This window comes from Manis javanica, chromosome 5 (assembly GCF_040802235.1).
Source record: "Manis javanica isolate MJ-LG chromosome 5, MJ_LKY, whole genome shotgun sequence".
Classification (NCBI taxonomy): domain Eukaryota; kingdom Metazoa; phylum Chordata; class Mammalia; order Pholidota; family Manidae; genus Manis; species Manis javanica.
This window is the reverse complement of record NC_133160.1, coordinates 16,516,057-16,759,849: the sequence shown is the minus strand read 5'-3', so window position 1 is coordinate 16,759,849 and position 243,793 is coordinate 16,516,057. Positions and strand designations below refer to the sequence as shown.

The following is a 243,793-nucleotide window of genomic DNA, read 5'->3' as shown; positions in this document are numbered from 1 at the left end:
GGCTGGGAGCAAGATCTTCCTCACCCTGGATTTCCTGCTACATCTTGATTTGATTACCTTATCTTTCCAGGGGGACCAGTAATCCTAACCTCACCAGCTACTCAAGATTAGTGAGGAGACGAAGTCCAATCTAACAAGCACAGTTCTAAGCACTTAACACCAATCATTTCCACCAACCCCATCAACAACCCTGTGGGTCTGTTATAGTTATCCCCACTGGACAGGCGAGGGAACTGAGGCTTGGGGAAGGTGCAGATGTTGCTCTCCCTCCCCCAAGGCCTCTACTCCCTGCCCCAGAGCTCCTCCCTCTGTCCTATAGGCCTTTAGGGCTGAGTCAGAGCTCAGACAACAGGGCTGTCTGTGCAGAACCAACTCCAGTCATTTCATAACTGGACACGTACCACCTTCCTCACAGGAGCCAGGACTTAATTCACTCTGTCCCCTTATTTTCTGCCTCATTCCAAAGGTATCCCATCTTGTTTATGAGGTCGCAATGCCAGCCACTAGGCAGCACAAGCTGCATGTCCTGAGCACCTGCCCTTGTGCTCCAGCGCCTCAGGGCCTGGGTTTGAGAAGCCACTCTAGAACCACACGGTGCTAGTCATTGGGCCGGGTGAACCCACTGCTGACCTAAGAAAGAGAACCTTCTGTGGGTTCCAGACCCAGCAAATGAACAATAATTCTTGCAAGGGAGCATTTTAAGGAATTTGACATACATGAATCAAGCATGTAGTTTTCCAGAGGGTGTGACACAACTGTTCCATTTTTCCCCACTACCAGTTTTTCCCAGCATAACTTGGTCAGATCCGGTCTCTGCATTTGCAGGGCCCAACTAGTTATCACAAAGGCTGGAGTGTTCCAACTGCAGGCCCAGTGGGATGGGGCCGTCTGGCCCCAGCTGCTCTCTGTGATTGATAATAGCTTTGCAGCCTTCTGTTCGCTTTTGTTAGGCAGACTGGATGCCTGTGTCCCTCTACCCAGCAACCAAGATGCTCTGAGAACAAATGAGGTCACTTGCAGCAGACACAAATGCTGAAGCACCAGCCGACATACGAGACTAAGAGTATTCCTCTGCCCTCACATGAGGTAGGATCTACTCAGGCAGACTTTGAGGTCGAGAGTGAAACCAAGACTCTTTACTACTCCTGCATAAATTATTCTCTATTCAGGAGGGTTCCCCAAGTTCTAACTAGAGATATGTGAAACCCATATTGCTGCCTTACTAGAGAAACTATACCAGAGGGCTCTAAGGCCTACAGAACAATGTCCTGCCCAACCATCCACATTTACTGGTACCTAGATGGGGGCCCAGCAAGGGTGAGGCTGGCATGTATCCTGCTCTCCGTCTCACCAGGGCTTCAGCACTTCCCTGCCAGCCTCGTTGCTAATTTCTGACCAGCTGCTTCCGGGACTTAAGAGGAGATGCTACCCAAATCTAATGACCACAAAGTTCTCAACAAGCCTTAAGAACTTCAGCTTCGAGGCACTCCTGTGTTTTCAGGCCTGTCCCAGTCCCATGGAGTTCCAGGGTGTGTGATTTGAGGTTGGGCTCCTGGAATGGGGCTTACGAAAGTAGCGTGGTCCAGGCATAAGCTGAGTGTTCAGGCCCCTGGCCTGGGAGGCACGTTCTGTGCTGCACCCCATCCTGTGGCATCTGTTTTAACCAAATGTTCTGGTAGGTCAAGAGGAAAGTCAACCCTCATGAACGAACATTTCACGAGTCCCCAGCAGAGTGTGCAGCACGAACCGGACCCTTCGGAAAGGCAGTGGATTCTGCGCGCATATGGTACGTTCATAAAATGCCCAGGCAGTAGGAGACATCCAAGTGCCACCAAATTTCTCAAATACAAATTTGACTTTTAAACTTGTGTTTTTAAATCCAGGATTGAGACCACAGACAATTTATTATGTAAGACATGGGGTGAAGAATGATCAAGGGAAGTTATGGCTGTGAGCGACATGGAATTAGATGGAAAGGCTCAAGTTTGCTAAAGAGAGTTTAAATTTGGCTTTTGCTCTTGGAAACGTAAAAATGATCGTAAGCAGCACTTATGTCTTACAGAGCAAAGAGTCCACAGAGTGTCATTTTCATTTTGCAAACAGGGACACAACAGCAGTTCAGATATAAGCCTAAACACCCAGAGAGTTAACATACAGGTTCGGGACGATATCACAAGGGACTCGGCATGCTGGTGGGTTTGTAAATCAAATCCATATTGAACCCTGTGACCCACTTGGAGGTTCTAAGTGGAACCTGGGGAAAGCAGCTTTTCCACAAAACAAGGACAACAAAGAAAACCCAGGCTCTGCTGGATGTCTATAATACTCATGTGCAGTAAGGCTTTCAAGATACATGAACTTTTATAGCATTTGTATTTTAAGGATTTAGGGCAAATACATTTTTTTTCTACTTGATAAAAAGAAAATTAGTACTTAAAAGGTTCAAAAATATATCGATTGAGTGATTTTTTTTTTACATAAATAAATTATATTGATTTTTAGGATTTAACAGCTGAAAAAACCCTTTCTGCTTCCACTGGAGGCAAAACTGAACAAAATGTTAGTTAAATAGAGAGCAGCATTTCTAAGAAATCTGTTGTCAGCATTACAGACCATCTATGCTACAAAGATGTCCTTAAATAAGATTCGTTCAACTACTGGATTCTTCTGGTATGATCAGTTATAGAATTTCTGATTTATATCTTTTAATTCATACAACTGGGACTCCACTTTTTGAAAATACATCTGGATTGATTTCTCCGGTCACGATTTTTAACAGACTTCTTTGAGATGCTCATTTTAACATTTACATAATTTATAATCCCAAATGTATAAAAGACAATGACAAAAGCATCATAAATAAATAATGCAAACTGAAATAGTTATGTCAAACTTTTGGACCTTCTGATAAATTAGCAAAACTGTAACAGAAAAAGTAAAAAATACAGTAAATTGTGACGACAAAAAGTGGAACTGGTACTAGAACACTTCCGACATTTCCAACGGTCCTGCACAGCCCTCTGCCCCCCGCGTCCTGAACCATGAGCTTACTTCAAGTGTGAGTGTGAACTGTCGGTAAAGAACAAGACCACTGGAAAGGATGGAACACAAGTGGGAAGGACAAAGAAAATGGGGACCGGGCTGCTCAGGCAGGTTCTTCCCAGCTTGGAAGGCTGAGGAGGAGGAAAACAATAATGTGCAACCATTTCAAACTAACATGATGGTGTAGAATCTGGGTCCAACTGTAAAACATAAGCTGAACAGAGAAAAAATGGAGAGAAGAAAAAACCTTTCACAGTCGTATTATGAATGGTGGTACGCGTGTTTTGACAACCTCAAATAACTGACTACTGAGTGATTTTTCTCACAAGCTCCACAAAGAGCCCTATTCTTGGTGAGGAAAAGCACACACTGGAAACCCATGGAGAGAGGGAGGTGGGCAGGAGTGTCAGTCGTGTGCTTGTGTGCGGCGTGCAGGCCACGAGGGTGAGCGCCTCGCCCACCCTGGCCGCTGGCAGCGACTCAAGCTGTGGAGAGCTTTCTCATACTGAGAACACTCTTTTAACTCGGGAGTGGGAGAATACATATGGGTGTTTCTTTTTGCTGCAGGCGTCTGCAAAACCATGAAGGGGGAGGTCATGTTCCTACCAGTAAGGTTTGTGTTTTATAAAGAAATTAATATATGCATTTTCAACCGTCAGTTATATACTTCTGTCTATGCTACTCATTTAGTAATCATGATAAAATAGGGAAATGTGTTAACTAAAAGATACGCACCGGCACTTCCTTTCTCTGTGCTTTTGGTTCCCCCAGTACATTCTTCCCATTCAACACAGCTCATGGAAAAAAGGGCCACTCTTTGTCTCCGCTCTTCAGCCCTTCAATGGTAAACCCCTAGACAGCTTTCTTTTGCCACTTTTCCTCCTCAAATAAGTGGGAAACTTGGAAGAGAAGGGGGTAGGGCATGTCACCAAGTACTGTATTAACTACAACTGCTGGAATGGACTGGGTAACAGAATGGGAATTCAGTTCTGTGCCTCCTACACTAGGTCGACGACACTTACCTAATGAAGTGGCAAGACCCTGCCACTATGAACATCTGATGCCCATGGTTCCCAGACAGGAAATTAGGCAGGTGATATCACTTATGGAAACAGGTTCTTATGAAGGTGAAGTGAGGGAAGTAACAAACCTTTATGGGATAAGAAACTTACAAGTCACAATCATTTCTTAAATGAAAAAGTTCTAATTGGTGTCACTGGTAGAGTCTTTGAGGCCCCCTTCCCTGGCCTGGGCAGCACGTTCTCTGTCTGGGGGCCCAGGCGCCCTGGATTCAGGGTGGCCCTGCTCACTGCCTGGCCTCCTTCCGGCCGCGGGAGCAGGCTCGGGGGCGGGGTTTGGATTGTCCCCTTTCGTTTTCTTCTTCTTCCTCTTCTGGCTCTCTAGACCTATGACTTCAGAGTGTCTGGCCTGCTGCACAGCTGGCAGAGTCATGCCCATGCCAGGGGAGAGAAACATGGACGGGTAAATGAGTCCAGGAGACACTCCTGGGATGAGAAAGGGGTTAAAAGCCACAGGACTACTCGTAGTTACTGCAGGTTCAGACCGGTCTGAAAACGGACCCGGACCAGGCCTGTCTTGGGTTAATGTGTCCGTGTTCACATCATGGCTACTTGACTTGTCTTCTGCAGCCTTTTCGGTCGCTGACGCACCGCTTTTTGTTGTGCTTGACAGAGGCGATGGGGCAGTCGAAGTGCAGCCAGTGGCCATGGGAGCACTAAGCAGCCCCCCAACACCAAACATCTGGGGCACGGCGGCCATCCCTGGCAGGAGCATGGGCAGCATGCTCAAGGTGCTTTTCACCTCCTCGCCCGTGGGCATCGTGGCAAAGCCGGCCGGGAACCCCACCAGGCCTGTGAGGGGGATGCCCGGCACATTTCTCATGTTCTGAAGTCCTACCAGGTCCATCCCAGCAACCAGTCCGTTCATGAACAGTGGCCCCATTCCCGAGGGAGAGTCCGCCACGATGGCGGGAGCCTTCAGGAGCTCGCTCCGAGGCCGCCTCCCCCTCCTGCGGGGGCCTGCATCTCGAAGGACAGGTTCAGTCAGGGTGTGATTGAACTTGTTTTCTGGGAGGAACCCCTGAAAAAGGACAAAGAAACACAACATGCTGAAGGTTACTGTGTGCGGGTGACTAGCTGGGAACGATGGCCTGGCTTCCACACTGACCTGTCCGTCCCGGTTCCACAAAGGGTCCCTCTGCCTCCATGCCTGGGCAGCTCTCTGCCTAACTGCACCTAAAGGGTTGCTCCCTCGGGCCAAGAGTGCTCAGCATGCAAAGGTGCGTCCACTCTCTGGAGAAGCTGTCAGGGGCTGGCACCCAGCTGCGGCTAGCTAAAGCCCAGGTCCTAGTTGACACTCTTGTGGCTGCGACTCCTTGACCGGTACCCCACACCCATCTTTCCCGTAACACGGGAAGGAGGTTTTTAACTGAAGCACAAAGCACAGGAAGTCAGGTGGGGTTTCAGAGCACACACACCTCAGTTTTGATCCCTACTCTGGAACCCGAGCTGTGGGACTCAGGCCAAGAACTTTTCAGAGATTTGGCGAGAAAGGACAATGACACCTATCCTGTAGGGTTACTGGCAGGCCTGGATGGGGGTGGGGGGCTGGCAACATGCAGCCGAGGCCCCACCAGCCCACAGTCTCCCTGTCTTTGAGGCTCAGAGGCAGGAACCCAGCTGCACTCCGCACAGTCTGGAGGAGAGCATACTCGCAGCAAGAAAGGAGGCGCAGGTCTTGCCAAGAGACCAGAAGGGGCACGAAAACCCTTTCATTAGGGGACCAGGGATCCTAGACAATGTGGAGAAAGAAGTCAGGGAGGCTGAGGAGATCTAAAGGCTGAGACTGGCAACCAGGCCTGACAACAGATAAGCAATCTCTTCACAAGCTTCCCAGGACACCTACTTTGAACGTCAATCTCCGAGCTCAGGGTTCCCAAACAGTTCCCTTTACTGCTGCGGCAGCCCAATCCTTTGGGAGAAAAGCCGACAGGTCTTGGCTTAGGGGGCAGCTGTGGAGACGCGGTGACATGGCCCAGGTGCCCAGTGAGCCCTGAGTGCCCATGTGTGTGGACGGCTCTGAATGGGAAGCAGCTGGGATGCTGGGCCCCGGGGTGCTGGGGTGGTAACACAAGGAAGAGCAGAAGCGACGCCAGCACCACCCGACACGCATCTGCCCCGAGCCAGGCGCGACGTTCAGGGCTCCATCTCATTGTCTCATCAGTTACTGCACCCACCCTTTGGCGTCAGTACCATTACCACAGCTGTTTTCAGGGAGTTTATGGGTTCACAGGTGTGAAAAACACATACTTCAATGTTCCTGAGTACCCAGAATAGTGTTATTTTTGAAGTCCTACACATGTCCTTCGATTTCCCAAGAATGTTCAAGAAAAACCATCATCATGAACAAAAACTTTATGATGGTCCATGCTGTCTGAAGAGAAACTCCTCTCAAGAAGCCACTGGGAGGGCCTGACCCGGGCCCCTTCCATCCCCCCTTCTCGCCAAGGGAGGCGGCAGGGCTTTAGCCCTGAGGTCCTGTGGCCGCGGCCCAGAGCTTGCTGCGTGTGCGCCACCTCCACCTCTTTCCCACACGTGTGCTGCCCCTGCAGTCCACTACACTGGCTCGTGCTGGACACCTGCTCACTCTGGCTCTGGGAATGAGCACTCCGGAAGCAATCCCTGCTGCCCAGTTCCTGTTTCTAAAGCGAGAGTAGGGTTTGATGGGCTGGGGCCAGGCTATAAGCATAATTTCTCACCAGTCTAGCCTGAGGCCATTAAGGCACACTGCCTCACTCTGCCATACCTCCAAGTCTTGGGCCCCTGTTGGGCACACCCCGTGAGCCAAGGGCCCCAGCCAGGGTAACCACAGCTGGGCCACAAGGCTTTCCCAAGCCCTCTGCCCTGCAGCCCAGCTGCAGCTGAAAGCCAGGGGAAGGGGCTGGGGTCTACCTTTCTCCTTTATACCTAAAAAATTCCCTCATAGCTCCCTAGCAGGAGAGCATATTCCATCTTAAAAGTCTTTCTGTTGGGAAGAAAACCAACGCAGAGCAGAGGAATATGCCTCCATCTTACTTTCCAATGACCTGCTATACATCAGATATTCTTTAACATACTTATTTTGAGCTCATCGGGGCATTTAGGACTGGAGACAGCACATTTCATAAAAGCCTGCATCCTGCAGGACCTTTGGCCCCCCTGGCTCCGCCCACTAAGTTCAAGGCACACTCCTCAGGTATCAGGATGTCTAGAAAAAAAATGTCCCTCTATGCACTTTTGAGCCACTGATGTAGCAAGAATGCTGGGCACTTTCAGACCTGGGAACTTGCCCCAGAAGGCACACACAGGCTGCCTCTCCCCTTCAGACTGGGAAGGCAGCAGCAGAGAGGCCCAGGGGTGACGGGAACAGTTCTTCATCTACAGCAAAGCGAGAGGCATGCTGGCACAGGAAGTCGGCTCGTATCACTTCCTGTGGGAGTCCCTCTAGCCACCCAGCTGCTGCCCACCCCAGCAGCCCGGCGACCACACACAGAGGCCAAGCTGAGCTTTGGCAGCTCTCCCTCCTGGTAATTATACCCTGGGAGCAGACCTGCTTCCTCTTCCAGGGGAGGCCCAGGGAGAGGGCAAGGGGAGAGAGGAGAGGCGAGGCCGGCGTTAAGCAACACTGGAGGGAGGTGGGCTTTCCGGATGATGACCTGCGCATTCCAGCCCAGGACATCTCCATCGATACATGGTGGCATTTATTCCAAAGCCGGTGATTCCAATCCTACACCTTAACTCCTGAGAGGAGGTGGAGAAGAAGGTGGCAACTGAAGCTTCCTTCTTCCTCCCTTCCAGGAAGGTCAGGAGGTTCAGCCAACCCTCACTCACTGAGTGAAGACGCCTGACAACCAAAAGCAGGGGGGAGACCCCGATTTAAATTCCTAAAAGTAACACAAAGACAAAACAAAAGCTAGCGCTGACATTTTTGGGAAATTTGATTATGGATCAGATATTAGGTATTATTAATATTCACAGGTGTGATAATGGCAATAATTATGTAGGAAAATATTCTTACGAGATGCAGGTCAAAGTATTTAGGGTGTGATGTGTCATCTCTGCAAGGTACTGTCAAGTGGCTCAGAAAGAAACAAACATAAAAACTATACACACACGTTAAAACAAATGAACTTGCATATGTAAAATATATGAAGTGTGTGCATCCATACATTTAATAAGTGACATCCGTGATAGCAGGGTCTGAAAGCTAAAGCCCACAGGTGATGCTAGGTTTGTGGGGCCCATCCAGCTAAGCCACAGCATGCACAGCAGAAGGGGAGGAAGGCAGGAAGATGTTCCTATGGGATTTGAATCTGTTCTAGCAGAAGGGGTAGGGTCTCTACGGGAAAGAAAAAGCGTGCAGCTCACTCTCAAGGGCCGCAGTCCCAGCAAGAGCTGAGGGAGACTCAGCCCAGTGGAAGGCCGCGGTCAGGGCTGTGCTGGCTCTTCTGACTGGCAAGGCCGAGCAGCACCAAGGACCAGGTGGACAAATGCTTCCTGTTCTTGCCTTACTGCAGGAAAAGGGCCTCCAAGGCACGGACTGTGTTTATGTAACAAAGGAGGGAAAGTGCATCTCTGGTGAGAGGCTGGCTTGCAAGAACAGCTGAGAAATGGGTTTTCTGGCAGGGGGTCAGCATCTGCACAGGAGTGATGAACATTAATTTCAATTTCCAGAGAACATGAGGGAAACTGTTTGACATCTAGAAAGAAATGAGAACACTAAGGAGAAACCATGTGGGTTTTTTTGACATGTGTCTAAAGAGCTCAGAGACTAAAACAAAGCGAGAACTGGAGGTCTCCACCGGATGACTTCCCCGAGACACTGTGTGCTCAGACAAAAAGGGAGTGAGGGGAGGCGGCATGAGGGCTGAAGAAGATAGATGGGGTAAGAACCAAAGCTGAGCCAGCTTGTACAGCACGAATAGGTATAAGGAAAGGGGTGATAGGGACATTTTTATGAGAATAAAGGGGAGAGGAAGGATAGCTTTTCAGTGTGACCACCTTTCTAACAAGCAGCCCCCATGTCCCGGGCCCGGACCCAAGCCCCCCTTCCTAGCATGGCTGTGCTCGTGGATGGGATGCAGATGCTCCTGGAGCTGCTAAAGGGGCGGTCATCCAGGCAAAATCAGGAACAACCTCCTTGAGGACATTAAGTAACAGCTTCCTCCTGCATAAGGAGGAGGAAATGACTAGGGTGGGTGGTCTCTAGAGCTAAAAAAAGAAATCACATCCAGGCAATCCCACTAAGTAGGGACTTCATACCCAGGAAAGACTGTAGCTGGCAGGGCACTGAAGAGAAGGCATTCAGGAAAAGCCTGTGAGCTTAGGGGACAACCCAGGAAGAGCGTATCCCCACGAGGATCTTCAGAAGCTCCCTATTAGGGAAGAATGCACTTTTAGGAGGTTAAAAGCACATTTATGTGTAATTTGCCCAAGCTCAACGCATTTTCAGGTTGAAATGTTATTACTGCCCCCTAGAGGTTAGGAATTTTCTATTCCAGATTTGTTCTCATCTGTAAACTATAATTAACTCAGATTCGTTATACTAGAAGTATTTTAAAGATGTTTTTGAAGTCTCTTCCAGGCTCATGATTCTGTAACAGGAAAAGGGGATGCTTGGCGTCAGCTGTTTTTCATTGCCAGTGAGGATGGACTAGGAGGAAATATCTTAAATGGCAGCCAGAAAAACGTACATCAGAAAATAAAAATTTCCAATAATGAAGTTTGTTAAACACTGGAAACAGACTCCCGAGAAGAGTTAAGGTATCTTTTCCCTGAGCTCTCTACAAACAGGGGGGGAAAAAAATCAAACTTTGGGAATGGTTTAAGTACCGATTCTTTGGTAAAAGCTTAAACCAAAAGTTTGAGAGGTAAAGGATGAAGACAAACGATGGTAGAACTCACCCTGCTGCTCACAGTACCCCGGAACCACTCACCACTGCTCATCAACTTCCTGTGCTAGCCTGCGTCCTCTTGAAGAACGTGGCCACTACCCGCTTCCCAGCCGGAGCTCCCTGAGTCTGAAAGGTGCAGTCCCTCTACGACATGTCCCTCTTCCTTACCCTCAGTCCGGGATCCTTGGTTACTGCAGGAACCCTCTCTTCCCCACTCAGGGAGTTGATGTCTAACTTTCCAGGTTCCTTACAGCGTGGCCTCCTCTGCTTGGGTTTGTCTGAAAAATTCTAGGAGGCAAATGGAAACCAACATTACAAAACATTCTGTCACAGATTCTCTGCTGAGGGTGGTGTTTGCTACTTTCTCATTAACAGCCCCTCTGGCACAGGACCTGGTCAGGTCAGGTTGAAGAAAACAGCCATGGGGCCCCAGCCTAGGCTCTCTTCTATAAGCAACAGCATTCATGCAGTGAGTTGCAAAACAGGCCAAGGGCACCTCCTGGCCCTCCAGGCTCCCTGGCTCAGACTCCTGAGCTGACCCACCAGGCTCCCTGGGCACTGCTTAATCCCTGGCCTTCTCATTGTTTTCCTGGACTCTCTCCCCACTGCCAGCTGCCTGATGGGCTCTGTCTGTCTCTGGAGGGGGTGCATCTATGAATGCATTCGCCTCCTTTCCTGTGCACTCTCTACCTCTGCAGCTTACTAGTTAGGGGTACCGGAACAAAGATGGGGGGGGCGGGGTAGACAAGCACATGAGAGAAGAAAAACTGAGCGGCGACATCATTGCTCAGGAACCTTCTCCTCCACATTTCTCATCTGAAGGACTCGGGGCTAAGGCCGCAAGAAAACTGGAAGGAAAAGTCCCAAAACAGCAGCTGAAACTAAGACTAGATACCCTCCCTGCAAAGTGGTTATGTACTGACATCAAAAGAATGCACAGGAACGTTTTCGTGACGTGTCAGCGTGGACTTAAAGATCTCTGTCAGCTTACAATGTTGTGTGGTAATTCTGGGAGGAAATGGGGGCTGAGCAAGTTCTTTCCTTGTATGATTTTGCACGTCTACTTCCTGGCACAGTGTTCTTACATGGGCTATAATTTCTATTATTGGAAAAAAACCCATATTTACACTTTTTAAAAAAACTCTAAAATGATGACTTCAGTTGCCACACATTTCTCTCAGACTTCTCGGTCTCCCTCAGCATGCCCCTTATCAAAAATGGCACCCAGTTAGCACAAAGTACAAACAATCTAGGCAGGACCAACGCACACTTACTGCTCCAAAGCCAGGAACATCTAAGGAGCAGTCAGCTTGCTGCCGCAGCCAGTCAAGCAGACTCTTGCTGGAAATGGCTTTCTCGGCCTGGCCGCTGACTGCTGGGGTCGGTTCGGGGGCAGAAGAGGCAGGCACTGGCCCTTCAGGGTGTGGGGTGCTCAGGGGAGCCTGCCCTGGGTCTTCATGAACTTCCTGGATGAAGGAAAACAAATATGTGCAGTTAATTGCAACAGAATGAAATCTTTTAACAGGAAAACACAGGAACTTTCCTGAGGCTTCCCATCTACCTCTGCCTGCAGTTCACTCTGCTGGGGTGCTGAAGAAGGTCGCACACGAGCTCTGGCACACGCCAGGTTCTCCCCCTGAATGCTCCTCTCCCCTCGGTTACGTGATCAACTTCAACTCCTCCCATCTGCTCAGGTTCAGTGTGACCTCACAGGCGACACAGGCTACTCTGCCTCCGGCCCTGCCACAGCAGCCTCACAGGTTTTCCACATGGCAGAAACACTGCTCTGCGATTTAATTACTATTTCTCCCTCTATAGCTTGAATGCCTGTTTTAGCAATCCCTGTATTCCCAATGTCTGTAACTGGATCTACTGATTAAGTATCATGTCAGCGCTAAATAAATGTCTGCATAAAATGCTTTAAAAAAAAACACTCGAGGCCAAGGAAAAAAATTTCACCTGTCATTCCACTGACTTCTATGATCATTATAGAGAAACTATGGATTTGCATCTCTAAAAAATGAGACAACCTTTCTTAAAAGATGGTAGGATTGGGCAGGAAAGGAACCTGCCCCTTCAAGCTCCCCAGGTTATGTAGAAAGCATGAGAGAGACATACACCAAGCAGTGCGGCTTAGCATCACAGTTCTTCAGGCTCTAGACAGCAAAGCCCATGGTGTAGTTCCCTCATCTGGTACTTACTAACTGTATAATCTTGGGCAAATTAATGCTGTAAGCCTCAATTTGCTCATCTATAAAATGGGAATAGTAATACCCTCAGACGTTGTTGTGAATCAAACAGGACAACCAAGTAAAACCCTGAACACAGTGCCTGGCACACAGTAAGCATACAACAAACACTCGTTATTATACCTTTTAAATAAGAAAACATGAAATATGGTCTCTGTTTTGGATTTCAAAGTTCAACAGGGGGGAAAAACCAAAATACAAAGAGAAGGCAGTGGTCTTTGATACATTATAGCAAAGTCTAAGGGGACCTTTCTTGGCCAGGTATGTAGTTTCTGATCTTTTCTGTTATTTACAATGATCTCCTTTGAGTTAAGAATGTCTTAGTGTGATCTTGGTGAATCCTTGAGCCCCGTCTGTGGTAAATGTTGCGGCCCCTGCTTTACAAAGAAGCAAAGCGAGGCTGGGTGGTGTGCCCAAGGTGGTCGACGCAGTAGACCAGGGTCAACATTCAGGAAGCCCTGACACCTGTTCCTCCTCTCCTGACTCTAGCTCCTGAAAGGCCCACTAACCTGGAGCAATGCTAACACAAACTCAACTCCGCTGTCTCGCTTTACCCATCAAATCACCAGTGGCTGTCCCGAAACACTGGAGCATTTGGGTCCTTTCTATTTCTCCAGATTGCATGCAGATTACGGGCCCTTAACGGATGAACACCTATCTATTTCTAGAAAAGACTGAGGTCAACTTATAATGAGAGAAATTTAGTAGGAAAACTGAAAAAGAAACAAAAGATCCACAAATCAAAAAATTTTGTGATTGAGCAAGAAGGGTCTGTTGCTCAGGATAGAGAGAGGTCAAAAACTCACTTACTGGCCTCATATACCCACCAAGATTCCTGCCTGAAGTGTTTGCTCCTTCAAAAAGATGAGGTCCATCCCGCCTTCCACATGTTTCCGCCTCCCTCTCCGCCTCCTTGTGGCAGTGTCATCTCTTCTAAGGCTCCCATTGACGATCTGTCCCGTCACTGGATGGATCAGGCCAGCTTGTAGAATCCCAGACAAGTCCATGCCAAGGGCTCCTTGAAGTGAACCGATAGCCCCAATCTTAGGGGTGCTGGCACTCACTGGGAAGGGGGGTGTAGCTCCTGGGGACCCCTCTGATGTGCAGGAGAGGTCTATGGCTGACTCCCCATGCCAGCCATTGAGGACAACGGGGGGATGCCCATGGGTGGCAGAGAACTGTTCCAGGCTCCGAGCCTTTGTATCCCTCTCCACTTCAAACTCGAAAGGACGTCTGTGCTTTTGATCATCCTTTGTGAATACTGGAGCCAGGAAGCTCTCCTGCGAACACACACATTTGGCAAGAGAGGTTTGAATGCCACGTCTGTGGCTGAATGCCAGCTCCTTTTCCACAACTGATTTCCTTGGGCTTCGTATGATTTCTCATCATCTTACAAGTTCTTCTAATTCAAACCTTCTCAAACTTCAGTACTGTAATCACCTGGATAGCTTGTTAAAGTATAGATTCTACGTGGACCTGAGAATCTGCATTTGTAACAGATGCTGCTAAAGCTGCTAGTCCAAGAATGACACTTGGAATTGAAAGACTGTGGAAGTTAGGGACTCTCAACCTCAGCTATACATCAGAATCAATTGGGGAGTTAAAAAAATTCCAATACCGAGTCCATACCTTGAACGAATGAAATCAGAATCAGCAGCTTTTTGGGATTCCAGTGGATTCCAACGTGCAGTTTGAGAGTAAGAGCCAGTGTGCTAACAATATATCTCAAATTAAACTTGAGTTTATAAAACTCAAAGAAATCTCACTCCTGCTTTGATTTGCCAAATTTCTATCAGCTGCCATCATTCTCTCAGTCCTGCAAGTGTTGGGCACACTGATCCATGCATGCTTCCCTTTCCTTACATGTTTACTAGCCATCAGTCATCCTTGCCACCTTCCCCCTTTCTCTGCATCCACTCTGCCACTGACCTGGCCTGGAACCCTCTTCTCTTCCTCAGCTCCCTTCTTGGCCTCCCAGCCTCTGAGTCACCTCTCTTTTCTGACCCCCATCTTCCACGAACCTACATGCTACTCCAGGAGAGTTGCAAAGCCCTGCTTTCATCATGCAGTTCCCCACTCTAAAACTTTTAATAGTGCTCTGCTGCTTACAGGGTAAAAGCCAAATTCCTCAATTATCACTAACGGCTTTACCAGCAGAGCAAAACAAAAATCCTATCCAATCAGTAAATGTATTTGTTGAATGAGTAACTCAATCAAGGAGTCAAGGGTCCCCCTGCTTTGTTTCGCAGTCAGCACCCTCCTCATGGCCTCACCTTCTGGATCTGGGCCACCAGTGCTGCACCGTTGCTGAAGCTGTGTTCTGCTGCTTCCGGCTCCGCGAGGCTGCTTCGAGGACCGGCCCTGCTGGTTAACACGGGGGTGGGCAGTGGGCCCGAGGTCTCATACTGCTGGCCGGAGGGCCACTTCCCCTTTAACACTACGTGGCAGATACTATCTAGGCGGTTGATTATCACTCGATCCTATAAAAAAGAACGAACAAGGCTCTGAGGAAGAAGGACCAAGTTACCCAAAGTTACAAAGGTACTCATGTTGCAGAGTACCCTGAGATCAAGTGTTAAGTTTTCTAACCAGAAGGAGTTGACTAGAAAAGAGCACGTGCAAGTGTACTCACTTTACTGGTCTTAAAATAAAAGTTAGAGTCTGGACAATGAAAATTAAACACAGTGCTATAAGTAAGAATTTGATGATTTTTGCCTTACGGTCTGATTAGTCAAGTACAGGTATCCTTAATGTTCAAATATTACATTACTACTGCACTTTAAAGAGAGTATTTCTCTGTCATTCACAAATAATCTAAAAGGTTTAACATTTAAGGACTCAAAGCTGAAAATGCCTTGGGCAGAGAATACACACGCTGGGAGGTACCTTTGGCCACTCGGAGAAGGAATAGAGGGTTTTCTCCTGGAGCAGCTGAGCAATGGTGGGAGCCCGCGTCTCCTGGAGATCGTCCCCTATGTCCCCTGCAATGCCCGAGGTCGAGCTCTTGCTCTCCTCTTCGGAGTATTTCCCTGGATAATCTGGGAAAAAAGGTTAAAATCATTAATTAGGCACTTGGGAGATGGCAGCGATCTGATCTCTCTTTAATTAGCCCAGTCCACGCTAACTTATTTTAAATTGGATATTAATTACCATGTCTGGTATTTCCAGAAGAACTATACCAGTTAAGCCGTAAGGCAGATCCTGCTCCGGGGCTGCCCAGGCTAGTCTTCTGATAAGAGTTTGCAGCCACAGCCCAGCAACAACAAAAGGCAAGAGAGAGGATATTCCTTTGTGTATCCAGGAGAGGAGATGCATGACCACAAAGAGGCTTTTACGTCTGGCACAGCGGATGAGAGGACACTGAACATAATACCTTGATACTCTGCAGAGGCAGTCTAAGGGCTGTAACACAGCAAGAAGCTGACTAATGATGAAGGATGAGAAGTCCCGAAACTTTCAACAGAAGTAAAACAGACCTGATTCATGTAAAAAATGATGCAAAGAAACCTAGAATATTTAAATTATTTCACTGATGGAAAGAAATGGAAATACCACTCATTCTTTCAAGCTTCAGTGGTGAGCTTCAAGCTTTAAGCTACACATCACTATTAACGTGAAACGGATCTTCAAGGATGTCTATCCTCTGAAATGTGGAGATGTCACTTTGACTCTGCAACACATCTCCTAGAGAGCTGCAGAGACCATTCACCATGAACAGGGCCTTGCGAGGCCGGTGGATTCAAGGATAAACAAGAGAGAGGCGGCCCTGGCCCTCGGGCTTCTATAGTGCTGGGGAGGGAAGACAGGAAAACAGCCGTTAACTACAGTTATAAACTGCTGTAAGTGCTAGAAAGGGAAGGAAACAAGGTGCATGGTAGGGTAAGAGGAGCAGCCTGTGGACAGAAAGGAAGGCTGGGAGAGAGAGTCTCTCGAAGGGCGTGACAGTCAAGATGAGGAAGGGTATTCTGACATGCTGAGGAACTGGGGGACAGAGCCCCAGGAAAAGCACAAAGATGAGGTCAGAGGGGTAGAATCATCTGGACCATGCTGAATCCTGTAGGCCCAAAGAGAAAATCTGAACTTTGTGAGAGGTCCAATGCGAAGCACCACTGGAAGGTGTTAAGCAGAGGAACTGGATAATGTGTGAGAAAGCACTGGCAAAGAAACCAGGCGGTCTGGGGGTGCCCTGCCAACTGTAAGGATAAGTGCTCCTTCTGCTGCAGATTTCTAGTTTCAGGAACAGAGCTAACTGCCCCCAGCCCTATTCCACATCTCATGTATACGGAGGATCTTTTCTGAGGGCTGCAAAAAAACCTTTAAAAGCACTGACACAAGGGACCCCCACACACGAGTGTGCGAAGCTCCCCAAGCCCACTGTTGCCTTCCACCCCACCTTAGCAAGGCTGACGCTGCCACTAAAGGGTATCAGCACAGGCACACTTCTTCTCTAAGCCCTATTCTTCTACCCTGCACCCCTGACTGTCTGGCTTTCCACGGACTGATTACTTGATTTTCCCCACACTGGAATTAAAAAAGCCATGTGGGGGGTTTATCATTTAACACATGGCAGCGATCCTTTGGGGTCTGGGGTGAGGAGGAGGGGTCTGGTCCTAGACTGGCTCCTCCTGGGACAGATGGGGCGCCAAGCCCATCAAGCTACCTTCGGTTCAGCTTCTCTGCACTCGTCCTAGCTAGTGGGTTCAGAACCCTTCCCAAGATAATCACTAACCACAATGACTAAGACCAAAGGTGGGGAGTTTAAAAATAAAAGGAAGCTCGATAAACTCGGGGACACTTAGCTCAGCTCCTCTCTCTCATTCCCTCTTTAATATAGTCACTGTCCCAGAACGAGATGCTGTGTCTGTCTTAGTCCCTGGGCACTACACCTGGCGTCAGGCCAGGCATGGACAGGCTGTTGGGTTTTTTTCTGATAATGACAAGAATAAATAAAAACTGGTTTCTGTTCACCCTATTACACCCTCTTGAGTCTGAAGAAATAAACAGAACACTGAAAAAGTTAAAAGCCATTTGCTGTTGCTCAGGATCTCTGATCATTTTATTTATGTTCCTTCAAAGCATATAAACATCTCTGGGTTATCTAGATTCTTAACATTTTAAGATTCCTTCTAACTTGAACACTTATTTAAGATTTCCCTATTAAAAAGGTCAGATCTACTTTTATTTTTATTGAGTCACTTGTAATTTTGATTTCTGCTGGGTTTCTAAAAGGAATTTAAACCAAATGTACAAACATGAAGTAACAGGGGTTTGACAATGACACAAATGACACTAACGTGGCTCACCTTAATAAAGACCAGTTATTTGCATTTCTGTGGTTCTCAAAAGCTTAACTGCAGCTATATTAACCTGTTCGCAGGCTGTTTCTATTTTAACCAGTTCGAAGCACCTCGCCTCGTGGAAGCAGAGATGGCTTCCCTGTGATGCCGTACCCAGCACCTGCCAGATGAAAGCACACAGCCCTGCCCACATCACATGGCTAATGCAGCAAAAGAGCAGGGTGTCTACAATCATCCTCAATTTCCTAGGATGAACCAGAGTTGAGCTACTCTGTCCCATTTTCAGACCAAGGCCTGTGACCTTTGGTTTTAAACTACAAGAAGTGCAGGCAGGTGTGTTTCAGGAGCTCCAAATCTCCTAATCCTCCCTCCTTGCTTCCTGTCCATCACGTGAGAGCTGCATATCCAAAATACAAGATCACACGTACTGTACCTTGACTACGGCAGTTTCCGTCTCTATCATAATCATCTTTACTCTCAAAATCCGTGTCTTCTGACTTGGGCTCACTTCCTTCGGGATAGGTGGGGAAACCTTTTTTCCCCTCTGCACTTTCTTTCCAAGTTTCTTGCAGAAGTTCATGCTTCACTTGAAATGGCTCTGGTGGAAGAGCAGTGGGCTCGGCCTCCACTGTGATATTATTAGTTCTGCTTTCATACAGGTCTGGGTAACCACCCTTGGGTCTCTCCACTTCGAGTTCGTCATTTTCAAGGCTGTGCATCCACCTCCCCATGTGTTTGCAGTGACACTGACAGGCTGCTTCAGGAAAAGCCCCCTGCAGCCCAGGGTTCTGGCTCGCAGTCCCCAGGCTTCCTTTCTCAGCTGCACCTAGTCGGGAGCCTCGGCTCTTCTCCCTTGGGATATTAGCAGTGGGCTCGGTTAGATGCAAAACCCCTGGCCTGTCCCTCATGCCTGCTGCCAAGTCTAAGTTTTCCTCCTCATTTTCCTCCTCTTCCTCCTCTTCATCACTGTGGTTCTGACTCAGAATCAATTTACTTTCAAAACTATTGTTTTCTAATAAATCGATTAATTGCTGATCTGATGACAGGTTTCTTTTAGAGTCACAGATACTAAGATTGCACATATCTACAAATCCACTTTCGTTTCCTGGATCCAAGGAAGGGGAGGCTAAGCATTTGGCTTCTAGCTGCCCGATGCTTTCAGGCATCTGCCCCGTCTCACTGCGGCAGAGCTCCCCTTCCTTTGAGAGAGACATCAGCAGATGTTTTCCATTTCTAATGTTCATTTGAGCTACGCCTGCTTCTAAACTACGCATGAAAGAGGGGTCTGAAGCTATTTCTGCCTCCAGGCCTCCAGGCTGGCAGCCCCTATCTCTGCTTGCTAAGTGGGCACCAGCATCTCTCCTGGGTTCTGTGTTGGTAGTTGGGCTCTGCTGAAAAGGGTCTGGCTCTCGGTTGGGTACCTTCCTGCCACACATTATGCTCTCCAAAGACTCAGGCACCAGACTTCTGTCGTGAGTGATGGAAATGACATCCTGAACTTTAGCAATGAAGTTTTCACAAGTCACACCAGATAAGCTGCCCCCAGGAGGGCTGAGATGATCATCTCTACCTTCTGGTTTCACTAGATTCTCGGATTCGTTTTCAAGGGACTCTGAAGTTCTCCTCATCTGAGTATATCTAAGCGATTCATACAGTTTGGAGTTGGTCTGGTAAAGGCAACAGAGACTTTCTGGTGCCTGGGTGTCAGCTCTTTTATGCTGGGCATAGTTTCTATAGGCATCCAAGAAGGACAGCTGGGGATCGGTCATGATGTAGTAATCGGTGCGGTTCAGCCCATGCTTGGCGGTGCCGATGAGCAGGTCTCGATCATGCTTTCCACACTCCCACCAGACCGGGAGGTAGAGGCTGGGCCTGCAGAGCTGCAGGCGTTCATGCAGCTGAGGACACTTAAGCACCTGCTCTCGGACCTTCCTTAACAGTTCAATGCGGTACAGAGTTCTTGCAGCCCGTTCCTCAGTGATGGGTTCAACATAGATGGTGGGATCTGGCGGACCTGGAAAGGAGAACACAGCGGCATCCCTCAAGTACCCTGACATTTGTTGCCCACCTGAGCCCCTGCACCTTGGGCCTAGCACTTTAATTCCCTGGTTCCTCAGCATGGCAGCCTGAGGTGTGTGTGCCCCTCCTGAAATGAAGAGCTAGAAGAGAATGGGAGGTTTTTTTTTTTTGATTTTTTTTTTTTTTGAGAGGGCATCTCTCATATTTATTGATCAAATGGTTGTTAACAATAAAATTCTGTATAGGGGAGTCAACGCTCAATGCACAATCATTAATCCATCTCAAGCCTAATTCTCGTCAGTCTCCAATCTTCTGAAGCATAACGAACAAGTTCTTACATGGTGAACGAATTCTTACATAGTGAATAAGTTCTTACATGGTGAACAGTACAAGGGCAGTCATCACAGAAACTTTCGGTTTTGATCACGCATTATGAACTATAAACAATCAGGTCAATTGTTTGATTTTTATACTTGATTTATATGTGGATCCCACATTTCTCCCTTTATTATTATTATTATTTTTATTTTTAATAAAATGCTGAAGTGGTAGGTAGATGCAAGATAAAGGTAGAAAACATAGTTTAGTGTTGTAAGAGAGCAATTGTAGATGATCAGGTGTGTGCCTGTAGACTATGTGTTAATCCAAGCTAGACAAGGGCATTAAAACATCCACGGATGCAGAAGATTCCTCTCAAAACAGGGGGGGGTGAGGTTCTAAGCTTCATCACTGTTGATCCGAGAATGGGAGGTTTTCATGAAACAAGGACAGACCCAGTGAGGGTGAAAGAACAGCATAAAAATGGCAGTTCTGGAAATAATACAAGTTTCCATTCAATAAGCATGTACTCGGTGTCCTCTATGCTAGGTACTTTATATATGCTATTCAATTCTCACAAAAACTCTATAGCATACCATCAGGGTCCCTGTTTTAAGGATGAGGAAGGAGGCTCAGATAGGCTACCCTGCTCAAGATGGCAGAACCTGGATTCGAGCCCAGGGTGAGCCCCGTGTAACTCCAAGGTCCAGATCTTTCAATCTATCCAGCTCCCTGGTTTCAACAATAACCCTAACCATGCCCTGTGGGGTCCAAAATTGTTCTGTGTACACTGCCATCAGCTCAGAACCCACACCGGGTAGGCTCAATGTGTTTCTGCTTTTCTAAAATACAGTCATGTGGTCCAGAGCAAGTTTATCTTCAAATATGGGACTAAAGAGGGACTAGGAGGTGCTGCTGAAAATCCCAACGAGGAAGACATTTCTCAGAAGGGGTCTCTATCAGAGCAGGGGACTTAAAGTGACAGCCACTCACTTTCTATAGCTACAAGTCAACACATGAGAAAAGAGTTAAAGTTACTAAGGTTTAATCTAAGGAAGGTGCAACATTCACAGTAGGATAAATCTCTATGAGACTTTTAAAAATGTAAGACTGTACCCTGGAAACGGTAATTAACAGCAGTTTCTCGACATTTCTGTGAGGTTTTGATCTGAATTTCAGTTTTTTTTTTTTTCATTATACCTCGGGAGAGAAATGTCACTCTATAGGGGTGGACCCAATTACGAGTTCATGAATTTGTGGAAACCCACTTGTCTTTACCGGACCTCTTCGATTCCACCTTTATAAGTAATCCTGTACCTTACGCATGAGCCAGTTTTTGCCTTGCTCATCTGGGATATACTGACAGAGTTTTCTCACCACCATCTTTCCACGTGGGCAGACGACAGACGTTCCGGCACATGGCCACAAAACTGTGGAAGTAGTGCCCAAGGCTCTCATCCGACTTCTTGTCCAAACGGGAGATGAGGCGGAACTGCGTCCAGTCGAAAGTTTTCTTTTCTTCATCATAAACAACACCAAAGGAAGACACAGTTCTGTAGAAGTCGGCTTGTTCTCTCCTAGTCCACCTTGAGATTTAATCAGAAAGGGAGAGTGAGCTGTTTTTCCTTAAAAAAAAAAAATTAATAATCTAACAGTACTTACTGAGCACCTACTCGGAGAGTTCGTGAAGCCAAGAAAGGAGGCAGAGCTCGTTTGTCTATTTTATCATTTCTTTTTATCTAAGTTAAATTGGGCTGAGGCTTATAACAAAAGTAGACTATTTTCCTACTATATTTTCAAACCTTCCAGCTTTTTCTTCTGGTATTTTACCTTTCTGTTTCTAAATCATGTGTGCATACTTGCTATCTCGATTCATCAATTTTAGAAATCACCTAGTAGGATAAAGATTTTATAAATAGTATAGACACTTAAATATTTTGCCGTATTTTCTCCCCCCTATAAAACAACATAGAATCATAGAATCCTGGACAGACCTTCTAGGCCACTAAATTCACCTCCTTCATTTTACAGATAAGGAAATGGGTCCAGAAAAGGGAAGTGCTTCCCTCTGCCACCCACCAACCTGGACCCCTAACTCACACTGGCCGTCTTCTTGGTTTTACAGAGGCAGGTTACCCACTATCAGTTATCTTCCCTGAGATACAAGGTTCTCTAGTCTTTACATCCTGCAGGATTAAGATGGTGACTTAAGGGAGCTGGATACTTATATACCACCACAGTTTTAATGAAAGGCTCCTAGGCATGGCCCTCTCCTTTCCCAGAGGGTCAGGCTAGGAGTGGAGCAAGGCAGTGGGTGGGAGTGAGAAGCATGGCAGAAGGGGCACTGGCTCTTTTCTTTGGAGCCGTGAGAGATGGGAGATGCTTTTTCCCTGAATTACTAAATCTCATAAAGGCAGGAGTACATGGAAGTCAATGAGTTTGCTCTGTGGTGTTCTTTTAATTCATTGGATGTTGTATCAGAAGCTGGAGAGACAAAGACTCAGGACCTGCAGCTTCATGATGCTCTGGTGGCATCGTTACTGGTCTGCGTCAGCCCTCCGTTGCTCGGATGGGCAAGTAACTCCTGCTGACTATGCACTCCCTTTGCGCTGGCATTTTATGGTACTTACTGTTCTCAAAGGCTTGATAAGGACTGACAGCTATAATAACTCAGCTTCAATGCATACTATTCACTTTGCTGCTCAAACAGCATGGCCTGATATAAGCCAGTGTGATGTTTTTAGACCACATCCCCAGAGACTGGAGTCCAACTTAGGTAAGAGGGTCAAGTTGGAAAATGGTTAAGTCTGGGAATTGTGAACAAAGGTGTCCTAGATCTCTGATATCAGATTCCCCAGGCAGCATGACAATACCCAACTGGTTTAATCTGGAGCTCACTTGACTTCACACAAGAACATTAAACACACTTGCCCTCCAGCTAGCTGTCTGCTCCCCCTTGGTCACATTTACCCAGTGGACAGCTCAGCATGCCCTGATAGGCACTGGCTTTACCTCTTTTGAGCTTCCTTGTTGATGAGCTCCATTTCTGAGGTCCTCCTGAACATCTCTTCCTGGACCCAGTATCCTTGGTTACCTGGCCCCAGAACTTCAGGCCGGCAGAGTTCCTTGCGGTTGCAACGCTGGTAAATGGTGACCAGTCGTCTAAGCCGAGCTGTGAGAGCAGACGGAACTGGCCAGGGCGCTCTGTCTGGGTCGGAGCCATCCTGGGCTTCAAACACCAGTGAGAACATTAGTATTTACAAACAGAACCAAAACAAAGGCGTCTGCTGGCAAACTCCGTAACTTAATCAACTCTGGAGCTAGGTGTAGCTGGAAGGGCTGCGATTTTGTTTAGAAACAGCTTTAGGTTACAGTTGGCTGTGTAAATCTCTCAAATACAAATGTGCCTGTCTGTGGGGACAAAACTGATCTGAGGACCTTGCTCTAAGGCATGAGAACAAGTCGACCCTCTATGGACTTCTCCATATACAACTGTGGGCTTGTATGTAGCTGCGTCTTGCAACTGCCAAAGACCCTATTAAGTTTGAATTTAGAAAAACAAACAGAAATACCAAACCAAATCAACCCCCCTAAGTTTTCTCCAAAAAGAAAATTAAATAAAAAAAGTTAAAAATCATTGAAACCATGATTCCTTTTTCTCCCTCAAACTCCATCCTGACTTCAGGTGCCATCACTGATTTCCCTTTCGGGTTTCAATGCCAGGTGGAAGAAGCTTGCCTGAGCCGCATTAAAGCTCCAAGTGCGACTCTAGGAGAGTTTGATGACGGTCAACTTCCTTGGCTTTTAAAAAGAACCTCCTTATAAAACAGCACTTTTTTTACATATGAACTCCAGGGTAACTGCAAACTAGGACCTTTTTTCCTTTGCCTTCAGAAGGACACAGTCTCACCTGCCCGGCTGTCATCTTTCTTTTCGCCAAAAATGCCATCACCTCCATCACCAGAACTTTCCTAGGGATAAATGAAGCCACGCCATCAGCAGAAGTGCATCTCAGAACAAACCCCCCGATAGTCCCTGCAGGGCAGTAAACATGCACAGAGGTATCTCCTGTTCATGAACATCTCGGAGGCCAAAGCAGTCCCTGATGAATAAAGCTTACTTACGCATAGTTATCAAGGAGCCAGAAAGCACTTTGTTTAAATAAGCATTTTCCCTGGAACTGTGTGGAATGATTCTGCTGGTATGGAATTACGTTAAAGAATGATGGACTGGCATCCTCTCCTTAGTAATTACATTTTACAAGCACTATTGTGGTTTGAATCTAAATATTTGCTTGACCATCATCACTTGCAATACTGTCATTTCACAAAGGTTGTGCCTGCATTTTTGTTTTTTGCTGTGAAAAACCATCATGCTCATTTTCATTAGTTACCTTACTTCACAGCAACAGACACTATTTTCCTAAAACATAACTGCTCCAGACATGAGAACCGATGGCGCAAAACCCCAGGAATTTAAAATTAAAATCACAATACGAGGTTCCAAGTGTATCTGGAGTAACATCACAGGCACAGAGCTTATCCAAGTTGAGCATTTGTCAAACTGGCTCTAATGGATTCCTTTAAAGACCTATTTTTGGTCTCAGGAACGGAACTTTTAAAAAGCTCCTTATAGGATATGGCAGGTGGGAGATGGGGGGTTGGAGAAAAGATAGTACTACTTTTTAACTAGCTCCATTTTTAACATGAAAATTTATTGTGTTTTTAACTAGATATTTTAACCTGAGTGATAGGAGGGAATAACCCTGGGATTCAAGACTTTGGCCACGTTAGAGCACAGGGTCAGATGGGATATAAGGGTCAGCAAACTGTGGTCTGCAGACTGTTTCTGTGTGGCCCTTAAGCTAAGAATTATTTTTACATATTTGAAGAGAAGAAGAAGAAAAAGAAGAGGGATGGGGGAGGAGAAGAGGGAGAGGGAGAATATACAACAGACTGTATGTGGTCCCTGGCCTAAGATATTCATGATCTGGTCCTTTACAGCATTTGCTGCATCCTGGACCAGCACACACAGGACAAGAAAATACTAACAGAGGTTCAGCAGGAATGGATGGACACCTACAACTGGCAATAGTTAAAATTCAAACCACCTTCTTGGGCCCTTAATTCCATGGAAGGATCTGAAAGGGAAAACTGAAAAGGCAAAGAGGGGCAGGGGTGCATTTTCTGAATGTAGTTCTTTCTTACTAGAATAGTGGTAAGAGGGACACGACTGAGAACTCTGTGCTACTGAAGCACTGTGCAAATCCCTTCGTGTGGCTGACCTCATTTAGTTACCAGAACTGCCTCAGGAGGTAGAAAATACTACTATGCTCATTTTACAGATGCAGAAGACAAGCCCTAGAAAGGTTCTGTAACTTGCCCAAGGTCACATGGCTAGCAAGTGGCAGAGCTGGGTTTCAAACACAGCAAGTCTGAAGAGAGCCTAAGCTTGCAACCACAAAGTTATCCAGAAAAGAGCATTTGGGTTGACAATTTGCTTTCAAGAATAAACGATACATAGAATCGGAGAACATGGCTTAACCTCCCTTCCCCAGCCAGAACTGTCTCCAGCCATCTAACGTCAGTGAAGACTGGAAACCTCAGGCTGATCTATTGTACCATTTTAAGTAGCATTTAAATATGCCATCTCATCCTCTCCCACTACTGAGGTAGTTAAAAAATGAACAAAAAACCCCTGACTATGCCTTTTATCTTTCTTGCTGTAGAGAATATTTTTGAGTATCCTTACAGTATCCATGAAGATCCTTGAATGCTGATATTTATAGATGGTTCCAGACTGAGAAATGTTCTACAGCCTCTACCACGTGGTAGTCAGGCGCCAGAGCCGACACTCTCACCACTAGGACATACGGGTGGCGACATGAGCATCGCCGTGCTCTGCCCAAAGCCTCAGGGGCAGCTCCCAGCTTGGTGTGAGGCAGACGCACAGGACATGCAGGTGTCCCTTCCAATCTATCTCACAGCCTCTGTTGGTACAGTTAGTAAACATGAACAGCCTTTGGCAAACTCTCAAGGGAACATTCTAGTATCAGCAAGTACCTTTTTCTGTCCTGTGCCCTTTCTTGGAGGCACTTCCTCTTTCTAGAAATGAACGAATGGAGAAGACCTGGCTTATCAGTGGCCCAGCTTATCGGCATATCAATCAACTTGATATGAGCATGTGATGTACTCTCAAAGTGACAGCCTGGGGTTATGGAGCACACAGAAAGCCCTGAATTTGAACATGCAGTATCTCAGTTTCTGCCTATGTGTATCACTCTGGAAGAAACATTCATCTTAGAAGAGGTACGAATCCTTCATTTCAGGCATGAAAGGTCCCAGGAAGTGCTGACAAGAACTGGTTCACAACAGGCGATTTCCCCATCTTCAGCGTGCATGTGGTTTGGAGGCTGGCTGTCCACTGCTCTCTGGCCTTGGACAAGTTGTGTCAACCTCTCTTCATTTGCAAAATGGAAATGATAATACTTTTGAGGGTGTTTGTGGATGCAAATGAGTTACATTAAGTGTTTAGCCAATTGCTGGCACAAAGCAAATGCCCAACAAATAGTAGCTGGGAGGAGGAAATACTAACAAAAGATCCCAACTACTAGATAACACTCAGTATTTCTATCTTTCAACTAAACTGTGAGCTCTAAGGAAGCTTTTATAAAATAATAAAACAGCATCAATAACACAAAGGTCTACTGAGACCCAGGTAAGCAGCTGCCAGATACTATCTGCATTGAGTACTTTATATGCATTTCTCAATTAATTCATTATAAATGAATAATTATCCACTTTAGATAGAAGGTAATTACAGAATAGAAATGTTGACAATCTTGTCATAGTTATTAAGTCATTTAATAATAACTAATAAACATAGTTATTAAGTAGTGAAGACATAATTTAAACCCAGGTCTGACTCCAGAGGATGAACTCTAACCACTGTGCTGTGTTGCCTCTGGTGGGAGGAAGACACTGGTTCGATCCAAAAGCACTGTCAGTAACAGCCACTCAACTGCACACCCTTCACTTCTCCCTGGGGGCGTGGAGCTGCTTTCTTATCTGAAAAGGGAAGGTCTAGTCTCCCTGGCTTATGGCTGCCCCTCCAGGGGTGGCTGCCTCCCCTACTTATTCTGGGCATGGCTAGAGGTGGCAGAAGGGGCAGCAGAGACCTGGGGGGGGTCCAGGGGATTCCCTCTAGGCTCTTATAAGAATCCTAGGGCCAACGCAAGCATGATGAGCAGCATTCTTACATTCAGCAAACAATGATTTCCCCTTGAGTGCCAGCAACTATGCTAGGTTCAGGGACTACAGAGGAAAAGATAAGACTCCTCATTCTTCTAGAGCCCATGGCCTGGTGATTATAGAGACATGTAAATAAATCTGGCCATGCAGTGTGAGAAGGATTCTTCACAGTGGGAAAACAAGAATGAGTCGCCAACTCTGCCAGACCCAAACTAGGTAGGGGAAATGATAACTGTAGGGAAAATGGAAGTTCCATGGCCAGGATCCTCACCTGACCCTAATCTCCTTGCCCACTGGACATGTGCAATGATATAATAATTGGCCTACTTAGGCACATGCTTACACATGTGTTGGCAATAAGCCATTATTGTCTGTGTTGCTATATAAACAGCTCTGCCCAGTGCTCTGTGCAGATGGCAGAGGTGGAGACAGAGGTGGCTTATAGACTTGCAGATTGCTGGGTGAGGGTGTGGTTCTAGCGCCTGACCTACCGCCATGAGAAGAAAGCTTGGTATAAGCTCCCTTTTTCCCCCAATGTTCTGTTGTAATTTTTTGGTTTCACCAAATCCAGAACGAACTTGCCTGGAGCTAAAACCCCTCTGGCCTGGAGCTACAATATCCAAGAGGTGACCTTTGAGCTTCATACTGAAGGACACAGGAGTTCACCGGGAGAACATAAGAACTCTCAGTGTAGAGATAACAGGATGCACAAAGGCAGAGTTAAAAAGACCCACAGCGTTTTTCATTTGTAAGGAAATCAAGCACCCTACTACTCTTACATAGCCTTTGTGTAGACAGCAGATACACCTCAACTGTCATGAACATAAACGATTTTACTATGGAAATTCATTAACAACAAGGATATTAGTATGGAAAGACCACAGGACTCACAAAAAGATGTGAGTAGGAGATAATGTTCTTGTGGCCTCTAGCTAGTATGACTTTTTTGTAGTTGATTAAAGCAATTTGAGCTTTCTCTTTTCTAGAATGGGGATAAGAATAGCCACGTGGAGGGGAAAACGTGCTGTAAGCTTGGAAGCGCTCTATAGGCAAATTTACTATTTGTCTTAGTGACAGCAGAGCTGCTACTCATTCCTACTTGTGTTAAAAGAGATGTTTCTCTCCCTGTGTACTAGGTTTGGTACAGAAAGATCTCACAATTCTAGGCCCCAACCACTCCAAACCCAAGTAAACTTTTAGACCAGCCACTTTGCAAGGTCTCCGTAGGTTCAGCCACTCCAGCTGCATCTGAAATCAGTGACTGTGTTTACCAATCCAAAGTTCTATTGGTACTAAGCAGAAGGAGGGTGGGGGAAAGGAGTAGCCTAGATCACCTCAAATGTCCCTTCTAACTAACATTCTATGATTCCACAATGGCCACATTTAAGGAAAACAGTTACAGTGTGCTCCGGAAGGCACCAGAGTAGCAAGGGGCCTGGGGACAACATGATATGAAGAACAGCAGAGGAACTGGGGATATTTCACTTGAAAAGAAATTTAAAGAGATTAAGGTAGCTACTGGTCTCAAGAATTTAAAATTCTATTAGAAAGGGAAAAAAAACCAATTGTGTTCTTGGCAGTACCAGCAAAAACTAGAAAGAATCCATGTAACCAAATGTGAGCCAGATTTTTGGGCCAATACAGGAAGCATAACCCAACAATGAAATGGGCTTCCTTGGAAGGCAGCACATTCCACCTCTTTTTGTCAGGGACTCCTGGAATTATCTAAACCAACCTGGAATAACCCTGGCAGTGATACTGTGGAGGGGAAGGAACACTCAGAGACCACCCAGACGTGTGTTAGGGCTCCTGGCAATGCTAAGATTCTGCCAGTCTACTAATTGTTCTCCTTCCTACGCCCAGGTCTATTTAATTCAGAGGAATTACCCTCGCTACAGAAGACAGGATCTTTGGGTATCTTTTAACCCTTCCTACTGACCTGCCTGAGAACAGAACCTAGAGAAGGAAACACCCAACCAGCATCTTCTGCATAGGAGGAATGGGGTGGGAGGGCAGTGGGAGGGAAGCAGGGTGGGGCAGTGTGGATAAAATAATGGTTCCTGTGGCCAGGATTCTCACCTGGCCCTGGTCGGCTAGCTCACTACACACATGTGGGCAATGTGTCATTATTGATCTATATAAAGAGCCCTGCCCAGTGCTCTGGGCGACATGGTGGCATGGCTGCGAGGCTGCAGGAGAGCAGAGCAGAAGCTGGAATGGTGGCAGCGCCGACGACAGAGGCCCACTGAACCCACAGTGAACTTGCCCGGGGCTGAAACCTACTGGCAAGACAAGCAGCAGACCTGGTTCAGACGTTGGCCTTTCGTCTACACTTGTCTTAGCATTTGGACTAGAATTCAAGCTTAATCTGTTTACAATCTGTCCACCTCAAAATCTGGGAGAAACAACTCTCCATCCCATCTACTTTTGATAATATTTTACAGTCTAAGTTTTTGGGATTTCAAGAGCAAAATAAATAATACAAGCATTAATTTTGTAGTGAGTAAAAAAGTAGTTTCAGAGAAGTTTATTATAAGGGAACAATTTATTTTACCAATTCTTCCATAACTCTTCAGTGCCCAGGTCTCTCCAAGATTGAAGACTGATGAGATAAGCATGTAAACCTTACTGTGAACAGTTTTCAGAGTCAGGCCTGGCCTTCTGGGGGACTGCTGCCTGCCTTTCCACAGAAGCTGCTGTTAAAAGGAAGGGGCATGTATGTACAGCTGAAAGACTTTCTAATCACTTGACTATGAAAACAATACTTGATTAGAATAAAGAAATACAAGAATATCTACAGATTTTCTAATATGAACTCTATCATCTAGCTGCTAGGAGAATTTGGTAAAGTCCTTTGATTTACTGGGCCTAAATTTCCTCAGCTATCAAATGAGAGCAGTAATATCAGATGTGCTCATTTTAATTACTTCACATGGCAGAGGTGAAGACTGACTGAAACAAATGGAAAAAATACTTTAGAAAGAGTAAAGTTCCAAATGCAATCCCTATCAAAATACCAACAGCATTCTTCAACGAACTAGAGCAAATAGTTCTAAAATTCACATGGAACCACAAAAGACCCCAAATAGCCAAAACAATCCTGAGAAGGGAGAATAAAGCTGGGAGGATTATGCTCCCTGATTTCAAGCTCTACTACAAAGCCACAGTAATCAAGACAATTTGGTACTGGCACAAAAACAGACCCATAGACCAATGGAACAGACTAGAGAGCACAGATATAACCCCAAACATATATGGTCAATTAATATACAATAAAGGAGCCATGGACGTACAATGGGGGAAATGACAGCCTCTTCAACAACTAGTGTAGGCAAAACTGGACAGCTACATGTAAGAGAATGAAACAGGATTATTGTCTAACCCCATACACAAAAGTAAACTCAAAATGGATCAAAGACCTGAATGTAAGTCATGAAATCATAAAACTCTCTGAAGACAACTTAGGCAAAAATCTCCTGAATATAAACATGAGCAACTTTTTCCTGAATGCATCTTCTTGAGCAAGGGAAACAAAAGCAAAAATGAGCACATGGGATGACATCAAAGTAAAAAGCTTCTGTACAGCAAAGGACACTATCAATAGAACAGAAAGGCATCCTACAGTATAGGAGAATACATTTGTAAACAACATATCTGACAAGGGATTAACATCCAAAATATATAAAGAACTCACATGCCTCAACAACCAAAAGAGCAAATAACTGATTAAAAAATGGGTGGAGGATATGAACAGACAATTCTCCAAAGAAGAAATTCGGATGGCCAACAGATACATGAAAAGATGCTCCACATCACTAATTATCAGAGAAATGCAAATTAAAACCACAATGAGATATCACCTCATACCAGTTAGGATGGCCAACATAGAAAAGACTAGGAACAACAAATGCTGGTGAGAATACGGAGAAAGGGGAACCCTCCGACACTGCTGGTGGGAATATAAGCTAGTTCAATCATTGTGGAAAGCAATATGGAGGTTCCTCAAAAAACTAAAAATAGAAATACCATTTGACCTGGAAACTCCACTCCTAGGAATTTACCCAAAGAAAACAACTTCTCAAAATCAAAAAGACATATGCACCCCAATGTTTATCACAGCACTATTTACAATAGCCAAGATATAGAAGCAACCTAAGTGTCCATCAGTAGATGAATGGATAAAGAAGAGGTGGTACATATACACAATGGAATACTATTCAGCCATAAGAAACAAATCCTACCATTTGCAACAACATGGATGGAGCTAGAGGGTATTATGCTCAGTGAAATAAGTCAGGCAGAGAAAGACAAATACCAAATGATTTCTCTCATTTGGGGAGTATAACAATGAAGCAAAACTGAAGGAACAAAATAACAGCAGACTCGCAGACTCCAAGAAGGGACCAGCGGTTACCAAAGGGGAAGGGTGAGGGAGGGCAGGTGGGGAAGGAGGGAGAAGGGGATTGTGGGGTATCATGATTGGTGCACATGGTGTGTGTGGGGTCACGGGGAAGACAGTGTAACTCAGAGAAGACAAATAGGGACTCTGTGGCATCTTACTACACTGATGGACAGTGACTGCAATGGGGTATGGGGGGGGAACTTGATAATATGGGTGAATGTAGTAACCACATTATTTTTCATGTGAAACCTTCATAAGCGTGTATATCAATAATACCTTTATAAAAAAAAAAACGAGTAATGTTCCAGATAGGTATATAGTATTACTTTCATTTCTTTGGTACTTGCATTGTTTCTAAAGGAAAACACCTCCCAAATTTCAGGCAAAAGAAGTAAAAGTATAAGCTAGAGACCAGAATGGCAGAACTTGGATTTTAATCATCAAGACCAGAACTCAACTTCCTTTGAGTCCAGGGTCTGAAGCATCATGCTGACTGTTTCAATTCACTGCTTCTTAAGCCTTAGGGAGATATGGAAACCCATCTTCAAAAAATAATTATTTTCTACTTTGGGAATGTGATGTCATTGTTACAGTTACAGGCATCAGAGCTGATGGAAGGTGAAGTAAACACCGCATGTTCTCCAAACTAGAACCAAAAGAAAAGGACTGGTAACTTTTGTGTGGTGGTCAGGAGAAAAGGAGAGACTATCCTGGTAATGGAGTCAGTTGGAGACAATGCCACTGTAACCTCTGGAATCCATAATCCATGAAATTCTAACAGACTCATTTGCTCCACTTCTCAATGTCAAATAAAACGGAGTCAAGTGGCGTTGGGGCGCTGGTAAGGTTTCAGTCTGCTTATGCCAAGTTCCAGAAACTCATCTGTAAAGTGCACTGTAGATTTCTGCTTCTGGGAAAACACACATATCCCTGTTTTTCACTCTAAGTACAACTAAATCCCCTGAACATTATATATAAAATGAATGTAAGAAAACTCAGAAAGGTAAAAAGAAAAAGACTAACTAGGGACCTTGGGGCCCAGACTTAGAGGTAAAGAAAGCTGGCTACGTGGACATGCCAAAGGGTGCAGACAAAACAAACAAACAAACAAAAAAAAAAACAGAAACAAAAAGAAACAAAAGCTTGTCCTCTCTAAAAGATGATCAAGAAAGGGGCAGGTGAGGAATATATGAAATCTTAAGACAATACCTACTATATTCCAGCTCCACAACACAAAAAAAAACTGTGGCTCAACACATTCATGCCAGCAAAGGCTGAGTTGGGCATCTAGATTTTTACCTTCACCAGCTTGTACAGGGCACCATTTCCTGCTGGGGTATTGTCAAAAAGCCAAGGAGGGGGCCAAGACTTTGATCCTGATAGGCCCCCACCCCCACCCATGGTGTTAGCATCTTCCAAATGGAGAGCTGAACATCCAGCAGTAATGAGAAAACATAACTGGGAACATGAATTTCTGCTCCCACCTGGTAGTAACAAGGTGGTACACCCCTGCCCCTCACTCCTCTGCAAGAAAGGTGTCAAAGGTAGTCAGCTAAAATGGAAGTTTTAAATAAGACCCCGAGTCTCACAATATTATATCCAAAATGTCCACATTTCAATAAAATATCACTTATCTTACCAAAAACCAGGAAGACTTCAAACTGAATGAAAAGAATAATCAATAGATGCTAACACTGAAATGACAGAGGTCTTAGAATTGCCTGACGTAAGAATTGAAAGCAGCCATCAATGAGCAATTTTGAACACGCACACCACCAATGAAAAAACTAAGTTTCAGCAAAGAAATAAAGATTCATAGAAGAACCAAAAAGAAATTTTAGATTTGAAAAATAAAATAACCAACAAAAACCAAACCAAAGTCAACAGATAGGCTGAAGAGCAGAATTAAAGAGAAAAAGAATCAGTGAACTCAAAAGACAGAAAAACAGAAAGTATGTTGTTGTGTGAACAACAGAAAAACTGATTAAAAAAAAGAATTAAACAGAGCATCAGGAACCTGTGGGGCTGTAACCAAAGATGAACTACTCATATCAATCAGAGTCCCAGAAGGAGAGGAGAAAGGGCTTCAAGAAATAATGGCCAAAAATTCCCCATATTTGACAAAAGACATAAGCCTACAGATTTAAGAAGCTGAGCAAATCCCCAAACAGGCTGAATGCAAAGAAATACATAGAAAAACCATCATAAACTCCTGAAAATTAAAGACTAAAAAAAAAAATCTTGAAAGCAGCAAGAAAGAAAAGACACCTTACCTATAGGGGAAAAATAACTTGAATGACAGTGGATTTCATCAAAAACCATGGAGGCCAGAAGGAAGTGGCACAACATTTTTTAAGAGCTGAAAGAAAAGAACTGTCAACCCAAAATCCTATACCCGGTGAAAATATCCTCCAGGAATGAAGAGAATATTAAGACATTCTCAGATGAAGAAAAACTGTCACCAGCAGATCTAATTTAAAAGAATGTCTAAAGTAATTTCTCTAAATAGAAAGAAGAAACCTTGGAACACCAGCAAGAAAGACTACAGTGAACAAAAATATGAGTCAATATAGTAGACTTTCCTTCTCCTTGTGAATTTTCTAAATTATATATCTTGCAATTGCAACAAAACTATAATGTTGTCTGATATGGTTCTAAATGTATCTAGAAGAAATATTTAAGACAATCACATTATAAATGGGTGAGGGTAAAAGGACGAAGCTAGAGGTAAGGTTTCTTCACTTTAACTGGTAAAATGATGATACCAGTGGACTGTGATATAGTACATATATATAGTGAAATATCTAGAATGACCACTAAAAAGCTAAAAAAAGCCATAAATCAAAAAGGCATCACAAATAATGTTCAAGTAACAAGAGGAAAACAGGAAAATGAAAAAAGAAACAAAGACAGAGAAAACAATAAAATATCAGACTTAGGCCTTAATGGATCAATAATCACACTACATGTAAATGGATAAATATACCAACTATAAGACAGAGATTGGCAGAGTGCATTAAAAACTATGACCCAACTGTATGCTGTCTATAGGAAACTCACTTCAAATATGATAAAGGCAAGTTCGAAGTAAAAGGATGAAAAATTTGCATCATGCAAACATTAATCAAAGGAAATCAGCAGTAGGTATATTAATATCAAAAAGTACACTTTAGAGGAAAGAAAACTATGAGACAGAGATGGACATTTTATAATGATTAACAGAGTCAATCCACTATGAAGACATAGTCCTAAATGTGTACACACTAAACAGAGCTGCAAAACATGTGAAGCAAAAACTGACAGAAGTGGAATGAAAAACAGACAAATCCTGGAGCTGGAGACTTCGATAATCTTCTGTCAACAAGTGATGAAACAATCAGGCAGAAAATCAGCAAGGATACAGAAGAACTCAACAACTCTAACAACCAACAGGATCTAACTGACATCTATGTAACACTCCATCCAACAATAGCAAAACACATATTGTTTTTCAAGTGCCCATGGGACATATACAAGATAGACAGTATTCTGGACCATAAAACAAACCTTAACAAATTTGAGACAATCGAAATAATACAGAATGTGTTTTCTGAACACAATGAAATCAAGCCAGAAATCAAAAAACAGAAAGAGAATGGGAAAATATCCAAACACTTACAAACTAAATGATACATGTCTATAATTCATGGTTCAAAGAGGAATTCTCAAGGGAAATTTTAAAAAATACATTAAACGGAATGAAAATAAAAATACAACAAAGTGAACTTTGAGGGACATAGCTAAAGCAATGCTGAAAGGGAAATTTATAGCACTGAATTAATACACTGAACGAGTGGAGAGTCTCAAATCAGTAATCTAAGCTCCTAAACAAAAAACCTAGAAAAAGAAGAGTAAAATAAAATCAAAACAAGCAGAAGGAAGGGAATAATGAAGAGCAGAAATTAATAAAATTTAAAACAGAAAAACAATAGAGAAATGAACAAAGAATAACACCACAAATTCTGCAGACATCAAAAGGATAAGGGAATACTATGAACAACTCAACACACAGAAAATCAACAACTTGGATGAAACAGACCAATTTTTTGGAAAACACAAACTATCACAACTTACTCAATATAAAAGACATTTGTATTCAATAATTTAAAAACTTCCCTCAGAAGGAATTTCTATGCCCAGTTTCACTGGAGAATTCTACTAAAGGTTTAAAGACTTAATACCAATTCTAGACAATGTCTATCAAAAAACAGAAGAGAAGAAAGGGAACATCCAATTCATTTTATGAAGCTAACAATACCTTGGTATCAAAACCAGACAAAGATAGTACCAAAAGACAACTATAGATGAATATCCCTCATGAATATAGATGTAAAAATCCTTAGCAAAATATTAGTAAACTTGGAGTTTACTGAGGGGTAAGAGGCTGGTTAAATATTTGAAAATCAATGTAACCTACCATAATAATAGGCTAAATAAGAAAAGTCACATGATCGTATTAATTGCTGCAAAAATGCATTTGACAAAATTCAACATCCATTCATGGTAAAAATTCTCAAAAAAACAGGAATATAGGGGAGAGCCTTCATCTTTGATAAAGAGCATCTACAAAAAGTTTAGAGGTAACATTACACTTAATGAATGTCTTCCTCTACCAGGAACAAGGCAAGGATGTCTGCTCTTACCACTCTTATTTAACACAGTGCTGGAAGTTTTAGTGCAATAAGGTAAGAAAAGGAAATATAGTCATATAGATCAGAAAGGAGCAAATAAAACTATCCCTATTTGTAGATGACACAGAAAATCTCAAGAAACCTAATAAAACCTCCTAGAACTGACACCTGAGTTCAGCAAGGTTGTAGGACAAAAGATAAATATAATACCATTTACAATTACTCCAAAGAAATTAAATACTTAAAAGTAAACCTATAAACATGTACTGGACTTGTTTGCTGAAAAACTACAAAACAATAAAAAAAGAAATCAAAGATCAAAATAAATGGAGGGATAAATAATAAGCTTTAATATAGTAAAGATGTCAATTCTCCCCAAAGTGATATATGGGTTTAATGCAATTCTTATAAAAATCCCAGCAAGAATTTTTATGGATATAGAAGAGTAGTCTAAAATTTATATGGAAAGGCAAGGAATAAGAAAAGTCAAAACAATTTTGAACAAGAAGTGGGAGGAATCAGTCTCTCCAATTTTAAAACTTATGATACAGTTACAGTGATTGATACCTACGCTATTGGCAGAGAAACAGATAAACAGATCAGTGGAACAGAACCGAGAACCTAGAAATAGTTCCATACAAATATGTTCAACTGATTTTTTGGACAAAGGAACAAAAGCAATTCAATGGAGGAAAGATGGTCTTTCAAAACAAATGGTTCAAGAGCAACTGCACATCAACAGGTAAAAAATAAACCTCAATCTAATAATTCTCTCCATTTATGTGAAAATGAACTTAAAATGGATCACAGACTTAAATGCAAATTATAAAACAGAAAAAAACTGAGGAAAATCTTTGGGATCTGCAGAGTTGTTAATACCAAAAGTATGATCCACAAAAGGAAAACTGATAATTGGAATTAATAAAAATTAAAAACTTTTATTCTGTGAAAGACAATGTAAATGGGATAAAAAGACAAATTACAGGATGAGATAAAATATTTGCAAACCATATCTGACAAAAGACTAGTGTCTAGAATATGTAAAGAACTCTCAAATATCAACAAACAGAGAAACAATGCTATTAGAAAAAGGGCAAAGGACATGAAGAAACACTTTACTGAAGAGTCATGCATATGGAAATTAAGCATATAAAAAGTTGTTAAACATCATTAGCCATTAGGGAAATACAAATTAAAACCACAACAAGATATCACTATGCACCTATCAGAATGGCTCAATTAAAAAATAGTGACACCACCAGTTAGGGTGAGGATAAGTGGATCACTCATATATCACTGGTGGGAATGTAAAATGGTGCAGCTACTCCAAAAAGTTTGGCAATTTTTTAAACAACTAAACGATGTAACTACCATGTGACCCAGCAATCAAATGGAAATAGATGTTCACATAAAATTTATATGCCAGTGTGTACAGAAGTATTTGGAATAGCAAAAAATTGCAAACAACCCAGATGTCCTTCAATGGATGAATGGTGACACAAACTGTGGGACACCAATACCACGAAATAGTACTTAGCAATAAAAGGGAATGAATTATTGCTACAGACAGCAGTATTGATCAATCCATAGGGAATTATGCCGACTGACAAAAGCCAATCCCCAAAGGTTACATGTTGTATGATTTCATTTACATATTCTTATAATGACAAAATTGTAGAAATGTAGAAAACGTTAGTGGTTTTCAGGGATTAAAAAGGAGGTGAAGGCAGGAGGGAAGTGGATGTGGCTATCAGAGGGCAACATGATAGATCTTTGTGGTCAAGGAAATGTCCTGTGTCTTGACTCTATCAATGTCAGCATCCTAGCTATGATATTGTTCTACAGTTTTGCAAGATGTTCCCACGGTGGGAAACTGGATTAAAAGGCACACAGGATTACTTTCTATTGTGTCTTAAATTGCACCTAAAATCTACCATTATCTCCAAACCAAATATTTCATTAGAATAGAAGTTCAATGTAGGCTGTATGTTGACAATTTCAATAATAAATGTTGGGGAAAATTCAATGTAATTGCAGCAATGCAATCAAGTTCCCTAAGACCACACTACCAAGATAGTCATTTCTCTCTTGATAGTAAAGATCGTGCAGAGTACCAATACAGCACATCTGACTCACCGTTTGTTTCTGAAGGCCATCTAATTTGTCTTCAGTATTATCTTCTTTCTCCACGTTACTTCTAAATAAAAGTAAGAAAAAAAGAGGCATTACAGACTACTTAGGAGCTATTCTGCAATGAGGATGCTTATAAGAAACTCCCCTAAATCAATGACCAAAGTGAGCATTAGTAGATCCCTTTTCTCACAGGCCTCAAAATCTTGTTTTTCCAGTGTCTTAACTTCTATGGGCAAGTTCACAGACCGGCTGTTCAACAATGATGCTATAACATCAAAGGTAATTACTGCCTATCAGGAGTTGGCTTAGTACGTGGTTGTGATAAAAGAACAGACTCTACAGGCAAACCAAGCGAAGCCTGCATGCCCACCCCAGCTACAGGGGAATAGTCTTCACACAGTCACTTACACTCAGCAGCAGTCACTTCCTTGCAAGGAAGCTCTGCTGTGACTGCTAAGAAGGAAGTACACTTTGCCCTCATTCCCAACACACTTGCCTCTAAGTTAGCTGCCTGATGTCTTCTCCCTGTTAGCTTAACCACTGCTGATGTCTCTCTATTTTTCATGATTCTTCTTAAAACTGACTTGAAGTACTCCTGTCTAAAATATTCTTATCTTTACTGCTCAGGCCCCGAGGCAGTAGCATTTCCTACCTTCTGCTAAGCCACAGAAAGACAGCCTCCCCACAAAAATCTAAGCTTTATGCCATTTAGAGAGTTACGGTAATTCAAGTGTTCATTGGGGTTAAGGACAGGTGGAAAACGCACCCCTTTTCTTGGCCTTGGCAGATGGCAAGGAGCTCCTGACAGTACCACACCCTCATGTCTGGCAACAGCTCTACCCAATGTAAGCAGTATCTGTTACTTTTGAAGAGATCAAGTCAAAAACCTACCAAATACAAACCTAGAGATATGTGGTTATGTTTTCCAAATACATATATATTTTGGAGAGCCACAGCTTTTGGATGTTTGTTAAGCTTTCCTATGAATTTACACATTTTGGTGTTATGCCAACAGTAAATAAAACCCAGTCATGCTTCCATACTTTCTGTACACAACCCATAAATTCCATGGCCATCAAGCAGTGGCTCCTAAACTCACCTTACTCATGGACCATGCAATCCCAAATTAATGCTGGAATTTTACCTGAGATATTTCAAGGTCAGGAAGCCTGTACTTGCTGTGTCTCTTCTTAGCTTTCTGCCACGTATGAGAGGTCAGAATTCTGCCTTGAGCCTCCTCTGACCAGATGAGAGGTGAGTCTGGTTAAGGAGTGGGGCAGGTGGTGGCAGCTTGGGGAGCCCACAAAGAACAGGAACTGGTATTTGGTTCAAAGTACTTAGATATCAATGGAAAGGCTTGTGGTGTAGCAGGATGGAACCAAAGCAATTCTGGAAAGCAATTCCAGCAAGGTGAGGTTTAGGGGAGAAGTCAGACCCTGAGGAAAAGACTATGAGAGCCTGGATATATGAGGAAGGGTCACAGATTCATGGCATGGCATGGCATGTCACATCAGAGGGCCGATGCAGCTTCTCACCTTTCGGGTATGTCTGAGGTCCCATCTGCAACACCCTGTTCTGCAGAAAGGGACTTCTCATCTGGCATCCCAACTTTCTCCAGGAAGCAAAGTGCGGGGTCTGCTCGCATGGCATTGTACCTCTCATACCCTGATAAGGAGCAAGGAGCAACATTAGAGGTCATGTCAGAACCCACAAACCCACCCTGGGCCTCGGACAGTCATTTGGTTTCCCTATTAAGTAAAAAACAAAACAAACAAAAGTGCTCATTTCAGTGTAATTGGAATCTCCTATCAGGGAAAGATCCTTGAGCTCAAGTCAAGTGCACACCTCTAAGTAGTGCTTGACCAAAAGTGAAATCTTATATAAATAATCTCTGTCCATGAAGAGACACCAGGCACAGACACATTCTCATTTGTTTGCTCTTTTGGGCAATAAAGGGAAGCAGGGAAGTTGGTTTTGCAATTTCTCCCCTTCATCCGCCAACATTGGACACTTTGTTATCTCCTAAACGGGCCTTGCTTCCTGATAGTCCAGTTTTATCCCATGTGTTAGGGAAGCTGAACAAAGTGATGGATGCAAGGGATGAAATATAAAGACCACGATTATGTTAACTGCATGAAAGTGAACCTGTTGCCTTTGTATTCACAAACTCACTACAAAATCCTGATCACTACTGGCCAGGGCTTTTGAATTGCCTCTCACCACATCTCCACAGTAAAAAACTGATGGAGAACTGTGGTTCAGAAAAGAAACCTCAAAAGGAAGGCAAGGCAATGGAAAACCTCACTTTTACTTTGATAAAGCCCATGTGTGGGAATTTTTTTTATTGACTCTAATGTAATGGAACAGGATCTGGTCACGTAAAAGATCCAGATCTATCATTACATGGAACTATCTTAGGGGAAACTCCTTCATGATCACAAAAAACCTCTCTGTGTGGCTGCTAGCAAACAAAGTCAGCTGCCAGCTCTGTAGCATGTACACGGGGCCCCCATGACAGGTGACAAGATGCTGCATCTAAAGTGAGAGCCAGCCCGGGTGCTAGTAACAGGCTTTGTGGGCTATTTCATTTCTCCATTGGCTTTTTTCTAATTTATTTTGCTATCATTAATGTACAATTACATGAACATTATGGTTACTAGACTCCCCCTATTATAAGGTCCCCACTGCATACCCCACTACCATTCCTGAGTCAAATGGTATTTCTATTTTGAGTTTTTTGAGGAACCTCCATACTGCTTTCCACACTGGTTGAACTAGTTTACATTCGCACCAGCAGTGTAGGAGGGTTCCCCTTTCTCCACATCCTCGCCAACATTTGTTGTTGTTTGTTTTTTGGATGTTGGCCATCCTAAGTGGTGTGAGGTGATATCGCATTACGGTTTTAATTTGCATTTCTCTGATGATTAGCGATGTGGAGCATCTTTTCATGTGCCTGTTGGCCATCTGAATTTCTTCTTTGGAGAACTGTCTGTTCAGCTCCTCTGCCCATTTTTTAATTGGCTTATTTGCTTTTTGTTTGTTGAGGTGCATGAGCTTTGTCTAATTTCGGTGTCAACTGCTTATCGGATATGTCATTTATGAATATATTCTCCTATACTGTAGGATGTCTTTTTGTTTTGCTGATGGTGTCCTTTGCTGTACAGAAGCTTTTCAGTTTGATATAGTCCCACTTGTTCATTTTTGCTTTTGTTTCCCTTGCCTGGGGAGATATGTTCATGAAGAAGTCACTCATGTTTATGTCCAAGAGATTTTTGCCTATGTTTTTTTCTAAGAGTTTAATGGTTTCATGACTTATGTTCAGGTCTTTGATCCATTTTGAGTTTACTTTTGTGTATGGGGTTAGACAATAATTCTCCATCAGCTTTTGTTTTACTATCACTGGTGATGCAGCTCTGTCTGTCCTTCACCCTGCAGGCAGCGCTGGGGACCTTCTCTCTGAGGAGCAGGTACCCCCAAAGTGCCTCTTCTGCCACCTCAGTGACAGGTGCCGCCCGCATGAGGCATACGGTAGGGCAACTGTGGTGCCTTTTGTTCTTCCTTGTGCACAAATTCCTTAGGGCAGAGATGGGATTACTCTGTCTCTCTCCTAAGATGGTGGGCTCCTTAGGAAAAGAATCCATGCTTGTTTTTACTCTTCATTATGTATTCAGTGCCCAGCACAGGGCACTGTGCACACTACTGGCTGTGTGAGGCATGTTACCAGATTTTCTTCCAATAATCACTGGAGGAAGAAACATTTGCACCCTCTCCCCACGTTCTACCCCAGCTCACACCAAAACAAAAATGCCCTCGATGCTCTTGCTGTCTCGAGGAAATTCATTCTGCTGTCTCCGTCTGCTCCATTCCATCAAGAGGGTGCTTTGTCTGGTTGGAGGGATGGTGAGAGCTTCCTCCATGGACCCTTACTATTGAGGGAGGTTAGCTGGCTGTAAGCACCCTACCTTCGTGCACTCTGAGCCCGACAGCCAAGAAGTGGGTCAGGTTCCTCCAAGGGCTTATCACCTGGGGAAGTTTCTACTCTGCATATTTCCTCTTGGTACGTGTGGGTCTGAAGTCTCGACAGACTCTGCATTTCTATTTCTCAAGCCTCTGTGAAGTCAGAGGTGAGAAGGGGCCTGATACGGTCCCTCAGAAGAGCCTGACAGCTGTCCTGAGAAAAGCGCAGTAGGAGCCGTACCAGCAGTACAAACAACGATGAGTAAAGCCAGGCCTGGGCAGGGCGTGGGCTGCTGGCCTCTTCACTTAGTCTAAAAGCTCCTAAGCATGTGGACAGAAATACGAAACTCCCTATCTTGATCAAAGCTTCATAAACCCAGGCTGCCCTAGAGGAGTGGAAGTCACTACATGCAGCTGAGAGCTGTCAAGAGCATCATTCAGGATGGGTCTGCTACAGGGCTCTCGCTGCTGCAAGCAATCAAAGATTCAGCCAAGTCCTCCACGGGGGTAGCTCACAGAGGGAACTGCGGCTATGTTCTTCTGGTGTGAGCAGGGTTGTAGCAGGCCACGTCTGGGGTGGACTAAAGAGCCACAGATCCTCAGACAATGAGCAGCTGTGTGTTCTTAACAAAGAAAATGGTCACAGCACTATAGCTCATACCTATGACCCAAGGTGTGGAGGCGAGGCAGACAGATTCCTGGAAAGGGGCACCACACAGCCTGGCTGACTGAGAATGTTCCTTCGCCACCAGCACCTGGTATCGGGGAGTTTCCCTGTCACCTGTGAGACATGCTGTGTGGGCTTGGTTAAACTGTGGCAAGGGCACATTATACAGGGTGGTGAGGTGTGTTACCCAGGTGAGGCCAGGCCTAAATCTATGCTCGTGGAATGTCGGATGGGCAGGATCTGACTGGACTCGGGAGGACTCCAAGGAGGATGGGCTGGGGGGGCCCACCACAGGCACCAGTCCAATGTAGTCTAGGCTGACTCAATGTGACAATCCAACTAAATGGGTCTCGTCCTGTCTGAAAGTGAGCCGTCTGTGTGGCTTACATCCAGTCCGCTCAGCCCCCTAGCGCTGGGACCAGAGGCTGGGTTTCCTCCATCTTTACAGGTTGCCTTTTAAATGCATCACAAGCCACGATGAGGTGCTTCAGGCATTTCACACATCACCGTTTGGCACCTGACTGAGTTCACCTCAACTGGACAGGAAACAGGTCAGAGAAATGCATGGCTGGGGACAGGCATTTACTAAGTGGCAGAGCTGACAGTGAAAGCTCGGGGTAACTCTTTTTTACTGTGAACATTGCTCTCCAGTCTAAAATTTCAGTTAATGCACCTGGCAGGGAAGGTGAGTACCAGGCACATTGCACTGACTACCAGCCGGCGTCTTCATTATTCATTTTCACCACTGGCTGAGTGCAAGAGCAGCTGATCAGAACAGCGCCTGAAGTGAAGGAGGGCACGCGCATGTAGGTTTCTCCAAGCTACTTTAGGTCCCTGGTTATTATATTTAATAAAAGCATGTCCATGCCACATTCTCTTCTTAAATTTTATGCCAATAGGGTGAAAGATACACACTAGGAATATGGAGATTATCTGGAATGGCTTTAGAATTCTATATACACATGAAACGGTAATACCTAACATTTTCCCCATTAATTTATTCCTTCATTCAAGAAACACTGGATGCTTTCTATGTGTGAGGCACTGGGCCCCAACTAGGTCTGCAAGAGTAAATGTGAGCGAGGCAGACCCAGGACCGACGGTGCAGACAGGCCATGTGAAGAAGATGCTCAATGAACCAGTCTTGGTGGCCCCAACCCCCTTTCCAAGTTCCTCACTGATACTAATGGTTATCATATTTTCATGGCTCACACATTCATCCAGTTGAAATTCTGAGAGGACAGAGATGAGGCTCTTTCTAAGAGAAACAGGCAAAAGGACATGGAGATTTACAGGAAAGGGGACTGAAATACACACCGTGTTTGAACACACCAATCAGAAGGGACTTATCAGCCTCAGCATCCCACCACTCCACTGGGATTTCCACGTAGTCGATGTCAGGCAGAGGCACTTCCAGCTCCCTGTGGAAGGAAGGGCATGGGCTCAGAGCTCCTTCAACACAGACAGAGAACCTTGCAAGAGCTACTGGCTGAACCCTGGTATTAAGCCACATCCCTGACTGCCTGCTTAGATGCTGAAGTAATAAGGACTCAGAAGGCTGTGGGACAAGGTTTCTTAACCAGTGCTTCCCATCAGGCTCACCTAAGAGCTACTTCTGTTTATGTACTTGGTTCCAGGCCCATCTTAGACTGACACAGAACCTTGAAGCATCTCTTGGAGGACCGTCAGTCAGTCTGGGGCAAGGGACCCTGGGGCCTGACATCACCTTCAGGTGAGAGCCAGAGCACAAGCTATCTGTCATCTGACGGTAGAACACTTCCCAAACGGCTGAATTAATACATGATCAAAGTGCTGGAAAGAAAAAGGCCCAAGTCATCTTGGTTCAACATGCAGATCTCAAGCACTATTTGAGACACAACAGCCTGAGTTAGTACCTGCAGAGACAGGGAGACAGCCTTTCAGAGGACAGGTGACACTACGGGTGGCACCCCCTGGCAATGGGCTGCTTAATAGTCTGTTGGGTCAAAACGGATCAAAAACTGCACTGCTTCTGGCCAAAGGGATGAATATTACTCACCTGGGGAGCAGACATACAGAGACGGAGCAGGCCTGTCCCCTCAGCCTTTCCCTGACTTTCGGTCCTTGTCCTGAGATCTCACACGGGCCCTTAGCACACTATCTTCACCTGTCTGAGCGCAGTCCTTACTCTGGAAAGGCTTTGGGATGTGGGGAAGAACATCTACCTGGACAGCTCCTCTTTCCTACCTCCCAGCTGCCTGGGATGGTTCTTCTGCAACATCTGAGTTCCTTCCACCGGGCTCTTACCGAGAGGCTCCCTCTGAGGGGACAGTGTTCCCAGGTCCCCACCTTTCTAGACAGCTTCCTAGAAAGGGGCCTCTGCGGGGCACATTGCTCTGCCTGCACAGTGCCATGGGCTCTTACCGAGAGGCTCCCTCTGAGGGGACAGTGTTCCCAGGTCCCCACCTTTCTAGACAGCTTCCTAGAAAGGGGCCTCTGCGGGGCACATTGCTCTGCCTGCACAGTGCCATGGGCTGAATGATGCTCCAGGGATGAACTGTTGTTCATTCCTCATGGCAGCTTCTCCACAGTAAGGCACTAAACTGAACAGGACCTATGAGAGCCAAGATTCAGGGGCACGGAGGAAAGGAGGGAACGGGCAGGCAATGGACTCACCCTCTCCATGCTCTACCTAGCTCGGACCCATCTGTATGTCTAAGAAAGCACACGGCACAGGGATGAGTACATTTAGGTAGATTACCTCTGCCAGGTAATCCCTGATGTAAATGATCAGGTTGAACTGTGCTACATTTATACAACTCATGAATTGAACCTTTTGGCCAAAACACTCAACACCCCCATCCCAACTAGAAATGACTACAGAAAGCACGCTAACAGTCCTTGTGATGACAGCTCCTAGTTATGAGCTACCCAGTGAGCAGGACTATTGATGTCTTTCACCTTTCTCCTTCTTCAGTGGTCTTGTGACCACGGAAGCCATTAGCACTGCCCAAAGGAGAGAGAGAGAGAAAGAGAGACCACAGCCCCTGTAATCTCAAGCCAAGCGCACACTTCTGATGTCCTCTGGGGATGGCAGGCATTGTCCGGGGCCAGAGCAAACGACAGGTCTGGGGAAGGGGAAGGACACTGTCTGGTGGCCCCACCTATAAACTCTGATTATCCGACAGCTTTACCAAGCGGTAGCAGGGAGCTCTGGCAGCTCATCCCTGAAATCCTGGGCGATTGTCACAGGATTCTACAGCTTTGGAAACATTAATTTATAAAACAAAGGTGTAAACAGGTCACAATTATTATTAATATGATTAGCAAATAAAGGAGAACTACTCAAATGTAGAAGAGTATGAGGGCTGAGAGTGGGAATTCCAGTGTGCACCTGTTGGATTAAATGTATCTAAGTAATTCATACACATCCTATGATGACAGTTTTAAAAGCAGTTTTATACTACTGGGGAAAAAGAAAACTAAAAACCTCTAGGAAACTGTTTTTTCTCCTTTATTTTACCTGTAGATGATCTGTCTGGACTGTCCTCACCTGCCCTGCCTGCCCTGCCATCTAGGACACCGATCCAGGGGTGAGTGGAGAACACGGGCCTCCTGAAGCACGGGTAGGTCTGGCTATTTCTATGAACAGGCACTTGATGGCAAGTCTTGAACACTGAGCTGAGAGCCTCAGGCTGACTTGTTTTACCTGGAGGGAGTTCCTTCAAATGCTTTGTCAGCTGCTTCTCCCAGTATTTCAGCTTTTAGGTAGTACAGCATCCGGACGCGCAGAAGTACCCTACGCAAGGAGAGCACACAGTGCAAACACGTCAGGACTGTGAGCTGCCTGGGCACTGTCACCCACAAGCTGACACAAAGAAATTTGGACATTCCCATGTCGTTAGTGATACAAACTAATATATGAGAAACTAGAAAAATAAAACTGATGACAGCTGTTACTGTGATTATTCCTGTTTTACACAAGAAAACTGTATCTCGTTAGGCAGAAACAGCGTTCTCCAGGTACTTGGGAGAGGGTGGCCCCTTCCTTATGGCCACAATAACCTCTTAGGCAGAGCTGCATTCCAAGAGACTGGTAACCGGTTTGCTAGTTTAGTCAAGAGTGAGTCACACTGAACGGTGTTTTCGTTTCCCTTGAACATAGTTAAATAAATATTAAGGTCAAAGAGTAATCACGGATTCTCCTGAGGTGCTCAAGTCACTGTGACTCCATGGGACTGCACTCAGGCTCCACGGGAATGCACCAGCCATGCTGGAGACAAGGCAATTAAGTAAGCATTTGCCGGGCACCTGCTGCGTGCCTGCACCACACTGGGCATGGTGAGGCACATGACAGAGTAAGCCATTCCCCATTCTTGCCGAGCCTGCAGCATCCAACTGTGAAACAAGACCAACCATAAAAGAATCTGAGCACAGCAGATAACCATAGGGGTAGAGGGAGGGGAAGAGTCAATTTATACAGACACAGGTGAAAGGGCAGGTGGGCACAGAGAAGCTGACCGTGTTCCAGGAGATGCTTCACAGTCACAACTACGCTGCAAGGAGGTTTGGAAGAGTTCAAGTAACTTGCTCAATACCAGTCAAGAGTAAAGCCTAGCTATTAAAAAAAAGCACATTTACATGTAGAGGAGCTGATTTCCACTTAACTTGTTTAAGAAAAAGAGAGGGCTCAAGTAGTATGTAAAGTATATCCTATCTGGGGAAGATGACAGGAGGCATATGATTCACCTTTGCTGGTACTCGCACCGGGCAGCCCTTGGACGGACGGGGTGAGCAGTGGTCGGCTGCCTTTGGAGGGGGAAATGGGAATTGCAAGTGGGAGGAAAACTTGCTTTTAACAAAGTTTTTTTTAACACATACATGTACTGCCTTTTCAAAAGATGTGAATAATGAAGGGCTGAGGCCTCTGAAAGAGCATAATTTCTTAGATCGGGGTAGAATGTGCCCCCGTGGGCTCAAGTAGTAGGTGGCAACACAAACAATTAAGAACTTTTAGAATGGAGTGAACCCTTACTTTTCTGGTATGCCATTCCTCACCTCAGCTGTCAGTCAATGCAAATAATTTCAAGATTTTCTTTTTAAAGCTCAGACAGTAAGAACTCTTAAGGACTTATAATTGTCGTCGATCTTTCTACCCAGCTGGCAGTAGCTGATGACCTCCTTAGCGAGAACTGGAATGACAGTGTCTTAGGTACGGAATTCCTGCCTACTTAGACCTGGTTCCATAAGAGAAGGCCTTCCTGAAGATGTGAGATGGAGCTCTATTTATCCAAAGAGGAGAAAATGTGTTGGTGTTTGGCAGTATCTATAGCGTGAGAACATAATTTAAAGCCAACAGTCATCACTTGTTCTCCAAACGGGAAGCAAATCAATTCAGAGGACAGACGAACAACTCCTCTTGGAGAACCCCCTCCCACAGAGGGAGACGATAATTCCAGCTGGTGTTTGAACTCATTTGTAACAGTCTTACTTTAGCCAAACAGAATTTTCAGAATGGAGTGAACCCATTAATATTTTAGGCATCAGTATTACCTTTTCCTTATTAAAAAAAAAACTTTTTTCTTGTTGATATGAAACATACTTCCAGAATATGCACTCTGCTTAAACATACAGCTTGATGAATTTCCACAAACTGAACTCACGTGTATCCAGGATCCAGACTGGGAAGCGGAATGTTTTCCCAGAAGGCCCCTGGTATTCCCCTGTAGTCACTGTCCCCATCCCCACGTAGAGTCACCGTCCTGACTGCACAGAGCTTAGATTTATAGTATTTGTTTTCTGACTTTTGAAAGTTCTTTTCATGACAATCTCATGACCCTAAATACTACACTACTACTACTATTAGACAATGCTTTGTGTACTTGCTATGTGCCAGCATGTATTAGCTCACTCACTCCTCATAACAATGATAAGAGGTAGGAACTATTATTATTCTCATTTTCTAGATGAAGGAAAGAAGGCACACAGGTCAAGTAATTCACCTGCTGGTAAGTAATGGAGCCCAGATTTGAATCCAGGCAGTCCTGACCCCAGAGCCTATCTTAACCCTTTATTTGCTATTGGGGTGGCAGTAAATCTGCTATTTATCACACCTCCAGCTGAAGAAATTCTGACTATTCTCCATTGTACCTCAGCACAGAACCAGGACCCAAGATCAAAGGGTGGAAGTTTCAAGAAAGTAGATTTTAGATTCAATATACAGAAGGACAATTAAGTAGAATCATCTGGTCATTAAATGAACGTTGCTAGGAAGGCCCAAGCAGAGGCTAGAAGATGCCCTGTCAGGATACTGCCCACGACTCTCACACTGAGAGGAAGGAGCTCCGAGTCCCCGCCAGCTCTGAGACGCTGGCTGAGCCAGAACTAAGATGACAGTGGTCTCCATTAGACTCAGAATAATAAATAACAATTAGCATCTTTGAACTTGAGATGTGTCTTACTGCTTGATTCCCAGGTCAAGCATGCACTAAGAAAGGGCTAAGGGGTGGTGGCTAGGGATGCTAAGGAATTCCTCAAAGGTGGAAATTGGTTCTGGCCATCCTCTGTGACCATTTCTGCAGCATCAAGGGACGTTCTCTGTCAACCTCCAGCTCAGCCTATGTTCAGAGCTCCGGATGCACACTGCAGCTGTGGACATGACGGCCAAACGCTGCTGGAACTGCACAAGGCAAAACCTGAGCCCTTCGCTTTGCTCTTCACCCTCCAGTGAATGTGACAAGTCTGATTCTGTCTTGGCTACAAACGCTGCCATTCTCCTGGCCCATGAGGCTTATAACCACAGAGTTAGCTGCTTTGTGTATGCCTCATCCCACATTATGGACTCTTCCTCAGTCATGTCTCTCAGAGATGACCCTTTCTCCCCAGTTCTACCATCAGCACCCTAACCTCGGTCCTCACGATCAATACTTAGATTACGACAGAACTCTCCCAGTTGGCCATTCATCTCTAGGCTTACTCCACCCTGCAAACTGCTGCTGATCCATTTTTCTCCCCAAATACATTTGGTTTTTTTTTTTTAATATCTCACTTGTTCAAGAAATATGGTTGCTTCCTATTTACTGAAGGCTCCTCAGTAGCCTGCTGCAGGGCTCCATCAGCAAGACCACGTACCTAGCCAGCCTCCTCTTCTGTCCCTACATGGTAGCTGACTTAGTCACATGGAGTCTGCTGTCGGATCCTGCCCCAGTCAGGCTCTACTACCAACAGCGTGTGCCCTTTACCTCTCAGCCTGAGAGCTACTGGCCCCCAAGAGCGTGTACTTTGTGTAGTTTTTATTGCAGTATTGGGCATGAGACCTATCTTCAAATATTTGAAGGAGTAAAGGGAAAGAATTAGAATTCATCTGCAAAAGAAAAAAAAAACACAACTCAACAATAACTACAGAACCATCAGGTTGATGTAACAGGGAGGAAGGTGAAACCTAGCAACACATCTTAATTTATGAGGCAATCAGCTCTTTGTAACCAGACGTTTGCAAGCAAAGGCCTTCCCACTGCCTACCAGAAATGCTGGGAGATGACACTTGCATGGCCTAGGAAGCTGAAGTAGATGATTTCCAAGGGTCCTTTAAATTTTAATAGATATATTGTACAGTCAAACAAATATCCAGGTGCAAAGTTGTCACTGTTTTGTGGCTAAGTGCCCTCACTTCCCAAAACTAAACTTCACAGGTTTCATTTTCTATTATTTTTTCCCCTTTTCCCTGGCACTCCCTTCCCCCAATGGCAGAGGTATCTCCCTAGGGATATAAAGAATACTACTCATATGTATGTCTATCAAATACCTGGAGGCCATGAATAGCAACAGCAAATTAGAAGAGGAAGCCATTTGGCATGGGGGCACTGAGAGTTGTGGCCACTAGGCCCAGTCTTCTGCTCTTGCTAATGTGACCTCAGGGGCAGAGAGAGGAAATAAAACAGTGCTATCACCACAGTGTCCTAAATGAATTTTGAGAGTCAGGTCAGAAAAACTCCTGTGGATACAAGCTATACTGGCAGAGAGGCCGGGGTCTGGGAGAGAGGAGATGTTGCTAACAGAGTGACAGAAGCTTCCGTGGATGGTTCCTGACCCAGCTTAGACCAGTATCCTGCCCTTCTAGACCTCGCTTGATATACAAGGGTGTCAGATGGTGTCCCACAGCCCTCGAGGGGTCGCAGGAGTCTGGATGGTCTGAGTGTGCTGCATGAGGGGAGGGGAGGGCACACTCACTTGTTACAGTGCTGTTTGAGGTGCTTCTTGTAGCCGTCGTCATGCAAGACCACCTCAGGGTTGCAGGTGGCCAGCCAGTCTGCATTCTTTAACTCTGGGAGCAGCAGCTGGTTCTTCGTCTTCTTCCCCTTTCTCCCTCTGGGAACTGGAGCAGACAACCCTGGAACAGAAAGGCAGGCAGATGAGCCAAGGGCCTCAAACATGGGTGTTAGGGTCCATGCTCCCTGGACAACAGACCCCCACTCCTCAGTCTACCAAACAGGGGTGGTGGTGAGGAGATGAACCCAGTCCCCTACTTAGTAAACTCCAGGACTGCTCAGTCAGGCAGTAACAATTTACTGAGTACCCTGTGAGGATCAACAAGTATGTCCCATAACCTGTGCCTTCCAGGAACTTACAACCTGACTAGGGAAAAGGAATACTGTATCTGAAACTCGACGGTGAGCTGTGGCCAAGCATAGGGAAGAAGCACAGCCCAAGAAAAGGCTCAGACGGTGGTGGGGCCGGGACAGAAGGGCAGGGTGCGGAAGACCACAGGGCACATGGCGTGAGTCCCCAGTTCAGAGGGGGAGCCCCGTGACACCTGGGTTAGTGGGTAGGACCGGCCTGTGGGAGACTTCAAGGGGGCCCAACTGTACTTAAACAGCACAAGTAACACGGGATGACTCAGAGAGAGTGAAAAGCCTCGTCATCCCCTCCCACAGGTGATACTCCGCAATGCACGGGAAAGGGAAGTCCCCAGAAGCACAGCGACGTGGGCCGAACAGGACGAGGGAGGGAGTGCGCAGGAGTTTGCGCTTCTCAGGCGCGGCCCTGCCGCCTCTCACCTGAGTGGTTCTGGAGGGTCTGGGCCTGCCCATCTTTGGTAGGTGTGATCAGTTCCCAAATGAAACTCTTGATCTTCTCATCCCCCTTGTAATGCTTGACACAGTACACCAGCAGGGCACGGCAAATCATCTCCATGTCCTTCTCATTCAGATGCCACTTGAATCGCCCATGAGTCAGGATGTCTTTCCACCGGCCCCAGCTGAGAGTGGAAATACAGAAGGGTGTTGGAGGGAGGAAGGGCCGGGCGTGCCCTCAACACCGCAGGACAAACAGAGGAGCCAAGAGTGCTTCTTGTCCTCTGCTGGGTCTATTGATCGCCGTGGGCTTTGTCCTTAACAGCCTTCGAGGACCGCATGCTGTAGCACACCAATGTCCTTCAGGTGACATGGACACTGGACACTGAGAGCTTCGTATGGCCACTAGAATGTTAAGAAGGTAGGGACAAAAATATCTGGAGCAGAGAAGAAGTTGGGAATTAAATTAGACTCCAGCTGCATATTCAAAAGCAATGGTGAGCTCCCAGAAACTAAACCTTCTATTTCTACCGGAGCCAGGGCCCTGCACGAATCATGTTTTGGCTGTAACATCTGCTATACTGACTCCTTATGCATCCTCAGGGGAGAAAAGCAGGAAATCAGTACCACGCAGCAAATTAGTAACAGGGATTTGCTGTGACAAGCATATGAGAAACTCAGGGCAGGTCTACAAAATGGCAGTGACTTAGGGGGTCAGGGGCAGGAAGCAGACAGCTCTCTCTTGTCTGACAGATCCTCCATCAGCCCCGGACCCCCGAGGTGATGGGAGACACACTGGACAAATCTCAGGGACTGAAAGACAGAGGGAAAGGGCAATAACTAACAGGCAGAGCCCATACCCACCCAAAGATGAGCAGGTTCTTCTCTACCCGGAAGCATTCAGCTCGGAGGTAGCGTCTGGTTTTGTCATTGAGGCGCCTGGACCTCGTGGGCCTGTCGTCAGAGTCGCTGTCTAGCTCGGAGAACTCCATGAGCTCATCCTCCTCAAAGGAGTTGTAGTGTTTGGTCTGCTTTCTCACACGAGGCCGGTCGAGCACTAAGCTTTCCTAGAAACAGAGAGGACTGCTGGGGAGAAAGCCCCTCTCTGCTCCCACCACAGTGCCCAAGCACATCCTCAGGACATGTGGGGAAGAACGACACCCTGGGGTCAGCCTCCAGCCGCAGAGGCCCTTCCCAGCACACCTGCTGTGTCTGCAGCAAGCAGAGGGGACTCTCGGGGAATTGCTAAGGTTGGCGTGTTCCCAGACCAGCACGCTGTCCGCCGCCATCTGCTGTTTCTGCAGTCATTCCAACAGGGCTATGGCAGGCCAGGCCCCCAGGGCCCAGAGTGACAGTCTGCTCTTGCCAAGAAAGACGGGCAGTGTGTTGTGCCCCCACATTTCTGCCCAGCATGCAGAGGCAGTCTGCGCTCTGGAGAAGGATAAGCCGGAGGAGAATTCCATCTGCTCGGCAGCGTTCTGAAGACAAACACATACTCCTGCTGCTCCGCTTTCTGCCTCCGACTGGCATTGACTACTAACCTTTTATCTTTCACTAAAAATCCCTAGCTAAGGAGCTGCGTTCATTCTGGAGGCTTCCTGGCCACAACCTCTGCTTCTTGTCTGGTCTCCACAGTTCGTGCTCCTGACCCTTCCCTTGCACCTCTTCCCAAAGTGAGGCTAAGCTCTGGAGTACTCCTCTCTGTGGGGTCCAAATTTCTAGTGCCACACCACCTGCTTCCCTCCTCGGAACATTCCAACACCACTTCTCACTGCCTATGGCAGGAGCTTTTCTTCCCCCTTTCCTACTGCCCTGCACACAGAGTAACTTCTTGATTGTGACACTGTCAAACACTCAAAACAGGATACTAAAGGGATTGCAGAAACTTCTTATTTGGAGAAAAGAGCTTGAGTTAAGCAACCTCTGGCAATCCTACAGAAGAATAGTTAAGGCTGGGTGCTGGTTACCGAATCAGACAGATATAAGCAGCACCTGTTTCCTGGGTCCATGGCAATTCAACACTCACCCAAGAAGACAGGTAGGTGACATGTGCTCATCCTGTGGTGAGGTGGCAGGTCAGAGATGGAGGGACAGGACATGAATATGTAAAGGCTGCCTCCCAATGTGCTAGGCAGGGTATGGTCACAAATGTTATCTCCAATCTGTAAACGGGGCATCACCACCTCCTTTTGCTACATGTCTTTGTTCACTTGTCCCGGTGAGGAAGGCCTTGCCCAAAGGCATACAGCTGGTGGCAGAGCCAGCATCCAAGCTCTGGTTTCATTCCAAGGCCATTCTCTCCCTCATGTTCAAATAGGACAATTAAAGATACTGGAAGAAGGGAAGTGAGGTCAACAATGCTTCTTTATTGTACTTTCCCTCTTCCTAGTATTTGTCAGAGGTGAAGTTTCTTCCATAGGAGGTGTTTTAAAAAAAAAAACAGGTAAATTAAACACATGCCACAGATGGATGCTTGCTTGGGTCAGAGGGCTACGCTTGACCTGTGTGGTCAATTCCAGTTCTAATTGCCTTTGTCAAGTTTCCCAGGTGCCCAGCCAACTGTATGTCCCATGAGGTCATTTTAAAATTAGGACAGTTAACATTCATCAAGCTCTGTCTGTACACCAGACATGTTTTAAGTGCATTATGTATAGCATTGCTTTTAAGAATTAAGGCTCGGGAGTAAACAATGACTTGAGCTGTGTGGGAATCATGGTCCTGTAAGACACCAGTGAAATGTTCAATGGCAGGAAACATTTTTAATGCTGTACCTTTTCATTCTTTGCTTCAGTATCCAGTTCAGCTATTTTAGCCCACTTCTGCCAGAAGTTTGGGTCATCTAAGGAAATATCTGTTCTGTTTCCTGAAGCCACAAAGCTAGCCTGCAAAGAAGACAGAGTCAATAAACTGCACTTGAACACAGTACAAATGAACAGAACACCTGTGTTATTTCAAATGCATCGGAAACTCAAGCACAGTATCCATCTACATTCAAAACCAAAACCCCCAATAAAGCCTTCAAAATGAATGTGAAAATCTCAAAGCTATTCTTTCTAAGTTTTGTTTTAAAGATTGGGTGAGGAAATTATAATTTTAACCAAAGGATCACTTTCTGGAACTTAAACTTGGAAGCAGGAAAACAAGCCTTAGATGATAATGACCATATGTTCCTTGATGTCTAGTTCCCTGTGAAAGGGCTAATTATTAAAACTTGTCTAGGTCTAATTTTTCTTTCAGTTCACAAATCACCAAATCTCTGCTACAGGAAAGGCACTGAGCTGCACAGTGTACAAAGACAAGCAATGCTTAAAAAAAGCGCCAAAGGTCCTTCTGAAAAAGCCCTACGTAAGTCACCAATAGGAGACGCAACAGGTCACACAGCTGACAGAGCCGATGGCCAGGGAAACCCGAGAGTGGTCCTCTAAGTGGTCAGATGAACTCAATTCTATATCCAGTGACCTGAAGGGCAGGGGAGAGAGGCACCTGCACTAGAAGCTGGGCATCTAGAGGAAAATCTCTTTTCTCATGAACTGAACAAAACCCTTGCTTGAGTTTGAGGAATGGAGTGTTCACTGGAATTTCAACAGATCAAGGAGTGAGTGCTCTTAGGAGAAAAAGTAAGATGACCAGTCAAGGCTTTCAGAGCAGTCTCTGTGAGCAGAGAATAGTGCAGACTAAGCATCTACCCTGCTCTCTGAGGACCAGCAGCCAAAGAAGTGGTGTTTTCTTCCTAGTCTCCGGCTCATTATTCAGACTCCCTCTAAAACCACGCATCTTCAGAATGTCACAGAGAACAGATGTGTAGCTGGGCCATTTCAATGGTCTGCCTTTAGAGAAACAGAAGCCTCGCTCACGAGGGTCAAAGAAAACACAATTCTGGCTTCGTCCCCGCTCCAACACAGCCTCTGGAGAGAAGGTCCTATACCTTGGCAAAGGTGGATCCTTGCCCTTCACACTGGATGGTAATGGTGTGCGTTCTCCTCTGAAGAATCTGATCTATGTCTTCTTCACAGAACTTGGAGCCCTCGTCTTCCTCGTCCATTAAGGCTCCATAAGCACCTTTCCGGAGCAGGTCTTCTACCTCCATTTTTGAAAGCTGTTGTACCTGGATAGGTCACGAAAGGCTACTCACAAAGTGGAAAATGCACAGGAGAAAAACAGACGCAAATCTGGCCTTTGTGGTTCAGTCCACAGCCACTTATTGCACATATCAGACGAATAAAGACATGGAAACCCAGATAAAGATGCTCAAGAGAACCATGGGGAGGGCAGGCAGACGATCCCCTAAAGGAGCTCTGGAATAAAACCTGGCTCCTGACCCAGCGGCCCTAACGCTCTCCAGGGCTCTGGTCATTACCAAATGTCACAGGCCATTAAAACTATGCATGACTGAAGAGGATATCTTTGATGATTATTTGATGTTTAAGTTTGGGTCTGTAGTCTTTAAAAACCTCCAGATGTACCAAATGAGCTAAAGAATAGTTATTTATTCATTATTAAATAAATACATTAGTATTGGAAATGATGTCATTTCTTAACCGAAGAAAGGATCCGGTGCCAAGTGTGATCTTCTCAACTGCTTGCTGAAAATGGGAAATGGGAATTCAAAACAGCCTTTCCTGGTTCTAATTAAGAATCTGGTTCTCTTTATATCACTCAGAAGAGGGAATTCCATGACTCTCAGCACTGGTAACTTGCAATATTATACTCAGCAACATGTGCATAGCTAAGAGGACCAAAGACACTCATTGAGAAGGCTTCAATCCCCCGTCTCTGCTGCGATGAGCCCAGAGAGTAAAGAGGTATCTGCTCTGTTTGCCTACACTTTAATACAACTTAAGAATCTTAGCTACAACTTTAATCCCCCTGGAAGAGGAAAAAGATTTTATTCACTGTCATATTTCAAGCTGCTAATTTATTCGTTCATTTACTCATGGCCTTATCACGTACTGAACATCTTTAATATGGCAGGCACTGTTAGGGGCCGTGGGGGATACAGATAAAGCAGGTTCCATTATCCCCTCAGGTAGTTCAAGTCTAGACTATGAGGTAAAGCACAGTGACAACTGATAATTTAGAGTTGGGATTGACTGACTAACTTCCAATGGACGCTGTTAAAACTTGGTGTTATTGAATGTTGGGCAATCCTACAACATGAATACACCTATGGATTTCCTTTGCTAATCTAGAAAAGGCAAAAAGACCCGACCCTGAGTTATCCTCTACTGCAGGAAATCACCAACAAAGGTGTGCGGCTGACTCACTGGAGTGAAGGTGAACCTTAAACAGCCGTGGGCAGGAAGAATCCAGAGAGGCCCAGGTTGTGACACAGAAGATTCTCAAGGCTCCAGAGCACGTGCCGTCATACTCACTCCATTGGTGCCGCCCTTTCGGTTGATGTCCTGAAGAACAGCCTTGTCTAGACCCAGTTTCAGGCTGGCCTTGTCAAACATCTCCCGCTCGTAGGAGTTCCGAGTAATGAGGCGATACACCTTCACGGCTTTACTCTGGCCTATCCGGTGGCATCGGGCCTGAGCCTGGCAAAGAAGCAGGGTCATACACATCCTGTCACCAGATGTAATGGCAGCAGCCCAAGGAGAAGGGAAATGCTCAAACTCCACGTGGTGTGGGTGGCCAGCTTTCAGTTATGAGTCGCGGGACTGAATTAGGAACAGAATTCACCCAAATGTCAGCTGCCCCTTCAAGGTCACTCGTTTTATCACCCATTATTTATTGAGCGACTGGCATAAAGGGATGAGGACACGGCTTCCCACCCTCCCCAGCCTTTGGTCGGAGGCCATCATTCCCAGGATGCTATCCTGCTCTCTTGGGAAAAGCTTCAGAGCTGGCAGCACCACTTTTTAATTTTTTCATTGTACTATAGAAATTTTCACACACAGACTAAAGAAGAGAAAGAATAATGACCACTTATGGACAATCCCGTTCCATCTCCACTATGCCCCCGCCCTCCAAGATTCCTATGTGAATTCTAGGCATGGTATTACTGCACCCTTATGTATTTCAGTACGGGATTATAGAGAGAAGGTCTCTTATAAAACACATTACCAGTGCCACACTTCAGAAAATTAATTTTGGTATTAACTTTCTGGTCAGTGTTCCAATTAACCTGCTTATCACATATATGTATTTGTAAGTTTGCTTACTTGATAAAGACTCCAAATAAGGCCCTTACGTTGTAAGTGGCTGATATGCCCCAACTCTTTTAATCTATAGGCACTTGCTGCCTTTGATCTCTCCTTTTTTCAAATGCAATTTATTTGTCGAAGAGACCAGGTATGTGTCCTATAGTTTCTTAGAGTGTACATTTTGCCACCTGCATTCTGGCTCTGTCACTGAATAGGTTCCTCTGTGCCCTGTATTTCCTCTGAACTGGGAGCTGTATCTTGAGACCCTATCAGGTTGAGATTTGATTTTCAACAAGTGTATTTCATAGGTGGTATCTGAATTTCCATCAGAAGGCACATGATGTCTAGCTGTCTTTCTTCTGAGCTGATGATCATTGCCTAGATCCATATTTCACTAGGGATTATAATTTCCCTCATCAAATTTTCGGTTACCTTGATGTATGGCTCACACTGAAGAGACAAGACAAATGTCTGATTCCTTTTTATTTAATCATTTTCTAAAATAACATTCTCCAAAAGTGACCAATGAAGATTTTTATTATTAGTTTTTTTAAGGAAAACTAATTATGTATTTAAATGCATGTGGTATGTTACACTGCACTGCTGTTATCATACTTATTGCTGTTCAAATATGACCTGTGGGAACCTCTTCACGTTGGCTTCTGAATTCTTTTGACATGATCCAGTTGCAGATGGAAAGGAGGAAAACAGAATAAACTCTGGTGTTATCAATATGAACTCATTAGGCGTGTGTGTGTGTGTACACATACATGATAAAGAAATAGATAGGGATATGTCTGTATTTATGTTTCTATGTTATATCAAAGACCAGTAGTATTGCATTCTGATATGACAACATGTTTCATGCTCCAATTGTATTTATTTCCTGCCCAGACCTGGATTTAGCCATTTTTTTCAAGGAGCCATAGTTTCTTTCAGTAGGAAATGGTGGTTACAGACAATAGTCTGGATGCCCTAAGGGTGCTCACCGCTAGTAGGTTGGTCATTGCTTCTAGGCCTACTCAGTGGGCAAAAACAGAAATGTTTGCATGTGCATGTATCCATCGTGAGATCATACTGCTGTTTTTAATTCAAATTTAGGACTAAGGGACTTTAACTTCATTAACCACACGTCTCTCTCTATAATCATGTTGAAAAGCTCAGTTCTCAACCATGCCAGTATCATTTCTCACTGGATTCATCCCAAAATGTATGTAACAATCTCAGAAAAACAGTACCATTATGATCTCCTCAAAATATAATCACTGAAAACACTGTAAGATTTTTGTTTCCCCCCCACTCAGGATTATATATATCCCAGTAAGCAAGTGTAGTCAAATTACAGTATTTTAAACATACAATTGCAAGTAGGTTTCGTTTTCACAGTGGCAAGGATACCAATTGGGAAAGTACTTTCTGTGTACTCTAGGGTTGAGCAACTGAATAACTATACTGAGAGAAATAGGAGTCAGGGTTTTCACTGTTGTAGAAGGAAGTTACAAGTATGGGAAGAAGAAAAACTAGAATAACTGTGGTGTTAGAATGGATCTGGAGGTTATCAGTATTAACTCATGGTTAGGGGTGTGCATGTGTATATATAAACATACATATATACAGATAGAGAGGTAGATATGGGTATGTGTATTTATTTACACATGTATATACATACATATACATATGAATGCATGTTATATACATATGTATATTTATTTTCTCTTTGTGTATGTATTCTAGCTATGTCCTAAAGCCTAGAAGCAATAGCATCGCAGTGGTAAAGAACATAACTAACTCTCAGATCTTGGTTTCTAAATGCCATTCTCCATAAAACAGGACCAAGGCACTTTAGAGAAATAGTTAATTTCAGGGCTAAGGCAGACAAAGTACAGGATGAGCCTGAAACATATTATTGGGCAAGACTGTTAGGAATTACTCAAAGAATGATGGCGAGATACCAAGATAACACTTGAAACTTGAAAAGGCTTCCACTGGCTAAGTCTAGGACTATTTGAAAATCAAAATAAATAAATATAATAATGTAATATAACCCACTGAATTAAAAAAAGAGCCCATGAGTCCATACTAACACAAATAAATAAATAAATAAATACAAAAATAAATGGGAGAAAAGGGAAAACTCTTTCTTATAGTAGAATGTAATGAATACAGAGTGACAGAAAATCACCACTTTGTAACCATCATAGTGATGACTGATTCAGGCAAAAATAATAAATGGAAAATAAAACCAGTGGGTGAGACTTTGATGAGGAACAGGACATTTATATAGTGTCAAAGCATCTCTCCGAAATTTATTAATTTCAAAGGGAAAAATAGCAACTTTATAGAGGAGAAACTGGCAGGCACCATTTAATTAAGAGATCGAAGTCCTTATAATCAGACATCATGTTCCTCTTGATGTAATACTGTGAGAAAGGCATATCACTTCAGTGGTATTACTAAATCTGAATCCATTCTGAAGAAATATAAACACTAATTGAGGGACTGTCTATAAAACTGGCCTGTACTCCAAAAACATCAAGGTCATGAAAGAAAAACAAAGGTCAAGGAATTCATCTGGATCAAAGGAGAGGAAAGAGATATGAAAACTGAATGTAACTGATACTCCTGGATTGGATCTTAGACTGTGGGACTAAGAGCTATGAAGGACACTGAAAGAAATGGTAAAATTTGAATATGGACTGGGGACTGGAGACAGTATTCTATTTTCAGATTCTGAGAAGTGAACTATACGTATGCAAGAGAATGTCCCTGAACGTAGGAAACACACATTACTTAGGGGACAACCTACTCTCTAATGGTTCAGAAAAAAATTGGTGTGTGTGTACATGTGTATCTTTACTTATGCATGCAAGAGAGGAGAGAGGCAAAAATGATGAAGTAAATGGGACAAATGTCAACACTTGGTGAACCTGGATAAAGAAGTTTATTGGAGTTGTAAACTGAAATTACATCAAAATGAAAATGTAGAAAATATTAAATAAAACATTTGAAATAATTTCTCTTGGGGTTATACTGTCCACTTGATATATAGCTAGATTCAACTGTTCCACTTTGCTTTTGAATTTAAGGGGTCGGTTTTTACCCACAATTGATTTAATCACAATGCAGTGGGTGGGGGGAAAAAACCCACCAGAGCCAAGTAACTTTGGAAAATGGTATTTTGATTATATTCTCTGAGACTAATGACCAAAAAAACTACTATAACCCAGTATTATATGCTGGTAAATTTATTTTTCACAGAACATGGGTTAGCAATTCTGAAACTACTCTATGTATATACTAGGATTGAACAATTGAATAAATATGGTCTTTTGATAATGAGATTCAGGTTTCTCACAGCCAGAGAAAAGAGTTTCAAATAAGGAAGCAGGCAAGGCTAGAATGAATTGCATGGTGTTGGACTAGAATCAGAAATCTCCCTATGGATGGACACAGAATAAGTACAGATGTGTGGTCTGAGTGCCCGTGTCAGTATACACACATTTATTTCCTAGCTTTATCTGCTCAGAGAGTCTAAAGCAATAGTAGTCCAGTAGCAATGGGCATACCTGATAGCCAGATCTTAGCTTCTCAAGACTGTTTGTAAGTAAAAGGAACTGGAGATCCGTGGAGAAATTGTCAGTTCTGTGGCTTATCGCAGAAAAAAATGGAACATAAACCTGAGTATTTTATAGTGCCAGAAAGTAAGTGCTCAAAACTGACAAAAGTATGCTGAAGGGCAGAAGGGCCAACCTGAGGGACTTCCCAACAACTAAACCTGAACAACAAAGTAAATAACGAGAGTAATGGATTATAACCCATACAGTAAAATAAATATCCATGAGTCTATACTGATATAAATAAACAGGGGGCAAAGGACAGCTGTCTTTTTTTAAAAAATAGTATTCTAATTAATAAGTGGAGAAGTAATGATTGAAATAGAAAATTACCATTCACCAAACACTACGGTAAATTATTATAGACAAAAACCACTGACAGATGCTAAAATTAATAGGCAGAAGTATGATAAGAAACAGGATATTTATAAAGCCTCAAATATCTTCTCCCAAGATACTAATTAATCATAACGGTAAAAATAGTTACTTTAGTGGAGAAACCAGGCAGATACCACCCCACCCAAGTAATCAAGGTTAGTCGCACAAGTACTAAGATGTCTGCACATCATGTACCTGTGATCCTAAGCACCGAGAGGACCATAATTTCACTTTCATGATATTCATGCCCAAAATGTATAAACGCAAATCTGATCTCAAGAAAACACCATGCAAACACAAACTGAGAAACATTCTACAAAGCAGCTGGTCAGTATCCTTCAAAAGTGTCAAGGTCACGAAAGATAAGGAAAGACAGGAGCTATCACAGATGGGAGGAGGCTAAGGAGTCATAACTTCTAAAGCAAATGTGAGACCCTGTCTAGGATACCAGACCAGAAAAAGAACGTTTGTAAGAAACTGAAGGAATATGAATATGTCTGTAGATTACTGTATCAATGTTAATTTCCTGGTTTCAACAATTATACTATGGTTGTATAAAATGCTAACATTAAGGGAAGCTGAGTGAAGGGTCACAGAACTCTGCATTATTTTGCAACCTTAAGTTTAAAATGATCTCAGAATAAAAAGTTTTCAAAAATTCATTTTGTTTTATGATGTTAGAAAATGCTTAGGATGGTTCCAAAGTCAGATATATAAAAAGGCATATTCAAAAAAAACTAGCTTCTGACCTGCTCCCGCCTTTCATCACGCTCCCTCACTCCCCCTACAGGTAACTATTTAAAAATAAAGGCCTTTTTTGTTTGTTTTCTCTTTCCCTGGGGAGAGAAGCAGTGGGGGGAAGAAAGAAACATACTGTGCTAGCATACTATTCATTCTTTTTTCACCTTACTATTTTTTTTCAGCCAACAATATATTCGAGAGATGAGTCCATAGCTGTATTTCCTTACTTTTTCAAAGCTGTGTATCTGTGGTTTAGTCAATCAGTCCTCTATTGATGGATAACTAAGTTGTTCAGCTATTACAATTTTTACAATATTACGCACCTTCTTTCAGTATTTTTAGTGGCAGCAAATCTTATATTAAGAGAAGATTTGATGAGTGCCTTTATAAAGGCAGTGAATCGATCAAGTTACGTAATATGGTTTATGGAAGCTACAAAGGAGTAATAATATGTACAATAATACCGACACTGATTTTTCTTTTTCTGGCTCATCTGGAGTTGAGGTTAAATTAGTATTGAGGGAGTTTAAGAAATGTTCTGAGCAAAGGCCTAATAGAGGAGTGAAAAAGACACAGCCAATTACCTTCTTAGTACCCAGATTCCCTTTCTTCCTCACTATCAGAACCCCAATTCTTACATAGGGCAGCAACATGTCTAGCCTCCCAGGGATGGTGAGGTGTCCAGTTCTGGACACTGAGATGTAGCAGAAGCCTATCAGGGACATCTGAACCAGTTCTGCTCTCCTGAAAAAAGCATCATGCCTTTCTCCCTTGTTTTTCCTGCCTGGGGTCTGGAACCAAGAGGATGTAGACCTTTTTCACTCGCTGAGAATGGTGGGGCAGAAAGACTGAAGGAACTCGGGCCTCTGATTACACTATGAAGCCACCGTATTCATCCTGGACTACCCACCCATTCCAAATTTTTCATTTATTGAGAAAAACAAACCTATGGGAGGGCCACTGTCACAAACAGCTAAATGATACCGAGAGACAAATGTATGCTCTGCCAAGAAGACTTACCTGAAAGGTAACAGGATGAATCCCATCTCATTAAAGAGACTTGTCATTTCACAGGCAAATCGCAGTTAATCATATATTCCTTATTTTCCTAATCACAACACACAAAGACACACATACACACACAATTACAGGCAAATTGCAGTTAATCATATATTCCTTATTTTCTACACACACACACACACAATTACAGGCAAATCGCAGTTAATCATATATTCCTTATTTTCTACACACACACACACACAATGTGGCAGAAGGAGAAACATTCAGAACTAGGGCAGCAACTGAGAAAAGTCCAAACAAGATGCACCTGCAAAGGCATATAGAGCCTTGGGGGTCAGGCTACCAGCAGGGGGCAGTGGTGCTACCGTCCAGCCAAGGGAAAATGAGCTCTAAAGCTCTCTTGCATTACTTGCAGGCTCCTTGTTTTTTTAATGCATTTAAGGTAAACAACAGCCTACAAGAAAGAAATAATGATGTTCAGAAAATAGAACAAAACAAAAACCAGGTACAGATTTCACTGACTGTAATGGGAAGAAAGGGAGAGTTGCCCGAACAGTGACAGATTTCAAACTGATTCTGGCCCTCAAATTTACTTGGGTCAGCTTCAAGTCCAGAACTTGGCAAACCCTTAAACCATGTCTTTACGATCACATGAAAACTGAATGGCTGGTACAAAGAACTAAATATAATGCTGATTTCTCTCTTGACCCTTATACTACGACTTTTTCAAATCATTAGCTCTATTGCATTTAAAAAGTACATTTCCTCTTAAGACTTTAGAATATTTGTTCATCAGTGAAAATCTGCACGGAGAGGTTTTAAAAAAAATTACTTATAGTCCCACCTGAACCCAACCACCTTTAGCATGCTGGTATAGTTTCCCAGCCCATTATGTATCCACAAGTATTTAATTTCGAGCCCAGCAATCTCGCATTTCTCCTGGCACTCTGGAAGTCTGCATCCACAGGCCACACACTCATGCAGAAGAGGAATCAGGGGCTCTCTGTGCAGTATGAACTAGGAAGCAGTGGGAGGCTGCCCTCTCTCAGCAATCTCTGCAGGCTTACTTGGGAATCTGAAATTTCCAGCTTCAGACTTATTCCTTGGGAAGAGGTACCATCCCCTCTTAAGATGTAAACATCTTTGGGAAACTGCACAGACATCTACCCACTGTGTTCTATTTCTACTGTGTGATTCACAAACCAAAGTCCTCAGCACTTCTGTTTCCCAGGACCTGGCCTGATGTCTAGGGCTGAATAAATGCGTCACTGAGTTAGTCAGGAGCTGGCTAAGGACAGGAGAGAGGAACTGATAGCATGGGGATAAGGTGCTTTGGGCAGCAAAGGACCGGAGTCAGGAGAGTACGCAAAAGACACCTGGCTCACTGTATTTGGGACTGATGCTGTACAGAAGTGCCCACCCCACCTGTTTCAAGGGTGCCACTTATGCTCACTCCCACTCTAAGTGGTCACACTTTTTGTTCCCTTGGTCTGGAACATTCTCTCTTCTGATCTCATATTTAAGATCCTTCCCCTCATTCAGGTGTCTGCTCAGATATCACCTTTTTTTAAAAAATTAAGGTATCATTGATATACAATCTTATGAAGGTTTCCCATAAGCAACACTGTGGTTTCAACATTCACGCATATTATCAAGAACCACCCCGACCCCACTGCAGTCACTTGTCTATCAGTGTAGTAAAATGCTACAGAGTTATTACTTGTCTTTGTGCTATACTGCCTTCCCTATGAGATGTCACCTTCTTTTAAAGAAGCCTTCCTAGACCACTGTCTAAATCAAGGCATACAAACTCTATCATCCTTATCCCCTTTACCCTGTGTTATTTCTGTGTAACAAGTATTGCCATCTGTGACTGGCAATCTGTAATCTTATTTACTGCGCCCCTAACCTAATCTTAAGAGATGAAAGCACAAACTATAGGTCTAGCTCACTGCTATGTTCCAGCCCTTTAAGTAGTGCCTGACACAAGCCTGGGGTCCAATATTCACCGCACAACCAGACCACGTAACAGAGCACTCACAAAGTCTTACTTCTGTCCAACAAAGAAAAGTCAACCCATCAGCCTAGTCCTCCAAGGTGCAGGCACATATCCTGTCAACAAAGAGACAGTGGTAGCCGAGAAGTGGCAAAGGGGACCAGCAGCTCTTTCCTGAAAAGTGTGTCAGGCCCCTGGAGTCCCACTTCCAGTGATTGTGGCTCTGCTCCTCAGGCTGGACTCCCTCCTCCCTTCCAAACTGCCCTGGCCAGGCAGCAGCTGCATCGCCCTGTGGCTGTGCCCTCTGCCAGCACACCTGATCACACGCATCTGAATCCGCCCTACGGGGACCTTATCAACAGGAGAGCAGGCACCTTGCAGCACCATTACCGTGAGCCCTGCTCAACTCAAAGGAACTCCTGCCTCAGAGAGCAAAAAGCTCCCCAGAGAGGAGTCAGGGGTGTCATGGAGCAATGGGACAGCAAGGAGCCTGCGAGGGGAGGCGTGGCTTCCTGTTCTGCCTGGGGGTGGCGGGGGGGTGGGGAGGGATGGCTTCTTTCAAGGCTCTGAGGGGGCCAGCCTAGAATCGGTCAGAAACCACCGTGGCCCTGCCACTGCTTTGCCATGCTGCCTGACTGCAGATAGCCACGGGCTCCATCAGCTCTCTCCAGGCTGCTTGCAACCGGGCGGGACACTCACACTTTCTACCATCTGCACTCGGCCCTCTGGAGTGATGCCAAAAGTCCTCTAGGGCAGAGGGAAAGTTCCTAATGAGATTCTCTTTTCTGTGGTCTTGATGTTTGTATGGGGCAGTACGCACCTCAATCCATTCACAGATCAATGTTCTGGGCCAAGCCTGTCTTTCAAAGGAAATAGTCACCTTCTTTCAGAATAGGAATTATGATTCTTCAATAACTTACAAGAACTACAGATGACTAAAAGCTTCCACTCATAAAAACTATTAAAGTATGTGCATGCCTGTGGATGACTGCGTGTAAGTCAACATGACCTAACTAGCAATGTCAGCACCAGAGAACAGTCTAGTTAGGTCTTTTACTCCATAGGAATGCATTTCACCAATTCCACAGCTGATTCAGAGCAGTCCTGTCACCACATGATGGACTCAAAGACCCAGACTCACTCTTCTACATCTTACGGACAGCACGTGGGTTCAAGGGCAATGCCAGAGAGAGGTGTGTGGTGAGCGCATCATTCTGCGGCAGCCTCCGGCCCTTGTGCTCTGCTCCCCATGCCAACCAAGCAGAGCCTTGCTCATCTCTGGGGGGACTCAGAACTTAGGCTTTCCTTTCTCTACCATGTCTTCTTTACAGCCCACCAATACCACTCCCCAGCAAGCACTGATCTCATCCCCTGCCCTGTGATTGTACTATTCTTCCCAATGCTTTCACTTCTACTCAATCTGGTCAGACATTTCCAAAATAAAGGACAGTTCCCTCTATGGTATAAAACTTTAAATAAAAACCAAAAAAGCAGAAACCAGTAGACAGAATAAGAGAAGCAGTAGCCAGCCTGGAAGACTACAAGTTGGGAACTTCTGACTCTAACTTGGACCCGGGGCTGCCATTATCACTGATGCCGTCACTTGTTTACCTTCTGCTACATTCTTGGTACAAGTTTCTGCCCTGTGGCTCCCATAATGCTGTGTTTCTTCATTTGGGTTGAGCGTTAGAGAAGTTCAGAAACGGACTCAGCATACTAAAAATCTCACACTATCCAATTTCAGCTTGGACTTCACTGCTATTCCTTTATTCATCTCTCGCCAGTTCCCCAGCAGGGGACATTATAAACAGCTATTCCAAAGCTTGACCCGAACTCCGGACAGCCCCACCCACACCCCCTGGCTGCTGCACATAAACACCAATCACCTCTGGTGACTTCACCATCTCCCTCAGGCTTGAACACTCTCATTCCCGCTTCTTCCATTCCTTAGCATTACACCTATTTAACTGGTGATGGCTAGACTTCGCCTAGATGAAGAACCGTGATTCCCAAATCTTTGCCTTCGCCAGGACCTGTCTCCAAATGCCATGCCCATGCTTCCAATCTCCCTCCTGGAAATTCCTTCAGTCATGCCCAGCTAACATGGCCTCAAAATGGACACCCACTTTGGTTTCCTACTGCTATGTTATCAAGCCTCACAGACAGGTGAGCCCTGCAAAGGAACACAAACTGAAACAGCTGATAGGGAAATCATCTGTATCAGGACTGGGAAACTTCTGTAATAGTAAATATTTTAGACATTCTGGCCCGAGGTCTCTGTTGCGATACTCAGCTCTGCCACTGTAATATGAACGCAAGCCTAAATAATATGCACACAAATGGGTGTGGCTGCATTCCAATAAAACTACTTAAAACCCATTAGCCCATGGCAATAATTCCCACCCTGATCTATACCACTGTCCTCATTAGGTTCTTGCTAGTTATCTGATGAAGTATTAGTTTTTGTTTATGTTAGTGTTGAGTATTTTGCTCCTTTAAAAATTGGTTATTCACTTTACCTGGCAACTCATCTTTGATCCAAATATCCTTTTACCCATAGAAAGGCCGGCTGGTGAGCTGGTCACATCCACTGATTTGCTCTGAAGGTGGATGTTGAACATAGTGCCACACAATTTGTTTTACAATGATTTTTTTCCCCTGAGTTTTAGCCAATCACCACCAATATAAAGCACTGCTTTTTCAACCAGTAGACTGCTTTTCCCAGATAAATTTTATTTGGAAACTCCTTAAATGAAAAGGCAAAGCAGAATGACTATGTGAAGTGGTGGGTAGGGAAGTCCAGATACTCATCAGTTTAGCTACTCTTCTCTGTATCCCATCCCTGCAGGATCCCCTAGGGTACCTTTCCTGTTTTGTGAAATAGCAGCCTTCAAACTTCTTTCATCAATCACCTGTATCGTGAGAAAAGCTTCAAACCTCCCACTACACACTTACACTCTTAGTATTAGCAAATATCCCAAGACACAATAAATATACATTTAGGATGAAGTTCATCCTTAATGATAATGGATGTAAATATAGTCTTCTTGACAAGTCAGAATCTTTTTGGGCTGATTTATTGTCCAATCTGGCTAGAATGCCACTGTTTTCATTCAGAAACAGCACTGATAAAGAATTCTGACCCAGGAGAAATATTAGCTCTGCCATTTTCTTGTTGTTTATACTTATTTTAAAAAATGTATCTTCAATCTTTGCAATAAAAATTATTTCATCCATTATTTAGTTTGTTTAAAATGAGAAAATATAATCCACAAAACCACCTACATGGGCACATAGAGCCCACCTGCTGCATTAAGCAGAGAGAAAATGAACTAGGAAGTGTGCTTCTGTCACTCTGGCCACACCATGGAACTTCCCCACCCCTCTGGGTCATCCATGCCATTGACTATATATGACATGTGCCCATCTAACCAACAAACCCATGAAAATGCCAGAATCATTTATGTTCCAAGAATTAGCGAATTAGTCAAGCTTAGTATCTTTCTTTATGTCTGATGATAATGACAAATAGTAGCTCTATTCTGTATTTAGAGGTTACTACTGTGAAATACCATTTGGTTTAAAGCAAAAAGAAAGAACCACTCTCTGATTAGTGGGAAGAGTTGACATTTACTCTTCATTTGGTTTTACCCCCTGCCCTGGGCCCTAAGCCTGCCATTCGGCTGATACCATAACATGAAGCGTGGCAGACACTCCACAGCCAAGCTAGGCAGGCCCTGTCATGATGTTCCTGGATTCAGGGGCAGCTAAGGCAAACAGCAATCATCCTAATGGTTACCTGCAAGTCATTTTGTGGGTTCCAGTCTGAATCAAATATGATGCAGGTATCGGCAGCTGTGAGATTGATCCCCAGGCCTCCCGCTCTGGTGCACAGAAGAAAGACAAAGCGGTCTGAGTCTGGCTTACAGAACCGGTCGATGGCTGCCTGGCGCAGGTTTCCCCGTACTCGCCCATCAATTCGCTCATAGGTGTATCTGGGGGGACCCAAATGAACGAAAGCCCAGGCGTTAATCATGACTTTAGTGGAGAACAGCAAATAGCGCAGGAAGCTCTTGACCGAAGGCCTTAAATCCCTCACTTCTAAATTTGGACCAAATGCCAGCAGTCTAGAAGGAACACCCCTCCACCCCACATATGCAGCAGGGCAGACACCTAGAACTGCACTGCAAAATGTAGCCCTCCAACCCCAAACAAACAAAAACCAAACCAAAACAAAAAAAGCCAGCCACAAACTAAGGGCAACTAGAGGAAATGTAAACATAAAATATCATCCCCACTGCCCAAACAACTCACTCTCCAGTATTTCCCAGTTTTGACTTGCACTGAATCTAATTATAAGAGCAGGAAGAGCAAATAAAAGGCTCAAAGTTGAAGCACTATCGAAGTACTGCTCACAACAAGGAATCAGAGTTCAAATCAGTTTCCAGCTGCTTTCGGGTAAAGTGAAAACGGTAGTAAGAAGACTATACTGACAGGCAGTCCTTTTATGTCTGGGCTGGTCACTTTCTAGCCTAACGGTTCCTCAGAGCTTTAGAGGTACACAGCAGAACTTGAAGTTCATAGCTGGGACCAATGTCTTCTGGGCAGTACACCGCCAAGTAGAAAAATCAGAGGAAGTCTTTGAGCTATGTCTGGGGAGAGACAAAAACCGAAGACTTTTCAGAGGAAAAGAAAGTGTGCAAGTATAGCTGCACACCATTAAGAAGGCATACACCTATGTGGCAAGTTAAGAAACAAGGGTGGAGAACAGGACAGAGGAGACGGCTCCATGAACATGAAAAGGAAAGAGAGTAAGAAACAAAACTGCTGTGGGAACACATTGCTATCTGTCCCTGAACTTAGAAAACCCAGAAGGTACTTCTCTGATGAAAATCATGTCACTAACACAGAACTAAAACTTAGTAGCAACGTGGACAGCTGCTAAGAGGCTTGTTTTTAAGGACCACGTCATCCTTAAGACATCGCAACAGCCAAGAAAATGAATCCTGATAAAAAATATTACCTGCAGTCCAGAATTTGAGAAATCAGAGCCCTAGAAATTCAGATAAACAATCAGTAAGAAACTAAGGACAGTCTAGGGGTAGACAGCTCTGTGTGGGGATGGCTCTAGAAAACTAGATCTGGCAATACAATCCTGACTTCCTCAAGGGAAGGAAATGCCACGTAAAGAAACCACCCAAGGAAAGAAATGTAGAAAAACCAGACCAACTTAGACTTATAGGGACATATACAAGCAAAGAACCATGCCCCAAAATTGTGCCTTCCTTTTACAAAGCTACAGCGCATCTATACCTGGCACTAAAGGTCTAAGTTTTTCCTTCCTTCTTTTTTAATATAATAAAGTTAAGAATAATATAAGGGACTAGAGTAGCAAATAAAATCAATGGTGGTGACAGGACTGTCATAAAGGCAGCCTAAGAAGATCTTGAGTCGTGAGATAAAAGCTAAGGGGTGTATGTCTGAGTGCTCTAAAACCATAAAGCAATTAGATGTGACTGTCATTCATAACAGCAATGGCAAAAATATTAGCAGCAAGTCCCTAGGTGTCAAGTTCTGTGACAGGTGCTGTGATACATGCGTTATATGCATCATCACATTTACTTCTCACAATCACTCTATGGGGTAGTTTATTATTATCACCCATATTTTACACCTAAGGAAACATCAAAAACAAGAACAAAAAAGCTCCACTACACAAAATAACCTGTTCAGTCACCTAGCAGTTAAGTGGGTTGAACTCAGATCCAATTGACTCAAAGTCTACATTCTTAACCAGTAAGAATACATTCTTAACCAGTAAGCCTTCATATTGCACCCTACATTTCAATGCAGTAGGACAGAAAGATTTCCTTGAAAACTTAAATAAGAGCCACTGGTAAATTTAAGAAACCTGTAACTCTAGTAGAAGGTCAAAGAAGAAACTACAGGTATGAAAATCACTTTGATAAACCAGTGCACTGAGGATATGTACTGGGCTACTTATAGAAGTTTGGCCATATATGTGACACAGTGAAAGAAGCAAAGGATTTGAAGTCAGAAGACAGGGTTGAGATTGAGATTTAGCTAAACAATAGCTGCTACTGCCCCCACCGTCACACATGTGAACAACTAGTGCTGCAGGCACAGAGGAATTAATGTTCTTTGTAAGACACCCGGAGCCATCAGAAAGGATCCATGTGCCCATGCCTCTAAGCAAGGCAGGGAATTACATAGCCTTAAGGAGGAGAAGAAATCAATAAAAAGTGATGATACTGCTTGGCCATCACCTAGGGAAAAAATTCCCATAAAATCAGTGTTTTGCCAGTAATGGTGTTAACAACAGTCTGAGAAATTGTGCAGGATGACCAGAACATTAATTCTCATTTCCATCACTTGTTCAGTTTTGAGGGAGTGCTCTCACAGAATGCAAAACTAAAACAAAAATCTATCCAATTATTTCAGCTCTTTTAAACTGCTCCTCATCCTCCCTTGCTTCTGAGCGGGACCCTCTGGCTATGCCCTCACCCCTGTATGAGAGTATGGCATGAAATTAAACAGGAACAAAACCAAATTGACAGCTGGAGAGGCAATGAGGCTCAAGAACAAAGAAAATCTTGAGGGCTAGTAAGCCTGAATGAAGAAATCAGGCATCATAAAATTTTCCACACCAAACATCATTTGCAGCAATTAACCCTCTGCATCAACTATATTTTAAACAGAATCCCTAGGAGTTGATGTGGCTCATCAAACTGTAATTCTGAGTCACTGTCAAATATCAACGACAAGCAGGTGGCACTCTGGAAAAATGAGTGCTTTGTTTGGGAAGAGGGAGGGGTGGAGTGACACGTTTTTGGCACAACAGGAAATGCTGACTTCAGATGGCCTAAAGGCAAATGAACAACTTGTCTTGTCTCCCAGCAATAACCAGCTGGAAAACATAGAGGGTGGAAAAAAAATCCTATTCTCAATAGCCATGAACATATAAAATACTTAGGATTAAATTCAATATGCAATATGCAGGACCCTAGAAGTCTATTGTGTGTTCACCGCGTCCCTCGCACTTACAGAGGTTCTGGCACAAGGCAGGCACTTTACAAATATTTGTTGGGACCAATGGTGTAATATAAAAGACCTGAGTAAGGGCAGTGAATATTAGGTTCTTCAATTTAGCAGAGATGTCAATCCTATCCTACTAAATGTGCCAATCAAAATCCTGACAGATGTATGTATATGCAGATAAATACAGAAATGGGAAAGTATATGTGTATAATTCACACATATATCATTTTTTTGTAGTCAGGGACAGATTCAGAAAGAAAATTATGAAGTTCATCTGCAACAATATATAAGCGAAGGAAAAGAAATATTCATTAGAAGAATAAGCAAGGTTAGACACACCCCTGGCATATATATCTTGGAACATTTTATCGAAAATGTTTCATATGCATGAGGGAAAAGATGGGCTATTTAATAAATAGTAAATTAGGTATATTTGGAAATAAATTGGATCCCATTATGTGCCATTTACCTAAATTACAGAACTGAAGACTAAAATGTTAAAAAAAATCAATGAAATCCAGTTAAAAATGATGAATTTACATGCAGATTTAATTCCTTTATCTTCCCTAACCTCTAGTAAAATGATAGTGAAAGGATTTTTAAAAAATGCTTAATAATGCTCTCCCCCAAATAAACCCACAAACAGAAAAGGAGAAGTCATTACAAAATCCTGGAAGCTGGAAAACAGGCCAAGTGGTATTTGATTTGAAGAATGCAGAATTCTAGATGAGAATAGCCTCACCAATAATGCAGAATATCCAAAGGATTCAGGCACTATTGCAACCAGGTATCTCTGAAAATGGGCATATAAAGAAATTAAAAACAGGGCAGCTGGTTGAATATGCTGAAGTATCAGTTAGTTAACAGATCACCCACATCCCAGCAGATCCGTATCCCTCTCTACCCCTTTAGAGAGGTATCAGTTAAAGACAGAGGTGCTACACTAAAAAAAGGAAGAGAGGCAGGGATACTGAGACCTCCCTACAGCTCTCCAGTCTACCCCAACAATCAGCTCCCAGACAATCACATTCCTACCCTAGGTTCCCAGATAACCTACATTCTTCTGGGCAGGAGAGAGGAAGAGAAACAGCCAAAAATACTGACACTGGAGGTTACCCAATGAAATGGCCCAGCTATATGGACAGTGTCCACACATGGTAAGTGAAGCCCAGAGGCAAGTCTTGCCATATACCCAGAGCATCTAGTCACCTTGATGGTGCCACATCTGACAGCTCAGACCAGACATGGAAGACAGCCTCTGACCCAAAACAAAGGCTCTGCTTCTGGTGTGGAGGGGCAAGGCCTTAACACACCCAACCCTCCAGCAAACCACCACCACAGAATCTGGACAAAACATGAAGCAACAAAAACTAAGTGAATGGAACAATGTCTCTGAAGGTGCTCCAGAGTTAAGGAGAGCAGGCAGATTTCAGAGAGGAGCAGAAACTTGTGCTTTTGGCCAGAGGGGAAGCTGCAGTTATGGCGGAGGAGGTACAGGCCGGCTACAAGTTTGATAAAAAGTCGCTGTGTTTCTGACCAGAGGCACCAGGAGAAGGAGTCTGGGGCAACCAGGACTCCAGAGGGTGAGAGGGAATCTTCAGAAAATAGAGAGACAGAGTGGCAAATCCCAAACTCTGGGTACAAACTCTATGCAAGTCTCCAGTTGACCTCTGACTCTCATGCAGAAAGAAGGCTAAAAGCAGTCTGCAGAGACTGGAGTGCTGCCTATGAGATGCATTGCCAGAAGGTGCATTTGGAGTCTCACCTAGTTAAATGCTTCAAACAAAAACACCAGCATCTTCACAGCAATACAACAGAATCCTGAATCTCCACAACAAATTATTCACAATGTGTGGGGAAAAACCTAAAATTATGTAACATATAAAGAGGAAAATGACCCATTCTCAAGAGAAAAAGATAATCAACAGATGTCAAACCTAAAATGTTATAATTAACAACACTTTAAACAGCTATTATAATTACGCTCAATGAAGTAAAAGAATGTAAGCAATGAGTGAAAATACTGCACATCACAGCAGAGAAACATCACTATGAATCAAATGGAAATCTTAGAACTAAAATACAATCTCTAAAACAAAGCATTGGATGGGCTTAATTAAGTAAGCATCATGGAAAAGACACAGAAAAGAATCAGAGAAGTTGAAGACAGATTAAAAAATGTGTGGGGAAAAAAAAACAACAGAGCCTATGGGTCTGTGGCACAATATCAAAAGATGGAACACATATCTGATAACTGGAGTCTCACAAAGAAATAAAAGAATGGATCAAAAGGAAAAAAGAAATGGAAGAAATAGTGACCGAAAGCCTCCCAAATTTGATGAAAGATATACATTTACAGATTTAAGCAGCTTAGTGAACTCTGCTCAGGATGAACTCCACACATCACAGTCAAGCCGATGAAAATCAGAAATTAAAAGAAAATCTTATTAGTCAGGGTAAAATAACACATTACACACAGGGTAGCAGCAACTTAAAAGACTACAGACCTTCTCATCAGAAACCCCCAACAGGGCCAGAGCACAGTGGAAAATCACTTCAAAGTGCTTAAAAAAAAAAAAAAAGCCAGCCCAGAATTCAAAAGACAGAGAAATCAACGAAAGAAAGGAAAAAATTTGACTTACATAAAACAAGATACTGTAGGAAGGTTTTAAAAGATTTCTATCATGAATAATCTCAGAAAGACAAAAGCACATGTTACCATACCTGTGAAAGAATGGGATGAATACTCTGAAGACTGAACGATTACAAAAGAAAAAAATGTTCTAGGAAATTAAAAATTAATAATTATAAAATAAAAACCCAGGGGTTAAAGTTGGAAGATAAAGGTAAATGAACTCTATCAGAAGTTATAGCAAAATATAATGAGATGGAGAGAAGAGAAAAAAGAAAATTAGGTGATCAGTCTAGATGGTTGGACATATGAATAATGGGGGTTCCACAAAAAGAAAATAAAACAGAAAGAAAAGAAAAGATAAAACACAAGAAAATTCCCCAGAACTAAAGGAACTTAGTTCAGGTAAGAAAGACCTATATAGTATCCAGTTCAGTGGATCCCATACAAAAAAAAGTACATGGCATATTGGGAAGATGGGAGGATAGTAAATTGCATATGTAGTAATCACGAGGGACAGTAAAAGAAGATAAACACTCATCTTCCATAGTGAGAACAGATAACACCTAAAACTGAAAAAAAAAATCAAGAAATTATAACTACTAACATTTAGAGATTAGCTATAAATACCAAAGAATGAAGAGTTTAAAATAACTGTTTCCAGGGGTGGGAAAACTTGGTAGGGGTGGAAGATGTAAATTAGGATAATTAAAGTTTTCATAAGTCTAATAGAATAAAATCTGGCCCTTTAAATTATATGCACATGTAACTCTGATGAAAATAAAAGCTAAATTAAAAGGAGGAAAGTCATCATGATATTAACACCAGAAGAACCCTGCTGGATGCAGCTGGGGTAAAGAAACCATAAAAAAAATGAAAAGAAAATATTTTAGAATATTTATCTGATTGCATGGCTGAGAGGTAGGGAAAGCTTTTTAAGCATATTAATTTAAGCATTTAAGCTTAAATTTAAGCAAAAATAGCATTTACGTTTATTTAAAGCTGTTTAAAATTTGACCATTATAAAATTAAGAAATTAAAAAAAATGAATCCAATAAACAAAAACACATACCCATACACAAAAAGTGAAAAACAACACTGGGGGAGTATTTCTACCATATTGTTAAGTAAACAAATAATTCTTACAAATTAGTAAACAAAAAGGCAAAGAGCAAGAGAAAACAGAGAAAAAACATGAATAATCAATTCACAAAAGAAGAAATATAAATAGCTAATATATATGAAAAATCTTCAGCCTCAATGATCACAGAAATAACTAATTAAAACACAAGACCATAATCTTGGTTTACTGAATTAGCTAAGATTAAGAGGCAGAAACAGTTTTGATCAGTATATAGGTGGAAAAAAGCATTCTTATAGAGTGTTGAAAGGCATGTAAATAAAAATACCTTTCTAGATGGTGTTTTGGAAATATGTATTAAGTGTTTTTTAAAATGTATATTGAAATTTATCCTAAGGAAATAACTAGAAACATTCACAATGACTGTAAAGGGATATTCATAGAGCTCCTTAAAATGCTGAAAAATTGGAAACAACCTTAAGACAGAATATCATACAGATCATCAAAATTACATTGTAGAAGAATAAAGCAAAAATTTCATGCTGTATTAAAAAGGTGAGTTACAAAGTAGAACACAGAATGATCCCAATTCAAACATATAAAGAACAAAACTAAACATACGTATACACATAGAAAAAAGACTGAAAAAATAAATGCCCAAGTGTGTATGGGGGCTCTGAGCAGGTGGTGGTGGTATATGTGGCCATATTTTTAAGAGAAACTATATTTCTTTAGTAATTTGGAAATAAAATGAGCAATAAATGTTAAGTAAAATTAGCATAAAAGAGATCTAAATAAAGACATCTGAACTTGGCAAAAGTCTGTTACTTACACTGTTACTCATTTTGACAGTTCTTTAACAAAACTGCAACCTAGTAGTTGCACATATTCTGAAGATTAAGATAATATAAGAAGCAAGTGTTCTGGCAATGGGTTCCTATTCTAGTGAATTTGTAAGATATGAAACTGTTTTACTAGTTCTGATTTATTCATTACAATTTCCTCAAAGGAAAAAAAATACAAGTTTCAAGGATTCTTTACATAAAAATCTCTACTATAGGGTTCTCTAGAAATTCTTTTGCCTGATCCAATTTTAGAGAATTATTTATGTAACATCAAATGTCAACAAATCCTGTAGTTAAATTTGTCATTTCCTTAAACACTTTCTATAAATTACATATTATATGGGCAAACAGAATCTTCAAGGTTAAGAATATTTAAGACAACTAAGATTTGCTATAGTTTTACTAAATGAAAACAAAGATTTCCTTAAACTTAGCAATGCCTCAGCTAATGGTTTCTATCATCTTGAGAAGTTTTTTATCATTAAGAGTAAATTTTTAAAAAATCCATTAATCACCATCAGATCACTGATGTTTCCCAGTGACTGGAAATGTATAGTTTATTATGTAACAAATGCAATGCCCACACAAAATTCAGATAACCCACATAACCTCATAGCTTTTTCACCTACATAAGTAATGGAATTTAGGTTCAAGGAATTCCAGAAATACAAACAAGAAAATAACTGGGATGCCATGGCTAGCATAATCATAAAACCTTAAAGGGTTTACTGAAAAAGGACATAAGATATGCCCCAATTCTTTTTCTGTGAGTGTCAGCTTATGTTCTTTTAGAAACTTGGTAATAGTGGTACTTTGCAGGATGTACTTCTCTCATCATTAAGCAGAAAAAAGCAAAAAAAAAAAAGTAAATACATTATTTTCTTAACCTTCTCTAATGCTATTTGAATTTCTTCCAACTAAAGAGAAAATAAAGAAACATGTAGAACCCTTTTTTTTTTAGCAAAGCAAGGGCTCCACATTATAAGCTATGAACTCAATTTACATAAGGTCGGGTATACCTGGTCTTAAAATTTATTTTAGCCAATCTGTAAGAGGAGATTCCATTTCTTCACTTTTGAATGGCTGATTGTCATTAAAGCATAAAGTCTGAATGGATCAAAAGGTAGCAAAGAAAAGGAACTGCCTGCAGTGTTTGAGGCACAACTTGGACATAAATCTCACCTTCTTTGGATGAGGTAATCTTCCAGGATATCCAGACAGCGCACCATCTGGGAGAAGATGAGTACTTTGTGGCCACCTGCAATCAGCTTAGGGAGCAGTTTATCAATCAGCACCAGCTTCCCTGCTGCCTGAATCATGGCCTGCAGCTGAAAGTCAGGGGCATCAGGGCTGTGAGTTTTTCGAAAATCCTCCAGAATTTTCTCCTCTGCCCCTGGAAAGGAATGGAACAAAACTATTCCTTGAACAAACTGTAAGGGTAAAACCTATTATCTGTTTTACAGATTCTAAAAATAATGAGGCCAACTATTAGATCTTGGTCCAACAGTCCAGGGAGGCAATGCTGTATGTGCATCCCTGGTCTGTGCCCTCAGCAGAGGGCTTCAGTGGCAGCAGGACCACCTGGCAGAGAACACAGGTGCCTTGCTTTCCCAGGGCATCGCACCAAGTACAGAAGGGACTGCAGATAACAAGTCCTCAGCCGACTCATGCAGGTTAAGAAACCTTCATGGTGAGTTGACAAAAGATCCCACAAATACTAGCTTTAAGCAAAACCAAACCACATGTTGATTAAAACATTTATCAGTAAGTTTTATTGTGAAAAAAAGAACGCTTCAACATCTCTACTTGGTAGTTAACTGTTAATTCATCTGCCCAGAGTCTTAATCTCATTACAGCATGATGACCTACTCAACCAAGTTACACAGTTCTCCATCCCAAAGTGGAAAGTGTGGGCTAGGCCACAAGTAAATAGAGGCGAGCAGACGTATGAGTGATATTCCATCTTCTGACATACGGGAGGTTCAAGCTGTGGCTCTGTGACTCACTGCTAGACTGCTTAAGGCAGACAGACCTATCAACCTCTCTGAACCCCAGTTTAATACTAACCTGTGAAAAGGGGAGAATTCACACACTCTGGCACTATGAGAACTCAATACAGAAGACCATGGGTTATCAACAGCTCTGGCAGAGGCTGGCAGCAGGTCCCAGGGCTCCCTGCTTCCCCACTCACCGTTGATCAGGTAAGGATGGTTACAGCACTTTCTCAGCTCCATCATAGTGTTGATGAGATTCGGCATGTTGTGCTGGTTTGCGCCCTTGGTCAAGAAGGAAAAGTTCTTCTCTAAGATGGCACGGTAGTACTTTTTCTGGATATTGGTCAACTCTACTTCAATGATCGTCTCTTGTTTGGGAGCAAGGTTTTTCTCCACATCATCTTTCAGCCGCCGAAGCATCATTGGTTTTAGGATAGACTGCAGTTTCTTTACCTGTCCAGAGAAAAGAGACCTGTTCACCTGGCCCAATCCCGATGAATGATTACTGGGGTGTTCCAACCTTCACTATAATCTGCGGAGCATCTAATCATAGTCCTGTGGCACTAAATGGAAGATCATGACAGATCCCTGAACATGGGGAGTTTATAACAGGACTAAAAGGAAAAAAGGGATCTGGTTTTAATTTGCAAGTAATTACTGAGAACCTTGGTGGCAACCTTACGAGATATAAAGGGAGAAAGATACAAAAAAACAGTATTTTCTCTAGGATGGAGAATAACCCCCCGCTCCCTTCCCCCAACAGGTACACTTGTGCAGCAATTATCTGAGGCATCTTTTAAGCCATGTTAGGAGGTACAGTGATATACTACCAAGGGAAGACTAAGATGCTGCAAGAAGAAAGGCAGAAGTAGAGGCAATCCGGGGATGGGCAAAATGAGTGAGGTGATCAAAGGTACAAACTTCTAGTTATAAAAAATAAGTCCTAGGTATGTAATGCATAGCATGCTGAGTATAGTTACTGATATTCTAGTATATATTTGAAAGTTGCTAAGAGACTAAGATCTTAAAAGTTCCCACCACAAGAAAAAGAAAACTTTTAACTATGTGTGGTGATGGATGCTAGCTAAACTTACAGTGATCATTTCATAATATATACATATATCAAATCATTATGCTGTATACCTCAAACTAATAAAATATTATGTCATTTTATCTCAATTAAAAAAAAAGAAGTAAAGGTAACCTGGAAATGGATTCTTCCCATACCTTCTGCATAACAACAGCTGCCAACAGGTTTGGGGGTGGCAGTGTGTAGAGTTAACGCTGTACTGACAGCTCCCATTCCATCAGGCACACTGTCACATCAGGGCCACTTTAAGCCTAATAGTATTCTTTGCAATGATTTTTCTGCTTGTCTCCTAACAGCCCAAGCCTGGATAACAGATCTCTGCTCACTCAACTGCACAGAAAGGTGACTTGCTCCCTCTCCCAAGGAGACAGAAACAGAAAAGGGACTCAAAGTCAAGGCACCTGAGTTAACACTGAGCTAATACATGGTCTCAATAAGATTAATCCTGGTGAGAACATAAAATTAAAGGAAAATCAAGAGCAAAAGACCAAATTTCAAGTCACAAAGGGCTGTTTGAAAAAATTTTTAAAGGGGTAGATTCTGCATGAGTAAGCTATGTGCTGAGGCAGTGCTTCCTGAAGAAATAAAGTGGTTAACCGGAAGTGGATTTAGGAGAGTTATTACTGGAGCAGGTTTTAAACAATTTACTTTAGAAACAGATACTTTCTAGAATTCTTATTTCCTGTGTTTTAAAATGTAGACATTTGGACATTTGATGCCACCAATTAACCCCAATCTTAAATCTTGGTTTTACCAACCATGGCACTTAGGAATCTAATCCCCCAAATGGATAAGGAATTACTATATAAGAGTCCAAAAAGAAAAGACACAGCTAGGTCATTGCTAAAGACAGGGACAAATGCCAATCGGCCACATGCTGGGTTCAGCTTTTGCCCTTCACTTGGTTCATACCTTGAATCATTTAGAGTATACTACATGCCAGACACTGTGCTGGTCAATACAACAAACACAAGTTTGGAGAAGATGTGGGCCTTGTCCTCAAGGAGGTCATTCTCTAGGAAGAAGAAAAAATGCATACCACAAAATAAGTGCAATGGGAGAAGAGGATGCATTTCTAAATGGTCCAAAAATGGAGAGAGTGTTGGAGCTGGGTTTTGCACGGTCAGTAGATACTACAAATGTAGAGAAGTGGAATTAAGTTTGAGTATTCATTGCTCTCAGTTTGACTTGCTGCCGAAGTAGAAACAGATTGGAACCACAGAGTGTACTCTTGACATCTGCTAGTGAAATTCCCAAACCTCCTCAGTCCCCACATTCTCAACCCCGATCCACTCTCCCACCATTGCTAGATTAATTTAGCAGAACTAATCATGTCATTCCTGCAATCAAAGCCTTGCACTGCTTCTCTAACACCTACCAAATTCTTTAACCTCTCTTTCAAGGTCTTCCCACAATATAACCCTAAACTGCTTTGGCCTCATACTCTACAATTCATATATTCTGTTTCCAGTTCAGCCAGATGGCTCCCTACAGCTGAATAAATTCAAGGGCTTATTATGCTGGGGATATTCCCCCTGTGCTGTTGAAACAATACATACTCTTCAAAGTCCATTTTCAAATGGTACTCTTTCCTGATTCCCAAAGAGATGTGTCCTTTCCCTCCTTTAAATTCCCAAATTCTGTACCTGTTCCTCTTAAGGCATTTAAATATATTTGGCATATTTTTGTCATCCATTGCAGAGATTTCTACCCACAGCAGACAGATATTTATTAATATTGGTTGTTTTGAATCAGCTTTGAGTCCAACAGACTATACTTAGGACTAGGTTTTTGAAAACTGAAGAAATTTAGTTGATTTGAACAAAACTAGACTTACTAGGTATGACTACCTTCTTCTCCAAACTATATACTACTGGTCTATTCTGTTTCACTCAAGAAGATGAGCCTGGGAACATGCTGCCGATTATGCAGGAGGAAAGAGGAAGGATGAGGGAAGCAGAAGAAAGCACCATGCTCCTGAGGCCAGAGCTATGAGCAAAACCACTGAACTTACAGTGAGGTCAGTGAGGGCAAGAGCCTGATATGCTAGCATAAGGTATTTTGGATGTTGATTCATTTTTCTTGTGGAGCAAGAAGGACTAATAATCAGCTTACCCTTCTCAACATAAACCAATTAGTTTCATTTCACCAGGAATCTGAGAACTTGCTGACTCCTGTCCCCACAGTGACTTGTTCTTCCCTTGCCAGTGAAGGCGACCATCACATTGTCTCCTCAATCCATCAGGCCCCCGTTTACCTGTTCCTCTGTTTTCAGATCTCCAAATTCCTCTAAGAAAGCAGTCTCTGAAGGAAACTGTGATGGCTCCAGGAAATTCAGCAAACTGAAGAGCTCCTCCACAGAGTTCTGCAAGGGCGTGCCTGTGAGAAGTACTTTGTGTTCCTGCACAAATTAACAGCACATAAGGAATAGGGTTTGAGCCACCAAACATGTCTGAGTGGGAAAATTAAGTCAGGGCATTCTGTGCTCAATATGGGGCGATTCTGTTTTGCTTTTGTGAAAAGATAAGGTGCGAACATTTCATGAGTGCAGTGAACAGACTGATAAGCTTTCCTTTCACATCACTGATTCCAGCAGCGATTTCATGCTAATCAAAGCAACCATTCATTCATTCATTCATTCAATCAATATTATTGAGTGCCGATCCACCACATTCTGGGCATTGTGCCAAGGCGGTAATGTTAAAAGGCTATCATCTTTGGTTCCAGATCATTCAAGGGCCTGGAAACAAGCCCAAAATACCTTACGTTTCCAGGTCACAGATTTCATGGTATTTATTCCCCTGGGTACCCACTTTGGGAATCAATCTGGGGCAAAGGTCAAATTGTTTACCCAGTTCTTAACAAAAACATTTGGTTCCTACACTATCCCAGCTATGGAGGGCAAAAAGAAGACCTTGAGTAAACAGACTGAGCAGAAGTGAGTGACATCCAGAATGGCTAAAAAATGCCTCCTCGTAGTGAATGGAAGGAACCTGTGTTTACGTGAGGAGCTGGCTAACTTAACTCTCACCAGGACCATGAGCTTTAGTCCCTCCAGAAGTTTGCAGTTCCTATTCTTCAATCTGTGGGCTTCATCGATGATCACACAGCTCCAGTGAATCTTCTTCAGCTCTGGGCAGTCTGCCAGGATCATCTCAAATGTGGTGATGACCACGTGGAACTTGAAGACTCCTGAAAGGGGATTTCCCTGAGGATGACACAACCCAACACAAAGCTTTAGGCCACAGCTACTGAGTCTGGAGGGGTTACCAGCTGGGTCAGAGGAAGCAGCGCCATAAATGCTGGCGCCCGTGTGAGAAGCCAGTAAGCACTGTTTTCCCTTATTTGAGAAAAGAGAGAATGTAACAATGAACCAACTATCTAGACAAGAGCCAGCCCACATTACATCAACGAAACAGAAGCAAGAAAACACAAGTTCTCAGAAGGGTGAGACAGATGAGCTCTACGGAAGGCAGGGCAAGGAAGCTTTTCAAGAAAGCAGATGAAGGTTGATTTACACATTCCTAGCCAGAAGTTGCTCTAAACCATGCACAGATTGAATACCCAAGGAAACCTTCTTTGCTACTTTTCAGATTTAATTAGCTTCACATTATAACTTGGATTCCAGCACAGACTCAAAGTAATGATCCTGATTCACCTGGGACAAGTGGTACCAGGAAGGACACACCTTTGTCTTGGTGCCATTTTAGTGCTGCCACCACATTTAAAGAGAGCAGAGCTGTGTGATGTTAGAGCCTATCTTAAATTTCTTCCTTGTATCTCCTGCTGTCTAGGAAACCCCTGGGGAGAGTATTGCTTAATTATAAAATTCAGTACCCAGGACAAGCATATAAGCATACAAAACAAAGTGATTATACTTAAAAAAAAAAAAAAAAACTTAAAAAAAATTGTTGTTTTAAAAAATTTGAATCCTTTATTTTTCCCTGTCAAATCTGTAAACGTCCTCTCCCAACTCCCTGGCTGGAAAGCCATCCTCTGTATACTAATTCTCCTCACTTTCTTCACTGAGCACATAACAATTCAGATAAAATGTGCAGGTAAAAGCAACTTCAAGAGCCAATCAAGAAGCCAGGCTTTCAGTGTCCTAAAAGGAGTCTCTGGCATATCTAGAGCAGAAAGCATACCCTACCACTGTGTTTTATCATAAATTAAAACTATTCGGGAAGAGAAAGAAATCTGCTTCAATAAACATAAAACTCTAGCAAGTAAATCAACACCCAAGATGCAGGGCATTAGAACTTCTGAAGACAAATGACAGCAGGGCTGTTGTAAAGTATAACACGAGACTGTCGCTGGGCCCTTGTGACTCACGTAAGGCCCACCTGTGCATCTCTGTACACCATTTCATACTGCTGGATCATCTGCCTGCTGATCTGGCTGCCGTGGTAGACAATGGCGTTCATCTCTGTCCAAGTCCGGAACTCCCGCTCCCAGTTAGTGATGGTGGACAGCGGGGCGATGATGAGGAAAGGGCCGTGGAGTCCCCTGAGGAAGATTTCTGAAAGGAATGTGATGGACTGGATGGTTTTCCCCAGGCCCATCTCATCAGCCAGAATACAGTTTTTTCTGCAGTGAGTAAGAAAGACATAACCCTCATCAATACAGGAAAGAGGCAGAGGCTGGTCACAACCAAAAAGAAGCTTCAGAAGCAACTCTGACCCACAAGGCCGTCAGTGATCACCTATTACATTTTCCAGAGAGGCACCTGCGGTGAGTTGCTGTTATTATTAGCCACACACTGCCTACTTCCAAACGACTTCCAGGAACTACAGCAACTTGTGAGAAAATACATGAAATAGTCTTGTTTAGGCACAAACTAAAAATACTGAAAATTAAAATAATAGTAAGACAATGAAAAAAAATATGCCTCAAACCTAAGCCAATCTCTATACCTGACAAACTTCATGCCAAGGCAAAAATAAAAAGGTAAGTTAAGTGATTCTATCATTTGTGTTACCAAAGGTCAAACTTTAATGCACATAATAATTCCCTATCGCAGTAAAAAATAAAAACATTGGTTTCTTTGGGTGATCCAGAATCACAGACGGCACAGAACTTGTGACACTTGGGGGTAGGGGACAGTCCCTCCCTACACAGACGGACAATCCAAGATCTGAAAAGGGCGAGTGAGCTGTGCTCTGGGCTGGGACGTGACCATGGCAGAGACCACCGCAGAACCCAGGTGTGCTTTCCATGACTACATGCTGCCTTTAAAACCCACATTAGGGGGATACATTCTCAATCTCAACCCATCTTGGTCAGATTTCATCTCTTTCGTCTAGACTTTGATAGGAACTAAAGCACGGAGTCCAAAACCGAGCAGTACAGTACTAGTCCAGAACATCCACAACTGACAACAAATAGCGGAGCTGGGCTAGGTAGCAGATTCAATCCCCTTTTGAGCCCCCCTTTTTTTTCTGAAGACTTATAGATAGGAAACAGCTTTTAGGGATCCTTTTAGTTTTTTTTCATCTTGGTTGAACCTAACCTTTGGACAAAAAAGAAAAAAAAAAGGCAAAGTCAATGATGTCAAACATCATTCCTTTTGGTTGGAGAAACACCTGATGTTAAGAATGAAGTCTTAGCAAGTAGTGACTCTGTGGCATCTTATTACGCTGATGGACGGTGACTGCAATGGCGTGTGGGGGGGACTTGATAATAAGGGTGAATGTTGTGACCATGATGTTGCTCATGTGAAACCTTCATAAGATTGCATATCAGTGATTCCTTAATTAAAAAAGAAAAAGAATGAAGTCTTAGGTATGCCTAATGCGTAAAGATCACCATGTGGCCCTTGCTGATCACTGCTGCTGTTGCTCTAAGCGGGCCAGGGCCACAATCTACCTCTCCACACAAACACTTGTTTTCACCCATGGAGACAGGACTGGTTCTGGCCCCTCACCTGTTATACCAGTTAAAAAGAAGCCAGTTCATTCCCTCCAGCTGGTACTCCCGGAGCTGATTACTGTTCTTGTACTCTCGAGACTTCTCGAGTTTCTGCCAAGAGTCTGAGGCAGGCCGCTCCTAGTGGAGGAAAGCAGAGAGCACAATATGTGGAGAATGACGTTTCAGGAGCATAACACAGAAGAGGACACAGGAGAGGAACAGGGAAGGTGGAAATTCTCAAAACACTGTCCTTCAGAACATGGAAGCCAAACACTGCAGTTTAGCCTCAAACTAAGCTACTATCTTCTGACTAAACTGCAGGCCCCGTATTTTCTAGATTTCACCAGATTAAACTAACAACTCCTCAATAAAATTTGCAAGTAATTAATGAAGAAAAGAAAACAGACCCACCGTGTAAGTGTTCTGTTGTTTTACTTAGACCCCTAGATGTTACTTCCATTTACATGTTAAACTACACTGGGTGCCTGTATTAGTCAGGTTTTTTGGTTTCTGTCAATGGCATTTCTTTTTGTTTTTTCTCTGTACTTGTGGTACCAGCTCAGGAGACATAGAGTGGGTCACATATTTTGTTGATTAGTCAGTACATAAGGCAAAAAGCCCACATAATCAAAACTGCAAATTCGTTAAACTCCTCATAAATATAATAGCAGCCTTATTACTTTACTTTTCCATAAAAGACACCAATTTCTAATCAATCATTCTCTACTGATATGCAATGCCAAATTTACAATAGCATTAAGTTCCAGTATATCCAGAGAGTTATATCTAGAGTTTTAATTCTGTTCTCTGGACTGTTACTGCAATAAAACCATCATTTTAATTATTACAAATTTATTACAAATTTATGTCTAGTGGATAACTATTTTTCAAAATGTCTTGGCTATTCTTTTACTTACTATTCTGTATAATTTTAGAATCAATATGTTAAGTTCTCTTAAAATCCCAGTGGAATTAATCTGGGGAAAATTTAAATCTTTAGGTGTTGAGTCTTCCCATCCAAAATTTTGTTTACTTACATTTTACATTACTTGGACATAGAGTTGGTTATTTTGCTTACAGACAAACTGAGCTCCTAAATCAACAGTTTAGGGTCTTAAAAGTAAAAATTCCTAGTTATGCCTAAAGTTACAAATGAGCATTTTGAGACTGTAGCCTCTCTAAATAGCAGTTTACTTTGGTAGTTCTACTTTGGGATAACTACAATAAAGTTTGCACCTGAAATATGTTATTAACTAATACTAAGCTATTTGCCTGTGAAATTTAATAAAACACCCCCAATTATATCACCAATATTTGGAGATAAGTGTAAACTGTCCATGGTCTTTCAGAAAAATACACATTACAACTTACCTACAAAATTACTATGGTTATAGTTAGGCTAAGCCTTTTAGAACAGGACATTGTTGAATATTATTACCAGCACATATGTGGAAGTGCTTTTGACAATAAAGAAAAAAATTTGTCAAAAAACTTATTTGAAGAAATAGCTTTAAAGCAAAGATATTCTTATATAAATTCTCCTGCTCTGTTTCATAAAGAAATGACATTCTTCTTCACCGACAGTAGCCATTCAGACTGGATCCTCAAAGTCCATGCAACTCATTCAATTGGACATTCTCCCCTTCAGTACTAGATACATGGGTAGACTTTCTGGAATGTTCCCCATCTCTAGACATATGTGGCTTCCTCTCAGGATTCTAGGTGTTGAAGGACAGAATTCCACTGTGGCGTTTTCTTTTGCTGCCTTAGCAGCGCTTCAAACATGGAGGCATCGCTCTCTAAGCCAGTTACTCCTCTGGATTCCCTCTCTCTGCCCAGTGCTGAAGGCTTCAGTCTAACATCGTCCACTGGACAGAAATTTCATCCAACTAAGCATAGATCTGAAGTCAGCCAGAAGATTCTGGTACCTAGTCAGCTTGGCTCCTAAGTGGTATGGACTACAGGGAACAACTTAGCCCAGGGTTCCATAATCTTCAGGCTACTTAGTTAAATTCAAAAGAAGAGAACTAATTCTTGGAGGCTCCAAGGTGGGTCCTTATCTAATTAAAAGACTGCTTCTCTCTTTGCACATTACTGACAGTCTTATTTCTAGCTTTCTCAAAATTCCCTATTTTACTTACAAGTAGACAATTTTTACCAAAAAACTTTTAGGTACAGACTGTCCTATTCATTGGACTGGTAAGGTCATCTCTAAACATCAAGCCCTGAATGAGATCCCTTAAAAAAAAAAAGAAAGTAAAGTGTTCCACAAAATAGAAGAAGAGGGAATACTCCCAAACTCATTCTATGAAGCCAACATCACCCTAATACCAAAACCAGGCAAAGACCCCACCAAAAAAGAAAATTACAGACCAATATCCCTGATGAACGTAGATGCAAAAATACTCAATAAAATATTAGCAAACAGAATTCAACAGTATATCAAAAGGATCATACACCATGACCAAGTGGGGTTCATCCCAGGGATGCAAGGATGGTACAACATTCGAAAATCCATCAACATCATCCACCACATCAACAAAAAGAAAGACAAAAACCACATGATCATCTCCATAGATGCTGAAAAAGCATTTGACAAAATTCAACATCCATTCATGATAAAAACTCTCAGCAAAATGGGAATAGAGGGCAAGTACCTCAACATAATAAAGGCCATATATGATAAACCCACAGCCAGCATTATACTGAACAGCGAGAAACTGAAAGCATTTCCACTGAGATCGGGAACCAGACAGGGATGCCTACTCTCCCCACTGTTATTTAACATAGTACTGGAGGTCCTAGCCACGGCAATCAGACAAAACAAAGAAATACAAGGAATCCAGATTGGTAAAGAAGAAGTTAAACTGTCACTATTTGCAGATGATATGATACTGTACATAAAAAACCCTAAAGACTCCACTCCAAAACTACTAGAACTGATATCGGAATACAGCAAAGTTGCAGGATACAAAATCAACACACAGAAATCTGTAGCTTTCCTATACACTAACAACGAATCAATAGAAAGAGAAATCAGGAAAACAATTCCATTCACCATTGCATCAAAAAGAATAAAATACCTAGGAATAAACCTAACCAAGGAAGTGAAAGACTTATACTCTGAAAACTACAAGTCACTCTTAAGAGAAATTAAAGGGGACACTAATAAATGGAAACTCATCCCATGCTCATGGCTAGGAAGAATTAATATCGTCAAAATGGCCATCCTGCCGAAAGCAATATACAAATTTGATGCAATCCCTCTCAAATTACCAGCAACATTCTTCAATGAATTGGAACAAATAATTCAAAAATTCATATGGAAACACCAAAGACCCCGAATAGCCAAAGCAATCCTGAAAAAGAAGAATAAAGTAGGGGGGATCTCACTCCCCAACTTCAAGCTCTACTACAAAGCCATAGTAATCAAGACAATTTGGTACTGGCACAAGAACAGAGCCACAGACCAGTGGAACAGATTAGAGACCCCAGAAATTAACCCAAACATATATGGTCAATTAATATTTGATAAAGGAGCCATGGACATACAATGGCAAAATGACAGTCTCTTCAACAGATGGTGCTGGCAAAACTGGACAGCTACATGTAGGAGAATGAAACTGGACCATTGTCTAACCCCATATACAAAGGTAAACTCAAAATGGATCAAAGACCTGAATGTAAGTCACGAAACCATTAAACTCTTGGAAAAAAACATAGGCAAAAACCTCTTAGACATAAACATGAGTGATCTCTTCTTGAACATATCTCCCCGGGCAAGGAAAACAACAGCAAAAATGAGCAAGTGGGACTACATTAAGCTGAAAAGCTTCTGTACAGCGAAAGACACCATCAATAGAACAAAAAGGAACCCTACAGTATGGGAGAATATATTTGAAAATGACAGATCTGATAAAGGCTTGACGTCCAGAATATATAAAGAGCTCACACGCCTCAACAAACAAAAAACAAATAACCCAATTAAAAAATGGGCAGAGGAACTGAACAGACAGTTCTCCAAAAAAGAAATACAGATGGCCAAGAGACACATGAAAAGATGCTCCACATCGCTAATTATCAGAGAAATGCAAATTAAAACTACAATGAGGTATCACCTCACACCAGTAAGGATAGCTGCCATCCAAAAGACAAAGAACAACAAATGTTGGCGAGGCTGTGGAGAAAGGGGAACCCTCCTACACTGCTGGTGGGAATGTAAATTAGTTCAACCATTGTGGAAAGCAGTATGGAGGTGCATCAAAATGCTCAAAACAGACCTACCATTTGACCCAGGAATTCCACTCCTAGGAATTTACCCTAAGAACGCAGCAATCAAGTTTGAGAAAGACAGATGCACTCCTATGTTTATCGCAGCACTATTTACAATAGCCAAGAATTGGAAGCAACCTAAATGTCCATCTGTAGATGAATGGATAAAGAAGATGTGGTACATATACACAATGGAATACTACTCAGCCATAAGAAGTGGAAAAATCCAACCATTTGCAGCAACATGGATGGAGCTGGAGAGTATTATGCTCAGTGAAATAAGCCAAGCGGAGAAAGAGAAATACCAAATGATTTCACTCATCTGAGGAGTATAGGAACAAAGGAAAAACTGAAGGAACAAAACAGCAGCAGAATTACAGAACCCAAAAATGGACTAACAGGTACCAAAGGGAAAGGAACTGGGGAGGATGGGTGGGCAGGGAGGGATAAGGGGGGGGAAGAAGAAGGGGGGTAATAAGATTAGCATGCATGGGGGGGAGGGAGAAAGGGGAGGGTGGGCTGCACAACACAGAGAGGACAAGTAGTGACTCTACAACATTTTGCTAAGCTGATGGACAGTAACCGTAATGTGGTTGTTAGGGGGGACCTGATATAGGGGAGAGCATAGTAAACATAGTATTCTTCAGGTAAGTGTAGATTAAAAATTTTTAAAAAAAAAAAAAGAAAGAAAGAAAGAAAAGGGGGATTACTCCTTAACAGGATAAAACTATTGGTAAATCAAAGATCAACGCATGCTTTAAATATCCTTAATGTTGATCACTTAAAGGGTGTCAGATGATCAGCTATGGAGGTACTCTTTTCTGATAATATTCCTTTCTCTTAATTAAAAAAAAAAAAAAAAAAGCAGTTACTGTGTGCTGACCTCCAATGAGTTCTGCACAGTGGTATAGAGGGCATGTCAAAGTGTGGGCAAAGGGTCTGTTTGTTTCTACGCAGAAGATCAAGGCCTAGCTTGGATACCCAGAAAATGAACTAAGATACGATATGAGGAGGAGCTTCCGGCATCAGCACTCTCTGGAGGACTCGTGCCGGGGGATGATCATCAAAAAGCCTCCACAGGGATCCGGACGATGCTGCGGTTGTGGCTGCATCCAGCCCACCATCTCCTGGACTTGCCATAAGAAGGAGGAGGGAGATGTCTAGGCTGGCATGTGCATACAGTGAGACAACGAATTTGACTGGATCTGTACTGTTGGAACTCAACCAGGAGTTGGGAGGGGTGCAAGTTGTAGCACCCCAAAATCTCATGACTATAGACTATCTATGGTTAAAAGAACATATGGGATGTGAACAGATCCCAGAAATGGGCTGCTTTAATTTGTCTGATGGTTCAAGTACAGTTGGAAAATATCCATCATATCATAGATAAATTTTCACAAATGCCTAGGGTGCCTAAATGGTTTTCTTGGCTTCACTGGAGATGGCTGGTAATTATAGATTTGCTTTGTTTATGTCACCGTATTCCTATTATGTCAATATGTGTGTGCAAATTAGTTAGTAGTTTAAAACCTATACATACTTAAGGTACTATACAAGAAGATATGTCAAAGAAATAATCAATCCTCCCAAGTTTCCTTCATATGCTACATCTATAGCTTTTCTTCTTCCTTCCTAATTACAAACTTTAAATAGAATTCGTGCCTCATATCGAATTTACCGAGTATCATAATTTCTCCAGGTGGTAAAGATACCTCGAGACAAGTGCTGGGCATAGAAGCCACAGGGCATAAATCTGCAAAGAAGTAAAAAGCTAACCTTTGCAAACAATATGGCTTCTCTCTCACTTACCAACTTTACATTTCCCTGTATGGCCCCGGAAGATGACTGGTTAGCCAGAGACGGGTAAGATTCCTCAAGGGAGGAACAACCTAAGACAGGCACAGTCGCAGGGGGGCCATCAGGTGAGAATTTGGGGATCAACAGAGGTGAGGCTCAGAACCTCACCCCCCCTGCTTTGAGAGAAATCTTCTGCATCCGTGGATGTCTTGCTGCCCTTGTCTAGCCTGGATTAATACTTAGTCCATAGGCACACACCTGATCATCTGATCATCTACATTTGCCTTCTTACAGCACTAAACTATGTTTTCTACCTTTATCTTGCATCTACCTACCACTTCAGCATTTTATTAAAAATAAAAATAATAATAATAATAGGAGAAATGTGGGATCAACATATAAATCAAGTACAAAAATCAAATGAATATTCATATTTGACCTGATGGTTTATAGGTCATATTGCATGATCAAAACCGAAAGTTTCTGTGATGACTGCCCTTGTACTGTTCACCATGTAAGAATTTATTCACTCTGTAAGAATTCGTTCACCATGTAAGAACTTGTTCGTTATGCTTCAGAAGATTGGAGACTGACGAGAATTAGGCTTGAGATGGATTAATGATTGTACATTGAGCATTGACCCCCCTATACTGAATTTTATTGTTGTTAACAACCATTTGATCAATAAATATGAGAGATGCCCTCTCAAAAAAAAAAAAAAAAAAAAAAAAACATTCAGATATGACAGAGATGTTGAAATGATCAGACTGGGAACTTAAAACAAGTATGATTACTATGTTATGGAATCTAATGGAAAATGCAGACAACATGCAAGAACAGATGGGTAGTGTGAAAAGTGAGGTGGAAGCTCTAAGAAAGGAACAGAAGGACATGTCAGACATAAACACACTGTTCATTGGCTTCTCAATAGTGTGGACTTAGCCAAAGAAAGAGTCATTGGGGGCAAAGACATGGCACTAGGAACTTTCCAAAATGAAAAGCAAAGATAAAAAAGGGTGGAAAATCAGTAGATGAATGGATAAAGAAGAGGTGGTACATATACACAATGGAATATTATTCAGCCATAAGCAGAAAACAAATCCTACCATTTGTAACAACATGGATGGATCTAGAGGGTATTATGCTAAGTGAAATAAGCCAGGTGGAGAAAGACAAGTATCAAATGATTTCACTCATCTGTGGAGTATAAGAACAAAGGAAAAACTGAAGGAACAGAACAGCAGCAGACTCAGAGCCCAAGAATGGACTAACAGTTACCAAAGGGAAAGGGACTGGGGAAGATCAGTAGGAAGGGAGGGACAAGGGGGGAAAATGGGCATTACGATTAGCACACACAAGGTAGGGGTGGGTATATGGGGAAGGCAGTATAACACAGAGAAGACAAGTAGTGATTCTAATGTTGTTTAAGCCGTTGTACATTAACCATACCAAAATAAAATAAATATTTAAAAAAAGGAAAAAAAAAAAAAAAAAAAAAAAAAAAAAAAAAAGAAAGTATTCAGGTAAAGTACCATTTGGAGCCGGCCCTTTACTAAACATTTAAAAAGCAGCTTTAATTATATTTTTAGCTACCACTCAAATAAAAAATTTTGAGTTAATATTCCAAAATGTACATTTTAAACGAGAGAACAAATGTATAAGAAACAAAAAGCTGTGTGAAATGATACCACCGCTCACTGAGAGATGAGGAGGGCAGCAGCCACAAAGAAGCAAGGGAAAGTGAAATTGCTTGAGTACACTTGAGAATTCCTGTTCTTGCCAAATACACGCAGTCAGAGGAAAGAAGTGGGACTCAGGCTGAGAGAGTGAGAATCGTGATTACTTCTAGATATAACTTACAATTAGCTACAGAACGAAATTCTCTCTGCTCTCTGCTCCCACACGTTTTTGTGTCTCTGCCTGTACCACACATTCCAGTCGGCCTGACACCAATCGTGTCCATGTACACACGACCCTTCCACCGGTCTGTGAACTCCTAGGGACAGGACCTGTCCTCCTTTCTTGTTACACTTCTCACAAGAGTCAAACCTACAGCAGATGCTTAATAAATACATGACTGGTAAACTGAACTGAAAACAGACAACGGTTGTAGGAGAGGATTGAAAGAGAAAGGCATTAATCAATCATGTAGACAAAACACCCTGTAACTATGTAGGTTTCTAATCACAGTTCTGCATCTCAAGATACCTCTATATACTTTCTATGCCAAACAAAAAACCGAAAACAAAACAAAACACTGTTTTTCCAAGTACTGACAGGGATCTAAGTTCAATGTTAAGGTCTTGTCTTCTGAGTCCTAACTTTCCAGTGATGTAAAAGCAACCAATAATAGTAATAAAGAACTGGATGAGAGTTTTTCATATGAAGGTGGCGACTCTGAATAGAAACTTATCATTCCAGTCTATACCCATAATCTTTAACAACTCGAATCCTCTTCAAGTGAGTCACATCCTAACCAGGATTTATCCCAATTCTACCTCCTTTTAATCGTTGACCCTCTGTTAAGGGTTGAGTTTACTCTCTATGGTTCTTGTCCCCACCGCCAACAAAGAGCTGAAAGGCAGAAACACAGAAGTGAAGCAGAGTGAAAGTTTTATCTGAATACACTCCCAGGAAGGAGCAGGCCAGAGTCTAGGTAGACAAAGACAGACTGCTTACTGTGAGGCTTCTTTTCATGGGGTTTTTGGCAGGGCAGAGGAGTCCTTGACTATCTTCGGCCTTGGAGGGCTGTTCTAACTGGTGAAATGGACACATGGGCTGAGCTGATGGTTACTGTGCTTTTCTTCTGATACTTTATCTGCAGACTGTTTGGACATTCCAAGTAACTCCCGTCCTTGAGACGTCAACTAATTAACTGTGAGTCTTTTCTGGCTCTCTGGTTTTATCTCATTAACTCTCTGACTCCCTTTCAGTGAGCTTTACTGGCTTTATTCTCCCTGCACCTGCTTAAGTCTACAACTACCTGTCAGGTACCCTGGGACATTTCTGAAGTTTGGTGATAATAGTCCAGAATCAGGAAAACAAACTGATTAAATAAAATTATATTGAAAACCTATCTTTTCTCTGTAAAGTCCCAGGGCTCTGTAGATTAGACAGTTCTACCCCTTAAGGATATTTCAGTTGAGTAAAGGTAAAGGATAAAAACAAAGAAAAAAGATCACTGATGGAGCAATAGGTAACAGGAAACAAGGAAGATACTGACAACTTACTGAACTTCTTTCCCATGCCAGGCATTTCTTACACCTTCTATCTTACTGACTCCATACAACAGCCACACACCAAGAAAATCTAAGCCCACATTTCAAGCTTCATGTTACAACAGATGCCAAACAGAGGTATGGATATATTACCATGTGCTTAATTTCAGGGAGAACTTGGAGAGATTCAAATTCTTTTACTTTTGCAGGATCCACATCTTCCTCAAGCTCCCACGTGCTCTCTTCGTAAGGCAGTGAGCACCACTTCACCAGGTAATGCGTCACTTCCTGTGGGAAATGGGAGAAACTTAAGTCCTTTCCACTGGATTAAAGGACTCAATCCTACTCTGCTCGGCCTCTGAAAACCCACCCTACAACACAACACATGAATGCCATGAAAAAAAAGACCATATGATAACAAAAGAAGCAAAATACACGGTAGGAAGAGAAAACACTAGGAGACTCTAAACAGCAAAATGCCCACCTCTCCAGTTTCTGCATCCTTGGTGTGGGCCACCTCCAAGATGCGATCGACTTCTACATAGTCTGGGTTGAACAAGTCTTCATCAGGCTAATGTAAGCAGAGGGGAAGAGTAAAGAAGTGGCTCCCTTCCCTCAGATCCAACATCCAAGTGTTTATCTTTAAGGAACCCTCTATTCTTGGCCCCACCAGAAAACACAAAATCAAAGGATTAGCTTGAGAATAAAAGTCCCTTTGCAGACATTTCTTCACTGTCCCCAAATCCTGCTCTCCATGACTAGGGTCAAAGGAACCAATGACACCAGGTAGGACTTTCCTCTTGGTCATGACAGTGACCAGCACAGGGATCCTCCTTTCTTACTGCCTTTTGCTCTTAAGATGACCCCTGGAAACTCAGAATTAGTTTTTTTTCTTAGTACCAGCAACAATTAGCTAATTGGAAGGTGGCATGAGCAGAGCTCCTGAGGTCCTGCTAACGTTGTATTTCCTCATCAAGGTGGTGGTTACTTAGGCGTGTTTATCTTGTAAAACTTCACTGAGTTGAACCCTTAGGATCTGTTTACCCTATGTACATGATGCTTCAAAGAAGGTGTACTTGCAAAACAATAGTAAGCAACATTTAGAAATATGTAAGGTATGTCTGGAATTACGCTAAGTGTTCTCATTTAAGTCTCAAAACTACTTTATGGAATAGGTGCAAGAATTATTTTACAGGTGAAGAAACTGACTCAGAGAGTTTAAATACGCAATGTGACTGAGGTCACAGACCTGTGTGAACTGGAACATTACCCAGGATTTTTACCCAGAAGCCCTCCTGCAGGGCTGCTAGAATGTTCTTACTGCCCCTTTGGCTTGAAGGCATTTTAAGGGCTATATGGTTTCATTTTCAAATAAATGCAGTAATACTTTTTACAGCATCCTTGGCAAGCCCACCCTCAGGTGGGTTCCATTACTCAGCTCCCATTACTGCGTGTTTAGGAATTTACTGCCCTCTAAGACCTGACCCACTGCCCCTGTCTGCTTTGTGGCAGCAGCATGATTTTTATCATTATTATTACTGAACTGTAGCCTTGTTGCCTTTCTGTAACTGGACTCACTGGTGTGAACCGCTTCCTCTGCAGTACCAGTGACTAAGCTGCTTCTCTCCGGTGCTGGCTCTTGAAACGATCTCCTCCCCATCTGGGTTAAATAATCCCAGGTGCTCAGTTCTTTGGCTGCCAAATTCCCCGACCCCTTAAAGATGCAAAGGGCTACCACTTCCGGAATAGGGACTAAGGGGCAGGCACCATGCTAAGCACTTCAGTGAACTCTGTCATTTAATCTTCACGGGTATTCTGTAGGTTGATAGTCCCAAGTTCTGCTTTATACAGATGAGGATACTGAGTCTGAAGGAGCTTATGCAAGTGGCCCAAGGCCACCCAGCTGTGTGTGTGTGTGGGGGGGGGGGGGTTTCCAGTGGGGGTGGGAGCCGAACTTCACCTTGATAGTTTGGCTCTGGAGCCCAGGCTCCTGGCACCATGGACTCCAGTTTCCACTTTTGCTGACAACCACTTGGCTATGCCTCTGCCTCTTTATCACAGCTACAGTCCTCCTGCAGTTGCCCTCATGTTCTGTAATGGCCCTCGTTGAATTCTGGTGCCCAGATGAGCATCAACTCTTAGGAGAGAACAGAGCAAGGCACAGTCGGGCCACCTAGCGGTGCGGTCTAGGACTGGTGCTACTTAGAAGCCACACCCTACTCTTGCTTAACAGTGAACTTGGAATTAAATTGGCAGTATCTTTTCTCCCTAGAACTGTTATCCATTTTTCCTACTCCAAAGTTGTGAAGATTTAAAAAATACAACTGTATAGCATGGCCTCTATCTATTGCCATTATATTTTGTTCTTCCTAGCCTGTCCAGGTGAACTTGAATTTTGAGTTTGTCATTTATTCTCCCAGTGCTGGATCTGTTTTCGGGAGTCAGGTTTTGGTTAGAAGGACTCCATCCCTGTGGAGTGTGGGAACTTGCAGCCACATGAGGCTGAGCCTCTTTCACATGTGCCCCGACTACCTCATAAAACAGCTGGAGATGATGGACACAAAGCTCTATTCAAAACTAAGTTATTAGCTCATAAGAGTTCTATTTATCCAAGTTATAACTAAATGAACAGGGTAAGACCCAGGCAGCAGACTGGGAACTACTCCCCACTATTACTCCTCAATTTCAGGATGTTCTCTAATCTTCTCAAAAGCCTTTTCTTCCCACAAGAGTAGGAACTTCTGTTACATTGTTTCTATACACTCCAATGCAGTTCTATACACTTCCACTCTGCTCTAACCAAGGAAAAATCACTCCCTTGGGAATAAATCAGAAAACAGAGACATTGGATTTTGTGGGCCATATTAGGCAATTGGACTCTATTCCAAGAAAATAGGAAGTGCTGAGAGGTCTGGAGCAGGAGGATGGCATGAAGTCAGCCCTCCTCCCTTACCTGGGGGCTGCCAAATAATTACCGAGGCCTGAACCCTGCGCCTAGCACCAGGGATAGAAATAGGAGAAAGTCATGGCTCCTGTCTGTCTCACAGGGCTTAAAATGGAAGAAACAGACATGTAAACAAGTCACTACAGGGCAAATACTTTTTAAAATAGAAGTGCGAATAAAATGTTCCAAGAACAGAGGAGAGTGTCCAAAGGGGTCTCAAGATGGTCTTTCCAATCCTAGTCATCCCCTCCCTTTCCCCAGTTCTCTATCAGAGAGCAATGCCATGGAAACGGGCTTTAAAACACAGAGAGGTAGGGCCAAACGGTAAGGCTAAAGAGGAAGGACCCCACACTGGGACAAGAATGCTTACTGGCATTTTCCTAAAATAATTTTTTGTTACTTGAGGGATAGGAACACAATGTGAATAATAAATCGGTTAACTATGTGTGGCGATTCACTGTAATTTGATGGTATCTGAGTGCATGCTTGAGGTCTAGTGCTTGTGATTACATTTTAAGAATTTTATTGCTTCTTTTCCTCAAAAGTTATCTGAATAAAATTGAAAAATTAAAAAAAAGAGAAAAATCACCACAATCCCATCAACCAGGGAAAATGCCACCACGGTCATGTATATTCAAAACATTTTCTCTGCATTACTATTATGCTTTTCTTGTTCACTCCCCAAAATGGAACCGTCCCACACTGTAAAGCCTGACATTTTCAACTAACAATATAGTTTATAACACAAAGCTTCTTTCTGTGTCATTAATAATTGTTCTCCAATATCATTTTTACTAGCTTCATAGATTTTCTACATTCTATGGGATGTATCATAATTTAACAAATGTCTATTAATTTAATATCTTCAATTATTCACCAATATAAATGACTGTTCATCATAGCTAAATCTTTGCACAAAGACTTGATGGTTTTCTTAAAATAAATTATAAAACTAGAATTGCTGGGGCAAAGGGTTTGCAAATTTTGAGACATTTCACGTCTGCTGCCACACCACTCTTCTGACAGGTCATATTAGGTTATGTTTCTACCCAGTGATGTATGCGTGTCTCTACCCTACACCATCACCAGCAATGGGTAATACTTCTTTTTAAAACCTTTAAATATTGTTAAGTAAAAGCTGGATGATTCCCATTTTAATCTGCATTTTTTTAACTACTAGAGAAATTGAGTACATTTTTTATATGGCTAATGATAAGCATTTCTTATCATTAAAACTATTCGTCTTGTGTGTAAACACAAACAGGAAGATTCCCATACTGGTATTACTGTATTACTTAATGTATGTATGTGTGCAAATATATAATTAAGAAATATGTATGTGCATATAATGTATATATGCATTTACTTTAAGATTTGTTTGGAGATATTTTCTAAGGTATAGACACTACAGATTTGCTTAATGTTCGAATCCATCAATTCTTCTTTATGCTATAATTGGCATACTTAGAAATTCCCAAGTCTATATAAATTTATTTATTTATCAATGTTTTTAGCTTTGTTTTTATTTTTTACATTCAAATTTTAAGTCTTTTTTGGAATTTCCCTTTTGTGGAGGAGAAGGAAGAGGGAATGAAAGAATTATGTGCACACTTCTCTTGCCCTCGCTATTTATAGGTATTCTTACCAAGACACACGTTTTTACAAGCTGTCAGTTTGTAATCAAGTTTGATCTTCACACCTTAGTAGATAATTTGTTTCCTTTGGCTAAAATCTGGACTAGTTTTACTGCAAATCAGCGCACACTTAGCAACAGATCTGCACAGGACTTCAACTTTAAGAGACGTAAACCCAGTAACTAATACTGCAAGAAAAGCAATGGTCAAATTAGTTAGTAAATATTGCTTCACCTCAGTAAAAATGTGCTTCATTTGGGCTTGTTTATTCCTAAATCGCTTGATCTTCTGTGCAATGCGAGGATCCTTTTCAAGCTCTTCCATTGTGGCCCATTTACAGTGTAAGTAGGAACTATCCAAAGACACATAAATTGTGAGACAAGAGTATAACTACCAAATCATTGAGCTGTAAAGTGTTTCAATAAATAGGGTGACCTAACACAGAAGCAGTGGAGTGGTTTGTTGTGAAAGTGGTGGAGCTTGGGGTTAGAACAGCCTTACCCTTAAGGGCAAAAGCAGAAAAAAAAAAACCCACCAAAAACAATGCAGCAATTTCAAGCCACTCTGCAGCTTCTACAGAAACCGGCTCAGAGCAGAGGGAGGGCAGGTGCAGGCAGGCTAACATTAGTACATGACAGCGAAAGTGGGCAGGTAGCAGAGAAAGAAGGAAAAATGCGAGAGGGAAAAAAAGTATAAGCTATAGGACAGTGGTTTTTCTACCCTGGATGCAAATGAGAATCGCATCGGGAGTTTTTTAAAAACACCAATCCTTGGGACCTACTCCCAGAGCCTGAGACAACTGGTCTTGAGTGGAACAAGGGCTTCAGTGGTTTTAAAAAGCTCTCCCAGGGACTCCGTGTGCAGCCAAAGTTGAGCACATTACTGCCTAAGGTGAACTTGAGTCAATTGAGACCTGCAGTCATGCCTTAGGGGCCATTCTTGGAAAATACAGCAGACAATGTGATCAGGGAAAGTAAATTTTACTCATATAAAATAAAAAAACAAATGATACATTAAACAGACGTACAAATTTCTATACTTAACGTAGAATAGCTCCAAGTCGAATGGGGGCTCTCCTGGGTGAACCTGTAACCAACAGCAAGCAGTTAACAGCCTAGATCCCCACACAGCACCCTATGTACCAAAAGAAAACAGTAAATTGACATTTCTGCCTGGTTTTAGTACAGGTTTCTCAAGGAAATTTTCATTTTCCCAGGTCTTTTTCTGACAGCTATTGGGTGGATTTCCTTATAGCTGAATACACAACTAGCTGTGAGGTAAAGAAATGACCCTACTGGTGTCCAGCCAACATTCAGGGTGGGCAGCCTTCAGCTGATAAACCCCAACTGGCGCAGGGCTCTGAGAGCAGGCAGGACCTGAGCCTGCTGTGAAAATGAAAACATGTCCCTCTGGCGTCCCCCCCCGACCATCCCCCTGGAACACCAGGGGTGTTCCCTCTGGAACTAAGGAAGTCTACTTTCATCAATACTTGAAGTAAAGATGAAACTACACCCTCATCAGTACCAATATACTCTTTCACTCCAGGAATGTTCTCTAAAGGAGCCCTGAGATATCTAAAGAAAAAAATCCCACATTGTTTTCATTAGGACTCCTTTTCCACCTCTTCTTCTTTCATCCCTCTGATGACTTCCAATGGACCCCAACAACCAAGGGATAAACACCTTTTCCTAGGATCTCTGTGGAGGGAAAAATCAGTTTGGACCATACCCAAATATTTAGGAATTGTATGTTCTAAAATCTCCTGTGGGGGTAAAAGTAAGTATTGGCCAGCCAGCTAGTGTTCTTGCTGACCTCTCATTCCAGCCAACAGTGACCATCCCAGGTTCTCTAGCCAAAACTCTCTTCACAGAGGATATAGCCTGTGCTAGAGACATGAGCCACTCACCTCTTGGACAGTCTTGGATGCCAGGATCTTCTCGATGATGTTAGCATCATCTTCTGGAGGCTCCTGGAGAAAGAGGTTAAAGAGAATGAAAACTACTGGCACCACAGAATTCAAGAATCCTGTAAGAAATACTACAACAGGTACTGCTTCATCCAAAAGTATCAGCCCACAGTCAGCAAAGATCGCAAACAGCCTCCTTCTGGGCACAACCCTCCCGCATGAGCTTCTGGGAAGTTACTGTGCTGTTCAGACTCTTTATTTCAGATCAGCCTTTAGCATCAATAAAATTGGTCTTAAGACTTCTCTTCTCTGCCAAAACTGCTTACATGTTGCCATGAAATTTTCAGAAAGGTGTGATATAAAGGAATTGGGGGTCTTAGAATCAAAACATCCCAATTCTAACACCTACTTGCTACTCAGGGCAAGTCAATTAACACCTCTTAGTTCCCAAGTTTATTTAAAAAGGAGTTAAAAATACGTATCTCACTGGGCTACTGGGAGGATAAAATGATATGTGAAAACATTTTTTGGACAGTAAGTACTCTGAAATGCAAGGTATAATTACTCTCTGCTAAATTGTACTATCTTTCCCCTCTGTACCTGGAAATGGCTTTCTGTTTTCGCTGATCACCCTTTGACTACAAATCCTGTTGAAAACAAGTTAATTTCTTCCTTCCTACCCTAGATACTCATCACCGTTTCTAGGTTCCTAATCTCCATTAAATATCTTTCTACAGAGTACTTGATTTTTAAAAAACCTGCATTAAAAATGACAAATTTAAAAAACAGTGCATTGATTCAGAACATTCTGGTGTTTACTGCTCTTTTCTTGGATTTTACTGAAGCAGTTTTATTTCAATGGCTTCACATGCACTACGTGACCTTCCTAGAGGTAGTATTTATGATAATAAGAGACTTAGAACAGTGTATGAAGAGAACACTCATCACAATAGCCTTCTCAAAAGCTACTTGGGTTCCTGAGCAGAACTTCCTAAAAGGATGACTTACTCTGCATGTCACTCTCCTCAGCCTACCCATTCTAGGGCACAACTGTCCCAAAGCCATATCATTTTAGAAAACATTTTCTAAAATCTTTAATCAAGCTTTTACCAGAAAAGTGATAGTTAAAAAAAAAAAGATGCCGAGGGCAGATGGTAGCAAGGAAGTATGGAAATCAGCAGGCGTTGACAGATGCTCCCAAAGGTTGCAAATATTTATTATGTTCCCTAGACACATGGCATTGTGCTAGGTGCCATGCTGAAGTTAATCTGAAATGACAAGAATCTTTTCCCACTGCTCAACAAGAAGACAAGTGACCACACAAGAGGCGAAAGGGGTGGAAATACAGAATAAGCTGCTGTTTTTGTTTAAATATTTGTTCTGCTTGACTTTTATGCACAAGTAAGGAATGGAGGAAGAGGCACTTTTTGTTTGTTGCCTAGCTTCTCCTGTTATAATATAAACTTTCTGAGGGCAGGGGGCTTTATTTGTTTTATTCACTGATGTAGCTACAAGCCTTGAAAAGGCCAGTCAACAGTCGGTGATCAATGATCCTTGAACACTGGGGTTTGGGGCACCAAACTCCTCCCCGCTGCCAGACTCAGAAATCCACATACAACTTCTGCCTCCACAACAACTTAACTATTGGCCTACTGTTGGCCTGAAGCCTTACCAGTAACATAAACTGTTGATTGACACATATCTTGAAGGTTTTTGCATTATATACTGTATTCTTACAATAAAAAAAGAGAAAACGTTTTTTTCAAATTGTTGTCAATCTCCAAAAACTTTTCCAATATATTTATTGGAAAAATCCGCATGTTAGTGGACTCACACAGTTCAAACCCGTGTTGCTCATGGGTCAACTCTAAGTATTTGTTGAATGCTAAATAATAAGGAAGAGGAAAAGAGAGAGAGAAGGAAATACATGAGGAAATAAAACACCAAACGCACTGGGGCCACAGACTGGAGACAGTTATTATTCTTAATCTATGTCACCTGATTAAAAAGTCTCTCCCTTCTCCACACACTCAGACCTATCTGAACCTGTCAGACGGCTAACAGCAGAGGGCCAAAGCTAGGGGGACTTCCTCTGAGGAATGAAGATCACTACGCCAGCCTTGCAGCCAAAAGATTCTGACAATAGCAAGTCAGCAGTGAGCAAGGAACGGGTGCAGGTTAAGGAAACTAGATTAATGAACCAACTTCCTACTTCATTTCCTTCCTACATTTCTTCCACATTATTTACTGAGTGCCTTTTATATTTATATTTACAGTCTTCATCACCAAGGGTCTACTGAACATACTAACATAATGTTTTAAAAGTTACTGAGGCATGAATATATAATGTGCAGAGATCTCAAGTGTACACCTGATGAATTTTCACATATGTGCATATACACTTGTATTAACTACTGCCCAGATCAAGTTATACAACATTTCCGACATTCTGGAAGACCCCTGTGTCCCACTGGGTCACAAGTAACCACCAATCAGACTTTACCACCATCAATTACAGTTTTGTCTATTATTAAATTTCATGTAAATGAAATCATACAGTATGTGGTTCATTCTTCTGTATTACTGTGTAGTATTTTGTTGCATAAATACTATATAAAATTTATCCATTCTACTGAGGAAAGTTAATATAAATCATATGTCTTTTAGTGTATAAATACACTCATTTATCTTGGATACATACATAGGAGCAAAATTGCTATATTATGAGGTAGGTTAAGTTTAGTTTTAATGGGCATTTTCAACATTTTTTCCAAAGTGACTATATCAATTTTTACACCTACCCACAATGTATGGGATTCCTAGCTGTCTTGATATTGCCAGTCTTTAAAATTTTAGCCATTCTGGTGGAGGTGTAGCATAAACTGAGGATGCTAAGCACCTTTCCATATGCTTACTGGACATGTGGGTATCCTCTTTGTGAAAGCTCCTATTCAAGTCATTTGCCTATTTTAAAAATTGTCCCTCTTCTGTTTTTCATTTTTAAGCGTTCTTTATATAGTTCTAAATAAAAGCCATCTGTCAGATATGTAGATTACAAACATTTCCTACCAATCTATGGTTTGCCTTTTCAATCTGTAAATGTAACTTTCCGTGAACCCAAGTTCCAATAGCCCACCTCATCAATCTTTTGTCTTATGGATTTCTGTGTCCTGTTTGAGGGGTCATTACTGCCACCACAGTCACTCATTAGGCCACAAAACTGCAAATTTCCTTGCAGCCACATTAAAAAAGTAAAATAAACATATGAAATTGATTTAATCATAGTTTATTTAAACCAATATATCCAAAATATTATTGCTTTACTATGTAATCAATTAAGGAAGTATTTTATATCCTTTTTCTCCATACTAAATCTTTAAAATCCACCGTGTACTCTGCACTTACAGCACATTGTAATTCAGACCAGCCCTATTTTAGTGCTTAATAGCCACATGGTGAGGAGCAGCCATACTGGGCACTGTAGCTCCAGTCTATTTGTTTTTATGACAACACTACTGTGTCTTCATTACTATAGCTTGATAACAAAGTATGAATTATAGTAAACCTTCCAACTTAGTACTTCTTTTTCAAGATTGCCTGGGTTATTACAGTCTTTTGCATTTCCATTATCATTTTCCACCAAAAAAATTATCTGCTTAGATTTTGAGTGGGACTGAATTATAGACATCTTAACAATATGATATATATGTATGTCATATTGTTGCTCCATTTATTTAGGTCTTTTTGAATGTCTTTCATCAATGTTTTTCATACAAAGCATTCATTTATCTCTTGAGAGTTATTCCAGGGTATCTAATACTTTGATGCTATGATAAATAATGGCCTTTTACAATTTTCCTTTCCTGATTTCATGCCGCTAGTTAATAGGTTTTTGGTGGAGCTTTTTTGGGGGGTGGGGTGGGGTGTATACTGTCTTTATCCAACAATTTAGCTGAAACCTACATTTATTAATTCTAATGGTTTGTTGATTTTGTTGAATTTCCTACATACACAGTCATCTGCAAATTGTACCCTTACTTCTTCCTTTCCAATCTTTAAACTTTCTTTCTCCTCTTATTGCAGCAGCTGGGACCTCTATTGTATTTCTGAATATAAATGAAAATAGTGGCATCTTATTTTTACCCCCAAATTCAAGGAGAAAGCATTCAATATTGTACTATTTAATATAATATTAGCTGTTGATTTTTATCTAGTGGCTTTTAAGGTGTTCTCTCAGTCTTTGGCTCCCTATAGTTTAATACATGTGCTAGGTATGAATTATTTTTTTTATTTTTCCTGCATGGGGGTTACCTGATGTTCAATCTACTGGATGGTATCTTCCATCAGTTTATGGAAATTCTCGGCCATCAATTTTTTTAATGTTTTTTTAAATAAAGGTATTATTGTTATATACTCTTATGAAGGTTTCACATGAAAAAACAATGTAGTTAATACATGTACCCATATTATCAAGTCCCCACCCATACCCCATTGCAGTCACTGTCCATCAGTGTAGTAAGATTCGGCCATCAATTTTATCTGCAAATAGTCCTCTGCTCCCAACTCTCCTCCATGTCTATCTAGGACTTTAATCAGATCTAATCAGACCTTCTCACTGTGTCTCAATGGTCTCATGCTTTCAGGTTTCAGGGGTTCTTGCCATTCTTTTTTCTCTCTTGGCTTCAGTTTTAAAATATTCTATTGATCTGTCCTCATAGTCACTAATCTTATCTTCTGCTGTATCTATGCTGCTTTTAAGCTCATCCACTGTATTCTAAATTTTATAAATAGAAATTTTTCAGTTCTAGAATATTAATTTGATTCTCTTTATAGATTCAAATCTCTGTTAGAATTCTTCACTTTGAAACTTACTTTGCCCATCTTTTCCTCTACTTTAACATATTAATCACAATTATTCTACAGTTCTTTTCTGCTAACTACAATATCTGGATCATCCAGGGCCTGACTCTATTGTATGTTCCATCTGTATATTTATTCTCTTGGTTTTTAGTGACATTTTCTAGCCTCTTCAAATGTCTTGTAGGTTTTTTTTACTGTATGGAGGATGTTGTGGATAAAAGAATCATAGCAGCTTCGAACAGCATTTTCCACCACAAGTGTTTCCCATTTTCTCTTAGACAAATGGGGAAAGGGAGTGGCATCTTTGGTCCAATCAGGGACTGAATGGGTCCAGACTAGATTACTGTTAAGACTCAGTCCACCTCTTGTTTTACCCTGCTCCTCAAGCATGTATTCCAAGGTCATGCCTGAGAGTCTGGCAGGTCTTTTTACTCCTGAGCCCAAAAATCTCTAATCCCAAGCAGGTTAAAAATCTCTCTTAAGAGAGAGTCAGTTTTCTTGCAACAGGCCCATCCCTTTGTGGATATTTTATCTCCGAAGTACCAGGACACTAAGAGATGTCAGTGAGCCTTCTGGCTAAGCCATGAACTTCTTGAGCTACCCCAGCATTCAGCAAAGTCTCCTGGGGAAAGCCCCTTGGCTTTGGGGATTCTTTTGGTTTCCAATCATTTCACCAGCCCATATAATCAACCACCAGCAAGGTCAGATGGTTTCTGTTTCAACCCACAATAGTCTCTGTTTGGGACACGCTTGATCTTGAACCCATACTCAGATTTGCAGGACGTTTCCAGAGAAGAAACAGCTCTGTACTGTATGGCATTTTAGTTCATCTAATTCTTTTTGCTATCTTACATCTTTAAAAAATGTTCTTTGCAGTTTATGCTTCTTTCTTTCTTACAGTGAGTGTTGCCTGCAATGACCTACTATAGCGTATCTGGAAGAGAAAAATCCCAACATTAACTCTTACTTCCAGAGTCCCCTAGAACCTGCTTTTTGGGTTTTCTTCTCCTTTCTAGCTATACTCATTCTCTTGGTGATCTTGTCAAGTCTCATGGTTTTAAATTCTGTCTATGCTCTGATGCCTGCCAAAGTGATATATCCAACTCAGAAACCTCTCCCCTGATTACACACTCATGTACCTAACTGTTATTTGCCATTTCCACTTGAATATCTCAGATATTTCACACTTAAAAATGTACACAAACTAAAGTCCTAGTCTCCTAGCCAACCTTCTACCCCTACCCTTTCTACCTATTTCCCCCCATCTAAGTTAAAGGCAACATTACCCTTTAAGTGCTTAAACCAGAAATCTGAGTGTAATCCTTGACTCCTCCCTTTTCTCTCCACACACCATATCTGATTAGCCAAGAAATCATGTTGGCTCTGCCTTCGAAGTATGTCCAGAATCTAGCCATTTACCACCTCCACTGTTCTACCCTGCTCTAAACTACCTTCATTTCTCACCCAGATTATCTTCAATTGCCTCCTAAGTAGTCTCTCTGCTTTCACTCCTGCCCCACTAGGCTATTCTCACTCAACACAACATTCAGAATGACTCTTCTTATTACGTCATTCTTTTCCTTAACCTGCTTTAAAGTGCTCTCCTTTTTAACTCAGTAAAAGGCCTTCGAGACCCTGTTGGATCCATCCTGCACCTGCCATCTCCTCTCTTACCTCTCAGGTGTCCGTGTTTGCTCCTCACACATACCAAGCACGTTCCTACCTCAGGGATTTCACACAGGCTATGCCCTCTGCTTGAAATGCTCTTCTCCGTCACATGACTGCCTCACCCCTTTACCAGTTTTTTGCTCAATGTTACCTTTGTGAGGCCAACACTGACCTATTTAAAATAGTAACCCTCATTCCTGAATTCCACGTCACTCTGGATTCTTCCCCTGATAGCACTTACCACCACTGACATACTACACGATTGTCTTATTTTCATGTTTATTACCAGGCTCTCCCTACTAATTTCTACCTTTTGTAAGTTTTGAGCTTAATCCTTTGGCCTCCCATCCCACATAGGTTCAAAATCTGGCAAATGTCTGGAGGGAGGGATCACTGCTGCATTTGCTGTAGGCTTCCTCCACGAGCACAGGGATTTTTATCTCTTTTGTTCCTTGATGTTACCTCCAGCACTGAGAACAGTCACTGACATGTAGTAGTGCTCAGTAAATACTTCTGAGTAAGTAATATTAAGAGATTTTGCAATACAACACATGATAGCAGTATAGAGCAAGTGTTACAGGAGCACAAAAGCCAGGGTGCTTGGGCAAATTTGGAGAGGCTTTGAAAATGAGATGACATCTGAGTTAGATACCTGTTGGCCAGCATTAAACTTTCATAACTGCTGATCACCTTTCCTACCTACTCTCATGTCTGTGTAACCCAGACTAGCAAGTAAGCATTCATATGTGTATACACATGATAAAAGGAACAACTGTCTCTTCCTCAAGCTATCAGATTGCCTCAAATATATTTATTCTCACCTATCATGAAGAATAGAAAAAGATGGTTTCTGATGATTACAATTTTGGTTATTTAAAATTTTTAACTAGGACCAACCAAATCCGAGGAAACAATAACACAAGGATGAAGAAAGCACAGGACTTGACTTTGAGAATTAAAAGGATGGAAGGCTTAAAACACTCTTCATTATAGAGAACTTTCAAGTAAAAATAAAAGGAATTTGAAATAAAATTTCAATTTACTTTTGGCATCGGTTAAAGAATGGGAGAAGAACACTAGTGTTAAAAGAATTAATGGCTATCATCAAAATGCTAAGCAGCTTTTTACTCTATCCTAATAAAAGGAAAAGAGAGTAGCATTTTCCAAAATACACATCAAAAGTAGGAAGAAAACTGGAAAATCAGGATTTTTTTCTAAACAGATAGTGTGTATAAGCATGATCGTGTGTGTATAAACACTCAGTGTATACAGATACACACAGATATAAACTAAATCTGCTTGCCAAACACACTTCCATAACAACCATCTGTTCTCAACTGCCTGGAATTTTCTCAAATTATCCTTCAAAGACCATTTAAATTCATTCACTTTCATGTCAGAGACTCATAGAATTCAAAATTTTTTCTTAGGGAAAACTTAAAAATTTATCAACCAAAGCCAACCTCAACCAACCACTTGATTTACGTTTATTTAGCCAGCCATAAGGAGAGACTCTAGCAAGAAACAAATCACTTTTTAAATCATGAAGTATTTATACCAAGTACCATGGAGGGTACAGAAAGTAGTACTGAACAGATGCCTAGTTTCAGAGGTTTACAATCATTCAAGAAAATTAAAACATATTTTTCTTAAAAATGTCGCAAGGTAAATTCTAATTGGTGTGACAGTAGCCATAAGTCCAACAAGTGCACAGAAAGCAAGAATAGCTTGGCTTTGACAGAACAGGTAAGGTTTTATTTGGGCCCTAAAGATGGTGGCTCATAAGAGGATGACACACAGGAAGGAAGCCAAAATGTACCCAAAGGGTGAAACAATGTGTCTTGGGAAACAGGACATATGTGGGGTCAAAAATAACCCTCGTTAGAAAAGCAGAAGCAGTATACAGAATGAGGAGTGGGAATAAGTACGGGTAAACTGGTAGTGTGTGGCTACACTTTTTGAAAAATCAGGCAGGAGTTTTGATCTTCTATAGGAGTTAAGAAGTAACCATCTTAGATCCTTGAGCAGGACACCGAGAAATATCAGAAATTTCCCCAGGACTGTGGAAAAATCAGTCTGGTAATGCATTAGGAAGGACAGAGACTTGCAGGAGGCAGCTAATAAGGCACATACTGCAATAATGTGAGCACTGGCCTCGGCAGAAACCAAGAGGAACATAACGGAGACAATCTGAAGACAGATACAGGGTGTGAGGTGGTGGTTGCAACCAGCATAGAAATGGGAAGAATCAAAACCATACACTCAGGCCAAGTGGACAGGAACCTAAGTTCTCATCACACAAGCTGGTACAGAGCTAGAGGGATGCAAACAGCAGCAAGGAACTTTGGCCAAGTGGTCTGTCTGCCCATTTAAGTGCCTGCTTTGAGTGGAAGGAAGATGAACACCAGTGAGAAAAATATAACCATACAAAGAAATGGAGAAAACAAGAGCCTGAAAAAAGATAGTATCTCATTCCTGTCTCTCTAATCCAGGACTTAAAAACCATACCTGTGTACTTAATGGGTATTAAGCATATTTACTATCTATATATTAATGCATTTATGATCTACTGAGTGCAAGCTACTATCTAACAAAGTACTACACATGTTACGTGAAAATGAAAATGAAGGTACATTAAAAAGTGACGTTTGCTTTACAAAAGTTTACAGTCTGACTGAAGGAGCAATCATGAGTGATATTCAGAAGGGTACATAGCAGGGGCACTGACAAATCTGAACAGTCATAGGCTCTGAACAAGTGTAGCGAAGGTTCCAGTCAGCTGACTCTTGATTTTGGAATAAATACAACTGTTATAACACCACGAAACAGAGGATGTAAAGTGCATATGTCAGTCTTCATCTGAACAGTTCCTGGAAATTAGTGTAAGTTTTACTTTATTGAAACTCTTAAATGCAAAGAGATACACAAAGAAAAGGCACAAACTCTACCCTAAAGTGGCTCACGGCCTAGAAGAAAGAAACACAAAACAAGCATTTTAGAGGGCATGGGAGGGGGGAGTGCACAGAGGAGAGGGGGCACGTATCTGTAGCTCAAAGGGAGCAGGGAAAGCTTCCTGGGAGATAACAACTGACAGCATAGGAAGAGGCCTGACAAAGCAGAGGGGACAGTCTGCAAAGACACAGACCAAGGCACAAGTGGGCACTGTTAAGTTGAAGCCTCATTCAAATCAAAGTCCTTCTTTCTAAAAGGTAGTATCATACAAACCACACAAAGTGCAGAAAGCAAAAACTGAGACAGCCCTGTAAAAATCTATACATTGTAAAGATGCCACAACTTTAAAAGTGTTCCAGACACTGACTTCAGTTTGACAAATAGTAAGACAGCAGAGTTGTGGTCAGGATGGAAACTTATTTTCAGCCTCTGAGTCCCTTATCCCAGTCAGGGACTGGTTCTCCCGAATCCAAAGCAAGGCTGGGCTAACATGCAAGTCTTGAGATAGAGTGAACCATGTGCAAAGATGTTTTTAGCAACTCACCACTAGGTAACCGATGCTGAGGTTGCAATCTGGGGCTGGGACAGGGGCCAAGAGCCACAGAATCGGGCTGAGCATGCTGCAAAGACCCCATGCAGAAATGCAGAGAGGTGGCAGCGGGGCCTTTTGCTTCTCACTCCACACCCTTCTCTACTCACCAAACTAAAGCCAGCAAGCAGGTACATACCCACCCAAAAGGCCTCAGGAGAAAGACAAAGAAGAGCCTCATGCTCTTCAGCCGATTTTCTGTGCCACTGGACACTTTAAGGATTGCCTGGAATCCTAGATGAGATCCTTGACTTTCAAGCTTTGTGTTACCCTGAGAAATCTTTGTTCAAACCTCATGAGGCAGCCCATATGTAAAACAATGCAAGTGGAGTTGATCTGGTTCTGCAGCAGCTGGGGCTCCGTGGAGCACTAACTCTGAACCTGCTCGACCCCTCGCAAGCTGTCTAACCTGGCCTGCATGCTGCGCCAGACCTGTGGCACAGAGGCCAGACCCACACGGTTGCCTCTCTGAACAGCAATGCCAAAAACACATATTAAGCCTCTTTCCTGCTCAAATTTTGTTAACAATTTTTGAGGCAAATTAACACAAATTCAGATTCTGTATTAAGTTTTACCATATAAAAACTCTCTCTTTGCTATACTCTTTAAGAGGATAAAAAGAGTCTGGGTAAGATACATAAAATTTCCTTAATTATTATTTCTGTTGGATCAGCTAATGCTGCCCTTCAGGTTCCAGGAAGTCATACCAACACCTGAAATACGGTTACTGAGCTAGTTAGGCTAAATGGCTACTAGGAGAAAATAAAATCCGTTATGGTGTTTTAACTACCAAACCAGCCATAAAATCTCCCAGGAAGGAAAACCCATTATAGAGCAATATGATCCTACCACCTCAGAGCAGTCTTGCAAGGGCTATTCTTAACTATTTGCCCGAAAAGTACTACAATGACAGTACATCAAATCATTATTCCTATTAAGTGTCATATTCATTAGCTAGACAACCCTTGGCAGAAAGAACACGAAGGCAACTTGGACGTGCTAAGTCACTGACCAGCTGCTGCTATGTCACCCCATGACCTGGGTTGTTCTGTGCCTGTTTCTTACTATTAAAACAGGGACAATGACCCCTGCCCCCAGCTACTTTCCATGCACACACACAGGGGATATGTGAAACTATGTGAAATGATAGAAGCTGGAGGCAAGGCGGTGTGAACAAACGGAGAGCCACCAGCTTTGCAGAGCCACACTGGCGTCCCGGAGGAAGGACAGGCATTTGTGCTGCAGCTGCACATGCAGAGCGTGAATTCTGCCGAGTCAGCGACGGCGGCTGGCGTCCAGAACGGCTGCTGCCGAGACGCCCGCCCACATGCATGGACTGCTGCTGCTTTTGCCGTGATTTCCTCCCTGTGAGCTCCTCGGCACGGACCGCCTCCTTTTCAACATTTACCCCCTTCCTTTCTAGCACGGGGTATCGGGTCCTAACGCTCTCCTCTTCCTCCCTGATAGTGCTGCCAATGAAATTCCTAAAACGCAAATATGGCCACCCTGCTTCTCTGCTTGAATCTGTCAATGCACCCCGCCCCTCCTTCCATCTACCGTACAAAGGCCAAATACCTTAGCTGATAGCCAAGGCCCTGTGTGCGTGCCTCTTCCTACCACGCAAGGCTCATCCCCACCCCTCCTTAGCTCAGACCCAGCATCCAGCCCAGCTCCTCTATTTGTCATACAACCTGCAGGACCGTTCTGGCTACAGGGCTTAGTTCACGTTGGAAACGCCCCCTAAAGACCCCGCTCCTCCTTCCGTGGAGCTACGGCATCCAGCACAGATTTCTAAGGCTGCACTTACCACAGTATTAGTATAGCCACAGCCCTTCCTCCTAGTAAAACTCCTTACAGGCAGCAACCGTGCCTTCGTACTCATCCTCGTGTCCTAGGACCTGGCCTTGCAATGGATGCTCTTTACACCTCTGCTGAGTTCAGGTTCCAGACTACTGAACTACTAGTTCGTGTGTTTTCATTCAGTGAACAACTACATGCTATGTATCACACTTTTACATTCCACTGGGAAGGACAAAGGTATAAAATGAAACAGAAAGCAGGTCACAATTACAAGTGGCAGGAAGGGCTATGAAGGAAGCAAACAGGAGTGAAACAGAGAATCATTAGGATGAGTGACGGGGATCTGCTCAAAAGGAAACAGGAAGGTATCTCTGGGCAGTGACATGGTGACCAGCTGTGTCAAGCACATGGTGGTGAACATTCCAGGCAAAAGGGACACTGCAGGTGAAGACCTTCAGTGGGAAAGAACTGCTAATTCAAGGCATTGAGAGAGAGCCTGTCTTTTGGCTAGAGTGGTGAGGGCAACGGGGAAAGTCATCTATCTGAAAAATGAATGTGGTGAATTAGGGAGAGTAGAGGGTCCCGCTAGGCACAGTGAGGGGCTCTGGGCTTTATTCTAAGTACAATAGGAACCCACCTGAGGGTTAGAAGCAGCCATAGAAAGATCTAACTTAGGTTTAGCAAAGAATCACAGAACAACCCTGTCAAGTAGGCCCAAATGACTGTGCAGCCGAGGCCAGCACCCCAATCCCAAGGCTGTACCTCTGCCTGCCAAGCCAGGGTAGAGGCCGAGAGGGCAGATGTCCGGCCGGCTCCAAGAACAGCGATTGTTTCCCCATCGTCATCCACCACTTTGAAGTCCAGGTCCTCGTTGTATTTCCTGCGTTTCACTTGTCGTCCTGAGCGTCGTTTCTGCAGGGCAGACACCCGTCAGAGATGCTCTGTGAGTCAAAGGCAACAGCTTGTACAAGAACACCCCGCCTCAACACTCACGAACATGCAACGGAGACCCTTCTCACTTTACAAAAGGAACCTTCCTCAAACACAACTCTCTTAAGAACTAAATTCACTCAGATGGGATCTAGCCAAGGGCAGGGACCCACTCTACCACGATCCACTGAGGAGGAGGCACAGGGTCAGAACCCAGAGGGGTGTTTGATTCACCAGTGGCAGTGACTTTGCCCTCCTACTTCTGCAGTTTCTATTCCATCCTCTCTGATACCCCTTCCAGCACAGCTGTACACTCTGATTTTATAACAGTAACATAATAGTTGGCTTATTGTTGTTCAAATTCACCATACTTCCCTGTGGTCCTAAAAAACTACATAATACCAATCTTATTAGAACTTAGAGAATAACACTACCTGGAAATGCAAGGAGACATCTTCATTGTGACAAAACAAGATTCGTGAGTCACCATCTGAGGACTCTTCTATAATTAAGTAGATGTGACCTTTTAGAGAGACACATTCTGCAACACAGCAGCCCAGTGGCTTTCTTCAAACAGAAAAATACATGGTTCATCCCTAGGTACATTTCCTGTCCAAGCAGTAGGAACACTTCTGGGAACCATTCACCAAATAGCTCACTCTCCAATACTCAAACATTAAAAAACAAAAACAAAAGCCAAAGCCCCACCTCTCTTATTTTCTGAAAGATACCCCCTGGGCCTCTCTCTGTGTTCCCATTTCTTCACTAGGTCACCTCTGTGACATATAATTTTACATAAGGGATTCCACATAAAAATCCCTATGTATATATAGATCGTCATCCTAGAAACACTCAACCCCCTGCCGACTTCCATCAACCTGATATGCTTGCGCCTCTGCCAACCAGACACCTAATAGCCATTAGGCCAGCTTTATCGGCCGTGGGGTGGGGAGAGGGGTGTCAATCTCTACTCTGGTACTCCAGACACTACTGCCTATTAGCACCCTAACATTAGGAACTGTCACCTTCCTACAGTGACCATCATCTACAAATCTACGGGGGTCCAGATGACACCTGGAGGTAGAGTCGAGTCAGTCTTATTCCTGCAGCAGCACAGTCTAGACAAACTGCTGCGGATATCACAGGAAACACACTTTAAGTATTAGAACTTATGTCCAATAGAGGTTGCCTCAACTCACGGAGGAAACTGCTGTCAATGTCACCGGCACACTTTGACATATTTTTAAAAATCCCATTTAGGTGGGCAACTGTTTGCCAAACTTTCCTTACTGTTTTGGCAGAATAAATGCATATCTGACTTTTCCAGCATCTGGGAGTATGAAAATGACCCAGCACTCTGAGCCCCACAGGTACTACCTACACAGCAAAGCACAGGCACCCCACGAGCCTTCCTAGCTTGGTTCCTAACTTCATTTGCTACATGCACTCTCTCTGCAGCCTAACATCGTACTACTTTCCAAGAAGGAAACAAATGCCACTAACAAACTGGGAGATTATTCATAAGGACCAGGATGCTAGGGAAAAGCCTATGGTCTTTTGGGGCTTGCCCACCACAACAGCAAAAGGCCGGCTCAGGTCTGTGTGTGAGGGCTGCAGGCTAGAGACAGGGAGAGTCAGCAAGCTCCTGCCCAGCAGCCGCGGCCTCCATGGAGGCTCCCGGTCACAGCCCTACCTGGCTGTCTGCAGACTCAGTGGATTCCTCAGGGCTCCGCAGGGAAGGGTTCAGCCCGCCCTGATCCAGCTCTGAACTCTCCACTGTGGCTTCACTTTTCCTCTTTCCTTTCTTCTTTTTCTCCACTGGGGTTGGTCCTTGCTCCTTGCTACAAGGAGAAATTCAGAATTAAAATGGTTGGGCAGTTTTTAAAACTAAGATGTCTCATATGACCAAAGTGATGATATCATGTCCTAGAATTCTTGGACCAGGGTAGGCTTTAATGGAGAATCTACAAGACTTTCTTCCCAGAAATACACAGAAAATGGGAAGAAATGTCTTCATGGAATAACGTAGAATTCACTTTTTGTACCCCTATCATGACTATTATTAATATGATAAAATAATATGAACATCTCCAAAAACCTTACCTTCAGTTTATGTAAACGTCTTCTCTAGGAAGTTTAACTGCTCCGCAGATACTGTGAATCATCACATTTCAATCTCCCTTTAAATTACATGGGAAAGACATCTCCTTAATCTGTCATCATCCTCTATTAAGAAGGCTTATGCGTAAAACTCAGAGTGAGCAGTAGGAACCCAAAAATGAAGACAACAGTGTCCCTTGCCATTGAGGAGGTTACAATTGTGAAAATCTTACAGACCACCCAGAGCCACAGCCCAGGGCAGTAGATGAATGCTTCCTGAGAGGTACAGATGGGCAAAGTCCATCCATCCTGTAAGGCCCTGCTAAGATGGAAACATCTCCTCTAAAAAGCCACTCCTGACCCTCCTCGCTGATAAAATTTCTTGCGTTCTCAAAGCATCTCAAGTGTGCTTTGCTTCAGCTACTCACACTCTGGTCTTTCACCAAAGTTAATCAGTATGACACCAGGCTCAGAACCATATAGTGCCCAGATCCCCTGCAGTTGCTCAACAAACATCTGCTGAATAATTTATACTTCTCTGATCTCTCCCACCAAACTCTAAGTTCCTAGAGGGACAGTATGCACTTAAGTTTTGTATCCTCATACTGAGTAGTCTTATGCCTTATACACAGTAAATATTCAATAAATATTTATTGAATAGCTGGATGAATGCATCAGTGAATGGATGAGATTACTTGTTGGGGAGATTTGGGAAAACACATTTGAGTATACATGGAATTTTGAAAAAAGATAGGAGTAACAGTAACTACAGTTAATACTTATGTAACACTTACACACGCAGGCACAGTTCTCTAAGGTCTTTACATGGATTATCCTTTAGTCCTTTACTCTTCACAACAGCCCTGTAAGGTAGGTAGTATTGTTATCCTCATTTTACCAAGAGGCACAGTGAGGTTCAGTTAGATCTCCAGGGTAACACGGCTAGCAAATGGTGGAGAAAGGATCTGAACCCAGCCACGCTCTTACCCACCATGGCACTCTTGGGGAACAGAAGAGTGTTAAGGGCACATTTAGTAAAAGTCTGCGTGCCTCAGTGACAGGGCAAGTGAACAGAGACACTCAGTGATGGAGCGGGGGAAGAAATCAGAGGTACAGGAAACTAGAGAGTTTAGACTTCACTTTATGAGAAAAGGGTCATGATAATAAGTCCAGGAAAGAGGGAACAAAGACCTAGGCTAGATATAACCAGTAAAAATTCAAAGGTGAAGATGATTTGAAAGATGGAGCAGATTTAGAACCAGTAAGTCTTGGCAAATCATAGAATGTGGAAGATGAGGTATGAGCCACAGTTACTGGTATTTTCCATCAGGTGGGTTATGAAAGATATGGGACAGAGGAGAGAGGGAGCCAGCGGCCATGCTCACACAGAGCGCCAGCACAATGAACTGGGGGTAGGAACACTACCGGGCGGGGACTGCTGAGTCAACTCTTGAATGACCTTCACCCTAACGACACCCAATCGGGTCAGCACACACTTAGCCCACCCTCGACCTCTCAGGCTGACGACTGACTTGCCTACCTATCAGAAAAGTTCTTTATGAAAATTATTTTGGTCCAACCTGAGGAAATAAAAGTCAAGGGGTCTTGCCATTTTGAAGGATTATACATTTTAACTAGAACTTGACTTGTACTCTGTCATCTTTGTATAAGAAAAAGAACGTATTACTTTTGCAACTTTTTTTTTACCTAGACTAACCCCATCATAGCACATTTGAAACCATTTACATGAAGAGACTTGTACTCTTAAGCAACGAAAAAAAGCAAAAGTCCTTACACTCCTTAGCAGTGCAAGACAGGAGACTTAAATGTAACAGTTTAAAAAGATGATAAATTTTCACAGGAATATTTATCTCGTGTTATGTGGCTTCTCACTAAAAAACCATATAGCAAATTCTACAAATTACTTCTCTGTTCTGTATCTCATTTTATTGTTAACAACCACAATTCTATGAGGGACCATGCCAGATGAGCCTCGTATTTCAGAAGAAACAGGTTTAAAAGCAGCGAAGGCCCCAAAGTCAGCAGTAGAGCAGAGGCCCCCGTTCAGATCATGTGACTCATAGCCTGTTCCTTTTTTTACACCGTATCATGTTTCCTGACCTTTTTTAAAACCTCCACCTCCCTTTTGATAAATATAAAAATTTCAAATCTCCTTTAATGTTATGTGAATCTCAAAATGATGACCAAGAAAATCAGCAATAAAACATTCCAATGACCCAAATAAAGGCAAAACTCATAAACCCATAGCTGTTAGTGGCTTTTTAAATGTATCTCTTCACTAAAGAATGTTTGTGCTTAATTTTTTAGGAACAAATTTAAAGATACCTAATTAAAATACCAAGTTACCACAATAATCACATGCTCAGTGCTTCATTTCTGTAAAATTTTAAATCCTTCCTCCTAACATTGGAAATCAACTTCCTCTATGTACTAAATATAACTTTATTATATTAAAATACTTGTCTATATTTTTACTCATTTTAAATATTCATATATATGCGTGCATGAAATATGTGTTTTATTATGAAACATCATACTCAAACTAGACCAAGCTCAAGCCACAATTAAGGAATAGAACCTCCTCAAAATATGAAATTTGAGTGCAAGACTTGTATATACATCTGCCTTCTGTGTTTCCAGAAGCACACTGCATAACGAAGGTGAGGAGGAGCTATTAGTGAGGCGACATCTCCCAGCATCAAGCCTAAGGCCCAACTAGGTTTTCCTGGCCAGAAGCTGTAGTGGAAGAAACTCCTTCTCAAAAGTATGTCGGCAAAATAGGACAGCAACTGATGAAAGCTGCTCACTTATTTGGGGGTAAATAAGAAGATACTCTACCTGGGAAACCTTCAAAGTGATTTTCTGGACATTACCTTTGGCAGCAGAATCAATTTTGAGTTCTAAAAATTCTTCCTGGAGCTCTTCTGATAAAGACAAATATCAGGAAGAAAAGATTCCTTATAAGCTTATAAATGGGATTTTCAAATAGGACATCAAGAAAATATCACCTGCATTCATCCTCTAGGAAGACTAAATGAAACGTGTTTTTCCCCTCTTTGGAATAAGTCTTGAGATCTTGTAAGTTCTTTCAAACAAAGACATTTTAACCTCCAAATTATAGATGGATTTGGTAAATGAATGCTTGTCTGTGCTTGAAGTTCCAGGTTCTTCAAAAATAGTGGTCAAATAACATGTAACAAAACTATATATGCATATACCCTTTGACCCGGCAATTCCATTTATAGGAATATGCTCTAAATACACACCTCCAACAATTTGAAAAGTATGTATACATGAAGGTATTCACTGCAGCATTCTTTGGTAATTGCAAAATAATAAAAACTACCTAAATGTCAAAAACATAAGCAATTGAATAAATTAGGATACATATAAGGGAGTACTATGCAGATGTAAAAACAATTAAGAAAGAACTTCACAAATTGATAGGGAATGATTTCTAAGATATAACGTTAAGTGAGTAAGCAAAGTGCAAAACAGTATAATCACTTTTTGTGAAAGACTAAAGAGAAAATAAGAAAACATGCATATACTCATGTATATTACAAGAAGAAACAAAGGGAGGATAAAACAAAAAACTGATTTTCGCAAGGGACAGGTGAAATAGGGTGGAAGGGGTACGGGAGGTGGGGGGTGACTTCTCTGAGTAAATACAGATTTGACTTTTGGAAGCATGTTAAAGTTCTACAAATTAAAAATTAAACCTGAAGATGAAAACTAGCTTTAATAGATGACTGAAAGTGTGTGTCAAATGAAAAACAACGACACTGAAGAGAGGGGAAAAAAATCTCATTGATTTATGAATGCAGTGTTTGACTACATACTCTCAGCTTTTGGGAGAAGTGGGGAGAATAGCAAACAAATCCTTAACTCTTTTTGGCAGGCATGCAGGTGAAGCGATTCTGAAACCATTTTAGATGTGGTATAGGGTTCAGCAAATGAGTAAAGTGTTGATTTTAGGGGCTGGGGTTCGCACTGAGGAAGAGGGGAGATGTAAATAGGAAATACTGTAAGGTAAGGAAGATGGTGTGGGATACATCTAAATTGGAGGCATCAGGGTGAACTCACATTTCCTAAAGTTAATTATCTGTATGAACACATATAAATGTGCATGTATGTATTATGAACATACTGTGTGCATATATACGTGCTTACGTATTTTTCCCTCTAGTCTGACAACTAAGGAAGGCGAAAAGTGAACATGTCCCGTGAGCAATATGCACACTTAGCACTCAGATCTTAGTTTCTAATACCAGAGTTCCTCAGTTAAAAACGGCTGATGCCAAGGCCAAGGCAGGGAGGATATAAGATGAGCCGGAAACACGGTGCCACGTCAGAAAGTAAGGGGTTGCTCAAGGAAGGCAGGCAGCAGGTCATAAAGACACAGGAGTCGGCCTGGAGAGCTCCTGCTCAAAGTCGGAACCACTGGCACACCAAAGCACTGCGGACAGCAGTGAATCCTAAGTCACTGCAAACAGGAATCCAGTAACAGGTAAGGGAGGGAGATAAATGATGAACAAATGAGGGAGAAGGGAAAACTCTTGCTTCCTATGGAATCCAAATGGTAAATGTACAGGAAGCGAAGTTGGAAAGTCATTTTGTAACCACTGCAGAAAAGACGTGTGCAGTCCGGAGCCACCAAGGAACGCTGACCTAGGGAGAGCAAGATGTCTGCGTGCTCTTCCGGGGTCTTCCCACACAGTGCTTTTTAGGTGCAAGTAAACAAAAGAAGTAATTAGGAAAATGTAAGAAAATGGCTTCTTAGGAAAGACACACCAGAGTATTTAAGGATAAAAAGGCATGATATGTTCAAGTTTTTCTCAAACATATTCATACACACACACACACAGTTTACTTTGACGTATACCTATTCCATGGCTGACCGGATACCGTTTGTTCAGCATGTTTTGGCTGATAACCACTTTGGTTCCCTCAAACCCCAAGAGTAGGCAGAAGCAGGCTGTGCTTTGGCAACCTATTCCTTTTACCACAGTGATTGGTCCAGGGATGGAGACATGACCCAGCCAAGCCAACTTGCGAGTCCTTTAAAGAAATTTAAGTTTTGGCAGGAGCAGGTAGGAAAATGACTGTCTCCTCCTAGGTTATAAGGCAGTTAAGCTGTGAGCCTTAGTTGCAGGTTGCAGGCAGGCAAAACTTAACCTTGATGAGAAAAGCAGTAGAAGGATGCAGCTGACACCCAGAGCAGGGAAGAGCTGGAGATTCTGGTGGGATCCTCAACTGCGCCTCCTGAAGCCAGTGAACACCCCTCACCCTTTTTTTAAAGTTAATTCAGGTTCATTTATGACACCTGTAACCAAGAGAGTTTTAAGGAATACAAAGGCCTAATGCTCTCACCATTTAACGGAACTTGAGGCTGGATCAAAGTCGTTTTATTTTCATAATCCTCTCTAGCTTTCAGAGTTAGAACAAACTAACTTGCAAGGCAGAAAAAAATAGTGGACAAGATTTTTGAGGCTCAAAGTACCTATTTTTAGTGATAAAATCAAACTTGATTTTATAATAAAACACACATCCACTTTAAGGAAAGCATCTACCATGTATTTATGATATGCAAGAAACTACAGCCAAAATATAAACTAAACCATCCATGCAGAGAAACTTTCAGGTATAACCTGCCCAGCTGATTCATTTGTAGGCTTCACCCCCAGTACTCTCATCCTGTCTACACAGCTTCATCAACCAAGAGGATTTTACACATCTTTACTTTCTGCAATCTGTATTCAGATAATAAGTAATTTTTTGGCCTTCCAAATAGGAAATTACATGTAGTATTAAAGCAGTAGATAGACAGACTTTCTCAAACTTATCTTCCAGCCTTATCTCAAGCTTTCAACCTAAAGATTCCTTTGCTTTAAATTAGTGAGAACCTGAGCCCTGGATCTGGGTTTGAGGAGAAAGCTGTGTGTATCCTGACACTGTACTACTATGGCTCTTTATTACTCTGCCCCCATGGAGTCCAGGGATTGAAAAGTTTTATCCACCAAACAACAGCATTACTTCAAAATGACTCATCTTCCCACTTTAAAATCAAATCTTATAAAATGTCCATCAAAGTCAGTAGGAAAGAATCAGCGGCTGCCAGCTGCCATAAAGCCCAAATTCAGAATGACTGACAAACAGCTCACGTGCCAACTCCTGCCTTCACAGCCATGCACACTTCCTAGAACCACTATTTCCCTCTAGGAACAACTCTTGAGAGAAGCTTCCAGTTCAGGCCTTGCCATAAGCTCTGATACTCTTCCCACAACTATAATACCGAAAACAAGGATATCACTCCCAAAGGGCTCACTGGCACACTTAATTTCAAGTTTTACTTAAAGCTCATGTTAGTTCAGCATATATACAGAGAACTGAGTTGGGCACAGGTTAAAAGAAAAAAACACACACAAAATTTATTATTTTGGTGCAGAGATAGTGAGATGTAGACAAAATGAGAATCAAATCTCCCTTTGTCAAGTCTCCTTTACTGTGTCATTAGGAACATCAAAACAAAGATTACACACGCTTGTGATATTAGTCGTTAAAAAATGCAACTTAACATATTCTTATAAGACAAAAAAAAGCAGTTTTAACGAATAATCTTATTAAAAGTGATAAAAGCAAATCAAAGTAAAAATTCAAATAATTTAGAAGCGTTTCAAATGAAACATACAAGCCATCACTACTTGCACCAAATCCCACTTCCAGAGAGAATGGCTTTGATACCTCCTAACTCCTAATATGTTCATGCCTCTAGTTGTTTATTTATCAACATTAAGCAATAGCTACTGACATCCTGCTATGAAAGTTCGTGAATTTGATCTAACATATCTCCCCTACCTACTCCTTCCTCTGTTAAATATTCTTGTTGAATTATTTAGTTCAGGCAACCATGTTGTAAATTTTCATTCTTTGTTTTCTGACTGCTCCTTTTTCATAACTCATCCTTGTTTTGCAAACAAAATATCAACTTGAATCCGAGGATGCTAACTTGAAATTAGTTAAAATCTTTCCAAGTTCTTTTCCTTGATTTGTTTCTTCTGAGGACAGTTGTTCTGCTCATTCCTCTTTTTCCTCTTCTTTGCTGCTTGTTTTCCTCTATGGCCTCATGATCTTGGGTGAACTGTTCCTATTCAGAAGGAATGAGGTTGATAATACAGGCGGCTGGTGAGGCTCCCTGCTGCTGAATCAGTTGTTCTCCTACAAGGCTCACCCCTACATGGGAGGCCTTGCCTGGGACTCTGCACAAATGGGTGGCTGCCCTTCACCCCCTTTTAGCCTATGAGCAAGGAAAGGCAGAGAAGGTAGTGTGCCCCTCGGCCCCCTTCTTGTGGATGCCAGTCTCCACTTGGAGCCCTAGGCCCTCCTCCAGAGCAAACTGCTCAGTATCTTCAGAGTAACTGCGTGACTTCAGCCGGGAGTGGACAAACCGTGCAGCCACTGGGCAGACAGCCCTTTCATCAGCCACCTCCATTTCTGGCCTGCCTCCCATCCCTTCTCCAGGGCTCCTAGGTCCAATGTGATAAGAAAGCACTTCCTCCTCTGCTAGAAACACAGCTCCTGCTTGTGCTCTGAGCTGGGACTCCCTCCACAGCATTTATCCAGCAGTGTGAAACCATGGGCCCTCTTTGTCCAAAAATGTGTAACATCTCTCATCTTTGAAGAATTTATTCCCCCCTGTTTTTCCTGTCATTTCATTAAGGTTTGGTGAAGAAGGGAAAATAAAAGTATGCTCAGTTTACCATCTTAAAACTGTAAGTCCCTCCTCTGCCTCCCACACAAAGAACATTCATTCAAATGTTTTTTGTGTCATTTGGCCTTAAGTCGTTCTCTCATCTCTTAATTCCTTTAATACCTGGCTCAATACTCACCTCTTTCAAGGGACTTTCTAGACCAGAAACAGAACACTCTTAATCCTCAAAATCTTTTCAGCTCTTCTGTATACAGTCATACTAGGTTCTTTCATTTTTTATGTCTGTTTTTTGAACACTTGTAAAGCTATTTCTCTAACTCCTGAAAGCTCCTCAATGATAGGCTCACAGGTGGTATTTCTGTGACACCTTCCCTCCCCCACTATCCCGTTCCCAACGAAAGCAATCACAGAGCAAAACACAAAGGAGGCACTGAAAATACACTGGGTAAGTAAATGAGCAGGTATTCATCAAGCATTATTATTCAGTGACTGTTTCCTTGCAGATTAGGTAAAGGTCCCCTAGGCACCAGACCCTAAATCAGAAAGCCCTGGAGATTACAAGAGAGCAAACATTCCAGGTGCTCTTAGAAAAACTGGAGTGGGGACTTAGTCCAAGCTTCACAGGTGGGTCTCTGTCATTGTAATTCCTGTTTCCTCTCAAAGTCACATAAAGCCCAGTGGGTTCCAAGGACAGGGTCTTCACTCAGAACTCAAACATTTCTATTTGTCTCCTTTCCTCTAAGAAATGATCAGAACGTACAAAACAAGTCTCCCCACCAAAGAATCCCCTCCATGGAGGCCCTAGGGCCTAAGCCCAGCCTCACTGATGACCTACACTCTACACACAGATAGGTGGTGACCTTCAAACAGTGAGGCAGGGCTGGGCTGACTGAACTTTATTACCTCTTCTGCATCAGTTAGCAGCCAGTGCACAGTGCAAACGGCTGTACAATCAGGTCTGGGGTTTAACTTTCTAGAAGCCACGACCAAAGAAAAGCAGAAAACGTAAAAGAAAGAAAAACCTTTTCTTCTACAATGCCACTGAATTTACTAGATTTGGGAGAAAAACCAGAACAGAAGAGCATGAAAAGCTGAGAGGCACCGAACTTGGGACATGTGCTAGAAAAAACTCAGTTTCCTGCCTTCCTGTGTAGGGAAAACCAGTCCTTCCCCACTCTGTTTCTCTCCTGTAGGTCTCCTTTACTACCCACTCACTTCACTTTTGCCACCACTGGTCACCAAATGTGTAGTGGTTTCCCCACACCAACAAGCAATTCTGACACCAACAGGGGTGTCCAAGAACTTAATTCTGCCAGAGACAGCATTAGAATCAACAGGTAAGGGTCCTACAAGACCACTTGCCCTCCTTCCCTCCCTGCAACCCACTTCAGATGCCAGTCACAAGCCCAGATTGTCACTGTGCTTCTGACAAATCAGCTATACATCCTAGTTTCCAATGACCCCCTCCCCCTCCTTGGGTTTGATTAATTTGCTACAGAGGCTCCCTGAAGTCAAGGAAACACGTAAATTCACTGGTTTATTAAAGGGTATGATGAAGGATGAATGGCCTAAGACGCAACTCACAGGGTGAGGTCTGGGTGGGTCCCAAATGCAGGAGCTCCTGTGCCTGGGGAGTTGGGGTGCATCACCCTCCCAGCAGAGGATGTGTTCACCCACCTGGAAGCTCACCCAAACCCATGCTATTGGGATTTTATGGAGGCTTCCTCATGTAGGCATGATCAGTTATTAACCCTATTTTCAGCCCTTCTCCCTTCTCTAGAGGATAAGGGGGAGGGCAGAAAAATTCCAAGGTTCTAAGTAAGACTTGGTCTTGCTGGTGACCAGCCCCCACCCAGAGCCACCTTAAAAGAACAAAAAATGCTCCTAGTGCTTTCAGCTCTCAGGAATTTACAAGGGTTTAGAAGCACTGTGTCAGGGACAGGGTTCAAAGATAAATATTAGAATAAATGATGCGACTGGTGTTTTTATCACTTAAGAATTTACAAAGGGTTCAGGGGCTCTGTGCAGGCAGAGACCAATACCTGTATTTCTTATTTATTTCACAGGGCTAGTCACACCACTTATTTCTTTTCCCCTTTTTGGGTTTTCATTCCACAGATGTTAAATATAAAAACATAAATATGTTCCATTTTCCCAGTGATCTTTCATATGCTTCTCAAACGATGGTCTAAGAACCAGCTACACTCTAATTATCCAGCAGACTTTTGAACTGCAGATTCCTGGGCTCCAGCCCAGCCCTAATAAATCATCCTCTCTGGGAACGGGGTCAGGGGATCTACTTTTCTAATAAGCTGGCCAGGTAATTCCTTAGGCACAGCCAAGTCTGAGAATCAGAGATCTAGGTAGACAGACCTCCACTTTGGCCAGCATACTGATTAAGTTCTTGAATTTCAAGAGGGAATACGAACTATCCTAACACGTGTGGAAAATCCCAAAGCTCATGCTCTGCCCTCAACCAAAAGTGGGGGGCACCAACACTTGAGAGCCTAGCTTACAAAGGCAACCTCCAGTTTGGTCAAAATACTCTGCTCCCAAGTCCAGGGAGTGTGACCTGAAGGGCTCCCAGGCTGCTGCTCAGGAGCCAGCCCCTCTCAGAGACACTGTGGGTCGGGTTCCAGGTCTCCATGATAAGGTGAATACTGCAAGACAGCCCGTCAAATGAAGTTTTTGGTTTCCCAGTGCATATCAAGCTATGTTTATCCTATATTGCAGTCTACTAAGTGTGCAACAGCATTATGTCCCAAAAAACAATGTACATACCTTAATTAAGAAGTACTTTATTGCTAAAAAATGCTAACCATCATCTGAGCTTTCAGGGAATCTTAATCTTTTTTGCTGGTGGGAGGGTCTTGCCTTGATGTTGATGGCTGCTGACTTATCAGGGTGGCAGTTGCTGAAGGTTCATGTGGCTGTGGCAATTTTAAAAATAAGACAATGAAGTTTCCTACATCGATGGACTCTTTCTTTCATAATTTCTCTGTAGCACGTAATGCTGTTTGACAGCATTTTACCCACAGCGGAGCTTCTTTCAAAATTAGAGCAATCCTCTCAAACCCTGCTGCTGCTTTATCAACTGAGTTTATGTACTATTCTAAATCCTTTGTTGTTATTTGAACAACTGTCACAGCATCTTCACCAGGTGCGGATCAAGAAATCACTTTCTTCGCTCATCCATAAGGAGCAACTTCTGATCTGTTTGTTTTATTATGAGATTGTAGCAATTCAGTCTTATCTTCAGGCTCCACTTCTAATTCTAGTTGTCCTGCTATTTCCATCACATCTGTAAATTACTTCCTCCACTGACGTCTGAACCCATCAGTCATCCATGAGGGCTGAATAAACTTTCAAACTCCTGTTAACGCTGATATGTTGACCTCTTCCTATGAATCACAAGTGTTCTTAATGGTGTCTAGAATGGTGAATCCTTTCCATGAGAGGAATCACGATCCATGGCAGCTAGAGCCTTACAAAACATATTTCTGAATAATAAGATTTAAAAGTCAACATTACATTTTGATCCATGGGCTGCAGAATGGATGTTGTTGGCAAGCACAAAAACAACATTATTCTCACTGCACATCTCCATCACAGCTCTCAGGTAACCAGGTGAATTGTCAATAAGCAGCAATATTTTGAAAGGAATCTTTTTTTTTAGCAGTAGGTCTTAACCGTGGGCTTAAAATATTCAGTAAACCATGCTGTAAACAGATGTGCTGTTATCCAGGCTTTGTTCTTCCATTTCTAGAGCACAGGCATAACTCTTAAGGGCCCTAGGATTTTCAAAATGGTAACTGAGCACTGCTTCAACTTAAAGTTACCAGCTGCACTAACCCCTAACAAGAGAGTCAGCCCATCCATTCAAGATTTGAAGCCAGGCCTTGCTATGCAAAGTCACAGTTGGCATCTTTTTCCAATAAAGGCTGTTCCATCTACATTGAAAATCTGTTATTTACTGTAACCACCTTCATTGATAACCTTTAGCCAGATCTTCCGGATAGCTTGCTGCAGTGTCTACATCAGCATTTGCTGCTTTACCTTGTACTTTCATGTCAGAGAGACAGCTTCTTTCCTTAAGTCTCATGATCCAACCTCTGCTGGCTTCAAACTTTTCTTGTGCAGCTTCCTTACTTCTCTCAGCCTTCAAAGAACTGAAGAGAGGTAGGTAGGGCCTTGTTCTGGATTAGCTCTGCCTTAAAGGGAATGTTGTGGCTGATTTGACATTCTATCCAGACCACTAAAACTTTCTCCATATCAGCAATAAAGCTGTTTTGTTTTCTTACCATATGTGTGTTCACTGGGGTAGCATTTTAATTTCCTCCAAAAACTTTCCTTGCGTTCACAACTTGGCTACCTGGTCCTAGAGGTCTAGGTTTTGGCCTATTCCAGCTTTCACATACCTTCCCTCGCTAAGCTTAACCATTTCTAGCTTTTGATTTAAAGTGAGAGAAAAAGTGTGACTCTTCCCTTCACTTGAACACTCAGCCTTTGTGGGGCTGTTAATTGGCCTGATTTCAATGTTGTGTCTCAGGAAATAGGCTGGCAGAGAGGGAGAGGGGTGGCGGAATGGCTGGTCAGTGGAGCAGTCAGAACACACACATTTATTGATTAAGTTCACTGTTCTGTATGGACAGATATAAGACATGGCGCCCCAAAACAATCACACAGTCACATCGAAGATCACTGATCACAGATTATTGTAACAAATACAATGAAAATGTTTGAAATAGCGTGAGAATTACCAAATTGTGACGTGGAGACAAGAAGTGAGCCAATGCTGCTAGAAAAATGGTGCTGACAGACTTGCTCAACACAGGGCTGCTATAAACCTTCAATTTGTAAAAAATGCAAAATCTGCAAATTACAGTAAAATGAGGCATGCCTGTAGCCTGTATTCCCTAGATACCCAGTAAGCACCAGATGGCCTCATACACAGTATAATGGGTCGCCTTTCCTGTTCACTGAGCCATGCCTTACTGGCATGAAGCTGACTTTTACTAAAGGCTACTTCAAGAAAGAGAAGTATGAAATTCACAGGAACATAGAAGCATCTGATTCCAAAAACTGCTCTTGAGGACAGTATTCGTTATATCACATAATGTTCCCAAGTCAGAAATTTCCCCCACACAACCTGACACCTGCCTATCTTTCTGTTTTCTGATCCCCTTGCTGCTGCTGTAAGGACCATGAGTATCTTCATTTATCTAGGTCTGCATGTACATATGTATGTACACACACACACACACACACGTCTGTATATGTTTTCTCAGCCCAGTGGCTCCAACTTCTTTGGAAAAAGGTTACTATTAAAAAAAAAGGTAAAAGGAAATAAGCTAAACTAAGTGAAATTTAAATTTCAGAGTCAGGGAAATGACTGACAGCCTAAGTTGGCTTTCTGGAAGTTTCTTGCTTAAGTTTTATATAATGAAGGAGTGAACAAAGCTCATACTCCAAGATAATTAATTAGGAGGGACAGGAAGAGAAGGTAGTTTAAAAAAAAGAAAAAGTTTCCCCTACTTGGACATTTTGGACTTTTATCCCTTAAACATATTGTCACTATTTTAATATCCTTGAAAAAGAAAATTTGTAAGATTCTATCACCTATTTAGGAAAAGAGACATGTTCAATTATCTCTGTGAAGAGGAACAGCAAAGGAAGAAGCTGGAGCCGCCTCAGTCCTCGAGAGGCTGTGCAATGTGCAAACTGAAATTCTACAGAAGAGGGGTCATTTCCTACACATACAAAACCAACTTCTCTGCCACTGGACTCTCCCCACCGCGTCCCATTCCTGACCTTCCCTAGCAAGGCAAAAAGAGGCTCAAAGGAGTTGGGGAAAAGGGGGTTTTATAGTCAGGTGAGCCCAAAGTCAAATCCTGACAAGGCTACTCATTAGCTTTGAGCCTTAGACAAGTTACTTTAAAATTTTTCACTTCTTCAATGATAAAATGGAGGTAACACCTACTGTTATTTAACAATGGGAGTTGTTATATGATTTCTTTATGGGTCTTATTTTCTGGGAGAAGAACTCTACCCATTTGTTCTAAGAGGCAAGTAAGACATATATGAAAACAGCAGCTTATGATGGAGAGGTTGCTACTGCACAGGGAAATGTACAAGACCAGGAATTAGGAGGTCTGATTTTGCAGCACACCCTTTAAAACAAGTCACTTCTCCGTGCTCCATTTCTCTGGCTGCAGTACAACAGGGTTGGACAGGTGTGAAAGTCTCTGCTTTGTAATGCAAAGTGAGGCTCCAAGCACTAGAGAAGTGCAGAGGGGACGTGCTAGCACACTGGTCTGGGGAAGCTCCATGAGGAACTGGGACTTGCACTCAGACCTGAAAAATGGAAAAGACTTGGGATCCTGGGAGAAGGACCAAAGGCATAATGTTGGGAGAAACAGCAAGAGCAAACCAAAGCACCCCAAGGACCTCTGAGGGATAGTGACATCAATGTAGCTGGCGGGGTCCATTGTCAGAGATGGGATGGCAGGGAGACGTCACCACTCAGACCCCAAGGGCTTTGAACAACAGAGAGAGGAGTCTGGATTTTGTCCTGGAAGCAGTAAGAACCACCAGAAGATCTAAGCAGGTAGACTGATGAGGGAATCCCACTTCTCTGTCCCTACGGTTTCAGGAGAAAAATAATGTTTTACTCTCAAGGAAGGAACAATACTGGAAACATATTTTTAGCACTTCTTCATACTCCTCTTACTTCTCTGCTGGGAACCTGCCAGACTAGTAACACTGGGAAAGGAATGGTTCATACAACACTCAGCATCCTCTCCCAGAGTCAGGAATGTGCCTTCAGTTGTGTATGAACTCGACAGTGAGAGTAACAAGACGCCTGATTCTGGCACAAGCCAATGTAAGTTCTTCAACCCAGTTTATCATTAATAAAGCTGACAATTGCATCTCCAACTCTGTAGACTATTTCCCAATTGATCTGAAAGGAAGAGAAGGGAAGAAGAGGTTTGATATACCACCACCACCTACTACATAAATAAGGTGACAAACAACAGTGCTTCAGAAAAATCACCCAGGTGGCAGCTGGCAGGATGGACTGAAGGAGGAAAATATTAAAAGCCCTTAAATCAGTTGTGGAGCTCCTACAATAATCCAAGCATTCAGTGTATCATTTGTAAATCAAGTATTATCCAGGGCCTCGTCAATAACTGCTCAAATCGAAATGTGCCTGAACCGATCTGGGAGAGAGTAAATCAAAGAGACCAAAAACCGAGACCTAATCACCAACATTTTTTAAAGTCAATTCATGTCCTTTCCGAAGTAAAACTGCTTTGCTGACTAGTGGGATCATTAATTAAAGGAACCAGAGCAATTTTTAAATATATAAAGAGCAAGAAATGAAAAACTCACCAGTCCAGAACCCTACTGGCTACAAAGAATTCTGTTACATCACAAGTCTATCTTACACAGCCCCAAAATCAGGAGAAAGTCTCATCATGTAACCTGCCCACATTTCTAAAGAGATAACCAATTCTGTCTATGTTGGCATTCTCTCAAAGGGTGTCCCCTGGCTTTCTAAACCTCAAGTGGTCTGCTGTCTTCAAAGTCAGGAGCCCTTGAAAACACTACCAAGCACTTCTCATTTCTATTTCATACAGCTTAAGTAGATCAAATCAGCTTCCCTTCATATCACTACGCATACATTTGATACCCAATCTTGTTTTGTGAAATCCCTCCTCACTGCCCCAAAATGGAACACACGGCAGTGTCTATACACTGATCACCTTGCTTCACATCCCACACAAAGTAAATGTTAATTCCTTTAAGAAGAAGTCAGTAAAACTGGAAGCACCAGATACCAGTGGCTAAACTGAACTCAGATACCTATTATTCTCTCCTGCCTCTTATGCATAACCCTAACTCTTTATTAGAGCTGACAAAGTTGCCTCGAATTACGCAAAGTCTAGAACACCATCCTCAAGGATTCCTGTGTTTTCTCTAATGACCACAGTAAGTCGCTGCACTAGCTCCCATCTGATTCTCCTTCACACAGCTTCAGCTTCTCCAAAGTGATTTGGAATGAGAGTTTTTGGCAGGATACAGAAACTCACTCTGCTACCCCCCCACACACACACCAGAGATCAGAGTATGCTCAGCAGGCTTCCTGAGAAACAGAGCCCAGAAGTTCTCTTTAGTCACAATCCTAATGTTACCTACTTAACTTTCTTGACCTTCTTCTGTAAGGTATTTTAAGTCCATTTCTGTAAATGACAATTCTAGGATCCCACCCAAGGCTCTAAGGGAAACTAAAGATGAGATCTCCTGCCAGGCAGAAGGGAGTAAATACTGTAAGGCAGTTTTAACTCAGAGTATGAAATTGCCCACCTGGTCCCAACACAGCGTCCTTCGGAAAAGGACCTGAGCCATGTAGCAAACCCGAGCGTGGCCCCACACCACCTGCAATGCTTTCCTTCTTTGCAGCTTACAGCCTCCGTGCCTGACCCCGGGCAGGAGGCCTCACTGCTCGATGCTCCGGGAGCGTTCACGGCAAGCTTGCACTCCTGGGGGTGCTCCTGGTCCCTATTCTGCCTCTGCCCTTAGATGTCAGAAACTTACATATCCTCTTAAGTCTACAGGAGTTATGTATTTTTTGTTTATTTCCTCAAAAAGTTTAATGTTCTGCACAAAGAGTTTAGAAAGAGACAAAACGGAGAACATCACACTTGTATATACATGACAAACACTGAATTCCCTAAGCAAAGAGTGCACTGGGATCCTGGTAAGATCTACAGGCAGGGCCCCACCACCCTCCACTGTGCAGTGATTCTGTACAGATACCCTCTGACCCTCTCAAGTCACCATCTCCTCTGGTCATTTACACGTTTTCTGAGCACTTGCAGATGTGCCAGGCACCCGGGTTAGATTCTGAACAAAAGAAACAGACCAGGAACACTCCCGCACTCAAGAGCTCAAAGCCTAGGGAAGCGAGGCAGTCCTTTGCTGTCTGGAACTCTGTGCACGCCTGTGGCTATCCCAGACTGCTGATACCACGGATTCCCAGGACCGTGCACCCTCCTGACAGCTGCTCCTCGGTCACCCTACACTGCTGCTGTTCCACAATCCGCTGTCCTCCCTGTACCACACCTGTGGCGTCCCTTCCCTTACACCCTGTGTGTGCTGACATATTGTAATTCTTCTTAATCCACAGGCATGGCCAGAATTGCAGGACCAGTATTAAGGTTATCTTAACTCTCATTAGGAGGTGAGAGAGTAGCTCATTTTGGCTGAAACTATAAAGGTACGTCCCGAGGCTGGAGTAAGGCCAAAGGCAAACTGTCCATGGAGGCGGAGCCAAGTGCCTGAGCGGGGAGAAAGGGACGCACCTGGCCTTCCTGGACTTCGTCCTGGCTGCAGAGTCAACCCCACTCCTCCTCTCTTTGGCCTCCTTGGTGCCCGAGGCCTCCCGGGGCTTCCGCACTTTCTTTGCTCCGTCCCTCTGCTTGGGCTCCTTGGGCTCCTTGGCCTTCCTGGGCTCCTTGGCCTTCCTGGGCTCCTTTGGCTCTCTAGGTTCACGCTTCCTCTTTGGCTTGGGCTCCCTGTCCTTGCTTCCCTTTGCTGCCCCCTCTTGCTCTCCCAGATCCTTTTTCTTCCGTTTCTTCTTCACTCCAGTGCCACCTCCTCCGCTGTCCTCCAGCCCACTATGGGATGTCATTTTCCGAGGAAAAAGGGTCTCTGCTTCCTCTTCAGCAGCAAACAGGTCCTTCTGGGGCAGACAGTGACTGGCAACATCATCGATTTTCTCTTCCTGATCGGTGCTGCGGTCAAACGGGGAGGGGGATTTGTAGTCAAAACCGATAGAGGCATCAGACATTGGGGAGTGACTCAGAACTTTTAAATTTGACAACTGTAAAAGAAAGAGAAACAAGTATATTACTCTTCCATTGCACGGTTCATGCTAAGTGATACTAAGTTTGAATGTATAGATTTGTTCAACATTTACTGAGTGCCTGCTCTGTGTCAGTTCCTCCTGTGCTGGGCCTTGCGGACAGAATAGCAAACAGGACACACATTATATGTGCATGCTTTGCCCTGTGGAGCTGTACCAAGTGGTTGTCAGCATATCATGTAAGAAATCTGTATGTAAAAACCTGAAGGATTGCCATGTTATGTGCAGACATCTGAAGCACCTTTTAAGCTACATGTCCAAAACAGGCAAGAATGATAGTCTCTCCCACAAAATACCTTTCGTTGCCACTAGCAGACACAAAATCCTAGGCACACTGCTCTGACCTAGAATGGTATTTATCATGTTAATACAAAAAGCTTTGTTCAAATGTGTTCATAAATAAAGACGGCGTCACTGGAATGATAAGGATGCAGGGTTAAACTCATGTGGTGCTTTTCCCCCCTGAATCTTTGCTTTCACATAACTTCAAGCAGTATCAACATTCAGCTGTTTTGATTTTCAAGAAGAAAATATAGATTATTCAAAATTATGCCTTTTACATTTAACTGAAAATGGTGTTCTTCCATATGATCATCTAATTTAGCCACTGGACTCAGCACTAAATAACCCCTGCTACTTGCAAAAACCAACCACCTGTATAGGAGGAGGCTTTATAGTGACAGATGCCATTAGACAGAATGTGTGACAGATGCTGAAGTTTCAAAGCTGTTTCTGAGCACCATCAAATAAAGGTGCAGCTTCCCAGTGTGACCACTTTTAAGGCAGAAGTTATATCATACTTTCAGGCCTGGTGTTGCAAAGTACACTTGTCATTTCATAACCAAGCTGAAGTTGGCAACCACCCAGTAACACCGTGGGTGTAGTTTCAGGGAACAGCGCACTCTCCTGGGTCCGGAACAAAGAAATAACTTGAGAGCCTGGGAGGGACGAGCAGACTTTCCAGGAAGACGGTTACAATTACCTTTGATGCCTCAGGAACAGCACCCCTGGTGAGTAGCCTGCTCTCCCCTAAGAGGCCTGGCGAGTGCGGAAGGGCACAGACACGGGCCGAGGTGGCGTGGTTTCCCTCCAGTGCTCTGGCTGCCCACTCTGTGCTCAGGCTGAGAGTGATGGACAGCACAAAATTTAGCTGCATGTTTCCCTTTTTTTTTCCTAGCTCCCTTCCCTAGTCTGATATTCCCAAACCTAACACTGAGAATCCCAGGAGAAAAACATGAAAGGAGGATTTTAAAAGTATTTTTATCATGAAGTCCAGCCTCATAAATAAGCCAAAATCCAGAGAGACGTGGTCACTCTGACAGGACTCACTACTTAAAAAGAGAAAAAGGAATACAATGCAGTTTGACTACCTCACTGCTGATTCAGTACTTAAGATGGCTTAGGAAAAGGAGGGGTTAAGTAAATTTTAAAAGAATTTGAAGTCAAATACAAAAAAATGGTTAAGATGGTAAATTGTACATTATGTGTCTTTTACCACAATAAAAAAAAAAAGGAAAGAAGAAAACATGAGGCAACAAGAAACCCAACAGTGCCGTAACAGGTACCCAGTTAAAGCTCTGGTCCTTTGAGTGTGTAACTGTCCCTGGGGTATTGTTGAATGCTGTGCCAGGACACCTGGCCCTCAGGGAACAAGGTTTTGCTTAGCGTGCAAGGGTGGATCACTAAAAAAGCAAGAAATACAGATTTGTTTACTAAAGATGCTTTCAAAGACTCCATGTTAAAGACCCAATTCCTCCAAGGCAGCTCTCTGTAGTCCAAGTGGGCCCCTCTCTTCAACTCCAACCTCATCTCAAGGGCCTCTCTTCTGAAGGATAGGGCTCTCTGAAGACGCTGAGGCAGGTGGAAGTAGGTGGTGGTAACTGGATATTCAATCATTAGCCTATCAGTCACTATTAGCAGCTAACATTTATTGGACACATATCATATGGATATACTTGGAATTACATGCAAAGCATGTTTCATAGTATCTCTCATCTTTATAACAATCCTACAAGACTACTAATAAGATATCTGTTTGGTAATCTGGAAAAATAGGAGATTATTGACATTAAGTGATGTGTCCAAGGCCATATACCTAGTGACTAGAAGAACCTGGATCTGGACCCTCTGGCCAAAAGCTAACATTCATTTCCACTGGGCAGTTTATGATGTCCCAGGGACTGTAACAAGTGCTAGGCCACCAGAGCAACGTGATTAGACTTGGTTAGAAATGTTAAATGTGATGGTACATAAACCACTTTGGGAAAAGGTCAGGTAGTTCTTTATGAAACTGTACATATACCTTCCGGATGTCCCAGCAATTCCACTCTCAGGAATCACAGCCAGTCATCTAGCTACTCTCTCATTTTACAGGTAAGATAATCAGTTCAGAGACGAAGCAACTTGTTGAGGTTATATTCCTAGGGAGTGGCAGAGCTGGGACAACCTAGAGGGTGAAGAGAAACCGAGGAAATGGGAGCACAATTAGTCAATGTTGAAAAGGGGAGGCATCCCAAAAGCAGTTATTCGTGATAAAAATACAAAATTACAATCTCAAAGTCAGTAATTCACCAAAAGAGTTTTTTTGTTTTTAAGGCACCTTGTTAGAAACTTGGAAAAAATACCTGCTGAGAATTAAAAACATGTTGACAAAAAATATTTCTTCCATGTGTCTCAAGGTCAGTGGGGGAAAAGGCAAATAGCCTAAATAAAGTCTCTGTTTCACTTTCTACCAGAAGGACATTATATCACCACTTTGAAAATGGCCCTAAAGGAATAGATGGAGAAGATCAACCATGGCACCAACAATATTTTACATTACCCTGACAATTTAAATAGAGACAAGCAAACAGGAACACAAGGATGAAATAAAGAGGCCAACTGATCAAACATGCAATGATGCTAACTGTAAAATGCACTGTAAGTAAGAAAACCCATTTCTGTGACTCAAAATTATTAATCTACAATATTCCTGGAAAACACATTTAAAGATTTAAATCTAGATACACTGGATTCAGGACTGTTGTAAAGCATTTGAAAACTAGTAAAAATATTATGGCCAAGGTCAATGGTTCCCAAACTGAGGTCCGAGGACAAAGCTCCTTTGATCTTAGGGTCACAGTTAAGAATCACTCAAGTATCTGAAAGTCAAAATAGACCATAATTAAGAAACTTATCCATACACAAACATGAATAGGTCTTGAAAACATTATGTGAAAGAAGCTAGGCACAAAAGACCACATACTACATAATTCCATTCATATGAAATATCCAGAATGGGTAAATCCATAGAGACACAAAACAGGTTAGTGGCTGCCATGGGTTGAAGATAGGGGAGATGGAGACCCTCTCTCATGGGCACATTGTTTCTTTTGGGGGTGATGAAATGCTCTGGAATCAGACAGTAGTGATTTTTACACAATCTTGAAATATACTGAAAGACACCAAATTGCACATTTTGAAAGTGTGGATTTTATGGTATGTGAATTATATCTCAACTTTTAAAAATCCAATATAAGGATATACCAAAAATGTTCCTCTCATGTTGCCGACAGGAGTGTCAACTATTAAAAGCCTTTTTTCCAGGGGAGTATAGAAACAACACTAAAATTTTAATTGTGGATATGCTTTTAATCTGAGCAATTCCTCTTTTAGAACATAAATTAAGAAAACATTTAGGTACTCTAAAGGTTTGTGTGTAAGAATATCTGATATATAGAATTATTTTTAAAAGAGAAAAAAATAATAAAATAACCTATTCATCAATCTTCAGGAAAATGCTTACATTAATATCAATAGCATATCCCTCATATGGAATAATACTATGTAGTCATTATTAAAAAATTTTAATTGACATAAAAAACTGTCCATATGTTGGGAAGTAAAAAAAGAAAACTTACAATTTAATCCCATTTTTAAAAAAATACTGTATCAACACTACTTTTTAAAAATAAATTTAGGACACATATCAGATAATACATCATTATGACCAGGTGATAGGCCTATGGACAACTTTCACTTCTTTTTTTTTTTTTATAACTTTCTCAAAATTATTGCTTCTCTGTTTTTAACATATCTCCCATGACTACAATATGTAAGTTTCCTGAGATAGTGACTTTGTGATATTCCCCAACATCTGAGATTTATTGTAAAAATCATATGGTTTAGGATGAAATTTTTATTCAAAAAAAAAGAGAGAAATGAAGTCTACAAAATTATACATGTGAACAAAATTGTATATGACAAGAACAAATACCTGTGCACAGAATAAAGAATGGAAGAAAATTAACAGTTATCGTTTCAGGCTATGCAAATTTGGTGGTTTGATTTTTTTAAAATAGACATCTAAATTTTCAGTAAAATATTACTTTCATATTTATAAAAGAAAAAAATTTTTTATATATGTGATAGAAAAAAATTAAAGACTTTAATAATAAACAGGAAAAACTGTTTTGCCAGACAATTCATGCTCCTCCACATCATTAGAATTCAGAAATCAAAGGCAGAATATGAGAGGCACCAGCACTGTGATAACATTTGACTGAGTGCAGGGCAAAGAGTGCACTTTGCACTCAGTCTGGAAAGGCACCCACAGGCCCTTCATCCAGAAGTGCTTTCCTGAACTTTCACCCCAGGGGTGAGCAAGGCCCAGCCAGCTCCTGCTGTTGGTCTCCCTTCAAGGTCTTCCATCTTCTTCAGCAGGGAGATGAAAATGTTCCATGTTTACATTTTAATATTAACAAATTACCAAAACATAAAAATGAGTGGAAAAGCTTATTTAAATTTGAGACCTGTCTTTATTTTTAAAGTCCAAATAATAAAAATACAAATGCACAATAAGAATTGCTACTATTGACAAATCAGTCTGTGGACACTGCAGGTGGCTAAACTTATCTTCCAATTAAATCAGAGCTGCCTTACGTTTTCACCCTCACTTTCTTCTGAAAGAATATTTCTTACAGTCATCTAACTGTAGAATATACTAATGGCAGTAAAACCCACATATCCTTTCCTGTATTACACGCAGTCCTGCTGGGACTCATTCACTTGTCCAACAGATTTGTGCTGACTGAGCAAGCCCTATCTGGGGTGGCGCAGGAACAGTGTCTAACTGTGTGTGTGTGTGTCCCCTCTGTTCTTCCCTGCATTTAGTATATTCAATCCATCCTCACCCAGAAGTCCTGCACTTTGGGTAATAAAGCAGGTACTTAGATCCTGCAGAGGCTCCTCACAGAGACACAGCTGGTTGGCGCCAGGAGGAGAGTTCAGATTAAAGTATCTAAGGGTAATTCAGGTAGAGGTTTCCGGGAAGCTCTTGGATTTATTTTCCAAGAAAATTTTCTACAATAGTGAATCAGACCGCCCAGGGAGAATAGAAAAAGAGAGAAGAGGAAACACGACAAAACATGACAGAAGCAGTAACACTTGAGGGTCCCCAGAAGAACCTATGGAGAAGTGAGAAGGATGAGTCGGGTCTGGGGTGGAGGAGGGAAAAAGGAAAGAAGGTGTGGTGCCAATGAAGACAGAACATGAGAGCTTTTCCTGACACAATGACCACAGGGGTCAAATGCTGCTGAAAAGCAGGTAAGTTCAGGACTAAAGTGTGGTCAACTGCCTTGGCAGTATCATTTTTACAAAATGCCTCCACCACAAAGTCCTTCAATCTGTTATTCACAGTTCCCACCTCTATTTTTCTGCTTTTGCATTTAAAACAAGGGATGGTGTGGGGTGGCGGGGGCTTTCCTCTTATGATGTTTCAAGAGTTCTACAAATTTGACTTCTCTAAATCTGCAAAGTCAACCTAAACTTTGTTGATTCCAGACAGTAAGAAAAACTGGGAGCAGGTAGATTATTAAATTTAGATGCTAACAAGGAAGAGTTAGGAGGAGAGGGGGAAAATAATACTTGATAAATGCCTGCGTTGTTTTTAGAAACAAGCAATTTTATTTCCAAACTATGGCTTTCAACAAACCAAAACCTCAAAGTGATTCAATTTCAAAGTGGGTGATGTTTACTCCACCAACCAAATAAATCCAGGTAAGTTTTCTGTGATACTTCTTTCTAGGCCAAGAAGATGTGTAACAGACACTTAGCGTGCAGAAGACTACCTACCAACTTCTTTCTTCCTAGCCTATAGACTTGGTTTACCAGAGCCCAACCCCAGAATTAGGCCGAGCCTGGCCCACACCACATACCACTGCCACTAAGCAGACTGAGTATCAGGCCGTGTATTTAGCTTCTTAAATGGATTATATCATCAAAACAACTCTAAGGGGAGGTACATTATGGTTTCAGTGATCATTTTATAGGTAGAAGCTCAGAGAGGTTAAATAACTCACCCAAAGTCACACAATCACTAAGTTTTGAACCCAGGTTTGCCACTTGGTTTCAAGAGTCACTGCTCTGGACCATTTGACAAATACTGCCTCAGGTTCTGGGTATGGAAATAAATGAATTTGCAAGAATCTCTAACCATCTCTGCTTCATTTCCATCGTTTATTCCCCAGCACCACTGTACTCTAACTTCTGGCCAGGCAACTTTCAACTCATTAACTTTACTCTCTAACCATTTCTTCATAAATCCCCTTGTTCCCCAGATCAGAATGGGAGAATACAGGAAGAATACACAACTACCTAGCAGAACACGTAAGATTAAATAAGTGATTTCTGCAACTTTTCAATTTTTCCCACGAGGATCCCAAGATGAGGATTAATGAACATCAAATGCAGACTTGGCGGCTACAAGACCTACAACCACCAGCCTAAGAACATGTTTTGTTAGCAGTGGGCACTATATTTCCTTTATCCTCACAAAGTGAGAACGTCTGATCCTTGGTTGCTAAGTATTAGGTAGCACCCCAAAATTTGTAAAATGTATCCCAACCCATACTACTAGTAACAGGATGAGCTGACTGAGGGACTGGACAGTGGGCCGATGAGAAAACTATAAAGCACACCAAAGTGGAAAGAAGTTCCCTGTTGTGCTTCTGCTTTTTTCACAGCAGTCAGAACACTGGCTTTGGGCTAGTTCTCACAAGGGTAATTCAAAGTTAGGGGTGCTGGAAGACAGTTCTCCACAGTCATGCCGATACTTGTATGTGAGCCGAAAATTTCACAGATCCTCGATCTCTCACTGCCACTTAGATGCCCAAAGGCCCAGAGCCTCCCAGAGTCCTCTGGTCAGGATGGGGTGGGGCAATTCTATTCATTGTTTTTAAGTAGTCCTCTTTATTCATCGAATGTAAAATTTAGCAGCTCTTTTCCATTAAAAAAAACAAAAACAAAACCTTTTATGGCCAGTATCGAAAAGACTAAGAACAAATGCTGGCGAGGATGCAGAGAAAGGGGAACCCTCCTACACTGCTGGTGGGGACATAAGCTAGTTCAACCATTATGGAAAGCAGTATGGAGGTTCCTCAAAAAAGTAAAAATAGAAATACCATTTGATACAGGAATTCCACTCCTAGGAATTTACCCAAACAATACACGTTCTCAGATTCAAAAAGACATGTGCACCCTATGTTTATCGCAGCACTATTTACAATAGCCAAGAAATGGAAGCAACCTAAGTGTCCATCAGTAGATGAATGGATAAAGAAGATGGGGTACATACACACAATGGAATACTATTCAGCCATAAGAAAGAAACAAATCCTACCATTTGCAACAACACGGATGGAGCTAGAGGGTATTATGCTCAGTGAAATAAGCCAGGTGGAGAAGACAAGTACCAAATGAATTCTCTCATTGGTGGAGTATAACAAACGAAGCAAACCTGAAGGCACAAAACAGCACAGACTCACAGACTCCATGAAGGGATGGTTACCAAAGGGGAGGAAGTGGGGAGGGAGGGAGAAGGGGATGGAGCGGTATTATGATTAGCACACATGGTGTGGGGGGATCATGGGGAAGACAGTGTAGCACAGAGAAGGCAAACAGTGACTCTGGGGCATCTTACCACAATGATGGGCAGTGACTGCAATGGGGTATGGGGGGGTGAATGTAGTAACTGCATTGTTTTTCATGTGAAACCTTCATAAGAGTGTATATTAATAATACCTTAATAAAAAAATACCTTTTGTCGGTCTCAGCTAGTGAAGTATTGTTTAACATCAGTCATATGAGCTGAAAAAACCACTATGTAACATTTACTATGTGACATTCTAGTCAAAAATTATCTACTTATACAGTATTTATTTTGTTATTTACTTAGATGTTAATAATGGTGGTAGCTCCCCCTGAGAAGACAGTCTCTTTTACAGTACTTTAAATACCATAACATAAATAAATATCCTGGGAAACCCTAGGATTCTGGCCAGAATGGACCTCTGAGATCATCTCGCCCAAACTCCCATCCCGTGTTGTCTGCCATACAGCAGGCAGCCCTCCAGTCCCCCAGACCCAGGTGACTCACTGCTCACAAGGCGCGAGCCACAGCGGGCAGCTCGCCTGCTCAGGATGGTCCTCTGTAGATGGAACGAGAGCCTGTCCTCCTGTGACTCTCCCCATTCTCACCCACCCATCCAGCAACAGATACAGTTAATTTTCCACCTGATGCTTTCAAATCTTCCCTTCTTCGGGCCATGTGATCCTGGTTTCATCCATCACACCTCACAGGAAATGAGTCAGTGTTATTTTACCATCCCAGTCACTTTGCTCCAGCTTTTTGAATACATGTTTCAGAACCCAAAATGATTATGAACAACAAAATCTGGCAAGGCATGTCAAAAATAGTGAAAAGCATTAAATGCTCAGGTTTCTCAGGGTTTTTTTCTTTTTTTTTTTTGGAGGAAGAGTTGGATGAGGCTGATCTTAAGGCCTTTGAAACATGAATCCAGGGTGAAGCTGTTTAGAATCTTGTTTTTTGGGGGCAATCCCTCTTTATGCATGTTGAAAAAGGCCTTCCAATGACTATTGAACACAGGCTCCACTTCATATTAGCCCTCATGTTGGGACTCTCTGCAAGGTGAGACTGAAAAGTCTAAGAAACAAATTAATTACTCATCCATATGATCGACTCTGATATTCTTCCTCCTTCACTATTCTGAATTGTGGATCATGACCTGGTGATCTGTATGGGTGGTAAGCATCTTCCTAGAGATCCGAGTCCTTACACCCCTCAGCCCCAGTAGAACATGTCTAGGACCAATTCTTTTGGGAATCTGGGAGCCAGCTAAATCCACCATGCTTCTTTATCTTAAATGTAGCTTTGGTCACCACCTAAAATGTAGCACCCCACTCCAGGCCTGTCCACTTCCCCTTACTTACACCATATGCTGCTGCTTCTCAAACCCACCCAGACACCACTCTCTTCCCTCGCAAGCTTTCCTCCTGGGTCCTCAAAAGCAACCTGAGTGAAACCCAGTTCTTCCCACTCTTTTAAAACACTCAAATTTTTGGTGGGGCTAACATTCTCCATTCTCCATCCTCTCCAATTCCCGTGCATGGCTCCTCCACCCACAATGTAAAGCCCTGGCTCTTTTGAGGCATATGTCATCTGCTACTGTTAACTGTTTGGAACCAGACTCTTAAGTTTCTTAAGGAAAAGCATTAACTTTTAGTCACTGTTATAGCTAGCCCCAAGCAAACCCTCAAATATTTCTTGATGAATAAATGTTGAAAAATTCAAAAACTTAGTGAATAAATTATATCCCTATTCGCTCCAGGGAAGGAAACACAGTCTAATAATCTGAAGGTCTCTGGGAGTCTCTCAGCAGGTGTGAAGAGAACTCTTCCTACCCCACTTTTCATTTCTAGAGGACCATTCTAGAATGAAGGGCTCTACTGGCCTGACTCTTGGTTACTGGGTTAGGAGAGAAGATTCTCTCCTAATTACTGTGAGCCTGGGTTAACTTCTGGGCATAGCTCTGAGTTTTAATTAAACTCACAAAATTACCTATTTCTATTGCATTCATACTTGTTAATTCTCCTCTACATTGGATACAGGTACCAAAAACTCTCTTACCTCTGAAGATAACAAGTGTCTGTAAACCGTGTCATATATCACATACTATTTATCATGTTTTGTTCTTCTCTTAGACCAAACAAGGCGCTGAGATGAATAAAAATCAGTATTTCCTTATCATAGGCTGGTCATCCTTATGATTAGGATGTGTCCCCTCACAAATAAGAATTTCCAGCTGTACTCTACATCAGCAGAGCCACAAGGTATTTCAGTGATTTGAGTTTACACTTTATTTCTCTAGCTAATTTTTTTTTTTGCTTAATACTGCTTAGTCTCTTTAGGGATTCAAAAATGTATTTCTTAGAAGCAGTAGTTTACTTTTTCATACTGATAAGACTATAGACTTCAAGTGACTGATTTTTTCAATGTTTTATTAAAGTCTATTTTTCCTGCAACACTTCTTCGGGGAATACAAAGTTAATCTCTAAACGCTTTGTTCTTGGCACACTATTCCTGTCATGTCCTTTCTAGATGATAAGAAGCATGATTATTTATTACTGAGTTTTGACTAACTTATAAAATCTGCTGTCTCATTTAATTTGCTTTGATTAATTTTAGGTCAAAGAATGAGAGATTTTCAAGATTAGAATGCCATTTTTCTCCAGGGAAGAGGAAAAATAAATTATTAGGAATGAGGGTTTCTAAAGACTGGATGTTTCATTTGCTGCTACTTCTAACCCCTTAGAATCACAAGACAGGACAGAGTTTGGTGGTTCACTTTATTGTTATGCTGAAAGATTTCCCTGGCGCTGACATTCAGAATGCCAAGGACTTCAGGAGTTTCCTCATTTAATGCTTACCAACATCTTGGCAGGCATGGATGACTTCCCCCTTTTAAGTGATAGAAAAATGAGCTTAACTTCTGCAAAGTCACATAACTAAGTGGTAGAGTTAGAGTTTCAATTCTATTCTACTGAAATCAAAGCCCAAGTTCACTCCAGAACATGGGCCTCCTCTGTCAAGCAATGAACTCTCACATGCTCAATCCTGGGCCTGTGGATGGGCTGTTTTAGTAAGAACTTAATTTTCTGTTTTCATGCTCTGCAACTGCTTGCAGTTCGGTCAGCAGTATGGCCTGTCACCAGCACTTCTAAGGGAAGCAGGATCAACTCCTAAAAGTGGCTCCACTTAATTAACTTGCTCCTCTACCATCTCTAAATGTCTATTTTTAAATAAAACCCTGCCCTGTTCATCAACATTACTGTCTAAAATAAAATCCCATCTAACCAAGGTTATAGAATGGCTGCTGACATATTAATACCAATGGTTTTAGTAATGAACCAGTAAACTAGCAAAAGAAAGAAACCCAAGTTCATGCTGGGGTCATGTTAGTAAAGAACATTTTCATTGAAATAAAAGCTTACCTTAAAGAATTTTTTTAAAAATTAAATATGCAGATTGTTTTCAGAAATAGAAACCTGCCCATGTACCATAAATGGTAACAATGTTGAGGGCTTGGGGTTCTCTTTAGTAATAATATGTTCATTTTAACAGCAGCATATAATATTGCACTAGAATGATGCTATAACATCTTACTATGCTGATGACAGTGACTGCAATGGGGTATGGGGAGACTTGATAATACGGGTGAATGTAGTAACCACAATGTTGCTCATATGAAACTTTCATAAGATTGTATATCAATGATACTTTAATAAAAAAAATAGTAATATTCCACTAGGTGGATGTACCATGGTTTAAATAGTCTTTTTGATGGATAGATAGGCTTTCTATTTTGCTATTAAAAATAAAGCAGCAATGAAAGCCCATGTACACCAAGTTTTGCATATCTGTCCAAGTATAACCATAGGATAAATTTCTAGCAGATGGAAGTGCATTCTCTATAGCGTCTACCTACCAGCTGATGACTATAAGGCCAGGACAGGAAGAAATCTGCATGTAGGTAGTGTTTAGTCCTTGCTCTTCCTGTTAAGAATTAGCAGCAACTGAGTCAGTTATTTCCAACAGGTTGTTTTGGTTTGGTTCCACTGGGAACAGACCAGAGGGTATCCCTTGGTTTCCCTGTTACCTGATTTGTCACTGCTCCCTAGAAGGGGAGCAGGAAGTGGCAGTCCCACCCAAACTCTCTGCACAGGGTTCCTGTAAAGAGCAGGGACTCAGATCTCCCCAGTCACAAGGCTGTCATTCAGTTCTATGAAAGGAAAACCAACCCACTGGAGATATCCCACTTCCAAGAGACAGAGAAAGGTCTCCCCATTCCACATCTGAGCCACTGGCTGGGGTCTCCAGGTTCCTCTGAGTATGGCACCATCTGAAGCACAGAAGTACTGACAGAGGAAAGGAGACCCTGCAGGAGGGGTCTCAAGGCTACTGTTTTATCATCTCGCCTCCTCTTCAAGAAACCAAATGCCAAACAGTAGATGTTCAGATCCTTTCAACTGGTTCACTATTTTTTCTAGAAGGAAACTAATAAAAAAGAATTTTATAAATGAAGATGCTTTTAGTTTAACCAAACATCTAAACTGATGAATATATAAACTATAAAGAATTGATCACATCTCTCTTTATAAAGACTTGGAAGGCTACTCCAGGGGAGGAGAAACCTCTCTTCCACATAGTTAATTCAAATAATACTCTGGCTTACAGTTTGTATTACCTTTATTCCTATATGGAGCTGACCTGCGCATAAGCAAAAATCCACATATGAAGTCATTCAAAACCCAGCTCTAAGTTATCATGTGGAGAATGAGAGACAGAGGCAGGAGGGGAACTACCAGAAGCTAAGAGATGAGCCCAAACTGCCAGCACCTCCTCTTGTTAAAACAGCACCAGCATATTCTAGAGGCATTCACTTAGAAGCTACGTGACCACTTACCTGCTTCTCTTTCTTCTGTATTTTCATTATCATCTATTGAAGGGAGATATTTATTCTGCAAAACATAAAAAAAGGCCAAAATTATCGGGAAGTTCAAAATAAAACATTTTGGATTATCTCAGATGAACTGTGACACGTGGGGAGAACATGCAACAGACGAGGACTTTACAGAACACTCCCAATCAGCAGTGTTCTAGCCATTGCCACTGCCCAGGGTCAGCATAGCCCTAACCCTACCTAAATCCCCAAACCTAATTTACTGTTCCCAATGGCATAACAGCAAAAAGACACTGTCATTATAGGTAAAGTAAGTTATAAAAGATGCCGGCCTGAGTTATTTTTGCGCGCCGAGCGGGGCTGATCAAGCTGAGAGTTGGGACGATTGTATAAAAGTCTCTTTTGGGGCGGAGCCAGGATGGCGGCGTGAGTAGAGCAGTGGAAATCTCCTCCCAAAAACACATAGAGCTATGAAAATATAACAAAGAAAAATCTTCCTAAAATAGAGACCACAGGACACAGGACAACATCCAGACCACATCCACACCTGCAAGAACCCAGCACCTTGCGAAGGGGGAAAAGGCCACAAACCAACAAGAAGGGAAGCTCTTCCAGCGGTCACTTGTATCAGCTCTGCAAACTATCTCTATCACCATGAAAAGGCAAAACTAGAGGCAGACAAAGATCACAGAGACAACACCTGAGAGGGAGACAGAACTAACTAGCCCTCCTGAAAAAGAATTCAAAATAAAAATCATGAACATGCTGACAGAGATGCAGAGAAAAACGCAAGAGCAATGGGATGAGATGCAGAGAAAAATGCAAGAGCAGTGGGATGAGATGCAGAGAAAAATGCAAGAGCAGTGGGATGAAGTCCGGAAGGAGATCACAGAGGTCAGGAAGGAGATCACAGAAGTGAAACAATCCCTGGAAGGATTTATAAGCAGAATGGATAAGATGCAGGAGGCCATTGAAGGAATAGAAGCCAGAGAACAGGAACGTATAGAAGCTGACATAGAGAGAGATAAAAGGATCTCCAAGAATGAAACAACACTAAGAGAAATATGTGACCAATACAAAAGGAATAATATTCGTATTATAGGGATACCAGAAGAAGAAGAAAGAGAAAAAGGGATAGAAAGTCTCTTTGAAGAAATAATTGCTGAAAACTTCCCCAAACTGGGGGAGGAAATAATCAAACAGACCATGGAATTACACAGAACTCCCAACAGAAAGGATCCAAGGAGGACAACACCAAGACACATAGTAATTAAAATGGCAAGGATCAAGGACAAGGAAAGAGTTTTAAAGGCAGCTAGAGAGAAAAAGGTCACCTCTAAAGGAAAACCCATCAGGCTAACATCAGACTTCTCAACAGAAACCCTACAGGCAAGAAGAGAATGGCATGATATACTTAATGCAATGAAACAGAAGGGCCTTGAACCAAGGATACTGTATCCAGCACGACTATCATTTAAATATGATGGCGGGATTAAACAATTCCCAGACAAGCAAAAGCTGAGGGAATTTGCTTCCCACAAACCACCTCTACAGGGCATCCTACAGGGACTGCTCTAGATGGGAAGACCCCTAAAAAGAGCACAGAACAAAACACACAACATATGAAGAATGGAGGAGGAGGAATAAGAAGGGAGAGAAGAAAAGAATCTCCAGACAGTGTATATAACAGCTCAATAAGCGAGCTAAGTTAGGCAGTAAGATACTAAAGAAGCTAACCTTGAACCTTTGGTAACCACAAATCTAAAGCCTGCAATGGCAATAAGTACATATCTCTCAATAGTCACCCTAAATGTAAATGGACTTAATGCACCAATCAAAAGACATAGAGTAATAGAATGGATAAAAAAGCAAGACCCATCTATATGCTGCTTACAAGAAACTCACCTTAAACCCAAAGATAAGCATAGACTAAAAGTCAAGGGATGGAAAAACATATTTCAGGCAAACAACAGTGAGAAGAAAGCAGGGGTTGCAGTACTAATATCAGACAAAATAGACTTCAAAACAAAGAAAGTAACAACAGATAAAGAAGGATACTACATAATGATAAAGGGCTCAGTCCAACAAGAGGATATAACCATTCTAAATATATATGCACCCAATACAGGAGCACCAGCATATGTGAAGCAAATACTAACAGAACTAAAGAGGGAAATAGACTGCAATGCATTCATTATAGGAGACTTCAACACACCACTCACCCCAAAGGATAGATCCACTGGGCAGAAAATAAGTAAAGACACACAGGCACTGAACCTAACTAGTCCTCCCGAAAAAGAATTCAAAATAAAAATCATGAACATGCTGACAGAGATGCAGAGAAAAATGCAAGAGCAATGGGATGAGATGCAGAGATGGACACACTAGAACAGATGGACTTAATAGACATCTTTAGAACTCTACATCCAAAAGCAACAGGATATACATTCTTCTCAAGTGCACATGGAACATTCTCCAGAATAGACCCCATACTAGCTCACAAAAAGAGCCTCAGTAAATTCCAAAATATTGAAATTCTACCAACCAATTTTTCAGACCACAAAGGTATGAAAGTAGAAATAAATTCTACAAAGAAAACAAAAAGGCTCACAAACACATGGAGCCTTAACAACATGCTACTAAATAATTAATGGATCAATGAACAAATCAAAATAGAGATCAAGGAATATATAGAAACAAATGACAACAACAACACTAAGCCCCAACTTCTGTGGGATGCAGCGAAAGCAGTCTTAAGAGGAAAGTATATAGCAATCCAGGCACACTTGAAGAAGGAAGAACAATCCCAAATGAATAGTCTAACATCACAATTATTAAAACTGGAAAAAGAAGAACAAATGAGGCCTAAAGTCAGCAGAAGGAGGGACATAATAAAGATCAGAGAAGAAATAAACAAAATTGAGAAGAATAAAACAATAGCAAAATCAACGAAACCAAGAGCTGGTTCTTTGAGAAAATAAACAAAATAGATAAGCCTCTAGCCCAACTTATTAAGAGAAAAAGAGAATCAACACAAATCAACAGAATCAGAAATGAGAATGGAAAAATCACAACAGACTCCACAGAAATACAAAGAATTATTAAAGACTACTATGAAAACCTATATGCCAACAAGCTGGAAAACCTAGAAGAAATGGACAACTTCCTAGAAAAATACAACCTCCCAAGACTGACCAAGGAAGAAACACAAAAGTTAAACAAACCAATTACAAGCAAAGAAATTGAAACAGTAATCAAAAAACTACCCAAGAACAAAACCCCGGGGCCGGGCGGATTTACCTCGGAATTTTATCAGACACACAGAGAAGACATAATACCCATTCTCCTTAAAGTGTTCCACAAAATAGAAGAAGAGGGAATACTCCCAAACTCATTCTATGAGGCCAACATCACCCTAATACCAAAACCAGGCAAAGACCCCACCAAAAAAGAAAATTACAGACCAATATCCCTGATGAATGTAGATGCAAAAATACTCAATAAAATATTAGCAAACAGAATTCAACAGTATATCAAAAGGATCATACACCATGACCAAGTGGGGTTCATCCCAGGGATGCAAGGATGGTACAACATTCGAAAATCCATCAACATCATCCACCACATCAACAAAAAGAAAGACAAAAACCACATGATCATCTCCATAGATGCTGAAAAAGCATTTGACAAAATTCAACATCCATTCATGATAAAAACTCTCAGCAAAATGGGAATAGAGGGCAAGTACCTCAACATAATAAAGGCCATATATGATAAACCCACAGCCAGCATTATACTGAACAGCGAGAAGCTGAAAGCATTTCCTCTGAGATCGGGAACCAGACAGGGATGCCCACTCTCCCCACTGTTATTTAACATAGTACTGGAGGTCCTAGCCACGGCAATCAGACAAAACAAAGAAATACAAGGAATCCAGATTGGTAAAGAAGAAGTTAAACTGTCACTATTTGCAGATGATATGATACTGTACATAAAAAACCCTAAAGACTCCACTCCAAAACTACTAGAACTGATATCGGAATACAGCAAAGTTGCAGGATACAAAATTAACACACAGAAATCTGTAGCTTTCCTATACACTAACAACAAATCAATAGAAAGAGAAATCAGGAAAACAATTCCATTCACCATTGCATCAAAAAGAATAAAATACCTAGGAATAAACCTAACCAAAGAAGTGAAAGACTTATACTCTGAAAACTACAAGTCACTCTTAAGAGAAATTAAAGGGGACACTAATAAATGGAAACTCATCCCATGCTCATGGCTAGGAAGAATTAATATCGTCAAAATGGCCATCCTGCCCAAAGCAATATACAGATTTGATGCAATCCCTCTCAAATTACCAGCAGCATTCTTCAATGAATTGGAACAAATAATTCAAAAATTCATATGGAAACACCAAAGACCCCGAAAAGCCAAAGCAATCCTGAAAAAGAAGAATAAAGTAGGGGGGATCTCACTCCCCAACTTCAAGCTCTACTACAAAGCAATAGTAATCAAGACAATTTGGTACTGGCACAAGAACAGAGCCACAGACCAGTGGAACAGATTAGAGACCCCAGAAATTAACCCAAACATATATGGTCAATTAATATACGATAAAGGAGCCATGGACATACAATGGCAAAATGACAGTCTCTTCAACAGATGGTGCTGGCAAAACTGGACAGCTACATGTAAGAGAATGAAACTGGACCATTGTCTAACCCCATATACAAAGGTAAACTCAAAATGGATCAAAGACCTGAATGTAAGTCATGAAACCATTAAACTCTTGGAAAAAAACATAGGCAAAAACCTCTTAGACATAAACATGAGTGATCTCTTCTTGAACCTATCTCCCCGGGCAAGGAAAACAACAGGAAAAATGAGCAAGTGGGACTACATTAAGCTGAAAAGCTTCTGTACAGCGAAAGACACCATCAATAGAACAAAAAGGAACCCTGCAGTATGGGAGAATATATTTGAAAATAACAGATCTGACAAAGGCTTGACATCCAGAATATATAAAGAGCTCACACACCTCAACAAACAAAAAACAAATAACCCAATTAAAAAATGGGCAGAGGAACTGAACAGACAGTTCTCCAAAAAAGAAATGCAGATGGCCAAGAGACACATGAAAAGATGCTCCACATCGCTAATAATCAGAGAAATGCAAATTAAAACTACAATGAGGTATCACCTCACACCAGTAAGGATAGCTGCCATCCAAAAGACAAACAACAACAAATGTTGGCGAGGCTGTGGAGAAAGGGGAACCCTCCTACACTGCTGGTGGGAATGTAAATTAGTTCAACCATTGTGGAAAGCAGTATGGAGGTGCATCAAAATGCTCAAAACAGACCTACCATTTGACCCAGGAATTCCACTCCTAGGAATTTACCCTAAGAACGCAGCAATCAAGTTTGAGAAAGACAGATGCACTCCTATGTTTATCGCAGCACTATTTACAATAGCCAAGAATTGGAAGCAACCTAAATGTCCATCGGTAGATGAATGGATAAAGAAGATGTGGTACATATACACAATGGAATACTACTCAGCCATAAGATGTGGAAAAATCCAACCATTTGCAGCAACATGGATGGAGCTGGAGAGTATTATGCTCAGTGAAATAAGCCAAGCGGAGAAAGAGAAATACCAAATGATTTCACTCATCTGAGGAGTATAGGAACAAAGGAAAAACTGAAGGAACAAAACAGCAGTGGAATTACAGAACCCAAAAATGGACTAACAGGTACCAAAGGGAAAGGAACTGGGGAGGATGGGTGGGCAGGGAGGGAAAAGGGGGGGGAGAAGAAGGGGGGTATTAAGATTAGCATGCATGGGGGGGAGGGAGAAAGGGGAGGGTGGGCTGCACAACACAGAGAGGACAAGTAGTGACTCTACAACATTTTGCTAAGCTGATGGACAGTAACCATAATGTGGTTGTTAGGGGGGACCTGATATAGGGGAGAGCATAGTAAACATAGTATTCTTCATGTAAGTGTAGATTAAAAATTAAAAAAAAAAAAAAGAAAGAAAGAAAGAAAAGGGGAATTACTCCTTAACAGAATAAAACTATTGGTAAATCAAAGATCAAGGCATGCTTTAAATATCCTTAATGTTGATCACTTAAAGGGTGTCAGATGATCAACTATGGAGGTACTCTTTTCTGGTAATATTCCTTTCTCTTAATTAAAAAAAAAAAAAAAAAAAGCAGTTACTGTGTGCTGACCTCCAATGAGTTCTGCACAGTGGTATAGGGGGCATGTCAAAGTGTGGGCAAAGGGTCTGTTTGTTTCTATGCAGAAGATCAAGGCCTAGCTTGGATACCCAGAAAATGAACTAAGATACAATATGAGGAGGAGCTTCCGGCATCAGCACTCTCTGGAGGACTTGTGCCGGGGGATGATCATCAAAAAGCCTCCACAGGGATCCAGACAATGCTGCGGTTGGGGCTGCATCCAGCCCACCGTCTCCTGGACTTGCCATTGGAATGAGGAGGGAGATGTCTAGGCTGGCATCTGCATACAGTGAGACAACGAATTTGACCGGATCTGTACTGCTGGAACTCAACCAGGAGTTGGGAGGGGTGCAAGTTGTAGCACTCCAAAATCTCATGACTATAGACCATCTATGGTTAAAAGAACATATGGGATGTGAACAGATCCCAGAAATGGGCCGCTTTAATTTGTCTGATGGTTCAAGTACAGTTGGACAATATCCATCATATCATAGATAAATTTTCACAAATGCCTAGGGTGCCTAAATGGTTTTCTTGGCTTCACTGGAGATGGATGGTAATTATAGATTTGCTTTGTTTATGTCACCGTATTCCTATTATGTTAATATGTGTGTGCAAATTAGTTAGTAGTTTAAAACCTATACATACTTAAGGTACTATACAAGAAGATATGTCAAAGAAATAATCAATCCTCCCATGTTTCCTTCATATGCTACATCTGTAGCTTTTCTTCTTCCTTCCTAATTACAACCCTTAAATAGAATTTGTGCCTCATATTGAATTTACCGAGTATCATAATTCCTCCAGGTGGTAAAGATACCTCGAGACAAGTGCTGGGCATAGAAGCCACAGGGCATAAATCTGCAAAGAAGTAAAAAGCTAACCTTTGCAAACAATATGGCTTCTTTCTCACTTACCAACTTTACATTTCCCTGTATGGCCCCGGAAGATGACTGGTTAGCCAGAGACGGGTAAGATTCCTCAAGGGAGGAACAACCTAAGACAGGCACAGTCGCAGGGGGGCCATCAGGTGAGAATTTGGGGATCAACAGAGGTGAGGCTCAGAACCTCACCCCCCCTGCTTTGAGAGAAATCTTCTGCATCCGTGGATGTTTTGCTGCCCTTGTCTAGCCTGGATTAATACTTAGTCCATCGGCACATACCTGATCATCTGATCATCTACATTTGCCCTCTTACAGCACTAAACTATGTCTTCTACCTTTATCTTGCATCTACCTACCACTTCAGCATTTTATTAAAAATAAAAATAATAATAATAATAGGAGAAATGTGGGATCAACATATAAATCAAGTACAAAAATCAAACGAATATTCATATTTGACCTGATTGTTTATAGGTCATAATGCATGATCAAAACGGAAAGTTTCTGTGATGAATGCCCTTGTACTGTTCACCATGTAAGAATTTATTCACTATGTAAGAATTCGTTCACCATGTAAGAACTTGTTCGTTATGCTTCAGAAGATTGGAGACTGAAGAGAATTAGGCTTGAGATGGATTAATGATTGTACATTGAGCGTTGACCCCCCTATACTGAATTTTATTGTTAACAACCATTTGATCAATAAATATGAGAGATGCCCTCTCAAAAAAAAAAAAGATGCTGGCCTATTAAACTACAAAGGAAACGCAGAGGAACTAAACATAATGACGTGTCTGCACTGAGGAGAGGGGAAGAAGGGGTGTGAATAAAGCCAAGCCTTGACTTCTTTTGGAAGAAAGTCAGTAAATAGTGTCTACAATTGATAAGTTAAGAAATAGAAATACATACAATTTTTTAAAAAGAGCTAAAAGAGTTAAAAGTACCTCTCCTGAAGGACAGAGGAGTGGTATGAGACAGAGCAGGTCACACCTGCATTTCATCACATGCTCTCCTCTATTATTTGATGTTTTAAGCTATGTGCATATATTACCTGACAAAATAGATTCCATTCCAATATCTTATATGACCTTTTAAATGACTGCTCTTACTGTACCCAGGACATATGCCCCCATTCCCACCCCAGTCATAACGCCCTTGATGACACTGAACTTTTCCTTATAAATGACTTTGGAGCACCACAGCAGTTAAGAGCCCAGCAGGTGGCTTTAAAGGTCCATAAGTACACTGGGGCATCCTAGGGAACAGAAGGAAAACCCTAGACTAGGAAACATGGACCTGGGGGCTGCCTGAATCGCTAACCAGTGTACTGTATTGCCTTGTTCTGAAGCTCTCACCTTCCTGTTAAGCAGACAATGGAGGGATCTATGTAATCGTGGCCCCAGTCCTGGCCCAGAGGTAGACACTGCCTCACATTTATTGTTCACTCTGAATTCCTGGACATTCCAGAGAGCTATGGAACACCACACCCTCAGGAAACTATCCCAGACGCACATCATTATCCTTATGTTTATAATCATTTCTTATAACCAAATGAACATGATGGGCAGGCCTTAAGCAGAACTTTAAAGTGAGATGGCGTTGTTTTCTGAGTGAGTTCATAGTGTGTTTGATGCAAACTGAGAAAAAGAAGGACTTGTTATTCTAATCATCCTTGGGGCCACAATTACAGTGTAACAGTTTACTCTCTGTCAACTCAGGCTTTATCCTCCAGGGGTTACATGCATTTTCTACAAAAGGACCATAAAACTTTACCAGGACATTGCTGGGCTCGGACCAAGGGCCAGGGGAGGAGGACAGAGAAGAATTTGCCAAGTCAGAAAAGGGAAAGTAAAGTTAATAAATGATGCTTCTAAGAATCACTATTAGGATTTGCATTTCATGAAACAATTATTCACCTCAAGAAAACCATCCTTTCAGAGAAATGTTAAGCGCTCTGAATCACGGCAGTTAAAAGAATTTTACATTCTAATCTTCATTATAGTGGAGTCAGTTCTAGGTAAATTATGTTGGTACAAGTTTATCTCCTTTATCTCTCAACTTCCAAATTATCAGACCCCAAAGAACCAACATTCTCAACCATCACAAACTGCCACAAATTGTGAACTGAGGAAAAAATTTTGGAAAATAAATTCTAGCTAATAAAAAAGGATTTATCAGTAATTACCGTATGTATTCAATATACTGCCTAACAAAATGCAATCATTTAAAAAATATAAACTCTACCAAAGTCAATAAAAAATTACTTTTTAATATGTAAAGAACAAGCATAATGTAGTAGAGACATCAAAAAACACTATTTCTAACTAAGCACCACAAGCTAGTGCGCAAATAAGAAGAGCTGCAACATGGCCAGAAATGGGGAGAAAACTGGTCCAATTTACCATTGTTAATGACACCTTCTCATTGTTTTAAGCTTTCTGAAGGACCCTCTGGCAATGTGCCACTACATGTATCAACTGTTCTCAGCCTTTCACCTGCCAATTCCACTTCAAGGAATGTATCCCAAAGAAACAAAGCAGTAGGAAATAAGCCAGAGCCTTGAAGGAAGCTCAGGGGTGAGGCAGGCGACACATGAAGATGCCTATCACAGCAGAACCAGGACACTGGACACCGCACAGGCCCACCACTCCTCAGGCCTGTGCCCTCAAAGGGCCTGAAAAGATTACAGGCGCTCTGGGCGCAAACTGGAAAAAGTAAGCGGTGGGGCTGACCCAGGTATGGCTTGAATTTTATTACTAGCAAAGAGAGGGGGTCTGTAGGAGAAGAGGTGGGTGAAAGAGTCCCAGCTAAATCCTGACCCCTTTACCACCACAATTTGTTCACAGGCAAAACATTGCACCTTCAGCATTATTCATGCTGCAAAGACAACCTCAGCACATTCTGGGGGAGGGAGAGAGGATGAGAAGGTGTGTGGAAGCCAGGTGAGTGGGAGTGACGTTTCTGTAAGATACTTGCTCCGGTTCATTGGCAGAGATCTTCGTCTGGCCTCACACTATGATTGTGTTATCATTTATAGCACTGTGATATCATTTACAGCGCTCCAACCAACTGCCACACACAGACCAGCATGCAGCCATCCCATTAGGTAACAGATGTTGTCGACTACATCAACAGGCATTCAACATTTACTGACTTTTATTTCTCCAAATAATACCTAATAATTTACAAAACACTTTCTCTTAAGTTACCTCTTTTATGGCATGATTAAAAAATACAAAACTACATTATCTTTATATATGAATGTAGCATTGAATTACCTTCGCAAGACAATCAGAGGCTAATAACGTAAAGAACAAACAATATAAACTCCCATGCCTTCTTACACTCAGCAACATAATGATGCTTCTGTTAAGAAAAACAGGTGCCAGGTTTCAGCAGGAACATTTTCAAAGGTTTTTTTTTTAAATTGTTCTCTCTAGTTCAAAAATTCTGTAACAGTGTCTGTGCCATCCCCAAGTTCCTCAGTGCTGTACACAGACACTCACAAATAACACATCAGGTACACACGATCCTACCATTCATTCACAGAAATTGGTTACACTTACTCTCCCTAGAGAATTCTGGCATCCTAACAATCCCTGCTCAGGCCAAGGGGTCTACTTCATTAAGGGCATGTGTTCACAAACACAGGCAACGGTGCCCACAGCAGGTCCTTTACAGTCATGAGCAGCAACTGGCGGCAGGAAGGGTGGGGACCTCTGCTTTAACAGGCCCCATCCCTTCCACTCTATCAGGTACTTGGAGACAAAGAGTGCACGGGAAGAGACTTTAAAAATCAGACAGCTTCCACAATGAGCATGTACTTCTATAATCTACTTATGCCCACTCTCGACCTTGAAGTTGGTTCCTACAAACCACTCTAACAATGGCAGGCACTAATAAGGCAATCCCAATCCCATGCTCTTTACAGCATGGGGATTTCAGAAGGGAATAGGAATAGGGCACGGGGAATGACTACTCACATGGGAAGAGTTCATCAAGAAGGCAAAGAGGTCTTGGAGAACAGCACCTTCCTCACTAAACCCCTATCACACCACCTCTGAGACTCCTGACCCACATTCTCAACAACAGAGAGGGTCCAGGGCAAGACATGCCTCATCTTTCCACTTCGCCACCTTACCACCCTCCACAAACTGGACAAATTTATCTGTCTTTTGCTAAGTTTGTGGGAGCAACCTATAGGAAGATAATGGTAAGGGTTTGAAATGCCAGAACAGAGAGTGTGAACCCAGGCTCTAATAATAATCAGACAGGTAAAACCTCTTCCAAACTTTGTTTCCTCACCTGTACAATGGTGACAATACCTGCCTCATGAGGCTTTGAGAGGGATGAGAATCTGTAGTGTCCATCACCCTGTGAACACGGCTATCTGGCAGCCATGAATGCTGCCTGTCCTCACAGGCTTCCCTCCAGCATCGGAGGAAGTGGCCATCTCTCCTGAGGACAACTAACCCTTCCTAAGGTACATGGGATCCACCCTCTCCCATTCCTTGGCTACCTCAGACTCCGGATCACATTGTAGTGAGTCTGTCCTCATTTCATTCAGGTGTCACCTCATCAGTGATACCTTCCCTAACCACCCTATAGAAAACATCCTCTCAACCCACCCACTCTCTATCCTCTTAACCTAATTAGTTTTCTTCCTGACAACTGTTACAACTTGACATTGTATTATCTTGAGTTGACTATAAATGTATTACCTGTGAGATGCACAGGCACACAAATGCAAACTGTTTTGTTCAGGCTGTACTCCCTGAGTCTGGAAATGGCACTGGGCCCTAACAGGTGCGCAACAAACATGTGCTGAATGGAAAAATCATTCCCTCTCCTTTAGCTATCACTAAACCTCTCTCTTTCTACAGTTCTTCTCTCTTCAGGTTCAACTCTACCTTAAAATAGGAACTGTACTAACAAATCCTATACACACCCAAATTTTCACTTCCTCTCATAATACTTTCCTAAAGCCATTCTTGGCGATGATTCCCTAGTTGCCAAATCCAATGGGCATTTCTGGGCTTTATTCTGACATCCTTGCAACATGTTAAACTATGGACCATTTCCTCCTCTTAAAATTTTCATCTCACTGGTTTCTTGGGAGGCTATTCTCTCCTAATTTTCCTCCCAATTGTAGACTTCCAAAGCTCAGCTTCCTCCCTAGGCTCAGCCTATTATAATGCCTAACCTTTAACAGTGTCCCCAGAGTTCAAACATTCCTAATACCACAAGGGCTCCCTGAGTTCTCTGCTCAATCCCCAAACTTCGTTTCTCTATGCCATGACCACTGCACATTTAAAATTGAAGCCTTCCTCCTGACCTCCAAATGGGCATATCCAACCATATCCTGGCCAGTTCCAATTAGGTATTCCACAGATTCTACAAAAACCCTCGACTCTTGCAAAATCATACTCAATGCTACCTTTACACACATACACACCTCTCCCATGTCCCACCATCAGAGGCTAATGTCTCATGACCTGCCACCCAGTTCAGAATTCATTTATCTGTAACCCCTTCCCTTTCCCTTAACTCCTCTATAATTATTGAATTCCTTGGTTCCTCCCTGTCCACTTCTTTTGTTTATTCCCACATTTTTTTTGTCATTGTTTACCTGAAATAGCCCAAGTGCCTCTACTTTTTATGCCTCCTACCCTCATTCCTTTAACCTCATTACACCAAGAGTGTGTTTTCCTAAAAGGTAAACAAAATCAGATTGTATCTCTATAGTGCCTTCAGAGAAAAATACAAATTTCTCATAGCGCAGAGCCCTGCATAAGCAATCGGGTCCCTGGTCTCTGGTCCCTGTCTACTACTCTGACTTTAACACCCACCATTCATCCAACTATACTGAACACGGGCTGATTCTGAAACCAGGCCTGTTCACTCAGGTCTTTGTTCAGGCCCTACCTCCATCTGGAAAATCTTATCAAGGCCGTTACTCTCGCATCTCTATCCTTCAAAACCCAGCTCTGGGAAAAGCACGATAGCAGCTCTATCACCACGATACCATCTTTCCCTGGCCCTGCATGCCATCAGCTGTTAAGTGACTCAGCACTCTCTGGGGAGGCACTCTGTTCCACAGTACTGAGCTCAATGCCTTACATTTGGACTCTTAAATGATTATCTGAGGAATGACTGAGTGGATAAATGGAAAAGCTATGTTTACAGAAAAGGCTTTGAGCTCCCACTTCCTTCAGAGTAACTGGTAGCCTCTGTCTTTTTTTTCCTTTCCTGCTTAACCTATTCGCCTAGTCCAATCAAATTTCTCAGCATTCTTCATTCATACTTCATTCTTCATTCATAATAGTTTAAGAATTCAGTAATTTAAAGCTTAAGACAAAAATAATATTCCCCTGACTCCACTCCTCCCAATCACTCTTTATAGAAGTTATTATTTGATCTTTAGCTTTTCCTTCTGCTATTTTCCATAATATTTTTAAAACATGCTAATACTGCTGATAGTTTTTCCAGTTTTAAACATTATTCTATTGATTTCTTCTATGGAATAGGAAATGGAAAATATTTTTATAAAAGACCAGATAATAAATATTTTAGCCTTTGCAGGCCATATGGTCTCTGTTCCAACTATTGAACTCTGCCAGTGTAGCACAAGAACAGCCATAGACACTATGCAAAATGGGTCTAGTTGTGTTCCAACAGAACTTTATTTATAAAAACCAGTAGCCCCCTGCTATGGAAGATGAAGTGTTTTCTTCCAAATATAGTTACTATTACCATTATTTATTAAATCAATATTCAATTCACAGATAAGACATGAACTATATACTGTACTAAAAAAATTTCGTGTGTGAAAATTTTTTCCCTAAAGATAATAAAATCTGCTCTGTTTCCTATGAATCATTAACTTATATCAAAATGCTCTCTTCAATCAGAGAAAATCATTTTAACTCCTAATCTGGTGATAAAAAAATCAGCTTGCTTGATAAGAATCATGATTAAGGGTAGTAGAAGCAGCAAGTGGCCAGGCATTACCAGAGCTATCAAATGTCACACTGTAAAGTAACACCTGACTGTGTTTGTCTTAAGACTCTGCCATAATGTCAACTGGCCCAGATCAGGAATGATCACATCCGTGTACACAGGACTTAAGAAACCAATCTCCCGACAGCCAAGCCCACTCAAGGTTTAGAACCCTGAAGATTCAGATTATCACCTTATGGTGGGAAGACAAAGGGTTTTAACAAATGACACTCCGTGTTCAGTTTCAAGAGGCCTTACCAGTCATGCCAGACCTTTGACTCTTTATACCTCAATGCCTTCTGTGGAGGAACGGTAATACCTGGAGACTTGGGAGTGGAGACATCTCGGTTCTGAATACAAGAGAAGTACAATTTGTACAATTTATTCAATCTTCCTGGGTCTCAGATTCTTCATTTATAGAAAAGGTACAAAAACCATGTTTTTGGAAAAGAGACGGATGAATTCTACTTTGAACAGGCTACATCTGACGGAACAGTCAACACTGAAGCAAAGTGGAAAGAGGGAACTGAAAGCTCAGGCAAAGCCACCCTTTTGTCCTAAGGGAGTAATACTAACGGTCACAGGCATCGGACTGCCCAAAGGCTCACAATTACTCAGAAGTACAAGAACTGGATTTCCTCGGTTCCAATTCAGCCTCTCAGCCTTACATCAAGCTGCCATGTAGGAAACAAAAATAGCCTAAGTGAGAGGTCAGAATTTGGAGATGTCCTGTTTGGGGCACTCAAAGAGTGAGCAGAGATTAGATATTCTACAGATGTACTACAGCAGTCTAGGAAAAAAAGAAAGAAAGCAAGCCCGGGTGGCAAAAAAAAAAAAAAGCTGTAGCAAGGGGATGGTTTTGATTTATCCAGGAAGCAATTAAAACAGCTTGATAAAGCTATCGTTCAAGAGGACCTTTTAAGCACATTTTTTGAGAGGATGGATAGATAATATTACATAGAAGGGACAAAATATTTCATACATATAATTTATACAATATAAATGGATAAAATCTTTAGGGACATAGCTGCAAATAGTTCGGTTTAAATACTTTATCTACTTTCATAAAGCCTTCCATTTGAACTCTGAATTGTTAAATTTGTTTTGGAACAATTTACAGTAAGGAACAAGTCTATCTGATTGCTGTCCAAGACAGTGGGAGGAAACTGTCTAGAAACTAAAAAGCAAAGACATTTAACAGAATTTTAACACAGACAACAATACTCAGAAGAGTTTCTACTTTGGAATAAATAATAAAAGAAAAATCACATATTTATCGTCACCCAGGCTCAGCGCTCTCTATTCTACAGAAAACCTTAACACTCTGAAAACATCGACTAAATCTGTGGGATTCCTAATGCTAAAGAAAGATGGACTTTTCCACTACGTCTGTAAGTCTGCTGTGTTAAAAAGAAAAACCCAAGATTTTTCCCAAGGGATATTTTTTCCTATTGTTTAAAGACAAGACAAACAATGGGTTCTGAATCTGACACAGATTTCTTTCCATTCAACTTTTAAGGTGAAATCCTGAAACCTAACTTCACATCTTACATTAAATCACCTGCTACAAACCCAGGAGGATGCTGCATCTGACGCACTCCAGTCATTTCAATCTCCTAGAAGTTGTTCAACTCTGGTACCTCTTACATTTTCCTTAGGGTCCAAGAATTCATTTAACAGAAATCAAGGATTTTTTTAGGCTTTAATTTTTAAAAGATGAAACAGTAACCCTCCTTCAGTTCCCCCTTCCCTGGAATCTAAAAGGAAGACAGTACTGTGATAAATGCAGAGGCTGGCTGTCGGAGCGTATAGCAAGATGCGGCATGACATGACTGAGACAGATGTAAAGAGTCTCCTTGCAAAAGCAAGCACAGATGGCACTGGCTGAATGGTGAGACTAGGGTCTGGCAACAGGAACCTCCTGTCAATAAAATGCTGAGTTCTCCAAACCTGGTTGTATTAAGAGCAGAAACTACAGGCAATAGGCAGAATATTCAAGAGGCTACCTTAGGCAAATTTAAGCCAATTGACTAGAATCTGTTAACACCATCTACATTATGGGTGGGTCATCTAATTGGCATATACATTGGTATAGACTAGTCACCTCTTTTAAGTTAGTATATTAGCAAACAACATAGAGTTACAACTACTGACTTCTAACACCTAAATAATTACTTAACTAGAAGTAGAACTCAGTAAATTTTCAGATTAGTGTGTGGCACTGTTTTAGGAAGACTCATCTGAGAGATGACAGAATTCATGTCCGGGGTGAGCAAGAGAAAAGCCTGTTAGTTTACCTGGTAAATATTATCAACGCTGAGATTAAAGACAACCATTTTGAAATATAAACTTAACATCTTAATACTCAAAATATCCCGCTTATATTTCCTTCTATTTCTATTACGTATTCCAATGCTCCCTTCTCTCATCAGCACAAGCACCAAGAGCTAGCTATAGTGATGTGACTTAAGATTGTTCTAGATGCAGATGACCAGTTTGGAGAACAGCAAATTTCCAAAATGCCACCCTGGAGTATGTGTGTAGAAGGAGATTAATACCTTCAATCACAGGCAATCTTTCCTGAGATGCAATATTTGCAGCTGAAGCCCTTTATCCGTGGCACAGGATACACCTACGCTAGTAATAAAATGAAGTAAAGAAAAGTCAGGAAATTCTCTCATTAGCCTAGGTATGAAATCCCAAAAATCAGTTCTGAAAGGCTCAACAGAATCCGAAGGGAGTTGGTGACAAAGCTGCATGTCACAGACAAGTATAATACAGGCACCCTCAAACCCAGGATTCCAGACTAGCAACTCTCCAGAGGGCCGAGGGACTGCATCAGGTTCACCGCGGGTGCCCAGTGCCAAGGGCAGAGCCTGACATACAGTGAAAGCGTGTATTAGTTGGGTGAGTATGTGGATCGAATTTATAAATGAGGAGCCCATTCACACTATTTTCTTCCCTCTACCCTCAAATGACTTAAGGCCCCAAAAATGTAAGGCAACAATTTTTGCAAGGCAATCACTCTAGGTTCTCAGCCTTCTGTGTTGTGTATTTGTGGTAACTCTGGCCCCAGCCAAAGCCCCTCTAGATGAAAGAGTACCACCAGCCACTCAAAGCACAAGAACAACCTCATATCCTATAAATGTGGAGATATCAAGCTCTGTACACAAAAGTGGATCATTCCAAGTCTATTACTGTTATTTATTTTAATTTGATTTGATGATAATTGAGCTTTAAACAGTTGGCTCCATCTCACCCTAAATTCTAGCTACTGTGTATTGCCTATCAGTTTCTTAGCAATATTTGCTTTCTGGGAATGTGACTCCTATCTAGCTCCCATATATCCATCTTTTAGATCAGGTTCAACTCCTAACTTGGTAGGTTCCTTAGATTCTGCACCTAAACCTCAGCAAGCCACAGTACTGGGCTGCTGCTGCTTGTAGCATTTAAAAACCACACGCTGAGTTGAGTCTCTCTTCTGCCACCACCAATTCCTTAAGGAGACAGCTCCGGTTCCCATTATCATTAACCCCTACATGGGAGTCACTATTGTGGGCTCCTCAATCTCTTAGCCAGAAAAAAAAAGGGATCTAGTGATTTGTAGGCTGCTACAAGAAGGGTCTACCATGACAAGATAAACGCAAAGTTAATGTTTACAGAGAAGAGCAGTGATACCATATTTAGACTAAGAACAAAGAGGTAACTGAAAGGCCCTAAAAAAACTGAGAAGCTGCTGGTTCAAAAACTTGGTTAGAAAAACAGCAACAAACGACAGTTGAAGTTGCTCTACAGAAGGCCTCAGTATTAACAATTTGATCCCAAATGAAAAGAAAGGTAGTCTGGCAATTAATACTTTTGTGAATAAATTAGAGTCCTGTTTTTTGACATTAAAAAGACAGCCCTCCAACAGGTTTCAGAAATAAGAAAAGGTTGAGACACCCTAGATTATTCTGTAATTCCTCTACTCTAGATTGGATCTTTTTTGTAAGCTTTTACTCTTGGAATCAGACTATACCACATTTTAACTTTCATTTATGTGTAATAAGCATTTTTTTAAAAAGTATAGCTCTCCACAAACTGAACACACTCAGGTAACAAGCATCTGCATCTGCATCCGCATCCACATCCAGAAATAGCATTATTAGCACTACATAAGCTCCATCCATGCTCCCTTCTCGTCACTACTACTTTTCTCCAAGGGCAACCACTAGCCTGGCTACTGTTAGACAGTCAGGTTAGCTTTGCTTGTTTCTGCACCTCATAAGAGTGGAATTATACAGCATGTTCTCTTGTGTCTGGCTTCTGGACCAGTTATCAATATATCACCTCTCAAATCCAAATTCACCCTTCAGTACCTGCTCTGTGATAATGCCCTGGACCCTCAGTCAGTCTCCTTCACAGGGAGCATGATGCTAAACTTGGTCAGTAGAGGGCACTGGAGGAACACCACAAGAGGAAGGGAGCATGTCTTTCAAGCTCTAGAGCTCAGTATTATATTTCCACTGTTCTTGCTCCTGCTCCGTGGTCATCAGCAACAGTACGTAGGGACATGTGGTGGTGTGCTCTGCCCCAGTTGCATGTCCAAAGCATTAGACTGTTTTCTCATTCCCAAAGATGATCTGGAAACTTTGACTTGCCAAGCTAGGTCTGGTCTTACCTATACTTCATAATGAAATCATCCCAAAGTTTATTCTTTTCTAGGATAAATACTTCCAGATATTTAACACCCTATATATTTCCCGCTCTCTCCTGAACCTTCTACATTCTGTATCCTCCTTAATTTGTTAGGTCAAAGCTGGACTAAAATACTTTATCTGGTTAACGTCATTATCAACCCTTATAAATATCCATTTGAAACCAAGTCAAATCTTATGGGGAAATGTTGAAGGCCTTCCTACTAAGAAGTTGGGAAAATAACAAGGTTGGCATCCACCAGTGTTGCTCTGGGCATTCTAGAGAATATGGTGAAGTTATGAGATGTACAAACTGAAAGAATATAAAATTATTTATATATGACATGACTCTTTTTGTAAGCCCTTAAGAAACAACTTGAAAACTATGAGAACCAAGAAAAGGGGCTTATAATATGGTCAGTAAAATATATTTACACAGATATCAATAACTTTGTGGAAAGAAACCTCAAGCTTTCTTTAGGTATGCAGCTGGTTCTGTTCACATCACACATACCAAGTAAAAGCAACTCACACTCTGGTTGTGACTACCTAAAGGAGACTGGTTTCAAAGCTTTCTTATTCTGTTTATAGATTAAAATGCAAACCTGCATAGGCCAGACACCAGAGGCCAACCTCCCACAGTACAGTTTGGCACCATGTCGGAACTAACCCTGTCAGTCAAAAGCCCACCCAGCAGCAATGCATGCTTAGCTTGCCTTTATCAACACAATTCTATAGAGAATTGTTAGTATATGCCCAACATAATATTCATCCTGAATTTCAATTACATCAAATTCAATCATTTCTCAAATTTTTCCCTTTTGGTTTATGGCTTATCATATCTCTGACAAGCAAGTCACCTCAGCAACCAGCAAGAGAAGATATGCTGGACAGTCACCAATGAAACTGAACAACTGACTGTTTCTTCAACTGTAAAACGAGGGTTTTTACCCTAGGATTTAAAAAATCCTTTCCTAAGGATCCTATGCACCAACTCCTTTAATTCTATGACCCCTGTACATATAAACTATAGACAAAAAGAAAAAAAATGAAAATGCAAATATTCCCTTTTTACTGAATTCTCCATTCTCCAGGTAAAAAAGAAAGGTGCTTTATTTTTCTTACAGAACAATAATAAATTCATCTTTTTCTTCAAGAAAAACTAAAAAAGAAAGGCTGCACAGAAGTCAGGAAGACGATTCAGGAAATCTGTTTCAGTTAGGAGGCATGAACAGCTTTACTAAAACATGTTAAGTACTTTAAGAAATTCTCTAAATTTGGGAAAAATTAACCACACAATAAATGATTACCAAAATTATATACAGTGTTAATATTTTAATCTATAAATAGAATAAAATTAAGAAACATGTTGTCTTTAAATCGATTCTCTTATATCTACAGAATCAATCCCTTGAGGCCTTTCCTGTTAAATTTTACCACCAGCACACACACTTGAAGTTTTCATACACAAAGACAGTAGATGAATCCATCTCACTCAATTAATGACCTGAGGAAGCTTCCTTATTAGCTTTGTATAACACTTATTCCTATCAACAATATTCAAATGTTCAAACCATCAGATGTTATAACCATGTTGAGATTCTTGAGGATCTAGTCATTTTCTTAGCCACACAGATTAACCTGCTATCAGACTAATAGAAAACATGCACAATTCAAATACAGAAAGAGAATAGTAGAGATTTTGTGAAAGAAAACACGATCACATTATTCATTGTTCCCATCTGAACTGACATTGGTAGAAAAATAAATTCACTTGCTAAAGTAAAAACGGAATAAGGGATGGCAAAAGAGAGAAGAGATTTAACAATTTGTTAAAATATAAGACACATTATCTCAATTAAAAAAAAATCACTTAGCCTCCAAAGAGGTAGTAGAAATAAACTTGGGACAAGACAGTCTATAGTGCCTCCTGACTCAATTCTATAACTGAGACCTATGGCAGCTCTTTATTATGATTTGGAAATTTGAAAAATTGTTTTATGTGTGTGTGTGTTTGTGTGTGTGTGTATTTATGTTATTGGATACAAGCTATTTGGTTTTCTGCTCCAAAAGTAACAGCTTAAACTTGAAGGCAAAAAGGGTCCCCATACCAGAGCAGTCTCTTCTGTGAATCTGACCATGGCCTCCAACTGTCTGCTAGGTGATCTTTACATCTATTATAAAAATACCTCACCACAGATAATTCCAGAATCTGTTTAAGCCTCCAAGGTTAAGAGATTCAAAAAAGATTTTACAGTAGAAAGATCTTCCTGAAGAGAAAACTACATATTTGTGCCTCCATGTGGACATATTGTGTGTGTATGTGTCTCTATCTATACACACACATACAAACAAAATACATACATGTAGATTATTTATAAACAAATATAAATAAATTATGCTGCAGAAAAACACCTGAGGTATTTTTCTAGTTAACAGATACTACATGATCCGCTGTGTCCTTCTGCTAAGAGCAGAAATTCTGCAACCAAACCATCTGGGTCCAAATCCTAGCCCTTGCCATTTATTAGCTGTGAGACCAAGGCAAATCACTTACTCTCTCTGCCTCAGTTTTCTCATATGTAAAACAGGAAGGAAAATCTCATGAGGATTAAATAAATTAGTACATGTAAATTACAAAGTACAGCATCTGGCACATAGGAAGTATTATATAAGGTAAAATATTAATTACTACTGATACTTATATAATAGCCATCTAGATAGGATTACAGGAAAAATACATGATGACAGCCATGAGAATAAATGACCTATATGGATTCAAGTGACCTGTATGAATTCATGAGCTATAATTCCAAACCAAAGTAACCTTAGAAATGTATTATCCTTGGAGCAAAATCTACATAAAATATTCCACAAATGCAGAATAACCCAAAAGCTGGAATCTAGTTCAAAATCTGTTCCCATAAAACGTCTTAAAGACAATTCATTCAAAAACAGAGAGGTATTTAATTTAGCTAAACACACAACTTTTAAACATTCTGTTCTACACAATGTCTTTTACTAGACATAATCAGAGAAAAAATACTTTGCATAAATGAATTTTCCAGACACTTGAGTTTACTCCCTAGTAAAGCTCTTAATCAAACATTTTCATTTCATTTTCTACAAGTTTTTCAGTCTTTTTAAAATGTTACAATAATGTAATAAAAGATTAATAGCAATCATCAGTGAATGTTCAATTAAGATCATTAGATGAAAAGTGGACAGGCCTGGAAACATGCAGGTTGCCAAAATGTCACCCCATACATTTTGCTGGTCAAATGGGGAAACAAAAACTTGACAACAAAAAGGACAGGCCAACAGAAACCCACCAATCAACCTCAGCATACACAGTAGGACAATCAAACATTATGGTCTTCTAACATGAAGAGGAAGAACAATGTATAACCTATGAATAAAAAATGTAAGATACTAAGCCTCCAAATCTAACTACCTGTTTATAGGTAATATGGAAAAAGAGTAACAAGTTATATGTATGACACAAGGACACAATCCATAATGTGAGAAAGAGGAAGAACTCAGTTTCTTCAACAAACGGCACAAGCAAAACAAACCAAAGAAAAAAAGAGGGTGAATTATTATAGATTAAAAGAAGTTAAAGAGATGTATCAATCAAATGCACTAGGTGGATCTTATTTGGACCTGATTCTAAGAGTTAATGTAAAAAGCCACTTTTGAGAAAATCAATGCAAGAGATTCAGTATTAAGTAATATTAAGGAATTAGGTTATATGGAATTTGTTGGGTATGATAATGTGCTTTTCTATAAAGTCCATATCCAACAGATACACATAATAATATAGTTAAAGGTAAAATGATAGGCTGTCTGGATTTTCTTTAAAACACTCTAGGTCAAAAAGAAAGTGAGGAGACACATAAAATAAGAATGGCCTGAGGATGGATTCATTGTATTATTCTCCCCACCTTTATGTATGTTTGAAATTTTCCACACTACAAAGCTCTTTTCTAAGGTTAAGGGAAAGAAAAGACAGGAATTTATAACCAAATCAAAGTCTGGCCACCATCCACGAGGCATGAAAAACTGCAGAAAGCCTGTATGTAAAACAAACACAAAAAATGCTGACAGTAGTGGCCTCTAAAGACTGTATGTGAGATACTCTGAGTAGATTTCTTTTGTCAGCAGGAATTGTCTACAATATTCACATGGGGGTATGCTCTCCATCAGGCAATGTTCTCTTACCAAGGTGCCAACAAGATGCCCTGATACCAAACTGAACTCTTGCAGCCTCTGCTGTGACAACGCTTACTCATGGAAAGTGACTAATAAAACATGTATTTTTGATGGGGTGCATATAAGCCTGAGTCTTTAGCAATTTGTCTCTTCACACTTTCCAGTTTCTCCAACATTCATATAAATATCAATCTATAAGTTCAAGAAATAATCTTTAGTACAATTTAAAGAATCATTGTGGTTAAAAAAATTTATTCAATTTCCTCCAATCCCTTCTCCATTCCCACTGCTGCTAACATAGTTCATACTATGCTATTATCACCTCATACTTGCTATAAGACTAGTTAAAACATTAACTAATTGTACTACAGATATGCAGGTCAAATATATCACCTATTTCCTTCCAAAACTTCAAAAATATATGTATAATTATCCTGTCCCTGTACAATGGTAATGAATTACATTTCCAGAAGTGGGTACTGTTCAAATGTCATAACCACTAACCTAAACGGGGTTCAGTAATACAGTCACCAAGACCATGCAAAGAATAATTCTACATCTATAACTGTTTTGTACCTCTTCTTATTAGGCAAGGAAAATAATGAATCCAGAATGTTGCACTTTATCAACCTTAACAATATTTTCCCAATAGCTATCTGCCAAATACTCTGAGTAGCCCTCACCAGGCTAGTGTCACCTTTCTATGATTCCTTCTGGACTTTATATATCTATTGACATGATTTAATCAATAATGGTGGTTAAGAAAACAAACAACAATAAATGGTGCCTCAACTGAAAATAACACATAACTGAAAATGACTTTTAAGATAAAGTATCTTTGGTCCTAGGAAAAACTGATCTGGGAAATCTATTTCTGTATTGATCTTATTCCCCTGGGAATAGGGCACACTGTTCCTACGGTAAGAGAGAAGGTACACTACATTGCTAGCAAGGTAGAAATTAATTAGCTCTGCTCCCTTTCTACTGTAAATATTTTGAGCAAAGGTTAGTTCCTTAATAGAGAAGTAGTTATGTTTATCCACATTGAGATAGATAGTTTTCCGACACTAGAAGTCCTTCCACTGAAAGAACTTAGCTTCTAAGAACTTGAAACCGGATATGCCTTTCTAATATGCACTGTTAATTATGAAGCTGGAATGCAGCAACTAATAGTTATTTAATCATTTTTCTTAATCATCAGAATAATCTCATGAGATAGGTACTGTTATTATTTCCATTGTACAGATGAAGAAATCAAAGACATGGATATTAAGCAACTTACCAAAGAAAAGAAAGCTAGTAAGTAACAGAATGATAGCAACATCATCCCTCTTCTCAGTTTTTTAGGAATAAACAGAAAAGGTAAAGCTCTTAGTAACTTACTCCAAAATCCGTAAGCATTATTAAATCTCATGAAGAAATTTTTGCTGAGCATCTACTGGGTGCTCAACATTGTGCTACTTACTAAAGGACGTTGGAGGTGAAGCAGGACACTATTACCTCTCACAACCTTACTGTCAAAGTAGGGACACAAAACATACATATAAAACTGGTAGTGAAAAATGTGTTTTCCCTGTGTAAGAGCTACCTTTTCATAAATTCATCGATGGCCAGCCCTCACTTTTCACCCCCATGCATTTTTTAGATACATCACAGCTGATGGTGGAAAAAAAGAGACAATCCTCCCACTAACTGGTGTGAATTTCTGGCTAAGGAATAAAAATCATTCAATAATCTCAATTCAGTTCTATCCAAAAAAGGACATATCTAAAATGTAATTAAAAGAGAGATGCAAATATGAATAAAACACTGCACCTAATTTTAAGAAATCACAGTCTAGTGAGAAAAGGCAAACCTGCTAACAAATGTCACTTGGTGTGAAAGACAACAGAACTTAAGGACAGTTTCAGATGCAGCGGGAACAGAAATCAAGGAGGAAACAACTACAAGGCCAAGTCCTGATAAGGCAACCCCATGCATACTATATATAAAAAGAAAAATATAGAAATGTGGAATTCTGTGATAACTGAAAACAGAAAAATTATGCTACTAGTCCCAAACAGGTCCTGAATTCATTCTACATGCACAAATGTGACAATTTCTCTCAACAAACTTACCTCTAATGAAATAGTAGTCTCAGCATCAATATTTAATGTCCACCTCAGTCTCTGCACTTCTACAATGATCAGCAGTCAATCAAAATTAAAGATATACAAAAAAGAAAAGCAGAGTGGGGAGACAAAGCAATCAAGAGAGCCAGACTGAGAGAAGGCACAGATGTTCTAAGTATAAGATACAGAATTTAAAATAAAAACGATTAGTATGTTAGAGAATTTAATAGACAATATGCACGAGCAGATGGTAAATTTCAACAGAAAGATAGGTCATGTAAGAGTCAAATAGGAATACTATCTTTTTTAAGGTATCACAGATGAAAAATTACTTTGATGGGCTCACCAGAACACTCAACATAATCAAGGAAGGAATCTATGAACTTCAAGAAAGATCACTAGAAATCACCCAAATTAAAAGATAAAAGAGAAAGAAAAAGGGAGGAGGACAACAGAAAAACACTGAGAAGCTGGGGGATATGCAAATAGTATCTTACACATGTAACTGGAGTACCAAACAGAGAGGAAGGGAACAAGGCAGAAATAAAACAGGCTCTGTCTGAAGTAGAACACTCCTGTGAAAACTTCCACCAGCCAAAAGGCCACAAACAGAAGCAACTACCATTAAATTATATGGAAAAATGTTTTAGTGCTCCCAGAACCAAAAGATAACTTCTCTTAGGTTTCTGATACCTTAGGATACACCTTGCTAAGAGACACAAAAAAATGAATGGAAATAAAGCAGAAATCCTCACACACACAGCTCAAAGCTATGTGCTTGATGCTGAGATGCTGCATATAGTTCCCAGGGAAGATGCTTGGTGGGGCCGCTTTCATTGCTCAGGATGCACGCTGCCTCTTTAATGGCTTGCTACAAAACACACACTGAACACTATTTTTGCTTTTTTGCCCCTGTTAATAAAAGTGAAAATCCTCTTCAGATTTCTTTTGGTTAATGAAAACAGGTACAGGTATCCTCTGCTTTCCAAAAGTTCACTTTACACCACTTCATTTTATTAAAGGCCAGCATTAGTCCTTGCTTTCACTAGCCAAAAGAAATTCTAAGAGGGTATTGCTTTTACAGAAAAAGCTGTTACCACACTAATGTAGGTCTTTCATAAAAATGAAGTAGCATAACACAAACTTTTGGAAAGTGAGGGATATTCTTTGTTTTATACCATTTTGGCTTATGAAAGGTTTCACAGGAATGCTCTACTTTTGGTAGCAGGGGAAACCATTAAAAGCAAGTGGTATAATGTGAACTTTCAAAAAGCAAGGGATACCTGTAATTGAAGAAAAAATAGCTGAGAGCTTTCCAAAAAATAAAGTCATCAAACCACAGATCCAAAAACCTCAGAGAAAACTCCAGAATAAATATAAACAAGAAAGCAAACAAATAAATCCAATAAAGATCACACATCTAGACACTTCACAGTTAAACAAGTAAAAATCAAAGTTAAAGAAAAAATCTTAAAGTCAGAGGAAAAGGACATTACCTTCTGAGGAAAAAAAAAGTAAAGTTTCAGCAGACAAGCCAGAAGATAATGGAGTGACATCTTTTAAATATTGAAAAGGGGAAAAAAAGAAACTTCACAACCCAGAATTCTACAGACAGCAAAAATATCTTTCAAGAATGAGGCAAAATGATGTCTTTTCAGACAAACAAAGGTTGAGGTAATTCAATGTCAGCATATGAGCCCTTCAGGAAATGGTAAAGGAAGTTCTTCAAGTAGAAGGCATATGATACCAGACAAAAATGAGGATCTACACAAAGAAGTATGCTCCAGAAATAATTTAAAAAAAAGAAGAAAGTAAATGTAAAAGACCTTCTTTTCATATTTTTAATCATTCTAAAAGACAACTGTCTAAAGAAAAATAGTAACAATGTATCGTGGAGCTTCTAAAATATGGAAAAGTAAAATGTGTAACAACTATATCATACAAGATTGGAAGGGAAAAACTAGAAGCACATTGTGTCATTAGAATCTTATACTTCATGTGAAATGTGAAGTAGTATAATTTTATGTGAATGTAGACTGTAGTGTATACTATAAATCCTAGGGGCTACCACTAAATTTTTTTCCAAGAGTTATAATATACCAATAGTGGAGATAAAAGGAATTTTTAAAACCCTCAATCTAAAAGGAGAAATAAAACGAGGACAGGGAGAACAGATCAGATGGGACAAATAAAAATCAAGTAGCAAGATGACAGAGTTAAATCCAACCATGTCAACAATCACATTAAATGTAAATGGTCTAGATATCTTAATTAAATGGCAGAGATTATCACAAGACCTGGTTATATGCTTTCTATAATAAATTCACTTTAAAGTCAGTTAAAAGTAAAATGATGGAGAGATATACCATGCAAAATTAATCAAAAGCAAGCCAGAGAGCCTACATAATATTAGACAAAGTAGACTTCAGTAAGAATATTAAGAGAGATAAAGACAACGATTCACAGAATCAAGATGATATAACAATCCTTAATATACATGTGTCTGATAACAAAGCTTCAAAGCACATGAAGTAAAAACTGATAGAACTCAAAGGAGAAATATATATCTATAATACAGATAAATAAATATATGATATAGAAGATATGGACAACACTATCAACTAATCTGACCTAAGTAACATTTATAGAACACGCCTCCCCACAAGAGCAGAATATATATTCTTTTCAAGTGCACATGGGATATTCACCCATAAATCCTATATTCTTGGCCATAAAACAAATCTCAACACATTTAAAAGAATTTCAGTCTATACCAAAGTATATCTCTGATTATAATTAGATAGGAAACCATTACCAAAAAGAATCTGGAAAATCCACAATATTTGTAAATAGAAATACTTAAACATAATAACCTTGGGTCAAAAAGGAAGTAACAAGGGAAATTAGAAAGCATTTTTAACTGAACATCAAAACACAACATATGAAAATTTATGGAATGCAGCTTAAGTAGCACTTAGAGGAAAGTTTACAGCATTAAAAGCTTATTATTAGAAAAGAACAAAGAGGCCTCAGGTGAATTAAGATTTCACCTTAAGAAACTATAAAAAGTGAGACCAAATTAAACCCAAAGCAATTAGAAGAAAGAAATCATAAAAGATAAAGATCAATGAAATTGAGAACAGAAAAATGAGAGAAATTACTGAAATCAAAAGCCAGTTCTTCAAAAAGACCAGTAAAATTGGTAAAACTCTAGCCAGAATGATCAAGAAAAAAAGAGAAAATATACAAATTACCAATATCAGGACTTAAAAAAGAGCCATCTCTAGGGATTCTACACTTATATTATAAGGATAATATTAACTTTATGCCTAACTAGATTTGGACAACTTAGATGAACTGGGCAATTTCTTCAGAAAACACAAACTAGCAAATGCCTAACTAAATTTGGACAATTTAGATGAACGGGGTAATTTCCTCAGAAACAGAGAACCCCAATAGCTCTTCATCTACTAAAGATAGTGAATTTACAGTTACAAACCTTCCAACAAAGAAAATTCCAGGCCCAGACCAATGGTGAATTTTACCAATTATTTAAGGAATAAATTATACCAATTTTACATACACTATTCCAGAAAACAGAAGAGGAGGGAACACTTCCCAACTCATTTTATGAGGCCAGAATTACCCTGACATTAAATCCAGCAATGGCAACACAAGAAACCAAAGGTCAAAGACAAAAATCAAATCAAAGACACTAAAATCCTTAACTACTAGCAAACTGAATCCAGCAACATATAAAAAGGGTAACACATTGAGACCAAGTGGGATTTATCCTGGGTATGCAACCTCCAAAAATCAATTAATGTAATTCACTGTATCAATAGACTAACCAGTAAAACCCACACCTTCATCTCAATAGACTAAAAGCATCTGACAAAAACCTAATTATCACATTTATGATAAAAACTCTCAGTATACTAGGAATAAAAGGCAATTTCCTCAATTTGATGAAAGGCATTGATAAAAAACCTACAGTTAATGGGACTGTATTATTTTCCCCTAAACTCATGAACAAGGTAAGAATGTCTAATTTTACCACATCTATTCAACATCATACCAGCATCCTAGGCAGTACAATGACAGAAGAAAAAGAAATAGGAAGCACATAGATTAAACAGGAAGAAATAAAATTGTTCTTTATTACGAATGCAGACAACCTCAAAGAATCTACAAAAGAGCTTCTAGAACAAGTAAATTAGTATATTAACATCACAGCATATAAGATCCATATACAATAGTCAATTATACTTCTATATCCTAGCAAGGAACAATTATAAATTAACATTTTTTAAAGTACCATTTACATTAGTACCCCCAAAACATGAAATACTTAAAGACAAATCTAAATTAAGCACAATTTTGTAATTATTATAAACCAGCTTTAACTTGACCAGCCTCTCCCCTATACAGAAAAGCCATTGGGAAAGCCTAAGTAGCCTAAAACATCAGAATGAGCTGACTTATTTTCTTCATGACTTTTTGAGAGGTTTTTCATGTGTCAGCTTTCCTTCCAATAGCTGATTTCTTCTGTCACATTTTTCCCTTGAAAGAGGTTCATCCTGAGAATTCATGCTGTAAGGTTGTTATCTTAGAACTATGAAACAGAAAAATAGAATGTAGCTCAAAAAAATTAAAGGCTTGCAAAAGACAGGTCAAAAGTTTTCCCTTCTGGTAAACTGATGAGCCCAGAAACTGACATGCTTTAATACTCACTAAAATCCCTAGATGACATACAACACTACATAAAAGACTTATCTTATCACTAGGCCTTCCACACATTCACAAACTCTATTCATAAGGCAGTCCTAGGCACCCATGTATTTCAAGACATGTCCCTACTCCCAACACACCCCCAGACACACCTGAGTGGACCAGAGGTGGGCCCCTAACCCAAGGGCAGCCAATGCATAAACAGGCCAACAACTAAGGACCATGACATTTCTAGGGTGAAAAAAACCCCTGCTGGGCACAACTGATTTTCTCTCAGAAATGTGAAATGCAGCATATTGAAAGAATAAGGCATTAAGCAACAGGAGTAGAAGCTGACAACTCATTAGCTTGAGTCTGGAGATGCCACAATGGGCCATGGACATGGAAAAAGTTAAGAGGGAATACAACATATTAAGTAAGCAGAAGCTATAAAGTAGAGGAGAGCAATGATGTAGGATGAGGAAGCTAGTGAATGGGCAATGGGTGGGGCAAACCCACTAGGAGTCATGTAAATGGCAAAGAACTAAGAGAAAACCATCTAAGAAAGCCTGCCACTAAAGGCCCTGGAACTGTCCTAGATCCAGCAAAATGACTGTAGTAGTCTTCTAGTGCTATAATAATGCCACACAACAGGTCACAAAATCTCAGGGGTATACAACAATAAGTATCCAATTTTCTCTCATGCATCCAACATGGGTTGGCTGTGGTTTTAACCAACAGGTCTGCTGGAATGGCTCTGTTCTATAGTCTCACTCAGCCCATGCGGACAGGCTCTGGCTACTCAGGGTTCTTCTCATGGTGGTGGCAAAGACACAAGACAACAAGCCCATGAGCACAAACACATCACAAACCTCTGCTTTCATCATGTCCACTAACATCCTGCTGGGCCAAAGGAAGTCATATGGCCAAGTCCAAAATTAAGGGGTAGGGACATACTTCTATCCACCATGAGGCCATGAGGCTATGGCAAGGGTATGAATGTAAAATACTACTAAAGGAAAGTTGGGAATTGAAGCCAATGACTCAATCTACTATACCACTCCACATCACTTTTTTAAACTAACTTGGCTTAAATACCTGTTCTGTGCAACTAAAAGAATCTAATTAAAACACAAGGATTAAGAAAATTCTCTAGGAGCAAAGACTTACACTGGAGCATGCTACACCCAAGAATGCCATCTCTCACTTCTCCCCTTAAGAGGCAGCATACCATATAAATGACTCTGTTGAAATAGTTCTGATTAAAAAGGAGGGGGAAAAAGAAACTCTTAATAGAGTCAGGAGACATATCTAGGAAATATGGCAACTGCTCAAGGATGTCCACAGATGGAAGATAACAATAAAACATGGATGCCACAGAAATACAAAGAATTATGAGAGAATACTATGAAAATTTATATACTAACAAACTGGATAACCTAGAAGAAATGGACAACTTCCTAGGAAGACACAACCTTCCAAGGCTGACCCAGGAAGAAACAGAAAATCTGAATAGACCAATTACCAGCAAGGAAATTGAACTGGTAATAAAAAAAACTACCTAAAAACAAAACTCCTGGACCAGATGGTTTCACCACTGAATTTTATCAAACATTTAGTAAAGACCTAATACCCATTCTCCTTAAAGTTTTCCAAAAAGTGTAAGAGGAGGGAATACTCCCAAACTCATTCTACAAGGACAGCATCACTCTAATATCAAAACCAGGCAAAGACACCACAAAAAAAGAAAATTACAGACCAATATCCCTGATGAAAATAGATGCAAAAATACTCAACAAAATATTAGCAAACCGAATTCAAAAATATATCAAAAAGATCATCCATCATGATCAAGTAGGATATATTCCAGGGATGCAAGAATGATACAACATTCGAAAATCCATCAACATCATCCACCACATCAACAAAAAGAAGGACAAAAACCACATGATCATTTCCATAGATGCTGAAAAAGCATGTGACAAAATTCAACATCCATTCATGATAAAAACTCTCAACAAAATGGGTATAGAGGGCAAGTACCTCAACATAATAAAGGCCATATATGACAAACCCACAGCCAACATTATACTTAACAGTGAGAAGCTGAAAGTGTTTCCTTTAAGATTGGGAACAAGACAAGGATGCCCACTCTCCCCACTTTTATTCAACATAGTACTGGAGGTCCTAGCCATGGCAATCAGACAACACAAAGAAATAAAAGGCATCCAGATTGGCAAGGAAGAAGTTAAACTGTCCCTCTTTGCAGATGACATGATATTGAACATAAAAAACCCTAAAGAATCCACTCCAAAACTACTAGATCTGATATCTGAATTCAGCAAAGTTGCAGGATACAAAATTAATAAACAGAAATCTGTTGCTTTCCTATACACTAACAATGAACTAGCAGAAAGAGAACTCAGGAAACAATTCAATTCACAATTGCGTCAAAAAGAATAAAATACCTAGGAATAAACCTAATCAAGGAGTGAAAGACCTATACCCTGAAAACTACAAGACACTCTTAAGAGAAATTAAAGAGGACACTAACAAATGGAAACTCATCCCATGCTCTTGGCTAGGAAGAATTAATATTGTCAAAATGGCCACCCTGCCTAAAGCAATCTACAGATTCAATGCAATCCCAATTAAAATACCAAGAGCATTCTTCGACAAACTGGAACAAATAGTTCTAAAACCCATATAGAACCACAAAAGACCCCAAATAGCCAAAGCAATCCTGAGAAGGAAGAATAAAGCTAGGGGGATCTCGCTTTCTAACTTGAAGCTCTATTTTGGTACTGGCACAAGAACAGACCCACAGACCAGTGGAACAGAATAGAGAGTCCACATATTAACCCAAACATATATGGTCAATTAATATACGATAAAGGAGCCATGGATATACAATGGGGAAATGACAGCCTCTTTAACAGCTGGTATTGGCAAAACTGGACATCAACATGTAAGAGAATGAAACTGGATCATTGTCTAACCCCATACACAAAAGTAAATTTGAAATGGATCAAAGACCTGAATGTAAGTCATGAAACCATAAAACTCCTAGAAAAAACATAGGCAAAAATCTCTTGGACATAAACATGAGCAACTTATTCATGAATATATCTCACCGGGCAAGGGAAACAAAAGCAAAAATGAACACATGGGACTATATCAAGCTGTAAAGCTTCTGTACAGCAAAGGATACCATCAATAGAATAAAAAGACATCCTACAGTATGGAAGAATATATTCATAAATGACATTATCTGATAAAGGGTTGACATCCAAAATATATAAAGAGCTCACGCACCTCAACAAACAAAAAGCAAATAATCCAATTAAAAAATGGGCAGAGGATCTGAACAGACACTTCTCCAAAGAAGAAATTCAGATGGCCAACACTCACATGAAAAGATGCTCCACATCGCTAGTTATCAGGGAAATGCAAATTAAAACCACAATGAGATATCACCTCATGCCAGTTAGGATGGCCAATATAGAAAAGACTAGGAACAACAAATGCTGGCGAAGATGCAGACAAAGGGGAACCGTCCTACACTGCTAGTGGGAATGTAAACTAGTTCAACCATTGTGGAAAGCAGTGTGGAGGTTCCTCAAAAAACTAAAAGTAGAAACACCATTTGACCCAGGAATTCCACTTTTAGGAATTTACCCTAAGAATGCAGTTTCCCAGTTTCAAAAAGACATATGCACCCTATGTTTATCACAGCACTATTTAAAATAGCCAAGAAATGGAAGCAACCTAAGTGTCCATCAGTAGATTAATGGATAAAGAAGATGTGGTACATATACACAATGGACTATTATTCAGCCATAAGAAGAAAACAAATCCTACCATTTGCAACAACATGTATGGAAATAAAGGGTATTACACTCAGTGAAATAAGACAGGTGGAGAAAGACAAGTACCAAATAATTTCACTCATCTGTGGAGCATAAGAACAAAGCAAAAACTGAAGGAACAAAACAGCAGCAGACTCACAGAACCCAAGAATGGACTAATAGTTGCCGAAGGGAAAGGAACTGGGGTGGGGGGGTGGGAAAGGAGGGAGAAGGGGAATAAGGGGCATTACAACTAGCACGTATAATGTAGAGGGGGGCATGGGGAAGGCAGCACAGCACAGAGAAAACAGAAGTGACTCTATAGCATCTTACTATGCTGGACAGTGACTGTAATGGGGTATGTGGCGGGGACTTGATAATGGGGGGAATCTAGTAACCAGACTGTTGCTCATGTAATTGTATATTAATGATACCAAAGTAAAAAAAAAAAAAAAAAAAAAACCGTGGAGACCATTCTACCAAGGAACACAGAATTTCAAATCATTCTCCTGTTGGTCCAAGAGTCACAGGTTCCCCAGTTCCAAAACAGAAAAAACTGGGAAGTTACAACATATAATCCATTGGGAGTGTAGGAAATACTTTGAACAGTTTTGAGAAAGATGGTTTTATTTTTCCAAAATATATGTAAACTTCTGGGTACACTTTTGAACTACAACCAATCTCAAACAATGAGTATTAGCTGTTAAAAGAACACAATTCCTCAGTAAACAGCCAAGCCAAAGACAACACAACAATGACATAAACAGAAATTAGAGCCACAATGCACACTACCTTTGTCTGCTGTTCAGAGATTTTTAAATGCATATTCCTGAGCCAGATAGATCATCCTGGCAAAATCTAATTCATGGTCACCCAGCCCACAACTCAGGCAAGGAACAAAATGGCGATGGAACTGCACTGGCATTAACAGGGAAGCAACATGAAGACACCTGGGCATGCAGAGGCTTCCCAAGATCCTTTGCTTCTCACTCAACTCTACATAGAGTTCTCTTAGTAGCCTAGAAGCTTTAAAGTTCTAATTCTGGAAAAGGGTCTTATAACAGCAACTCTGGGACATACACTATTCTAATAAACACTTTTACACTGAAAACCAAAGATTTTCAATTTCCAGGACCTGTGACAGCCTCATCTGCTACCACAGAATTCCAATGCAGATTTTTAAAAAGCAGTCCCTCCAAATTTCATCCTAACAAGACTTCTGCCTCCAATGAAACAAGTTTAAGAGGATACTATTCCAAAGCACTTCCCTAAGAAACTTCCTTAAAGGACAGAAAAATTCCCACCCTCCACTCTCTCTGTAGCCATCACAACAGAAAATTTAAAATAAAATTCTTCTACAGAAAATAACTTCCAGCCCCCAGGAAAAGGAAGGTTGAGGTGATCTGATTTAGGAACTGCTTTCTGGTATTCAAACGTTTTGAAAAGGAGAAAGCAAAGCTGCTTAACAATGGCTAAAAAAAAAAAGGGTTAAATGGCATAAGACAGGAACATATGGTTTGTTCAGCACAGGAACTGATTATTAAGAGTTAGGAAAGTTAAGAAATTATCTTTGTTGCAATGTCCACCTGGCCTTTACAGTTTAGGTTTTCTTCTTAGTCCCTATTTTCAATCTTGATTCATTGATGAAATACCACAGTCTTAACAGCATTAAACATTTCTCAAGGCTCACTGTTCTGCATGTACACAGACAAGCCACTATAAACTCAGAGCTGGTACTTGAACAAGCCCAGCTCCCACAAGGGTCACACCACACTGGTCTACCACGCTGCTACTTGCTTGTTTTGGCAATGTTCTGGTCCCTGCTTTTCTTGGCTGACAACCTCACAAAGCCCAATGTTATGGGCAGTTTCTGCAACATCCGAGTTATAAATTCAATTGTGGCCACCCCTCCCCCAAATTCATATGTTGAAGCCCTATAACTCCGAGCACCTCAGACTGTGACTGCATTTTGCTGGGGCCCTTAAAGAGGTAATTAAGTTAAAATGGGGTCAAAGGGGTGGGCCCTAACCAGTACGGCTGGTGTCCTTTTTAGAGATTAGGACACACACAACAGAAGAAGAGACCCTCATATACAACACAAAGAGAGGCTTCAGAAGAAAACACACCCGCACCTTGATATTGGACTCCTAGCCTCCAGAATTCTGAGAAAATGAAGTTCTGTGTAAGCCACCCAGCCTGTGGCACTTTGTCATGGTGGCCTCAGCAAACTAATACAGCAGGGAACACATTTTGCTACAAAATCCAGGGACTGAGGACAGAAGCTGCCTCTTAAATCCCATGCTTAGGGAATTTTTGATGGCTTGATGAGACATCTCAAGTCATCTCAATTATTACATTTGTAACAAGCATCTCTATTGTTTTATCTAACTTCACAAAAGTCTCCCACAGCACCAATGGTAAACCACGGCGGGGAACATCTTCCTCAGCTAAAGCAATCACCTTCCATGCCTGCCTTCTCCACAGTGACACATTCAGGACCATTCCTTAGGCAGGCACTCCCAGGCTCCAGCTTAAGAGGAAAGTCAAGCTTATACACCGTTTTTCTCAAAATTTCTTCCCAAAGCAGTATTTCTGGCATTCTTACATTCCTCAATCAAACTAAAATCAAAGCATCCCTACTGCAGGTCTCTGAAGACACCATGGGTTTTCATACGTCCACACCTGTGTACAAGTACCACCTTTCGATCACCTGGAAATAATCCCTGGCAATCAGAAGAAATTCCACCTCCTCCATAAAATCTTTCAAAAACTACTTTCACCCCTAAAAGCAGACCAAGCCTTCAATGTAATTATGTGTGTGTCTGTCTCCTTCATTAGACTGAAAGCTCCTTGACAGCAAGAACTTACTCATCTTTGAGCCTCAGCTCTTGCAAAGCGTCTGGCATATAGTACTTGTAAACATGTACTGAATAAATGAATGCCACTAATAAATTCATACCTACTCTCAATGGCACAACTCACATGTGCTGATTCTGGGTCTCTTCCCTAGCAGTGTGACTGATAAATAATCAATGCTTCCCAACAATCTGGATGACTCACAATCATAAGGCTGAGTGAAAGAAGCCAGATAAAAAACAGTATATTTCATATAATTTCATTTAAATGAAGTGCAAGAAGAGGCTAACTAACCTTTAATAACTCCAGTCAGAAGAGCCCTGTGGGTTGGGGGAACAGTGTGCAGTATTATCAAAAAAGGGGCACAAGGGAATCTTTTGGGGTGCTGGAAATATTCTCTATCTTGATCTAAAGATGGTGACTATACAGGTATACACATGTATATATTAGATATTAATTCTTCTGGGAAGTTCTCCTTAACCTCCCACACTACTCTATGCTCCTTTTACTTTCTACTTTGTTTCACTGAAATTTAAGTATCAGTCCTGTCTATTCCCCGCACTACATTGTGACTACACTTGTCGCCCTAGCACTGAGTGCATGGCAGGGCACTTAGGAAGCAAGCAAACACTCGCTGAACTGACCTGAAATACGACTACCACTGGACGAGCCATACCATTTAAATGTACAACTCTACAGTCCTAAAATAAGTGGTATTTCCCAGATAAGGCACAGTCTGTACTCAAGAAGAGGGAGTGAAAAAACTATAAATATTCTCTAGGACGATGTTATTTTTAGTATTGTGGTCACCACCCTCTAAGAGTGAACTTCAGAGTGGCAACCTAGAGACCAAATGACTTACATAAAGATCATGGGATCTGCCAGGTAGGCTACGCTCCTAAGAGGGACAGCACCGCAGACACGCTGCCAGAAGCAGCAGGTCCGCTCTCTTCAAGGAAGCATCTTCACATCCTGCACTCCTACTACACGCAAGAGCGAGTAACTGTGACCCTGAACTGGTTCCTTTATCTCCATATGCCTCAGTTAACCTCACACAGTTTTAAAGAATTAAATGAGAGAATATAAAATGCTTACTACTTAGCATATAGTAAACACTCAATAAATATTTGCTCTAATTATTCTGCTGCTTTGAGATGGGATGCCTTAGTTTTATTTGGTCCATCATATTCCTGCCCTGCCTGGCACTGGGGCCAAAACTAAGCAGGGGCAAAATCTACCCTCTGGGCCTTCCCACCACTGGCTTCTGTGTTTGCTCAGCCAATGCCCTCTAGCTACCTGCAGGGTCTCCCACTGACCATAAATACACCCCAGCAAAGCAAAGCTACACAGCATTCTTTAGACTCTCTCCTCTCTGGTCTAATGAAACCGTGGTACTTTCCTGTTTCTTTTCCTCTTTTAACAGATTAATGACAGCAAATTAATCAAATCCACAGATCCCCGTAGTACTCTCTCAAATATTCTTATGGATAAACCCCATTAAATAACTAAGATTTCAAGAATACCCGGCTCTACTCTCTAATGTTAGATCACTCTGTCCTCCCTTCAAACTCCCATCTCTCTCTCTCTTTCACAGGAGGGCAGGTGTGCAGGCACCACAAATCTCAGAATTTGACCATTTTGTCTTCCCGGGAGGCAAGACCTCTGGCTGTTGCCACCAGAGCAGTTTTACCTGTGGGCTTAAAAAGCTCGCTGCAGCCACCTCCTGCCATGACTTGCCCAGACTTCACCCCATACCAGCGTAAAACTGCCTGTCTGCTCAAGTTCAAGGGCATTAATTGAAAAAAGGTCCAATGACTAAAGTGAGCACAGTGGTTCAAGGTTAGGACTCTGCCTACCTCTCTCCTCGCCTCTGGTGGATCGCAGGTAGTCTCCAAAGCAGTTTTACCCCAGCATGGCTCTTATTGCTGGCTGTCCTGCCTCTCTAAGTCAGTGGGCCCATGACCAGCACTTCTTTTAAATTTAACAAATATTTAGAATAAAAACAAGTGAATTTTATGGAATATATATTGTCGCAATAAAACATTTTTAAAGAATACAGAATAAAAATGCAGTGCATCAAAAATAGTAAGAACATTCCACTCCTAGGAATTTACCCTAAGAACGCAGTTTCCCAGTTTCAAAAAGACATATGCACCCCTATGTTTATCGCAGCACTATTTACAATAGCCAAGAAATGGAAGCAACCTAAATGTCCATCAGTAGATGAATGGATAAAGAAGATGTGGTTCATATACACAATGGAGTATTATTCAGCCATAAGAAGAAAACAAATCCTACCATTTGCAACAACATGGATGGAGCTAGAGGGTATTATGCTCAGTGAAATAAGCCAGGAAGAGAAACACAAGTATCAAATGATTTCACTCATCTGTGGAGTATAAGAACAAAGCAAAACTGAAGGAACAAAACAGCAGCAAACTCACAGAACCCAAGAAAGGACTAACAGTTGCCAAAGGGAAAGGGACTGGGGAGGATGGGTGGGAACAGAGGGATAAGGGGGAAAAAGGGGCATTATGATTAGCACACATACTGTGGGGGCGGGGCATGGGGTAGGCAGTATAGCACAGAGAAGACAAGTAGTGGCTCTATAGCATCTTACTATGTTGATGGACAGTGACTGTAATGGGGCATGTAGTGGGCACTCGATAATGGGGGGAATATAGTAACCACAATGTTGTTCATGTGACTGTATATAAATTACACCAAAATAAAAAAAAAGGAAATGCAAAAAAAATTGTAAGAATAACAACTGAGCATTAAAACCTTTGAATTACATATATTGTGTAATGGGCACAAAATAGTGTTATTACTATGAGTCATGGTCACAACAGGATTATGAAACTCTAGTTTCAGTCAGATGCAAGTTTAAGAAAGGAAATTCTTTGCAGGTAGGAGAAAGCACAGCAGGTATTCTGCCTGCTTTGTCTCTAGGCATTAGACTGCCTCCAACTTAGGATAAAACCTGCACTCTCCATGAAGCTATAATGCCCCAAGGGGACAAAAATTGGTTCTGGGGGGTTAAAACACCTTACTAGCTTATTAAGCAGACATACACAGATACACAATATATTTGTGGTATTAAAATTTCATGGGTAGGAGGGCAATAATGCTAAAAAAAATTAATAAATCATCTAAAAAGGCTTCTTAGGGGAGTGATAATGAAAAAAGGTCAAGAAACACTGGGTAAAAATAATTCATTTCATGAAGCCTAACTTCCAAGACTCCTTGGGCAGCTGGAAATGGTATTGTCAGCAAGAGCCGCCTTTGCTTCACCTATTTCCCTTTAAGTATTGATGGGGGTTAGGGAGGGCAGGTACTGATAAGGGACATGCACCTTAAGTACCTAGTCATCTGGCCAAATACCATCTCATTCTCACCCCCATTCAATATTCAAACCAATGCTCAGATTTACATGAAAAGATATTAAGCTCAGATTTGCATGTGGATTGCACAGGTGAAGTGCTGACTATGTGGTTTGAAATGAGGGTCTGGAGCACAGAAAAGGGTAGGGATGAAAATAGAGATTTTAGAGTCATCAAGAGTTTAATAAACAGGGAATAAGTCTGCCCGGGACACTGTAAAGCAAGAAGGGCAAAGAATCAAAAGGACATGATCACTGGAATATTAAAGGGGTGTAGAGGGAGGGAGGTCCTTATTAGTTAAAAGAAGAGAATTTTAAACCCCACAAACTATATAAAGCCAAGGTCATGATAATAAGTGGCCCTCAAGAAATAGCAGAAGATGACTAACTCAATGTTTCAGATGATTTACAGTCAACCATAAAAATCCTCTCTCAAAAATCTCATTAACATTATCACATTTTCTTAATCAAGAACCTGAATGGCTGTAATCCTAAAACGGAAAACAACTCTGTTGAGAACACAGCCTCTCCTACCCCCAAAGATGTGCACAAGCAGGCGCGCACTGGGCGCTAGGCTCTACCACTCCCACGCCAATTCCCAGGCAGGGGACGGGAGGGTGGGAGGGCGGGGGGCATGGAGGGAGGTAAGCAGTGGAGGAAAGAAGGCCAGGCCACACCATCCTTCACAGGGGGCTTTCATTGCCACTCCTGAAATCCACACTCATCAATACTGAAAGGTAATACAGACTCAAGACAGCTTAACATAATGCATAATCCTTGATTGGATTCTAGATCAGGGAAAGTAAAAAAGCTAGAGGATATGTGAATAGGAAGATTTAAATATGGATGACATACTGGTTTTATGTCATTTCCTGAGTGATAGAACTATATTATAGTCATGTACCCTTTTTCTCAGGATAAAGATGCAAGAGTATTTAGGAGTTAAGTATGATAATGTCTGCAAGAAATTCTCAAAGGATATGGCTCCAAATGAGTGTGCACGTGCACACACGTGTATATATACACACACAGAAAGAGAGAGAAAGCAAATTCGGCAAAACTAATTGGTGAATCTAGGAGAGGGGTGATACGGTGCTCTTCTAAGTTTCTACAGCACTGATGTTTTTCAAGATACAAATTGTAGGGGGAGAGGTATAAATGCCTTCAAGCATTCCAAAAGTTTTAAATTTATATATGTTCCAACTCCCCACCATTAGAATAGAGAATGAAGAGTCGACATAAAAATGTTTCACAGTATTTTTAAATACTATCCCCATTCACAAATAAATTTATCTGGCAAAGAGAGATTATTTCAAGTGCACAAAGTCACACTCTATATACCACATCGATAAATTCCTAAATTACTACATAGAATAACAGAATCTAGGTGCTATTTGTAAGGTTTACCTTTCACATGTTTTTGTGGACATGTTCTTAAAAATACTGCAAGATACTTTATCTGGATTCTATATTTAAAAGGATGTACTGGCACTAATGGGTTTTACACAAATGCCAAAAGTTAAAGGCAAACTTACTTTTTGTGCTAATTAGGAGAGACAGTATGGAAAAATCACATCCATACACTGACTTACTGTTTCAAATATTGAATTTTAACTTCCTAAATCTGTAGTCAGATTATAATTATAAGGAAGTAAAAACCAAAAAGTTTCATCTCCATCCACTGTAATCCCTAAAGTAATTTCTACTTAATAACAAAAAGGAAAGAAGCAAATGAAAAATGTCCTACGTACTCATTGAGAACCTACTAAGCATAAATCTCTTTGAGGAATTTGAAGTTCAAAGACTGGTCCTTGCACTAATGGGGGCCATAGTTTTGTTGGAGAAGACAAACATACAGAAAATTAAAGAAAAGTATTAATGGCTGGCTCTGCCTTCCCTTGTCCCAGCTCCCATGCCTCAATTTAAAGACTTATCTCCTAGGTAGGCCACTGCAACAGCCTCCTAATTCATTAACCTGTCAGTCAGGCCTCTCTAAATTACTGGTTCTCATACTTGGGTGCCCACCAGCATCACCTAGGAAGCCACCAAAAATCCAATACCTGGGTCCTTCTCCTCCAGATTTTATTGTGTACAGCCTGTGCAGTAGTATTTTTGAAAGCTCTCTAGGTGATTCTAATTGGCAGCAAAATTTGAGCACCACTATTTCAAACCAACCCCTGCTACCAAATGAAAATACAATCTACTCTCCTGAATTAAAACCTCTGATGACTCCTCACTGACTACACAAATCTAAACTCCCTACCATCATCTTCAAAGCCTTTCCGTGTCTCCAAACAACTCCTCCAGCCCCAACACCCACCAAAACTCCATGGCTCTCCACTATACACCAGCCACAATGAACATGTCATTTGCCTCATCCCCTCACAGGATACTTTCTACACATAAAAGGCTCTCCAAACTCAAAAACACCAATATCAGACTTTTGTTATTAAATTGCAAATCAACTTTCAAGAATCAATTTAAAAGTTTCTTCGTTTCAAATCTTAACCAACTCCCCTGGGTAAATGGTTGCTCCCCCCTCTTGCATTCTAACACAACTTCAGACACAGCTCTGATCTGACATTTACCATGATGTCTGTAGTGCCAGTTTACATTTCTATCTCCTCTAATAGTCTGTGCATTCCTCAAAGGCAAAGAGCATGTGCATTTATGTTCAAGTTTCCAGTGCCCAGAATGGCTGAAACAAAATGGAAATTCAGTAACTGTTTACTAAATAAATGGGCATCACATACTTGTGGAATAAATAAGTAATAATATGAGAAAAAACAAAGGCAGTTCAACTGAAAAGCCAAGTCAATTATACAGGCAAAATCTGGCTCCAGAAGTGCAGAGGGAAAGAGAGTGCTTCTGGCAGATACAGGGGGGGAAGGGCCTACCTACAACGGGACCAAGTTTCAAAGGACAGAAAATATCTAGATAGGCCAAGAGTGAGGAGTAAAGAACTGTGAGCATGAAAAACAGCAGATATGGCCCTTTCCACAGGGAAAAGCCATTTAGCTCTGTCTTGGGTGTCCTCAAAAGACACCCCAAAAAACTTCAGAAATTAATGTTTTTCTTTGTAATATATATATATATATTCTCTCTCATTAGCCTGCTTTATTTTTCTTCTTAGTCCTTATCACCACTTGATACATTATGGTTTTGCATATTCAAAAACTCACTGGTACATAAACTCCAGGGGGGGCAGGAACTTCGTTTTGTTCAAAGCTGCACTCCCCGGGCCTATTTCAGTGCCTAGCACATCGTAAATGTTCACTATATGTTTGCTGAATGGATAAATGGACATTATTTATTTGGGGTCTCTAATCCAATGCTTCCTTTTACCTAGAGATTTCCCCAGGAACTCACCCAGTCTCCACACATCCTAATTCTGCTATCCTTCCAACTCTAATAAATGCCCAGTCTAATTCAAAGCCTTCTCTGACTTTCGTGAAGTCCCAAAGAAGGCCCTTTATCCTTCTTGTCTTATGACATTTTATGGGCTACCTTGTAATAGCACAATCATCTGTGCACAGATATTTATGTATATCTTATCTCCACTTTACATCGCAAATTCTTTGAGGGCAATCTCTGGGTCATTCTCCCCAATAGCATAGTCCTTGTAGAGTTACTCAGTAATCCCTGTTGAAGAAAAGGAAAAATTCAATTAAATGTGGTACTAAGCCTTTAATATCTTAATATTATCAGAAAGAAAGATTAAGATCGGTAATGATTTACCTCTATTCACCTTGGCCCTGAGACACTTGATTCTTTAAAATTAAAACATCCAACACTTATATGATGCTTACAGTGTGCCAGGTACTGTTCCAAGGCTTTACGTAGGTTAACTCTAACCCTCAAAACAACCACATGAGACAGGTATTGTTATTACCTCCATTTTAAAGATGAGGAAACTGAGGCACAGGGAGGTTCACATAGTCGTTAAGTGGCAGAGCTAGGATTCAAACCCAGGAGGTCCGGCTGCAGAATCCATGCACTTAACCACTATGCTATAACGTCCCTACAATTGCTGGGCAGCCTCCTATCTATAAAGCTAATGTGGCCCTCTGAGAAATTTAGTTTGAAGAGATGCGAGGATATTTACAGCAAGGAACTATCCTGGTCACATGAAAGATGGAATTCCAGAAGGCAGCAAAGTAGGTAACAGATGACAGGAAAGGAATAGAGGATTTTGCAATACAACATTGAGAAGGATAAATAGTAAGAGACAGTCACACTTGGACCTTGCACTTTGGGAGCACCTACTCGTAAGAAGGAATGAAAGAGAGGCAAAGTTAAGCTTTGGCATGAACTTGTCACAGGCACAGCCCATGCTCCCTATATAATAGTAGGTTCTGAGGTAGCACAACCTAGAGAACGGCAGCTAACTCCAGTGCTGAAGAATGTGGGGCTCAAACTACTCGGGTTACTAGTTCTGCAACTATAGACAACTTAATTCCTTTGTCTCCATCTCAACTGTGAAATGGGCTAACATCAGAACTCAGTCAGAAGGATCAATGATAATAATCCACATATATTCTTCAGGGTGGTTATGCTGCAGTTAAAACTCCATTTTAAAAACTCAGTGGTTTGAAGCACAGGCTTACTTAATCACCCTCGGTAACCACTGCAGACTTCTTGAAAAAAGAAAAGGGATCTGCCTAGAAGTGTCTCACATCACTTCCACTCAAATTTCAGTATCCAAAGCAGTCACACAGCCATGCTTAACTTCAAGGTGGTGGAAAAGTGCAATCCAGAAACTGAGAAAGAACCAGAATACCAGTGAACAACTCTCCCATGACCGACACGCCATGAAAGAGCCTAGCACCATACCTGGCATATAGTAAGCACTCAATGTCTGGGAGCTGCTATTATTATTATCAGATTATTGAGGGGTGTGGGAAAAACTATTCTAATAATCCAAATCATAAAACTGAATGAATGTGTAGATATGAGAAAAATTCATTGTATATGTTATCTGCAATAAAGCAAAGGTGAATTTTTGCCCTGATACAAAGGAGGGACATGCCAGAAAGTTTCTAGTAAGCATAAAATAGTAAACAAGAGTTACCAAAATAGTACCTCAAGCTTTTTACCAAGGCATAAGGACATGCCAAAATGCTTCCAGTAAATAAGACATAGTAAACAAGAGTTACCAAAATAGTACCACTCATTCTTACTCATTTAAGATGTTAAATCTCATTGATAAACGTTTTATTTTAGGGAACATAAAAAAATTATTCAACCTTTCACAAATTCAATTCTCATCTCGGTGCACTCCTTCCCCTTATTTCCCCCAGTAAATTCTTAAGGGCAATTCTCCTACATGGGTTTTCAGGACCCTAACCATCAGAGTTGGGGAAAGAGTCCTATTTAGTAAAATGAGAACTGAATTCTAATCCTGACGTAGCCACAGACCAGCTCTGTGGTCTCACAAAGTATTTACATGACTAGGCCTCCATTCCATCATCCGTAAGATAATGAAACTGGCCTGTGGAGTCTCTTCCAACTGAGACTCTATTCCTCTACAAACTGGAGAAACCAGACAGAGGCTTTGGTTTAGAAGAATGTAGTTAAAATGTTGAATTGCGTAAGACCTGATAATGCTTGAATCTTAAACTAGTAATAACTACCACAAACAACCACGGCTGTAATGGTCGCAACAAGGAAAGCTTAATTCAAGACTGACCAAGGAAGAAAGTCAGGAGTACCCAAGGCAGGGAGAGCCCTGTGGGTATGGAAGGCTGCAGTTAGAGCAGACATGGGTAGACAGAGCATGACCATTATGTCAGTAAGGGGACTGGTAGTTGGGAATGGTTTATGAAATCAGACTTTTATTAACAACTCATGCAACATTCCAGTTGTAGCTCTGGGAACCAGTCACAGTGATGGGAGCAAACCTGAAGTAGGGAACCGCCAACCCTTTAAAGCTTGGGATCTGTCAGCTATCAGATCTCAAATTCCAACAGACCCGTAAGCAGTAATTCAAATATATGCCTAGAGATTAAGGACTTGAAACTCTCTGCAGAGTCAAACAAAAGAGCTCAAAGCAGCACGTTACAAAATATTAACCCTGCAAGCCCGTTAGTAATATTTGTGTCATTTTCAGCTAAACAGAGCTCCTGCCCAGATAACCTACAGTCCCTGCAATAGGACTGATGGGAGAACAGTGCTGCTTTTGAGTGAACACCAATGGAAGACGACACAGCATTAAATCATGCCACAAACAAGGCAACAGACTGCTGCATCAGTAACTTTGCTCCTTCTGCAGCCCTATCCATGATCTTCAAGGAGCCTTCTGATTCTAACATTCCAGGAGTGTACAAAGCACATGGGACATCCTTTACTGCCTCTTGTGCTTCAGAAGTAACTGCCTAACAATCTCTTGCTTGAAACCTAAAGCCTGAAAAATATATTTAATAACACTACAGTATAATTAGAAAGACTCATTTAATAATGTCAGGACAGTATTTTTAAAAGCTATAATTCTACTTGTGGATCTTCACATACTTCTATAGCCATATTTCCTTCTACTTGTCACTCACAAAATAATTTCCAGTTCTGTGATGGCTATTATATTGCTCAGTGTATCAGAATCCATGCTATCCTTGATGTTTAGGAGTTTAAAATTCAAAGTACAAGTAGATGGGACTGGAGGCAGGGAACTATATACAATCCTGAATGAGTAAAAGAAACCTTTTCTTTTAACAAATCAACCTTTAAATATATTGGAAGGGGACAGAGGATAAGGCTCTATCTTTCAAGAGAGCCTTGGTGAACACTATTAAAAACAAAGATTACCTTTAGAAACTGAAAAAACATCCTCTAAGCTAATAACCTGGAAATACTTTACTCCACTAATATCTTCACTAATTAGTTTAAAGCAATAAGAGCCCTCAATAACCAGAATTTTATACTGAGAACTAGAAAACTACAGTATTGAACTTAAATGCTAACTCTCTTAAATCTTCTTACAAAAGAAAAAAAGCTTCAGAAGTCATGTTGAAAGACATCATGCATGTTAGTCACAGCCATGAAGGGTCATAGGCCTCACTGGAACAGCTATCGTGCTGTTTGCAAAACCTTTCAAAATAGAGATCTAAATTTATTTTCTGATCCTATTTTCTTAACATCAAACCAACTTTTAGATAAAAATAAATAGGTAAATATAAATGGGCAAACAATGCCAAGTTTTATTATGTGATTTGCTTAGTCTCATTTTAGGCTCAAGTAGTCTTGTCCTATATTGCATTTTCTTTCCTAAATAAAGGGAAAAAAATTTCACTTTGTCCCCTCAAAGGGGAGGGGCCAAAGGGTCTACAGCTGTGCTGTCAAATGCCAGTGCCATTAACCACACGTGACTATTTACATTCAAACTAACTAATGTTAAATAAAATTTCAAACTGTTTCTCAGTCACACTAGTCACCTTTTAAGGGCTCAAAAGTCACATGTGACTAGTAGGTCCCACACAGATATTGGGCATTTTTTATCTCAGCACAAAGTTCTACTGGCCAGTCTGATTTAGAACAATGATTTAGAATCATAAGGAGAGCTATTACAGATTACTGGGTCCCCACCCCACATAGTTTATTTCAGTCTCTAAACAAGGATGATGGGTTGACTTTTTCATGCTAATCAATGGTTGAATTTATACTAACACTGCAAGAGTTGTTAAGCAAAAATACACAATGAACATTAACAAACTTTATGTTAAATTATATAAATATTCAGTAAACAAAATACATGATATGGATCTAGCTCATCAGACAAAATCCTTCAGAGGATTTCATAGAATACTGATGGTTTCCTTGAACCAGAAGTAAACAGTCCTGATACACTTCTTTACTAATGTACACAAAGCGAAGGTGCACATCAAACAGAATCCCCTTACAGGAGCCCAGCCCTTCACCAAACTCCCAAGGCTTGGGTGTCTTCCCCAATCTACATATCAAACCAAACAAACAGACTTTTCTCCTGGTCAGCTTCTGAGCTGGCCCAACAAATGGAACTTTTACAAGAAAATCTCCAGGATTTCTCAAGTTCGGCCACTTCCTAGAAGTAAATTGCTTAAGTAAATTATAAAACAAGGATCTGAGAACTTTAATATGTGACCCTTTTTCCTATAATAATATCTGGTTCAACAGAACTTGATATATATGAATGTTCTCTCTAAAATAAGCTTACAAAGAAAACATATGCAAAAATCTCTTGAATATAAATATGAGCAACTTTTTCCTGAACACATCTCCTCGGGCAAGGGAAACAAAATAAAAAAATGAACAAATGGGACTACATCAAGCTAAAAAGCTTCTGTACAGCAAAGGACACCAGCAGCAGAACAAAAAGGCATCCTACAGCATGGGAGAATATATTTGTAAATGACATATCCAACAAGGGGTCAACATCCAAAATATATAAAGAACTCACGTGCCTCAAAACCCAAAAAGCAAATAATCCTATTAAAAAATGGGCAGAAGATATGAACAGATACCTCTCTAAAGAAGAAATTCAGATGGTCAACAGGCACATGAAAAGATGCTCCACAACACTAGTTATCAGGGAAATGCAAATTAAAACCACAATTAGATATCACCTCACGCCAGTTAGGATGGCCAACATAGAAAAGACTAGGAACAACAAATGCTGGTGAAGATGCAGAGAAAGGGGAAGCCTCCTACACTGCTGGTGGGAATGTAAACTAGTTCAACCATTGTGGAAAGCCATATGGAGCTTCCTGAAAAAACTAAAAATAGGAATACCATTTGACCCAGGAATTCCACTCCTAGGAATTTACCCAAAGAAAACAACTTCTCAGATTCAAAAAGACATATGCACCCTTATGTTTATCCCAGCACTATTTACAATAGCCAAGATGTGGAAGCAACCTAAGTGTCCAACAGAAGAAGAATGGATAAAGACGACGTGGTACATATACACAATGGAATACTATTCAGCCATAAGAAAGAAACAAATCCTACCATTTGCAACAACATGGATGGAGCTAGAGGGTTTACACTCAGTGAAGTAAGTCAGGCAGAGAGAGACAAATACCAAATGATTTCCCTCATTTGGGGAGTCTAACAATGAAGCAAAACTGAAAGAACAAAATAGCAGCAGACTCACAGACTCCAAGAAGGGGCTAGTGGCTACCAAAGGGGAGTGGTGTGGGAGGGCGGCTAGGGAGGGAGGGAGAAGGGGATTGTGGGATATCATCATTGGTGCACATGGTGTGTGTGGGGGGTCACAGGGAAGACAGTGTAGCTCAGAGAAGACAAATAGGGACTCTGTGGCATCTTACTGCACTGACGGACAGTGACTGCAATGGGGTATGGGGGGGACTTATAAGGGTGAATGTAATAACCACATTTTCTTGTGAAACCTTCATTAAGAGTATATATCAATGATACTTTAATAAAAAAAATAAAAATAAAAAATAAAGTAAAATAAGCTTACATGCTCAACAAGACATTTTTTTTTAATTCCACTTAACATTAACAAAAAGTTGCAATGTATCACATACAAAGTATGGACAATATTATACTGGAGGGATTCTTTTTAATTGTTCCCCTTTACAATATAAGTAAGAAAATCCTTTTCCTCCTAACATAGTGAATTAAGCAGTAACAGAATGAGTAAGTTGTGTTCAAAACAAGGGAATGTCAGAAGCATTTGCCCTGGCCAACCCTCCAGTCCCATCTGCAGAGGTACATGGCTGAGACAGAGAGTCCCAACACCCTGTAAGACTGTTTAGCAATTGCCCTCAAGCCTCCCACCTCATCCCTTTCCCCTTATCAGGTTGTGTGGGCAAGGGTGTGGAACAGCTTCCAGGGTATAACAAGGCAGACAAGAATTCTTGGGATGACCTTGCCTGGATGCCTGGATGCTGCAGGCAGGGATGCAGAAATACTTCCCCAAGCCCAAGCCAACTGATCCAGACCTACTAAAGGACAAAAGAAAATCAAAAAAGTCAGCTTGGAGGCAAATGATTTTGCTCAGACAAAACAACTGGTTTGGAATGACCTAAATCAATGGCCCTTAATATTGTTTTTGCATACTAGCAGGAAGAGATGGGGAGTGGGGAAGGCTGGGTGGGAGTCACAAGGTCACTTTGAGAATTATAAAAAGCAATGGATTCACTTCCCATAAAAATGCACACACAAACAAAATTTGGCATCCTATTTTGGGGAGTTCACAGATCACAGACCAGCCAAAGATTCCCTATGGATCCATGAATCTCAGGATAAAAAGCCTTATCATGAATAGGTAGGAGCTAAAAGTCAACGTTATCACAGTACTTGGACCTTCTTTTAACCTGAAGCCTGACCTTTCACATAAAGACAATCTTAGAATTAAAAAAATAGAGATTCCAAAAATTTGTACACTTGTCACACAGTGAGCAAGAGATCCAAAATGTATCAAAATTTACTGATAAAATATTTGATCTATAAAATTGTATCAGTGAATTCTCCCTTCAAGAATCTTTAATAAAAGAGTAGAAAAACAGAACTCTCCTTTCAGTAATTTAGAAAACTCAAATATGTATCCACCACCTTGTACTTATGTTTGGGTTTGTGTCCTCAAGTTATCATAAAATTCTACTTTTCAGATACTGTCTTAGTATGTTAAGTTCTTCTGAAGCAGCTAGTGGATGAAAGCATCATGCAAGTCTATTGAAAATTCAGGTTTTTTTCCTTGCTGAAGTTTTAAGCCTTTCATATTACTATAAAGAAAAAAGTTCACCAACTAAAAATAAATTATCTTAAAACAGGAACTATTTATGTCACATACATTATCAGAGATTCTGAAGGTCTCGATGGCAAATGACATAAAGAGTAAATGTTAAACATAGAGAATCACTAATACAAACTATAAGAACCAACTAATACAAGCGCTACAAGCAAAAATAAACATTTGTCTCTGGATTTTATGCAAATTAATTTAGTTCAGAAACGGGAACAGGGATGGATATTTTAAAGTAACTCCAAGTAACTCCATTTTACTACCTTCAAGACTTCAAGACTTTTAAGGATGTAACGATTTCTCATGAGGGTATCAACACCTCCACAAAATGAACTAAAGACTTGGACAAAGTGACAGCATTCTCCTTCGGCACTTTATGGTTATTACTGTACCAGACTACGCCTGAACTCCCAGGTGCCCAGGGAAGATCTCACCTACACTTAGGGAGACAAGGGGGGAAGGGAGCCCTCCATGTATTCCAATTTGCCCCTTAAGTGACAAATTCTTGAAATGGAGAAGTACAAGTGGACCCATGGGTAGAACTTCAGCAAAGTGTGCTAACCCTGCACGATACCACAAAAACCAGATGGTACGCCCCAGCTGTTAAAGAAATCTTTTGAAGAGGGCTCTTGGTGAAAAGTATACGAGCTTTGGAGCCAGATGATCTGGGTTTGAATTCTGCCTCTCATTTATCAGCTTTATGGTCTTAAAGAAATCACTTCAATTCTGAGCTGCAGTCCAGCCCCACTGAATAGCTATGAAAATGGGATTTTTTTCATATCGGTGGCCTCAGTGCCTGGCTAAGTATTGGACACACACCAGATATTCGCTCACTGCTAGTTCTTTTTGCTTCCCTCACAAATATGTCACATGCTACTGCAAACAAAAATGTTCTTTAGAGAACAGATACCTAAGCCCTAGCTATTATTTTATATATTTCAAAGCATTTTCAAGATAATAACCTGGTGCAGGAGAATGCAAGCAGTCCCATGGAATTTACTGCAGCTTTTCACCTGAATTAAACTAAAGCTGTGTATGAGGAATAGAAGTATAAAGAGAGCCACTGAATATTTATTAAAAATTAAACTATTTCAAACTTTGCTGTATACTATGGATAAGGGGAAGAGAAGGGAGTGAGAAAACAATCTCCTCAGTTGACTTAGACAGTGTCATTGTCCCAGGGACCGTCACTGACAATGTACCAAAAATATGCTTGCAGGTAGTCCTTGAATCCTTAAGCCTGTTCAAGAGGGCTGAGAATGTACTGTGGCCCGTGCTAGACTCCATTTGTTCATTACAAAGTCTTCCACACAAGTTGTAAAACACAGGCACAGACAGTGAGAATCAAGCTTGAGGTTACAGAACCCTTTTTTCCTCAGGGTTTAACACAGGGAGACATAACCACAAAGTGCCTGGGGCAAAGCCATACTTCCAAGAAAACCAAAAATATGTCTTGGAAACTTGTATAAATTAGAGATCTCCAAGACACAGTAGCCCAAAGATCTGTTGTTTCTGATAGGTTTTCTGTAATATAACGGCAAAAATAAAAAATGAGATCTAGTTTCTAAACAGAGATTATGCTTTGCCTTTTCTTCGGCATTTGTATAAGAAAAGTAAATCAAAAAAACTAACTGCCAAAGGATCTTCCAGATATGCAGCAGTAATAGTTGTGGCTCTCCTGTGTCAATTCCAACTCATCTTTCAACTTCTTGTGTGGTCTGCATGAAGTAACACACTGATGAGTTCAGAGAACTTCCAACTGCTATTAATCATCCATAAAAATAATTATAAGGACATAATCAAGGCCACATATGACAAACCCACAGCCAACATCATACCTAACAGTGAAAAGCTGAAAGATTTTTCTTTAAGATCGGGAACAAGACAAGGATGCCCACTCTCCCCACTTCTATTCAACATAGTTCTGGAGGTCCTAGCCACATCAATCAGACAACACAAAGAAATAAAAGGCATCCAGATTGGCAAGGAAGAAGTTAAACTGTCCCTCTTTGCAGATGACATGATATTGTACATAAAAAACCTTAAAGAATCCACTCCAAAACTACTAGAGTGTCAGAATTCAGCAAAGTTGCAGGATACAAAATTAATACACAGAAATCTGCTGCATTCCTTACACTAACAATGAACTAGCAAAAAGAGAAATCAGGAAAACAATTCCATTCACAATTGCATCAAAAAGAATAAAATACCTAGGAATAAACCTAACCAAGGAAGTGAAAGACCTATACTCTGAAAACTACAAGACACTCAAGAGAGAAAGAAGATACCAATAAATGGAAACACATCCCGTGCTCATGGATAGGAAGAATATTGTCAAAATGGCCATCCTGTCTAAAGCAATCTACAGATTTGATGCAATCACTATCAAAATACCAACAGCATTCTTCAAGAAACCAGAGCACATAGTTCTAAAATTCATATGGAACCACAAAAGACCCCAAATAGCCAAAGAAATCATGAGAAGGAAGAATAAAGCTGGGAGGATTATGCTCCCTGATTTCAAGCTCTACTACAAAGCCACAGTAACCAAGACAATTTGGTACTGGCACAAGAACAGACCCATAGACCAGTGGAACAGACTAGAGAGGCCTGATATAAACCCAAGCATATATGGTCAATTAATATACGATAAAGGAGCCATGGATATACAACAGGGAAATGACAGGCTCTTCAACAACTGGTGTTGGCAAAACTGGACAGCTACATGCAAGAGAATGAAACTGGATTATTGTCTAACCACACACACAAAAGTAAACTCAAAATGGATCAAAGACCTGAATGTAAGTCATGAAACCATAAAACTCTCAGAAGAAAACATAGACAAAAATCTCTTGAATATAAACATGAACAACTTTTTCCTGAATGCATCTCCTTGGGCAAGGGAAACAAAAGCAAAAATGAATAAATGGGACTACATCATGCTAAAAAGCTTCTGTACAGCAAAGGACACCAGCAGCAGAACAAAAAGGCATCCTACAGCATGAGAGAATATATTTGTAAATGACATATCCAACAAGGGGTTAACATACAAAATATATAAAGAACTCACATGCCCCAAAACCCAAAAAGCAAATAACCCTATTAAAAAATGGGCAGAAGATATGAACACACACTTCTCCAAAGAAGAAATTCAGATGGCCAACACTCGCATGAAAAGATGCTCTACATTGCTAATTATCAGGGAAATGCAAAATAAAACCACAATTAGATATCACCTCACGCCAGTTAGGATGGCCAACATAGAAAAGACTAGGAACAACAAATGCTGGTGAAGATGCAGAGAAAGGGGAACCCTCCTACACTGCTGGTGGGAATGTAAACTAGTTCGACCATGTGGAAAGCCATATGGAGCTTCCTGAAAAAACTAAAAATAGGAATACCATTTGACCCAGGAATTCCACTCCTAGGAATTTACCCAAAGAAAACAACTTCTCAGATTCAAAAAGACATATGCACCCTTATGTTTATCCCAGCACTATTTACAATAGCCAAGATGTGGAAGCAACCTAAGTGTCCAACAGAAGAAGAATGGATAAAGACGACGTGGTACATATACACAATGGAATACTATTCAGCCATAAGAAAGAAACAAATCCTACCATTTGCAACAACATGGATGGAGCTAGAGGGTATTATGAGCAGTGAAATAAGCCAGGCGGAGAAAGACAAGTACCAAATGATTTCCCTCATTTGGGGAGTATAACAATGAAGCAAAACTGAAGGAACAAAATAGCAGCAGACTCACAGACTCCAAGAAGGGACTAGTGGCTACCAAAGGGGAGGGGTGTGGGAGAGCGGCTAGGGAGGGAGGGAGAAGGGGATTGTGGGGTATCATGATTGGTGCACATTGTGTGTGTGGGGTCACAGGGAAGACAGTGTAGCTCAGAGAAGACAAATAGGGACTCTGTGGCATCTTACTGCACTGACGGACAGTGACTGCAGTGGGGTATGGGGGAGTGACTCAATAAGGGTTAATGTAGTAATCACATTGTTTTTCTTGTGAAACCTTCATAAGAGTGTACATCAATGATACCTTAATAAAAAATAATAATTATAAGATCATAAGGGTAGAGAATACTAAGAAGTTGTGGTAAATTGATCACACTGGAAGAGCTTGCAGTGCTATAACAAGAGAAGAGCTAAATATAAAAAGCAAAAAGCAACTGTAGTATAAAAGAAGTGACTCCAAGCAGACTGTGATACCACAATGAGACAACTAAGTTCACAACAAATCTAGAGTCAGTGTGTCCATGGCCAGGCTACAGCAAGAACAGCACATAGTCTGGCTCTGGGGTACTCCGAAGTTAGCAAAATTGGGGGAGTGGGAGGGGTGACTGCACAGGTAAACTTTTAATAGTCCATTAATCAAGAAAAAAGCTTAAACTCATCATAATTCATCTAGGAAATGTGTCCTGGGACAGAAGTCCAAAATGAATAATTTTACCGCTCCACATTTTCCCAGGCCTTCCTTCAGTTACAGTCATGCATTGCTTATATGAAACCACCTGTTCTGGTTGGCATAAACCATGTTACTTGACGATTCATGCCTAATCATTTTATCATACACAGATCTCAAATCTTCTATTGCCAGAGAGCCAAAGTTCACAAAAACTATCGCCCTGACATTGCCAACCTGATCTTCCAATTCAGCTTACCAACAAACTCTACTGTGCCACACAGTCAATGGGTACAGATCCACAGTAAGAAAGACAGCTCACAAACAGCCTTGGGAGCAGAGAGTGGTCCTTGTCCGGACGTAAAGGGCCACAAGTGTATCTCCATAACGTATCTTAAAATTTGGGGCCTATTGGCGTAGTATTCCTATATACCCTTAGGGAAGCAATTAATTGAATCTCAGGCAATATTGAACACACTCTGAAAATTGTAAACATTTTAGAACGTGTATTTTTTGTCTGTGCGTAGATCTGTTACACGAGAAACCAGCAGTTTCGAGGAGATGAAGAATTAAGGCACACACACAGCCCCAAAGATGCCTGGAGATGCCAAGGATTCACTACAAACCTTGGCCAGATTACTAATGATCCATAAACCCTAATTAGAAGAACATGGGCCTACAAGTTCAAAACTGAATTATACTGTCTTATTAGATCCCACACTACGGAAACCACAGTCACATCCGTCATAACTGGAACTAGGAATACTTTATGTACACAAATATAAGTGCCTGCTTATGTATTTTTAATTGGATCAAATAAAAATGAAGCTGCAAACAAACTCAAATTTCAATTATCTCACTAGTGAGGGGATTTCCTAATAGCGTCCTTTTAAAAACCAAGTAGCTGCCAAACCCCTGCACATCTGACAGGCATGTCCCTGGAAATTTGGGAGCAGCAGACTCCGTTACTTCTCAACAGAGAAAGAAATAAATACCCTGAAGGGGTCAGATTTTTTATTTTTTCAAGCTCCAACATGCAATCTAACAATGCACAAAACTTGGCCGCGGGGTTGCTGGACACCTCCAGGGTTCCAATTTGCTAGGCGAGTGCGCGCTAGTGCGTAAGAAGGGGGCGGAGGGGGCGCGCGCTCCGAGGACGCGCCGGGGCCCCCGCCCCCTCCCGGAGCAGCAGCCTGGCACCAGCCCACCCTCCTCCACCCCTGCAAACAGACGCAGGACGCCAATAGAGCAACTTCTCCGCGGGGGCGGCAGCGAAACAGCGGTCACCCCCGCCCGTGCGCAGCGCTGCCCGGCCGGGGGTCGCTCCACGGCCCGCCCCCGGGGGGACCCCGCACGCCCCGCCCCCGCACGCTGGGACACGGCGGGGGGCTGCCCGGACCCCAGCCCCTCCGCGCGGCCCGCAGCGGCGCACTCCCAAGGACGGCCGCGACCGAGCGCGGCCTGAGCGCGAGCGGGACGCGACGGAGGCCGGCCCCTCTCAGGCCTCAGTCCGCCGCCTGCCCTCCGCCAGGCCGCCAGACGCCGGCCCCGCTCGGACCCCGGCCCGGCCGGGCCTCGGCGCCACCGCAGCCCCTTATCCCGGGTCCATTCATAGGGGCACCCCAGCCCGGCCGGCGGGGCGGGGCCGGGGGCCCGCGGACAAGGCCGGCCCGCTGAGGCCGGGCAGGAAAATAAAAAGTTAAGAGAAGAACTTACCTAAAATGGCTCCTGCAGCAGCCAAAATACAAACAGCTATTATTTGGTGAAGTTTAGCTCAGACACCCTGCAAGGACACCCTAACCCAGCTCGGGCCCGCCCTCCCAGCCACGCCATTGGGCTTCGCCGGCCCAAAACACAGAGTCATTGGTCAGTCAGGCCGCCGCTCAGGCAGAAGCCCATTTCAAGCTTGCTTGCAGGGGCGAGTGATGGGCTCGCTCCATTGTGCTCGTATTTGCATGGATGTGATCGCGGCGCTGATTGGCGGGCGCTGGTGCCGCCCCGCCCCTGCCTCGCGCCCCCCGCCTTGTAGACGCCGCTGCGCGCGGCCCCGCCCCCTGGGACACCGCGGCGGGGCCACGGGGGCGGGGCGGGGCCAGGGGTCCTGCGAGCCGAGGGGGCGGGGCGGCCCTGCGCGCCGCAGAGCGCGGGCAGGGGGCTGGAACCTGGAGAGCGCACGGGCGGGGCGGCTCCCCAGCCCGCAGGTGGAGGTCTGGCAGGTAGCAGACTAGCCAACTGCAAGACCCCGCTGGCGTTTCCAGCGGCGGGCGCGGGGGAGAAGAAGTGCCTGGGGTCCCGCGGCAGAGATTCAGTTTGGGTTAAGGTCCCGCAAACAGAAGCGAGGCGAGGCGAGGGTCTCACAGGTCAAGAAAAGATACCTAGAAACCAAGCGAAGAGCCAAGGAACCTCATCCTCTGTCTCCAGCGTCATCTCCTGCCTCTCCGCCTGGCTTCCTAGCTCTCCTGGCATACGACGGGCTTCTTCCCACGGCCCCCACACACCCCAGGAGTTTTCAGCCCCGGGGACCCTGCAGCGCCTCAGATATATCAACTTAAAAGCAGATGTCGAGCTAGGGTGTGTTTATGTTCAGGCCTATATCCCCCACCATCCTTGTGGCGTCCTCAAGGACAGGGCCCAGCATACGGCAGAGATTCAACTAATCGTTTCATATGCTTTAATTCGTTCGTTAGCAGCTAATTTTTGAATGCCCACTAAATGCCAGGCATTGGTCTAAGACAGGATATAGCAGTCAATAGGAAAAAGACCTTTCTCTCATGGAATAGACATGCTAAGGGGAAAGAAAGATAATAAATACAAAGCGTGGGGAGTGATAAATGCTATTAAAAAAAATAAATGGAGGCAGGGAGGGCTGGGGAGTTTAATACTTGTCTGGCTGATACTCTATATGGCATCCCATTATTGACCCCCCCTCCCCAGATGATGTCAGTCACCTGCCCCTCTCACCCCTGCCTGGGTTTTTTCTTGGCACCCACCTTAGAATCTAAACGGTAGAGCTTCATTTTACCTCAATTAAAGAAAGAATGATCTGAGCCCCTATGATTCCAAGAGTAGTTTGTTGGGTACTTTCTAAATGAACGTGGTTTGACTTTGTAATGATTTAGCAGAGCCTTACTGCACCCCAGAGAGAGGATATTTTTAGTTTCTTTGAAACCCCAGTGTTCCTATGGTTTTCAGCCTGTGGCTCTAACTTTTCTGAGGACCACTTCACTTCTTGGCAGACACCAGAGATTTCTTGTTTGAAAATACAGAGATAGCAGCCTCCTGCCACCTGTCTATGTATCTGTACACATTTCTCTCTTTTGACACAAAGCTGTCAGGATGTCTCATGGTCCTTACTTCCTTCTTTAAAGAAATAATTATTAAGCACCAACTATGTTCAAGGTGCTGTTCTAGACACAAGAGACAGCATTAAACAAGGCAGACAACATCCTTGTCCTCAGGGAGGATCTAGTCTTGTTGAAAACACGATGGAGATTCACACATGGATCCTGTAGCTCTCCAGTCCTGTCAAGCTGTTGGTGAGTGAGAATGCAGAGAACTGCTTGTGCCGCCTGCCCCACAGGGACAGTGTACTTGCCCTTCTGAACCAGCTGCTGCAGGGGCTGAAGCAAGATTAGGCAACTGGTAGGCACAGCTTCTCCAGTCTGCCAGTAGGTTCAAGGGGTCTGAAACTCTCCAGAGGGGGCTCATGGGGCTCAGATCTGTGCACTTTAGTTTCTGGAAATGGGCTGGAAGCAGAGTTATATCAGAGGCAAACTTGAATCCTACATGGGAGTCAAGTAGCTCTCCCTTTGCAGTCAAGTCCCTTGCCCCCAAAAGCTGAAATAACATAAATGAGGTGGGGGAGGAATGGAACTCTAGATACAGGGAGCAATATGTTTATACCAAGGCACAGAAGCAAGACACAGCAACGGGAGACGGAGTGGGAGGGAGCAGAGAGGGAGACTTGTCAGTAAGTCCTGTTCTTAAACTTGAGAAAAGTTAGTAACACATAAGAAGTCAAACATACAGACGCAAATGTTGTGTTGCCAAACAAGTAATCCCAAATGGAGTGTACAATTGATCCATAAATGAGTGTTACAGGCACAAGAAAGGACAGGTCTAGAAGCTACGCTCAGGAGAAGCAGCAGGCTTGACCTGCAGAGCAGGATTCATGGAATTTGACCCTTGAAACACTTCCACAGAATCTAGGGACCAGGGACCTGGGTAGGCACTGGAGAGGAAACAGACAGCTAAGTGGCTCTTGGCTGTACCCATTCATGGGGATGTCTTAGCTTGCCTTCTTCAGAATGCAGAGCCTGGTTCTATAGAGCAGAAGTGAGAGGCAAAAGGAGTTAAGCAAGGAAGAGGGAAGAGCCAATACCAGGATGGGTATTCATCTGGTCTTGGACTAAGTGTGACTGATGGCTCCTACTCAAGGGATTATCCTCCAAGAAGCTACATATAATGAGCCTCAGTATGGCCTATGGGAGGGAGAAGGGAAGGAAATCTACCAACTCATCTCCAGTTGGATAAAGGTACACTTGTTCACGCACAGGTGCCAAGTGGGCTTCTGTGTGGTGTCCCAAAACTCAGTGTCAGGAGGCAAGCAGCAGGGCCATGAGGCAAAACATTATCAGGGCCTGGTGCATGAAATCAGATGGAAGGAAGCATGCAGAGCCAGATATCACAGCAGTGCTGGAACGAGATGGTTGAAACTGAGGCCCTGAAGGCCTGCTATGGGGGTGCTATCAGTGATGCATGACTTTCTGTACCAGATAGCATGTCAGTGTTTACAAAGGTTCCCAGAAAAGCAATCCTTAGGAACTCTGAAGTGGGGCCCCAGAAGGGCTTCTTCCAGCAGTTCTAGAACTTTTTCATAGTAACTCTATAAGGACAGGCTGCAATTTGCCCAGCCATGTTCTCTCTTGCTCTCCTGCCTCTGTTCACTTGTCTGTTTCCCCCATTAGACCTTAAGCTTGTTTATTGTTCTTGTTTATATGCCTGTGGCAGAGAAAAGACTATTTTACCAACCTGTTTCATTTTCCTCCTAGGCTCATACCAAAACTACATTTCTCAGTAATCAGCTAGGCCCGAGACTGAGCTCTGGATAATGGAATCTGGACAGTAATGATAGATATATCCCATTTCTAGGCATCCCCTAAAACCTCCTGTGTCCCCCTCCAAACTCTTATCCCTTCTTCACCTGCTGGCCAGCTGCAAAAATACCCAGTGAAGGCCTTAGGGGCCCCATAAAAATGGCAATAGAATGAGCCTGAGTCCCTGACTGCCTGCAGAGCCCAGACCCCTGTGCTGACCTGCATTGGTCTGTGCTGTGAGGTAGAAATAAACTGTCATGGTGTCAAGTCACTGAAATGTGAAAGTTGATAAAGCCATTGGCACACTCTGACTAATACAGTACTTGTCTAACTTCATTTGATTCTGTGTCCCTCCAGGGAAGGGATTGTGTTTATTTGGCTTTGTAACCAAAGTACTAGTGCAATGTCTGACACATAGTAGGAATTTTCAAAGCATGAATGGGTGTGAATGAGCTGGTAACTGAGCCTGGTTGTAAAGGATCAGAAGTAGAATGCCAACAAGGTGGCATGTAGAAAGCATTCCTCTCAGGGTACATAACATATGCAGAGGCAAAGAGACCCTGGAGAACATGAATAGTTCTCAGTAGTGCAAATGGTTCATGAAGTGAGAGGGAAATGGCTAAAGTGAGGCTACAGAAAAGGCAAGGGCCAGATCCCAAAAGGTCCTACTCATTACATGAAGGAGTCTGAACTTTATCTTACAGGAATCATTCAAGGATTTTAAACAGGACTGTGACATAAAGTTTATGCATAAGGAAGATCTCTCTAGTAGCCTAGAAGAAGGATGAATTAGAAAGGAAGAGGCAAAAAGTGTAGGTTTTTTTAACACGTCACTTTACTTTGACCCAAAGCATTCATCCCATGAAAGAATAATCCAATAAAAAGAAGCTTGGGGATCAAGCTGGTTTGGGAAGTTATGCATACTCTAGGCTCTCTTGGAGATTCCCATTTCTCACTAGCACATTAAAAACTCTTGAGAGGTCTTGCATTAATGAAATCTGTTAAACTTCACTGTAATAGTTCTCAAAATTATTTTACCATAGGACCCTCTGTTGAATTAATACCTATTAGGACAGGTATTAGCATTAGATTTGTCTCCATCTAACAGGAAAAAAACAAGGGCATAATAAGGTCAAAATTTATTTTTGTTTTGCATAAAAGAAATCTGGGAAGCAGGCAGCCCAAGAGTGGCACGGCAGCTCTAAGATATTGTCAGGAATCCACACTCCAGTATTTATGCTCCACCATTCTTAGCTTTCATTCCCAAGTTCATGGTCCATGATGGCTGCTGGAGCACCAGTGCACATATCCTTGGAAGGGGAAAAGGAAAGGCAAAATGGGAAAAGTGGAGCTGAGTCATGTCCCTAAGCCTTCCTGGAAATACTGCACATCGCTTCTGCTTACATCTCATTGGCCAGAACTTGTCCCATGGCCACATGAAGCTGGAAAGAGGCTGGGAAATAGCAGTATTTTATTTTATTGACTATGTGCCAACCTAAAAATTGAGATTCTGTCACTAAAAGAGTTGAAAGACTCAACTAACAGTCTCTGGCACAATGTCCCATAGAAATCATGTCCCACAGAATGTAAGCTGGGATAAAATTACTAAGTAAGGAGATTGATTTTTTGAAGTTTGAATAGCTTTATTGAAGTCCGACTACATCCCATGCAATTCACCTACTGAATGTGTGCAGTGGTTGATTTTTTAATACATGTATAAGTTGTGCCACCATCACACAATTCAGTTTTAGAACATTTCCATTACCCCCAAAAGTTTCCCTTCTTCCCATTTGCAGTCAATCCCCGTGCCCACCTCCAGGCCCAGGCAACCATTGATCTACTTTCTTCTCTCTAGTTTTGCCTTTTCTAGAAATTTCATATATACGGAACAGTGTAATATGTAGTCTTTTGTATGTGACTTATTTCATTTATCATGGTATCTTTGTGGTTCATCCATGTTGTAGAGTGAGTGCATTATTAATTCATTCTTTTATATCAAGAATGGTATTCCATTGTATGACTATGCCACCTTTTGTTTATCCACTCACCAATTGAGGGACATTTGGATTGTTTCCACTTCGGGGCTATGATGAATAACACTTCTATGATTATTTACATATAATTATTTTGTGTGGACGTATCTTTTTATTTCTCTTGGGTAGCTACCTAAGGAGACTGATGTTTAAAACTGAATGCATTCGCTAAAAGGACATTTATTGAACACCTATGACTGACAAGCACTGTACTAGGTGCCAGGGATACAGCAGTGAATAAAATTCAGCAAAAACTTAGCCCTCATGGAGCTTGCAGTCTATGGAGGGCAGCATTAGTCAAGCAATCATGCAAACACATGTAACATTGCAGCAGTGGCACATGGTGCCATGAGACCTCTGCTGGAAGGATCTGCCTTGGTCAAACAAGTCAGGAAAGCTGCCCATGAGCTGAGATCTGAAGTATGCCACGACTGAACCAATCCAGTGGATTTTGTTCTTCAAAGTAATATCTCATGAGGTCATACATTTATTTCCAAAAGACTGCCCTTAAAACAATTCTGAGCCAGTTTACATATGTGCCGGTTTCGCACCTATCCGTCCTCAAACAAAGTCTGTGGTTTGACCTCTCAGAGTTTTTTTGTTTCTGGATTAGACCATGAGCAGTGTAACAAGCCACACGAGAAAATCAACTGCATCTCTTCAGAATTACATCTCACTTATCATCATAAGTGGAATTACCCTGCTGTATCATGGTCTGTATCCCCCAGAGCAGGTGGAGAGGTGCTCATGACAGTTCACAGAGAGAGTGGACAACATCAGCTCTGTGCTTCCTTATGGCCCAAAACTCATGTGTCTGTGATTTGTCACTGAGAAGATTTCAAACAGTGACCCATGGCGTGAGGAAGTAATTTCCAAAGAAGAAATAAAAGAAAGCGTGTAGCCAGTGGCAGTGCCCTGACCTGCCAGAAGCATCTTTGAACAGGACAAAAATGGATATGAATAGTTAAACCCACAGGCTTTGGAGTCCAAAAAATCTGGTTCAAACTCTAGACTTACTACGAATAACCTTAGAAAAGTCACTTGACTTACCGTTTCTTGATTCTGATAATAGGGTTATTATGTGGATTAAATGAGTCAGTCAAACTACTTAACACACGGTAGCTGCTCAGCAAATAGTTAAATGCTATCTTATTACTGGCCCCCATTTCCTCATGTCCTGTGCATAACTTCCCCTTCTGTTGACTTGGTCTTTTTAAATACATTAATTCTGTTGATTCAAATGAAGTCAATCTCTGTTCATGCCTTTGGTGTGAGGGACTGTCTTTTAGAGTGCATTCTGGTGATATATGGCTTCCGTCCCTTATGGATTAATCTGACTGATTTAACTCTTAAAATGCTTCAGAGATCTCACCTATGTATAGCACTACCACTATTTTGATTTTTTCAAGATCTGAGTTTGTACATATAAATGACTGTGCTCACTCTCAGTAACTATGGTTTATGGGAAGTCACACTTCAAACATTCTCAGGCAGGATTAAAAAAAAAAAAACCACTGGTCACCCTACCCTGAAACAGTTCCATAAATCCTTCATTCTCACTCAGCAGGGTACTTTCCTGCAGTGGCAGTTAGATAATTTTAGCCATAAAAACTTGCTTAAGCTTGGGCTTTTTTACCAAACCTCAAGTTGCTGTGGAATCCTTTCCCTTATGTACATAATTTTACCATCAGCAGAACTGACCAATTTAGAGAGAATGCCATATGCAAACTGACAATAAAAGAAGCAACGCCGTTTTACACTACACTGTAGGAATAAAACACTACAGTTTTTTAAAGTAATTGATTTGTTTCCATGTTTTTCCTGAAGTAAAGCATGGTAGCCATCCTCCAAGATGGCTCTCAATGATCTCCATGGGCTGGAATTCAGACCCTTATACTGTCCCCTCCCATGCCGAACAGGGCCAACTTGAAATGGCTTAGTGTGAAAACTGTCTCTGGACATTGACTTTCTAGATGTAGTCACTTCCTCTGTAAAATGAGGATATGCCCTGTCTAGGCAATTTCTCAGGAGTGTTTGTAAGTGTCAAATGAGACATACCATGTGAAAGAGCTTTGGTATCAACCTAAGAATGTTTGCTGAGGATTTCAAGTGTAGCATTTTATACGTGGAGCAGCAAAGTAGAAGCCCCTTGTGTATAACCTGCACATGCCTTAGTGATGGGCAAAGTGTATATTCATAAACCAGTGACCTCACATGGTTGAAATGTCAGCGCCTTCAAAAACCTTTTGACTCAGGGCCCTAAAATCTTCCAGTTCCTAAGGGCACGACTGACAACAGCACAGTGTGTAAACTCTTCCTGGAATGGTTTTGAAGATGCGTACACTATTCTCTCAAAGGGCCAGTTTTGCTCTCCGCGATGTACTAGCACTTCTGCCCACCTAACAAAGGCATGGAATCTGCAAGAGAGGAGCTGAGCTACCAAGACTTGCTCAAACAATTTCATTCCAGTTTAAACTTGTGCCCACCATAGATCCTCTGCTTTAAAAGTATACAGGAATCTAGCTGTCGTTTAATCATGGTTCTCAGTGGTCATGTCTTGACATGGCTAATCATGAGGTATATGGTCAGGAATTTGTCACTGATCATACATCAAGTACCATGGTCTAAATTATCTTGGAAAGTAAGTAAGTGGGGGCAGATATTCTAATCATGTCACTCCTGTGCATTTGTATTCTGAGGAACAGAGCAGGGGGTGGCATTTTAGCTGAGTGCTGGGACTGTCACACAGTCCACAGTCTACCTTATCTATTCTTAGCCTGTGGCGAGAGACCATTACCAGTTCTGACAACCATAAATTACAGTGGTGTTAGGGAGTGAGTGGTGATTTTACAGCCATGGCCACTACTAAAGCTTTTGCTTCAGTAGAATATGTTTTCTCGCCTTATGAATAGTATCTGTGGGGGGAAAGTCTGGGTGAAAACAAACTTGTTTTTAAAAATAAAGTTAGCCATATCTGTTAAGTTTTTCCAAATACAATGGCAACTTTTGATATTTTTAAATGACTTTTTCAAAATTATTTTTTGGCCATCACATTGCAAATATTTTCAGTGCTATTTGTCTTCTTTCCCTGGGGAAAAAAAATCAATCTAGATTGTGAGGACTATGTGTTTCACCCAGATCTTCTCATCAAGGACAGGAGTGTAGCAGAACAAACATTGAGACACAGGCCTCAATCCAGAGCCTCCCCCGACCCGCACACACACACATGAACACACTGTAGGGTTGCTTATTCTCCTCATTCTTTCCAGGCATAACCACGAGGAGGGCAGATTAGGACCAACAGAGTCAACACAGGCAGGATTCCATAAACTATGTAAGATTCCAGGAAGACCCACTGGCATTCAGCCAGTACAAATTACCACGGGCAAAACTGAGAGAGGCTTAGGAGCTGGGAGCTAGGACCAGAAAAAGAGGTGATTGAGAAAAGCAAATGACAAAGATTTAGGTAAGATGACCTATTTTGGTAATTAGTTCTGAATTGTGATGTTGCATAAGTGTGTGTGTGGTTAATGGAAATAAAGAAATTAGGATGGAAGGTTGATATGACAGATGAATGGGTGAAGACCAAGTGAATGGTTAGTTAGATGAATGGGTAAATATAAATGGACAATTGGATGGATGGTTGGATGGGTGGAGAGAGAGATACATACATGATGCATACACACATGGATACATACATAGATAGATAATTGAACGAGTAACCAAATAGCTGAACGCAAAGATGGCTTAATGAATGAATGGATGGATGAATTATATATAAATGGATAGATGGTGTGGTAAACAGAATAATGGTCCCTAAAGATGTTTCTGTCTTAATCCCTGAGATTTGTGAATATGTTAGATTATATGGCAAAGGGGAATTAAGGTTGTTAATTAGTTGACCTTGAGATAGGGAGATTATCCTGGATTATCTGGATGGGTCCAATGTAATCACAAGTATCCTTATAGGAGGAAGGCAGAAGGGACAAAATCAGAGAGAGATCTGAAGATGATATGCTGGATGGTTTTAAAGTTGGAGGAAAGAGACTGGAGACCAGGAACGCAGGTGGGTCCTAGAAGCTGGAAAAAGCAAGGAAACTGATTCTCTTTCAGGGCCTCCAGAAGGACTACAGGGTTACCAACATTTTAATTTTAATTCCATAAGACCCATTTTGAACCTCTGAACTCTAGAACCACAGATCTTCCTCGATTTACAATGGGGTTGTGTCCCAACAAACCCATAATAAATTGAAAACATTGTACGTTGAAAATGCATTTAATATACCTACCCTACCAAACATCATAGCTTATTAGGCTTATTAATGTAAGTGGCAACACTTACATTAGCCTACAGTTGGGCAAAATCATCTAACAAAAAGCCAATTTTTTGATAAAGTGTTGAGTATCTCACGTAATTTATTGAATCCTGTACTGAAAGTGAAAAACAGAAAGGTTGTCTGGGTGCAGAATGGTCACAAGTGTATTGGTTGTTTACCCTTGTGATTGTGTGGTCGACTGGGAGCTGCGGCTCACTGCCACTGCACAGCATCACAAGAGATGCATACTATCTACTGCTAGCCCAGAAAAAAGATCAAAATTCAAATTTCAACTGAATGCATATGGCTTTTGCACCATCGTAAAGTCAAGAAAATCAAAGTTGAACCACTCTAAGTTGAGGACTACCTGTACAAGATAATAACTGCATTGTTTTAAGTTACTAGGTTTGTGGTAATTGGTCATAGCCAACAATAAAAATGGATAAGTACATCAATGGGTAAATAAATGTATGGAAAATGGATGAATAATTGGATGATTAAATGGATGGATACACAGATAGATTAATGGATGGATGGAAGGATGGGTGAGTGGATACATGAGTAAATGGTTGGTTGGTTGGAAGGAAGACAAAAGAGAACTTGTTTCTCCATTTATAACACTTTAAACACTAAATATGTATGTTTTTCCCTCATATTAAAGAATTCTGATACTAACTACTTAGAGTCAGTGCAGATACCACAAGTTAAGGGCTCATTCCCCCAAGGCTGTCCCCCCACCCCACCTTGGATGCCAATCACAGGTAGTGGGTTCCCAAGTTACCCACACTTCTGTCCAACTTGGCTACAAAGCAGAGCTTCCCACAGCTCTCTCCTTATGTTTGATAATTGCTATAGTGGCTTACAGACATCAAGGAGATGCTTTACTTACCAGTTTACCAGTTTATTATGAAGAATATTACAAAAGATACAAAATAACAGCTAGGTGAAAAGATATGTAGGCAAGGTCTGGAAGGGTCCCAAGCACAGAAGCTTCTGTAACTGTGGAGTATAGGGAAAGATTCACCAACCTGAAACCTCTCTGAATCCCCCAGTTTAGGGATTTTTAGGGAAGTTTCAAAATGTAGGCATGATTAATTATTAACTCAATCTCTGGTCCTTCTCTTCTGCCCAGAAGATGGGGGGAGGTGGGGCTGAAAGTTCCAAGCTTCTCATTATGGCTTGATTTGTCTGGTGCCCAGCCCCCATCATGAATGGGGAACCATCCAAGAGTCGCCTCATTAGAACAAAAGAGACTCCTATCACCCAGGAAATTCCAAGGGATTTAGGAGCTCTGGGTCAGGAACCAAGGGTAGAGACCAAACATATATCTTTTATGTCACAGAGGGAAAATGAATAAATGGATACATGAATGGATAAATGACTAGATGGATGTGGGTAAATGACTGGATGGATAGATTAGTGGTTGGATAAATTAGTATATAAAGAGATGGAGAGAAAGAATGTGGGTAGATGTATAAATACATGGATGATGGGTGGTTGTTGGGTAGGGGGGCAGAGAGATATATGGATTGATAAGTGGTATTATGAATGATGAAATAGGTGTAAGAATGGGTAATGAATGAATAGCTAACTGAATAGGTACTTGGCTGGAGATCTGATTGGATAGCTAGCTACTTACATGTATGCATGCATAAATATACAAAAAGTACCTTATGCTTAAAGACAGAAGCACTATCTTTGACCTGAAATGTGGACTTGCTGGCCATTAGGGAAGTTTCCAGTCAGGAAAGGAGACATCCAGATAGACTATAAAATGTGTCCAATGCCCTGATTCTGCTCTAAACCTCCATCTTCTAGAATGAACCATTTAAAACTGGGGACCATTGCATTTGATCGTTTCTTTTTCTGGAATGTAATATTCTTCCTTTGAGTAATTGACTTCTACTTGTTCCCTGAATCACTGCACACGCATTACTCAGAGAAGCCGAGCTTCCTGTGCTTGTGCAGTGCTGTGTACCTTTCCTTTGGAGTGCTTGTTAAAATTCAACTTGACATTTATTTGTAGATCATGTGATTAGTATCTGTCTCCACTAGATTAGAGCTCCAAAGGACAGGGATTAAAGTAGTGTGGCATTCCATTTTGTCCCCATTGTTTAAGTCGTGTCTGGCACATAGAAAGTATGCTTTTTTGTAAAGCACGTCTTTGGATTGAAACCTTCCTGTGGCATTCCCATTCAAATCATTAGGAAAGATCTTGATGGCTTGCTGTGGCATTACTGATACCATGGTGAGTAAGTCTGGCTTTACCTGTGGAAGAGTGACAAGGAGAATGCTCCTCCAACAGGGAGGAGACATCCACTGAGTTAAAGTCTCTCACTGTCATGCAGAGGTCCCCTTTCTCCAAGCCAGCCCAACCATCTCCTTGCCTTAACTCAGATTCTCCTCACTCAGCTGTCCCAGGACCAGCAGCCTCTGACTTGAGGCCTTTAGCCGCCTCCCACCCTGACCTCCTTCGGTGCCAGCTCTAGCCACCTGCCCCAGGCAGGCATATGTAGAGGCCACACCACTTACTAAAAGCTAGCAAACCTTTTCTGTCACTCTGATCATCCTTTTCTCTCATCTCCAGTTAGTTTCACTTTGATCTCTTTAGTTCTCTGCTAGGCTTCAGTTGAGTTTGGGGGAATCTGTTCTTCCTTTCGGTACCCAGTGCCCTGAGGGTCTGAGAGAACTGCCCTCCAATCCCAGCTCTGCATTAACTAGCTGTGTACCCTTGAACAAGTTACTTAACCTTTCTGAGCCAGCTTCCTAATCCATGAAATGGATGCACTAAATCTATGTCTCACGGTGGCTGTGGAGATTAAACAAGATGATATAAATGAAACATCTAGTGCAGTGACTGGCAACAGTAAGTGAGAATCAATTATTAATTTCCCTTCTTTCTTCCCAGGTTTCTGTCTCTTGTTTCTTCCTGAGGCATAATACAATCTCTCTTCCTATTTTCCACTTTTCTGTCTACAGAACATTTTATAGCCCTCATAAAAATAGCACTACATAAAACAAAATTTTATATTCTCCAAATAACTTAATTCAATCATAGGCTGGTCAATTTAGTTAGTTGAGCATTACTAAACCATCTGAAATGGGTAAAGGTCTAAATTCACATTCAGAAAATAAAGAGCTAAATCAATACTGTGGAAAATGTTAAGGGAAAGACATTTGCCTTGAGGCCTGAGACCTGCTGTGGAATGTGTCAGCCTATGGCTGCTGCTTCTGGCTGAAAGACAATGCACAAGAAGCCCTTTATCTTTTAAATTCAACGCAGCAGTCATGAAGCTAGTGGAAGAACGGAGGCCCATAGTCTTGGAAAGAGGGATGTGTATTGCCCACAGGGTGCTCGTGTGCATGATGTAGGGCTGGACATTTGAGAATTTAGAAAGAAATGAAGAAAACAGTGGGAAAATATTAGCAACTTACTTTTGGTACAGTTAGTGGAAGAAGTAGGTAACAGAGAAGAACTCTAAGCTCAAGGGAGATTTCAAGACACGATGGTAATCAACTATATAGTCACAAGCACAGAGGAAAGCAGACAGTTGAGGATTCACATACTGGCAGCCCCACTTTCTGACTCTGTAACTTTGGCCAAGTTACTCCATCTCTCTGGACCCCTTTTTAGTCATCTTTAAATCAGAAACTAATATTGTTTATGTCATGTAAGTGTTGTGGCTATTAAATAGTCAATTAAATATGCCAAGAACAGTACCAGATATTTTTAAAAGTGCTTAGTTAGGAGGTAGGTGTAATTATAAATTATTATTAGTTGTAGGGTGCCTGGCATATTCACTTCACCACTTACTATTGAGAAAGGCAGTTGCATAGCCATGGAAATGTTAGGGATTATCTCCAAGAAAAGGTGGCAAGCCTGACATTTCTCAAAAAGGTCTGGATGAGTTAACACAAGCCAGAGTGTGATTCTCAGGTGTGTAGCTCAGGAACCTGATTTTGTCTGCACTGAGAACAAAATCACTTTTAGGGCAGACTCACGCTAACAAAACTCACTACATCAATGTATTAACCAGAGCAGAGTCAATTACTTTTCAATGAGAATTACCACTTTTGAGAGGATTAGGATACTCAGGTCTGTGTGATCAGTTCATTTTCTCCCTGGGCTCACACCTATATGGGAAGCCAGGTCCTCATAGGAAGACTATGTAATAAGAAACTTAGAGTCAGAGCAGTGGGACTTAGAAGATCTAAATGTAAAACAGTTCACTTGAGGCTACCCCGAGCCAGCAGTCTCATATTAGGGATAGCCTTTCCCATGCCATGTATTGTGAAATGTTATCCTCTTTGCTGAGCTAAAAAGAAGGCATTCATTGATGATTTTGACCACTTAAAAAATGTTAAGCTTCTATGCTACCAAAAATACCATAACCAAGTCAAAAGACAAATGACGCACTAGAAGAGTATTTGTAACACTTATGGCAACCAAAAGGTTAAAATCTAATATATAAAGAACTCTTATGAACCAATAAGAAAAAGGGAAACACTCCCTCTGAAAAACTGGCAGAAGGTATGAATAGGTAGTTCACAGAAATAGAATATAAGTGGTTATAAATTGTGAAAGGAAGCACACTGTGCTTATGAGTAAATCGCTTTATAAATTTTGTCAAGCTAAGTGGAAATGATATTTTATTGTTATAATTTGCTTTTGTTAATGAAGCATGTATATACAGCTGTGTAGTTCTATATATTGGTATTACATTTGTATACAATTAATAGCTATTAAAATGTTTTCCTTTATTAATTGCTTCTTCTGTATTTTGCCTTCTATTGTATTCTTTGTCTTATTGATTTAAAAGAGCTCTTTACATATTCAGATATTAACCCTTTATGCATACTGAATTAAGTTGATGTCCCCCTTCCCTGAGCTTCAGGGTCATAGGGGAGAGACAGAAAAGAATTCTCTTTAAACATCCACTGTGGGCCAGATTCTTTCACATAAATGATCTCATTTACCTTCACAACAATCCTAGGAAACAGGAGCTATAATCCCTATTCCACAGCTGAGAAAACCCAGTGGCTCAGAAAGACTTGGTAACTTGCTCAAGGACACATAGCTAATAAGGACTATTTGAACTCTGAACCTAAAGCTGGGCTTTTTCCTCATTCATCTAAGTGTCTTCCCAGAAGGCTCCCAGCTCATCTGACCATCACCTCATCTCTACCTTGTTTCAACACGTGGGGACCCAGCTGCAGGGTTAGCCCCAACTCATTCATGAACCAACACCTGGACAGAAGTCATGAGTAGGCTAACATTAGTCATATTTCTTTGTTCCATCACCGTGTGTGTTTGGGGTTCAGTTCTGGCCACCTGAATGCCCACTGAGTTGCAATTCCCTTACCTTCTTGCCTTATTCCTGTGAAGCCAGGCCAAGTCAGACTCCTATACTTAAAAGAAGGAAAGAACCTCTACTAAACATGAGCAAGCTATCACTCATCTCCTCTCCTTAAGAGGTAGATTTGTAATTTGATTGGGTCAGATGCTAGAGCTGTGGGGTGAGAATTCATATTTGCTAGTAGGTAGGATCACCAAAATCATAACCAGGAGGACAGCCCTTTCTTCTCCCTCCTGTCAACATCCCCAACATTTGCTGCCATATTCTCATATGGGCCAGTATAATGGTCCTATTCAATCACAGGTAATGCCCCACAGGCTTCGCTGTGACATTCCTCTGCGCCAGTACACAGGCTTCTCTTTTCTGCCTAGTATTTGCTTGTACATCCATCAAGTACCAGTTCACCTGTACTGTGAAGGACCTCCAGACCCTCCCCTCCACTGTGAAGGACCCCCAGATCCTCTGTCCACTGTGAAGGACCTCTAGATCCACTTTCCAAAAAAGGCAGTTTAGGTCCTCATTCTCTGCACTCCACAGTTCCTGTGCTGACCTGTGCCAGAAACATGACTGAGTTTTACTGATTTATTGGTCTGGGTTCCCCACCAAACTCAAACAGGGACTCCCTCCAGTGCAAGAACCTTTTCAGACATTTCTGCTGTTCCAGCACACAGCAGGGGGATGAATGGGTGATGGTGCTGCAGAGCCTGAGTTCTCTCCTTGCCGCCAAGCCTGCACCACACTCACAGGGCTGCCTTGTACTTTAGATCTCACTCTGGATTTGTTCCTTTGAGTAACGTGCTTGCTTCTCCAACTTTCTATGAAGACTGGTTTCTGTCTCAATATTGCTATGCAGGTCTGAGGTGCCTCTTGCTTTGTATCACCTGCTAGCTGGCCTCCCACTACTAATTCTGGCTGCCTGGTGGGAGAGCCTTAGAGCCTGGGCTCTAGTGAGAACCTGCAGCCTCTTAAATTCTTCCTGAGCTGGCAGAGTTCCCAGCCTGGGCAATATTCCTGGGGTAAGTTCAGGATCAGGCCCTACCCCTCTGGCCCTTGCCATGACCTTATGGGCATAAGGCCAGGTCTCCTCGTGACCATAAAACTCAAACTTTGGTTCCAACTTGACCCCCTCCCATTCTTCCCCCTGCTAAACCACTTCAAGCATGTCAGAAGGCACATCAGCTGAGTCACTCCTGGGCCAGGCGTCCTGCAGCATCACAAGTAAAAGCATCAGAGCAAGAAGAAACGAGCTCATTCCACAGAGAGACACTTAGAGCAGCTAGGCAGCCTCAAGCCCCAGGCAGGCCAAGCAAAGGACCACCTAGATTACAGCTGTGTCCTCTCCACTGCCACCCCTTGGAGAAAAGTGCTCTCAGGCCCAAGCCTGAAGACCCTGTCACATTCAAGCAGTCTCCCACACAGGCGAAGGACCATGGGACCCCACCAGCCTGTCTCCAGGACCCTTATTTTTGCACACCTAGTCAGGATGAGCTGCTAGACCAGGGGGACTGTGTGTCCCTGCTCTAGGGGAAGAATGTTTGAATTGGTCTTCAGACACTCACTGACTTCCACTCTGGGTCAGCCCCAAATATCACTAAGTCATCATTCCTGCCCTGGAGGGTTCATGGTCCAGAGGATGAAGATGTTAAAGCATTCCAAATTGGGCTCTCATAGAGAAAAGAAAATACAAGGAGAGACAGAGAAGTCCAAACAAAGCCCCCTTGTGTGGCATGTGGTTGAAGGGAGAACTCATTGGCCAGAGAGCTCGGGGAGCAGATTTCATTTTAAGCATTACATATGGAGAAGTTCCGGTGGCTGTGGCACAGAGATAAAGCTGGGGAGGTAGGATACAAGGGAGGACTGCATTCTGAAGACCAGATCACCAGAGCAGAACAGCAGAACTTCCACCAAGTTCAGGAACACAGGCGAGGGAACAGACCCAAGAGTGACGACGACATGCTCAGGTTTGTACAAGCTGAGTCTGAAATGTTGGATTAGAGTGGAAGCCATTTAGCTCTCTGTGTTTGCTACATTGTTAGCCTTTCTGAGCAAAGTGGCCATAGACTCTTGGCCTTGTGCAGGACTCTGTCTGAGTAGTGACCTACAGATCTGATCACACCATCTTTTGGGAAGTTGGGTCTGAGAGAAACTGAAACAGCAGAGTGGCCGGCAAGTTGAGAGAAACGTAGAGAAAAGGCAGTTGGCAGAAGCAGGGAGGCAGCAAAGTCACCAGGCAGAAGAGGCCACAGGGCACACAGAAGGAGCATGGCAAGAAGCTGGATCCTGAGAGGGTTAAAGTGGGAGAAATAAGATAAATCCATACACTCACCAGAGGGAGAAGCCAAGAGGTAGACAGTATAGAGAGAAAGGATTTAATCATGAGCATGATGAAGTGACAGAAGTGGCGAGCAATGGTGCCCATTTCTCAGGGTACCACGGGATGCCAGGAAAGACAACAAACATTTTCTGTTCTTCCACAGCTGCTGGACTCCAGTGAGAGGAGCAGATTCTCTTTCCCTGGCTCTGCCTCCAAGCCGGAGGCATGCCAGTGTGGTTGGGCCAAGAGCCAGGATACTAACTGGGCCACAGGGCCAAGGGTGAATCTCCCTCCTTTATGATTAGTTCTTTTTGGAAATTCCCCCTCTTCCCCTTCCATGTGGCTGAGAAGGCAAACGGTCCGAGTCTGTTCCCACATAGGACCTATGTTTCCAGTGCCTCCAGGAAAGCCTGGGGTGGGTGGATTGAGTCACGATCTGCCGTGAAATTTAGGACCTCTTTATTTGCTGTGTATGTTTGTACTAGGGCTTTGCCATTTTGCACCAGTGGAGTGGGGAGTAAGGTTGGGCCCCATGGTGGGGACAGGATAAAAATGATATTTAAACATTCAGGGTTTCCGACAATTGAGACTGTATCCAGTGATCTGAAAGAGAAAGAGATTTATTGGAAGAATATAAAAAAACTCATAGAATTGATAGGAAGGCTTTCTGAAAACTGGCCTCAGAAAAGCCAGCTAAGATCCAACCACAGGGACACTTAACTTAGGTCATTTCATTTCTGCCAATCTGGCTGCCACTGAACAAACCCCTCCAATGTTCTAGGCTCTCATTTCCTCCAAATAGTATGGATGCTCAGATGCTGAGCCAGAAATGGTAAATGTCCTCTTTTGTCTCACTCCAACCCAGGTCAAAGAAATCCTCCACATTTTTCAGTCCAGCACAATGACAGGCCAGACCCTCAGATAAAGAAAGTGTGTATTTGTCTGGCCTTGTTTTCTGGGCATATATTTCTCTCAAAGACTTGGGGAGAAGGAAGGGACAGTAGTAGTTGGGACAGGATAGGTTTCAGGTCTTGGAGAAGAATCCTGGGCCTCCTCCAAATTCTATTTTCCCCAACATGGCTTAACTCATTTCAGTTGGCAGTCCCAGTCAAGAGAACTTGAAGCTGAGACCTGAAGGGTGAGTAGGTAGGTGTTAACCAGGTAAAGAGATGGGAGGGAGGGATGTTCCAGGCTATGCAAAGGCCTGGTACATTTGAGGAACTGAAGTTGATTCCACATGGCTAGGAAGACAGACAAAAAGGGATTGTTGAGTGGGATGAGCTAGAGAGAAGAGCATATCAGAGAGTTGGCATTTTATACTGAGGGCAGTGGGATGCCATTGATATATTTTAAGTTGGGGACCGATATGATGATATTTGTCCTTTAGAAAAGACAATGGACTTCTGTAAGAATGTAGTTCTGTGTGGACAAGGACTTTGTTTTGCTTATCACTGTATCACCAGAACCTAACACACAGATGCTCAGTCAACAACTGTGATAGGATTGACTGACCACACTGTGGAAAACCATCATTAGGGGGCGACTATGTAGTCCAAATGTTACATAACAGGTGGCCTGAACTGCCATGGTGGGGATGGAGAGGCGTGGCCAGGTTCATGGGATGCTTAGGATACTAAATTAGATGCTGGTAAGGGTGTAACGATGCTTAACGATGCAAGTAGGGGGAGCAAGGTACAGGGATGACATCCTGGTTCTTTACGTGGACACACGAATGGCTGGCAGTACCCTCACCTGAGATATGAAAGACTGGATGAATAGGTCTGAGGTATAGATTAATAAATTCATGCATTGACACATTGTTTTGGTTGTCTATGGAAGATTCAGGTGGAGTACTTCCTCTGGGAAGTTCATTATAAGAGAGGCCCCTGGGCAAGCACATCTACACCCAGATAGACTACAAGAGGAGATTTAGCAATCTCTCTGGAAAGCGGGGCTAGGTGCTGTGTCAGCTAGGACGCTGGATCCCAGAATCCTGAGACCCTGGGAAGATGATTCATAAATTTGTAGAGTGAAAGGATATAGTAATCCCTCAATAAGGGCAGTTTGACTGGCAGATGCAGTGCCCGGTGTCCCCATACCTCCAGGCCCTGGAGAAGCCAGAGAAGAGGGCAGTTTTCATCTGGGAGCTTAGTAACACAAACCACTCAACCTCTGGAAAGCAGGTTTTTCCTTTACCATTTACGTAACAAACTCCAAGGATTTTCTCTGTGCCCAGTCCCAATGTTTTCCCTTCCCTCTCCCATTCCCAGGCTCACCATGTCCTTATGACTGCAGAGAGACAGCCTGCATTGCTTTTAGGGAGACTGAGCCTAAACACTGTGCCAGAACCTCTTTCTCAGAATTATGTAACCCCATCCAGAATGCTGCAGCCTCGCTTTAGTGCAGCACAGACTGATACAATTTGAGTGCTCAGATCACATACTTGTACTGCTTTTATAGTTAAAATTGTATAACTAAATTAAAACAAATCGCCTAACAAAATGTTCATACACGTTCTAACAACTCCTTGTATAAGCAAAAGAATCCTGTTGTGTCATGATGCTGTCGTCACGGTCATTGGGCCACTCCCATTTCTCCTGGCTCTGATGTGAGGCCAGCCTGTCTTAGACTCACTGGCAGCCAGGAAATAAGCTTGGGAAGGCAGGTGGGGGTGGGAAGAAAGGGGTTGAATGCTTTGTGTTACTAAGCTCCCAGATGGAAGCTGCCCTCTTCTCTGGCTTCTCCAGGGCCTGGAGGTATGGGCCACGGGGTGCTCCATCTGCCCCTCAAACTGCCCTTGTTGGCGGGGGTTACTATATTCTTTCTCTACAAATTTATGAGTCAGAGAAAGTGTCCCCAACATGAATAGCAAAGAAAGCAATAGGCTTATGGATCGTGTCAAGAACTTGGTTGAGATATAGAGCTTTTTCTAGAAAAGAAGACTTCACTATTTTGTTTTGTGTGATATCTGTACTCAATAAGGAATCAAAATAGTGCATACATTTTAAACACTGATATACACTTAATAAGTGCTATTTAAATGCTAAATTCATTTAGTCCAAAAAATTAAATAATACTCAAACAAATGTAATTTAAATAATGAAGCATGTGCTGCCCAAGGTCTGTTTGCTGTCAGATTCATTCCTGGCCCCTCCCCTGCTTTGCTTTAGGTCACAGTGGGCCTGACCCCAACACTCCCTTCTCAGATTCCTCTATCATCTGGGTTACCCCTGGGTTGAGCATGGGGGGTACCAGCAGAAGATTAGAGAACAGGAGGAGAGGAGAATCCAGGTGCTTCTCCCTGTCTCTGCCACGGGCAGCATCTTCTGTGTCTTCTCTGTGACTCCAGCTCTCATCAGACATGCCTGCCATGGTTGCAGCTTCCCCCAGAGGCTCTAAACCCTGGGTGCCAGTCTCACCAGCTGCTTTTTTGTCCCTCCAGCCTAGAAGGGGGAGTAGCTTCAACCACCAACTAAGGATGAAGTCCTGGGTTGCTTTGCTGTCCTTTTAGGCTTACCAGTTCCTCCATTACTTGTGAAACCATATTCTCTGCATTAAATTCCCTCTCTTTTAAATACTTAGAATACCTCTGTTTGCCTGGTTGAGCCCTGCTCAACGTAATATTAATGGAGAAGGATCATGGATGGAACATTTTTGTTTTTTAAACTGGGGATGGCCACTTTCTGAAAGAAGGTAACAAAGAATTGGAAGCTGAAGTTTGCCTGGGAGTTGTGGGCATGTCAGGTGGGGGAGGGGTGCAGAGTGTCTAAGCCTGAGCTTTCCTGGCCCTGAAATGAACAGGTTCAGGGAAAGGACATTCAAGGGGGTGATGGAGACAGGGCCATCCCTGTGCAATCAGGTAAGGTTCTGTGGTTGCAGGCAATAGATACAGACTTGGGCTAAGTTAAATATCAAAGGGATTTACTGGAATACTACAGAAAAATTCAGAGAATTGTAAAGACAGCAGAACAGTCAGCTTTTGGAACCACTGGGAACAAAGGCAACTCCAGGCAAATCTAGGGAGAAGAAATTGGGAGTGTCTTTAGGAGGCTTTCTTAGAGGAACTATACTACGTAGTAATCACTTCTTTTTCACTTTTTAAAAGATCAATGCTTTAATATAATCATTTAAATATTATGTTATAGTCTATATGAAACTTTATAAAAGCCCTAAAACTACTTAATCTAAAGTAGATACCAGGATCTAACATAGACAAATTAGTACCTATACATCATATTATACATTGCCCAAATGTTTTCTACCTTATTGTTAAGCCAAGGGGCTTCTTTTTTTTATTAATGTATTATTGGTAAACAATCTTATGTTGGTTTCAAATATACAACACAGTGGTTGAACAGTCCTCACCTCCTATAGTGCAGTTACTATCAACATAGTAAGATGTTACAGATGTTACAGTCAATGGTTATTGACTATATTCTCTACGCTCTACTACTATCCCCTTGACCAACTTATATTGTAATTGCAAATTATTGTGCCCCTTTATCCTCTTCCCCTCCCCCAACCCACCTCCAGCCCTCCCCCTTGGTAACCACTTCTCAATGTTACATAGTAATCACTTTTGTCCTTGAATCATTCTGTTCAAGATGCAAAATCCAGGAAGTTAGGCAAAGAGCTCAATTGGCTCAGCACCAGTTAAGGGCTCATCATTGCCCCCAAAAAGCAGGACCCCAGGGCCAAATGCAATGCAGGTGGAGAAGTCCCCCCCCACACACAGAGAGAGCAGGTAGAGAGCTGTATTATTTGCACCCTAGGCCTCAGTGAAAAGAAGGAGTAGGTGGCCACAATAGGAAGCAGGAGAATCTCCCTCTCCAGCCAACAAATTCACCAAGAACCAAAATGGAGGCCAATCTGAGGATGAGTCGCTGTAGCTGGAGACACCTGCAGAGAACCAGGTGATCCATATGGATTTGTTTCTACCTTTGAGCCAAAGACAGTTGCCTGCGTCCGTGTAACTTAGGGCCTGACAGGGGATTCCTCAAAACCAATTAGTTCTGGGAGTTGATGGGAGTTGGGGGCAGATCCCCAGACAGGAGGCTAAAGCACAAGGCAGGGATAGATCCTCCTTAGTTCCCGGGGTGTGTTAGAATAGCTTTTGTTTGTACTCCGAGCTCATTAGCACAGAGATATGTAGCATGTTTTATCATTGTCCCTGGAAGCCAAGCTCTGAAGAAGCACCCAAGGACCTTGATCAATACAAGAATTGTATCTTCACTTTGTAGGGTGGAATCAGTAAGTGAAGGCAGATGTTCATGAAAGGGATTGCAAAAGATTTACTGCATAAAGACTGTAAAAAGATTCAGAAGGATAGCAGGGATGCCAGTCTGGTTTAAGCTGTATCCATTTGTGGGGTGTAGACACATCCTGCTATGTCACTACAGAACTGTTAAGTTTGCCAACCAGGCATCTATTGGTGTGAGGCTGCGAGGGACTTTCTGGGAAAAACTCACTCTAAACAAAGAGGGAGCCTAGTGAAGTTGACCTAGTGAGTGAGGCCCTCATTCTAGGCACTAAGGAGTTCAGAGAGGTTCCTTCCCCTTAGATTTGTGTCCAATGGCACATATCTGAATCTTAAGGCAAGGTGGGGAAGAGAGAAAGAAAGAGGAGGCGGATGGAAGGACAGTAGGAGGTGGAGCAGAGAGAGAAAGAAATTCTGACCTCTGAAAACATACTGTAAATGGGTAAACTAGAAGAGCTACTATCCTGGAGTCTTTGTAAAGCCTCTCCTCATGCACAGTACAACTGCTGGTCTTCTGTCGGTTCCGATGGCACAATACCTTGCTGCTCGAGTGCATCTTGGCATCAGTGGCAGTGTCTGGAGGAAGTGATGTAGCACCCACTGGAGGGGGCTGGAGCCAAGGAAGAATCTCCTGCAGATTCCCTCAGAATAACCTCCTCATAATCCGGCTTATAAACATATGTGAGCCACCTCTGGGCCCCTGAATGGCCTGCTGCAAAATTCTTACCTGGAAGTAGAGTTTTGTGTTTGAAGCTGAGGACAAGAGCCATACAAATACAGGTTATAGATGTGGAACATTCCAGGCAGAGGGAGTGGTAGGGCATGGAGACACTAATACCCATCTGAATAACTGCATCTTCGGGGGCTAGCTCAGTTGTTACCACTTTTAAAATGTTTAGCATCTTCAGGTCGTGGTGGATCTGCACAGAGCATGTCTTGGCTGGTATACGCACTCCTGTTAAAGAAGCCCCGTTCCTGAAAAGCTGAGGGCCCGGCTTGGCCTGGCTTCCCCCCGACTTTCCTTCCCTTTCTCCGTGCTTCTCCTCTTCCTTCTGTCTGTTTCTCTCTTTCCCTTTTCAGTCTTTTCCTCCACCATTTCAAAACCTTAGAAATAGCTACTTTCACAAAAGCTGACGGCTTATGCCTTCCAGCAGGGAAGTTCACAAACTGCAACAGAGATTTTTTTTTTTTTGCTTTTGTTTTTTGTTTTAAAACTGAGCAGCAGGATCACAGAACCTGGAGGTTTGCTGCCTGCTCAGCAGGACAAAGAGCAGAGGGAGGAAGATGAAAGCCAAGCCGCCAGAAGAAACGAAACTCAAGGAAGCTCACTGAAAGGGGGAGGAGACTTTGCTTCAGCCATTGAGGTGGGTGGGGGACGCTGCCCCAAGCATGTGCGGTGTCCTTTGTCCACATGGTATTATTTGCCCCACAAAGTAAGACAGACAACATGACTTAGAAATAAATGTGCAAGTCATTTCGGAAATGATGCTTGCTGCCATTATACTTAAACAGAAGAGATTCAACCATACTGGAAAATAACTGCCTTGCAAAGAAAGGGCTGGCCTCCAGTTCATTCGGATACTCTATTTACATTGGTGCCAGGTATATTTGCACAACTAGAACTTGCACCTGCTTGTAGTTTACTTAGGGCACATATTTAATTTACATGGTATAGACCAGAGTGAGAAAACTGGTCATACCAGTTTTGTGGGCTGGAAAAGAATGGAAGCACACATGGTAAGTGCAATGGAAGTTCATCTTGGTTTCCCCAGTCCCCCTGCCCTTGCCACAGTGTTGGCACAGAGCAAACACGGTATCTTCATCATCATCATCTTGGATAAAATGGTTTACTATGTATTAGGCACTATTCTAAGGACTCAATATAGTCAAGTGAAGTGTGTACCATAATCATCCCCATTTTACAGATGAGGAAACTGAGACACAGAGTTTCTGTAACTTATCCATGACTAAGCAGCTAGTATGTGCAAGACCCAGAATGCCAAAGCCAGCATTCAAATCCAGGCAGTCTGGATGCAGATGTTTTGGTCCTGGTTGTTAATTAGCATAAAGACCTCTGGGTCAAGATGGCAGATTTAGCAAGTGCAACTGACTACTAATCTTCTTTCCCCAAACCCTACTAAAATAATAGTGCAGGAATTTTTTAATGGTTCAAATCTACAAAGATAGGGTGGGAGAGGAGACAATATTCTCAAGCACTAATACAATTTTAGAAGCTGGCAAGCAGATGAATGAATGGTGGCTGATTTAGGAGACTCAGAAAGCTGAATCCTAAACTGGCCATGGGAAAAGTCAAGCAACAGCCACCTGTTTTCAAAGCAGAAACCACTAAAAAGCTCAGGGACTGTTAGCACCGCCGGCTGGGTCTACAACAGGAAGGCTGATAAACAGCTTGCATGTAAGATGCAGATCCCCAGTCTCCTTTACCACCCTGGCAGAATTACAGGTTTATTTCCTGGAGAAGGTAAAAGAAGGCTTCTGGATTTGGAGATGCCAAGTACAAGCGACAGCAAGGGTGCCCCCCTCTGAAAACTGGGGAATTAGGTGTGAGTTTGCATACTGAATGTTGAAGCACCCACCCTTTTCTTCTCCTGTGGCTGCTAGAATGCTGGTAGCCAGGATCAGACACTCTAGGAGGAAAATGGGTAACCGTTCTCTCTGGAGAATCTGACCAGCTTAAGAAGATCTAATGAATGGATCCTAGGGTATCACCTTCCAGCAAAGTGCACAAACCATATGCCTAAGCCAAGTGCAAAGAGCTTCTGATTAGTTTTTTGACACTTTACTCTTAAGTATGATTGGACCAAGCTTCTAAACCTAAACTTAATCTAAACATTCAACTAACCATCAACATCCCCAAACATTTGAGGAAAGCCTCAGGTGTGAAAGATACTCACACTGGCTATGTAACAATGCACTTTGAAGGAAATAGAGACGATAGACAAGATAAGATTAGACAGAGCACCCATGAAAAAAGGACAGGGTGTTCTAAAAGGGGATCAATCAGATCAAAAAAGAGGTCTTGGAAATGAAAACAGCTATACTAGAAAGAGTGAAATAATTTTCCTTGGCTATTTAGAGGACATTGTTGCATGGTCTTCTACCCTGTACTTGAGAAGTCTGATGCCATTGTGATTTTTTACATTGTCTCTGCGAACTGTTTTTAGTCTTTGGAAGCTTTTAAGATCTTTTCTTGGTCACCAGTCATTTGATACTTTCCAAAGATGTGATTGGGGTTAGAAATATTTTCAGTGTTTGTTTTGGTCTCTCTTTGGAATCTTTGAATCTAGAAATTCATGCCTATCTTTTCTGGGATATTTCAATTATTTTCAATATATTTCTATTATTTCTTTGATAATTTCCCTTCACCTGTTCTCTCTGTTCCTTATTTTTGGAATTCCTATTGTTCAACTGTTACGTCTTCCCACTGCTGCTCAGATTTGTTCACATTTTCTCTCCTATTGTCCATCTCTTTCTCTTTTTGTCCTTCAGAGAGACATTTCCTCATTTCCATCTCATTTCTGGGCCAGTCCTGGGTAGGAAGGACCAAGAATTCTGTTTAAAGAACCCAGGGAAGCAAGGCCTCTAGGGAGATTTTGACACCCCCGATAGAGCATCCACCCTCCTAAGTGTTTGAGCTGCAGGTGTAGGGTGTTGGTACTGGGGACAAAGCCCAATACCTGGTTCTCTTGCTGCTATACTACTGGACCAGCTGTGAAAGTTCTCTTGTCCACAACCCCTCCTAGCTTTCCCATCCTCCACTTCAAGTCTTTTGCATTCTGCCTCTACAACAGAATCTGTGGATACAAGTCGGGGAATTGGGGGTATGAGATTGTCTTCTGAACCCTGGTGTATTAATACATCCCTCTAAAGCCACCCTCAATATCACCATTCCAAAGAACTGGATTCCATGGGTGCCCGGTGAGTGACCAAGACTTCAGTTTAGGCACTGCCTTCTAAGAGCTAGGACCTGGGTAAAAGGCAAGCATCAAGCTGGTAGTTTCCTACAGCCGTCTAGGGACTCACTTGTCAGGAACATGGGATAGAGAGTTTTTCGTTGGGCCTCAGGTAACACAGGGCTGCCTAGGCCTTGCTGTGTCCTGGGATGCCAGAGGACTTGTCTCCTTAGCAACAATAATCATGTGACAGGAACACACAGCGATCTGGATATGTTGCCTAGCAACTATGCTGCACCTGCTGGGGCTCTGGGCCTGCAGCTTGGGCCAGGGAACCTGGCTTTGAACATGGAAACTCCCATTAGAGCTGGCAAAATGAGAGGGATCTAATTTGAGGAGGTCCAGTTTTGCCCTGGGCTTTTGCAGGGATGGCAGAGGTACCAATGGGGAAGCTAAGGCAGAGGGGACTGGCTCTCCCATACTAGTGGGATATGGGAAGTAATGACAGATGTAGGAAGAACACGGCTGGACAGGAGAAATGACTCTTGGGCTGATGTGGGGAGCAGTTCTCTGGCCCACCCTGGAGAATACTCTTATATCTTAGAGGATGGGTCTCCAGAACCCTAAGGAGGGATGTTCCCGGCTCAGCACCCAACTCCACAGGGCTTGTCAGGGACTCAAATCAAGCCAGAGCCTCTGACTCCTAAGAGTCAGTCCAAAGAGAGTTCTCCTATGCAAGAAAGCAGAGCTCTTCACAGTGGGTGGACACTGGTGATCGTCAGGAGGTATATAGCCTCAGGATCCTGGCTATCCAAACACAGGACTATGGGGAGCTGTCCATGGTTTGGGGGGCTTCCTCAGCAGTTTACTCTCGGGCCCTCTGCCTGAGACTTGTTGACTGGGAGGGAAACCGAAGAGAAAAACTGCTTACATGTCAAAGCATGTGAATTCAGCTTCCTCACCCAAAAGCAAGGGACTAAACTTTGTGTTTCAGTTTCTCTATCTGTACAATGGGAATGATATGAATGACCAACTCAGGGATCACTGTGAAGATTAAATGAGTGAAGGCATGTAAAAGTGATGATTACACTTCTTGGCATGTAGTAAGTGCTCAGTAAAACTATCACCATCCTCACCCGACCGCAACCTTCACCCCCAGCAACTAGCCCAGGAGATGACTCTAGGGCTAGGTCTTCTCCAATCTCTGATGCTCGTGGAGCGCATGGGAATACACAGCAGCAAGAACTCTAAATCTGCTTTAGAGAATGACCTCTTCCTCCAAGGAGCTTGCTAAGGGTTTGGTATACTTGCCCAGTTGACTTTGTATAGTGAACTAAATGCTCCTCCAACCTTTGCTGCCCCAAATACCCCAAAATCTTCCCATTTGTGCTGCTCAGAAAATGGCAGGTGTAGCATGTCGTTGTAAGAGGCAATGAGAGCATGGATTCAGGAGCTGAGCTCAAATCCCAGCTTCTGCCATATCCTAACCACGAGAGCCTGAACAAGTGACATCACTTCTCTGAGTCCCTGTTTTCTCTCCTGTAGCACAGGAAGTGATAGTACCTAATCTCTTTGGTATGAGATATGCCTGGCTCTTAATGTTTGAGGTGTTAACACGTGTCGATTGCCAGAGATGGGACCTAATGTTCCTCTCACTATGGCTTACCACCTTTAAGCACTTGCTCCAAAAGAGAATGTGAAGACCGAGGGAACGAGAGACTCCACTGGTCCCGCAAAGGGAGAGAGGAGGCAGTTACAGCACCTGGTGGTTGCAAGCCCTGTCTCTACCCCGAGGGGTGCTGGCAGCCACCGTGGCAGCCTTGCCCCGTGGGCCCAGGACGCTGACTGCCTCTCCTTAATGCCAGCCTGCTTGCCTTAGGCACGCTTCCCTTCTTGCCCGCCACCGCAGCCAGCCTGGAGCCCCTCTCAACCCCTCTCCCTCCCAGCCACAGAAGAGGCTCTTGCCTGTGCTTCCTCTTTTCTCAGCTGAGCTTGTTTCCCAGATGACCCTACAGCTGTGTCTTTCTAAAATTAGCTGGATCCTGCACTTGACTCTGATAATTAATTACCCAAATGGAGAAAATTGAATAGTTAACTGGTTCACAGGAAGATAATGAGCTTTTCTGAGCCCCTGTTACAGGCAAATAATGAGGAGGATTGTTTCTCAATTGCCTTCATTAAAGGGAGTTCCTCTCACCCAGGGGCCCTGCCCCAGAGGCCCTCGGGGCCCTGGATGGTTCCTTAGGGCTCTTGGTACTTCATCCCAAAATAGAGAGGCAGCTGGTACAGTGTAGCCAGCTAAGGCTTCTGACAGGCTGGGGCTCAGGTCCCCATTCCACCACTTACTACCTAAGTGACCTTCAATATGTGATTCAACCTCTCTGAGCCTCACTTTCCTCACCTGCAAATGGGAAGAGCGGTGTGTACCTCACGGAGGTATTATAAGCATTGAATGGTATAATGCAAGGAAAATGCTCGGTTCTTTGCTTGTTGATGGATTTTTCGCTGATAAAGTTCTTCATAAAGTTCATTGTTCATTGACGAAGTGTTCATTGATTAGGAGCTGTTTTACCATGATATCGTTATTACGACTATAACAGCATCACACCCCCGCTCATGGAAACAGAACAGATTCTGTCAGCCAGTGAAACACACACGGAAACCCAGGACTGTGAAACCAAGATTAAATCAAGCATTAGATGTTGATTGGTGTAGTCTACACAGGATGGTGAGCGTGTGTGTCTCCTCCAGCCTCTTCAGTTAGTCCCTGTCCTCCTTATATTGACTCTGCCTTGGTCCTAAGCTCTCTGGGTCGTCACCACACGGCCACACCTCTTTCAGCAAAGTCCCCGCCGACTGTCTCCTGAGCACAGCATCTCATCCCCACCTACTGGCCACAGCCCCATGACCTTTAAAATTTTAATCCTTCCTCCCAAGCCCAGACCCCGCTAGTGTTTATCACTCTCAAACACTTCTTGTGTGTATAGATATAAGCACAGAACTCAAGAGCAAAGTCCTGGAGCTGACTGCCTGAGTTTGAATTCAGCTCAGGCGTCTATGACATGATTTACTGGTGTGTCTCAGTTTCCTCATTATGAAATTAGGTTGATGTCTGTACTTTTAATAGAGTTCATAGTGTTATTATGACTGTATGTGAAGGGTTTAGAGCAGTACTTGGACCTTGTAAATGCTCAAAAAATGATGTCTATTATTATTAGCCAGTTCTGATGCTGGACCAGGGCAAGGATAGATTTATAGATAGAGTGAAGAAAGAAAAACTTTTACCTGGAAAGTGGACTCAGACTGGATTTTCTCAGCATTGGGTCACCTCCCCTGGGAAGATTCACTTCTCGGTATTATTTCTCACATTCTTTTAGGTAACCGTGCAATACACTCCCATTTCCGCTCAAACCCCCATCAATTCCTCCTCCAGACCCACTCTTAGCTGATAATTCTGCTTCTTGTTTTACTGGGAAAATACACGTGATTGGAAAAGAACTTCAACAGACTCCCCCATGTTTACTCCTTACTAGGACTGTGTCTGTACTTTCAGCTTTGCTCACTGTTGCTGTAGGTGAATTGCTGCGGACTTCTCCAGGGCAAACCTTTCGCTCATCACTATATCCCATCTTTTCTTGCTTACTCAAAGACATCGCTCATGCATTTTTCTCTCTTTCCTGCATCATCAGTATTTTCTCTCAAGTGGAACGTTCATTTGCATAAAACACGTTCTTATTTCTTCATTGTAAAAAACAAGCCAAACCCTCTTGAACGCACATTCCCAGCTACTTACTACCTTACTGCTTTGCTTCTCTTTCAGCAGAATTTCCTGAAAGAAGTTGCTGTTGTTAACGCTGTCTCCAAACCTTCTCCTCCCCTCCTCTCCTGCATCCACTCCAGTCAGGCTTTCACACCCTACAGTCTGTATTATCATGCCTCAATATTGCTAAGTGTGATGGCTAATTCTCTGTTATCTGGCTTGACCATGAGGTAGAGAGGGCTATCTGTTCACTACATCTCTCCCTTCTTCCTCCTGGGCATTAGGTAGACCCTGCTTCTCAAAATTATTTGTAGTTAGATGTGGCCACCTGACTGGGTTCTAGCCAGTGGACTGTGGGTGGAAGGGATGTACGCAGTCTCGAAGCCTGACTCACAGAAACGTCCTGTGCTGCGTATCTGCTCCTCCCCATCCACTCTTCACCTTTCTCCACCCTGCTCTGTACCTCGGCAGCCTCCCCACGAGGAACTTTGCAATGAAGCGTCTGATTTCTGGTTGGGTTGAGTGAGTGGGAGGTGCCTGCAGGAGACTGGAGGGGAAGGAGGAGAGGGAGGTCAGGGTATTTGTTTCCCTGGCTCCGTCCCTGCATGTGGCTGCTTTGAGTTGGCTGTTTTCCTCTACCGAAGCTTCAGGCAGACATCTGTCCCACATAGTTCTTTCTCCCCACCAATTCCACAAACCATTACTTTCTCTTGCCCCTTCAGATCTGGGGTGGTAACAATTCCCACTGTCAGCTGTCTCAGGGTTATGAAAATCCTTCAAATGCTTTCCTGCCCCTGCTCACACCTAGGTACACAGTCCATATATTAAAGCTTTCTCAAGTTACCCACCTCGAGTGTGCCCTCTATTTCTTTCCAGACTCTTCCCAGTACACTTCCTGTGCACCATCCTCATCTCTCACCTGGATGGTGACATACTGAGTGCCCTTACAAGCCACAATCGAAGATGACTTAGCCTGTCAGTGTGTGACCCTAATTATCATCATGGAACGGAGAACCACTTCTCCTCCCAGCCCCCCACCTTTCATTCTTCCCCTCTGCTGCTAAATATACTTTACATGAGTGAGAAATAAACTTAGATTGTCCATGCCACTGAGATATGGGTTGTTTCTATTAAGTAGCTAGTTCTGCTGGGATTAATACAGCCTAGCTGCAGCATTTGGCACAGTGGATGATTCTCTGCTTCTGAAAACACTTTCTGTGCTTAGTTTCCATGATTCTGCATTCTTCTATTTTTCCTTCTACTTCAAAGACTGCTCTTTCTAGTCTTTGTTGGTTCTTCTTATTTCTACATCTAAACATTGGACTTCCCCAGGCTCATTCCTGATCCTCTTCCTTATCTCCACTTACTTCCTGGTGACCTCATCCAGCCTGAGGGCCTTAAACACTCACAAATTTGTATTTCTAACCCAGGCTTCTGCCAAGAACTCTTGGCTCATACATCCAACCACCTGCTGGATATCCTCCTTTAGTTATCTAGTAGCATCTCAAATATAACATGTCCAAAACTAAAGTCTGGCCCTCTTCAAAATTTGCTCATTTTAGAGCTATAGGAGTTAGCCTTATGTCAGTGACTAGCAGTTCCCCAATTGCTCAGGCTTAAAACCTTGGAGTCATCATTGATCAATGTCTCTTTCTCTCACTCTACGTGCAATTTGTCAGCAAATCCCATCAGTTCTATCTCCAAAATTTCTTCAGAATGTGACCAAGTCTCGCCACCTTTACTATTTTAGCCTCAGGAGGCTCTAGGATTTGAGGAAAAGCATGGAAGATAAGAAAAACCATCCTGCCACATCATTGTCACCATTATGATTGAATCTCAGCCTTGGACTGGTGTGACTATGAAGTCTTCCAAGAACTCTTCTCTGAAACCCATCCAAGTCTTCCTGGGTCCCTCCTCAGATACAGATCTATAAGCCAGACTGTTGCCAGAGAACTCATCCTCCCATCCTAGCAAACAAGGATATCAGGACCTTCTGTTGGGAACATTCAGCAGAGGAATGGGATAAGCACCATCACCAGCTTTTAACACCATTTGCACTGGCTCCAGGGTAGAAGAATAAACAGTTCTGAGGAAATCTGCATGCCAAAACCTCAAAGGATGGTCACTGGATCCTCACTGAGTTTTGTTTTCAGAAGGCAGAAACGGGCTTTCTCTTTACAAACTCCAGAATGTCCAGGTCATTCCCCAGAAAAAGATTCTACCAACCAAGGGGTGGATATTGATGCTCTTGGGAGCTCACCTGGGAAGGCTGGAGCCCACAGAACCCAGCATAGTGCTTCACTGACTCCCAATAAGGTATTTTTAAGCAGAAGAATGGCATGATTAGATTTGTAATCAAGAAATGATGATTCTGAAAAACAAAACAGAACAAAAATAACACAAAGGGATTACCTTGGAAAGTGGTGTGAAGACTTGATTGAAGAAGGACCAGAATGGATGATGGAAAAAGACCAGGAAGTTGGTGCAGGATCCATAGGTTGGAAGGTGGGTAGGGTGGTCCAAAGAAAGGCAATGCGAATAGGGATGGAGAGAAATGCATGCATTCAAGAAATAGCACTCTATTTTCTTTAGAAAGAGTGATCTTTCTAAAAAGCAGCTTTAATGCTATGACTCTTCAAAGTTCGTCCACAGCTATCCATGACCTCCAACTGAAGCGCAAAGTCTTTAGCATAGCTCTTGCTCAGGTCTCAGCTTTCCACAGGCAGCCTTAAGCTCTAGCATCCTGAAATGTTTTCAGTGTCCCATAAGAACTAGCTATGCTCAGACTCCCAAAAGTTTGCACAAAAAGTACCCTCAGGCTTCGTAAGCCTTACTTACAAAATTTCTGTCCTATAGCTTCTGCTTCTACCACTAAAATACTATTGCTACGTTCAATGACCTTCCTGTTGTTAAATCTAAAATTCATTTTTGAGTTCTCATTTGATATTAGCGGAACTCAACACTTAGCCACTTCCTCCTTCTTGAAATATATGTATATTTTCATTTTTATAGCGTTATTCCCTCTCCTCTGATAACCAAATGCAATGGTGTCTTTTTTCCCTACATACATGTATAACAATAACAATATTATACACAGCAGTTATAGTAGTATAACTCCATTTGGGTTCCCAAACCTGATTCCAATGTGTGTATATATGTGGGAGGTGGTCTTCCCACACATTCTTACACCAAGCAATTCTTGAACATCAGCAGGGTGTCTGAGAACTCAAGTCAATTCTGATGCTATCTGCCCAAAGACAGCACCAGATTCCCCAGGTTAAGGGCTCCACCCTGCAAGACTCGGGACCCCCATTGCAAGCCCGAGGAAGTTCCCTGTGCTTCTTACTTACTGGCTACAGATTGGAGGTTCCCACAACCTCCGCCTTAGGCTCGATTAATCTGCTAGAGCACGTCACAGAACTCAGAAAACCCTTACATTTGCCAGTTTAATAAAGGATACCGTAAAGAATACGAGTGAACAGCCGATGAAGAGAGACCGAGGGCAAAGTCCCAAGTAAAGGGGCTTCTATCTTCTTGGAGCTTGAGGCCTGGCTCGGTGGCATGTGGAAGCGTTCTGCCCAGGCATAGAAGCTCTCTCCCACCAATGAGCAGTGTCCAACTGAGCAAAGCAGAAAGGGTAGAGCAGGGCAGAGAGAGCCGAGAGCAAAGCGTGATAAGCTCTTCTCAGGGGTTTTGGTGAGGGCTTCATTTCATAGTCATAATTAAGTGAAATATTGGCCATTGGCTGATTCCACCGCCAGCCCCTGCCCTTGGGTGGGGGTCCAATAGTCTCATTAACATGACAAAAGACGCTCATTTCACCTTTAAGACTGCAGTGTTTTCAGGAACTGTAGATGAAGACTAAATATACCTGGGAAATACATATTTGATCATATGAATGACCAAATATGTATTTCTTATGACTCATTATAAAGCATACAGTATATATATATTCAGCCCTAAATTGGGAGCTAGAGATGGAGTGTCAGGCAAGTGAGACATAATTCTTACCCTGAAGTAAATGTGAAGAGGTCCAACCAAAAAGAAGTTCAGGAGCACCAGCAGTTGAAGGAGGGGAATAAAAATCCACAAAATTGGCCTGTTATTATTTATCCTGGTCTTAGATGTTCTAGAAACTGCAAAAAAAAAAAATGAAGTAACTTACATAAGCATTGGAAATAAGGAGCTAAAACTATCTTTTTCTTTCTGGTGCTATTGTTTAACAAGAAAATTTAAGCGGTTCCAGTAAAAAAAAAATTATGTGAATATGATAATTTGATAAGGTGTCTTGTTATAAGATAAAGGTACCAAAAAATTCCATAGAATTTCTCTATTTTTACCAATAAGTACCTAGAAATGGAAATGGGAAAATATTCCACTTATAACTACAAAAACTTCAGAATATTTAAGAATAAATTTAATAAGATAGGCATAGGAAAACCTAAATAAAAAGTTATAAAATTTATTGGAAGACATAAAAGAACTAAACTGATGAAAACTTCCCATGTTCTTGGGCAGGAAGGCTTCATAGGAAAATTTTAATTTTCTCAAGATTTATGTATCAATTCATTGTAATTTCGTTTTGAATTCTGTAGAGTTGTGTTTGAATTGGATAAAATGATCATCCATAAAAGAACATGTGACTGTAAACAGTGAAAAGAAGAGAGAGGATTTTTCTATTACCAGATATTGATTGGTAGTCTGGGAAAAACAAATTGAAGTAACAACATTTTTTCATCCCCTTCACTGCGAAAAAATGAAAAGGTGCTATTGGTGGTGGGGATGTGGAGAAATGGTGCTCTCATATATTGCTGATGGGCATGTAAGTGTTGCAGACTTTCTGGAAAGCAATCCAGTAACATCTATTAAAATTTAAAATGCATACACCTAGCTTACTCTTAGGATTCTATCCTTTAGAAACACCAGTATGCAAGAATGTATGTTCACTACTTTATTGTTAATAGTGAATGAAAAATCAGAAACAAAGCAAAATAAAAAAACTTTATTGTTAATAGTGGATGAAATATAAGAAACAAAGCAAATGCCCGGTAATAGGAGGATAGGGGAATAAATATTGTTTTTGAAGCCATCAAAAAACATTAATGAGAGCTCTACTAATTGGCATATATAATATTTCCCAGGGCTGTCTTGTTTGAGGAACACATGATGAAGGAGGTTTTTTCCTTCCCTCAAAACAATGACAGAAATCTATATAAAACCTGTGTGTATGATAAGTAGGTCTGAATGTAATTATATAAGCATATGGAAAATAGGAAAGGTTATTATAATAGGATTAGATTTACCAAAATAGCTGTGGCTTAAATAAGATAGTTCCATTCTCTTTTCACGTTAAGGTCCTGATGTGGGCAATCTGGAGCTGATGGGGTTTCTGTCTTTCCTGAAAGCCACTGGAATCAAGGCTCCTTTCAACTTTCTGCTTTGCTGTTACTAGAATGTGACCTTCATCCTCAAGGTCCAGCCTATACATACTCATGTTCATACTTAATAATTCAAGCAGCAGGATGCACAAAGGGGTTAGAGCAGCAGAAAGGATGCATGTATGCAGTCAATCTTAAGAAAAGTTTCTGACACAGCAACAAAACACTTTGATTGGTCAAAACTTAGTGACATGAACACATCCAGCTGCAAGGGAGAATGGGAAACGTAGTCTTTATTCTGGGTGGCATATGATCCCATCCAAAATTTCTTGGCTTTTTTTCGTGCACACCTTCTTCCAGACAGCTTTAAAATCAATCTTTCAGTTCCAAAGATAACCCTCTAGGGATTTTGATTGAATATGTGATAAATCATAAAATAATTCAGGGAAAACTGACATCTTTATACCATGAAATGTGGGCCCTCTCTCCAATTTTTTTAGTTTTATTTTTCTTTAGAAGTATTTTATAGTTTTTTTCATATAAGTAATATTTTTTGCCATAGTCATATACAGGTATTCGACAATTATTATTGCAATTATAAATGGAATCTTTTTCCATTACACTTACCAACTGAAAATTTCATTACTACATTACTAACTACATAATTGCCAGTATATAAGGAAGTCGTAGATTTGTCTATGTATTTCTTATATCGAACTAGTTCATTGACCTCTTTTACTAGTTTCAATAATATTTTCAGTTGGTTTTGATGGATTTTCTAGGAAGAAAAGGATATAGCCTGTAAATAAAGGTAATTTGCTGTTTCTTTTGGTATGTATCCTTTTATTTCTTTTTCTCAACTAATGGGACTGTTCTGAAACTTCAGAAACATTTTGATTAACAGCAATAACTGTAATCATCTCATTTAATGGAAACACTTCCAAAGTTTAATATTTTACCATTGAGTTTGCTGCTTGGGGCTTCTGAATTAAAAAAAAAAGCATCCTTGGCCCTTCTGTTCTTTGCTTAATAAGGTATTTATTATCACTATTGAATCATTGTCACTGTCAAAATTATCTAAAATAGATATTACACTTTAATTGATGCATTTTTATTACATACTGAAATGATCATTTGCTTTTTCCCTTTACCATCTGATGTATTATATTACAAATGCTTGATTCAACACAGATTTATGAATGCTGAACAAATCATTTTTCCTGGAATAAACACTACCCGATCATGGTGCACAGTTTTTTTTAATCCACTTCAGGGTTTAATTTATGAATATTTTATTTAAGGCTTTCATATCTGCAAGTGACTATTCTTCTGTGTTATAAAATATATTGCATTTTTGCATTATAAATTTTATCTTTTCCTAGGTTAGTTCAAACACATAGTTTAATACAGAAATGGTATTTTTAAATAAGATTTCTTAGAACTCACTTCTAAAACCATCTGGGGCACTATCACTTGAGGACATAGATTATTTACAACCTTTTTCATTTTATCAATGGATTTTGTATACTCTGGTATATAAGTTCTTAAAATTCAATTTTAGGACCTTATATTTTCAAAGAAAGCCATTCATTTCAGTTAAATTTTCAGGCATATCAACATAAACTTTCACATGGAATTTTTCAAATAATTTTTAATTCTTTAGATGTGGAGGTAAAGACCCTATTTCCTATACCTGCCATGGTGTTTTTTTTTATTTTGGTATTGTTAATGTACAATTACTTGAACAACATTAATGGTTACTAGATTCCCTCTATTATCAAGTTCCCATCACATATCCCATTACAGTCACTGTCCATCAGTGTAGTAAGGTGCTATAGAATCATTACTTGTCTTCTCTGTGTACACTGCCTTTCCTGTGTCCCCCCCACTACATTATGTCTGCTATTCGTAATGCCCCTTTTTCCCCCTTATCCCTCCCTTCCCACCCATCCTCCCCAGTCCCTTTCCCTTTGGTAACGGTTAGTTCATTCTTGGGTTCTGTGAGTCTGCTGCTGCTTTGTTCCTTCAGTTTATTCTTTGTTCTTATACTCCACAGATGAGTGAAATCATTTGATACTTGTCTTTCTCCGCCTGGCTTATTTCACTGAGCATAATACCCTCTAGCTCTATACATGTTATTGCAAATGGTAGGATTTGTTTTCTTCTTATGGCTGAATAATATTCTATTGTGTATATGTACCACATCTTCTTTAACCATTTATCTACTGATGGACACTTAGGTTGCTTCCATTTCTTGGCTATTGTAAATAGTGCTGCGATAAACATAGGGGTGCATATGTCTCTTTCAAACTGCCTGCCATCGTGTTTTTATGTCTTATCTCTTATTTTTTGTTTGTGCTTGGTAGTTTTTCCTTTTCTTCCTTTTATCCCCCTTCTATTTTTAAAGAACCAGCTTAGGTTTATTTATCAAGTCTATTTATTTTTTGCTTTCTAATTATTAATTTTTGCTTCTATCATTAATAATTCCTCTCTCCTAAAATATCTGCATTCTATCCTCACATTTTTTTGATAACTGCTGAGAGAATTCGAGTTCAAAAAATATTTTTTCACAAAGAAATAAAATTCATTGCTCCATTATAACAATGAGATAAAGTCATTCATATTAGCAATGTGTAAAATACCCAGTGATATCAAGTGTGTGAGGAAAAGCCACTTTCAAACACCATGCAGGAACGCACTGATATAATCATTCTGGCAAGATATTTGACAGTATGAATGAAAAGTTTAGATCTGTATGCAGTTGAACAAACTATTCTACTTCCAGCAATTTATGCTTAGACAAATAACTAGACCAGTAGGCAAATGTGTATTTAAAAGGATACCCTTCAGAGTATTATTTCTAGTGGTAAAAATGAAGAGGTTGAATAAATGCTGACATAGCCACACAATAAAATACAATACAGCCATTAAAAGGATGTGATAATTTTATGTTTTGAGTTGATGTAAAAATACTGATTAAATAGAATAGAATATATGATTCTAGTTATGTAAGTAAATTGCATATAATCTGGAAGGCTGTTGATCAAAGTGTGAAGGGTGGTTATTTCTGCTGAAAGGTGGTACATCTTTCATATTCAACATTTTGTGTTATTCTTTCAATAAGTATGCCTTACCAGAAAAAAAATTTTTTTTGAGAAAAGAATTCCTCATTCACACGTCCTAGGATATATACAATAAACACTTTCTGGATGCTATGCTGAGCATGGAAGGTGATGAGAAAAGGAAAATTAATACAATTCCTCACTTGGGTGGTGAGGAGAAGGTAATATTGGTTACCTAGAGAACACAAAGGACTGATGGAAGGATTTCCCCCCAGGAAGTAGAGACTTCAAGAGACAGGGCAGGAGTCCTTTGAAAATCCAACAGGTGGTTAGGCCTCTTACCTTGCCTGAATCTGTCCAATCTTTGGGTTTCCTACAACCCTGAGATATTGGCTCTTGTCTCCCTCTCCTGACTCAGCTTCCTATATACTCAATATCTCTTGCAAATGTGCTGAGGCTTCTGTCCTTTAAACTGCCCACGATTCCCTAAATGTGCCACAGATTCTTGTCTACCTGTCCTTCTGATGTGGTTCCTCTCTAGAGAATACTCATCCCTCCCACTTCTCCCTAGAACAACATCC

At 41.7% G+C, this 243,793-nt stretch overlaps 1 protein-coding gene across 4 annotated transcripts; it reads right to left on the bottom strand.

The window, feature by feature from the left end:
- Nucleotides 1–1,848: 1,848 nt before the first annotated feature.
- On the bottom strand, nt 1,849–204,567 carry CHD6 (chromodomain helicase DNA binding protein 6). 4 transcript variants are annotated; one of them, XM_073236592.1, is made up of 37 exons: nt 204,442–204,567; nt 147,640–147,694; nt 134,277–134,797; nt 116,773–116,920; nt 114,912–115,061; nt 102,281–102,343; nt 101,402–101,460; nt 100,609–100,726; nt 96,281–96,367; nt 95,950–96,084; nt 86,526–86,647; nt 84,946–85,189; nt 83,634–83,810; nt 82,860–83,003; nt 79,710–79,965; nt 78,701–78,911; nt 69,701–69,896; nt 57,379–57,543; nt 55,932–56,111; nt 54,778–54,888; nt 52,871–53,073; nt 51,992–52,191; nt 51,165–51,324; nt 46,645–46,734; nt 44,274–44,377; nt 39,868–39,997; nt 38,336–38,396; nt 23,788–23,848; nt 22,890–23,106; nt 21,255–21,463; nt 17,974–19,554; nt 15,130–15,281; nt 14,517–14,723; nt 13,071–13,523; nt 11,269–11,460; nt 10,163–10,282; nt 1,849–5,142 (listed from the first exon to the last, which is right to left on the bottom strand). In XM_073236592.1, exons 2-37 carry the CDS (start codon nt 147,670–147,672, stop codon nt 4,246–4,248), a joined length of 8,157 nt encoding a protein of 2,718 aa, XP_073092693.1. In that variant the 5' UTR covers nt 147,673–147,694; nt 204,442–204,567; the 3' UTR covers nt 1,849–4,245. The 4 variants fall into 4 exon arrangements, with proteins under 4 accessions (XP_073092693.1, XP_073092695.1, XP_073092694.1 ...); XM_073236594.1 differs by lacking the exon at nt 204,442–204,567 and adding an exon at nt 191,075–191,209; XM_073236593.1 differs by lacking the exon at nt 204,442–204,567 and adding an exon at nt 162,031–162,122.
- Nucleotides 204,568–243,793: the final 39,226 nt, after the last annotated feature.

Excerpts from the sequence above, each read along its gene's own strand:
- CHD6 (XM_073236592.1), bottom strand. The coding sequence starts at position 147,672 with ATGATAATGAAAATACAGAAGAAAGAGAAGCAG. Across the intron at positions 101,461-102,280 it reads CATCCAAGACTGTCCAAGAG|GTTCACCCAGGAGAGCCCCC; the intron begins GTGAGTGGCTCA and ends TGTTGGTTACAG. Across the intron at positions 46,735-51,164 it reads CTCAAACAGCACTGTAACAA|GGTACTTCTGCGCGTCCGGA; the intron begins GTGAGTGTGCCC and ends CTCCTTGCGTAG.